Source organism: Cupressus sempervirens, chromosome 2 (assembly GCF_028749045.1).
Source record: "Cupressus sempervirens isolate cs-2001-9-10 chromosome 2, ASM2874904v1, whole genome shotgun sequence".
NCBI classification, from domain to species: domain Eukaryota; kingdom Viridiplantae; phylum Streptophyta; class Pinopsida; order Cupressales; family Cupressaceae; genus Cupressus; species Cupressus sempervirens.
The window spans coordinates 442,954,859-443,243,216 of record NC_143119.1 but is presented as its reverse complement, the minus strand read 5'-3'; the positions used below and the strand labels follow the sequence as shown (position 1 = coordinate 443,243,216).

At 35.3% G+C, this 288,358-nt stretch overlaps 1 protein-coding gene and 1 long non-coding RNA gene across 6 annotated transcripts; both read left to right on the top strand.

The window, feature by feature from the left end:
• Positions 1–76,474: 76,474 nt before the first annotated feature.
• LOC149572973 (RNA helicase family protein) lies at positions 76,475–217,501 on the top strand. Of its 5 annotated transcripts, none has more exons than XM_089814102.1 (13): positions 76,475–76,683; positions 76,811–76,966; positions 79,034–79,080; positions 80,819–80,899; positions 147,684–147,900; positions 148,181–148,619; positions 148,940–149,143; positions 185,741–185,901; positions 188,658–188,843; positions 214,964–215,195; positions 215,328–215,539; positions 215,656–215,790; positions 215,892–217,501. In XM_089814102.1, exons 2-13 carry the CDS (start codon positions 76,854–76,856, stop codon positions 216,079–216,081), a joined length of 2,217 nt encoding a protein of 738 aa, XP_089670228.1. In that variant the 5' UTR covers positions 76,475–76,683; positions 76,811–76,853; the 3' UTR covers positions 216,082–217,501. The 5 variants fall into 5 exon arrangements, with proteins under 5 accessions (XP_089670228.1, XP_089670229.1, XP_089670232.1 ...); XM_089814103.1 differs by having other exon boundaries at positions 76,531–76,683; positions 76,788–76,966; XM_089814106.1 differs by having other exon boundaries at positions 76,540–76,622.
• Positions 94,006–95,032, top strand: LOC149572974 (uncharacterized). The gene is made up of 3 exons (XR_016359632.1): positions 94,006–94,263; positions 94,388–94,556; positions 94,665–95,032. It is a non-coding gene; the product is annotated as an uncharacterized LOC149572974 (long non-coding RNA).
• Positions 217,502–288,358: the final 70,857 nt, after the last annotated feature.

The window sequence follows — 288,358 nt, the reverse complement described above, 5'->3', positions numbered from 1 at the left end:
CCACGTGGTTGGGAGGCGTAGCTACCTTTACCACTGCTAGGGATCGGTGTACAGAGACGATCTTTTGTCCTAGTGCGATTGTTGCTGGATGTCTTCACTTGGTACTTCGGGTTTCAGAGTATGCTTTTTTGTGATTTATGCTTTCATTGGGATGCTTGTATATCATGTTTAGATGATGTTATTTTATTTGGTGCATTCCCTTATTATAATGTTTAGCATATGATTAGATGATGTGATTTGCTTTAATAGTATATATGTTGCTTACTGTTGTTTAGCATGTGATAGGTGATGTTATCTACTGTAGGATTATTTTATGCTTTTCTACTAGCATGTTAGATTTTCTTATGTTGTTCTGTGCATGTTTTAGTAGTGACGTCCCTATTACAACAGTACCGACGATCTGGTCGGTGACTTGGGATGTTACGTGCGGGGGATGGCTAGGACCCACAATGGTCTTATGATGCTATTGACGGTTGGGAGGAACCACGTACTTAGTTTGGTTGTTTTGTTCCTAAGATGCATTTCTGTACATTGCGATGTTGCTTTCGTTCTCTGCAATGCTTATTTTTAGTGTGTTCTTTGCTGATGTAGTTTAGATGGTTTGGTGTTCTTCTTTCTATGTTGTTCTTGCACTCGAGTGTTCATTCCTTGAGCCTTGGTGGATCCGGTACTCCCTGGTGTGGAGGTTCTTTGCTCTATTTTGGTCTTTTTTGCTTCTAGGAGTGTTTTCGTGTTTCTATGGGCGACATTTGTTCAGCATTGTGTGACACTGATAAAGTATCGCACGCCCATAGAAAGAATGTCGTACGATACTGTAAAGTATCGCACGCATTACTGGAGAAGTGTCGTACGACACTGGAAGAGTGTCGCACGGTTTTATGAGAAATGTCACGCGATACTTTTCCAGTATCGCACGCCTTTTTGAGAAGTGTCACAAGCAGTAAGGGAGAAGTGTCGCCCTCCCTTAGTAAAAAGTGTCGCACGATTTTAGTGAAAAACCTGCGCATGCTATCAGTGGGCACTTTTCTTCGTGATCCAATTTTTGAGAGTGGTTTTGGATACCCTTTTGGGCGTTCTTCGAGCCTATGCTGTTGCATTTTGAATTCTGTCGATTTCTCTTGAAATCGAGTTTTCATGTTTTTGTTTAAGTCTCTTGGGGTTTAAAATATATCGTTTAAGTATTAAGAAATTAAGAAATTAAAATTAAATATACGTCAACTTATACTTAAGATATATTTTAATATATGCGACAAATCGTTTGAGATAGGTTTCAGACCTCTCGGAGATAAGTTATGGATTCTAGGAAATTTCAGGGCTTCAGAAATCCAGACTTAGCCAATTTTTAGGGCTTCAGGATTTCAGGCTTAGCTAAATTTTGAGATTCTGCATTTTACCCCAGCTTGGTGTTTTGTTGATGAGTGGTCATTTCTTGAGCCCTCATCATGTGCGTTGTCGTTGTTGGCTTTGTTTGTGTGTGTCAGTTTGGTAGTGGCGTTTGGAGATTCGTTGGTTGCCGAGATTGTGTTGAAGTCTTCCGTTGCGATCTTTGTGATCCCTGTATGATGTTTTCATGTGCATTCATACTTGTAAAAAAAAAATATCTTGGCTTGATTTGAATCCTTGTTTCCAAGGATCTTTGGGTGGGGCATTACATCTTTGATCTCGATTCTTTATAAACCCAACCATGGTAATGTGATGGTATGCTCTATGAGATGTTTGTATTGACTGAATATTATTGCTCATCAATCTTCTTGAGTGAAGCTGAGGTATATGTATCTAAGACACTTGACTTAACCATTTTTGAGTCATCGGTCAGTTATCCTTGGATTACTTTCCAATCACCATGATGGGATTGGAGTATTGATTTATTTCTTTGTGATGTCATGTTGTGACATGTTTTGACTCAACCATTTTGGAGTCTTTGATCAGTATTGCTTTGAGATACTTTTTGGTTGCTTGTTAAGAACCAATAATTATTGTGATTATCAGTGATACCTTTAGTTGCCAATAGAGAACTATTGTGGTCATGATTATCTATGGATGCTTTTCTTTTGCTCATGGAGGCTTGATGCTCTTATTGTGAATTATCTTTTGGTATTTTTCCAATCGCTTGTATAGGACTGTGGTGATTTTGTAATTTATGATTCCATGAGCTTAGGGTAGGTTATCTACTTGTAGTGTAGAGAAGTGGCTTGCAATGGGGGCTAGGGCCCTAAGAGGCTGCCAAAGTAACTCATTGTAAGTTGTTTAAATAAGCGAAAACATTCACACCTCATATTGACTTAATGAACCTAAAAAGATAAATGTGTGTTCTCCCCCATGCCTCGAGTGCTAGTACAGACTAGGATGGGAGTAGAGAGAACGCTTGGTTGAGACCTTGCATTCTATAGTATGCCTCGTTAGTATAAGAGGATACTAATAGCCACATAGGGATCACGAGGGGGCCGGGGTCTATTAAGGAACTACCAGGGTAACTCTAGCATGATCCGTGCGATGACACTTTTCCACTTGCATAGTAGGTTTCCTACATGTCTTGGTGTGCCTCTAGGATTAGATGTCGATTTGTGTTGGAACCTTTGAGTTAGTATACTTTTAGGATTCCTAGACTTAGAGAGCATTTGTGCTATGTGGTTTGATAACCTGTTTGGGACTTGAGATTATCTCCTCAGCATGGTGGGAGTGGACCATTTAGGTTCCACACGATCAAGTGGTAGTGCTTTTCCACTCTTATCATTTGAGATTCGTTTGAGATACCATGGCTGATGTATTCCTTGTTGGCATCTATCTTCATTCTGTTCATGGATTATGATGGTGGACACGTATCCTTACATTAATGATTTGCATATGTTAGATAATGTTATCTTATGCTTTACTTTGCACATTAGATTTCTTTTTTGCGTATGATGTGGTATGATTTCGGAGTAACATTCCTACTATGTTAATAACCAATGATCTCTTTGGTGATTTGGAATGTTACACACGGAGGGATGGCTAAGGGCCATGATGGTCTAATGATGCTATTAATGGTTGGGAGGAACCGTGCACTTAGTTAGCTATATTTGTGATTTATGGTTCTCTGTTACAATGGATGTATATATATTTTATGATGATGTATCATGTATATTCTTTTAAGCCTTTCATACATTGTGACATGTACAGTGGATGATTGAGCAATCAAAAATGTAATTTAAGAATGTTGGACTTTTCGTTGTTATTTCATGTGGATGTTGTATTAGATGGAATCATTAATAGTTGATTTAGATGTAATTCAATGTTAAGGGATCCTTAAGAATGTAACCAGTTATGTATGTATGTTCATGTTTACTTTTAGTTGGATGTTGATGTTGCTTTCGCTACTATGTTATGAATGGTGTTACTTTCATGTTCAAAAAAAAAAAATGTTACCAAACTTGGTGAAACTTTAGGTTAATTATTTGGATCCCTTGGCGGGGCGTTACAGATACTCCCCCATAGGAATATCATTAGCATTCATGCTAACAATCTCTCCCTTTGGCATTGATGGAAACATAGATGAAAAACATCTACGTCCCATGAATACCAAATATACCACTCTATTGTAACTGCTCCTCTATTGTAGTCATCTTCTTTTCAAATCCTCTTCATCAGTCAAATATGAATCTCAGGAATGACTCTTCATCAACATTGCTCCCTTGTAGATATACTTCCCTTATTAACAATATCAATACTCTTTACATCTTCTTCCCTATTTCCATCTTCTCCCTTGTATCATATACTTCTTCTCCATCACTTCAATTTAGTATGAGATGTTTCTCATGTACATCTATTCCCCCATTGGAATCAATGACAAAGGAATCATTATGTCAATCTGTTGCAAAAATACCTTCAACAAGCTCAAGTATATAAACATACTATTAAATACCAATTACGAAGAGTCCTTAATGACTCAACTCAGTCATAGATATTCCTCCATAGAGGAAGCATCCAACATCCAATCCATATAAATAATAGTTCTTTATACCACTTGGACTGATGCAATCTTTGCATCATCTACTCCAAAGTAGGCAGGGGCATAACCCAACCATACTTGTCGAAAAACACTCAAATGTATCCTTCAGCAAAGGCTTTGTCAATATATCTTCTATTTACTCACTTGTACTGATATACTCCAGTCTAATTTCCTTTTCTGCAACCTTCGATCCCAAAACATGATACTTAATATATATGTGCTTTGTCTTAGAATGTAACATAAGATTCTTAGACATACTCACTCTACTTGTCTTAACACAATGTATGACATCAAACTCTATAACTCAACTCTAATATCCTTCAACATCTTCTTCATCCACATAATTTGGTTCCAATTATTTTTCGCTGCTACATACTCTACTTTTTTTGTGCTTTGTGAAATGTAGTCTTGTTTTTTGCTTAGCCAAGAAATCAATCTTCCTCTTGAGATAAATGCTCCACCACTTGTACTCTTTATATCATCCATATTGTCTGCCCAATCCACATCAGTAAATGCACATAAGGTAAAGTCATTTGATCTTTCATATCACAACCTAAAATTAGGTGTACCCTTCAAATATCTGAAAATCCTCTTTACTACTACATAATGTGATTCTTCAAGATTAGCTTGAAATCTCACAACAGTGCCTACTACATTACCTATGTCTAGTCTTTTATGTTTTAAATATTGGAAACCTCCAATCATGGATCTGTACTTCTTTTTCTCAATAGTAGGTGTCTCATCTTTGCCAGATAACTTATGACCAGTTACCATGGGTATACCAATAGGTTTACAACTTTCCAAACCAAATATTTTCAACAAGTCTTTCAAGTACTTAGTTTGTGATAAGAAAATACATTCATTGTTTTGTACAATCTGCAAATCCAAGAAAGACTTCATCTCACCAATCATGCTCATCTCAAACTCCTTCTTCATTTCACTAGCAAACACTTCACTTGCTTCATCATCTCTTCCAAATATTATATCATCCACAAATACTTCAATAATCTATAAACCATTCACAATTTTCTCTAAATAGAAGTTACTAATTGTAGTACCTTTAGCAAATCCTAATTGTGCCATATTGAAAACTATAATTGAAGCAATTGTTATGTTGTCATTGTTGTCAAATCTACTAATGAGACATGATTTTATCTGATCTAAATGTCATATCTATTTGATTGATGAAGAGTATTCGAGAAGTTTCTCATAACAAAAGCACCTAGAGGAAAGGTTGAGTTATGAAAATGAAGCTACAAAGGACATTTGATTAGTTAGACTTTGACAAGATAATTTGATTTTTTTAATTATAAAGATATGATAAAAGACTAAAAGATTGCATAAGCCTAACCAAGGAATACAATAGAAGATTAAGGAACTTGAAGTTCATGCCAAGTGATGCTAGTGCTAACTGATCCATTGTTAGTGCTAAGAAAATTTAGTATTGATCGAGCATTAGTATCAACCAATCAAACATTATTGATGTCAAGCTAGAAGCTCGACAGTGGCCAAGCAGATCAGTGATGATCGAGTGTCAGAACTCAATGATGACTGAGTGATAGTATTTTGAATGCGTATGAGAAATTGTGATTTCCAACTGACTCAGTTAATTTCTTAGGATATGGAAAGCATGTTGAAGATAAGGATTGATGCATTGGATCATTTAATTTAAGGAGAGGATTAGGTAAATGAATTTCATGAGAAGTTTATAGAAAAGAAGGAGATGAACAGATATTATGAATCTATTGGATTGAATTGCAAACCCTAAGATCTATGGTGATTGTGGAAAATGAAAAAGGACCATAATTACCTATTTAAGGAGGCACACAATGAACATTTTTTGTGAAACACGAGAGAGAGAGAGAGAGAGAGAGAGAGAGAGAGAGAGAGAGAGAGAGAGAGAGAGAGAGAGAGAGAGAGAGAGAGAGAGAGAGAGAGAGAGAGAGAGAGAGAGAACAAATGAAATATGTGAAGAAGAGAATAGAGTAGAGAAGTTGTGCATGTTTGAGAGATTTCCAATAAGATGGAAAAAAGTTGTTAAGGTTGATAAGCAAGTCTAAGTACAAGGCTTAAGTTTGTTGTGAAGAGAAGGGTGAATTATTGAAGGATTTCCAAGCAAATCAAGGACAGAGATGACAAGGAAGGCTTATTAGGGAATCATCACATGAACTGAAAAGAGATCTGAAACTGCAAAGTGAGTTGTAATCATACAAATCAAACTCTATTATTTTCTTTATAATAATTTTAAACAATATGTATTGAAATCCTTTTAATTTACTAGTAGAATTTTGACAAATCAATGACTAAGTGAGTAAAACTTTTAGTCGTGAGACTAAACATTTTAGTCACGTGACTAAAAGTGATTGAATTCTGGTAATGTTTTGTGATGTATAGCTATAAGTGACTAAATAAATGACTAATTTGGTCATGAGGTAAAATCACAAGGTTAGAAAAAGATAAGTGACTAAATAGTTGGTCACTAATAATTAGTCACCCTAACAAATGACTAAATGAATGACCCACAATTGTTTTCTCATATTAATACATCTTTAACTTTTTGTAGCTTTTATTATTCACCAATAATTTGTCATGTCATTACACTATTATTAGCTTTGTCAAATGTCCTCTTACGTGACATTACACTAGAATGAACTCAAAATCACCCCAACATACACTCAAACTCCTCAAAATCAATGTATAAATTGTTGAATAAAATTAAAATTCTCCACGTCCTCAAAAGAAAACTCTTGTCAATCTTGCATATAAAATAAATAAATTATCAATCAAGATTTTTATAATCTCAACATATAATTTGTTATTAATCACATTAACACCATGTAATAACCATCTTTATAAAATATAATATTATTTTGTTATCATTACATTTAATATATTTTAGTATTTAGTAAATAGAGAGAATCACTATTTAATAAATATTAAACCTTAAAATAAATTGAGTAAAAAATAAAATTAATAAATATTTATGATTTAAATTATTAAGCCGACACAAATTTTATTATGGGAGCCACAATGACTAGTAGTGGGAAAACAAATGACTACATGACTTCATGTGTCTTGAATTAAGTAAATTATTATAACTTACTATATCTTATAAATTGAGTTACAATATTTGATATATATTATATTTTTACTCAATAGTATTATTAAATTAAAAAATCATCTACTATTTTCCCATATGAATTATTTAACAAAATATTTCATTAAAAAGCTTAATATAATATATTATATATTTCTTTTTTAAATTAAAGTTTCCAATAACCACACTTTATAATTATGAAAAAATTAAAAATTTAATATTATATATTTCTTTTTAAATTAAAGTTTCTAATAACCACACTTTCTAATTATGAAAAAAAAATTTAATAAAATTTTTTTTTAAATTAGTATTAATTAAAAAACTTCTTGTAAGCATATTTTCTAATTGTAAACAAATCTTTTGATTTTAAAATATATAAAGTTTCTAATTATAAATCAGTGTTTCTATTAAATTTTATATAATCTTTCTAATTTGAAAAAGTATTTCTATTATGAATATTAAAAATCCACTAAAGATTTTATACTATTTTTGAATATTTTGCTTTGTTCAAATATTTCTTATTGATTTAATTACTATAATGTAAATATGAAATTTCTTTTTCATTTTAATAGTAAACTTAAAAATAAAAATCCTATTATAAATCTTCTTAAAATAATAATTTTGTTATTGATTTATTTAATTTTTATTTAAACTAGATTCTAATTACCACTCTTTCTATTTCTAAAATAAATTGTTTTTCTTTTAATTTTGAAATTTACTTCTATTATAAATTTAAAAATCAATTCTAAAGTTTGTTTGTAAAATTTAAATTGTGATTCAAAATGAAAATAAAATTATATATAGAAAATGTATATATTTGATATATTTCTACTAAGAAACACAAAACCTATACAAAGGAAACAAACTTTCAAAACTATCCAAATTTCTTAACTTTTAATACACAACCATATTACAACTCTTAAAAAAATAATTACATACTATTTCCCATTAAAATCCCACAATAATCACAATAAAGAAACTTCAAATACTACTCAAACCCTAAAACAAATTTACTCTCTCATTTGTAATTCTCAGTAAGCTTTTGGGCGGCAGACTATCCTACCACTTGTGTTTGAATGGGAATTTAACAAAAAAATGCATTTTGCTTGAGGATTTTTTATTTTTGGATAATCTGGGTACCATCTTCTTGATTTTCTATCTTGAGTACAATCATTTTTGGAGTTTTGAAGCTTTGTTTAAAGACTCAGCATAAATCAGAATTGTCTTTCATCTTTTTCATACACAGGTGAGATGTTTTTTTTGTTGGTTCACCTTCAACATTTGTTGTGTTTCATACATTGAAGCTCTTTAATGTCTCATTAGAGCCGCAGTTCTAAGGATTTGTATTTGTGTTCTATCTATGAATATTTGTAAGGGACATTTTACTTTATTGACTCCCATGGCAAGGTTAAATAGACGAAACTTATGTTGCTTTCTATCACCACAAGGGCACAACTTGGAGTTTATTAATATTTTTGTCTATGTTGACAAATATTAAGGGCTCTTTTTCTGAGGGGTTCAAACCTTAATATTTGTAGGTTTCGGGGAGCTAACTAGAATTGGTTTTTCTTTGTATGATCACAATGGTGAGTATTTGATCTTTTTCTTTTTTTGTCTTTTGATACACTATTTTGGGCTATAACTCTTGAACCCTTGAGTGATTTTCTACTTTTCGAAAACAAAATCTTGTGACTAAAATAATTAAAACACTTCATAATTTCCACAAAATTCTTCAAAAAATTGTGTAGATTTAATGCAGTCTAGAAAATACACTCCAAAAAATGATAGCATAGACCAAAAGACTCACAGAAAAAGAACCCGAATAAAACAGTCAGATGTAAAACAACAGCTTTATTTACATTATGGTTTACCATACACTACTTATCATGCTTGCAAACTGCACTGAGGCTTATTTTATACTATCAAATAGGCTAAGTTAAGCTTGAAACTAATCTAATGGCATCCCTATAATGTCTCAACTTCCTATTACATAATTGGAACTAATCTATTCCAAGGTTTGTGAGAGCCTCACCACCTCAGATTATTTATCTAGAAGTTTCTTGATTAACAAACAAGCTTAAAATAAAGATTGTGCCTGCATCAAACTCCCAAGAAACAAAAGATTTGTTCATGAACTCATGTCCATGAGGTCTTAAATATTTGTACCATGCTTGGATAGTTCTGAAGCTGTCATCCATGTGGCATCCTCAAGTGGATGGCCCTTCCATTTGACTAGGTATTGGAAATATTCTTTGCCTCTGGTTTTCTTGACCACTTTCTTGTCCACAATTTCCTTGGGTTGCTTGGGTGTTTCTTTGGGTAACTATTGTTTCCACTCAACAATATATTCTTTATCTTTTCCAAGTGCTTTAATTGTTTGTTGTTCACATTTGAAAGGGTATAAATCTGCAACATTAAATATAGGAGAAATTGCAATTCCTGGTGGAAGTTCTATTTCATATGCATTTCTAGAAAACTTCCTTAAGATCTTGCAAGGGCCAATTTTCTTAGCCTTTAGCTTATTATACTCACCCTTTGGAAATCTCTCTTTTCTAAGATGAGCTAGAACAAGGTCACCAATATTAAACTTGACTTCTTTTCTTTTCTGATCAGTTCTCATTTTGTACTTGATGGTAATTTCTTCAAGTTTCCTTTTTACCTATTCATGTAAATCTTGCATTGCTCTTGCAAAGTCTTCACCATCGAAACTTCTTGTTTCCAATTTACCCAAATTCCTTAACTCATATACTCCTCTAGGATGCATACCATACAAAATCTGAAATGGACTCATACTCGTGCTTCTATTAGGTGAGTCATTGTATGTGAACTCTGCTTGTGCAAGTACCAAGTCCCATTGTTTGGGATGCATATTGATCAAACTTCTCAAGATGTTCCCAAGGCTTTTGTTGAATACTTTTGTTTGACCATCTATTTGAGGATGATAAGCTAAGCTAAAGCTTAAATTTGTACCCAACTTTTTCCATAGAGTCCTCCAGAAGTGTCCTACAAATTTAGTGTCCCGATCAGAGACAATGCTTTTAGGCAGTCCATGTAACCGAACTATCTCCTTGAAGAAAAAAATGGCAATATTTGTAGCATCACTTGTCTTTCTACATGGAATAAAATGAGCCATTTTGGAAAAGTGATCAACTACTACAAAGATTGAATCATGCCCTTTTTGAGTTCTTGGTAAACCAAGTACAAAGTCCATACTTACTGAATCCCATGGCCTATTGGGAATTGGCAATGGCTGATATAAACCTGCATTTTGACTACCTCCTTTGGCATGTTGACACACTTTACATCTTTCTACAAACTTCTTAACATCTTTGCTCATACCTGGCCAGTAATAATGTGTACTCAACTGAGCTAGTGTCTTGTTTTGCCCGAAGTGTTCTGCTAAACTACCACTATGTTTTTCTTTCACCAAGTTCTCTCTCGTGGAACTTCTTGGGATGCAAAGCTGACTTCCTTTGAATAGAAGACCTTCTTGTATCATGAAATCCATCCAAGGACTTCTATCCTTACTAAGAGGATTCACACACACTTCATATGCTCCTTTGAAGTCTATGTCTTCCTTGTACATCTCCTTTAGATCATTAAAACCCATTATGTTTATTTCAGAGCTCTGCATGATCAAACTTTTTCTGCTCAAAGCATCTGCAACTTTGTTAGTTTGACCACTTTTATGCTTGATAAAAAAGGTGAAATTTTGAAGAAATTCAATCCATTTTACATGCCTTTGATTTATTTTGGTTTGGTTACTAATAAACTTTAAAGCATGGTTATCAGTATGTAACACAAATTCTTTGAGCATTAAATAATGCCTCCACTTTTTCAGAGCTTGAACAAGAGCATAAAATTCTTTGTCATATGAAGAATATTTCTTCCTTGTATCATTTAGTTATTCACTATAGTAAGCAATTGGCTTACCTTCTTGACTTAAAATAGCACCTACAGCCATTCCACTAGCATCACATTCAACTTGGAAGAGTTTATCAAAATTAGGTAAGGCTAGAATAGGTTGTTTAGTAATCTTTTTCTTAAGTAACTGAAAACTTGTTTCTGCTTCTTTAGTCCATTGGAAAAACTGTTTATTTCCCTTGATTGTTTCAACAATTGGAGCACAAATACCACTGAAGTTTCTTATGAACTTCCTGTAAAAACTAGCTAGTCCATGAAAACTTCTGACTTCAAAAACATTTCTTGGAGTAGGCCAATCTATTATGGCTTTAACCTTTTCAAGATCCATTTTCAATCCATCTTTAGATATTACAAAACCCAAATAAATTAACTCATCCTTCAAAAATATTCACTTCTTAAGATTGATTAAAAGTTTTTCTTGCTTCAACTTACTTAAAACCAATCTTAAGTGTTGAAGGTGCTCTTCCTTTGATTGACTATAGATTAAAATAGCATCAAGATAGACTATTACAAATTTTCCTATGAATTCCTTAAGCACTTCATTCATTAATCTCATAAAAGTGCTTGGAGCATTTTTTAAACCAAATGGCATTACTAACCATTCATAAAGCCCATCATTAGTTTTAAATGTCACTTTCCATTCATCACCTTCCCTTATTCTAATCTAATGATATCCACTTTTTAAATCTATTTTAGAAAAATACTTAGCACCACTTAGACAATCCATTAAATCATCCATACGAGGCAAAGGACATCTATACCTGATGGTGATTTTGTTTATGGCTCTAGAATCTATGCACATTCTCCATCGTCCATCTTTTTTTGGACTCAATACAATAGGAACAGCACAGGGACTTAGACTTTCTCTGACCAACCCTTTGTCAAGCAAATCTTGTACTTGGGCTTTGATCTCTTCATTCTCTCTTGGAGTCATTCTATAGGCTACTTTGTTTGGCAAGTTAGCTCTAGGGATAATATCAATATGATGGCTAATACTTCTTATTGGTGGTAACTCATTAGGAAAATCATCCACAACAATATCAATAAATTCATCTAACATATTTTGAATTTCCAAAGGTAAGTCAACCAATTTTGTACTTGTAAGAATTACCTTTGGTTTCCCAATTAGAGCAAAATTTACCTCCTCCTTCTTGATTTGATGCAAAAATTCTTTCCCACTTACCATTAATACCTTAGGACTGACCTCTTCAACTACATTTTCATCCTTAAGAGGTATTAGTGTGTGTTTATGTCCATCTTTTTCAAAAGTATATGTGTTACATCTTCCATCATGGATTGCCTTCCTGTCGAATTGTCAAGGTCTACCTAAGAGAATATGACAGACATCCATAGGCATAGCATCACATATTACTTTATCTTTATAACTCCCTATTTGAAATTCTATTTGACGCTATTTCGTTACCAGTGCCTAATGTCCTTTTTGCAGCCAAGACACCTTATATGGGGTTGGATGAGTTGTCCTTTTCAAGCCTAAATTATCAACCATTTTAGTGGATACAAGGTTGTCAGTACTCCCGCTATCAATTATAACTTTACAACATTTACCTTTGGCCTTGTAGGTAGTTTTGAATAATGCTTTCCTTTGTACTAGCTCTTGAATTTCTTTGGTCATCTTAAGTAGGACTCGTTTCATAAGAAATGATTCTCCAACCTCGGGTACATCTATATGAACAAGTGATTCTGCAATCTCCTCCTTAGCTTGAGCAATGTGTGCACTTTTTTGGCTTGTCACAGAGTTCTCTAGACACTCATAAGATCTATGTCCATACTTATTACATTTAAAACATTTGCCAACAAATCCTCTACCTCTACCTCTTGAATAGGGTCTTCTGATTCTAAAGGAATCATTACCTGGGGAAGATTGTTCCTGGTGATGTGAACTACTAGCTTCTTCCCTATGAGCTTGCCATTGGTTTCTACCACTTGATGATCCTCTTCCTCTATAGTTCTTACTTTTCCCTCTCGAGCTTTGCACTTGTTTTCTAGACAGCTTCTCCTCTGCTTTGAGAGCATACTGGTATGCTTCTTCCATTGTTCTTGGACATAAAAGATTAATCTCATCTTGAATATTATATCTCAATCCATTGAGATATCGAGCCACTTTTTCTGTATCATCTTCAATATGACCAGCTCTAATGGTCAACTTATAAAATTCCTCTGTATAATCTTTAACTGACACTTCCTTTTGCTTAAGATTTTGTAATTTCTTATAAAGATTAACCTGGTAATCTTTAGGTAGGAATTTACCTTTTAGCTTTTCTATCATCTAATCCCAACTCTTGATCTTTAATTTCCCTTTTTGTCTTCTTTCATCTTGTACTCCATCCCACTAGAGGGATGCATGACCTTCCAGTCTTGTTACTGCAAATTTTACTTTCTTGTCATCAGCGACACTTTCATACTCAAAGTATTTCTCCATTGGAATGATCCAATCGATCAATTTCTCAGCATCCAGGCTACCTTCATACATAGGCACTTCCAACTTGGGTTTGGAAGTCGCTCTGGTAATTGCTTTAATGAATCTTGTCTCAAATCCTTCTTCCTCAAGTTCTACCTCTGCCTCCTGAGCTTCTTCTTCGTCACTGATATCTTCCATATCAATACCTCCTCTTTGTGCAAGTTCCATAGCTTGCAGTCGTGCTTGCATGCGTCTCATCTCTTCTAGCATTTTTGCATTTGCAGCTGCTCCTCCTTGACCCCCTCCTCGACCTCCTCTTCTTCCATGAACTCTGAATGCCATCTCTAGGCAAAGGTCTTCTTTCACACTCGTTGGGACTTCTTTATTTTCAGACAATAATGGTAGGGGGCTGAAGAATAATCTTTTTCTCATACAATTTTTTTTATTCTTACTAAGATCAAAATGTCCTCTTTTATAAAATGGATCACTTAGAAAAGATATTTCAAATATGCAAACAGTATTAGATTTAAATTCATAAAATCCTATATATTGCAGTAAAATCCATCACCTTGTGATGAAAGCTACTCATTCACTAAAATGAATCATTCAAAATAATTTTTGGGTTTGATGCTCCTCTCTCCCAACTTTCCAAAACATTTTGAATTTCTAAATTTCATTGGAAAACAAGAAAATTATGAGCATTTTAACAGGACTGATCTTTTATGTCTGCACCTTCATAGTGACGCCAGATAACTTAACATTTCTCTTTTTTTCTTGCACTGATCTCTGCGTTGGGTCCTCATCAAAAATTTTCCAAACTGCAAAGACTTCCTTCTATATGCTATTCACATGGCTGCGAATGTATTCCTCACCCAGCGGTTGTATCAGACTTGCTCTAATACCAAACAACAAGCGGTGACTTCAACAACAATCTAACTTTGAATCAGCACCTTATGATCTCCTTAACTTGGCATCTTCAACAATCAAAATTATAAATCCAAGAATATTTCCTTCTATTGAACAATGGTTATACTTTATTCACAATGCGACCTCATGTAACAGTCTAGCAAACACTTTGACTAGTGTGATCAGCTGTAGCCTGGCGTAGATTAATACGCAATCGTCTAATCTCATCAGAAGCTATTGATAGGCTTTGACACCAACTAATGCAGTCTAGAAAATACACTCCAAAAAATGATAGCAGAGACCAAAAGACTCATAGAAAAAGAACCCGAATAAAATAGTCAGATGTAAAACAACAACTTTATTTACATCATGGTTTACCATACACTACTTATCATGCTTGCAAGCTACACTGAGGCTTATTTTATACTATCAAATAGGCCAAGTTAAGCTTGAAACTAATCTAATTATATCCCTATAATGTCTCAACTTCCTATTACATAATTGGAACTAATCTATTCCAAGGTTTGTGAGAGCCTCACCACCTCAAATTATTTATCTAGAAGTTTCTTGATTAACAAACAAGCTTAAAATAAAGATTGCACCTGCATCAAGATTTAAAGACACCCCAGTAGTTTCTAGAATTTGATTTTAAATGGAGATACTTAATTTTGGATGAGGCCTTGTGCTTTACTTTTTGCTTCTCTATAACATATTAGTTTCTAAAAAATTCTATCATAGCATGATTGTGACCTCTTGCTGAGAACATTTCAAGTTTTTAATGCAAATATTTTGATTCTAGGCATCTTCAATATCTTTATTTAGTGACATTGTCTTTCTTCCATATATCTGTACTAGTGTTGGTTTGGAGCTTTATGATATGCTTTGATGCACATATTATGTATAGTTGAATTTGATCGTTGTACGCATCTAATCTTTTGATTAGTTTGATATTCTAAATTAATCTCTATGAGATAAATGTGCTCTAATACCATTTTTAGGATTACTTTTTTCTTTTATGAAATACTTGAATAGAACTCTGTTGATCATCATGTATAATTTGCAAACTAATATAATTTAAATGTTTCTACAACAATTTGAAATATTCCTATCAAATTATTTTGTTCTATGTGTTCAATATTTTCCTATGTTTTCATACCATTTTATTGAACTGGTGCTACAATATTTCTTTATGCATCTATTTTAACAATTACAACAAGAAAACTTGACATAATGATTTATGAGATGTCATTAAATTTTCTCCATCTTTCTTGTTCACAAATTATTGTACCATTTACCCATTTAAATTTTGTATAATTCTTATGAGTTTCATTAATGATCTGGTAGACATGATATTTGGAGTTTTTTCCACTTCTATTTTATCTACTAGAAAAGAAAGAATAAATATGATCTTTCACCATATATGATCATTTATAAAAATGAATTGTTATATTTCTATATCTTATGATATTTTCACTGGATCTTTTTAGCATTCTTCATTTATAGGTGTTGTTATATTTCTCCTTCGGATATTTTTCTTTTAGTTTTTATTTTGTCAAGGTTTTTGCTTTGTAAAGGCTGAATATGCATTATTCTCATTTAATGTATAAGTATTTAGTATAATAAAGGTGACTAAAATACAAACTAATTTTTAATTATTTGAGTGGAACATTACTTTTTAGTCATATAGATATAGTAAACAAGAAAGAATATTTCTATCTAATAATAAGTTCTTTATGACATGCAAAATTAATTTCTATTTATTGTGCAGATCCATAATAAGCTAATATGTTCTGTATGATGGAATGCAACTAGACAATTGATATATCACATTTGTATGTATGGATCATGTAAAGATTTCATTAGTAGAAGATTGTGAGAAACATTTAAGAGATTAAGTGCATTGGTAACCTACACTAAACTTATGTTTTTCATTTGACTTATCCTAGACTTATAGTTACTTGGCATTCTCTCAGCTAACATCTTGAAAATCTTAGCAGAGGACACTTGTGATGGAATATAAGTAATCTATATTATAGTTGACATTGGAAATTTAGAACCTCAAATAAACTTTATCCCAAAGATAAATTGGGTAATTTGATTAATGTTGAATTTAGAGTTTTCGCTTCACAGGCATGCATGACAACTATGTTTCATTGCTCTAGACCTGTGATAAAAACCAAAGATTTTTAGATATATATTATTGAAAACTTCCAATGTGCAAAAAAAGTTCATGGCTCCCTTTCTTCATCACTTCTTGGCAAATATAATTGGTGCACGATCATACTTATAATCTCCAACCTGTTGTATTGCTCAGAAAATAATTTGGTCTACATTGTTGTTAGTTTCACTTATGATTTGTCATTTATCTTTGTTGATTGTGATGTTTTGGAGGTCTTTGATGCAAGTGGTCAAGGTAATGACAATGAAGGTTGGGAGAGTACAACCCACAAGGACACCTGAACAAGGTTTGAGAGCCTAAACTAGACCCAAGACCTTGCACTTGCACCTTGACAATAATAAAGGCTTAACACATAAAACCTACTCCAGGCATGGAACCAATTAGGTTAGTTGAGGAATGCCAAAAATGTGCTAAATACAAAGTTACAGACCACCGCATGAAGTTTTGAGGTCTTAAAATGCTATTACAGTAGGACTGTTTGTTGATGCATGTTATGCCCCCTTCTCAATTTTAGTTCCCGGTCATAGAATTAATCTATCTCCACATCCAGATAGATTAATATCAATTTGGCACTAGATGAGCTCTAGTCACAATGAGGAATTTAATTTAATTTATTCCAAAACTTTATTAAATGAAGCAGAGCTAAGTCACTTTAATGTTTTTTAAAGTTTATTTACTTTATAATAGCTTAGGAAAAAAATGTCATTTAATCCCACATTCCTTGTACTTTGTACTTTCCCTCATTCCAAGGCTATATATGCACGTGTTTGCATTGGGATTAAACAAGAAGAAATTTATGAAAATTGAAAGCACTAAGTTCTAGTTTCTTAATTGTGACTAGTTAGGACTGGGAGGATGAAAACCCTCTAAGTTTGGAAACATTTTGAGGAATTGGATGCAAACCTAATTTCCTTCATTTTGAAAATATTGGAGAGGTCTGGGTAGGAAAGGAATCGGCAAAGAAGTAAGTCATTTGTGATTTTTTTTGAAGAGATTAGTTAGTATTATAGATTGTGGAATATTCCCTAAGGTTGTTGTATAGGAGGTTGAATAGCAAGCACAACATAAGTATTGTGGTCTATGTAAACATTTTGCAATCTATAGGTGATTGATTGGCAGGCACAAGTTAAGCAGATTTTATAGTTAGAAGTGTAGGCATTGGTTTCTAAACTGGGTTGCTCTATATTCCTACAACAGAAAAACCACAAAATTTATTACTCCCAGTCGGCATTGTTTTTTTGAAGGGAAAAAACATTTGCAGATAGTTGAATGTCCAGGTGGATAGATTGAACTAAGTCGAGAAACAGTCTAATAGTGATATTCCTTGCTCTAGGTCTGTTACGGGTTCTTAAGAGTAACACAATATTCAACTTATCTCCAGTCAGGGCATGTTGTTGTATTGAAGGTTTATCATTTCGGGTTTTAACATTCTGAGCATCTACCTAAGACATCACCAATCGTCATCCACATTGCACAGTCAAAGGTGGGTTTGACATCGTCTACAAAGTTACTGGGCAGTGTATTATGTGATTTTTTGCAAGGTATTTTGCTAAGATAACAAGGAGGATTCTTCATTCGACATGAAAATCAGGTGTGATGGCAGGAGTAGTTGAGAATAGGGTGCCTTAATCTATCGACAAGTAGGATATTGAGCCTTTATCAAGTCTGAGTCGAATATAGAGATGTCAGGTCTGTACATACAGTTGGAAAGAACCAGTTGGAACTACTTCAGCATTTGATGCATATTTCCAAGGAATCACGTCTCTATTAAAACTCCATTCTAGTTCTATTTTAGTTGAAAGGACGCTTTAAAAAAAAAATCAAAGTTATCCCTAGAATCATAATACCAAATATTAAACTTTGCATTTTGGTTTAAGACATTGTTTCCTTCAAACTCTGACTACTTCAATACTGGTATTTGCATTTTGAGAATAACTTCTTGACACAGACTTTGGAAATAATGAATAACAGCATCTAACTTCTTTACTGTACCATTTTAGTAAAAGTATTTAAAGGCTTTTCGACAACTGCTTGATGTAATGTCTTTCCTATAATTTTTCCAAGTTGTTTAGTATAACAATACAATGAACAGTGTAAACTTTAAGGTTATTCTTGAGGGTTGTGACCTATTTGCAAAAAATTATTACATTAAACATATTAGCATTTATCAGACTTTAAGGGCAGTAGATTACAGTGATTTCCAGTGAACTGCATCAGGAAGATTGTTCTGAATATTACATTGGTATCAGAGCCTTAGACCCTACCAGCTTGTGGAAAAAACTATTTTTGCAGGTTCATGAATGAGTGAAAGGAACTATACATTATGTCATCTTCAGCTAGAAAAGATAGAATCTTCAAAACATCTTGTAGTGGAAGATAGTTATTTAGTGGATGAGGATATAAGCTTTGGGCCAAAAGTACAGGTTGAACAAACTACTAGATTTGGACAAGTTCAGGAACAAGCATTGGTTTCTCCAATGGCACAAAATGATGAAGCAATAGATAGGGAAGTAATGGAAACCATGTGGGCCATTAGGGAAGGGCACAATAACATTGCTACAGCGTTACAGTAGCTTATAGGTGCCATGCAGCAGTTAGCTCCTATAAATAGGAGAGTGCCCAACCATCATAGTGGGGTGGTAGCATAGCAGGAACACCCCGTTTAGCAAGAACTCCTACTCGGAATATAGATAGACCCTTGATGCCTATTTTTGTGGAAAATAATGTTGAAGAAGAAGTGGCTCAACGTGGAACTCCAACTTTGTTACTTGATAATGTTATAGCTATATATGATGAATGGGATTTACTTCCAGATCCAATCAAACGAATTTTGACTTTTAATCAATATATGAACCAAAAAGGGAAGCTAAGAGACCTCAACATGATAGGAGGCTTAGGATGCAAAACAGGGATCTTAAACATGTCATGAACAAATTAACACTTCCCATTTTTTATGGCAGCAATAAAACTATAGCCAGGGTGTGGATTCATAAGTTGGATACTTACCTAACACTCAAGCCCATAATGGAAATAGAAGCTATTAGATTTGCCACAATGCATCTTGAGGGAGTAGCCTATGATTACTGGCACCATGGACTAGTTACCCAGGATCACAGACTCATCACTTCATATGAGGTTTTTAGCTCAAAGCTGATTACTTGTTTTGACAGGAAAGATATCGAGGTTTACTATAGGGATTTGGCCCAGTTATGGTAGAGTGGGACTTTGGATCACTATATAGATGAGTTTCAACAGATTTCAGTGATGGTACTAGATATGTCCAAGCAATGCAAGGTGATGTTATTCATAGAAGGATTACAAGACATATTTAAAGGTTTGGTCGAAGTCCTAAACCCAAACACCTTGGATGATGACATTAAGATTGCTCATGATTTGGACTCACCTACCTCATTGTCATAGCCTCCTAAGAAATTCTATAAAGGATCCACTTCTTTTTAAGAGAAATTAAAAAATAGCAAAAGATAAACACCCCCAGATTGGATTTTGAGACACACAATGAATTGAGGAGGAAGAAGTTATGTTTTACTTGCGAAGAGACTTGGACTCCTGATCACAGATGCTTGAGTAAAGGCAAAATCCACTACGCTGAGGTCCATTTTGAGGAGGAAGACATAGAAGAGCCACAGGAAGGTGATAATAGTGTGGATAGTGAGGACGAAGAGGAAGTTGAGGGGCAGTCCGGTAAAGATAAGAAGAAACAAACCCCTACTAAGCAGCCTCCTATTGTAGCTACCCTTTTGAGTGATCCAGCATGTCATCCTTTCAAGGTGAAAGGGGTTGTTCAAAGCCAACATATTATTTGCCTTTTGGATACAGGAGCCTCGCATAATTTTATCAGTACACAAATGGTATCTAGGAGGGGTTTACAGACAGTGGCCATACCCGAGTTTGATGTTAAGGTAGTTGGTGGAGAAGTTTTGAGGTGCACAGAGATGGTAGTCAGCCTTTAGATTTAGTTTGATGGTTATCTTCTAGAGTCTGATTTTTACATGGTTGATCTAGATGGACTGGATGCTATTTTGGGAAGACAATGGTTGAGTACTCTCCATAGGTATACATTTGATCATGAGACTATGCAGCTAGAGTTCTTATAGGATGATAGATTGGTGATCCTTAGAGCTATATCTGATAGTAGTCCCAAGGTGATTTCAGCTCACAGGATGGAGGCTATTTTGAGACATGATGATATAGAGTGGGCTACTCAGTTCTTTATCTCGTCTAAGGAGACACAGGGTACAGGACAACATTATCACTGTGACATACAAATAGTTATAGATAAGCACAAGAGAGTGTCTAACGATATTCCTCTTGGGATTCCTCCAGATAGAGGATTTGAGCATATTATTGAGCTTGAAGAGGGAGCCAAACCTATTATTACTACACCTTATCATCATCCTAGGCATTACAAGGAGGAAATAGAGAAGACGATAAAGGAGGTTTTGGACATGGGGCATATCAGACCCAACTCTAGTCCTTTTGCATCTTCAGTAGTGTTGGTTAAGAAGAAGGATGACACCCTTTGGATGTGCATAGAATACCGCGCACTGAATAAGAGGACTATCAAGAACAGGCACCCGATTCATTGTATTGGTGAGTTGTTGGATGAGCTTCATGGGGCAATTTACTTCTCCAAGATAGATCTTTGCTCAGGGTACCATTAGATACGGGTCTGAAAAGAAGATGTGCATAAGACAACCTTCAAATGCCATTATAGACATTACGATTTTTTAGTGATGTCATTTGGGCTCACTAATGCACCAGCCACCTTCTAGTCTTGCATGAACCATATTTTTAAAAAATAGCTAAGGAAGTGTGTTTTGGTATTCTTTGAAAACATATTAATTTATAGTAGAACTTGAGAAGAACATTTACAGCATCTAGATGAGGTTCTTGGTCTCTTAGAGGAAAAATTTCTATTCGCAAAGGAATCCAAGTGCAAACTTGGGTTGACCGAGATACTTTACTTGGGTCATGTGATTGGAGCTGAGGGAGTTAAGGTGCACCAAGAGAAGATTCGAGCAATTTTGGATTGGCCACCACCGAAGGATATATCAGAGTTATAGGGTTTCCTTGGTCTATGTTCCTATTATCGGCAATTTGCCAAGGGTTTTTCCAGGTAGCTACACCCCTCACCGATTTGAAATGGAAAGGGGCCTTTTCTTGGATAGAGGACACCATGGTAGCATTTGATAAGCTAAAATAGGTGATGAGCTCATAGTGCTTCCTGATTTCTCTAAGCCCTTTGTTTTAGAGTGTGATGCATCAGGAAGTGGAATAGGGGCTATTTTGATGCAGGACATTCACCCCATTGCTTTTGAGAGCAGGAAACTTCGGGGCAGTGAGGTATTGTATTCCACATATGATAAGGAGATGCTAGTCATAATGCATGCCTTAGAAAAATTTAGAGAGTATTTGTTAGGAAGTAAATTTATAATTAAAACCAATCATAATAGCTTACGTTACTTCCTAGAACAAAGGGAATTGAATGAAAGACAATAAAAATGGGTCAGCAAGATACAAGCATATGATTTTGACATTGAATATTTCAAGGGGAAAAATAATATTGTGTTGATGCTCTTTCTCATAGTCCCCCATTGTTGGATTGTTATGTCACTTCTAAAATTTTAGTGGATTGGAGATCACAACTACTAGTCGAGTATTCCAAAAATGCACACGCATGTCAGATTTTGGATGGCATACTTCAGGATGAGTGGTACAAATTACTGAATGAAATTATATATTATAAGGATAGAATTTACCTAGTACCCAATTCTAAACTAAAGGAGGACATTATGCGCACCACACATGATGCACCGATAGCAAGGCACCCTAGGTTTTTCAAAACCTATAGGCAAATTAGAGAGAGATTCTCCTAGAAGGGGCTTAAGGATGATGTTCTATAGCATGTTAGGGAGTGCCAGACTTGTCAGCAGAACAAGTCTGAATAGGGTTTTCCTGTAGGATTAATTCAGCCCCTCCCCATTCTAGCTCAAAGATGGGAGAACATCTCTATGGATTTCATCATTGGGTTGCCGAGGGTCCAAGGCAGGGATTGCATCTTTGTAGTTGTGGACAGGTTGACCAAGTATGCGCATTTCTTCGCGATTTCTACAAATTGGTCAGCTTCCCAGGTAGCTAAATTATTTTTTTGAGAGATTTTTAGACTCCATGGATCACCTAAAACCATTGTGAGTGACAGAGACAGTAGATTTCTTAGTACCTTTTGGTAGGAGATTTTCAGATTGACTGGTATAGAATTGACTCCTAGCACAAGTTATCATCCATAAATTGATGGCTAGACTGAGATAGTGAACAAGTGGGTGGAAGGCTACTTGAGGAACTACATTGCAAGACAGTAGGGAGCGTGGGTCAAGTGGTTGTATTTGGGGGAGTACTATTATAACTCCACCTATCATATGTCTATTCGAATGACCCCTTTCCATGCACTCTATGGCTATGAACCTCTCTCTTTTATTGATTTGGCCTTATCAGATACCAAAGCACTATTAGCCAGAGATTGGATTGAGGAGCAACAGGACATCCTCCAAGCTCTCAAGGATAATATTCAACAGGCATCTAATCAACAAAAGTTGTATGCTGACCGACATCGCATAGAGCGGAGTTTTGAGGTTGGAGATAGATTTTTTCTTTGGCAACAACCTTACAGACAGAGCTTATTAAAAAAAAGGGCCAAAAAACATAAGCCTAGGTTTTATGGACCTTATTGTATCACCAGGAGGATAGGGGAGGTCATGTATGAGCTAGAATTACCTGGTGACATACAGATCCACAACATCTTTCATGTCTCGTGCCTCAAGAAGGCAGTGGGCTAGCAGATTGTGCCTTCAGAGAGTTTACCTCCACTCAATGAAGTGGGTAAACTTTTGTTGGTTCCAGAGGAGGTGATTGAGACTAGGGAGAGGAAGCTACGCAACAGGACTGTCAGGGAATACCTAATCAGGTGGAAAGACTTGCCATATGAGGATGCCACTTGGGAAGGTGAGTCCATATTGTAGCACCCATTGTTGAGATTGCTTGAGGGAAAGAAATCTCAGGAAGGGAGGACTGTCATGCCCCCTTCTTGATTTTAGTTCCAGGTGATAGAATTAATCTATCTCCACATTTGGATAGATTAATGTCAATTTGGCGCAGGATGCTCTCCAGTCACAATGAGGAATTTAATTTAATTTATTCCAAAACTTTATTAAATGAAGCAGAGCTAAGTCACTTTAATATTTTTTAAAGTTTATTTACTTTATAATAGCTTTAAGTGACTACAAGATGAAAATGTCATTTAATCCCACATTCCTTGTACTTTATACTTTCCCTCATTCTAAGGCTATATATGCACGTGTTTGCATTGAGATTAAACAAGAAGAAATTTATGAAAATTGAATGCACTGAGTTCTGGTTGCTTAAATGTGACTGGTTAGGACTAGGAGGATGAAAACCCTCTAAGTCTAGAAATGTTCTGAGGAATTGGATGCAAACACAATTTCCTTCATTTTGAAAATACTGCAGAGGTCTGGGCAGGAAAGGAATCGACAAAGTAAGTCATTTGTGATTTTTTTTGAAGAGATTAGTTGGTATTATAGATTGTGGAATATTCCTTGAGGTTTTCGTACAGGAGGTTGAATAGCAGGCATAGGATAAGTATTGTGGTCTATGTAAACATTTTGCAATCTATAGGTGATTGATTGGCAGGCAGAGGTTAAGCAAATTTTATAGTTAGAAGTGTAGGCATTGGTTTCCAAACTAGGTTGCTATATATTCCTACAATAGAAAAACCACAAAATTTATTACTACCAGTTGGCATTGTTTTTTTTAAGGGAAAAAATGTCTGCAAATAGTTGAATGTCTAGGTGGATTGATTGAACTAAGTTGAGAAGCAGTCTAACACTGATATTCCTTGCTCTAGGTCTATTACGGGTTCTTAAGAGTAAAGCAATATTCAACTTATCTCTAGTCAGGGCACGTTGTTGTATTGAAGGTTTATCATTTTAGGTTTTAACATTCTGAGCATCTGCCTGAGACGTTACCAATAGTCATCTACATTGCACAATCAAAGGTGGGTTTGACATCATCTACAAAGTTACTGGGCAGTGTATTACATGATTTTTTTCAAGGTATTCCACTAAGATAACAAGGAGGATTCTTCATTTGACATGAAAATCAGGTGTGACAGAAGGAGTAGTTGAGAATAGGGTGCCTTAATTTGTCGGCAAGTAGGATACTGAGCCTTTATCAAGTCTGAGTCAAATATAGAGATGTCGGGTCTGTACATATAGTTGGAAAGAACCAGTTGGAACTACTTTAGCATTTGATGCATATTTCCAAGGAATCGAGTCTATATTAAAACTTGATTCCTATTCTATTTCAGTTGAAGGGATGCTTTAAAAAAAATCAATGTTATCCCTAGAATCATAATATTGAATATTAAACTCTGCATTTTGGTTTAAGACATTATTTCCTTCAGACTCTGACTGGTTCAATACTGGTATTTGAATTTTGAGAATAACTTCTAAACACAGACTTTGGCAATAATGAATAATAGCATCTAACTTCTTTACTATACCATTTTAGTAAAAGTATTTAAAGGTTTTTTGACAACTGCTTGATGTAATGTCTTTCCTATAATTTTTCCAAGTTGTTTAGTATAACAATACAGTGAATAGTTTAAACTTTAAGGTTATTCCTAAGGGTTGTGACCTATTTGTAAAAAATTGTTACATTAAACGTATTAGCATTTATCAGACTTTAAGGGTTGTACATTACAATAATTTCCAGTGAACTACATCAGGAAGATTGTTCTGAATATTACAATGCATACAAGGTATATGCATCTAGGGCATCATCTTTCTCCCGTCTCCTTGCATATTATCACTTGAAACCAAAAGAATCTCAAAGTGTATTAAGATTACAAGGATACCACCAAAGTCCATAAATTTCCTATTGTGGAATCTGGAGTTACGAAACAATTTCCTTCAAAACCCTACAAACCCTCAAAATTCGGGTTGTTTGCACAAAAATAGGTGTAACTTGAGTTTTATAAAGCCTCAAGACCTCAAACCAGTTGTATTGGAAAGCTAACTCGATGGTGCATCCAAAAATGTCAAGCTCAACCTCATATGCATTCATACACATCCATACCATTCAAAGAACTCACCCAGAATGTAGAAAACAAAGTATTCTTTATTGATTTCAATGCCAAAAACTTGCATACTACCTTCCACCTACTTGAAAGGGCTATATGAAGGTCTTCCCCAACTGATCCAACCAAATTTGAAAGGTTGTGACCATTGAGGGATTGATTACAATCATTTTTTCTTAGTTATGCAAAAGGTTCCAAAGTTGCATAGCAACTTTTGCACTTTTATTGCATTTTTTGCATTTTAAAGGCTTAAAGGCATTTCAACTATCTAAATGAGTTCTAAATGACTTAAAACAAATAATAGACCCTGAACTATAAGAAAATGTATCCAATTATATAAATTTGTGCCCTTGTGACCTCATTGAGCAACGAGTTTATAAAACACCCAAATTGCTAATGGGCCACACAAAAGGGTTAAAAGTGAACTTATGAATCTAAAAACATTGTCTTATTGCAAACAAAGAAAATAAACTTGAACAAGGTCATAAATGACCCAAACACCTTTATTTCATTGGTTCATGGAAGAGTGCTCCTGCACCATGCTACCTTGGAGAAAAGAAACTCAAATTCCTACTTGAGGTGAGTTGATCAATAGTGTATCCATGTTGTTGAATCTAACTTTTAGTCATCCATGTGGCATCAATGACAGGTAGCCCCTTCCATTTAACCAAGTATTGATAATAGGTGTCATTCCTTGTCTTCTTGGCAATTTTGGTTTCTAAGATTGCTTCCAACTCTAAGGGTTGAGAAGGTGGTAGATCCTTCAACCAATCTTCATGTGAACCTATTGTAGATATATTTGTAATATCAGAAGTGTCCTTGAAAATAGTTAGATCAACCACATTGAAAATTGGTGAGATAGCAATGGTAGGTGGTAATGAAATTTCATAGGCATTAGGACCAAACTTATGCAAGATTGTACAAGGTCCTATCTTCTTCATTTGGAGTTTGGTGTGATAACCTTTAGGGAGCCTTTCCTTTCTCAAATATGCCCACACTTTGTCACCTATTTCGAACTAAACATATTTCCTCTTCTTATCTATATGTGCTTTGTACTTTTGTGAAGCGTATTCCAATGTATCTTTCACCTTTTCTTGTACTTGTTTGATAAGGTTAGCCAATTCTTCTCATTTTGCACTAACCTTGATGTCATTAGGTAACTCTCTCAGTTCTAGAGGTCCCTTTGGGTGATAGCCATAGACTATTTGGAATGGTGTCTTCCCTATAGACCTATTGAATGAATCATTGAAAGCAAACTCAGCTTGTGGAAGAAGTAGATCCCAATTTTGTGCATATTGCTTGGTGAAGCATCTAAGAAGGTTTCCAAGAGATCTATTTACAACTTCATTTTGACCATCCGTTTGGGGATGGTAGGAAAAACTAAATTGTAGATTTGTGCCTAATTTCTTGTGCAAGGTTCTCCAAAAATGTCCTTGGAATTTAGTGTCTCTATCTGAAACAATAGAGTTAGGCAGACCATGAATTCTTACAATCTTTTTAAAGAAGAGATGGGCAATGTGAGAGGCATCATGAGTACTTTTACAAGGGATAAAGTGTGCCATCTTGCTGAAGCAGTCTACAACTACAAATATATTATCATATCCTAGTTTTTTTCTTGGTAATCCCATTACAAAGTCCATAGATATGGCTTCCCAAGGTCTAGAAGGGATTGGTAGAGGTTGGTATAACCCTTGCTTAGTTGTAGTACCCTTTGCTTGCTAACATATAACACATGATTCTATATATTTCTTGACATCATGCTGCATCTTTGGCCAATGATAATGTCTCTTGATAGCCTCTAAGGTTTTGTCAATACCAAAGTGACCACTCATTCCTCCACAATGTTTTTTCTTTACTATATTGTCTCTCAAAAATCATTTTGGAATACAAAGTTGATGACCCTTCAAAGTAGTCCATCTTGAATAAGAAATTCAGCAAACTCTGAATGATATCTATCCATAAGAGTAGTGCAAACCTGATATATTTCTCCAAAATCTACATCATCTTTGTAGAGGTCCTTCAATGCTTGAATGCTTATGCTTTGAAATTAGATTTCCTACACCAAAATGATCCTCCTACTTAGAGCATCATCAACTTTATTTGTTGGGCCTTTCTTGTGCTTTATAGTGAAGGAAAAGGCTTGTAATTGTTCTATCCACTTGATATATTTCACACTCAACTTGTCTTGAGAATTTAGATAACTTAGAGCATGATTATTTGTAAAAACCACAAATTCTTTAGGTAATAAATAGTACCTCCATTTCTTGAGGGCTTGAACCATAGCATAAAGTCTTAAATCATAAGTTACTTCTTTTTAGCATCATTTAGTTTTTCAGAGAAGAAAGCCATAGATTTATTATCTTGGTTAAGGACTGCCCTAATTGCTAGGTTGCTTGCATCTATCTCAATAGTGAAAACCTTATTAAAATCAAGAATAGTGAGGATTGGATATTGCGTCACTCTTGATTCTAGATATTCAAATGCATCATTTGTTGCTTTAGTCCAAACAAACTTTACCTTTTTACCTCCTTTTATGGTATCCAATATGGGTGCACATACATGGTTGAAGTTCTTAATAAAGTTTCTATAAAATGTTGCTAAACCATGAAAACTTCTTACATCACCTGCATTCTTTGGAGGAGGCCAATTAATGATTGCATCTACCTTTGTTGGATCCATCTTTAGTGTTCCTTTAGAGATTACAAACCCCAAGAAGGTGAGTTCTTTCTGCAAAAATGAGCACTTCTCAAGGTTGATCATTATTTGATGCTCTTTTAGTCTTTTGAGAACCAATTCAATGTGTTCAAGGTGTTCTTCCAAGCTGCAACTAAAAACTAGTATATCATCAAGATAAATAACCAAAAACTTACCATTGTAATTGTTGGTGTTTTAAATGGTACTAAAACTACTAAGCGACAAAAAGCTTAATACCAGAATGACAATACATACACAATCTAAAGACTAGCCTATTCTTATCAACAATTGCATATGTAAGGTATTTGGACCCAACTTCAACAAAACCACAAATGGTTTTCTACTCTTTTGGCTCTGCACAACCAGGGTGGGTATACCCAGGGATGGTTCAAATCTAAAACTACTATATGAGGATTATTCTTAGTTTCATTCTAATTCTCATTTCAAAATCCTCAAATATATACATAATTCTTACTAACTTGCTAAACACATCCCATAAACAGATATGGCCAAGAAGTCTTCTATAGATCTGCAGACGTTTTCCACAACAATGGCTAACTGAAGCTAAAAAGATTTACTGCAGACAAGTGCTGGCCAACTTTGAAGATCTACAGGAAATAAAAGTAAAATTTGATTTGATGATGCATTTGAAAAACCATTTGTAAGATATTTCTCCTTCAGCTGAAACAACTTGATCAGTGCCTAATCCATTGGGGGTTCAGAGTCTACAGCAAAATCTAAGATCTAATTTGTTTCCTTACAACAAATTTTATCAGCAATTCTTGTCAGAATTTATCATTCAAAATCCTTTTCAATACTTAAGGAATCTTATCACATTCATCAAAGATTTTATTTAATCCATTGAATTAATAGCAATGATAGATGGATATACAACCTACTTAGATTGCATTCAATTGTACAGGCTTTTACTCATACAACATCAAGGTAACTAAGTATTGAGAAGGAGACAAAATTCAAAAAGAACTGATATGGGGATAGTTCATAGTTTGTATTCATTTCCTTTGAAAATGGTACATCTTTTACAATAAACTCAGAATAGCCTTCAGAAAGAAACACAGTTCATTCTATCTTCATGTATTTTCAGAAAATTTGACAAAAAAATACATTACAAACTTGCCTTCCAAATTTGGACCAAAAACTAGACTAAGCACAATACTTAGAAGAAAAAGAATTTGGACCCCTCTTTAGCCTTGGGATCTCACTTAAATAGTGTGAGATGCAACAAGCTTCAGGCTAAAAACAAATGACAGGTGTCCCTTTAAAGACAAGAACAAAATAACAAAAAGGCTAATTACAACAAACATTCATTGGTGGGTCCCTTTCTGTTATGCTTCTCATTTGTTGAGACAAGAAAATATGATCTAATCTTACAATCACTCTTCATCTTCAGAGTACATAGCCATGAGGTTTGAAAGTGATGTATCATCTTCAGTTACCTACAAACTCACTTTAATCTAGGGATCTTCCATGTCTTCATTACCAATTACAAGGGTAACTGTTACTTTCACATCTTCCTCCTCATTGTCTCCTGACATATGTTCCATAAACTAATTTTTCCATTTATTAAAAACGTCATCATCTGGCCAATCAAAACTTAGAGCTTCCCTTTGTATATTTATTAAAGAATTTGCACTTTCTTCTAAATCATCAAATTCTTTTCTCATAGCAGTATAAAACAACTGTATTTTTACTAGCTCTTCATTTGTCTTTGCCCAGAACCAGTGGCCAGTCTCACTCATGATGTTTATTATTCTTTCATTGAATAATTCATCCATTTCCCTTTTCCACTTTTCCTTTTCCTTTACTATATCAACAGATTCTAAAGCACAAGAAAATAGGGTGAATTTTTCAGCAATATATTTGGAAAAACAAAGTGTTAATCTTCTCTGTAAAGAATCTCTTTCATCACCAAAATTTTCTAGCTTATTTAACAAATCAAAAATCTTCTCAACTTGATGATAAGGCATTTGGACTGCAGATATACATATGATTGTAATATCATTATTTCTCTCCCTCCATTTCTGCGCAAGAGGAGTCGGTCTATCCTTTTCTTTATTCAACTCATCCATGAGGGTTATAATTCTAGTCAACTAATCATAAAAAGTTGACCATTGTATTTTATCCCTCAAATATACCACACCCTGCTTCAATTTTTCTTCCTGTTGATTTCTAAATTCTATCTGCAACTCATGTAATTTGATTTTTTTTTGCTTCAAAGTCCTTTGCAGTATAGAATTGGGGCCTTTCAGGGGTGTCAGGTATTTCAATGATAGGGGTTGATCCAACAAATGACTGTGAAGGGTACACAATTCTAAGTGTACTGGATTCTCCCACCTTTCTTTTCCCAAGTATCTTCTCCAATTGAGATACCCTGTTTTCCAGCTCAATCCTCTTTTTTACTTCTTGATTGTAGGCATCCACCACTATTTCATACTTACTCTGCAAATTAGTCATTTCCTTTTCTTCTCTTTCTGCAGTGGCCAAGGCAAATTTAGAATAGTCCACATTCATGTAGGCTGCCTGTACATTTGAAGTATCAACAACCCTCCTCACAATGATATTCCCTGTTAGTCCTAAATCATTAGGCTGTAATGGAGTAGTCCTGGATCCTCTTCTTAGTGACCACATAACAAGGGCAGCTTGATCATTACTGAATGTTGTTCCCAAGAATTCCTTCTTATCTGGATCCTGTAATCCTAAATTATTTGACACAAAATTAAAAATTAAGGCATCAGCAATATCCCAATTGGGCAATAATAAAATATTTGCATTTTTCACCATCTGTCTACCCTCGTCAGGGGTTATATTTTGGAATTCTTGTATCATTTGTTCTTTTATTTGATTCTGAATGGAGGCTTCATCCATTTCTGGATGCTCTGCTTTCATATGCCTACACCTTTGTTCAAAAATGTGCATGTTTGCCCTCCATGCAAACTGATGGAAAGCCCTAGATTTTACAAAACTGTTATCAGACAAAAATTGATGACTGGCTTGTTCCAAAATAGGGTCTAATTCCCTTCCTCTGAAATCTACTACAGTTAATTCAAAACTTGGCATAGGAGGCTCCTGGGGGTTCCCTTCATCAATTTCTGCTTGAGTGACAAAAACTCCTCCTTGCAACCCCATTTGTTCAATTTGCTCATTGGTGAGCTACTCTTCCTCAATTCTCATTGGAGTTTGGGAAGGTGAGTAACCTTCATCATGGGATTCCTCTTCCCTTATTATTTTTCTTCTTTTGGGAGAAGGTTCAGGGGGTCTTTCTTCAAGGACAGTACTAGTAGATTCAATTACCTATTTTTCTTTGTTTACAATGGGCATCTGCTCCCGAATAACAGTATATCCTGTCCTCTTTCGGACAACCAGTGGACCAACTCCTGTGTTAGGGGTGAAACCCAATTTCCTCATAACTTTTCTGGCTTTATCTGGAAAAGAATCAATAAAATGTTGTTTCTTTTCATTCATTACCTCCATTATTTCTGAGAATGTACTCATGAGCTTATTTATCCTATCTGCATTAGTTGCAGCATTACTAAGAGGACTACAATATTTGTCAAAACAATTAATAAACTCTAAAACTTTTGAATAGACTCTCCATTTTTCTTTCTTTGTTTCTTGCTCCTGGAGAGAATATTCATTCCTTATTATATCTTCAGGGAAGTAGAATTCATGCTGACTTGGACGAAGCTTGATCCTATATCTAAGAGCAGAATTAAAGAAGTCTTCTGTGTCACAAAAATGAGCATGAGATACTGCCATCTTGTACCGATCCAAAAATTTGTAGAGGAAGATCCACCCTTCTTTAGTTATTACAAACTGGTGAGCTACAGTGCAAGTAGGAAAAATTGATCCTGTTCCCCTTTTGTGCAAAAAGGTCTCCTCCACTCCTCCCAACTGCCATAAAAATTTAGCTACCCCTACCTTTAAAGGTACCTGATAGGGGAGTACATGGGGTGTCCCTTTGAACCCATAGACCCTAATGATAGTTGAGACTAGATATGGGATGATATCTCCTCAATTATGTGAAACTTTTAAACCATGGGGTATGTCCATAGGCCTCACAAGATGCATTAGTGCCTTAGGAATTCTAGGATTGTCACTCAATATGAGGCATCTTAGTTTAGAAGAAAAGTGCCTATCAAATCTAACAAAACTAGCATTTTTTGCTTCCCAAGTCATGTCTGCACTCCATAATTGAACTGGTAGTGCCTCCCCTTCTTGTTCCCTATTTAAAACCATTTCTTTATCGAAATATGTAACCCCTTTAAAAAGAAACATATGCATCAATAGGGAGTACTGACCCCAAACCTTTTCCACCTTGCCCTTTGCAATCCCCACCAATCCATTGTGAATCTCATTAGCCAGGTAAGATGCAAAATCAAAAAATATTTCTACACCGAAAGAAGAGATTTGGGTGATCATATACATGAAGCTCACCGAAATAAAGTCTTCTTCACCCTCTCCGAAGACTCTGCACAAGGGTATATTTCTACTGCCCTGGCATTAAAGCATGATTTCTTGAAAGGTTCTTTAGAAGATGATGTTATTGCTGGTAGGTTTCCAATTCTGCCTATGTGGGCTTTCAATGCACCTTGTCTAACAACATCCCTTTTGGACATATATTCTTTTTCTAACTCTATCAAATTAATGGGCACATGATACATGGTGAGAGGTGCCAGACTAAAAACCTTCCTAATTTCTTTTGGACTGATGGTAATTAAAACCTCACCATCCATTCTTCTCACTACCTTAGTGGCTTGATCATAACTTTTAGCTACAGTTTCAAGCAGGTCATAATCCATAAACACACTGGAAACAACAAGCTTTCCAAGATCAAAATTCCATATATTGGCATGAGGGGCATATAATTTCCTTTCTGCGAACCATTTTTTGAACAAACTCAAACCAGTTTGAGAAGTCTGAGCATCCTGAGCCCAATTACCTTTATCATACAATCCATCAGCTATCCTTAGCCTAGGGTTCAATGAGGTTAACCTTTTAACTTGTACTGTCTCTACAGTAGACTCAGGAAGCAACTCAACCAAATCATCATGCACATTCCTATCCAAATAATTTACTGCACCTGAAAATCCCTTCTTCGGAGGCATCTTGGACTTATTTTTTACAGAACTGAAAATCCTACGAGGATTATGGTAGTACTACTTACTTGAATTTTGTCTTTGTTTTCCTCTGTATTTCCGCAAACTTTTCGCGAACAAACAACTTCACAATTTCTACCAGGCTTTGGCACACTTTCCTTCAGTAATTGCTTTTGCACCAGAATGGCTCCAAATCTTTGCTCGCGTAAGATGAAACTAATGAAATCTCTCTGTATTATACTCTATTTTTCTCACGGACGATGCTTTCATGTCTAATTAATATAGGGAGTGGCACTACATTCTGTGTTTAAAACTACGCCGTCGATTTTCAAAGATCCTACGATCATGTGATATGGAGAGAACAACTGGGAGTTGTATTTGACATGTCAGTCAATTTACCCAATGAGAACTTACCACATATATAATTCTTTCCTTGATGGCACTTGTATCTAGACCCATTGACAACTGAGGACACGTGTCAGCATGTCGCTACTTCGTTATGCATAAAGAACGAGCACCTTGCCATAGCGAAGCAGCGACAATCGTCAATTTGATTCGAAATCGGTCAAATGATATGTTACTGGGTTTTCTCAGAAAGAAGATAGTGGGCCCTATTTGCTATGTCGCTATAATTATCTCCCTCGCAACTCTTCATAGCGAGAAGACGACAGTCATTGATCATATACTCAATCAAGGGTGAGGAAACTGCACGAGGTCTTCTGATTTATATTCGCTATGTCGCATGGCTTAAAAAGCATGCAATTTTGCATAGTGAGGTAGCGAGGACCGTTGATTCCATTCCAATCTGACATTCAGGATCTCTTTGTACATTTGGTCAGAAGGGCATTAATGAAAAAAAAATCTCTGCATAGTTTGCGCCTTACAAAAATTTACTGTAGTCCTAATTGTCACTCCACATCACCAAGGTCCTGCCGACCTCCAAATTTCACGGGGCCTCGCTACTTCGCTAACGGCGAAGTATCTGATTTTTTCGATAGCGAGGTAGCGAGCTCCAACACTCTAATGAATTTCGGACCGTAAAATGCAAGGGGCAGTAGATAATTATTTCTGTTATTGAAACTGCTTCTGACAACGGGATTTATTACTTGGCACACCACCTGGTGTAGTCATGGTACCGGCAAAATGCAATGTCACCACCTCTTGATTTCACAGGGCCTCGCTATTTCGCTAACGGTGAAGTGTCTGATTTTTTCGATAGCGAGGTGGCGAAGCATCAAAAAAATCATCATTCTGACTCTTATTTCAGATATTCTGTTGGGTCCCCTTTCCTGTTTGGACGGTAGTTGCAACGTGTACCTACACAACAAATCATTTAGAAAAAAAAGCTCCGATCGCCGTATCTTCACTTTGCGATCCCACCTTGTAAAATGCCTAGCATTCGCTACCTCGCCATACTTAAAAAGCATGCAATTTGGCATAGCGAGGTAACGACAGCGGTAGATCTACTTGGATCTGACGGCTGGAAAAAAGAGAAAAAGGGGATCTTGGGGGAACAGAAAATAAAAAGGGACAGAATATTCGTCTCACTTGAAAATTCAAAAGTTTTGCGCCCGACAATTTTTGAATAGAGAGAACATAGGGTTTTCACGAGTTTTTTCTTTATGGATGGATTATCCAGAAACCCTATAAAAATTTTGACTTTTCTACAATTGAACAAAAACTTCTGTTACACAAAAAGTCAGACCAATAGTAATCATGAAATATTTCATTCATTAGCCTCATGAACATAGAGGGGGCCTTGCTTAGACCAAATGGCATTACTAGCCATTCATAGAGACCTTCTGTAGTTTTGAAGGAAATCTTCCTTTCATCACCTGGCTTGATTCTTATTTGGTGGTAACTAGATTTTAGATTAATTTTTGAGAAGTTTGATACATTACCCAACTAGTCTAGAAGGTCTTCAATCCTTGGGATGGGAAATCTGTATTTGATAGTGATCTTGTTAATGGCTCTACTATTAGTGCATAATCTCCATTTACCATCCTTTTTGGGAGCCAAAACTAAAGGGACAACACATGGGCTAAGATTTTTTTGAATAAGTCCTTTATCCAATAATTCTACCCTTGTTTTCTGCATTTTGGGTGAGTTATTTGAATGGTAAGGACATGTATAGATGCATAGGAGGTTGAGCTTGACATTTTTGGATGTACCATTGAGTTATCTTTCCAATGCAACTAGTTTGAGGTCCTGAGGCTCTATAAAACTCAAGTTACACCTATTTTTGTGCAAACCACCTAGATTTTGAGGATTTGTAGGATTTCGAAGGAAATTGTTTCATAACTCTAGATTCCACTGTAGGAAATTTATGGTCTTTGGTGGAATCCTTTTAATCCTAATGCACTTTGAGATTGTTTTGGTTTCAGGTGATAATATGCAGGGAGAAGGGAGAAAGATGATGCCCTAGATGCATATACCTTGTATGCATCAACACACAGTCCTGCTGTAACACCATTTTAAGGCCTCAAAACTTCATGTCCTAGACTGTAACTTTGCATTTAACACATTTTTGGCATTCCTCAACTAACCTAATTGGTTCCATGTTTGGAGCAAGTTTCATGTGTTAAGCCTTTATTGTTGTCAAGATGCAAGTGTGGGGTCTTGGGTCTAGTTTAGGCTCTCAAACCTTGTTAAGGTGTCCTTGTGGGTTGTACTCTCCCAACCTTCATTGTCAGTACCCTGACTACTTGCACCAGTCTTGATCTTAGTATTACGCATACATGATTTGGTTGCTTGTGAATTATTTGATCTTCAAACTCTTGAAGGTACCAAATGTGAAGGACTGATGCTCAAAATCTTCATTTCCACATCTTCCAATCTCAATGACATTGGAATGCAATTTTCTTTGCAATTTCTAAGCAATGATTTTCTATGTGCATATCACTTATTAGGGCAATATTACATGTGATGTGAGGCTTCCAGGTTATCTTTGGTTTATGTTACCCATTCAATGATCATGATTGCCATTAATACCCAAGATGTTCCATCTGACAGTATTATATGAAATGTACTAGTTTGTGCAACCACTATCATTGGCATGATATCTGGGTGTTCATGATTCATATATCAAATTATGCAGGTATATAAAATGCTTTGAGTCTCAGTACATATCTTCCCTCTCTCTTAATTGTTAATGCATATTTGTAACAATCTCCCTATTCATTATTGTGCAATAGTCAACATTTCTATTTAAGATAAAGCAAATTCCTCTTCAATGTCTTCAACAAAAATAGATTTTGATAGTCCATTATGATCCCATGACTTCTTGACTTGTTCAAAATACATTCTGGGCATAAATTTCCTAATGAATATGAAAAGTCTCTACCTTCCCACACATGCCTATGTGAAAAATAGGATATTAAGTTTTAGATGGAAACCTCAAACTAAGATATGCAATGAAATATCATCAATTTTGACATCAATATTACTAATCATGTGATCCTCAACATATTCTTGATGTGTTTATTTTGATCACTTCAACACACTTCCCTTAGAAAACTTCATTCTCAATCTTTGGTTCAAAAATTTTGTTTCTTGAAAAGTGGGTATGTAAAATTAGATATTAATCTCCACAATTACTAGCTCTTTGCATCTGCTCACTCAGAAGATTGTTCTTATTTTTAATGACCATACTAATTCATTTATGAGCCTAAACTAAGCTAATAATAATCATTCTACAACATCTTAACAAATCATATATTATCTCCAATTTGTGATTTTATGTCCAATCTATACTTTTCATTCATAATTCAATTTCTTTTATTGATTGTCGATCAGGTGTTGCCTTGATCCCAACACAATATGAGAATGCAAGTTCTATAATTTATAGGATTGATATTCTTTCAAACATCTACATAATTGATTTCCATTTTATTTGAGACTCCTTTTTTTTGTGCAACAAAATAATCTCATGTGCTACCTTGTTGTAACAATTTTGTAAAATTCTAATTTAATCTCCAAATACTACCAATCTTGTACATGAAATCTATTTTGTATTTTCTCATCCAATCAGCTATTATTATGATAGCAATCATATCACAAAAATTATTGTAGTCATCCTTGTATAAGGCTTAAGACATCTTCATATACTTTCTCTAGAATGATTCATCACAGTGTTCTTTATATCTTGCATCGAACTTACTAACACCAATGACCATCAATCTCCAACATCTCTTCACAAATGGAGACTGTAAATTTTGTGAAAATCTAGGCTCCGTCAAGTTTGACTTTTTCTCAATACCAACTCAATGAATAGGTCGATTCCAATGCATCAAATTACTCCTTATGAGTTGATTAATCACTAATGTATTGTAATGTACCGACTCATGCATTCCAATACCTTCTTCTCTCAACTTACTAAATCGGGTGCACAGAAGACAAACGTAACATATTAAGTTTGAAGTGTTGAAACATGTCTTATGTTGGCTATAAACATGAAAGGGAATCTTTTGATACCAGGTGGAGAGTATAACATGATAAGTAATGAAGCAGAGAAGAAATTGTGTGCTTAAAATGTGAACACACTTCTATGAGTCATTATATCCAAGATTGCTCAAGAATGAGGTCTCGAATGGTGGCTCATAGCTATCTATTCATGGAGTACAAGGGTTTTTAATGAAGGCCCTCAGTTTTGACCTAGTTTGTGCCCATGCAAGTCCACCATAAAACAAGAGAGTCAAAGATCCAATATGTATGCAAATGGAGATGAAAGCTAATCTATATGATAGCAATGCAAAACAATGCAAGATCTATCAATGCAAGATCTAATCTATGAAAGTAAAATATAATCTATGAAAGAAAGATCTAAGCTAATATGAAAATGCATGGATGAGATATGATAATGGAAGTCATGGATGCATGAGAGAAGAAGACTAGAAGATAAAAGTTCCCCACAAAAATTTTTAGCATTCAAACTCTTTCAAAAGTCGCTCTCCAAAATTGCAATATAACAATAGCATAAAGTATGTGTATGTAAAATGAGGAAAGGGCTATCCCTTATAAAGAAGATTGGATGATCAAGATTAAGAGGCAAAAATATTTAATCAAGGGTGGAGAAAGAATGATCCATGTGAAATAAAGATCCACCAATAAGAAAATAGGAAAAGAATTAAATAGAATCCCACTTAGAAATATGTGCATTTATGTGTAGAGGAATTTTTAATTTTCATTTATTTTATTTCCTCTTTAGGTGGGGATTTATTTAATTAAAAGGGAGCAAGTTCTTTTAATTAAATAAGAAATATTTAATTAAATTAAAAGAAGGGTTTTTTTCTTAATTAATTAAATGTGGATGAATTATTTAATTACAAGAGAGGTTTTCTTTTAATTAAATGGGGACTTATTTTATTTAATTAAAAGGGAGATTTTATTTTAATTAAATAAGACTTGAGATAAAAAGATCAACTTTAGAAAATATTGAAATAATTGAATTTGATCGAAGAAATTGATTTGAATTTATTTAATAAAATATTACAAACCATTGATTCAAGAAATTGATAAATTGTTAAATTGAATAATGGGGGCCCATAGTCTAGGTGACCATTTTAAGGTGCATACATTTTCCCCTCTTTGACTAATGTGTGGTTGACTCAGGAACACATGTAGTAAAAGAAAGAAATTGAAGTGTGAGGTCGATTCGGGATCACAAAACAACCCAAATGTGTGGTCAATTCGGGAACACGTCAAGACAAAGAATATAAATAAATTTTGACTTAAAAAAGTTAAGGATAAAATTGATAAAACTAAATCAAGTATTGAAGTTTGATAAGTACTGCCACCTCCTGATTGAAATTGAAATGAGGTAGAGGAGAAATAGCAAATTGATCAAATTGATCAAACAGAACTAAAGATAAGGTTCTTGACGTAAAATGAAAGATATGAGAATCACAAAACCAAGATAGATCATCAAGCATGAAACATTATGCCCTAAAGTTGAATCAGAAGAAAAGATGTGGGGTGAAAGTAAATGGAAGATAGAAATTTGGAAGAGATGGAAACAAATGGAAAGAAGAAAGAGAATTTTCCTAAGAAATAGAATATTCCAAAATCAATTAACTTTTGAAGATAGAAAATTTCAATTCAGATCGTGAAAGAAGATAAAGAAATGAAGATCAAAACATGACCATAGTTGATTAAAAGTCCACAAGAAAGATAAAGGGAAAACTCTCTCAAACTCATGATGCAACCTAAAAATGCAAACTAACATGAAGCCTAACAAAGCAAGATACATGAAAATGCAAAGGTGTACTTGCAATAGAACAATTGTAACATAGGATTTTGTGTTCATCATTCATTAGAGAATGCAAAAGAACTTATTTTCATCATTGGACCATTATTAACAAACATCAGAAAATCACACAATCATCACTAGTCACAAGCACAACTATGAAGATATAAATGTGATTTATATCATATTGAAATGTGGAAAGATTCTAACATAAGCATCAAAGACATAAAGGTCAAGATGACTTTGATGCTAGCTTACCCAATTTAGTGTAGCAAATAAAAACATATGCCTCATGCCCCAAGTCCCCTAGCTATGCATCTCGGAGAGACTTAGGAACAATGATATTCAACAAAGATCAATAACAATCAACACACAAAGAAAAGATCACGACATAACTCAAACATTAATTGTTTATATTTAAAAATTTAAGTGTGTTAATTGATATCGAGTTCTGAGGATAAGGATCGAATGCTTGCAAATAGGTAAGATTACATGACAAAACTGGGTAAGACCAAACCAATAAGTGTTGAAAAATCTTGATGTCAGGGGTTGTATTGAAAAATACAATTGGAGTGGTGTTGAAAAACACCATTTTCAAGGTGTCCTAAAGACACATGCATCCAAGAGACCAAAGCTAACACATTTATGTCCCCTAGACAAAGACCAATTCCAAACCAAGGCAACAAGGACAAGGCATGATAGAGAAAGGCTCAGTGTTGAGGACGTGTGCTAAGAAATAGGGGTACAAAAGCCTCAAGTAGCACCCATTTCAAGGTTTTCACCACTTGAATTATTTATTTATTTATTTATTTTTAGGACTTTTTATATATTTTTTGTATTTTTGCTACTAAGGCGTTTGTTTCCAAGTTTTCACCAAGGTACCTTTTTTATTAAAAAAATTTGTATTTTTGGAATATATAATTTTTTTTGGAGATACATCAAAGCACCTATAGCTAGGTTTTCACAAAGATGATCATTTTTTCCAAGACGTTTTCCAATTTTTAGAATTTTCACAATATATCATTTTTTGGGGGTTTTTTTTTGAAATATATGATTTTTTTTGTATTTTATTAGGATCAATAAATATATACAAATAATATACAATGCCCTTAGATAAAAACAAGGACCAAACTCTAAAGCAAGATCATATCGTGCAGTCCCAATGTCTAGCAAGGTGGAGGACAAGAGTGATTAGCAAGCTGGTGGAAGAAATGAAAGAAAAGAGAATGAAGGAGAATAAAGGGAATTAATTCTTAAGAGAAAACTCCTCAATAGTACACAAGCTAGGGAAAAATTGTCATGTAAAGCACATTTGGACAAGAAATGAAAGGCTAGCATAGGATAATTCATGAAAGCATAATGTAAAAGTGGGAAAGATGCAATCCAAAGGAGTAGACATGTCAAGAGGCTTCATGGCATCGTATTTTACTATTTTTTTATTAGATCAGGACCAAAGGGGTAAATGGGAAAAGGATAGCGAAGGACTAGAATGAATGGAGGAAAATAGATATGAAGGCTAAACATGAAAGGAATGAAAACATCATCATCATAAGATAGCTCACAAGATAGCCAAATGTTTGTGTATAGGTCAACATTGTTAAAGAGAGAAGATGGAATGGATGAAAGATGTAGAAGAACTATGCATGATGCCTGATCATCAAGTTTTCATCATGGTACTTATCCAAGGCACTACAAGGGACTGGTTTTCAATATAGGACAAATTTATTTCTCTTTACTTTTGCTACCAAGGAGCCTAATTACTAGGTTTTCACCAAGGCACATTTTCAAATTTTTTATTTTTTTCTTTCTTTTTTAAAAATTTTTTCCAATTTTTTTTGAATTTTTTGGAAGACGTCAAGATTTTTAGATAATGCTCCTTAAAATTTTAAACCATGGCATGCAAAGGAGTTGAAATGATATGCTCAAAGATGTTGATAGGGAAAGGAAGATGGAAGACAAAAATGGAGGATATGGCTTTATGCAAAGCAAGTGAGATTGCAAGATGGAAATGAAGGCAAGATCAACATCAACACACACTTGAAGGGTGGCAAGAGGATGGAGAAAATGTGAATGAATGAATATGTGAAGGAATATAGTGAGTGGATAGAAGAGGTTGTGGTTTAGGCACATCGAATGGAAGAATACTTTTGGAAGAAGATGAAGTGGAATTCTTTGGAAGCTTGAATGTTAACTTCAATTGTTGTTCAGCATTAGACTCTCTCAAGAGAGACTTTGGAATCCATATAGCCATAGGCCTCTTTTCATTTCTTTTTGATAATTTAGAGATAATATCTTCAATGATAGATTTTGGAACCCATACTTGTCTCATAATATTTTTCTTAGATATCTCTTTTGATTTTATGCCCCCATGTCAATTAGAGGAGACATGGTGGTCTTTTTTTCATATGGATTCTTGAATTGCTTTTTTTTGTATTGAACATTCAGTTTACTTCCAAAAGACATGGGACTTGTGGAAGAAGAAAGATGATATGACTGGTTTAGGTGAGTGGGTGGATGAAAAGGATTCAAGGATATGCATCTACATTGATCTTGAGGAAAGATAGGAGAGTAAGGGATGTAAAGACCCAAGATGGATGATGAATTAGGAGAGTTGGGAGGGGAAAGTGAAGGGACATAAGGACCCAAGATGGAAGGAAGATGTGAAGCATTTAGTAATGGTGGGGGAGGTCCAAGGATGGATGTGGAAGATGCAAAAGGGTAATCAATAAGTTCATCAACATCTATATGGCAATCAAGGATGTCAACATCTTTAGAGTGATCATTAGGATTTTCAATAAGATCATGAAAAGGAGCAAATTCTTTGATAGGAGTACTTGAAGCTTGAGAAGACTTAGGAAGAGTAGAAAGTGGAAGGGAACATGGAGTGGTAGAACAAGAAGATGGAAGACTTTGATCTTGACAAGGATCTTTGAATAGCATAAGTGTAGAGTTTTTCTCTTGATTTTCAATAGGCTCAACATTGGAAGTAACAACACTATTTTTAATAACCTTAAAGGAAGTTTCATCTTTGGAAGGCGTAACTGTATTAAGGTCATTTTGATTGTCAGTAAGCTTAGCAATGTAAGTAGTAGCTTGATATTGCATAGGAGAAGACTTAATGAATGAATGAGGAAGGGCATAGAGGATCAAAAGGACCATGAAATGGATCAAAGACATCGTGAAAATAATTGGATGACATGGAGGGTTCTTGATCTTGATCTTTCTTTATATTCTTTTCTTGATCATTTTTGGAGTCCTCTTGATATGAAGCCACTCGTAAGGAGAAGGAAGCATGTTGGAATTATATGGAAGACTTTGGAATAGATGATGAAGGACTAGCTGAAGTAGGCATTATAGCGCATGAAGGCTTAAGCTCTTTAGGTTTAGCATTATCAAAAGTATTTGCAACTAAGTGAAGGTTAGGTTGAGTTTCTTGGAGAGGTAGCCTTTGAGGATAACTATAGGGAACCACATGAAAAGCATTAGGATCTTCGTTGGATGAAGGATTGGTTGAAGATTTGAGAGACTCAGAATCTTTAGGGGATGTATGGATAGTGGAGGAAGTAGAAGATGGAAGGGGAGCATCAGAAGACAAAGGTTCAACATTAATATGATCTTGCTCAAGAGTGTAATCTTTATTTTTAGCATGAAGGTTCTTAGAAGAGAAACTCTTATGGCATTGATGTTTTATTTCAGTGCAAAAAAATGCTTTCTCTTCCTCAAAAAATGTAAATTTATCATTTAGGTATTGTTCACAAAATTTATCAATGTTGTTTTCAAAATTTGAGTCATATGGATTACCATCAATATCTATCTGTGACTCATCCCCTTTAAGCACAAGCATAGGACTAGGAGGACTTTTAGGACTCGTAGGAATATAATAGTCATTTTCATCATAATCATTGTCACTATAGGCATTATAGATAGGCATATCACAAGACTTTTCATTTTGTTCATTATGGTATGTCTCAATAAGAGGAATAAGACTCTTGGTAGAAGTAGAAGAAGAATGATATCGTGAAGAAGAGGTAGGTGAAGACCTACACGAATGATATTTAGAAAAATCATGGTAAGACTTGGAATATGAAGAATGTAAATGATATTTAGAAGAATCATGATAAGACTTGGAAGATAAAGAATGAAAATGATATTTAGAAGAATCATGGTAATACTTAGAAGATGGGAAATGTGAATGATATCTAGAAGAATCATGGTGAGACTTGGGAGATAAGAAATATTTGGAAGAAGGATACTGTGATATGATCTTGCATATGATCCTAGCAAGAACATCTGATTTCTTCCCTTTTTCCATCATTTTTGTCACAAGGTTAGCATCCATATATCTATTAGAGTAACAATACTTTTCAAATTCAATAAGGAGGTCAAGTTCATCTATGCTCAAATGAGGGTCCGTAACAAGATATTCAAGATCCATGGTTCTAGAAGAAGAATCAAGCATGGAGAAAGAGAAAGGATGAATAGAAGAAGGTAGACTACATGATAATAAGAGGAAAACAATCAAGAAGACATGAAGAAGAGGAAGAATGAAAATGGGATACTAGAAAAACATTGAAGATGAAGAAGAAAGAAGACCAAGAGTCATTTTGTGAAATTCAATACCATTTGAGTTCATTTGAATGTTGAGAAATATGTAATAGAACTTGTAACCAACATGAAAGAAAAGGTACTAGTTGATAGGATAACCATAAGAAATGTTGGTACCAAACTAGGATAGAAAAAACACTCACTTGTCCAAAAGAGAAATGATAAGATAAAATATTGCAATAGGCGTAAATCAACACTGCCACAGAGGTGTCCACAACTTTGAGTGAATACCCTGGCACATATGTATCAGGAGGATGATTTACCCAAATTATAATTAATTGAAATTTAATTTTGATGAAAGTGGATGGACAAGAGATTACTAAGACTCTCCAAGCATAATATCAAAGAATCCAAGGTATATCTTTCTCAACAAGGACAGTCTCTAACTCACCAACTCCAAACAAGGTCACTCATGAAATCAATGATTACTAATTCAAGAGATCAAAGCACAATAACCCAAGGTGCAAAGAAGCTTGTAACAATGGGGTAAGTAGCCTAATCTAACTTGGACCTACCTATGGAGATTGGAAATAATAGGACAACAAAGCAATTTGATTGTAAAGTCCCAACTCAAGAACTTAGATTTTGTTTGTTTTAAATGTCTAGCTAAGTGTATCAATAGATTTTTAATCATGAACTAGGCACACAAGACAACAATCAGGGATTTCAAGCAAATGTCTTCAAACAATGAGCAAAGGACAAAGCAACCTTGCACATGAACAAGAATAGTGTCATAGTATCAATCTAATCCCTAGAACCACTACTATGTATGCTCTCAAAATTTTTTCCAATTATGCACATAGTCCTAGAAAAGAAAAATTGGTAGCACTATGGTTCTTAGTAATGTTCAACTTTGTAGCTTTTGCAATCTAGAGTGGGAAAAATCCAATCCTGACAAACCAAGGTTTTGACATATTCTGAGAACTTAATCAATCAGAGATATTGAGGAGATCCCCACAAGGACATTTATATAGCTTTTGCTACTACCACGTGAAAAATGGCTATTACTGCTTGTTGCCCTGGTATTTCTCATACCCAAATTTCAAAATTTTCAATCAAAATGTGTAGGAGGACATAAAAATTCAATTTTTAAAGTGTTTGAAGACTTATCCAATTCTTGGTAGTCTCATGATTTCAAATCCTCTAGCTAATCACTAGCTCCGTCCAGCACTTCAAATTTTTGAAATGCAGCTTCCAGGTCCAAAGTTGTCACAAGTTAATGAAGGAACCAAAAATATGTATTTTTAATTGCATCATTAACCATTAACCTCTCAAAAGGTTAAGATTAAGTGTCAAAACCTGTATTTCATTTTGAAAGCTTAATCATTAACCTCTCTTTTTAGAAAAAGGTTAAGATAAGCTTGCAAAATTAACCTTCTAAAAAAAGATTAAGATAAGCTTGCAAAATTAACCTTCTAAAAAAGGTTAAGATAAGCTTGCAAAATTAACCTTCTAAAAAGAGGTTAAGGTTTGGGGTTCAAAACATGTATTTTCTCCTCCATCATTAACCTTAACTTCTTGTCTCAAAGGTTAAGATTAAGCTCCAAATTACGTATTTTGAAGGTGATTAATTAACCTCCCTTATCAAGTTAATAAAGGATGAGAATTGAAAAGTGAATCACTATGAACCAATTAAACTTTTCATCTGGTGCTCCATTCAATGGCATTGATCAGCAATGGATTGATTTAAATTTCTAATAAATTAATCTACTTACCTGCAGCTTCCCTCTTTTCCCCAATCCATAACTTCAATGTAGATGTATCAAGAATGCATGACCGATTATAATAATCGGGTCTTGAGAATGGACAAAGAGACAATAAAACAAAACGAGAAGAAGGTTCAGCTTTCAAAGAGGAAGAAGAACTCGATTTGCAAAAGGGGAATGGAGTCATGTGCCAAGAAAATTGAAGTAATGAAGGAGCCTACAATTTTTAAATATTTTACTAGTATTTCTTATAATCCATGCATGTATGAGAGCTAAGGCGAAACATATGAAAAATTACATTGGCATTCTTACTGCTTGCACCAAATTGGAGATATAGAACAAGGTATGAGCATTCAAGCACGTGCTTTTTGAGTCTTGGATTGAAGTGAAGAGGTAAAGAAGCTAGTAGTGTCTTTCACACCAATATGATAGCCCACGTGGTCAAGGCCAAAGTATTCAGAATAGAGAAGGTTGCAACAAATTATTTATGTTTCTTTGTATGTAACCACATGTGATTAGAAGAAATATACATATCAAAGTATGTGAGCTCTTTAGAGGAAGATTTATAATCCTAGTCGTGGCTTGTCTTTCTTTTCCAACACAATCACATGGGTGGCAACCCTTGACAAAGCCTACAAATTGTTTAACAAAATGTTGAGTTTGAAGGTGATATTAGTGAAGATATGCGAGCTATTTGTTTTCTCTCATATTTTCATTAAGAGTTATGAGATTCATAAAACATTGTGTTTGATGAACATAAAATTTGTAGCCCAAAGCATTCAAAATGGTGGAGGATAGAGTAAGGAAAGTGGCATGTTAGCTATTTTACTGAGTGTTATTTGGACAACTGGACAACCTGGAGCATAGGAACATAAACAAAGCACTCAAACTATTTTCCAAAATGTCTATGTAAATGTACACACCAGCTTTTGAAAGATCAAATGCAAACACGAGAATTCCAAATCCATTTGATTTCTCTACAATGTCAAGCCTGCTTAATGATCCAAGTTTAAAAGAATTGGTAGATCAAATAACCAAAGACCCATCATTTAATCAAATGTCAAAGCAATTGCAACACAATGTGCATGGATTGAGTCAGAAAGGAATCCCATAGCTAGCTGCTAAGTAGCATTTTTCAGCAATGCACTTTGCTTGTGGTTATGGAGAGGTGAAATGTGTTGAAGTACTTATAGAAGCTAGGGTAGTTGTTGATGCACTTGATAATTAAAAAAAATGGCCCTTCATTATGCAGTAGGCTATGGACGCCAGGAGTGTGTAGGACTCTTATTTAAAAAAATGGAGCTTCTGTAACCCCGCAAAGGAGAGACAACTGTGATGAAGACCAGAGAAAACAAGCAAAAGCATGGGGAGTTCTACAAACCATTTGACAAATTGTCAATATAGTTTAAAATCTTCAGTATGTGTTAAATGGAGATCTTGTTCTGCAAAGACAATGTGCAAAGGGTGACACAAGAATTGTTTGACAGAAGAATTTGAAGATGCAGATGCTAAACCGCCACCTTGGTTGTAGCCATAGACATCAAGTTCATCTTTCTGTAATATTTGTAAAGTTGTAGCAGGAGCCACCATCTGGAAGAATGGTGGATATATGACCAAAGTTTAGATGAAGAACATAGTCCTAGTTTTGATTCTTCATCAAAGTCTTGACTACAAAAGCGTCATGCTTGAAAATAGTGATTTTTGTCACATTTGGCCATATGATAAGAATTTGATTATTCTTGGTTAATTTTGTTGATGTTAATTTACCTCTCCCAAAACATGTATTTTGGAAGTAGCTATTAACCACAAGAGGGTAGTTCTTAACCTCCATCTCTATAAAAGGGATCTTTTTGGCTTTGTAAAGGGACTTTTTAGGATTTTAGGAAAAGGGAACACTATGCTAAAATTTTGATCAGAAGATGATATTTTGAAAGTGTGTACAAATTTTGTCTCTGTAATCAGAAATTCCTCTTAGGTTCTTGGTGCAAGAAAATAAAAGAGCGTGCAATTTGAGTTCTCTTCTTCCGAATCTAAATTGTTAGAAATGTTGATTCGCTTTGTAGTGAGCATTCTCATGGTATTGTGCAGATGTTTATGAATCTTTGGATCAATATTGTGCTAGTAATAGTTCTCAAGCATAGATCTTGATTGTCGTTATTAGTGGTTTATGTTAATTCAAGAAAGCTATGAAGTCATGTGGTGCATTCGTCATCATGAGCTTTCTCATCTTTTGAAGTTTGATTTCATTTTTATTTAAAAACTTCAATATTATATCATACGAGGGAGCTGCCCCTCTAAACACAGACGAAGACCACATACCAAGGGCCTATCCAACTATTGTGAATGGTTTGCCACATACACTCCATTGGACAATTTTTACAATGAAAAATCTGTTTACCAACACTACTTGAGGTTTCGCCCTTGTGGTTGACAAAATAAAGGGAATTTCCACTATGGTTAACCCTCTCTAATCAAGAAAGACTCACAAAGTTGTACCACATAGGGACTTGGTTTGGATTCAAAGGTTCCAAGTTTCTGATGTGCCCAAAAGGGAATAGCGCATACTCCTCTAGCCTCTTCACCTTACCCCAACATAGTAAACAAGATTCTTTGACATGCTAATTTGAAATCACCTCACTAAATTTTGAAAAATCCAACAACAAACACCATCAATCTCAAAAGAGAAAGTACTAATGGATATTGAGGACAAATCCAAGCCGAATAGTGAGATAATAACAAATATTCTTCCCTGCCTACAAGGGGATCCATCATCAAGAAGAGCTTCGCATGTAAAGCAAGCAAATGAAGCTCCATCTCTCAAGATCTCTCAAATAGTGTTCATAGAGCATAATTACTATGTGAAACACAGATGCATGAAAGCAAATCTAGATCCAATTTTAGAGTACCAAATGAAGTGTGAATCTATGAAAACATCTAAAAGAACTCAAGCTAAACACATGAGATGTTCATTTTAGTTTCAAATCCAAATGTTATAGAGATCCAAAAAAAATACTTGATAATCCTTGCAATGCATCTTTTCTCTATTGTACATTTCATTTACACTTGAATGCTCGCTCGCAATGAACAAAGCAACAAGCAAAATAAACAAACACAAGATATGCAATATATATCCAACTTATGCAAAACTAGGGTTAGATCTAAAAATCTAATTATTAAGAGTGATAATAATCAGAAAATAACTCAAATGAAATCTCACATCATGCATTGATCCATTGTAAAAATTAAATGTAAGCTATTCACTAAATGCCCTTATTTAATATTAATTTTTCACCTAGTCATCAAGATTGGACCTATATGGTATAAATTCATATCCAAAACCCTAAATGCAAAAAAGAAACCCTTGTCAAAAATTAGAGAGCTTTCTAAAAATGTTAGAATTTTGAAAATATCTTTTCAATTGTGCCCTAGGGAACTATTTTGTCAAAATAGACCATTTTTTGCAAATTGAATTATTGAGCCTTAATATGATCTCCAAAATCAAAACACAAAGAACTAACCCTATTTAGAATTTAGAGACCTTTTCAAAAATGCAATTTTTTTTGAAAAATCTGCTAATTGGCACCTAAAATTATTTTTCATGAAAAAACAAGAAAAAAATCTAAAAAATAGAAAATACCTCAGAAAAATCTAAAAATTTCACTGAAGCTTTTTTTATATGTCGCCAACTTGTAAAAATAATTCAAACCAAAACACTAAGTCATTTGGGAGATATGATCAAATCTTTAAGATCTAGGGTTTTTCATCTCCAAACAAATTTGTATAAGGGGGTTAGATCCAGAAATGTCCAAAACCAGCAAGTAAAGGTGATTTGCCCCATGGTCGATGCCAAAGATGTGTGCTTAAAATGTGAGCACACTTCTATAAGTCATTATATCCAAAATTGCTGAAGAATGAGGTCTCGAATGGCAACTCGTAGCTCTCTATTCATGGAGTGCAAGGGTTTGTAATGAAGACCCTCAGTTTTGACCTAGTTTGTGCCCGTGCAAGTACACCATAAAATGAGAGATTCAAAGATCCAATATGCATGCAAATGGAGATGAAAGATAAACTATATGATAACAATGCAAAACAATGCAAGATATAATCTATCAATGCAAGATCTAATCTATGAAAGCAAGATCTAAGCTAATATAAAAATGCATGGATGAGATATGATAATGGAAGCCATGGATGCATGAGAGAAGAAGACTAGAAGATAAAAGTGCTCCACAAAAAGCTTTAGTATTCAAGCTCCTTCAAAAATCGCTCTCCACACCTAGAACATAACAATAGCATAGAGTGTGTGTATGTAAAATGAGGAGAGGGCTCTCCCTTATAAAGAAGATTGGACCATCAAGATTAAGAGGCAAAAAGATTTAATCAAGGGTGGAGAAAGAATGATTTGTGTGAAATAAAGATCCACCAATGAGAAAATAGGAAAAGAATTAAATGGAATCCCACTTAGAAATATGTGCATTTAATTGTAGAGGAATTTTTAATTTTTAATTATTTTATTTCCTCTTTAGGTGGGGATTTATTTAATTAAAAGAGAGCAAGATCTTTTTAATTAAATTATTAGAGGGGTTTTTTTTTCTTAATTAATTAAATGTGGATGAATTATTTAATTAAAATGGAGGTTTTCTTTTAATTAAAAGGGGACTTATTTAATTTAATTAAAAGGAAGATTTTCTTATAATTAAGACTTATGATAAAATGATCAACCTTAGGAAATATTGAAATAATTGAATTTGATCAAAGAAATTGATTTGAATTAATTTAATAAAATATTGCAAACCATTGATTCAAGAAATTGATAAATTGAATAATGGGAGCCCATAGTCTAGGTGACCATTTTAGGGTGCATACAGAAATGAGGCAATATAATAATTTCCATCCACATTGAATTATCAAGCAAGTGATAAGGAAATATCCATGACCTAATAGTCTCCGACCATTGGTCAATCCAATAAGAAATTAGTAATTGCTCATTCATTTCAATGGAGAGAGGTATCCTTTGAATTTGAAAATATATGTCTGAAACACATAGAAATTAAGCATTAAAATATCCTTATCCAATCTTAACATGCATTTATTTTCATAAACATCACTCAAGAAATGTATTTAGATTTTGAAAGAGTTCTTAGACAACCCAAAAAAACTCATACCATCAACCAAATATCAATCTGAATCCATTCAATGTTCAATTACATCAATAATTGATTGAGTGATGCAATAATAACATATAATTAGATATTAGAACTCATATAAGATTTAATGAAATGACCTTCAATCTAAAGAATATTACTTTTCCAACTCAGGAGGTGCTTACTATAGGCTATGTAATATGATTCATTGAGAATAAAGACCAGATCACACAAGTTGCCTAACATAATAGTTTAATGAGAAAATTTGATTTGTTTATTTATATGATTTCTTCAAGAAAATGTTCATTTATTTATTAAACTATAAAGAGAATTTCATTCTTTCTTTTCATTGTAAAAAGCAATAATAAATGAAAATTAAAAATTGAGAGATGAAATTTAGTATTCTACATGTTAAGAGAGAAAATGCACGAGAAAGCAGGAAAATTAAAATCATTTTGGAACTAAAGCTACTTTAAAATGAATATTTAAAGTATAAAGCAACTTTGAGTCCACCTCTCTTACACAACTCTTGGAAATACTAGGTGCTCACTAAAACCAAAGATGGACAACCATTTTCATGATGGGAACTCTAGAAATATAATTCATGACATATGTTCTATTTGATTTGTTTTATCAACATTTCAACATGTTTAGTTTCCATTTTTAGTGTGTCACATATCAAAATTTTCATGCTTGTTTTACACAGCAATAATGGTAAATGTTAGATCTTTTGATATTTATGTTTAGACATCATTTTTTCCATTCCTTACATAGGGCAATTTTAATTATCAAAGAATCTTCTCTTGATACTTGTGTTGTGGTATACTAAACTTTTTCATCATTCAACTAACTGTATTGTTCAATGCAACATCTAGTGCTTATATTTTTCTTGAAAAATCTATAAAATATTAGGGACCAACCTCCCAAAATCAAGAGTAGGAAACCACTTAAGCTATAAGAAATAGATTCAAAATAGGAATAGTCTAAAAGGTTTTCAAGTTCTAGTATAAACTATAATTTCTCATTTGCTCATATTTGAAATCATTGCACCTAATTTTTAGAGTGAATCAATAGTTATTTTTATATGCAATATATCAACTTTTAGTTTCTCAAACACAATATTAATGATAAATATGTCTCACAATGCTAATGCTGATGATAAATGGTTCATTCTCTCCTACAAAAAAGAGCAAAGCAAATGATCTATGCTTGAAATCTAAATTTTTGGATAGGAAAACCAATAAAAACTAATTAACTAAGACTCTGAGCTGCATATCCCACCACGACACAAGGAATTCAAATTTATTTTTCTTCCTTTGATTGACTTTCCATTGGACCAATGTCAAATGGTTCAAAATTATTTTGTCACCTCTTTAATAAGGAAACTAGTGATCAACTTCCCAAGAAAGTGGGGAAGCAGTGTCTGCATTTTTGAATAGAACATTTCCATAAGGATCTATCCTAAATAGAGTATGATCAAATCCTACATTTCCCAAATGATCAAGTTGCTTCTAAAGAGAATCTAAAAATCTTCTGGCGCTCTATGGGTCTCTTTCGTTTGATTCAATGATTGGGAATAATTGATTGAAATCCTTCGCCTTGGAAATATATTTAGGTTGTAATGCATGTGGTAAAAATCTCTGAGGAGGCCCCTCAGTGTATGGTGTGATGAGACCCTACATATGAAGATGGGCATTCCTGCAAAGCTTGGCATATCCTCTATGGTAACCCATTCAAGACCTATTGTTGTCTCTTCTTTTGTTAATATAATCATAGAATTATTATTATGTCTCTCATTCTCCAAAAAATATTTTGGTTACCTAAATTCTCTATTATCTACTAGATTCTCTGGCATGTAACTTAAAAAAAGGTCGATGTCACTTTGACACATTGATATTACATTCTGGATGGAAGGGGTACTTTGATTTGCATTTTGAATATTTTGTACATCATTTTTGTATTTTTGTTTATGTAGTTGATCATTTTATGTCATTAGATGATTCATAATATTATGTTATATGTTACTTCTTAATCATATTTGTAATAATAAATTATATTATTAACAATATTTTATTTCTTTACTATAATAATTTGAATGATAATATTTCATAGTGTATTATTATTTATTTGATTAACATGATTATTATTATGATTATGATTATATTTTAAAAAAAATTGTTTAACTCTAAAAAGGGGACACTATGGTAAGGATTTGAAGTTTATGGATATGATCAACCATCTCAAGATCCATAAATTTATGGTTTTGGGGCTTATCCTATAATTGGGGTTATCAACAAGTGAAGCATAGGCATTGCCTACTAGACTTTACTAGTCCATTATTTCCTTTTGTTATAGGTTTTTAAAAATAATTTATCATAAACACATTATTTAGTTCATTGTTACATTTATGAATTGGCACCACTTTCCCTATTACTAGGAATAACTTAATTATAGATCATCAGTAAAAACTTTTTCTTCATGTGCCTTATTTTTATCAAATTCCTATTTTTATGTTTTTTGTAGACCCAAGGTTCAATAAATGTCAACATTTGGTGTAATGAACACTTTTAGCACCCACCTGAGCATAAGGCAAATATTTGATCCTTTGGCACCTCTATATGTTAAAAAGTGAGCATTTCAATTTACTGTGTTTCGTAGTTTTTAATAGATGTGATTTTTTAATGGGGTTTGATGTTTTTATTTAATGTAAAGGTCTATTTGCTTGACATAAATTGCATAATCATTTGTATATTTTTCTGAAAAGTTAGCACAAGAAACAATACTTTGTGTGGCCAAAGTGCTCCAAATTATATTTCATAAGAGTCTATCACTACAAGAATTTAGAGAAGTGTAATTGACATGAAATATAATTTTAAAATTTTTGAACATAAGAATTTAAAATTGTTGAATTGTTATTGATCAAGATTTAGATTTTTGTTTTTCATAATAACTAAAATTTGTGTTCTTTGAGAAGAGTATATCATGTTACAGTGACCATGATAATGGTAGATCTAATGTTGGGAAGACACTTTGTTAGTTTTTTGCACTATTTTTTAAAGGGTACTAGCTCAATGGAAGAGCACCTGCTTTATAAGTAGGAGGATGGTGGTTCAATTCTGTCATGCCCTAATATTACTAAATTAATGATTAAATAAAATATTAAATAAACTACCAAATATATTACCATATATACTACCAAATATACTACCATATACACTACCCAAAAAAACTACCAAATACACTACCATATATACTACCAAATATATTACCAAATAAACTACCAAAATCACCAAATAAACTACCATATAAACTACCAAGTAACAACAATAAATGACTAAATCAATGACCTAATCAATGATTAAAATAATTTAGTCATAAACTACCAAAATCACCAAATAAACTACCAAGTAACAACAATAAATGACTAAATCAATGACCTAATCTGGCAATAAACTACTACTGGTCACGTGATCAAAATTAGTCACATATATACAATTTTTATTAGTTTATTTAGTAATATATTGTTGTTTTTGTATTAGTGATCAAAGGTTGACCTAACAGTTATTAAGGACTTGACAGACTGTGTAAATCCTTTAAGAAGGTGGCATTCTAATGGAATGTTCTAAAATCCTCTAACAAGACCACTCCTAATAGGATATTTAAATCCTCTAACTAGGTCACATTTAACAGTGTGTATTGTAACATTTAATAGGAATGACTCCTAATAGGGCTCACTTTAGAAGAGTAAAAAAGTGGTGGCATATTGCTGATGCTTTTTGCAAAATTTAATTTCCACTTTAAGTCCTAGTGTCAAACATGTGTCGAATGTTTTTATGGCATTTTATATTTCAAATGTTTAGATTCAACAAGTTTCTTATATTAAGATAGTGAACTACCAGTTAATATTGTTATTCAGATTATAGTAGAGACTGAGTTACAATAGGCTAAGCAGAATAGATAATGTTTAATTGTTTGATTGTTCAATTGGCACTAATGGACCTTGAGTAACTAATTCACCCCTCACACACTTAGTTATTCTAAATATTTTTCCAACCTCGCATATTAAGCTCTAGGTGCTTGTTTTAAACCATACAATGCTTTCTTCAATTTATACACCATATCTCCTTCTTGTCAAAGGAAATCCTTTAGGCTGCTCAATGTAAACTTCTTCTTCAAGTTCTCCATTCAGAATTGTTGACTTCACATCTATTTGATACACTTTGAATTTCTTGTTAGCCACATAAGCCAAAAACATTCTAACTACTTCTATTCTAGCAAGTGGTGCAAATGTTTCCTCATAATCAATACCTTCTTGTTGAGAATATCCTTTATATACTAGTCTTGCTTTATTTCTCACAACCTCACCTTGTTCATTCATCTTACTAATGAAAACCCATTTGGTTCCTATAATATTCTTGTCCTTAGGTCTAGAACCAATTCCATGTATCATTCTTCTCAATCTAATCTAATTCATCTCTCATAGCTTGAATCTAAAAGTCATATTTACTAGCTTCATTTGTACTTTTAGGCTCTTCTTGAGAAATCAAACATAGTTCTTCTCTTTGTACCTTATTTCTTGTCATCACACATTTGTCCTTGCTACCACTAATTTGATCACCAAGATGATTCTTTATCAAGTTCTTATTTTGTGTCAATGTCGCAACTCTTACTTCAGCTCTAGGTTCACTCCTTGGTTCTTCTCTCTATTCCATAATCTATACATCATTTTGAAAATATGTATTAGTTTCATAAAATAACTCAACATTCTCTTGGTTACCCCTTGGATTAACTTCTTCATCAAAATTATAATCAAGTATTCTTTCTTGAATTCCAAACTTCTCATCAACTCTAACATTTGTGCTCTCAACAATAGTCTTAGTACTCTAGTTAAAATATTTAGATGCTTTAATTTTCAATGAATAACCAAGAAACCTAACTTCATCACTTATTTCATCAAACGTACCAATGCCATCTTCTTTCTTAATGTAACACTTACTTCCAAAAAATCTAAAATACTTAACCGATGGTGCATGTTCAAACCAAAGCTCATACGAGGTCTTACCAGTACCTTGTCTAATTTTCACTTTGTTCATTGTATATATTATTGTGTTAATTGCTTCTCTCCAAAATGTATTTGAGACATTATTCTCAAACATCATAGATCTTGCATCTTGTATTACCGATATGTTTCTCCTCTCTACTACACCATTTGGCTTAGGTGTCTTAGGGGCTGAAAGCTATCTTTTAATACCATTTACTTCACAAAACCTATTAAAATCATTTGAGAGAAACTCTCCACCTCTATCTGATCTTAAACACTTAATCTTTAATCCAAATTCATTTTCAACTTTGTTCTTAAACAGCTTGAGCTTCTCAAATGCTTCCGATTTTCCTCTAAGAAATGCTACCCACATCAACCTAGTAAAATTATTAACAAGAATCATAAAGTACCTTTCATTGTAGAATGCTCTTGTTTTTGTAGGACCACTCAGGTCTATGCCTACTATCTCTAACTTCATTGATATTGTAAACTTCTTGCCTAGAAAAGAGCTTTTCTTATACTTGTACATTACACATTCCTTGCATACCATATTATTAGGCTTAACTATTTTAGGCAAATCTCTAACAACAAGTGTACTACTCACTTTCACAATGTTATCCAAATTTATATGACAAAAACTTTTGTGTCATGGCCAACTACTATCAACTTTAGCAACCAAGCACGCCATCTTTGTAGGATTCAACTGAAAACTGCGACCTCTTAATCTTGTGCTAGTACCAACCATCTAACCATTTTTATCCTTGATAACATATGTCTTCTCCATGAACTATAGCTAATATCCCTTGTCAACCAAGTTTCCAACACTTAGAAGATTATGTTTCAGACCATCAACAAAATAAATATCATCAGTGTTAGTTTTAACATCAAGAGTAATGATCATATTCCCTTTATATGACAAGCCATATTATTTCCAACTCTAACAATTCCTCCATCACAATTGTTGAGCTCAAAAAATTTACTCATGTCACCAGTCATATGATGTGAACAATCACTATCTATGATCCAATGAGATTTCTTTTTTTCAACTTGTGACACTAATGCCTTTTCTTCTCTAGCTTATTCTTTTTTAGGACTTTCTTCTTTAATTGCAACAAATCCTAGTTTGTCACTATCATTATCACTTTCACTCAAGAATATTTCTACACTAGCTTCCAGATCTTCATCGTTTGCATAAAGACATTCTCTAGATCTCCTAGGCTTGAAATTCCTCTTATACTTCTTTACTCTCTTAGGACACTTAGAAGCAAAATGACCAAATTCATTACAAGTCCAGCATTTAGAGATCTTCTTACCTTGAGGTTCTCTTCTTACAAGTAGGGAAATTCCTTCTTCAATTTTTCTATCTTCTTCAGTTCTTCCTCTGCTACTACTAGAATAATCTCCACTAGTACTCGCACGCCTATTCAAGGTAGGTTGAACACTCAATGTGTTGAATGTCGTCTCAATTCTAGGCAAATCTCCACTCTATCTCAAGCTTTTTTTTGTTGCTTCTAATCTTCCAAGAAGTGTCTCTCCTATGAACTTCTCTAAGCATGGTTAACTTGTTCAATCATTAGTGCTACCTTCTTATATGCAATGTTAAGGTTTTCAAGGTCTTCCATACAAATTCATCTTTATCCTTCTTCCCATCACAAGCCTTAATTCCTGCAACAATTTTTGATAATCTACCAAAATAGCTTCTTATAGATTCATCTTCCATCGTTTTGGTTTCTTGAAACAAACATATCCAATTTTGTAATCTAACCTTCTTAGCATGCTTATTACCTTCATAAGTAGATTCCAAAGCTTTCCAAAGTTCATATGCTAATCTTAAAGATGTTGCCTGAATGTATTTATTTTTAGGAAGGGCTGTCAAAAGTGTTTCTTTGGCAAACATATTACAAATGAACAACTCTCTCTATCTTTCAGTACAATCTTCAAGTTTGTCTTCTTCAATCACATCTTTCTCATTCTTAGTAATCAAACAATATTCTGGACCCATGCATAGAAAATGTGTCTTCATCTTCTCTTTCTAATGGTCATAGTTGGTTCCTTCCAACTTCAAACTATCCTTCTAAAATGACTCACCATATATCTCCTTAAGTTGTTAAGCTTTTTCTTCAAGGACCTGACACTCTAATACCAATTGTTAGAAAGTAAAGTCCACCAAGATAACTAAGAGGGGTGGGGGGAGGGTGAACTAGTTATGTGGTCAAAATGATTTTGTTATCCTAATTAAATAATTAGCAAGTGCAATAACCACAAGATGATAACCATACACAATAACACCATATTTTTTAATTAGGGAAACTCTTGATCAAAGGGAAAACCCTAGTGGGGATGATACCCAAAAAATGATGTACTAATATATAATTTCCTTGCAAGAGGATGAACTTTGTTAGGAGCCAATTAAATACATTTAGTACTTATCAGTCCTTGTTAAGAGACTTTGAATACATGTGAGGAGATTCCAACCCTACCAGGAGTTGTGTCGACCATGTTAGTGTTAGAAACAATAGTCCACCATATAACCGAGGGGGGTGTGAATCAATTATCCAATAATTATCAACCTTAAATAATCTAAACCATTCAATCAGAGTAAATAACAACCATACAAAGATGTACATACATAATTACACCATATATGTTAACTAGGGAAACCCTTGATCAGAGGGAAAACTGGGATGGGAATGACGCCCACAAGATGATGTACTAATATAAATATTATTTGTTAAAGGATGGACCCAATTAGGAGTCTATTACAAAATTTAGTACATATGAGTCCCTGTTAGGAGTTGTGGAAGATAGAAGGACCCACTATCCAAATAGCTTCTAAGGCAAGATCACTGAACTCATTGTTCAACTAATCTTTCAACTATTCCTTGTAGAATAATTGTTTGTATTGTACTTTAACCTATTTCCTTTATCTTGTCAACATAATCGATCATCATTAGACCTTATAGACTAGGTCATGAACTTCAGATCACACAATAAAACCTCGGCAATGAAGTTTCTTTCACATTCTCTCTGTTCTACTTATCTTTACATTCCTCTCTTCGTGCTTCTTGCAATTATTCATACATAATAAAGGAAAATATCCTTTCTTTATATCAAATCCATAAAATAATTCCCTAAGTCAACTATTACACCTTCTCAGCTAATTATTATAGGACCACATTAAGAAAACGTTACACTTAGAGATAACATTAATCTTCTACCTTGTCACTTGAATAAATTATTGTACATGTAATTATATGATGAGTGAGCTTAGCTACATCATCTCTAGAATGTCTTCTTCACATCTTTAACTTCTGCTTCTCAAAATAAAAAATTTGTGAAGAGATATAACAAGTTTACCAGAACATGCTTCTATAAACTCTATCTCAGAACAATCTTCTCCGAAACTTGCATAACTTCTTCTAACTTAATATCTTATTCTTCTGAGGTTAGCTACATATACTAGACACTTAGTATAATCTCCCTTTAACCTTGCTTAGTGAAAATGCTCAACTAGTTGTCCATAACAACTTGATCTTTACCATTGTTCTTCTGCCAGATAACACATAAAACTATTATGTTGACATCAATGAAAAACGCAATCATGAATGTAACATATCATCATGATAATTATCTAATCATGTTTCTATAATACTCCCCCATAAAAGTAACATCAACATTCATGCTTCCAACAATCTCCCACTTTGACATTGATGACAACATAGATGAAAAACATCTAGTTCCAAAAATACCAACTGTAAAGATTGTTAATGTTTCTTTTCAAATCATTTTCATCAATCATTCTCCTTTATTGATATACCTCAATTTGCTCTATATCAAACTAATTTTCTATGCTCAAACTATTTTTCATGCTATAAATTCTCCCCCATTAACATCAATGTCAAAGGTTTCAACAACCATCAACCTCTACAACAACTGTCTCTGACTAGCTCAAGTGTCAAAAGACACTATTCAAAATAACATCCAACAAGAGTCCTAGATGACTTTGTCCATCACAGATACTCCCACACATAGGAAGCATCAACATTCAGTCCAAATAAACAATAGTGCTCTATTACATTGGACTAATGCGCTCTTACATCATCTACTCTAATGTAGGAAGGGGCATAACCCCTAACATACCTTGCAAATACTCAAAAGTCTCTTTGGGAAGAGGCTTGGTGAAAATATCTATAGTTGCTCTTTGGTTCTTACATACTCCAACCTAATTTCTATTTCTACAACTTTCTCTCTCAACATGTGATATTTGATAGAAATGTGCTTAATCTTAGAATGCAACACTAGATTCTTAGACATATTCACTATGCTTGTGTTATCACAATGTATGACAATAGGTTCATTGAGTTATGTCCTTATATCCTTCAACATCTGCTTCATCCAAACAACTTGATTACAATTGTTTGTTGTTGCAACATATTCTACTTCAATTGTACTTTGTGAGGTACAATCCTGCTTCTTTCTTAACCAAGAAACCAATCTTCCTCCAAGTAAGAAAGCTCCACCATTGGTGCTCTTTCTATCATCCATACTACCTACCCATTTAGCATCAGTATAAGCATATAAAGTAAAATCATTAGATCTATCATACCACAATCCAAACTCTGGCATTCCTTTAAGATATCTAAATATCCTTTTGACTATTGCATAATGTGCTACTCTGGGATTAGCTTGAAATCTCATAATAATTCCAACTGTATTTGTTATATCTGACCTTGTGTTAGTTAGATATTGCAACCCTCCAATCATAGATATATACTTTTTCTGCTCAACAACAGGTGTCTCATCCTTTGTAGATAACTTGTGTCCAGTTACCATAGGTGTTCCAACTAGTTTACATGTTCAGTAGATCTTTCAAATACTTAGTCTAAGAAACAAAGATTCCTTCTTTGTCCTACACAATCTATAATCCAAGGATATATTTAATTTCTCCCATCATGCTCATTTCAAATTCCTTCTTCATTTCTTTTGCAAACTTGTCACTTTCATCATCATTTCCTCCAAATATGATATCATCAACAAATATTACCAAAATCATCAATCCATCATCTATTTCTTTCTAGTATAGAATATTGTCTACCATACCTTTGCTAAATCTAAGCTTTGTTAAATGCTTGTCCAATCTTGCATACCAAGTCTTAGGTGCTTGCTTTAAGCTATACAATGCTTTCTTCAATCTACAAACTATGTCCGTCTCATCTATTAAAGGACAACCTTTAGGCTATTCTATGTATACCTCTTCTTCAAGTTCTCCATTCAAAAATGCCGACTTAACATCCATTTGTTACACTTTGAATTTCTTATGTGCTGCATAGGCTAAGAATAACCTCACTGCTTCTATTCTTTCCACAAGAGCATAGGTTCCATCATAGTCTGTTCCTTCTTGTTGTGAGTAACCTTTACATACCAATCTTGCTTTATTCCTTACAACTTCATCTTGTTTATTCATCTTGTTCCTATCACATTCTTGTCTATTGGTTTGCAGACCAATTTTCATGTCTCATTCTTCACTATTTGATCCAACTTGCTTCCAATAGTCATCTTTGCATGCTTCATCTGCATTCTTTGGTTCAACTTGAGATATCAGATATAGTTCTTCATTGATTTTGCCTCTTTTCATCACACCTTTATCTCTTCTTCCGATGATCTCCTTTGGTGGATGATTCTTTGTCATATTTTTACCAAAAGTAGGAGTTATTATTTCAACTCTTAGCTCTATTGAAGGTTCCCTTTGCTCACCTTCATTCTGCAAATCATTTTTAGTCTCAAAGAATACTTCATCATTCCTTGGTTTAGTAACAACATTCTCATCATTAGAATTGTAATCAACTACTCTTTCTTATATCCTGCATTTCACATCAACTCTTACATTTGGATTTTCCACAATAGTCTTAGTTCTCATATTATAACATCTATGGGCTCTGGTTTTCAATGAATAACCAAGAAACATACTTTCATCACTTCTAGCATCAAACTTACCAATATCATCGTCTCTTTTGATGTAACATTTACTACCAAAAATTCTAAAATGCTTAACTGTAGGTGAGTGACCAAACCATAGTTCATAAGGTGTCTTGTTTGTATCTTTCTTGACTTGCACTCTATTCATAGTGTAGACTGTTGTATTCACAACTTCTCTAGAAAACATCTTGGATAAATCATTCTCAACTAACACAGCTCTTGCTACTTTTGTTACTAACATGTTTCTTCTCTCTGCAATGCCATTTTGTTTAGGGGTTCTCAGAGCTTATAACTATCTTTTGATTCCATTAGCTTCACAAAATATGTTAAACTCATTTGAAGTAAAGTCTCCTCCTCTATCTAATCTTAAACATTTAATCTTCATACTTGATTCATTCTCAACTATATTCTTGAATATCTTGAACTTATCAAATGTCTCTAATTTTTCTTTAAGAAATGCAACCCACATCATTCTAGAAAAATCATCAACTAAGATCATTAAATACCTTTCACCATAGAATCCTTTAGTCTTCGTAGGACCACTAAGATCTGTATGTACAATCTCCAACTTTTCTATAGTAGTAAACTTCTTGCTGGGAAAAAAAGTTCCGGTATGCTTTGCCAATACACACTCCTTGCAAATTGTGTTAGTAGGTTTAACAATCTTAGGCAAATCTCTAACTGCAACCATACTACTAGTTTTCACAATATTGTCAAAGTTTATATGACAAAATCTCTTATGCCATAACCATCTATCATCTACCTTAGCAACCAAACATGTCATTTTAGTTGGATTCAGTTGAAATACATTACTTCTAGATCTGGTTCCTATTCCAATTACCTTTCCATCTTTGTCTTTGATCATGCATGTCTTCTCTGTGAATTGTAACTGATAACCTTTATCCACTAGTTTTACAACACTTAGAAGATTGTGTTTCAAACCATCAACAAAATATACATCCTTAGTGTTAGTCTTACCATCAAGAGTTATAGATCCAATATCTTTAACATGGAAAGTTGCATTGTTTCCAACTCTAACAATGCCTCCATGATGACTTTTGAAGTCAACAAACTTATTTATGTCACCACTCATATGACGTGAACAACCATTGTCAATTATCTAGCTAGATTTCTTTTCAACCTGTGACACCAAAGCCATCTTCTTTGGACTTCCTTCTTTAATAGCTAAAAATCCTATTTCATCATCACTGGCACTTACTACTTGTTCATCAAAATCATCTTCTTCATTTGTAGACAAACACTCTCTATCTCTTATAGGTTTGAACTTTCCTTTATACTTTTTATCTCTTTTAGTACACTTAGATGCATAATGACCAAACTCATTACAAGTCCAACATTTAAAAATTTTCTTACCATCTTTTTCTCTTCTTATCAGAAGGGCTACTCCTATTTTTTTTGGCCTCATCAGATTTGCTATTGCTAGCAAAGTCTCCTCTAGCACTTTTTCTCCTTGAACGAATATTTATGACATTGAAAGTTATTTTTGTTCTGGTCAATTCTCAGGACTATGTAAACTCATTCTCAAATACTTCAACTCTTCCAAGTAATGTTTCCTTTGTGAAATATTTGGTACAAGAGATCAACAACTGTATCATTTGAATTGCTTTCTTAAATGGTGGTGTTAAGCTCTTCAATATCTTCTAGATTACTTCATCATCTCACTTGGTTCCTCCTTAAGATCTAATACCTACAGTAATTTATGATATCTTGTCTACATGTGTTCTTATAGATTCATCTTCCATCATCTTAGCATCCGAAAATGCACAAATCTAGCTTTCTAACATCAATTTCTTAGAATGTTCATCACCTTCCAAATTATTTTCCAAAGCTTTCCAAATCTCATGAGAAGTATTACGTGATTTTAATTGGTTGTACTCAATTTAGGAAGTGTAGACAATAGTGCTTCTTTAGCTCTCATATCACACATGAAAAGTTCCCTTTCTTCCTCAGTGCAAAATTCCAATTCTTTTTCAATAATGATTATCTTTTCTAATTTTGTCAAGATACAATATCCTAGACCCATACACAATAGATGTGTCTTCATCTTTTCCTTCTAGCTATCATAATTTGTTCCATCGAATTTCATAATATCTTTTCTAAATATGTTTGCCATAGATCTCCCAAAATTGTTAAACTTTATCTTTAAGGACTTAATGCTCTGATATTAATTGTTAGAAATAATAATCTACCAATATAAATGGGCTGGGGGGGGGGTGTGTGAATCAGTTATCCAATAATTATCAATCTTAAATAATCTTAACCATTCAATCAGAGTAAAAAACAACTATACAAAGATACACATAATCAATTACACCAAATATGTTAACTAGGGAAACCCTTGATCAAAGGGAAAACTCCAGTGGGAATGATGCCCACAAGATGATGTACTAATATAAATATTCCTTGTTAGAGGATGGACCCTATTAGGAGTCTATTACAACATTTAGTACATATGAATCCCTGTTAGGAGACTTTGAATGTCTGTTAGGAGATTCTAACCCTGCTAGGAGTTGTGGAAGATAGAAAGACCTACTGTCTAAACAGCTTCTGGGGAAAGATCATCGAACTCACTATTCAACTAATCTTTCAACTATTCCTTGCAGAATAATTTTTTGTACTGTACTTAGACCTTGTAGACTAGGTCACGAACCTTAGATCCAAATATCAAACTCGGATCACACAATAAAACCTCGATAATGAAGTTTCCTTCACATTCGCTCTACTCTTCTTATCTTCACATTCTGCTCTTTGTGCTTCTTGCAATCATTCATACATTGAGCATACATGATAAAAGGAAAATGTCCTTCCTTTATACCGAATCCATAAAACAATTCCCTAAGTCGGCCATTGCACCTTCTCAACTAATTATTATAAGACCACATTAAGAACACGTGACACTTAGTTATAACATTAATCTTCTTCCTTGTAACTTGAATAACTTTCCATACATGTAACAATATGACAAGTGAGCTTAGCTACATCATCTCCAAAATTTCTTCTTCACATGTTGAACTTCAACTTCTTAGAATAACAACTCTACTAAGAGATATAACAAGTTTACCAGAACATGCCTTTGTAAACTCTTAGTCAAAACAATCTTCATCAAAACTTGCATAACTTCTTTGAGACTTAATATCTTATGCTTTTGAGGTTAGCAACATATACTAAACACTTAGTATAATCTTCCTTTGACCTTGCTTAGTGAAAATGCTCAACTAGCTACCCATACCAACTTGATCTTTACCATTGTTCTTTTGTCAAATACCACATAAAATTGTTATGTTGACATCAATGACAAACATAGTCATGAATGTAACATATCATCATGATAATGATCTAATCATGTTTCTACAATACTCCTCCATAGAAATATCATCAAAATTCATGCTTCCAACAATTAGGAGTTGTGGAAGGCAGAAGGACCCACTACCCAAATAGCTTAAGGGGCAAGACCACCGAACTAACTCTCTAATTGGCCTTTATATTATTCCTTTTAGAGAAATATCAAATGATCAACTATCCATTAGCACTCTTTGTCAAATATAATTACTTCACTCATTCATTGTGCCTTTGTTGCAGCAAATACTTCTTAGATCTCAATACTAGATTTGCAAACTCACATTATACAAATCCCTTGGATTGCTTACTCGCATGTAGTTCACACTTACAATTTTATTTCTTACTTCAATATATTACACCTTTTAATCACAAGGGAAAAGAAATTCCTTTATACCAAGTCCTTAAATTATTTATTAAGTTGGCCTTGAGGCTTTCCTAATTTACAATTACAATAGGACCTCATTAAGATAAAATAATACACGTTACATTACATCTTTTCATAATTACATAACATTGTTGACTCATAGTCTTAACAAGTTTTCACATGTGCAACCTTAGACTTCACATGCTCTCTCATGCTATCATTGTGATGGCTTCTACCTATGTCTAACTGCACTCAACTAGATTTTGTCCGTGTTGAGAAATAATATCTAATTACTAGAAACTACTTCTTAGGAACTCCGTTTGCATACTGTCTTTTGTAAGTCTCAAATAACTATCATCGGTGTTAGACTTTCTACATGTGCTCTTAATCATAGAATCATGACACTCTTTATAATATTTCCTCAACTATGCTTGACCTATTCTTCAATCCTCAAACCATACGATCTCAAACATTGATTGCTACTTTGTCAATCTTCACAAAATAACTAGTATGTTGACATCAATGAGAAACACTGCTATGAATGCAAGATATGATCATACTAGCAATATCCCACATACTCCAACAATGCTAGGATACTCCCCCATAGGAATTTCATCAACATTAATGCTAACAATATCCCCCTTTGGGATTGATGGCAACATAGATGAAAAATATGTAAGTCCCATGAATACCAAACATACCACTTTATTGCAGTTGCTCCATTGTTGTAGTCATATTCTTTTCAAACCCTCTTCATCAGTCAAATTTAAATCTTGGGAACAACTCTTCATCAACACTGCTCCCCCATAGATATACTTCCCTTATTAACAATATCAATACTCTTTACATCTTCTCCCCTATTTCCATCTTCTCCCTTGTAGATCATATGCATCTTCTCCCTCACTTCAATGTACCATGAGATGTTTTTCATGTACATCTTCTACCCCATTGACATCAATGACAAATGCATTGTTATGTCAATATGCTGCAAAAATACCTTCAACAAGCTCAAGGCATTGTTAAATACCAAATACCAAGAGTCCTTCATGACTCATCTTGATCATAGATACTCTTCCATAGAGGAAGCTTCCAACATCGAGTCCTGATAAACAATAGTGCTATAATACCAATTGTTATAAATTAAATTCCACCAAGTTAATTGAGAGGGGAGGGGGGGGTGAATCAGTTATGCAATCAAACCAACTTTTGTTATCCTTATTAAATCTAAAACATATAATCAACAAGTGCAATAAACATAAGAAGATAACCATACACAATAACACCGTATTTGTTAACTAGGGAAACTGTTGATCAGTGGGGAAACCCTAGTGGGGATGGTACCCACAAAATGATGTACTAATATATAAATTCCTTGCAAGAGGATGAACTCTATTTGGAGCCAATAAAATACACTCAGTACATATTAGTCCCTGTTATGAGACTTCAAATCCTTGTGATGAGATTCCAACCTTGTTAGGAGTTGTGCCAACCTTATCATGATTTCTTCCAACTCTATTAGGAGTTGTTCAAGGAAGAAGGACCCACTGTCCAAATAGCTTTAGGGACAAGATCACCAAACTGACTATCCAACTAGCCTATGTACTATTCCTTTCAGAACAATACCAAATGATCAATTATCTACTAACACTCTCTACCAAATATAATCACTTCACTCATTCATTGTGCCTCTGTTGCACTAGTTACTACTCACATCTCAATACTAGATCCACAAGCTCATATTATACAAATCTCATATATCGCTTACTCATGTGCAATTTAGACTTACAATTCACTTTCTTACTTCAATACATTATGCCTTTTAATCACAAGGAAAAACTACTTTCCTTTATACCAAGTCCTCAAATTAATTTATTGAGTAGGCCTTGAGGATTTCCCAATTTACAATTACAATAGGACCTCATGAAGATAAAATAATACATGTTACATTACATCTTTTCATAATTACATAATATTGTTGGCTCACAGTCTTCATAAGTTTTCACATGTGCAACCTTGAACTAAGTACACTCCCTCGTGTCATCATTGTAATGTCTTCTACCTCTATCTAACTACACTCAACCAGATCATATCCCTATTAGGAGATATAATTTGATTACTAGAAGCCACTTCTTAGGAACTCTTTCTATATATTGTCTTCTATGAATCTCGAATAACTCTCACCAGTCTTTGACTTTATGTATGCACTTTTAATTGCAGAATTAGGACACTCTATAGAACAAGGCTAATTGCACTTGACCTCATCTTTAATCCTTAAACCATACGATCTCAAACACTATTTACTACTCTACCAGTCTTCACAAAATAACCAATATGTTGACAACAATGACAAACATTGCCATGAATGCAACATATGATCACACTAACAATCTTCCACTTGCTCCAGCAATGTTATCGCTTACTCGCATGTAATTCAAACTTACAATTCACTTTCTTACTTCAATAAATCATGCCTTTTAATCACAAGGAAAACCTACTTTCCTTTATACCACATCCTCATTAATTTATTGAGTAGGCCTTGAGGCTTTCCCAATTTACAATTATAATAGGACCTCATTAAGATAAAACAATACATGTTACATTGCATCTTTTCATAATTACATAGTATTGTTGGTTCACAGTCTTCACAAGTTTTTAGATGTGCAACCTTGAACTAAGTACACTCCCTCATGTCATCATCGTAATGTCTTCTACCTCTATCTAATTGCATTTAACTAGATCCTATCCCTGTTAGGAGATATAAATCCTATCCCTGTTAGGAGATATAATCTGATTACTAGAAACCACTTCTTAGGAACTCTTTCTATATATTGTCTTCTATGAATCTCAAATAACTCTCACTAGTCTTTGACTTTATGTATGCACTCTTAATCACAAAATTAGGACACTCTATAGAACATGGCTAATTTCACTTGACCTCATCTTTAATCCTTGAACCATACGATCTCAAACACTATTTGCTACTCTACTAGTCTTCGTATAATAACCAATATGTTGACAACAATCATAAACACTTCCATGAATGCAACATATGATCACACTAACAATCTTCCACCACCATTCATGCTAACAAATTATTGTTCAAGAAGATCCTAACTCTACAACCCCTCCCTTAGCCAGTTTGTTAGACTTACTTGGGTTAAGGGAAAAGAAGGGCACTAAAAACCCTAGCCTTAAATCTTAGGTGGGAAGTCATGAAATTCATACTCATGCTAGAAATGAGAGAGAATTGAAGGATGACATGCATACAAAACTAGTATGGAAGATAAACATGGGCCAAAAGTTTAAAAAAAAAAAAAAAACAAAAAACAAATGTTAATATTTGGGACTCAAATTTGTGTGCATGGAAATGACTTCAATCAAGTTCAAACTTGCAAAGTTGAACAAAGGCAATAAACAACTAGATGTGAAGCTCAATTTGCGATCTTGGGAATGAACAATGATATGGACATGCTAAGATAAAGTTATAGACTCAAAACATAATGAAACAAAACATGGCTATAAAACATAAGTAAATTAAACATAATTATTAAATCTTGTAATTAATAGAGAACACAAAATAAAATTAAAAAATTACAATACTTCCAACTAAATTATTATGAAAGTGTATACAAATTAATATATTATATTTAAAATTTAAAGTTATTTTTTTAATAAAAGCATCATCAAAATCTTATGATATCAAAAAAATTCTTTTGATAAAATCATTTAAATCAAAATTATTGTATTTGTCATAAGTAATATACTATTGTATTCACTTGAGCAAAATTAATCAACTATTTTGAACCGATAAGAACTAAGTATTTTGAGGCAATTTCACTCTTTCTAAAGGTAAAATATTTTTCTATTAAAATAACATATTAAACAAATTTTAATTATTAAGTCGATAGGCTTATTGTGGGAGTTTGCTCCTGAAATTTATTTTTTTACTGAAACATTTGTAACACCATGTCAACTTTTTAATTTTCCAATTGATGTGACTTAGAAACCTATTTTTAAGAATTTCTAAAAATGAATCATTGTTTTCCATACTTTCCTTTGAACATTGTAATTAAGCCGATAGGCTTAGTGTGGGAGCTTTGCTCCCGGAATTTAGTTTTTTGACGGAAAAGTTGTAAGACCACCTTGGTTTTATGATTTTCCGATCATGTGAAAAAAATCAATTATTAGAAATTGAACTTTTCTTTTTTATGATGTGTAAAATCTATTATAGATTTAACTTTCCTTTTACTATTTCTTAAGCTTACTGGAAAGTTTCCCATTTTCCTTTCTATTGGATAAGTTTCAAAAAAATTCACCATTTCTATAAAATGTTTAAAATAATTTATGTTGAAATCATATCAAATCTGAAAACCTTGTACCTTTCAAAACAACAAGAATTGTCTATACATCTTTTTGTTTGCAGGATCACTAAAAGACCTCTTAATTTGCAGAATGATATTCTCTTATTCAAATTATTAGAATCCAAGAATGTTGTAATTAAATTTTCTTTATTGATTTCAATAATATAGATTTAGTTTTGAGCATGAATGAGTTTTCTTTATAGTTAGAGCATAGAGGATGGAGGTTGAAGATTTGAAGGGACATGTATTAATTGCATGCAAAATACCGTGGGCCAAATGTTTGATAATTTTGTTTTGAATTTAAATGATTGTTACAGTGTGAGTTTCATTGTGAATATTAAAGGCATGTTTGTTTGTCTTTGTAAAGCTATCGGTAAGTTTATATAATTGTAGTTTGATTTTTCATTTTAAAAATTCAATGCATATTTTATATAATTTTAATTTGATTTTTATTTCAAAGTAAAATATATGTTAATCACAATATTTTTGTTCAAATTTTGTCAAATTTATATATAGTTATAATTTTAATGTGATTCATCATTTGTGAAATTCCACTTATAATATGTATAATTGATTTTTATTTACAAGTTAAATACATGTTATTAATTTTTTTTATTAGATGAAAATTTAAGGAACATGTAGCAATTGCATGCAAAATAGTGGGTAATGATTTTGATAATTTTGTTTTGAAGTTAAATAAATGCTACATGTCATTTGAATTTTATATATATTAAAAGTATGTTAAATGCATTTTGTGAAATTCAATTTATGTAATAAACAATTTTTATTTGATTTTTTAATTTAGAAGTTAAATGCATTAATGATAATTTCTTTCTTACTAGATTAAAACTAGAATGAACATGTATTAATTGCATGCAATATAGTATGGGCTAAAAGATTGATAATTTAATTTTGAAGTTAAATGCATGTTACATATAATTTTAGATTTTATATATATTAAATGTGTTAAATACATGTTATATTTAAGTTTATTTTGATTTTTCCTTTGTAAAGTTAAAATGTATATAATTCTCCCGTGAGTGTTGGAATGTATGTTTATTAGTTCCTACCGAAGGCAAGATACTATAGCATTCAGTGAAATGCTACTTTCCAATTAAAGTATCCAATCATATTCTTTTATTTTTCAAAAACTTTTAACTCTATATAGTTCTAAAATATATTGATATTTTAGTAATTTGCAGAAAAGTATTTATTTCTAATCTTATTGGTTGCATCCTTGCTACAGTCATGAGTTAGCTTTTATTTTTTCACTTTAATTTTTTTTTGGTTGAAACTTTATAGCTACCATTAATATGATAGACAACTCACTCAAATGAAATAAATAAGTTTGACAATATGTAAGAATATCTTTGCTACCATTAATATGATAAGACAACTTGCTGAAATGAAATAAATAAGTTTGACAATATGTAAGAATATCTTCTTCATGTTTTGACATATGTTTTCTTGAAAAATTAAATTAAAATATATTTCTCCATAACTTTAGACTTTTCTACAATGTAAATATTTGGAAAATCTAGTTTTATAATGTGAATTAGTTTAACAAATAAAGAAATAAAGCTTTATATCTTTTTTTCTATCTTTATAATTTTTTAATTACAAAAAATAAAAATAACGTTTAATAAAAGTCACAAAGTAGTAATATAAACATGTAAGTCTTAGAATAAAATTCTTTTGTAAAAGTTGCAAATTGAACATTGTAAATTACAATTTAATTTTGCTTAAAAGAGAATCTAAATACTTGAATCATATAAGACTTAAGCTAAACATATATAAGTATTAAGAAATCAATTGACATTCTACTAAGATGACTGGTTGTATAACTATATAATATATAAGATGGACGCCCTCCTCTCTGTAAGCCTGGGTCAGAATATGTCTATCCCCTACTATTGAAAGGGCATAAACATAAGAATTTGGATCTTTTTCTGTAAAGGCAACAGTAGAAGCAAGATCTAGATAAGCTACTTTAGCAAGAATTGGAACAACTACGTGACCTAGCTATATTGCATACATTTTTAATATTTTAATACTTTGATCTTATAAGCTTTCAGCAGGAACTTGACGCTATGTGTCCTTGTTTAGTTTTGGTTTCATTTTTCTTTGAAAAGTTATTGTAAGTTTATAAATTTGAGTTTTATTTTCTATTTTATCAAATTTAAATAAAATGTGTATATATAATTTTAGTATGATTTATCTTTTGTGAATTTAATTTATGTTATATTATAATTTTAATTAAATTTTTTTATTTAGAAGTTAAATACATTTTAATCATTTTTTTTTTCTTTCTTATGTGTACATGTTGATTTGTAGTGAAAATATGATTATATAATTTTAATATGATTTATCTTCTATAAAATTTAATGTATGGTTTATATATATTTTTTATTAATTTTTAAAAGTTAAAAGCATGTGAATCATAACTTTTTTCTGTTAATTTTTATTGAATTTAAACAAACCTAACTTAAAATTATTCTAATTTTCTTTTGTAGATTACAGTATACCACTTTCAACACTACTAACTACAACATTTATGCAGATTTACACTATTTACTATTATGTTTTAGGTCATATGTTAACAATATGATTTCTAATTGTACTTCTCAAATAAGATATTTGCAATTTGAATAATATGTTTTTTTATTCAAATATATGTCTTATATAAGCTCAAACGCCATAAATTTGAAGCACAACAAATAAAAATTATTGAAACAAATATTGATTAAAAAATATTATATTTCTTTACTATTTCTTTTAACTTATTTAGTTGGCAAGTTACGTATGTTCTCTTCTCTATTAAACATTATACTAAATTGTCACATTGCACACAATGGTTTATGTTCACACTTAATGAATGAGTATTTTTGTTTTCTTGTAATATTTCTTATGTTTTCTTACTTTAAATCTTTCTAAATATGTCAACTCAACACAATATATTAGATTTGAATTACTATACTCATAATCTAATAATAAATTGATATATCTTCTCCATAGCAACATAAAACATCTTCTTTTCCTTGCATTCAATTAGAAAAATCTCTCCTATCGGCTAATCGTTGCATGGACATAGACGCAACTGCTAGTTTATCTTATTCAAAAAACTTTCCAAAATTTCAAATATGTATTTTTAAGATTAAGCAAAGTGCACCCGGTAGTTTATTTGATATGTGATTGATTGAGTTCTTTTGGTATTGTAGGCCCCCCTTTTTAGGAGCTAACATTAGAAACTACTACTACTATTACTTTCTCGCTATTAAAATATTTTATTTCTCATTTAGTTTTCGTATTTTCTAATTTTTTATTAAAAAAATCTAAAGTAAGCATGTTAATTTTTGAAGTTATAAAATTATCTAAATTATCACTAATTGGCTAATGAATTCAAGGTCTTATTGAGCCAATATTTCAAGAGTCACTATGTATTTAAATAATTTATTTTTATTCAAATAATTCATAACTTTTCTTATATGTTATTTCTTTATTTAATTATAAGTGATTTTTGGTTCAAATATAAGTAAATAAATAAATAAATATATATATATTATTTGTTTAATTTAAATTTTAAGATTTCATTTATTATTTAGCCTACCAATCATATTTTATATGATATTCTTTTATAATTTTAATCAAAGTACAAATTTTAAAATTAAGAATTTAAGATAAATGTATTTTATCTGATAAAATTATTTAATAATTAAAAGTTAAAAATATTTAATATATTATTTATTATATTTTAACTGATAGGCTATTTGTGAGAACTTTGTTCTCGAAAATTAAAATTTTGACGAAAAAGTTGGTAGGTGGCCGAAAAATTTGTCAATGAAAATTGTAAATCCTTCCTGTTAATTATTTACTGACTAATTTTTATTTCAGTCCATTTTAACTTCTGTTTTCATATTTATTAGTTGTTATCTCCACTTTTAACTATTGTTTTTCTTTTTCTATTTATTCAAAAGATTAATTACTTGTGATCTTCAATTAGTTCATGTTGTGATCTCTATTTATTTAACTTTTGATTTTTAAAATTGATTTAGATTTTAGTTTTTAAATTATTTTAATTTATTATTTATATTAGTTTAGTTTTTTAAATATTATTTTTTAGTTTCTATAATTTATTTAGTCAATAGAATATTTGTTATAGACATTGCTATTATTTTCATATTTCTCTTATTATTTTTTCACAATAGATTTTTTGATGAGAATTTTAAAAATGATTATTTTTTTTCATATTTGATGAATTGAATTTAAATAAATAATATTTATTAATCTATTTGAAAGATTTTAGTAAATATTATGATACTTATATAAAAAATTATTGATAATCTAATTTGTTCATATAAGATTATATTTGTATTGATTTAACTTTTATTTTAAAAATTGATTTAAGTTTTATCTTTAAATTATTATTATTATTTTTCATTAGTTTAGATTTTTTTAATATATATATTTTTTGTTTCTATAATTTATTTAGTCAAATATAATATTTTTTTAGAGACGTCGTTGTTTTTTCATATTATTATTTATTTCTCTTAATTTATTAATTTATCTATTTAGAATATTTTAGTAAATATTATTTTATTTAAATTGAAAATTATTAATAATCTAATTCACATAAGATTATATCTTAAAAAATAATTATATTATGGAGCACTTATCGACTTATCATTATAAGCACACAAGCGTGCAACTGCTAGTATTTAGTATTTAGTAGAAGAGAGAGCAATATGTACTTCTATTTAAATTTAAATTATTGAAATTTAAAATAGAATAAAAATAAAAATTTATGTAAATTATTAAATTTGAACTTTTTATTTGATTATAAAAATTATAAAAGCTATTTTTATATACAATAAATATATAAATATATGTTTTAATATTTTATATAAATATTTTAAATTATAAGAAAATAATATTAAAATTATTTAAGCTTAATAAAAACTCTACTTTAGATATAAGATTTTAATAAATTTAAAATGTATTAAAAGTTAAAATTAATATATAAATAATTATTTTAATTAATATTATTAATTAATAAATTTATTAAATAATTTAATATTTAATTAAATTTTATTAAATATTAGAACTTATTAGTATTTGTCGGTAGGCTAAGTACTATTGTGACAATTTTAAAATTTCATACATTAACTAGTGATTAACTAAATAGATTGACCAATCACAATTTACAATTTTAAATTTTTAAAAATAATTTTTCTATTCATATAGTATAAATGAAAGATTTTTAACTTTATATAATTTTAAAATTATTTGTAATTGATTTGATTGGCTAAAGAGGCTTGTGTTTATATGGGACGATTCGATAGCATTTTTAAAATCATAATGTAGTTGTTGTTTATATATTATAATAATATATTATTATAAGTTAGATTTTTAGAATTTGGCAGAGTAAATTTTTCCTAATATAAAATATTTTTAAAACTATATATATATATATATATATATATATATATATATATATATATATATATATATATATATATATATATATATATATATATATATATATATATATATAAATTAATAAATTTAATATAAACATATAGAATTTATAACATGCATTATTTTAATTTTATCTAAATATGTTTAATACAAAATTATATAATTTATATATGTTTAGTAAATTTTATTAATTGAAAAGGACTATTCATCAAAAAATTATATAATTTATATTATGCAATATATATTTTATCGTTTTAATCTTCATATATTCTTATAATTTTTTTTATTTATTAAATGCTTTGACTGGAGCTATGAACCAGTGAGGCCACAAACGGGGGACCTCATCCCCATGAGATTTGAATCTTGATGGCAAGGATAACAACTCAACAACTTAACCATCACAACATGCCACTATTGGCATATTCTTATAATTTTAAATAAATTAAAATTTTACATTTTAACAATAGTATATATATAATATATTTAAAAAATTAAAAATTAGAAATATTTAATATCTTTATTAATAAAAATAAGTGTTTTATTTTATTTATAAAATTAAAGCTGTAATTAATTAATAACTGAGGTAAGTACTTAGTCACTGAGTGACACAAATACTAGCTATTAATTATTATAACGTATGACATTAAATAATTTATATTAAAAATCTTTCTTTATAAACATACAAAATTATTTTTTAAAAGAGTGATTAGAAAATTGAATATTTAATAATAATAATAATAATAATAATAAGGGTTTTGACACTGCAGTCGGAGGGATGCTATTGCAACAGAATTGGAGAACCGACAATAAGTTAACAGAGTGATCCTTGCGCACAGCACGGAACCTAAAGGTTACAATGCGTTAAGCATGGAAAAATAACATGCACAGCTATTGAATGCCACCATTAAATTGTACGAACATATTGCATTTTCAGCTCTGTAAGATGGATAAATGAAGTCCAGTTTGATGTGTGTGAAATTATTGGCTAACCATTCTTCTGTTTAATAAAATGCAGTGTTTTGTGTCTTGTCTTTGTAGTTCTTGTGGACAGCAGAGATATGAACAATCCTGAGTTTGGTTTATGACAGAAAGTTTATCGGTCAATATGCCTTCTATGCCAGCTTCACCTTTCAACAACAGCTCCGCCATTACCGGAAACTTGAGGCGAAAGGGTGAAGATGACTCTTTTATAAGGTAATTATGTCAAGTTTGTTTTGGAAGGCCAATATTGAAATAGGTTGCCACTGAATCATCATTTGGCACGGATATACAAATGTTAAGTGCCAATAGTATCCAAGGGAAAGCTGTCTCGTGACATCAAGACGACCTATAACCTTAACAGACATCCAAGGTCAAGTTCAAGTTCACGGCGTAACAAAAATCTAGTAGATTTAATTGTGACCCAGGTTTAAAGGGGTGCATTTGAGCATGATTAGGGTTCAAAGTCTGAAGAATATTGCTCAAGCTTATCCACACATGTCGCCAATATACAACACACGCTTACTAGACTCAATATATTAAGAATAGCTAAATTGAGTTTTATGTTTGTAAGCTTATTTCCTTATTTTGTTTTGGCCTGGTGGAGTTTTTGAAACATGATGAAGATTCTCATTTCGACTTGGATGCCATGATGCGAGGTTAGAGAATAATTCTGATTGTTCTCTGGGAAAATATCATTTTTCAAGTCAGTTAAGCTAGATTTTTCAGAGCTTGAGTTGATACTCCTCTAAAAGTGAGCTTATGTGCCGTTTCTTCATCTTTGGGTTTTACTCTGACTGCTTCTTTATCTCTATGAAATTTGCATTTTCCCATAGAGCAACTATGGGAAGGTTATTGGATTGAAGTAAAATTAACTATATATTAAAACTTTACAAACGCCCTTTCCTGCTAATTTTGCATTTAACAATATTAACTAGACTCTTGACTATACCTAAAGTGTCTCCAGGTGGCCTAGATAACTCCAAGCCATGACTTCTTTGCTATTCATCTGATCATTTACAAGGGGTCCTTTGCCATTGTGTTCCATTTCAAAATCTTCTAGGGTCTAATCTCTTGGTGGAAGATAGGAAGGATTGAAATTTGTTGCACATTTTGATGTAGCTTTTGTCCGGCAGTCTCATAATGAACAATCCAATCATACAGAAAATGATAACACACAACGTACACAATGAAGATTGATTTATTGCTTGTGAAACATAGCTGCATTATAAGTTTCATAAGCTACACCTTAGACTAGATATTTTGAGGCCTCGAACACAATGTTGCTTCAATTTTAGCTGCCTTTGCTGTCTCTGGTTCATCAATATGGTTGTTACGTCCACCTTAAAAGGAATAAAGATGATGCGAGACAAAAGCAAAGTTAACCATCCTAGGTACATGTGATAAGGACTAATGTGTCTGTATTAAATGATTGCAACATGAAGTCTTTTTGGGAATCGAGTGTATTTTCTTGAAATCTGTAAAATGATCATCTTTGAGGTACATAGAGATGCAGATCTGAAGACATTATTTGGCTCCTTGCATGTGAACCTCCTTAAGACCAATAATTATCTAAGTAATTTTACAATTTCATGCAAATCAAGACTCGTAGTACAATGAAAGCATCTTGTGGCTTACAATGAAGCATCAAATGCATATGTGGACACATGGACATGTTTGAGAGGTTTATAAATCATCACGTAAAACCCCTTATGCCAATTGGATACAAATGTATTAGCACACAACTAGATTATTGTTGACTAGTCTTAAAATCACTAGATTGAATTGAGTTAAAGAACTAGATTATTGTTGACTAGTCTTGAAATCACTAGATATAAATTAAGGAATGTGTAACCATGTCAATGCAAGACAACAGCACTTGAAAAACACAACAAACACAAAAGCCAATATTTTTGGTTGATGCAGATTTGTATTTAGGCTTGGGATGCACTTGTGTTATCACTTGACAGGGTAACTGAAAAGTGAGCCTTGCACTTGCGTTTGAGGCTTTCAGCTAAAGGAAAACCATAATAATCTATCTCAGCTTTGAACATCCATGTAGAGTCTTTGATTGGTCAGACTTTCCACTTCACTAGATGTATAACTTCTGTTTCTTTTTTTTTGGCACAACTCTCTTGTCCAAATTTGTTGTTATATCCATTTTTTTTGGGGTGACTACACTAATTTCATTTAGTGACTGTCAGCATGCAATACATTTTATTTAACTGTTGGATTTCTTTATAAGATACTAATTTGTGAATTCAAGCTTTTGTGTGTGTTCAGAAAGCAAAGGATCTTGGAACAGAGATGCTCATTGCCCATTGCTTCTGGTAGGTTGCTCTTCCTGCTAAATATATTTAGGAAATAATTATGGCTTTGTACTGTTATTTGGTTTATTTGATTTGTAAACTAAAATCTGCTTGCTTCTGTAACTTGCATTTTGAGAATGATTCATGTCATTGGTCGGGACTTTCCCAAGTTTTGAATGCAATGTAACTTGTTAGCCACATAACTATGGATATTGTTAATCTTGAATGACACTTTTTATAAAGATGCAGATTTAGATCAGAATATATATAAACATAATTTATACCTAAGTATTACGCATTTGCACATTTTGGGAACATCAAGTTTTTTTGATGGTTGCTTCTTTCACTGCCTTTTATGTGAAACAAATCAAGAAATCTTGATCTTTGCAAAGTGTGAAGTGCTTAATAGTTTTGCATATAATATGTTTATATCTATTCTGATCTAATTAGACTCATGTCATAGAATTTTATAAACATATTATATGCTTAACTATTATGCAGTTACACATTTCGGAAAAGATCAAATTTGCTTGATAGTTGTTTCTTTCATTGGCTTTAAAGCCAGTAAAAGAAACAACTATCAAGAAAACTTGATCCTTGTAAAAAATGTGCAAATTTGTAATAGTTGGCTTATATATGTTTTACCAAAGCCAGTGAAAGAAACAACTATCAAGAAAACTTGATCCTTGTAAATGTGCAAATTCATAATAGTTAGGCTTATATATGTTTATATCTATAGTAATTATACTAGTGCCACTCTTGTGCACATATATTCATAGTAGCATTTGATGTCTGGTGCCATCATAATTTCCCTTTTTCCAAAGGGTGTTCAGTTTTTTTAATTTGACACAAATAGCTATCCTTTTGATAGATATATGCCTCAAGAATTTGTGTAACTGTTTGTTTGTACTTAACAAAGTTATTGTTTTAGTCTGAAAGTTTACACCTTTTTGATTTATTAAAATAAGTGACTGGTAAGCATTTTTTTTGTTTTGTTTCACAGTTTCACTAAAGGAGCTACAAGTGATTGATTGATGTTTGAACAGATTATTGAATGTCAAACTCGCTTTCAAGCATATAAAGTCTCTAATTCCACTTGGATTTGAAGCTAGGCCCATTTGCCTGTTGCCTGTTATGCTTCCTCCCAACTAGTTAGCTCCAGTCCTGTGGGTTTCTATAATTTTATGCTTTCAGATTTGAAAAAATAATTTGAAATTGGTGGATAATGCTACGTTTTAAGACATGGGACTCTTTGTTTTGAGCATAATTAGTGACTCATAAGTGATCATCTGTCAGTCATCCATCCCTAATGTAACATTCAAATACATTGTTTCTTCAGGTTTTTAGTTCTAACTAAAGAAATTGTAGTTTTTAATGTGGATACAATGTATGAAGTGTTACAATTTTTTTTAGTATATACTAATGCATTATTCCTTGATTTAAAGTCCCAAAAATATTATGTTTTTGCTCCATTTTTTAGTAACAGGCAAGATAATATGTAAGTGCCTAATTAAACTTGTTTAGTAATCAAATGTCTTGTACCTTCCTCCCTTGGTACTTGGCTTACTTTTGGAAGGCAAACAAGGAGGAAAAGGAATGGGCTATAATATCTCTTGCAATGGCAACCTAGCCTTTTGACTAAGGAAACTGATTTTAAAGATTGCATTTTAAATATGGAGCTTAATGATATAGACACCTTATTCTAGACATGATAATATTGACTGGATCAGTAATACATGTATAATTTAATTTGTTTCAGCGGAGAAGAGACTGGTGGATGAAGTGAGAAAGAATCACACACTTGTAGTTGTTGGAGAAACAGGCAGTGGGAAAACAACTCGTAAGTTATCTCTAGTTATGATATTCAAATTTATAATGCTAGTATTTATTTAGTCAAATGCAATCATTTTTTGAAGCTATTGAAAGTTGCTTCAAAATCATAGATTTATCTGTAATTGATTTGCATTTGATTTTGTATAAAAGATCATTTCAATGCTATGATTTCTCACCAGATGTTTATGTTTAGAATGAACTCAATAGTTTGAATGCTGTGTATAGCTTCTACCCATTCTTCTGGTTGGCAATTTGATCCGGGCTTTAAATACTAGGGAGTTGTCTGTCCAAAGCTAATTTACATTTTGATTCTTGAATGTATTAACATTGGAAGTTGCAACTGGAGTGTTGCTTTTCCAAAATATATTTAAGCAGATGGAGCTTATTAATGGTGGCATCTTTTCAAAATAAAAACAAAAGACAAATGATATTTTAAATGTACAAATCATCGGTGATTATAGCTGTGGAATTGTTAGAAATTGCAAGTCAACTTTGCTGAAGATTAATAGGGATTTTGTAAACAACAATAGGATGGACATAGTATTGTTTTTTGTTTAAGAGAATTGGTTTATGTCAAGCATTAATGCTAACCCTTGAAGGCTATATAAGGCTTGTCCATTTGTGACTTTAGATTGACTTCCATTTGTAGAGGAGTTCCATTTTTCCATTTCTTTTAAATCTCGAACAATCTTGGACGAATTTACAAAATACTCTTAGTTACCGGATTCGTGCCCTAGAGGCCGGATCCGGATTTGTGCCTAGATTAGTGCTGATCCGAGCAGGATCCTTCTTTTACGCAGTGGATTTGTCTGGATTCGCAGCCTGTGAATCCGGACGAATCCAGTGCGTAAAACAAGGATCCTGCCTAGATCAGCACGAAGCCTCAAGGATCAACAAACAGGCCAAGGTTTAAAGTGTGTCTAACATATTTAATTGCGAATCCGGACGAATCCACTGCGTAAAACAAGGATCCTGCTAGGATCAGCATGAATCCTCAAGGATCGGCAAGTAGGCCAAGGTTTAAAGTGGGTCTAACATATTTAATACAACTTTTTAAATATATTTTTTGCTTTCTAACCCTTTTATTTCACATCCAAATACAGCTCACCTCATATTTGCTCTCTATTTCTCTCTCTCATTGTATATATAGGTTAGCATCCCTTCCATACTTCCATATCTAATATCTATAAAGTAATTAGAGCCTAAGATTCCTCCATTTAATTTGAGCTGGGATATCTAACAAAGATAGTGCAGATTTTTTTCTATTTCTATAAATAAAATGAATAATTTCATTATCCAAGTCATTCCGAATTCATTTTCGTACTGTCATTAGTTTCTTGGAGAATTTCCCCGGGAGATTGGGTGTTACTATTTCATAACACACACACACACACATATATATTCATGAATCCTCCATGAATCTTAATTGGGAAAAAAAAAGAATCACGAATCCACGGATCCGATTCACGTGCCTGAATTGGATTCATATCCCAAATTGGTAACTAAGAAAATACTTCAAAGAGTTAAATATTGAGTTACATTACTCCTATGTGCTGTGGCTTTTCTTGGACAAGGATAACAGGAAATTGTGGGAACCATTTTCAAGGATGGCAAGGTGCAAAAGGCTTCTTTAGGGACAATAGTCTATGCAAATTATTAGAAAATTATAACAAATTTCAGTTGTTCATATGATAAAGCATTCATCATATTCATTATATGACCATATTACACAACATGATAAACCATAACAACATCCACCTTGAAAACATTCTTGAAGATAGCTTGGTGTAGGTTGAAGGTAGCTTAGTTTTGCTGTTGAAAGAAGAATATTTGGAATGAAACTTGTGGATACAAAATGAATTGTAGATGATGCCTTACATGGGGTTCTCAAGTTATTTTTGCAGTTTGGCCAACTTTCAATTGTCGTATTTCAATATCAATACCAGATCCAGTAATGTAGGCCATGCATTACCCTCCCAAAATTTTGACCAAAAAGTGTCAGACACATGCCTAGTCCTGACATAACAAGCCTTGATTTTTAGGAAAATGAGACAATACGGCTCTAATATTGTATCTGGATTTTTTATGTGGATTAATGACATTTAAATATGTAATAAAGTGCTTTGAAATTCAAAATGGGCCCCAAAACAAGCTTGAAATGATTTAGGAAAAAGGGCACACTAAAGTAAGGGCCCAAAGAGGAGTGTAAAATTATAAGGGGTTACAATTTATGACACTGCACTATCTTTCCTATGTCTTTCAATGCATTAAGACAACATGAGGTCCAAAGCATGTGCTTGTTATGTAAGAATCCCTGCTGGTTCTTACTCTAACAAACACCAAATTGCTTTAATTTTGGATGTTTGACATTTCGTCAACCACTTTGCATGCAAGCTCTATCTCACTGCATTTTATTTTCAGATTGTATTTGCTTGCTTGAAGTGATTTTAACACTACAATGACTTAGTGAAAAATAGGTGCAAATGCAACTTCTTTTGGTCTTTTCAAATGTATATATAAGAAATTCTACATGTAAAATGTGCACCTACAGCCAACTGTCATTTTCACAAACACTTAGCATGCTAGCTATATACTTATCATTTTGAGCATTACAACAACATGAGGCATGAAACGTAAACTCCATTAAATCAATGCAATAAAATGCAATGCACACACAACTTTTAACATCAGAGGCAAGAACCTGATACAACGAATACAAATGCTGGTCTCCAGCTGAAATTGATCCCATAAATTAGTCCTCTAATGGCAACGTAGGCTTCTTCAGCATGAAAAATGGGCTGTAATTGCAAATCTGCATATTCTAATGCTGGCCCTTTATAACTGATTGCAGCATATCTTTCAGCCGCATTCTCTGCATAAACCCAAATGGCTGGCCAAACTTGGTGCCAAAACCTCAGAATTCCCAGAATTTCCAGCCGTCCATTCTCAGACTAAATCTCCAGTAAAAACGTCACTTTTCCAGTATGAATCGATTCAGTAAAAACAATCCAAACAGCAGCAATGCAAGTCACAATTCATGGGAAAAGATTTCCCACTCAAAGTGCTTAGAAAAACTGAGAGATTTACAATTTCTTCAGCTCAAACCCTCAAACCTCAAATTCACCAAGATAATAAAATGCATATGATGATCTTTTCCATCCCAAGAGCTTGCTTTATAACATTTTAATTCAATGGCTTCTCCTTCACACCAAAGGGCTAATGGCTTCATGTTTACACTTTTCACTTAAAAGGCTTCATGTTTATACTTTTCACTTAAACCATATTTTGGTTTTATTTCATTTAAAGTTATATAAATTTTGTGAGCTTTTTCCATAGTTTTAACTTAGGCACCATTTAAAATAAAATTAATTCACATAGAGAACTAATTGATGGGTCATGGCTCCAAGTGCTGAGACAATTGTGATGGAAGAAGTGTCAGGAGTGCTTAGGGAAGCCCATGAAGGACCAATAGGAGAGCACATGGGTCTTAATACGACAGCGAGAAAAGTGCTCGTGGTAGGCCTGTGGTGGCCAACATTGCCTAATGATGCAAGAGAGTGGGTTGTAGGATGCAATACTTGCCAACGAGCAGGAAAACCTCTGAAATGGGACTTCATGCCGCTTAACCCTTCCCATGCTTACGAGCTGTTTAAAAGATGGGGTTAGACAGTGTCGGACTTGTTGGTTCCCAAAACCACATATTGGAAATCCAAGAGCTTTGCTAATTCTCCAATAGGAGTACTCAATCAGTTTTGGCCAACGAATGGGAATAACCTCATGATTTAACTCCCCTGCACTTTAGGCTCCATTAGCACTAGGCGGGTGAACCTTCCTTAAAACTTCATGACTTGGTTCAAAACTTTTCTATAGCAAATTTAGACTTTGTGAGTTTGGCAAAATCTTTAGAAAATAGAAGTTATGGGAATGTTTGAAATGCTTGAATGTTTTATATAGTATTTTTCAATAATTAAGTTGATGTTTGCAAAAAGCAAAAATATAGAGAAGGGTTACAAACTGTTGGTTAATAGTTTGTCCCTCTTTCTAACTTGGCTTTATCTTGACTCTAGACGCCCAGAATGTGAGGAAACAAAAGGATGTCACCAATCACTGCCCTCTGAATTATAAGGTACAACTCCCTTATATGCAAGATATACTTGGAATGATGTTTTTATGTGATCAAAAGAGTGACTATGGGTATGCTCTTAACCTGAGAACAGAAGAGGCTAACCAGATTAATCGTAGATATAAGCAACCTAGGCGAGGTTTTAGGTCTAACACTAACTCTACTCCTAAATGCATCTAAGACTATGGGATGCAAGGAGATGTGATGGAAGGACATACATGGCCCTAAGTGGCTCTCTGACTAGTCAAGGTTACCCAGTGGCAAACCCCCAACACATTTCAATCCTAACTTCACATCACAAATAAGCAGAAATACCTATGAAAGACAGCACTTTGACTACTCATACTATTAACACTGTACTAACACTCTGATTAGCCCAAATACTAACAGCTTCACAAGTACTTGTCCTACGGTTCCAGAAAGACTAATCTACATGCATGTTAGCTCAGCTGAAGGAGACAATGAAAGAAACCTAGGCATGCTAGTTCTAAGTGGATTTATAACATCACATTACCTAGTTTCAGACATCAATCTTATCCTTCATTTTATACACTTCTTGATTCTCACTCAATAGTCTCTGCTACAGGGGGAGAAAATGCATGAAACTTGCCGATCCTTTCTATTAACTTAATAATTTACATATATAGCCCCCCTCTTAGGGTTCTTGGCCAATTACGGATTCATCATTTACATTAACAGAGCACTTGAATCGCTCAAAAATCCAACAATCATCGATTGGAATTCAATACATCAGAGAAAGGAAGCAGAAATGGTTAGGAACCCTAAAAAATGATTCATATTCCTCTTTGATCTATAGCAATCATCTTGGCGCCAAAAAGTGTATTTCATATCCCAATGATCACTGCAGATTTAAATCTCTACCGTTGATCCTCTATCAACGACCATGATTAAAACATTAAAACCCTTTTTACTTTTTCCCTTTTCGCTTCTTCGCAACCATCATTCATTTGATATCTTCATTGGATGTGATGATGCGATCAATCGATTTTCGCTTGTTCGTGACCTTAACCCAAGTTTGACTTAAATTGCTAGCAACGATGCGACCTTTAGTCTTTTCGCAGCTTCGCTATTTAAACTCTTGATTTATCTTTAACCCCTACGACCATGCAAATGTTTATTTTAAAGTTTCATGATTATCACTTTCGTCGGGTCGCAACTCAAAACTTCTGCTTATAATTTAACCTTGCGACGATGCGACCATTTCACCTTTAATTGCTTTCGCTTAGTCGCTGACATAATACTTCTCATTCACTTAAACTGCACCACCAAGCGAATAAAGAAATTTAAGCATTTAGTAATCATATTTGCTAGGTGCAACTTAAAATGTCTTGAATGCTTCTTAGCTGGCGACCTTGCGAAAACTGTTCACCTCAACTTTTATTGTCTTTCGCATTGTGGCTACGGTTTATTCCTTAGCATTTTCTCAGACTACAATCATGCGAAAAGGTTTAATTCTATTATTTCGCTCCATCGCTGTCTTAACTATGGATTACCTCTAACCACCAGCGACTATGGGATTGTTCAATATTTGAATGCCCTAGGTTACTTTTTGCAGCTTTACCACATTAAGTCCAGGTTAACTTTAATTGTGTGCAATGTTGTGATAACTGTTTAGAGTTAATTGTTACCATTTTCGCCGGGTCGCAACTTAAAATCTTAACTCATCATTCAACCCGCGACCGTGTGATCACTGGCTTTCGCTGCTTTGCAACTGTCATCCTTAAACTGTTGGCCAAGCTTGCGATCAAGCGATTCCTTGCTTTCGCTTCGTTGCAACGCTAACTCTGGGTTACTTCTAACCACTTGTGACCATGCAATTAATGGCTTTTGCTGCTTCACCATGTTGACTTCGGGTTATCTTTAATCACTTGCGAACTTGCGATAAGCGTTGATCTTTAAGATTTGATGACTGAGATTAGAAGGCTTAACTCTCTTGTTCACCTATGCAGTGCAGGTCCATCTTCCAGCTGTGTACATCGTGGCAGACAAGTGGCGCTGTTTCATTGGCTGGAGAGTTTGGTGACTAGAGAATATGACGGGCCCATGTAAACACGTGTCATTCTGTTTTCTTTGTCGTATCTTCACAACTATACTCGAATTATTTGGCTGCCTGCGTGCAATGTTGCACTTTTTTCAACTTAATAGTTCAGATTACTTTTCGCGGTTTCGCACCCTTAGCTTACGATTAACCCTAACCGCATGCGATTATGTGAAAGCTTAAATCTTAATTGTTGGGCCCGTCATTGTGTCATGCCCTAAATTTACGAGATAAAACACAACCAATTTTTTTTTTGAAAGATATATTATAGATTTTATGTATAGTTCTATGTTCTATTGAATAGTGACTTGCCAATGTGTAATTCTACTAAATTTGGATATGGTAAAGCTAGTTGATGAAATGAAATCTATTTCATTCGAAACCTGGATTTCAAGCTTCCTATTAGAGATCTCTTGGTTGCTTAACATTGATTTCAATACTAGGTTATAAGGGTGTTATGGATATAATCCTTTCACCTTCTATACTCCAATTAAGTCATCTCGTATATGCAAGTGAAATTCAATTTCTCGCCTAAACATAGTTGCAATGGTTGTAGGGTTTGTGAACATTGAGATATTTGGTAATTGTCCTAAATGTTTGAATACAAGCCACCCTATCACATACATACCTTTCCTGTTTCTCACCCCTTTCAAGAATTATTATGTTAATTTTTAATCATTTCTAGCATCGTAACCCACTAGGCATACATGAGTCTACACATCCTTTCATTACTTCATGACTAGATGGCTTCTACTCAACCCATAATTACTAACTTAATCTATTATTACCCATTACCAATTTTATCATTTCTTACTATTTATATTCAAGGTTTAGATGTCACATTGTGTTAACTATATTGCCTACTTAATTAATAATAACTAGGACTTAACCTAGTACTAACCATAACTTAATCTAGGACCTCATTATCATTATTATCATTATTATTATTACTATTATTATTCAAAGCTAATTATTATTCAAAAACTAATTATCATTATTATTATTCAAAAGAAATTTTCAACTACCCCTTTCCATCTTAACACTACTTATTTCAACCTTACTAATACTATTCCACAATGTTGCTAAATGTTAATACAATTGTTAATAAATGAATGGATGAAGGAACACTAAATATCCCATAACAAGTTTAATGAACCTATCTTTCTAATTATCAACCTAATACCCTTAATCCACTTACTGACTACCATTAACATATGTCATATTCATAATTCTAAATTCTTTATTATTATTATTATTAGCTGTAAACATTATCTCCCCTTAATGTAATGCATCCTTAATCACCCCATTAACAACATATGCTATTAATTAAATTAACTCTTAATTTTCATTTCCATTTATTAGATTCAAATTCTCTATACTTAAAATAACAAACAAAACAAAATACTCAATATAAACATACTTAAAAAAAAAACTCATTACCTATCTATTTATTTATATCTAATTACCAAATGACACATTTGTTTTAGTCCCTACTTAGACACTATTTCACAAACTAACTTATAATTTACTAACTTAGCTACCCTCTACCCTATACTTAACTCATACTTCATAAATCTAATTACCAATTACTCTTAGCTTGAATTGCCTTAGTTCAAATATTTTACTAATCCTATTTAAGAAATTTCCTAAATCCTAATATCTTCAATCATTAAAATGCATTCCTCAACAATCCCAATTATTCAATACAATATTAATTTTAAATAATCCCCTAATCATAACTTAACAAACTTCTATGTCCTAACATTAACTTCTATCCTAAACTACACATGGCGCCCCCCCCCTTTCCATCTTATTTATTATTACAAAAACTCTCTCTCCTCAAATTTCAAATGCTTAGGATTTGGACCACGTGCTCACCTAAATCCTTTTCCCAATGATGTTTGAAGGATTACATGCCTGCACCTAAAAGGAAGGAATATGACAGCAATTTGTTTTATAATGTTTTTAACTTGCCTTGGAACACTCACCTACTCCTCCCCTCTTCCCAAACCCAGGCTCACTCCTTCCTAGTCGTGGACTTAGGGAAAAAGTAACATTTCAAATTTTGCAAAGTTCCATTTACCTTTTTGCTGGTTCTCCTCCAATATGGGCGCCTAGGCAACCTAGCAAAGTACATTCCCTTGGCCCAAGGTGGGGGTGTTGGGATTGGGATCTGACTTTATGTTAGAAATGTCCCCCTCCCTAGACACATGCGCCAAGGCTCCCATGGAAAGAGTTATGCGCTTTGGGAGTGGTTGAATAGCCCTTCTTTGATTTGTTTGAAAATTTTAGTTAATATTTTGTGAGTTTTCTTGTTAGTACACCCTAGTTTAGCTTTAGGTGTTTAGTCTTCTTATGACACTTGAGTTTGTCATAATCCTAGATTATATATATATAAATTTGTGTGCTGTTTTCAAGAAAAGACGACCTCAGGGTCACATGATCTTTGCCAATCCTCATACATTTTCTAGAGAGGAAAATGTTGACCTACAGCAAGTCTATCTTGGATTTGATCTAAGTGTTTACTTGTCTTAAGCTAAATTTTTTTGTGTTTGTCTATTCCATCATAAAATTTTAAGTGAATATTTTTGTTGATAGGATGGCATTGTCTACTTAGCAAATTTATTTGAACTTTGAAAAAAACAAATGAATAAATGAATAAATGATTATACATATACAATGAATTATCAAATATGATGATTTTCTTCCAAGCTATGAGATGCATAGCAAATAACTTTTCAATGCAACATATATATTTTGAATCTGACCAACTCTACTCATAATATTCTTCCACATATCATTTATAAAATATACGTCTACCAATCATCTACAATAACCCAAGGAGCAGGGTCCCATACAAATTTTCATTCATAACACATCAAATTTAACATGGAAGATTTCCTTACAAGTAAAACATATGTATACAACTTTTTCAAATGACCATTTCCTTTCAAGTAAAACATACATATATATACACAACTTCTTAATCCTTTCTTCCACAATTTTCAAATGATAAACAATGATACAATCTCCTTACATCACAATGAAATAACAATAGAGACTTTCAAAATCACAATCCCCTTAAGATGTCATAGACATTGATCTATCTTTACCCACTTGGATCTTTTCCACATAACATGGGTGAAACCCTAATGCCTTCAAAGGCTGCATCTTCTCAAAACCTGCACATAACACACACACAAAAGGAACCATGGAGGCTCACCGCCCAACCTAGGCTTCTATGAAGCCACCCACCGAGCAGGGAAAACAAGAACCAAACGGATTACACACATCCATCACTTGCCATTGCATGAACACTACACAAAACACAAAACAACTCCCTCCCATGGCTTGCACAATGATCCACCATTGGGATCATCTCACATTGGGTGAAGGTGGGCTCTTCAAAGAGGAGATGCCATAACCAAAGATAACACCATATTGCCATTGCATCTTGCCTCTCAAGGCCAGCATAAACATCTCCTCCCTATTCACACAAAACCCCTTATATCTCCCAAAATAACAAAAGGTATATGGCTTCAATGGAGCCCATACTCCATGAGTAAAAACAATTCCTCATCATGAGGTAACTCTCTAAACTACAATATTGAACCCAACTATGCCCTTCACTCAAGGCTTCTCTTCCCTCCCAAGGGTGAGTGAAGCCTTCACATCCATGAACACATTCAACGCTCACATTCAAACAAGAAAATCAAGAAGAAAACGAAACCCAAAGAAAATCTTCAAGCACACATAGCCCATTCACATTTCCACAATGCAAGATTCACAATACAATGCAAGCTCCATTTACAAATCCTCCATACTTGTAGATTTACTTTGCCATACTCAAAGAAAGAAAGAAAGAAAATGAGCATAGTTTGAAAGCACCAACCTTGGTCCAAGCTAGGGTAATGATAGTTGTAGTAGAGCTCCCTTAATCTCCTTGTAAAACCTAACTGTCTCTAAACTTAGAGAGTGGGTGAACAACCCACTAATTTGTCACCTCTCCACTAAAAAGACTCTCTACTAACCCTTTTTGGTAGGAACATCAAGCCTCTTCTTTCTTACATTGTTGGCCCTTCAAAATAAGAAAGTTGACCAAGTGGGATGGTGAAGGTACACTCATGGGGAAACCCCAAATTTCGAATTGGTTCAAGAGTGCATTGTTTAAGGGGTCCCCTAAGTTAGCTAATCACTAAAATGGTTGAATTTAGGCCCCTAACATGTTATACTACCATTAGGATGGCTTATTTTCAATAAAATGACACTTTAGGATCCCATTTAGGCCCCCTAAAAACGCCGACAAGTTTGAATTCGAAAGTCAACATAATGGTGACCCATCCTAACACTCTCTCCCAAGTGGGTGTACTAAAACATTAATTGGAAGAAAAAGGAAGGACTAAGATTAAGTGCCTTGTGACCAACACTCTAGGTGACATGTCATCAACACATGGACAATTACAAGTATCAAGTGACACATTAAAATACATTACACTTCACCATGACATGTCCTTAATGCATCTAAATTATGATTAAACATTTCTTCATACAAGCTACATTATGAAACAAAACACTTTCACAACGATTCTTTTGAATCTTCCAAAGATTCGCCTTGGTTAAATTGCGTTCACATAGGTTCGGAACTTGGTTTCCCCCAATAAATTACATGGTTCCACTTCCTGCACATCAAACTCGAGCATCAGTAGTCCAAGGAGGTTATATAAAGTGTATGTCATAAATGCATAATTTGAATTTTACGAAATCCATATTAACATAATTCAAATAAATTTTCCTTTCCTAGTCATTTCGATTATTCCATCTAAAATGTTAAAATATCAAAATCTGCATGTCATAAGTCATCATTAACATTTATCTGTATATCATAATCATTCATCTCATAAAGCATCATAATCAAATTAACATTTATCTACAAATCATAAATCATCATAATCAAATGAACATTTTGCATCCAATCAAAATCTAATAGTACCATGTCATAAAACTGCATCCATATGCGTTCGATCATTTCATACACAATAATAGGTTCTTAGTGCATATCATAATGTAAAATATTACTGCAGTATCAAAATCAATAGATAAAACAACCCACTGTCCATCTAAGTCTCGAATGGCTGTCAAAATATCAAGGTCTCAAATATCAAAATGTAATAAAATGTCTATGCTATGACGGGTCGGGGTGAGGCCTCACACATTGCATCCTCGTGACTTGAAGGGACTTAACTATTATATCACCTGTGATGGTGTGATAACCTGTTTGATTTAACTGTAGCTATCTTTTGCATCTTCGTGACCTTGACCTTGAGTTAATTTGAATACCATGCGAACATGCGGTCTTTAGGTTTTCGCTTCTTCGCAACTTAAAAGTCTTCTAAGCCAAAGCCAAGTGTGATCATGCGATCCTTTCAAATTTGGATGTGGACATTCAGATGCGATTTGTGCTGTTGATCTGAGAGCACATTTGGTCTTCGCCACCTTTGACCATGTCCTTCCATACCTTTACATATTTTAGTACTTATTCCACATTGAAGTCAACTGGTAATTCTTTATCTTGTTCACACGTTTGCAACATGTTCTTTATTCTCAGTCCTTGTGTTCTTCACTGCTATTTTGCTTTAGATATGCCCATAATCTTTTCATTCAATCTGCATCATGTTGTCAATGGAACACTTGATCGTTGAGTTAGGATTTCTTATGAATAGAACTGTTTCTCTCTCTCATCTGGGGAATGTATTAACTTACCCTTCCCAGCCTAATCACTTAGCATGACTGAAAACATTTGCATTTGTCTTGTATTCCCACCTAGGCAACTCAGAGGGAAAGATGAGAGAGGAAACCCCAATGGCAACCTATACCAAGACGACATGAAACACTCACTCAACCCTAGTCCTAGAAGCTTGAAAAATATAGGGGATTGAAATCATGGCAACACAAACTTTTACTATAAAACCAATGACTACTTTTCAATGATTCTAAATGACCAGTGCCTTATTTACTTGGGCAGTAGAGTTTACACTAAAGATTCCTATGTACAACCTTATGCGATGATGTACATTCAAATATCATCAATTGCTCCTGTATTATAAATGTGGAAGATCAATCATATATGCAATTTAATGTTAGTCTAGAAGGATTTTTAACTTCTTCAGAGGGAAGTCCAATTAGACACGGATGAGGAAACATATGTATATTCACACTATCCTTGATTGTCAAACAAAAATTCTATGAAGGATCTAATACATATGTATGGTTAGGAATAACTCGCCAATCGCCTTGGTGCCCATAAGGGACTAATCCAAAGTGTAATTTATCTCTTTGCCTTTTAAATGAACAGGAACTTAAATTGTTTATTCATCATGAAAGAATAACAGATTAAATAATTTTGCAGGTCAAACCTTCATCTACAATCCTCTTCACAAAATCTGAATATTTCTTTGTAATTGCATTGCTTGTTTCTTCATAATACTTCCATAATATATATCTTCTTCTTAAAGATGCAACTTTTCAAATAGAAAAGTTGTTCCTTTTCAAAATCAAATTGCACCTTTCCTTTTTAAATTGCATTTTAATATCAAAAATAACTTCATGATTCACAATAAAGTATTTTGTGCTTCAATCGCACCTTTTTTATTCATGACTTGTAACTTAGTATTACATCATTATATTATCATTGAATATTATTAATATTTGTAGTTGCCGTAAATCGTTATTCTGGTCCTTTGAATTTTTCAGGCAATATCCTTTCTTTTTTCCTTGTATTTCCATTCTAAGCCTGCTCCACTATTCCTTCGGTTGCCTGAGTCTCTAATATGGTCATTGCATATTATTTCAGAATCCTTCTTTCACGGTATTTGTCCATGCTATACCCAGTGATATACTCGATTCCTTTATATGTCTTTCTCCACAGGTGCTGATGTGGCAAGACTTTTTTTGGCATGGACTTTGACACTTCAAGCATATTCAACATGAGCTATCGGTTCTTATTGATGTCATCTTATTTCCATTATTTCTTTAACATTTTACTTATTCCTTTCAATTCATGTCTTCTTCTATAGTTGCAGATGTATTGGTTTTACATAAATATTGATTGTATATGGGCTTTGCCAAATAATTTGGTCATGAGCATACACCTTAGATGGAGATGTTAACACTGTCGATTTCTGATGACCTGGTGAATTTCTCTATCTTTCATTGTGGGTTCTGGTTCGATAGCGATAACTTTTGCTTTGGGAGGGCTCTGTATCACGTGGCTTCTTTATATCGCTGATGTCTGAGTTATTCTTTTCAAATAACAGATGCAGTCATGGATGACTTTTTTGCTGCTATAGTCATGGTTTTATTACTGTCTTTGTATGCACGATGGCTTTTGAATCAATTTCCGATGGCGCATGGATTCTTCATCGCTGAGTTGGAACTCCACAGTAACATATTACTGGCTTTCGTTGACTGAAATTTGGTATCAATGTTAGCATCATTTTTACCACCACTCCCATGTAACAATATTGATATTCTTCCCTTGTATTTTGTATCATGGACTTGCTGGGCTGACGTGGTTTCTTGGTGCTGAAGCAGAATCTTCATCACTACATGAAGTTGCTGCTGTGTATGGAGAGGTGACTGATGAAATTTCCCTTTCATGATCATAAGGAAGTCGCGTTGGGAATATGTGGAGTTCTGTCATGGATGCCCTTCATAACCATCTCAAGCATGGCAGATAAGCAACACCATCGGACTCTCAATTGTATTCATGCGGAGAGCCAATGATTGCATTTTTTGTATTCTGCCACCTCTTTGCCTATTTCATTACTATTTCCAACACTTCCAGAGTTTTTTGCATCACTGCTTGTTTCTGGATGTTGAACTTGTGTGAACTCATCGCTCTGATTATAGTAGTGTATGCTTTTGTGATGAATATATTCATTCTATTGCAAGGTGTATAACATGCCGTTTGTACAGATTTATGTATCATCCTTCATTCATTATCAGCCTTGAAAACTCTTTGTGCTGATGATGCATGCACATATATTTGCCCTGCATACTTTCCCATTTTCTATGTAGTTTGTATTTTCTTTCATCATCTGATTCATGGCAGACTCCAAATCTGTAAACCATTTGTAGAACTGATGAACTATTGAGCAAGACTATTCCTGTAGGCCAAGAAGCTTGCTTTGTCCAACACTGAATTGGCCATCTGTAACGAAATTAATAACAGCAGTATAGAATGATGCGTTGCTCCTGTAAGCCACTGTCTTCAAGAATAGAAGGATACCAGCTTCTATGAGAATGGACTGCTGGGCTAAATCCAAATTGTGGTACCATGATTGATAAAGGGTATCATCAGTGTAGACTCGGATATTAAATTTTGAAAGATGGACACCAGAAAGCTTCATGCTAGTGTGGTACACAGTTTTAGGTTCATTGGCATATGTGCACGTTATAAAAGATTTTAGACAGAAGCTTCATATGAGGGATTTCCTAATGCAGATACAAGATGTGGCTGCAACTCTAGTAATTTAGTTGGAGGTGGGTATTTCTATGGCAGAATAGGCGGCTTAAATAAAATTGGCAAAATATTTTGTGATCCTACCCATGTGTTAAAGATGTCATGAATAAAATGCTGAGGCAGAAGATTGTCATGTACTTCGATTGTTCCTTCACCTTTAACATGTGTACCACACCCACACATTACTTAATGGATGTTCTCTCTCTTTTCAAACTAAAATCTTTTCAACATCTCTACTTGAGCATATATCCTTGCAGACATAACACTCACAACCAAACACATTCTGTTGACATATGCTCTTCAATGTATTTTCTACAATCATTATTTTTCAAATGGAGGCCCTTAATTTGCAGAAATGTGGGCTCCATTAGTGGCTCTTATTGGGGACATATGCCCCCTGTGGGCATAATGAGACTCCAGCTATCTTTGGAGAAGCAGACCAAGTATCCAAACTCAATCTGATTCAAGGAGAAATTGGGCGGCCCTAGGCCCCCCCCAAAAGTAAATCTTGATCCTTTCCTCTATCAAACACCTGATTCAATCATGTAATACTTCAAATCTGCTTAATATGGTATTATATCGTTCTTTTTCCTTATCAACAAGAGTATTTGTGAATAGACAAATTTCAGAATTATTTAGCCCCAACATCTGCTCCCTTGCTGTATTAGATGCATCATTCTCATAAACAATACATATTGCTTCCTCTTCATCAATGTAGTCTTTGGTAACCATTTTAGCCTTTGAGAAGTCATCAAGTGCATTGTGGTCTTTGCTGGATGGAGGATCCCTAGAGCCATGCGTTTGATCAGTCATACAAACATCTTGATTAACTTGTCTGCTTGGATGTCTCCTTGCACACAATCTGTTCAATACTCCAGATGTTTCTCCTCACAGAAAGGTTTTGAAGATAACTCATATTTAGGAAATGTTACTTCTCTTTTATCAAGAATTTGATTAGATGGGACACGTGGAAAGTTTTAGAACTATTCTTCGACACATTCTCCTCATTGTGGCTGTCTGATTTTATCTCTTTTTCACATGTTTGATAAAACTCCTCCTCGTAGGATGAACTGAAAGGTATCTCACCTTCTGAATGCATATCATGAGTGTTATCATCTTCAGAATTTCCATAGGCCTGCTATCTTCATTATGATGCTGATGGACTTGATTGCATAGAAAATCCTCTTCAAATAATGGATTCAAGAACATAGAGAATTCAGGCATACCTTCATGAGAGCTTTTATCTAGATCATCAAGTGTTTCTTTACACAAGATATCGGCAAATTGTATACTAAATTCATCCTTTTGAGAATCATCATCTGCCTGATCAACAAGACTGATACCTTCATTAGCATTATCTCCTGAAACTTCCTCCTGTTCACTTACCGTTTGCAGTTCTATTTCATGTTCACTATTTGACTCCTGGTAATTATCATCTCCTTCATCTAGTACTCTCTGAATATATGCTGATCCATTAACTTGTTTATTGTGGTGAATTGAGAATTTTTTTGACTATTTTTCTCAACATGTTCCTTATATTCTATGTCCAACAGATCCGAAATTTCTTCCATGCTTAGAGGATCCTCTTTCTCATTTTTATACTCACTAATATCTGCTGTCATACAGGTATCATCATGGGCGGATTCATCTTCAGACTGACCAAAAATATCTTCTCCATTCAAATTTGAAACATCATTATGTTTTTGTCTCACTTCGGCATAATTTTTCTCATCTTCATCATCTTCTTCTAATATCTGAAAAAGAAGTTTCAGATCTGGGTCATCTTGTGAGATTCCCAACTCAAAGTTCTTTTAACAAATTCCATGTATAGAGGTATGATACCTGATGGTATCTCAAGATAAATGCTTGTCATCCTCATGAACAAATGTGTTGAAGACTCCCCTTCAAATCTCTCCAAACAAAGAAAGGCATCAAGTAGAGACATGTCAGGATCTTATTCCATGCTGCAGTTTTGATTATCGTTTTGTTCATAACATATGTTATCTTCCTCACTTGCATCATGAAATTCATATAAGAACCATTGTTCAAATTCTTTCCAAGATGAGATACTTTGTGTAGGTAACAATTCATATGCTTGTCTCGCATCGTCTTTCAATGTCCTGACAAATAGCTTCATCATGTGATCTCCTGCACTAATCTCATAATCTTCTACAAGTGTATAAAACAAATCCAAATGTTGAAGTATTGGTTCATCCCATTCTCCATAAAACTTTGGTTCAAGTTGTGAAAGCTTTGGGAACAATTTGTTAGGTTCACAATCAAATCTTTTGATATCCAACGACTTGATGCTATTTGGAATAGAAGATTTTCTTTGAAATGATTGATACATTTGTAATAAAACTATCCACCATTTCCTTTTGAGTCTTCTCCCTTGGCAGAGTTACCAATTGAAATCTTATTGAATAGAATTGCACTCTTACGAGGAATGTATTGATTTGTTGATCTTTTGGGTTCTTGCTTCCAGTAGAGTACACTTCCAAGCAAATTGATACAACTGTTTTTTGATTATGATTTGAGAAATCTGAAATTTTGGGTAACTTTACAGCATATATTGTGAGTTACTTCCCCAGTAGATTCACCAATCTATTGGTTCCCAAAACCACAGATTGGAAATTTAAGAGCTCTGCCAATTCTTCAATAGGATTACTCAATCAGTTTTGGCTAACGAATGAGAATAACCTTCTGATTCAATGCCCTTGCACTTTAGGCTTCGCTAGGCCTAGGCGGGTAAACCTTCACCTCAAACCATAATTATTTGGTTCAAGGCTTTTCTATAGCGAATTTAAGCTTCTTAGGTTATAAGTTGGCAAAATCTTTAAAACTTGTTTAAAATGAAATATATATGAATGCTTTTAATATCTGTTTGTGAAATGAATGTTATTTAAAATGGAAGGTGTAGTGCTTGAGTTATGGATATAATGGGATATTGAACTTCAAGAGTTCAAACGTTAATCCATTTTCATAAAATGTAGACCAATCTCTTATTTTGCCTTGGGCAAATAGAGTCAAAACTTCTTTAGATCCTTATATACAATCCTGAGATGACAGTACTTATGCCATCCACTACTTTATAGACTGAAGCTTCAATTAGCAACACAAACCTCAATCTGGTTGAATTTAATTTCTTTGGGAAAACCAACTAGACAAAACTTACATAGACAATGTTTCGTATGCATCTTCTGATAATCAAAGACTTGTATTGGAATCAATTCTTCAGTTTTAGCAGCAATTAAAAATTAATAATCACAGGGGATAAATCTAAAAGAATACGTTAACTTCAATTTTCAGGAAGAATAAGCAAAACAGGGCTCTTGCATTAATTTTGAAAATAAGTACAAATGTTCTTTACTTTATCTACAATATTAATATATCTGAACTACAAAAATATCTTACTCATTATATCTTTCTGTGTCTCATACACTTCTCATGTTTTATGTTTCTCTGATTTCGTGCTTCTTGTTTCTTGTTTCATATTCTTACTTCTATTTATATTTTAATAAGAAAGAAACATGAAATTTCAAGTCATCTCTCTTCAGAAATAAAATACACCTCATTTGATTAATAAATCTCTATCTTTATTAATTTCTTTCTTTATTAATCACTGTTGGATCATGCTGGGTTTATTTTAATAATATTCCAACCGAATAATATATTCGTGACTCTTACTCCGTGCATGTATAGGATTAACAACATACCACTCCATCTCCATATCCAACTCCTGTCGCAGGTTCTCATCGTAGCTGCTTCATGCATCAAAAGCTTCATGCCTATATGGCATCGGTTTTAGTTTATCTTCGTTGACTCATATTTCTTTATGCATGTTATTTACCTGCATACACACTGCTTAAATTCACAGCGATTCATCTGCAATCAAAATTTTCAATAACTGAGGTGTCATTGGGTGCTGCTTCTTGATTTTTACCACCAATATTATAGCCAATATGTTGTTCGTTGGTATTAAATATTTGTTTTTCTGTTCGAACTATATATCATCATGTCATTTCATGCTGAGTGGTGTCTGTAAGTTCCTTGGCTTCATTGAGACCACACTCGTCACATTCTGGAGTACTTAGCAAACATTGAAGCATCCTGTGCATCCATTAATCCTATTCGCCCATACCATGTTTCTCCTGGTGCATATTACTCAGTCTGCAATGAATACTGGGCACCTACGTGCTGTATACACTATAAAATTTGCAATCGTATTCTCAAACTTCTAATGATGTCATCTGCCACAGTCTTTACACTTGCGTCTGCAGGTTTGGAATTCACCATCCTCGAATTTCTCTTACACGACATCTATTTATGTTATTTGTTTTTTATCAGGCCTATCCTTAGGCTCTATTCTCAACATACCCTTCTGGTCACAATTATTTGTATCTTTCAGTAGATACAATGCTGCTGACATGTTTATCATATCCTGCCTCATTGAAGGATGGCATTGTGTTCAATACAAGTCCCTGAAGTGAAACAAGGACTTTAAGAATGTTGGAAGATGTTGGGTTCCAAACTTCATTTCCTCTGCCAGTCCATGTGTTAAGCAGACCTTTCCAGTTTCATATAAATTGGGATTCAATCTTGATCCCATGAGAATGGTAGTATACTGCTGGTGGCACTTGAGGGTATTCAGATGGAAGATAAATATCCAGAAACATCTTTATATGGAGTTCCACTGGCCCAACGATAATAGCCCTGTGCAAATCTTTCCGATCCTCATAGACTTGAACATAAATACATTTGCTGAGCTTCCATTGACCATTTTCTATCATTACAATTCTGTGCGGTTTCATTGAAAAAGTAATGGTCTCAGGGTCCTGAACATTGTCAAAGTCTTTGAATAAGCTCTGACCTAAAAAATAGAAAAAGGTAACCTGTGCATTTCATCTAAGTTTTGTCTAATATGGATAGGTATGATCCTTGTCAAACTGTTTCATGTAACATAGATCATAGTTCACTGCATCCTTTGGTTGGTAATTGCTGACTGTTAAGGATCCTTGTATAGAATCAAATTTCTTCTGTGTACTAGCAAGATCTCATATATCTTCTGTTTAAGACAAATAGTCTTTAATATGATGAGAAGATAAGACATGAATATTACTCAGATGGAGGCCCTATTTTTAGCAAAAAAATTAGGGCTTAGTCAGGGCCCCTAAGGGGTAGTCGTGCCTGAAGGTGTTGATATATCATAGTAGACGATGAGTACTTAACCAAATGGGTGGAAGTACGTGCACTTCCAAACAACTCAGCCTTGAGCACTGCAAAGTTCATTTATGAACAAATAATAACTAGCGCTTGCACCAGGGCAGGGTGTGAGTGTATAGCCAATAGATATGTGGGAGATTGCAGAGCAAGCTTATGGAACTTATTGTCTGATTGTTTTTAAGGGATGAGACAAAATCTCTAAAATTACATAACAAAATAATCTTAACTACTTCAAATCACATTATCAAATAATTCACGTAATGGATTCAAAAGAATAAATTACATTATCATGCTTCAATAAATTCTCAGAGGCATTGCTGAAACATTCATCATCTGCTTTCCACATATGGATCACGGACATATCACAGGACTCTGTAAAGCAGCCACAGCGGAAACCAATAGATAGAGTATGTATTTATCAATGAAATTCTTAAACGTAAATTGTAATTAAAAACCATTTTTCATTCTCACTAATACCATGATTACTATTTATAAAACTGAATTTCATTATAATATAACAAAATCAATATACATGTCATCAGAAACTTTATTGCCATCACAAAATCATCCAAAAAGTCTTGACTTGTTTATCCATCCCTAATAATATTCTGAGCATGTTGTCTAAGAGACCTCAACATTTTCCTGTAACTGCAAATGTGCGATAGAAATATCTCCAATGTCATTATTAGTGCAAAGTATGAATCTGAAACATAACATTCTCCCAAGCAAACTGTTCTTATTTGAAGTGTTGGTTAATCAATAAGTATATTGTTCTTTAATGTGCAGTTGCGAAAAATTTCTACAATTTCAGTTGAACTCATCAAACAAAGCAAAATAAAAAAAATCTGGAATCTTAAACTCTCATACTCAGCTATACTGGAACTTATCCAAAATTAGTACTATTTGTATTCAATTGAAGGAGATGTGTAAGAAGTTATTGGGATCTTTCACCAAAATGAATGAATGGAGACCAGTGGAGATGCATCTAGATGACGGTGTAAAGCTTTTGTCTTCTATTTGCTGGCAGAAATTATTACAGAGTAATTGGTAAAATACCCGCTTGTTATTAATAGAGTCCGAGAGGTCATTATATACAAAAGAATGGACGATGTTTCCTTAGGAAACGATCGTAAAGAATAGAAACATTCTATTCTAGCTGAAAGCTAAAAAAGCTACAGCTAACGAAAGCTAACTAAATATTAGAAACATTCTAATATTTACAATAGATTACAAATAAATTACCATTAACTAATAATAGACGATTATCTATTATCGTAATACACTCCCTTAATGGTTAATCTATTCACAACACCAAGCTCTCCTCCGAATTTGACAACTTTTTAAGACCAAGAGGCTTGGTGAGAATGTCTGCAGTTTGATCTGTGGTAGGAACAAACTGCAAATCTATTGTGCCATCTTCAACCAACTGTCGTATGTAGTGACAGTGAACATCCACATGCTTGGTTCATTCATGGAAGATTGGATTTCAGGCTAACTTGATAACACCTTCGTTATGAACAAATAGAGTAGTTAGTCCTGTTGGTGATATTTGCATATCCCCAAGCATCCGACGAATCCAAACAACTTTCACATCCTGCCTTAACAGTCCCTTTATATTTGGCCTCTGTAGAAGAGAGAAATTGCCTACTGCTTCTTACTGGTCTATGTGACTGCACCGGATCCCAAACTAAACACATATCTAGAAGTTGACTTTTTATCGTCAACAGAGCCGACCCAATTTGAATCTGTGAACCCACTGAGTTCAGGATTAGAACTTTGAGAGTAAAGAAGTCCATAATCTGAAGTGCCCTTCACATAATGAAGCACACTTTATGGCCATCTAATGATCAGCCTTGGGAGCTGTCATAAAGCATGAGATGTAGTTGATTGCGAAGCTGATATCGGGCCTAGTAGCAGAGAGGTAGATGAGGCTGCCTACCAGTTGCCTGTATGTAGTATCATCAACGGAAGGAGAATCAAACTTTTTGGATAACTTGAGATCTTTCTCCATGGGTGTAGATGCAGGCTCGCAATCCTGCATACGAAATTTGTACAATAGAGCCCTGACATATTTGGACTAAGAGATGAATATACCAGAAGACTATTGCAAAACTTCAACACTAAGGCAATAATGCATGAGCTTAAAGTCAGTCATATCAAAAGACTGGCATAAATTCTGTTTGATTCTTTGAATTAAAGATGCCGAACTGCCAGTGATGATCAAATCATCCATAGAAATAACTAGAAGGATGATGTCATTGTCAGTAGTCTTGATGTACAAATTTGAGTCTAAAGAACTCCTCTTGAAGCCTTGATCACTGACGTACTTATCAATTTTTATGTACCATGCCTGAGGGACCTACTTCAAGCCATAAAGAGCTTTTACCAATTCGAGAACCTGATGGTCTGTAGGAACAAAGGTCTTCTCATAACAATGCCTCGACACTAAGAAAAGCCCTTCGCAACTAAACGAGCTTTGGACTTATCCAAAGTACCATCAGATTTGTATTTGATTTTGTTAACCCATTTGCAACCAATGTCTTTCTGCCTTGGTGGAAGATCAGAAAGGACCCAAGTGTTATTCTTCAGTAGGCTCAGTCTGGTGTTCAGATGTCATGGCTTGTTCCCACTCTAGAATTCCTTTAGCTTCGGAATATGTTTGAGGTTCAAAGACACTATGGATGTTGGCCATGAGAGCAAAGTTGACAAACTCTGTAGGTTTGCTCTTTTTTCGATCAGTTCTCCCATCAATGAGCTCATCATCACGAAGATTGGCAAGTGTCTTAGCCCACCACTTAGGTTGGAGAGGAGAACGACCAACATTAGTATTAGGAGATGCTTGGTGATCGGGTTCCTCATTAGAAGAATCTGGATCAAACTCAGGTGAAGCATCTAAGAATTGAGGTGATCCTGTAGGAGAAGCTTGAGGTGTCTGTACATGTATCATTGGTATAACTGGAGCTGCAGGAGCTACTAGAACCCTCCCATTGGGTGGACCTAATGGAAGCCTAACTCCCAAATCATGAGCCTTCATAGATTGGTTTGTTGGATTGGGAACAAGAGAAACAAGCATGAAAGGTCCTCGTTGCTCATCAAAGACTACATCACGACTGTAGATGAGACGAGATGTCTCAACATTGATCAGGCGGTAGGCTTTGTGAAGACTACTATATCCAACAAGCATGAGTTTTTGACTCTTGGCATCCAACTTGGTGCGTGATGCATTAGGGATCCAAACAAAAGCAAGGGAGCCAAAAATCTTGAGGTGACTGATTCTGGGCTTGCGACTTGACCAGGCATTCTGGGCTTGCGACTTGACCAGGCCTCTTCTGGAGTTTTACCTTTGACCACCACTATGAATGACCAGTTCAAAAGATAACTGCTGTGTTGACTGCTTCTACCCAAAAATTCTTCGAAACATGTCTGTGTTTGATCATGGATCGAGTGAGCCATCTCGGTGATTGTTTAGTTCCATCGTCCAACTACACTGTTATGTTGTGGTGTGTGGGGTGTGGTTAACTGGCTTTTGATGCCATGAGTATCCAAGAAGCTAGAGAAATCGTTAGAACAAAATAGCCCCCCATTGTTTGATCTAAGAGTAATAATAGATTTCCTGGACTCTTTTTCAACTAAAGGTTTAACTTTTGAAATACAAGAAATGCATTTGATTTCTTTTTAAGGAAATACACCCACATTTTTCTACTAAAATCATCCACAAACAATAGAAAATACCTGGACCCAAGAACATAAGGAGTGACCGTAGGGCCGCAAATATCGGCATGAACAAGCTGAAGTACCTGAGAAGCTTGCCATGAATGGCCACTTGTGAAAGGTGTACAATGGTGCTTCCCAACCTAGCATGCATCAAAAATTCCAAGCTGCTGAGTTTGAATCTCTGGCAATTAAAGAACAAGATTCTCCCAAGCAAGTTGAGAGAGATAATGCACATTCAAGTGCCTATATTGGTGATGCCAAAGTGTGCTAACAGAAGACCGTTGAGCAGCCATAGCAAAGTCCCGAGAATCACCAAAATTAGTATGTCAGAAAAGACTATGATCCTCAAGACCCACTGCAACAATAGATGGAGTTGCCTTATCAGTGATTGTACATTGATGTGAACTGAAGGTGACATCCAACTGTGGAGAATGTTGCAGCAACTAACTGACTGAGAGTAGATTTAGTTCCATCCCTCGAACGTAGTACACATTGACGAAAGTGAGATTCCTCCCAGCAGATTGAATCTGAATGTTGCCTTTGCCGACAATAGTGTACTCTTCTCCACCAAAAATAACAGAATCTGAATAAGGTTGGTAGTCAGTAAATCAGTCTTTGTGGTGAGTGAAATGACGAGAGGCACTTGAATCAATGTACTAGGCATACGACTTCACATGATTTGTAGGTCTTTTAGCTATGAAGGTGTAAAAGGCAAATTCCATTTGCTCAGGGTGCTCTGCATTGTTCGCTTTGGGCTGCGAACCTGATTGCTTGGATTGTTCAACTAAGCGTTTTCGACATTCAACCTTCATGTGACCAAACTTGTGGCAATAGTTGCATTGAATGTTCTTCTCCCGGGAGCCGTTTGAAGTTGGAGTAGAAGACTTCTACTGAGATGACTATTGAAACTTGCCTTTATCCTTCTGAAAGGATTTAGCAACAAAGGCTTGCTCTATAGAGGTGGAGCTGGAACTGCTACTGAATTGTTGTTTCCACCAATCTTATTAAAGCAGAAGTGTGTAGAGATCGGTGAACTTCAGATCAACGCCAGAAGACGTGATGCTGAGAGTCTCGATAAAATGCTCATAGGACTTTGGTAAACTCCGGAGAGTGATCACCACAATGTCATCTTCCTCCATTTTGCAACTGATGACAAGTAACTGATCACTAATTTCCTAAATCCTATTCTGGTGTGCCTAGAGCGAGGTTTTCTTATCCATGATAACAAAAAACAGAGCATTTTTCAAAAAGAAAGCTCTACTTTTATCAGATGTCTAATGAAGACCTTGAGATGTGCCCATATCTTGGCAGCTGTCTTGTTGGATGGAATTTGAGAGAATTGATCATCAGCCACGGATAATTTGAGAAGCATCACCGCCTCTCGATTATTCAGATCCCATGTATCCTGATTAGTACCAGGAGCAATCGGACGCTTCGTAACACCCAAAACAATTTGATCGGTATTCCGATATTAAAAAATTGCTATCATTCGCTGCTTCCAAGTGCCATAATTTCGACCATTGATTTTTGAGTTGTGCTCGAGCTAAATGTTTGGTAGAGATGCCATGGCATGTTTTTCAATGAAAAATGTGAAAATCTTTGAAGGCATGTTCTTTGAGGCAAAAAAATAGAAGACCCAAAAAATTAGGAGTGACCTAGAAAAGAGCTCAAAAAATCCAGAAGGAATATGTTGTCGATTTTTTGATCCGTTGGCTCAAAAATCGAGGCACAAAAATTGAGGCTCCCAAAAAATTTTGACGACAACTGAGTTGAGCTCTCAAAAAACCCACCAAGAATATGCAAGCAAATTTTTTTCTAAGCTCAAAATTTAGGGTTTCAAGCAAAACCCTAGCTGGCAGCTTTGAACGTCGGATTTGCAAAAAGAATGGTTTTTTTTGCAAAAAAATGGTCGATCTACTTCCTAGAGCATGACTACAGACTGAGATGGTGCTAAAAAAATAGAATTTGACCTCCAAATAATGGCGGATGTGGCAGTAGCAGGTTTAAAAATGCAAAGCTGTCTGTAAAAATTGTCAAAAAAGAATGACCTGTGTGGTGAGGATGGTCACGAGCTGCCATACACCGAGAAAAACGACGCTAGAATCTTGATAGAGCGCACGAAATGAGGCAAGGAGGAAACAAATTTTGGCACTCTCAAAAACCAGACGTGAGTTAGAAAAAAATCACTTGGGTGCAGGTTGAAGATGCGATTTTTCTAGTCGTGAGTAGGAAAAAATGCGTGAGATGCAGTCAATGGCCGAAATTTTTATCAACAAACTCTACACGAGCCAGGGATCGTTCGAGTTGCAGATAAATTTGTGTTGTTTTTCTCTAAAAACCCTAGCTGAAGATATTGCATATGGGATTTTTTTTTTTTGTTACTAATCTCCAAGATTCAAACATATGAAAGTCTTCACTAAAAAATGGAAACCCTGCTGGGTTATTGTGAAAAAAATCTCAAAAATAATTTCAAATTTTTTTAACAAATAACTTCAAAATAAATTATCAATTTTTTGAGAAAACTTGAAGTATTGGCTCTAATACCATATTACGAAGTAATTGGTAAAATACTTGCCTGTTATTAACAAAGACTGAGAGGTCATTACATACAAAAGAATGGAACAATGTTTCTTTAGGAAATGATCGTAAAGATTAGAAACATTCTATTTTAGCTGAAAGAAAGCTAAAAAAGCTACAGCTAATGAAAGCTAATTAAATATTAGAAACATTCTAATATTTACAATAGATTGCCATTAACAAATAATAGATGATTATCTATTATCGTAATAGAAATCAATGCCCATGAATAGATGGGGCTAAAATGAAAGAAGTAGCTTTGATGATGATGTATATTTGCAATTCACCTATTCACAGCACTAGTGTATGTAAATACCCACTTCTGTGCCAAAACAACTTGTCATCTTGACAAAAGTCTAATAATTGGAAGCAACTTCAATAAGCTTCTATGTTCGCTATGATCACAACCAAACCTGAAAGCCACAAACATAGCAGTGGCGTTATTGGGATTCGGGGTTAATGATATCCACGACTGGATTACAGAAGTCTTGAAAGAATAAGGAGGAACATTTTATTGCCAAGTGTTGGCAATGAGTGACTATTGCTCGTGGAAGATGCCAACATGCCATGGAAGGAAAGTATGAAGCAGCTCCATGGCCTCCCTCCTTTGCATGTTAGATAGACCTATGTAAACAACACGGTGGCAGGGCAACTCGATCGTCGTCTTGGACTTGTCAAAGGTGAGGAACCGGGGCCGTAAAGCAGAAGGCCAACTAGTAGCTTGAGACAATTCCGGTGGCTCATCGCCTCAGTGAGGAAGCCTATTAGCGAATGAGGTATGACATCCCAATTCAGCTAACCAGCGATAGAGGCAGCCATTTTGTTAACCATGTTATCAAACTACTCACTACAGAGTTTAAAATCTTTCATATGCTATCAAGCCCATACTATCCTCAGACAGATGGTCAGGTAGAGGCAACTAATGAAATTTTGGTAGGAGTCATCTATAAGTCGTGCAAAGTTGAGGATGAAGATTGGGAGGAAAAATTGCCCTTGATGCTGTTGGCTTACCGCACCTCCTACACGGTGACCATGGGCACACACCCTTTTAGCTCATGTATGGACAAGAGGCGATGGTACCTGCTGAGTTTATGGTTCCAAGCTTGCGAATAGCCATTGATAATAGGCTAGGTGATATAGAGAGCTTGTGAGAGAGGCTCTACACCTTAAACAAATTATATGAGAAAATGGCAATGGCTCAGTGGGCAACGGAGGAAAGTTTGGCACCGCAAACATCTCTGTCAGATGAGATTTACACTGGTCAATTAGTATTGAAATTTAACAAAAGCAACGAAATCAAGCTTGACAAATTCAAAGTGAAATGACACGGTCCCTATAAAGTTCGAGAGGTTGGAGCTAACGGAGTCGTCAAATTATGGACACTAGATGGTAGAGAAATCCCTAATGCCATGAATTGTTCAAAGCTCAAAATTTATCATCGGCAGCAGGAAGGTCGGAGAGATGATAGTTAACATGCGGATAGAAGGAATAAAGACTAAAGTACAAATTAAAAAAAAGAGAGATAACTATCAGACAGTGGAAACCACCGTCAATATCAACTAATAGAACCAAGCCTGCACAAAACTGAAACACAAAGGCATGATGAGCCACCGTCGGCATTAACAGAAACAAAACATAATGAGGCAAATGAAACATAGCGAAGGCATAAGATAAGAATGTTGTACGGACCCATTGAACAGAAAGAAAAAGTGAAGCACAAGACCTATGACCTACGCAAAGGATAGGAAAGCACTCAGAGGACAAAGCAATTACATCTTTCAACAAGATGGGATGAGATCATACACCGTATGACGAATAGGAAGGCGGCGAAATATAAGGACAACATGAAGAGAAGAATATGAGCTGCATGGTGAAGGGAAAAAGTAGACATCCATACAGTGAAGCACGCATATAAACCTCCCTCCATTTTTTTTGCCTATTCTATTCGTATGGTTCAGGAAGAAGGTGCTGCTGGAACAAAGGGAACAAGAAGCCTTTTTTTAATGGTTTTTTTCTTTTTTCAATTTGCAAGAGGGAAACCAAAATGCATTTAGCAGGTAAAAGAAATTGGAAAACTCAATTGGAGTCAGGGAGTTCGGGTATGGAGAAGAAGGCAAAAGTTCTATCTTCAGGAGTTCAAATTACAGGACAAATGAAGGCAACAATGAGTAGCAAAAAGAAGTTTTGCATTAAGGTTCAAAAGGCTTCCCCAAAAGAATAGGTTACATACTAGACCATTACATTTGAAGGACTTAACGGACTGGAATGCCGGAAGTGGTGACATGAAACCCCTAAGACGGATGAGGTGAAAAAATTCTTGAAGAAGGCTAGAGTTCATTGAGCGATTCAAATGCCTATATTTCCTATCCGGAAATTCAAGAGTACTTTGCTACATTTGACAGGCGTACCAAGAAGAGCACATTTGAGTATTGGAAGCATGTGGTGACGGTTTCATTCACAACTCTCGACTTTACACGGGTCTTTGGCATACTAGGGGCAGATGGGCACAAAGTCGAGTTAAAGACACAAAAAATGACGCAAGAATAGGAGTTGGGATTAAGCATATTTCTTGTCACCTCACCCCAATAGAGTTAGAGTCCATCGTGAAGGAAACCAAGAGTAGAGGCATTTGAAAGGAATTTGTTGCAAAGGGCCCTTTGCGATGCATACTTGATGTAATAAAAAGTAGACTCACCAGAGCAATCAGGGCCTTAAACATTGCTTTATTGTAGATAGCTCAGATGGATAGCCTCATGAACAAAGTTGTATATGATTGGACATCTGTAATAGAAGATAGGATGTATGAGTTCACGACCCTGAAACACTACACAATCTACATGCCCCACCATGCCATTGGCCTATTTCGGGAGGCTACATTGCGGCGGATTAATGTGGATGAGTTGGAACTGGTGCCCTAGTGCAAATTTGGCAGCTAGAGAGCCTCTAGTCTTTTACTAGTGGTATTTGGATACTGGAGGGACGACAATGGATCAAAAGAGGCATAGGTAAACAGTGAAGGAATCTGACCTCAAAGATGTTGATAGTGACAGGGAAGCCATCGTAGAGGCTTCTGGTATTGAGTCGGTGACGGATGATTGTGATTTAGTAGAAGAGGAGTCCACTTGGATGGAAGCTACCCCATTGATTTAGTTCGCGTAACCTCTTCTATCGTCCTTGACACATTTGACTCTTACAAGGATGGTGAATTCAACAATTGGAGTAAAGGTTGTAACACCCTCAGGAGCACCTGGGGTCACTGAGGTCAAGGCCCCACCTACACAGGAGGTGGCTGAGGGACCTTCTGAAGTACCCATGGCAAAGGTGGTAGAGGTTGCAGGGTTGGAGAAAGGGAATGTGATTGGTGGCGAGCAACATGGCAACTAGGATACTCTAGAGGGCTAGGTTCGTCTGGAGTTAGTAGGGTTCGATGTCTTATTCACTGTTGATACTGAGCTTTTAGATGATCTCCCACCTCCAGTAGGTCCCTCGAAGGTGATCATGGGCTCTTGGCTTAAGCAACAGTTCTCAGATGTCACTTTTAGAATCTTTCAGCCGAGTAGTGCTTCCTCCATGATGAGTGGAGCCTCCAAAGATCGTTGATGTGGAGGTTGAGCACTCGCTTGTAGAGAAGAATAGGACAAAAGAGTTGGTCATTGAGCCAACAATACATGAGGTGGATGAGACCCTGACAATGGGTAAGGTTGTGCACTTGGCCAAGGTAGGGATGTAGCTGGATGAGGATGAGGTAGAGGCATTTGTGGCAAAGTTGGTTGCCACAGGACTTCGAATAGTGGCTATTGCAGAGACTCAGGCCTTGAGAGTTGTGATTGCGGACTTATAGTCTCTTTACCTTTGTGCAATAGGATTGTCCCACAACTTTTGCAGAATATTTTGAGTAGGGGTTATGGCCTATTGAGGAGACCTCGAAGATGTTGTAGAAATGGGCTGTCCCCATGCCAACAATAGAGAGTGAGGTAGAGCCTCTTATCCACTGGACAGTGCAGGCTTTCCATGAGGGGTACTATGCATTGAGCCGTTTAAAGTATGTCTTGGTTGAAGACGAGGTTGCATTGATGGATATACAGAGCTCGAGAGGAGCTAGCAATTAGATTGGAGGCAGTGGAGTGAGACTTAGCTCTACGTACCTAGGAGATGGAGGCCAAGAAGGCAACACATGTGGCTATTGAAGACAAATTGGTCACAAAGACAACTTCATTTGAGCATCAGTTGATAGTGGTTCGTACTGAGAGACAAACTTTAGAGTCTAGCTTGGTCTGAGTTAGGGAGGAGGGTGATGAGGAGAGAGGCCTACGGGAGGCTATAGTGATGATGAAGTTTGTCCTAGACCTTCAAAGGGCTGCAGAACACAAGCTGAAGGTGAGAACTGCACAGGTTCATGAGCTACGTGCTCGATTAGAGTCTTTCACGGTGCAACCCGCCTCTTCTACTACAGATCAACTGGCATCCTCTTATAGCGACAGTGAAGTTTGCCCTAGAACTTCAAAGGGTTGTAGACACAAGCTGAAAGGTGATAACTGCACAGGTTCATGAGCTACGTGCTCGTTAGACTCTTCCATGGTGCAACCCGCCACTTCTACTGTAGATCAACTGGCATCCTCTTCAAGGATACTTCCTATGCCCCCTTTTTCTTCTTTTTAGACATAGATTTTGTAGTTTGCCATCCTAGACATTTTGGATGTTGTCCAGAGATGACTTTTTTTTTTCGCGGGGGGGGGGGTGTGATGTTGTTGAGAAACTTGGGTAGTTAAACAATTGACATAATCGAGGAAATTAAGTGGGTGCAATGGTTTGCCTCGCATCCCCTTGGGCATTATATTAATGAACTCTCTTCTTAGAATGGGATATGAGGAGTGTGGAAATACTATTGTATATGGTGATCATTGAATGAAAAAATGCCTTTGAGTTCTCTCTACATTCTATGTTGATTACATTACTTTTTGTTTGTACGTAGTAAGTTCCTGTTGGCCCACAAGGTACATTATTGGCATATGAACACTTCCGTATCTGGCACATAACATTTTCTACGTTGTTGCCTAGTACGAACCTAGAGGTCTCAAGGTGATAGGTCTAAAATGGACACCTAATGGGTCGTCATTCTGACCAGAAAGTTGTGATAACAGACAATGACGTTGAGGAGGAAGTGATCTAGGAGGATCAACTAACACAAGAGCTCGTTCAGGTGTGGGATATAGCGATATTTCATTATGTTCGACAGTAGGCAGAGCAGAGGGCTCTCCCAACTGTTACAATACAGGTTTAACTCATAGTGAACAAAGCGATGTATGATCTTCTAGGGAGCCTTCTAAGGTTACTGGCACATAGGTTGGTGGAAGCAAACGAAGAGTGAGGGGCTATCCAAAGAGAACAGTGAAGGCAACAAATACTACAACAGTACCAAGAAAGGAACATGCAGGAGGAGGAACCTTGCGACACAAATAGGTGCCACACATCTAGTAATCCCAAGGATTAATGGCGCTCCTACCGAATAAGGACAAGAGGCACCATAAGGAGACAACTAGAGGAAAATGAAGTGGAAAGTGAGATGATCCTTACAAATCCATCAAGAAATAGAGAGACGACAAAGTTGCAACGCCTTGTAGAAAGGTCCCTGAAACCCAGTGAGAGCCATACAAGGGGTCACCACTTGGTGGTGCTGCCAAGGTGGAGTTAATATTTGGTACAAAACTATTTATGTATTCTGCAGAAGCCTATGACGAAGAAAAAAGTTTGGAAGGAGAGGTAGCTGACTTATTTGAGAGTAAAATATGTTGAATAAGAGGGCTGGCCATATTCGATGAAGTAAGAATAGGGCAAATAGAGCTAGAGACCCCAGGAAGAAAGGAGCATCGATACCACCAAGGTATATACGACGACGGTGCGAGAAGTGAAGACTTACAACCTAATGTTGTGGGAGGAGTATCAGGGGGAATGGAGGAACAACCGACCCAACTAATTCCCAGAATATGGGGCACACAGTCAAGGGAGAAAGATGTTAAACAACTAGCAAATAGAAACTTCCCAAGTTTAATGGTGATGGGTTGGAAGACCCAAGGTGACATTTTAAGACACGTGTGACCATTTGGGAGACAATTGGACTAGAGAATGAAGATTATTGGCTGAAGGCGTTTCCAGCAACCCTACGAGGAATAGCCATTGATTGGTACACAGACCTTCTAGCTGCTCAGAAGACTGCCTGGAACAATCTGAAAAAAAGCTTCTGAAGCAGAGATTAGGTTGTTATAAGATGCCAACGACGTAGTAACTGAAATATACAATACACGCCAAGGAAAGAACAAGATTGTCCGGGCCTACCACCCTAGGCTGTAGGAGTTGATAGGCAAGTTAGAAAATCAACCAGTAGATGGATTAAAAAGAGATGGTTCATAGAAGGCCTAATTTCTTTTAGTTGGAAAAAAATAAAGGTGGTATCTCCCCTTACATATGAGAAGGCCTACAATCAAGTAATGGATATTGAAGGTGAGAGTAAGATGTCAAGAAATAAAAAGAAATTGACAACAGTGATGAAGACAAGGGAAATTTTGAACGATCTAGACACTGCACAAAGACATGATGTGGATGATGAATGAAATGAGAGGGGAAAAGGTCAAAGAAAAGAAAGAATTACGGTGTTCAAAATGCAAAAATGAGGGACATACAAGAGCCAATTGTCCAAGAAAATCATTCTATGATCTGTCAATTATTGGGACACTCACTCAAGGATTGCTCGTACAATTTAAAAGTAAGGAGTACCCATGTACTCCTAATAGCCAAACATGCCACCCCACCTACCACATCGCCAAGAGTCACCACCTTGAATGCTTCTCTAGGAGGTTACCAGAACAATAGGTGCGAAGGCAACAACACCACGAAGTTGCATAGAGTATGATGTGAAGGGGCGGCTAATGATACAACACAAGTGATACAGTGAATTGGGTCACTTTGCACGTGAATGTCAAAGCAATGAAGGTAGTGGTAGTATGTTGTGCAGATGTTGTGGGCCAAAGAACCATGAGGATGCTGATTGTCCTAAGGGGAAGGTTGTGAACTTGATAGAAGTAACAAATTCGACAGAGGAAATTTTAGCAATCACCAAATCCTAAACCAAGACAGCCACATATCCAGATCTAGGCATTGCACAAAGACATGATGTGGATGATGAATGAAATGAGAGGGGAAAAGAGGTCAAAGAAAACAAAGAATTACAGTGTTCAAAATGCAAAAATGAGGGACATACAAGAGCTAGTTGTCCAAAAAAATCATTTTGTGATATGTCAATTATTGGGACACTCACTAAAGGATTGCTCGTACAATTTAAAAGTAAGGAGTACCCTTGTACTCTTAACAACCAAACATGCCACCTCGCCGACCACATTGCTAAGAGCCACCACCTTGAACGCTTCTCTAGGAGCTTACCAGAACAATAGGTGCAGAGGCAACAATAACAACAACGAAGTTGCATTGAGTATGATGTGAAGGGGTGGCTAATGATACAACACAAGTGATGCAGTGAATGGGGCCACTTTGCACATGAATGTCAAAGCAATCAAGGTGGTGGCAGTATGTTGTGCAAATGGTGTGGGCCGAAGAACCATGAGGATGTTGATTGTCCTAAGGGGAAGATTGTGAACTTGATAGAAATAGCAAATTCGTCAGAGGAAGTTTTAGCAATCACCAAATCCTAAACCAAGACAGCCACATATCCAGATCTACACACGGAGGAGGAAAGACTGAAGGAAGCTAGAAGGGAAATAGAGATGGCAATGGGAAAAGAGCACAGACAAACCCAGGATGCCACAAGTACCCCAACTCGGTCAACATCTGAGGCTAACATCATAAAATAGATGTTGCAGGCCACTGTACTAGTACATGTGGCATACCTAATGGAAACATTGCTGCAATTGAAAGTGGCAATCTCCAACATTGAAGACACCAAGGGCCGCGAGGGGAAGGACAAGAACACAAATGACAGAGGTGGGAGGAGAAATGCCCAAGAGGACCCTGTACTAACAAAACCAATGTTGCTCACAGTTGGGGTAGGAAGGACATCTCCTATAGTAGAAATAGAGATCATGGGATTCATACTCACCAATACCATCGTAGATGGAGGATCAAGAGTAATTGTGCTCTCCGAAGAGACAACAGAAAGTGCTAGGCAAACCGAAACTTAGGCCGCCAACATTCCAATTGGTAGAAGCAGACCAACATGGCATAAAGCCACTAGGGACACTCATGACACAAAAGTGATCGTGGGAACACGACAATGTTTTCTTGACTTTGTGGGCATTACTCTGGAGAAGGGATACGACGACCTGCTCGACAAAGGTTGGCTTATCACAACAAAAGCCAACCATAACTGGAAAAAGAGCACACTATTGATTGAGCGCGAAGGAATAAATACGTCATTGACCTCATAAGCCAAACAGTAAGCCAAGAGTTGGTATTTGACTACGAATTGGAAGAGGGGAGTACAACGAGAATGGAGCGATGGAGCCAGATGACGTGGGCGTCCTAAGATTGGGAAGCTGCTCCAAAGATGAAACCAGTTCACTTGACAGGTTGTTCCACTGGTAGATGGAGAAATATGAGATATTCCATCCCAGTTGCCACATGTTGGAAATAACAGAGATGGAGGAGTCATACTTGGACACTGGCATGTGACAGTATGCGTTAGAGGTAAAGGCTTGAAGTCATGAAGAAAAAGGAGTAAATCAAAAGCAAGAGGAATTAAGGGCTTGTTAGAGTGGGGTTTCCATTACACGAAAAGACCGATCTGTCAATGTTTGATATAACCACTCAACTTATAGTATATAGGAGGCAGTTAAGCCCTTGTCACGAATCTTGAGGGGAGCGCTGAATAAATATCTGACAATCTCCCCCTTAGTGTTACTTGAGAGCTTGGGGATTTGAACCTGTGACCAAGCTCTGATACCACTTGTTAGAAATAGGAAATACTAAGGAGAGGGAGGGGGTGAATCAGTATTTCAGAAACTTTTGCCGAACTATGGATATCATTCACAATCTTATAACTTGCATAAACAAATAAATTGATTAAGCTGAACAATAAACATAACCATAGAGCAATGCAACACATAACACCATATTTTGTTAACTAGGGAAACCCTGGCCAAGGGAAAACCTTGGTGGGGATGGTACCCACAAAATGATTCACTAATCAAAAGTATCTTGTGAAAAATATTGACCTTGTTAGGAGCCTATTACAAAGAAATTGCAGAGGACATGAAAAACCAACAAAGGGAAACACAAAAAGCAGCTCAAGGTGTACAAAAGGAAATACTTAAAGACCAAAAAGCACCACGAATTGCAAAGGAACAAGAGAATGCAAGGTATATTCCGTGAGAAAAAGAATAATATTGAAGAGAATAATATTTAAATTGGGAGAAGTGATTTAAAATAAATTAAAAGATTGAGAGTGGAAAATAGTATAAGAAATGCAAAAGTGAAGGGAACCCAACCCTAACATTGGCATGGTACAAAGACACACTTGTAAGAGAAGGAAGTCAACATTCTCAAGGATGGAGAAATGGGGAAAAAGGCAAACGAGGGATAGAACTCGTATGCAACAATCCTTCTGAACACGACACATGTGAGGAAAGCAAAAAACTAAATGAGGTTGTACATGATAGAGCTTCTGTATGTCGAATGTGGGGAGAAGGGAAAACGTGTACAGAGGGAAAACACAACAATAAGGGTATAAGAACAAGGTTACAGAAAATAACAATAATAGAAACAATAAAACAGAGATAAGAAATGTTAAGAGGAGCAGTGTTGGGATTAATTGTTAGCGGTAATAGAAACAATAAGCAGGAATTTCTATCACCAATTCTTGCGTGGATATACTATGGGGGAACATCGATCATTTGGAAGGAGAGATACAGAACAGAAAAAGGACATTAGGAGTACAAACGATAATACAGAAGAAAACGATCAGCAGAGAAAAGAGAAGACAGTTTCTTATTAGCATTGAAGAAGGAATGAAAATAGATAAGGGAATATATCACATTTTCCTTTAGTTCCAGTGGGTGATCACTCCAGTGTACTAAACCAGTGGCATATATTAAAAAAGACTGTAATCACATACAACAACATATTATCACATGCTTCCAAAGTTTGATTAGAAACATCAATTGCACCATTATCGCTATAAATCATAGTGTGAAGTATTACAACATATTCATTTTGTTATATGAGGAATAGCATAGTTGAATCCATAGTTGCAGACAGGAGTATAATAGAGAAGATAATTGCATAATCCCCATCATCATATCAGAGACAACAAGATACTCCATATTATCTTACCAACAAGAATATCAAAGTTATTCTATTACATGAATATTATATAGTGATTAAGAATATCCTAATACAAGCAATATCGATTATATAATATAAGGATTCACATTTATAAAGCAGATCATAACTAAGTATATTTATAGAAAGGGACACAGAATGGTCGACAGTTTTATTGAGGACAAACAACAGTCCTTTGATCAATACAACTACTTTGGAAGTCTTCTAAGGTTGATACAAGTACCCCTTGCCTATTTGAGAAAGAGACATATGAGATCTATAAGAAGACGGTAGAAGTTCAAATCAATGAATGTGTTAAAAGAGCTATTAAAATTTAAGAGTACGCATGAACTATACAAATAGATTGAAGGGTTTAGGAAATTGGGATTAAAAACAAAGGTCAGCAATACATTCCAAATCAAGATTTGCAATTATATTGTCTAAATCACTAGGTTCAGACTCCTTGTAACACCCCGCCAGGGAACTCGAAAGGATAAGACTAAAAGCTACTAAGTTTAGTGTATAATTATTATGTTTTTTTCGAATTAATTTTGCTTACTTTGTTTACCTAACTCTAGATGCAAGAGACCTAACAGATTCCCTAACATTGCCCTTTAACACATTTCTTAGTTTCCAAATTCAAGAGTTACGTTTACACATCCAACCTATTCAACAAGTATTTGCTAGTTATAAATGACTTAATCAATACCCACTTAATTTCCCTTTAAACATTTCATTTTCACTACTTAAGTCAAACCATCTATCAGTTTGCATCTACTTATTGTTTCTTACTTGGTACATTATTCCTCTCAATATCCATTTCTTTATTAATTTAGGATTTATTCTATCACTTTCTACTCTTAGATCTCAAGTAGGACTTAGTCACTTTCAGTTATCTTAATCCACATAGTCATCCTTATAGAAGTTAGGGTAAAAGACGAAACATTTAGATAGTCTTTCCTAATCATTTCATTTATTAATCCCAAGTATTATTCGTACTTCAATTTATTACTTTTACCATTTCCAATATAGAAGCTAATGTTCTAGGACTTGAAATATAATTGCAATAACTTAACTTGCATTGAACTATTCTGAAGATAAATTAAGTATATTTAAGCCTTTAACTACACATGTTTACTAGTCCTATTCCATTCACTAATTGCTACGATTCTAACATTCATTTGATTGCATTAACTATTTAGAAAAGTACATGGTTCTTTTACTCATCATAAAATACTATTACTACTATCACTTAAACATAAAGGAATATACAATGCTATGACATCATTATTACTTCATTAATCCATTTACATATATAAAACAAAACAATAAGTTCACGTTTCCCTTCTTTTCTCCTAGAGTTCACATAACAACATTACATAGATTCTTCCAAAGGAAATATAGCATAATGACTTCAAGATTCAAGAAATTATCTTCAATAGCTACTCAACAAGGATCTGCATAGAGCCATCCATATGACTTGAACAATGCCTCGAAAATACTTTACCACCCAATCGCGTGGAGCCATAAATGGTCCACTTTCCCAAGCTAGGAGATAAAACCATGATCCACATAGGTTCTAAGGAAATCTAAGGCTTATACCCCAAAATCACAGGTATAGAGAAATCACAAACCAACCAAAATCATAAAGAAAATGGACAACCAGAGGCAAAAGCAAGTGTGAGAGGCTTGACTACATTTAGGTGAATGTCATCTACATTCCTATATGTTGGGATCAATCGGCCAGAGAGCTAGACCATCTTACAACACCCCTACGGGGACATGTACAACGTGCTGGAGTACTTTATAATGTTGGGATGAACCTGCGAGGGAGCCAGACCATCCTGTAGGACAAAATGTCCCTACTTGAGTACTCCAAGAGGATATGTATAGTCAGGATATCCAATTATCTTGATTAATGTGACTTCCCAAACCCTTATAATCCATTAATTTTATTAATTTTTTCACTTGATTAGAAACACTCACATGTCGAGCCAGCCCTGGTCTCTAACACATAGGATCCTTTGGCGGCCACATTCGGGCCCGAGCACCTATGGTGAGCCACTCACCTAGGGCCTCCACCCTACTCACAAATCCAAAACCAAAATTATAGAAGAGTACATTCCAAAATCATAGGATCAATGTATGTGCCTCCATACATTATATTGATGGCATCTCTCACAAAATTGCCAAGATTCTTCTCAAGAAATGCCTCAATCGTTCTTTCAAACTGTTCTTTGTGTTGAGAAATGGCATCCCCCACCTCAACGACCAAAGGGACATCTTATTGGACTCAAGGGTTTAAAAGATTGTTTGCTTGTGTAGTATTCCTTACATAGGAGAGATTGGTCGCTCATTTTGCACCAAGACTGGGAGAACATAGTGCAAACATTCATGAGCGGACTCTCAAATCTGCTTTGGTGGAGCACTCCCTCTCCATCAAGCATCATATTTGGCTTGAGAGAACCTAAGTGCTTTGCAAAGAAGATAACTTCTTCAAAAGGAATCTAAGGGAAGCGATTGAAATTTCTAACCACCCTTCCAACCTTAATTGTGATGATGGTTGGATTGTAATATTTTTGTCTAATCCTAATCGGAGAGTTTGATTTGTAACTGGTAATTTGTCAAACAGTTATCCAACAACCTCTATTCCATGTAGAACAATTGTAATAACTTACAAACACTCACATGTCGAGCCAGCCCTGGTCTCTAACACATAGGATCCTTTGGTGGCCACATTCGGGCCCTAGCACCTATGGTGAGCCACTCACCTAGGGCCTCTACCCTACTCACAAATCCAAAACCAAAATTATAGAAGAGTACATTCCAAAATCATAGGATCAATGTATGTGCCTCCATACATTATATTGATGGCATCTCTCACAAAATTGCCAAGATTCTTCTCAAGAAATGCCTCAATCGTTCTTTCAAACTGTTCTTTGTGTTGAGAAATGGTGTCCCCCACCTTAATGAACAAAGGGACATCTTATTGGACTCAAGGGTTTACAATATTGTTTGCTCATGTAGTATTCCTTACATAGGAGAGATTGGTCGCTCATTTTGCACCAAGACTGGGAGAACGTAGTGCAAACATTCATGAGTGGACTCTCAAATCTGCTTTGGTGGAGCACTCCCTCTCCATCAAGCATCATATTTGGCTTGAGAGAACCTAAATGCTTTGCAGGGAAGATAACTTCTTCAAAAGGAATCTAAGGGAAGCGATTGAAATTTCTAACCACCCTTCCAACCTTAACTGTGATGATGGTTGGATTGTAATATTCTTGGCTAATCCTAATCAGAGAGTTTGATTTGTAACTGGTAATTTGTCAAACAGTTATCCAACAACCTCTATTCCATCTAGAACAATTGTAATAACTTAATTAAAATTGACCACTGAGTATCTGTTTCGCAACTGAGGCATTAGATCAAACAACTACCACACACCCATACTTATTCAGTTATATAAGTATTCTATGAAAAAGAACTGTACCACTATTTGTTTAAGTGCTATGAATTGAGAAGTTTAACCAGTAATAATGCTTATAAAACCCGCCAAACTAAATCAGACTGATCTCGGCATTAAGTATTCATACCAATACAGTTGACAATGAGAAAATGAAAACTTCCAGTAGCATTCCGAACAATTTTACAGTATAACAATAATGGCAGCTCAAATAAAATGCAGGAAAGTAAAATAGATCAGAACAGACCCATGCCGGAGATACAACACGGGAATGCCGCTGGTCTGTAGCAACTTGGGGTCTTCCGCTAGAATAACCAACCCGGAAGACAATGCTGACACGATGACCAAGAAGACTTCAATCTCCGCGTAGTCCCAGCTGGTAGTGAGGGTTGGGCGGTTGCCGTTGTGAAGGTCTGATCCCGTCACGACTTTCTCTCAGCCCGTAACTCCTAGGTGCTGCCTGTTGGTGACTTGGGGTAATATTCCACCACTGTCCGCTTAGTTTCTGGGTTAGTCTTCAGTACAATAATGGGGTCTGCCGGATTTGGAAGGTGAGCATGGAGGATGTTGCTGCACTGGCTTACTCCTGCAAGTTGTTTTTTTCTCTATAGAATCCGACTGAAAAACCACTTTGTAGCTAAGGAGATTCTATGATTTCCCACTTTTTCAGTCCAACTCTTAAGCTCCCACTAACATAGCTATTCATTACCAAAATTGATGAAAACTAGGTTTTACTGTTATTGCTTTGCTGAGACCAAAACTTACTTCAATCCTGAAGAAACAAGTAATAGACCACCTTGCCGATTTCTGCCATACTTTGTCTATTTGGAATCTAGAAAATGAGGGGCTGGGGTGACGCTCAACTTCCTCAAGAAACTAAACTCGAGGGATTTTGTCCTTAGAGTTTGCCAGTCACATTAAAGCAACTAGAACTTTCAGCATATGGAGTTCATAAAATCTTGTGTATAAATCCCAATGCAAGCTCCTTATTTTATAACCTCGAAGTGAGGGAAAAACAATGAAGCAAGGAATGTGGGATAAAACACAATTTCGTCCTGTAGTCACTTAAGTCACTTTATAAAGTAAATGACTTTATAACATAAAGTAACTTTATCCACAGACTTTAATAAAATAATTGAAGTACATAAGATAAAATCTCAGATGTGACTGGTAGGCATCCTGATAGCTAATGCCGTTAATCTATCCGGATGTGGAGATAGATTAACTTGGTGCCAAAACACTAGTGCGGAGAAGGGGACATGACATGGATCATCAATGCTTCCTTGCAACCTTTGTTATCCAAGATCAATTAGTCTCCCTTTGTCTTCCCCTTGTGCTCCTCTACGCACCACCTAGCTTCCCCCTCTCGTTTGGCTGATGTGGTCTCTTCTCGGCATTCTAGTGACTCCCCACAATGTTATGTTCTTGTGAGGTTTTATTCCCCCTCGCTTTACTTGAAATTTCTTACATTTTCTTTCATGTCTCTCCCCCACATTCTACATTTTCTTTTAGATCCCCCCCCATTTTTTTTTGATATTTTGTGTTGTTATGTCTTGTAGCACTTATGTATTTCCTTTCAAGTCTCGCGCTTTCTTTTATATGCTTGAATGAATGAAAGATTTTTAAAGACATCCACGAGGCCATAAGCCTAAGGGACCCACATAAAACTCTTAGTTAGTCTGATGTGATTTCTCTAGCTTGTCTCTTTTGTTGTGAATTTGCATAAGTAAAATGATCCCCTTGAGGAGTCTTGGTCCTTCGAAAAGGTCTTTTATGTTGTTCACTTTTAACGTTTCTTTCTGTTGGCTGTAAATGTCTTCGTATGCTGTGCAATCCTTCAGAGAGTGCCACTCTGTTTCCACCACACTCTTGTTGCAAAATCTACAAATTCTATCCTCGCACTCTTCCTTAGGGACCTATTGGTTCCCAAAATTGCAGATTGGAAATCCAAGAGCTTGCCACTTCTTCGATAGGATTCCGCAATTAGCTTTGGCCAACGAACGAGAATCACCATGATTCCCCTACACTTCAGGGTCCGCTACACCTAGGCGGGTAGACCTTCTCGAACCTGATCACTTGGTTCAGATTTTTTCTAAAACAAATTTAAGCTTTTGGAAAATTCTTTGGCTGGCAAAGTCCTTGAACTCAATTAATATGAAACTGAATATTGAGTGTTTAAAATGGCTGGATGTTTTGTATAATATTTGTAAATAATGAATTTGATGCTTGTAGGAAAGAAGTTATAGATTCTCTGACTTCAATAATAGAAAGACCAGTGCCTCTACTCATTTGGGCAATAGAGTCAACTTCAATGAATTTTCACGTACCACTTCATAATGTTTTACACACTTTACTGCCAACAATTAAATAATCAAGATGCGATAGATCAAATATATATGCAATCTTAAATTAGTTTAGATTGAACTTTAATTCCTCTGGTAGGGAGACAAACTGAACACAAATACGGAAACAACTATATATTTCACAATATTCGTGATGATCGAATTTAAATACTAAATGACCATATCCACTTATCCGACATTTAAATTGTATACAAAATTTCAAAAATAAGTACAAAGGACGATTCATCTGTAGTTTAATTCTCCACACCTTTAATAATAAACAAAGAACATTTTATTTTATTATTAAAATAAAATAATGGAATTTATATCACAAACTCATATTAAACTCTTTATACCTTCGTACAAGTAATATAAAATAATTTCTCTTGAATATGAATGTTTTTCCAAATGTCTTCTTACAAATAACTTGCCCCTTATTTATATCTTAGATATAAGGAGACATGACTTTTAAATATGAAAGGGTGTTCTCCTTTTAAAAATAAACAATACTTTCTATTCAATTATAATCACACCTCTTCATTTACATTTAAAATAATCATTGCGTAATATCTTTAATCAAAGGCTCTTAATTATTGACAGATATTTTATGCCTTTTATTTTCGGGAGCATATGGAAGGCTATAGTTCAATTTTTAATATTTTAACAATGCTACTATACAAGTAAATTATAGCCGCCGGTGAATTATTTCAAGAGTCATCGACTCGGCATAAATCTTGCCAAACACGATAACCTCTGAGAATTCCTTGCTTGACCTTTTCACTCTTCGATTTTGGCATCTCCTTTGATTATGAGACTTTTTGTATTACATGACATCTATAAATATTTTGCCATTGAATTATGTGTTTATTGGGTTCCTTTGATTGCCGACACTTATGTTTTTCTAGGTTTTCTGAAGATGAAACCATTTTGCATACACTTGAATTTTTTAAAGACTTGTGACATTCATACTCCCGGTTAATTGATTCAACCTGTTTGTGTTGGAGAGAATACTGAATATTTTCATCGCATTTGTGTTTTGCCCCTGTCTAATGTTCTATCTCACATTTCCTTCATACTTTTCTTCACGTGCAAAGTCTTCATCATATTCTTCATATACCTCTTGATTTCTATCATTTCTTCAAGGCATGAAGTTAGATGCTAGCATGAATATGCTTATTCGTATTATGGTATGTTGTGTTTTACTTTTGCTGAGATCATTGTTCCTCATAAGAATTTGATTATTTCTAGACATAGTTGGCTTTGCATATATATGTGAAGGTACCATGGAGTCTATGATGACACAAAGTGTTTATTTCTAATACACCACTGATCTGAGTCTTATACTTTTGTTTTTATTTGCCGTTAAAACTCATCACTTGACTCAGCAAACACCATCTCATATCATGTGCAGATTTAATTTCTTTGATTATAACAAATTCTATAAACTGGTACACACGTCCAACAACTCTCACACCTTCCAGCTCCACAAAGGTTTCCTCTCAAATCCCATATTTGTAACATCTTTGCCCGTCCATGCTGGGGAAACCTTCAAATTCAAATCATTACCATTTTCAATCTGTGACTGTGTTGACATGTCTTTCTTAAAGGCAGCATTGATTTGAAACAAATAATGAAGTACAACTTTTTAAAGGGACTGTTTCTATAACTTCTAAAACTCATGTTTCAATTATCATGGTCAATAATGGAAATTAAATTTTAGGCTCCATCAGGACCTTCCATCTACCAGTTTCACATCTCAAATGGCGGGAACCAGATCTCAATTGAGCGATTAGGATTTTTACCTTTCCTTTGATCTCGGCTCCTAAATATTCTTTGTCGTCATGTTCGCACGTGGGATTAAATTCTTTGACATAATAGGCTCTTTTTTTACCTAACTTGTTTGCCCACATGACAGATTTGATTTTTCTTGCCACCCATTTTTTTAATTTCAGAATTGTTTTCCGGGCATTCTTGGTAGTCAATGTTCCACTTGTTGAACCATTTATCGTTTTTCTTTCTTCCATGTCTTCTTTCGATGAGCCAGTTCTCTGTCAACCACCCTACTAGGCTAGTGATGTGCATTCATTTTACTCACCTTTTTTAGATAGCTCAACAATCTAACAATTGCCGAGGCCTCCACTGCGAACATGCCCGCCTCTGCTAAAATAATCTCATATGGAACTGTGGATTTGATTTTGAGATTAGTTGTGATGAAGTGTTTCTGAATTCCTTCAATTTGTCGCCATTTATGGTTTGATATGCTGCTCCCCCATACCTTGCTGCCATATAAAATAACTAGTATCACTAGCAACCCAAAGAGGGTTTTCTTAGTCTTCCAATACCATAACTCTGCTGTCCTGCACCTATTTTGAAGAAGATAAGATGCCTTCCATCCCCCCGTATCCTTTTTGATTTGCATGTTTCCCAACCGAGTTGGTAAAGGAAATCAATCCCCAAATACTTGTATTCTTCTACAATTTCTAGCGCTTTGTCATTAAATATGAAAGTGCATTGTTGTTTTCTCTTCGTCAAGGAAAAGACCATGATCTTGATCTTAGAAGTGTTGATCTCCATCCCTACTTCCATGCAAAAGGTTTCTAAGTTCTTCAAATGTTCCCTCACCCCCTGTGCTGTTTTAGCAATGAGAATAAGGTCATCAACATACAAAAGCAATCTGATAACATATTCAGCTAGTTGGATTCCCTCTCCCTTGGCTTTGTTTAGCCATTCCTCTAATTTGTCATTATAGAGGCCAAACAAGGTAGGAGATAACGGGCATCCCTGTTTGACCCTTATGTCGCTGCCAAAACATTCTGACATGCCCACTTTGGTTCTGATTTTCGCTTTAACCTGTTTGTAAAGTTTATAAACAACAGCTCTATACTCTGTTGGAACCTCCAATTCTTCCATCCTATTCCATAACTTATCCCTAGGGACGGTGTTGAAAGTTTTCTTAAACTCAACAAAGTAGCAAAAGGCCTCTTCCCCCTATTTATCCTACGCTTTTTCGATTAGAAACCTTAGGGTAATGCAGTGATCAATGGTGGAATGTTTTGGTCTGAAACCCGCTTGTCCCATAGCTCTTTTCCCCTCTTTTTCTACCCATCCGCTGATTCTCCGCTCTACCATACTCCCGTAGAGTTTTTTTAATAGGGGGGTCACCATGATGGTACAGTAGTTGGAAGGGTTGTTGACATCCCCACTCTTATGGAGAGGAATAACTACACTGGTGGTCCACTCCGTGGGAAAGCAGCCTTGCGTGACCATATTAAAAATGTTCTTGATGTGTGGAGTTAACAAATCTGTCCCTCACTTTAGAAATTCAGCCTGTAGCCCATCAATATCCTGACCTTTTCCACTCGCTAATCTCTTTATCCCTAGAGTAATGTCTTCATTAGAAAATAGTTTATTGGAATTGTTGGTTGTGGGGAGTGAAACTTCGTCCTCCGGTCTCTCATAAAGAGTCTTTGCATACTCTAACCATTGAGAATCCGTAATTTTATTTTCAACCCGTTTCCTAGCTTCTTGTAACTTCCTCCAAAAATCTTTAGGATCATGCTTTCCTAACATGATTAGCTCCTTCGTCTGATTAATTACATATTCTTCTTTTTTGGATTTGATCAACTGTTTGTATTCTTTTATGATTGTTTTGTTTTCCTTTCTCCCTGTAAATTTCCTTTTTGTGGCCTTGCATTCTTCGTCATACCATGGGTTAGCCAGAAAGGTGTTTGAGATGCTCTTCTTCATCCTTGTTCTCTAGCAACCCTTTAGTGCTTCTTGAATTAGTGGGATTAGTGAACTACTGCTGATGTGGCTTTTCTTATCACTATTTTTCTTGATATTTGTGATGTCATGATGCATTTGGATCTGCTGTTCAAGAGCGGTGCAAAATATCTTTTTATTTTCATTGTTCATAAGAATCTTGCCCTCTTTATGTCCTTTTGTGCTATCATCTAGGACCTGATCACTTTTCAGTCTTTTGACCTTTATATTGTATTTAATACAAAGAGGCATATGGTCTGAATTTAGCTCTATAGAAAATTCTTTAATTTTGAAATCAACTACTTTGGTGATGATTGATTGCGAACATATTATATAGTCTACCACACTTTGTCCATTTTACGTTTTACAAGTAAATTTGTTTGATTTAGGCCACATCTTCATTCCATTACACACAACTAACCCCTGTAGGCTGCATAGCCCTAAGAGTTTAGCCCCAAAGTGAGACACACCACCGTTTTCATCATGAGAAGTCCATTTGCTGATATTGTCATCATCTTCTTTTAGCCACAAGGGATTTTTGTCCTCTGTTAGATTGTTGCGTAGCTGAATAGCCTGGTTACTTGCTGTCCTAGCATCAAAATCTCCTAGAAGGATTGTGTTACCAGTTTGATTAAAGGAAAGCACATCTTTCTTTAAAGTTGCAAATGGATCTTCATTGTCTAGATGTCTCTTTTTGTAGAATTTAGAGCTTTTTGGTGTGAAATAGCACGTTGCTAGCCATGTGATCTCCTCATCATCCTCAATCTTCAGCCATATAAATTGTTTATTTGGGTCCTCGTTCTCCAATTTTATGTTTTTGTTCCACGTATCTTTTATCAAGATAGTAATCCCTCCATGACTTTTACTTGTCTTTGTTTCTTCATTCCACACGGAGACTTTATTGTACCCTTCGAAATCTAGAATCCTACATCCTTCATGTTCATGTGTTTCTATGAGACAAATAATGTCTTGCTCCTCGGCTATGGGCCCCAACCCCATTTCTCTTCTCCATGGATATCCTCTACAATTCCAACTCACCATGCTTAGATACTCTCGTGGGGCCCTAAGTTCTTATTTTTGATTCGCTGATTTGTCGGCAATTTGTGCTTTATCGTTTTTCATCCAAGCTCATTTGTTGGCAGCCCTTGTTGATTTTACTTTCTCCCACTCCTTCCTCCTTTCGTCTTGCTGGTTAATGGTTAAATCCTCGTCTAGGTATATTTGGGTGTCTTTGAGTAGCCCCCTGTTCTTCAAGATTGCGCTCTTATCTTCTATGTTGCTGAAAGTAGTCCCCTCTTGCTTGGGTGTGTCTATGCATAGACATATACATATATATTTTATATGTATTTGTATATATGCTCTAACACACACACATGCACACGCACACACACACATATATATGCACATATGTAATGTCCCCGTTTTTGGCCAGTCTGTGTAGTTGATTGAGTTAGCTCATCATAGCGACCCTCGTGAGCTGATAGGGTGTTTTGGGGGTCTCATTTGATTACTTACTATTTTTAGTAAGTCTATTATGGGCAGTTGCTATTTTTAGGAGCGCAGTGGATGGCTTGGCGGTTGATCGTCACCTGCGGTTGATCAGGTTTAAAATTACTTGAGTTCTTATTTATTTAATCATTGAGTTGCATTATTGTAATAATGTTTATATTATTATAAATAATGACTTAAAGAGATATTTCTAAAAAGGAAGTTGGAAAGTTTCTAGTGTTGAATTCTTTTGGGAAACTTCCACGTTTTCTGAAGTGGAATTTTATAGAAACTTTCGCCAACAAAAAAGCTTATAAATGAGAGCTCTTTTCATTGGGAAAGGACACGCTTGAAAAATATATTTGTTTTGTGCCTTTGTGGCTTTCCTAATTTCTGACCTATGAGCCCTTGTTGAAGTATAAAGGTCTCATCTAAGAAGTTCTTGGCAATTGTGCTGAAGTATACAATTGGCCGACATACTCCTACTATATTTCTGTGGCTATGGAGAAGGATCTTGAATTATACATTTTCTCATTAATTATTTGATTGAGGGTTTGTGTGAAGTTTTTGAAGATTTTCCAAGAATTGTGATTTGCTGCAAATCGTTGCTGACGTATAATGATATGCATATCTCCTTCTGTTCATGCTATGTCTCGAAGATTGTTTAATAGCTCTGAACTGAAATTAAGAAGTAAAATCGAATGACTTCATTCTGATGTTTGCAAGGTGAGAGACAAGTTTTGACAAGGGAGAAGGGGCTGAATTTCATCTGGAGACAACGTCCAGAAATAGTAATTGTTTCCAGCATAACTTTTGAACTGCACTTATTGTTGGAGGAGTTGGACAGCAGAGCAAGAGCCTACAACACAAACTGATAATCATTAAACTGATAACTGATAAATCATTAAACTGATAACTGATAAATCATTAAACTGATAACTGATAAAATTAATTTAATATAAATATGAAGATTTGCCAAAAGAAAAAAACAAAACAATGAACCAGTAAATGCTCATTGAAAGACCTCAAAAATACATTATTTCATTTTACATCAGCAATACAATAACCAGATATCAAAATGCAATCTTAAATACAGTTACACAGTCACATTGGAAAGAAACAATAATATGCACCTGTAGTCTCAAAGGTGAATTCTGATGTGAATCCACCACAAAGAATGAATCGGGGCTACATCCAATCCACCTAGAGAATCCTGAAAGTTCCCATCCTCAAGCTTCAACAAGACAAAGCTAATAGCTTCCCAAAGTTCTCCAAAGAGAAACCAAAAAATCAATCTTAAATCCAAGGATAGCTGAAAATGAACGAGACTCCCTCTTTTAATGCTCAACGGTGACTCTTCAATTGCCTTCTGTCTTTTTCGTCCTATTCTTCTTTGTCACCTTTAACCCATTTTATAGTATTAATTTGACCATTTTATAAATTTGTATTAGGCTCCCTTAAGCCAAAATTAATATTTTATGGATTGGACATAGGATTTCTAATGTCCCAAAAAGGGGACAATACACTTTGAAACCCCTATTTCACATATGGCACAACCAATGTATTCTCTCCCCTGACTTTTTTTTTTGTGTGTCTAAAATGATCATAATTGCAACGGGGTTTGCTTGCATTGTCTGGCCCCTTTGCATAAGGTTTTAAGATAGCAGAATCACATTGAAAATGGATTTGTATCTCTCCACGTAATGCTCTCACACCTTAAAAAATCCTTAGCAACTCTTTGTTTTGGTTGTTCACTGCCATTCTCATCACTCCAATAACACTCATTGCCACACATTCTCTTTGCGTATTTAAGGGGGCTTCATAAAGTATTTGTTACTCTGTCATAAATTATTGTATCACTTTAGTCTTCTTGCTGTAAATGGCTCACTTTCCATTTAGGTGGGGTGGGGTCATAATCTATTTGTCACTCTTTCCTCCCTTAGGGGGATGTTGCAGATTAATTCATGTTTCACATTGATTGTGCTGCACTTCATGTGAATTCCAATTGTGTGAATATGCCAAAGCTCAACAATTGTGATTGCACCTTATGATGTTGTTGCAAATTAATGATTGTGTCTTGTCACATGTTGAGTAGATGGTGCATTGTGTTTGTTTAGTTGCATGATTCTGGTGTGCTGTTGCACTAAGTTGAGATCAATGCTTGAGTGATTGACTTGAAAACCTTTATTTATTTTATCACGTGTCGAGATTCTTTAAATTCCCAATGAACCTTAGGGCTCAAGGGTTCCCAATTGACTCTACTTTGTTTTGTTATCTTGTGGACTACTTGCAATTTTTGTGGTTATTACGTGTCATGAAAGTGACTAATCATTCTTGGGTTTTGTGATTGAAAGGATTGTATGTCTTTTGCCAAAGCATGTTTATTTAATTCAAACATGAATGGCTTTTCTTAATTTCTTATCACTTGTAATATCCCAGTAGGATATTATCTCTAAATTTTCCTCAATTAATTTTTTAGAACATAAAGAGATAAAGGAACAGTAAAGTCTCATTAAAATGGCTTAGAATATATTGTTGCATTATACATCAGCAATACAATAACCAGATATCAAGTCCAATCTTAAATAGAGAAAATACAATCAGATTGGAAATAACAATAAATGCACCTGTAATCCCAAGTGTGAATTCTGATATGAATCCACCACAAAGATGAATCGGGGCTATGTCGAATCCACCTAGAAAATGGCCTGAAGGTCTACGTCCTCAGGATTGAAAAGGAAGATGGAATCCCTCCTAATGTTTCTCCAAGAGAAACTCAAATTCTCCAAACAAACAATAAACCAAGCATGCCCCAAAATGAACAAGACTCCCTCTTTTAATGCTCAACAGTGTCTCTTCAACTGCCTTCTTTCTTGTCATCTTATTCTTCTTTGTCACCTTTAACCCACCTTATATTATTAATTTGGCCATTTTATAAATTTGTATTAAGCTCCCTTAAGCCAAAATTTTATGGATTGGACTTTAGGATTTCTAATGTCCCAAAAAGGGGACATTACAAGTCCTCTCTCCTCGAGATAGCTTGTCCTCAAGCAATTGGTACCAGGATCCCATATAAATCTGCTAGTGGCTTTGCAACCCATTCTGAAAACATATCCTGTAATAACATATTCTGTAGCATAGTGAAACAAGGCATCCAATATCAACTCTGTAACCAATAAAATTCGTAGATCCCAAGTGAATCTCTGATACTCCGTTGTGTCCATAGGCTGTGTGACTCTGATCATAAACCTCCCATAACGCAACATGCACCTTGTGTTGACCCTTGGATCCTAAACCAACCTATCAACACAATCTTGGGTGTAGAAATAGATGATCGAAGAATCCCCAACCTCTTGAATCAATTGACTAAATAAATAGATGCCCATCACATTGCCCATGTGCAAGGAAACCAGTTCAACATGCTCAAGATGTCACTCTCATAACTCGGATCAGCATCAAGAATGATAATGCTATCACCAATATGTCGTGGAATTGGAAGGGTAAACATCTCATATGGAATATATCACAACATGTGTAGATCCCACTCATATGCATGCAATTCACTAACCCATGTAGGCCAAGCCGAATCTGAAAATGTGCTAATGGTCCAAGCAAGGAAGCTACTGATAACTGGAGTAGTTAGAAAGATAAAATCACCAATCATTATGTAGGCAGCTGCCATATCATAAGAACTTGGTGATAAATCTCCAGGTAAGCTTTAAAAACCCTTAGGGCATACTAAAAACAACTCTGAATAATTAGCTTCACAATAAGTATTAACACTAGAATAAACATCTCCATCAATGAAATGGTCACCATCAAGTGAATTCTCTGAATCGTTTTCACTGGTTTCATCCCTATCCACGTGGCCTTGTGTAGCTATATAACCACTGTTATAAAAACCAAAATTCTGATGGCTGTCTTAATGCTGGTCAATCCTCTTGCTGTCATCACTGTCAATCTCTTCAACTCCTACATTCAAATGTTGAGCCAAGGTAGAGCATGCCAAAATTAATTCCTGATCAAGCTCGAAAATCTGATTTCTGCTTCCTAAAATGCCACTAAGGAAGCCTCTAGTATGTCCTTAGAATTGTGAGCTCGCAAAAAAGGATGTCCACTTCTTCTTCCTTCTTTCTTAATGCCTCAGAATAGATCTCCATGAGACTAAGAAGATGATCACGATCTGAAAGGTGTAGGTAATCTGATTTCATAGATTTCAGCCCTTCTTATATTATTATTATGGAAATATCTCTTTAACTCCCCTTTGTCTCCCCTCCAGTTATTCCTTCCAAAGGTGTTGCTCAAACATCCCATAAATGTCATCAAAGTGTTATAAAGCTGCAGTAATCTTATGTTCCGTTACTTTCATTTGACTCTCCAAATAAGGTGAATTAGTAGGTGTATGAGATAAGTCAAATGCGTCTGAGGTTGGAGAAAGAGTTTCAGCATACATATCCATATCATCAATGCCATCATATTCAAAAATAGGTGCATCACAAGGAAAATCCATACCATGTGTAGAGACCCGCAAGTCATAATCAAAATCAGTATCAACACTCATAAAAGATGTTGCGTCCTTATCATTGGTTGATTTGGTAGTCTTTTCCAAGACGATATCATCATGTTCATGAAGAATGCTAGTGTAGGCAGCCCCACAAGGAAACCCTACCTCGATACTACCAATAGTGGCTGGCTGCTCTTCTTTTGCAAGACCATCTGAAGGCTGATTATTGTCTGCTGAAGACTCCTCATACAAATTTCTGCATCTATCCTTTGCAAGAAGGTCCTAAGCCAATTCATAGTACTTCTTTGCCGCATCATTCTTGTTTTGCAGCTTTGGATGACAATCCATATAATCCATGAAGGGTAATTCTTTCTGAATTTGTGAAGGAATTTTGTTATACTCATCATACATATCAAATACCTTTGTTCTTACATCAAGTTGCGAGTCTTGGGCTAATTGCTGTTGTAGCTTCAGAATATCTTTGCTGGTTTTATCCAGGTCCTGTATCTTCCCCATGGCTAAATACTACTTGTCTGTAGCTGTGGACCAAACACCGTAGTAACCTCTGTCCTATCCAGCCTTAGTAGTTTTGAGTTTTCTGATATCTGAGTATTCCTATGGTTTGCATTTCAATCTCAGGGAGAGACTGACATAATCACTTGCCCAACATATAAGATAACGCTGATTAAACAATTGAATTCAGGAATTAATCACTATATTAAGAATGTAAACTTCCAAACTGATCATTATCTTCAGGATGCCCACTAAAATGTTCTTACTCCTGCAGTAGGAAGATATGACTTCCCAATACTCAACTGAAACCTTTATAATAATGAATTATCTGCTATGCAACCAATGAAGATACCAAACTCCTTTGTGCTTATGGGTAGAGAGTATTTTCTGCTAGCAAGCTAGCTGTGTAATTCTCAAACAGTTTACACTATGGAATTCAATAGGTACTGAAAATGTATATATTAATTGCATTAAACGTGCAGAACAGAGAGAAATTTATGAATTGCTCAGAAGTTTGAGGCACCAACAACTTTTTAGAATATAGAGATAACTTCTCAAATGACTGGACAAAACCTGTATATGTCAACCTACAGCGGTTGACTTCATCAGAACTCTCCTTCGCATCTGGTCGTGCCTCCAACTTCTCTTAGCAGTATGCAGGCTAACTGTGACCAAAATCGCTGGACCATTCCACAGATACATCTGCATAACCTTCAGACTGATTGTTCTTATCTCAACGACAAATCCACACTATTAGGCATATGCTAAAACATTCACGTTAAAGACTCTTGGTCTATTGCAAAGAAAATATCACGCTAGAGCTGTCAATCCTGTAACCCGACAAATACATGGCACAATTTTTGTCTCAACCGCATATACTGGAATTTACATAATATGCACATATTTCTCCAACATATTTGTTTACCGTTTGTAGCTTTCCCCCCAATTCTGGTGTTCCCCAACACAGTTTATAACTCAGGGATTTACCCAACACTACCAATATCATGGCAATATCTACTCTGGTATATCTGCTCAAATTTCCATCAATGGAAATGGTATTTGACTGCTTCTATGTGATCTCGTGGAATAGTCACATATACTCTCGCCTCATGCCAAATTCCTCTATTATTTCATAATCACAAGCCCTCCTTGGTCAGCTTAAAGTGTGTTTTGTATTGTTCAACTGTTCAAGCGAAATATTTGTTTCTGTCAGCCTGTGCTCTAATGACTCCTGGAGATGATTTAGTAACGGTTCTTCAAGATACTACTCCACCCACCAGTCAATTACCATGAATGCTTCTGATCTTGGAAATACTCAAGTTGAGATTAGGCTTTGCAATCCAATTTATTATTTTTATTATTATCTTTTGTAACGGCTCTGTGGATATCGCAGTTTAGACATGAGCATTACTGACTAATCGTGCTCCCTCAGTAATGCTTCTTCAGCAATAATGACACAACAAAACACCAGTCGTTACTTTCCGACCATTCTTTTTGAGAGCCGCAGATTGACTAAAGAAATGTCTGCATTTCTTCAGAAGTGACAGAACTCCCTTCAAAATGATTGACTATCCATAACTCCTTATCTAACAGTAAGAGCCACTTGCGATGGTCTCCTTGGAGCAACAACAGTGTGAGGAAGCATAAATTTCCTTCCCTGGATAACTTAATGGGTCGCTGAGTATAAGATGCCTTCTGGGTAATGATATCTCTTGTCACTTACTGCATTTTTCTTACAAACGCTTGATGGCAATTAATTTTGAACTTTATTGTGCATTCGGAAAATCTCTTCTCAGTGGGTGGGGCCAGTAATAGTTTGAATTAGGTAGACCATAACAACCAGTACTCAATATTCATGTTGGGTAGCCATTCCAATAGCCCATTGTCACTCCAATGCACAAATCATGGCCGCTCCACCCTTCAGCAATTATATTACCAATCCACATTGCCAGAAAAGGGCGTTCATATCTCCTTAAACCGGTTGCAATCCATCCATGATGCCAATGTGTGAGCGATGGTCCTTGGAGCAACAACAGTGTAAGGAAGCACAAATTTCCTTTGCTGGATAACTTAATGAGTCGCTGAGTATAAGATGCCTTCCGGTTAATGATTTCTCTTGTCACTCACTGCATTACACTTACAACCGCTTGACACAATTAATTTTGAAGTTTATTGTGTGTTCGGAAAATTTCTTCTCAGCGGATGAGGCCAGAAATTATTTGAATTAGTTAGACCAAAACAATTAGTACCCAATATTCATGTCGGGTAGCCATTCCAGTAGCCCATTGTCACTCCAATGCACAAATTGTGGCCGCTTCACCCTTCAACAATGATATTACCAATCCACGTTGCCAGAAAAAGGCGTTCATATCTCCTTAAACCGATCACAATCCATCCATGATGTCAATGTGTGAGCGATGGTCCTTAGAAACTGCTTCACAACCTTGCTCAAACAATCTATGAAAGCTTGACAGCTCTGCAATAAACTCCGTCCGATTACTGCCATTGTTCAAAGCATACAAACTTGAGTAACGAAGATTCCTGTGCGATCTTGTCCCTCTGTATTTAATACCTACAAAGGTTTGTCTTCGATAATGAGCGGTGACGATCGCTTGCTCTCAAAGGTTTGACAAAAAAATAAAATAGAAATTTCCCTTTCTTTCCAGAGTGATACTATCCTGTTTGCTCCTTCAAGATTGAGAAGTTCTAGCGCCCTTAGCAGATAAATTACTCAGTTGCAATTGGTTTCAGAATAATTAACTTGGCAACTCCCTACTCTCAACACATAACTTGCATCAACTCTAATATACGACACCTATTTCTTGCACCAAAGTGAACTCGAGCCCCGACAAAATATTTCCAAGGATTTGATCGAATCGCCTAATTAGACTACAATATATGCATTTATCAAATATTACAGCTCCATGGCTCTATTCACCTTATAATGATATTCACGGCAGGAAGTTTCCAACAGTCGGGCTCAGAAACTGTCTGCATGACGCCTGGAAGTTGCATGTCTGAAAAATATATGTTCCTTCCACGACAACTAATATCCAAATAACGGCTAAGACTCCAAAGTGATGCATAGGAAAAATATAAATTTATTCAATGGCTTGCACAATATGTCCCAACAATAATACAATAAGCTCATTGAGCAACAAGCTGCATGAAACTTCACAACTCATTACGCCAGTTCTGAAAAGAATCTGATGCAGGTTCAAGGCTCTGATAACAATGTAATATCCCAGTAGGATATTATCTCCAAATTTTCCTCAATTAAATTTTCAGAACATAAACAGATAAATGATGCAATGTAAACCAACAATATAACCACTAAATTCTCATTAAATGCCTCAGAATATGTTCTTGCATTATACATCAGCAATACAATAACAGATATCAAGTCCAATCTTAAATATAGAAAATACAGTCAGATTGGAAATAACAATAAAATGCACCTCTAATCCCAATTGTGAATTCTGCTATTAATCCACCACAACGATGAATTGGAGCTACATCCAAATCATCTAGAAAATGGCCTGAAGGTTTGCGTCCTCAAGTCTGAAAAGGAAGATGGAATCCCTCCCAATGTTTCTCCAAGAGAAACTCAAACTCTCCAAACAAACAATAAACCAAGCATGCCTCGAAAATGAACAAGATTCCCTCTTTTAATGCTCAACAGTGACTCTTCAACTGCCTTCTGTTTTTTCGTCTTATTCTTCTTTGTCACATTTAACCCACTTTATAATATTAATTTGGCCATTTCATAAATTTGCATTAAGCTCCCTTAAGCCATGAACCCTTAAGCCAAAATTTATATTTCATGGATTGGACCTTAGGATTTCTAATGTCCCAAAAATGGGACATTACATCACTACCAACTTCAGTATTATGTTCTGTCCATAACGGTTCTCTGATTTGAAACACTTAATAAAGTGAAGTGATGAAATGGTCCTAACTCCAAGGTTTATCCAAATTGATTATTGGGCAATTCGTAAAACACTTAGCATGCAACCAGAAATGTGGGAGATATGTTTTTTTGAAACAATCCGCTAAATCAATGAATTAAACTAGTTCAGTGAATTCTAACAATATTTATGAGAAATTGATTATTATCAACATTCAAGGAAAATAGCGATTTATTTTGCGATATTGAAATAGTGTTATAGTTTCGTCCACATACAATTTCCCTCTAAATTTTTAAAAGAGTCGTGATGGAACCTGGTCAATTGTGAGACGCCAAATTTGCTGGAGAAAACAGTGGATATTAGATCACGAATCGGCCCGTTCAGTCTCAGAAATTAATAGCTTACTGTTGAGAATGTCCAAACCCGCAAAAATGCCTTGGGTTACCCGTCGAAATGGATCCCGACTGTGGTCGTGGTTGGATTGATGCGGATCGTTATTGTTCGCAATCTGCAAGATGGCACCCATATTGATCTCCTGAACCCGCCTGGTGTCAAGGGAGATGATATTCCGGATTGTATATAGTTTGGAAAGTCGCGCGGCGGTTTTTATTCCCCCGTTTGGATATGAAACTTGCTTCTTATCCCCCGCAATACAAATTCCGGCAAAGCTCGAGCGCCCAAACTGATACAGTTACCACCGCCAACAAGGTGTGAAATCGCAGTCAAAGGTAGTGGATTCTCTGACTAGGTCGCGAATGGAAATTTAAAATAGCCGTCGGTTCACTCAATGAAGCACTTCAATCTTGTGTAGCAGACCTTCCAATCTTGGTGCGAAAATTCACAACAACTCTCGGCTCGCAATTTTATTCAAGACTCTTCACTCCCGGCTCACGATTTTATTCAAGACTCTTGGCCCGTGATGAGATGATTCACAATGTGTTTGCTGATGCTTGTAAAAATTTTGGAAACTGCTGTAAACCCTGTATTTGATAGAGTCCCTCTGGATGTAACAATTGCCTTGCTCTTCTTGCTAGTTTCAGTCCCTTGAAAGAAAACGATTCATTAATTCATCCACCATGAAATGGCTGAATACCATCTCCAATGAGCAACCCTTCAGAAGATATCTCCCTTCCTCAGTTATGCAGATCCAAGGGAGTTTTCGTTCCCAAAGACCTATCGGAAATTTGCAGACCGAAGACCACAAATTGCTTCAATATGATAAGTAGTAGAATCCACAAAATCGCTTGTCTCCAATGGGTGCCCCCTGCCCTCTATTTATTTACTTTTTGAGAAACCGCTGGAAGCTTCCAAAACAACTTATTATAATGTATTTTATTATTAATTAATTAACTTTATAAAATTAAATAAATAACTTTATAAAGTTAAAGTACAATCTCAGTTCGACACTAAAACAAGTAGGCCCCACTTACTGGATAATAACTTTATGAGAACAAGAATGTAATCATCTGTCAATAGAATGACTCTCTTTCCAAATCACTTGCCTACGAGAGTCAATGATAGGCAAATCCCCGGTAAAAGTTATATCAGTAGAAAGGGGACATGACAGTCCGCCCTTCTTGAAATTGCTTGTCCTCAAGCAATCTCAAAGCTGGATGCTGCAAAACTGTTTCATTTTCCCAAGTGGCATCTTCAACTGGAAGATCTTTCCATTTAACCAAATACTCTCTGATTACCCTTCTGCGGAGCTGTCTTTCCCTATTTTCCAAAATGAATTCCGGCACTAAGATCAGTTTCCCTTCATCATCCAAAGGGGGTAATACTGTAGAAGGTACCACATTCTGTCCCAGCGCCTTTTTGAGGCGCGACACATGGAACACATTATACACTTTGCTATCTGCTGGAAGCTCAAGCTCATAAGCTAATTCCCCTATTCGTCTGGTGATCCTGAAAGGCCCATAATATCTAGGCTTAAGCTTTTCTGACCCACTTCTTTTAAGAGTGGATTGCCAAAAGGGCTGAAGCATGAGGTAAACCATGTCACCAACCTCAAAGCTTCTCTCAGTGCTTTTTTGATCTGCATATTGCTTATATTGATTCTGTGCCCGAGCGATATTATCTCGAAGAGTTCTAATAATGTCTTTACTCTCTTGAATCAAATCCCCGGCACGTGGAACCCGGATATCCCCCATCAGCAAGTCAACAAAGCTCGGTGCATCATACCCATATAATGCTCGGAAAGGTGTCATCTGGATTGACATGTGAAAAGTGGTATTATAACAATATTCACACAGATAAATCCATCTTACCCATGCCTTCTGCTGATCAACCACCTAATTCCTCAAGTAGCCTTCCACCCACTTGTTTACTATCTCCGTCTGTCCATCAGTCTGCAGGTGATAACTAGTACTGGGTGTGAGCTCAGTGCCACATAATCGAAACACCTCCTTCCAGAAATGACTCAAGAATCTGCTATCCTTGTCACTGACAATACTACGGGGTATCCCATGTAACCTGAGAACCTCTCTGAAGAATACCTCAGCTACCTGTACTGCTGTATAAGTCGTGGTGATGGGAAAGAAGTGAGCATATTTCGTTAGTCTATCCACCACCACATAAATGCAATCGCGTCCTTGAGCCTTGGGCAATCCTGTAATGAAATCCATGGATATGCATTCCCACTTCTGTCTCGAGATGGGAAGTGGCTGTAAGAGCCCTGCTGGAAAGGTGTGCTCCTGTTTATTCTGTTGACAAACAAAACACTCACGAACATACTGCAATACATCCTTCTTGAGTCCTTTCCATGTAAACCGTTCCCGCACCTGTCTATATGTTTTAAAGTACCCGGGATGACCAGCTATCGGTGAATCATGAAGAGCCCGCATAATAGACCGTTTCACCTTCGATCCTGGGACTAAAAAGATCCTGCTTTTGTAAATGATCAAGTCATCCACAAGTGAATGCCTAGTATCAACAATTGTCCCATCAACTATCCCAGATGCCCAAGAGTCTCTAACATATTCTGCAACAATCAAATGCTTCCAATCCTCAAAGATCTCAATCATCGCATTAAGATGTGGCCTGCATGACAAGGCGTTTGCTACAACCTTCTGAGTGCCTTTAACGTACGATATATCGAAGTCGTATGCCTGCAGCTTACTCACCCATTTTTGTTGTCTATCATTGAGATCTCTTTGCCCAAGAAAATGTCTCAAATTGTTGTGGTCAGTTTTTATACAAAACTTACTACCTACTAAATACTGCCTGAACTTAGCTAATGCATGCATGATAGCTAACATCTCCTTATCGTAAATGCTGAATGATTTCTCTAGCCCACGGAGTTTCTTGCTCTCATATGCAATAGGGTGTTTGTCTTGCATCAAAACAGCCCCAATACCATCTCCTGAAGCATCACACTGAAGTTCAAATGGTTTCGAGAAATCGGGCAATGCTAGTACCGGGCATGAAGTCACGATCTCCTTAAATCTATCAAAAAAAGCCTGTGCTTTTGCTGTCCAAACAAAAGCTCCCTTTTTGAGCAAATTTGTCATAGGAGCCGCATGTCGCGAATATCCGCAAACAAATCTGCGATAGAAGCCACATAAACCAAGGAATCCTCTCAGCTGGGTTAGGTTCTCAGGAATAGGCCACTCCACAATAGCACGAATCTTATCAGGATCCATCCGTACTCCTTCTCTACTGATAATATGACCTAAGTATAATAACTTAGTCATGCCCAGATCACATTTGGACTCTTTGGCATACAAGGACTCTGCCTGCAAGGTATTCAATACTGTCTCTAAATGCTCCATATGCTCACGCCATGTCCGACTGTATACCAAGATATCGTCAAAGAAAACCAACACAAATTTCCTCAGCTGATGATGGAAGACCTTATTCATGGTGGACTGGAAAGTAGCTGGTGCATTGGTCAACCCGAATGGCATCACTACAAACTCAAAGTGTCCACAATGACATCTGAAGGCAGTCTTCTCTATGTCTTGTTCTCTGACTCTAATCTGGTGGTAACCCGATCTCAAGTCTATCTTACTGAAGTAGCATGCCCCATGTAGTTCATCTATCAGCTCATCAATCCGTGGAATAGGATATCTATTCTTAATGATCTTCTTATTCAACATTCTGTAATCAATGCACATCTGTAGAGAACCATCTTTCTTTTTTACCAAAACTACTGAAGAAGCAAAAGGAGACTTACTAGGTCTAATGTGTCCTATTGCAAGAAGCTCCTTGATGGTTTTTTCTATTTCGTCTTTGAGCCTCTTTGGATGCCTGTATGGAGTGATCATAACTGGTTTAGCACCTTCTTCTAATTCGATGATGTGCTCAATCCCTCTATCAGGTGGTGCACCAGGTGGAATATCGTTGAATACCTTACTATACTTTTCCCTTAATATCTGGATGTCTGGATGATATTCCGTCTTTTGTTGTTCCTCCTCTGTAGGCATGAGAGTACACACGGCTGCCCATTCAATATCATTATGCCTCACCAAGCTTTCCAATCTTCTGAGAGAAATAGTTCGGATATCACTATTCCTGATAGCTCTCAACACATGCTGCTTCCCATCTACCTCAAACTTGATCTCTATGTCCTTGAGACGGAAAGTGACTTCGCCCAATAAACGTAACCATGCCATACCCAAAACGATATCCAAGTCGCCCATATTGACCACATGGTAATCTGCTTTAAACTCATAATTATTCAGACGTAAAGGCATGTCTCTGACCATTCTATTGCACTTAAGAGTGTATCCATCGACAACCTGTACTCGGAGACCCTCAAACTCCTCTGTCTTGATTCCACGTCGCTCAACCAATCGTGCATCAATGAAGTTGTGTGTGGCACCTGTATCAACCAATGTGATCACCTTTTGTCCTGCTAGAACACCACGTAACCTAAAAGATCCCTTCTGCTGAATACTAGACAAACGCCCCTGCTGTAAATGTAACTCAATTTCTTCCTTTTGTTCTGAATTTCCTGTTTCTCCTTTAGGTTCTGAACTACTGTGATCATCCTCATTTGCTGCACTGTCGGAATCTGACCCTTCGTAATATACCCACATAACTCTGTTGGCCTTTCCTTTAGGTCTCAGAGGACAATCATGGTCCCTGTCATATGGGCCTTTGCAATAGAAGCATAATTTCTTTTTGCGCAAATCGTTTAATGCTTCTGCATCCAAGGGTGATTTTCCTTTGGTTTCAGTACTCTTCCCTTTATTCTTATCAGACTTCTTATTGTCTCTGAAAGAAGTAGTACTCTTGGAAGTGAACCTACTAGAAGATGCTGTTAGCTCCATACTCCGCGCTTTCCTCATGGCCTCCTGAAGTGTTGGTGGATCAAATGCCTTAATCCACCCCTTAAGGGGTTCGGACAATCCCTCTGTGAATAGGATAACCAACCGTCTCTCAGACACATGCTGTACCATAACTGACAACCTCTAAAATTCACTAATATAAACCTCCAAATTGCATGACTGTCTTAACTGAGCGAGGTCGCGAAAATAAATTTCCGGATCCTTTTTATCAAAACGTTCAACCAACCTATCCACAAAGTCCTGGTAAGATGTCACCTGGTTGTGCTGCAACGTAACCATCCCGTGTGACCACCAATCATGAGCTGCTCGCTCCAAATGCAAAGTGGCATATCTGATGGCATCTATCTCTGACATAGGCCTCAATGCTAGGAATGTATCCAACTTATGAACCCAAGCCTGTGCTGTCATCTGACCACTACCATCGAAAGATGGTAAAGTGAGTTTGCTAACAGCTCGCTGCAACTCACTATCATGACCTCCTCTAGACCTCCTATTCTGTCGGCTGCTCCTCATATGCTCTCTCCTTTGGTTCAGATAGCGATCAAAGTTCAATAGTTCACGCACATGCGGGGGTAATGCTTGCCATTCAACAGTAGCAGCTCTGAGATCATCCTGAAAATCATCCGGCAATTCGTCTTCTCCTATTTCCTGAGCCTCCTCTCTTAGGAAAGTGGGTCGAGTAGGCCTATTTGCTGTCCATGATCTGTGCCTAGGAGCACCCTGTGAGCCTGCCACACTTCTATTATCATGATCAGGTCTACCTCTACCTTGTTCCTGAATCCTGGGCTGAACAACTCTCTCCATTATGGTAGTCAAAGCTTGTAGTGACTGAGCTATTTCCTGTTGTCCGGTAGTCATGATTCTGTAAAACTCTCTGGTTTCATCGTCATCAACTCTGGGAAATCTAGGTGGACTCTGTGACTGTCTTTCACCCATATCTCTGCCCCTAAGTATTGTTCTTCTGCGAATATAATATCTGGAATATGGTTGCATAAAAATATTCTACCCAACAGGATGGCAGGAATACTGCTCTGATACCACTGAAATGGTCCTAACTCCAAGGTTTATCCAAATTGATTATTGGGCAATTCGTAAAACACTTAGCATGCAACCAGAAATGTGGGAGATATGTTTTTTTGAAACAATCCGCTAAATCAATGAATTAAACTAGTTCAGTGAATTCTAACAATATTTATGAGAAATTGATTATTATCAACATTCAAGGAAAATAGCGATTTATTTTGCAATATTGAAATAGTGTTATAGTTTCGTCCACATACAATTTCCCTCTAAATTTTTAAAAGAGTCGTGATGGAACCTGGTCAATTGTGAGACGCCAAATTTGCTGGAGAAAACAGTGGATATCAGATCACGAATCGGCCTGTTCAGTCTCAGAAATTAATAGCTTACTGTTGAGAATGTCCAAACCCACAAAAATGCCCTGGGTTACCCGTCGAAATGGATCCCGACTGTGGTCGTGGTTGGATTGATGCGGATCGTTATTGTGCGCAATCTGCAGGATGGCACCCGTATTGATTTCTTGAACCCGCCTCGTGTCAAGGGAGATGATATTCCGGATTGTATATAGTTTGGAAAGTTGCGCGGCGGTTTTTATTCCCCCGTCTGGATATGAAACTTGCTTCTTATCCCCCGCAATACAAATTCCGGCAAAGCTCGAGCGCCCAAACTGATACAGTTACCACCGCCAACAAGGTGTGAAATCGCAGTCAAAGGTAGTGGATTCTCTGACCAGGTCGCGAATGGAAATTTAAAATAGCCGTCAGTTCACTCAATGAAGCGCTTCAATCTTGTGTAGCAGACCTTCCAATCTTGGTGCAAAAATTCACAACTCCCGGCTCGCGATTTTATTCAAGACTTTTCACTCCCGGCTCGCGATTTTATTCAAGACTTTTCACTCCCGGCTCGCGATTTTATTCAAGACTCTTGGCCCGTGATGAGATGATTCACAATGTGTTTGCTGATGCTTGTAAAAATTTCGGAAACTGCTGTAAACCCTGTATTTGATAGAGTCCCTCTGGATGTAACAATTGCCTTGCTCTTCTTGCTAGTTTCAGTCCCTTGAAAGAAAACGATTCATCAATTCATCCACCATGAAATGGCTGAATACCATCTCCAATGAGCAACCCTTCAGAAGATATCTCACTTCCTCAGTTATGCAGATCCAAGGGAGTTTTCGTTCCCAGAGACCTATCGGAAATTTGCAGACCGAAGACCACAAATTGCTTCAATATGATAAGTAGTAAAATCCACAAAATCGCTTGTCTCCAATGGGTGCCCCCTGCCCTCTATTTATTTACTTTTTGAGAAACCGCTGGAAGCTTCCAAAACAACTTATTATAATGTATTTTATTATTAATTAATTAACTTTATAAAATTAAATAAATAACTTTATAAAGTTAAAGTACAATCTCAGTTCGACACTAAAACAAGTAGGCCCCACTTACTGGATAATAACTTTCTGAGAACAAGAATGTAATCATCTGTCAACAGAATGACTCTCTTTCCAAATCACTTGCCTACGAGAGTCAATGATAGGCAAATCCCCGGTAAAAGTTATGTCATTAGAAAGGGGACATGACAAGTGAAGCCTTTCAATTGAGAAGTTTAGCAAGAAGCCTGAAGAACATCTCTACTTATCAATACCTTTGCGTTGGAAGTGAAATATAAAATATGGGAAGTCACTGTTAAAAGTTTATTAGGGCACTTTATGTGATTGATATCTAACGATGCTTCTGAGCACCATGAGACTGATACAAGAAGGATGATAACTATTGTGGAAACTATTTATAAATGTTGCGACAATATTTTGCTGCAGATTTAATACAGAAACCTGAAAGATGGCAATAGAAACAGTGATTAGAACCCTAGGATTTATTTTCAAAACAAGTCAACCCTTTTGCAGTTTGATGAAGTGCGATTTCACCCTATCTCCTGGGAGTTGCGTATGCCTTTGTTAATATGATGTTATACAAGAACTTGGCTTTTCCCTTCAATGTTCATGAAGCCAATAGAGTAATTATTCACAGTTTAGTGAATTGGAAGGTATTGGAATAATTATAGAGTTTGCTTTCTATTTTGTAAATATGTATCAAGCTGAACATAGTGTTGAATGTATAAGTTTGTTTTTCACTGTATCATTAGTTTGTGACATACTAGAGGAACAAATGTAAACTGCAGTCTTTGATCATCAGAATGTCTTCATGAATGTTTTTATTCAACAACATTTTGTGATTTCAGTATTTTTATTTGACTGGTTTTTCAACATAGAGGTTATAAAGTTTCTTGCAGTTAATACACCATACTCATCCCCATCGCAGAAGCATCTTAGAAGGTTCAAATATCTTAAGTATGAGCTTTTGTAAAATACTGTGAGATATCAACCTAAAGGTGCCTTTTATTTTTCTTGATAAGATCAGGTTTTAGGGCAGCATTCCCAAGCTCTTGTAGAGTCTAGATCGATTTGGCATTTTCTTAATCATTAAGCATTTAGTAAACATGCTGAAAACACATTTGACATGGACCAAACATTTGAATTGATAATTGAATGTTGTATTAACAAAGGAGAGGAATACTCCTTTTATAGAAGATTACAAAAGACCTTTCCATAACATAAATGATAGAGAACTAAAGACATAATGGAAGTTAGTAAACTGACTGACCAACTTACAAAATAGAAAGATACTGGAATGATTAAATACTAACTAAAGGACTTAAATTGCCTTTATAAGCTAAATATCGCAATATTACTTTAATATAAATACATGTAAGATATGATGCATACAGGTAAATACACATAAGATACATGTAATTCTCAAAGCCACATAAATACACATAAGGCATGATGAATACACAAATACACGTAAACCATGAAGTGTACACATAAATATACGCAAGGCATGAAGTGTACACATAAATACATTCAAGGCATGAAGTATACACATAAATAGATGTCCAACTATATACCTAAATCCACATAAGGCATTAGGTATGCACATAAATAGATGTAAGGCATAAAGCATACACTTGAAGAGCACACATCTATAGAAGTGCAATGTTGGCCTACTCAATTTTATTTTTCTGATTTACTTAAGTGGAGGGGTGAATAGTTAACTCTAATTGAACATTTGTTAAAGTAGGTTTTGCCTACAGGCTGGCAGGATTAAGGGTCTGATACCGATTGTAATGTCTCCTTTTGGGTTATACCTGATTATACCCAAAGATAGCAAATCCAATAATACAATTTATTTACATGGGTATTTTTTCAGTAAATTAAACAGTAGCAACTGAATTCAGGAAAACAATCAATTAACATCAAACAAATTCGTAATGAAGATTCCTATTGGAATCATGCACATGACAGTCTTTTCCTAATAACCAATCATATGAGAAACTTGATGGAAAACTATAATAGGACACCAGGAAACTGTCCACAACTAAGCTCAAGAGTGCTGAACAACCAATCAAGTCAATTTGAGCCCTTGGCACGCAAGCAATTCAATTCCATGGGTGGCTTGAAAAATCACATTTGCTACTGCCTGGGAACCTGGGCAGTTCCCTGGGCAGACCTAGGGATATACTAGAAGTGGACCAGTACCTGGGCCAAACCAGGACCAGAACCCAGGCCTGCAGGTTAGAACCCGTTAACTTGGTGCATACAATCTCTCATATTTTAGATGAAAGAGAAACACGTCCAACAACTTCATACATGGAGTGGACTCAGTAGAGTAATATATTTGGGGGTTATTGCTTGAGAATATTTAATTAGCCAACATTTGGTCAGATTTTCTTTGCAATGTTATATGGAGGATGTGAAATACAACTAGGATCTGCACATGCAACTAACTTTGTGGTCATTTGAAATCTGATTTTTTTTCTAATATGAAACAATGCTAGTAAGATCCAATTACTCACTTCTTGAGTTGATAAAATATTTTAGTTTGATAATTATGGTTGCAGAATTGCCACAATTCTTGCTCAATGCTGGTTTTTGTCATGGTGGGAAGGTCATTGGGGTGACTCAACCTCGGCGAGTTGCTGCTGTTACAGTTGCCACAAGAGTGGCTGAAGAAGCTTCTGTCAAGTTGGGTGAGGAGGTTGGATATTCAATCAGGTTTGAAGATGCAACATCTAGAACAACCAAGATCAAGTACATGACAGATGGCATGTTGCTGAGGTGAGGCTTCTCTCTATTTTGTTGTGAATCATTTATATGGTTGTTCCTGTCTGAAGCCTAGACGAAGATGTTTATAATTTGAATATACTGGAATCACTGTAAAGGAAACTTTTGATGGGTGGTGTCTTGCAAAACAAATAAAATAAATATCGTATCTCTGTGGCTTAAGATAATCAGAGGCTGTTTGCCAATTACATGGTGTTAAATTATATAAATAAAAAATAGAAGTGTTATGGGGTACAAAATTGTCTTTTTCACATTTATTTTTAATGATGTGCAGGGAAGCTTTGCTGGACCCACTTCTTCTGAAGTACTCTGTTATCATTGTAGACGAGGCACATGAGAGAACAGTGCACACGGATGTGCTATTAGGCCTGTTGAAAGATGTGCAAAAGAGAAGGTCTCTTTCAATTGTTAGGAAAAATGATCATAATGTAAAAGAAAATGAAGAACTTAAACAATCAATGCAAGAAAACAGAAACAACTCAAATGAAAATGGTATTTCACCTATGAAAAAGTGCAAGTTACTTCTGGATGCAGAAGCTGATCCCTTAAAGTTGGTGGTCATGTCTGCGACTTTGGATGCTAGGGGTTTTTCTGAATATTTTGATGGTGCAAAAGCTGTTTACATTCAAGGACGACAGTATCCTGTAGAAATCATGTATACATATGCTGTAGAGCCTGACTATCTTGATGCGTCATTGGTTACTGTCATTCAGGTAGCTGTGTAGTTGCTTTTTATTTTCAATTTGATGTGAATTTACAAAACATAAAATGCTGCCCAATATATACTGTCATATTATTTGAAGAATTCTTTCTGGTTGTGAGAGAAGATTACTTTGATAGTAATATCCGTGACCTATTAACTTCTACTGTTACATGTACTATTGTTTGCATTCTATACTATCTTGACATCTCCTAGAAGCATTGTTTCCTATCTTGTGCATTAGTAGAGTAAACTCGTAGGCATTTTATGAATGACTATTTTAACTAAAGATAAATATCTATTTTCAACTTTAATGGGTGTTTGATCATCTAGATTCATATGGAGGAGGCACCAGGGGATATTCTTGTATTCTTGACTGGGCAAGAAGAAATTGAGTCCATGGAGAGACTTCTTCGAGAACGCGCTGAACACTTGTCTGAAAACATGCAAAAAATCTTGGTTGTACCTATATATGCAGCTCTTCCCTGTGAGCAGCAAATGCAAGTTTTTAAACCAGCCCCTGTTGGTTTTCGCAAGGTGGGTTAAACTACTGTTTATCTACATTTGTCAAACACATGGAAGCTAGGACTACTATTTATTGATAGTCCTAATTAAGTTTTTCTTTGAATCACATTGTACTTAGGACTGTGATCTATGGATAGTCCCAATTAAGTTTTTTCTTTGAATTGCATGGATGCATTATCATGGGTACTAGTTATAAGGATCGCAAAGTGACTTCCATTTAAACAAGAGTCTGTCATGATGAAATTGTTAACTGCAAACTGTACAATACAATGCCAGCTTGCCGTCTAATAAAGTATCCGGTCAGTTGCTTACATATATTTATAAGAGAGTCGGGTAAAGTTCTTGTTGTAACTAATTCTTTTCTATGGCAGAAAGGATTTGAATGAAGTTCAATCCCAACTTGATGCTACGTTAGCTGAATTCTGTGAATAACTAAATATTATCTTTTGTTGACATCTTTGAAAGGCTGGATTAAATCTGTCCTGAAAAGTAAACCTAAAACAAATATGAATTGACGTTCAGTCTCAGCTAGACATTATGCAGGATTAAATTTTGTGAATATTTAAATATATATGCTTGTTGAAAATTGAAATATCTGACGAGTTTCTCATAAGGTAATTCTTTTAAACATGGATGCAATCCTCGAGGGTTAGAAATCATCACTCCCCTCAGCATTTTCTATTAGCACTGGGTTACAAGGCTGACTATCTATATCAGTCACAGCCTTCAAACACCCTTTAGTCAAGGGTAGTTTGAGCTAACAACAATAGTAGAGCTGATTTATCTTAATATACTAATATTGAGGATCGGCTTATGTGTAGCGATTTGGTAAGGATCATTGAAGTCATAACGATTGAAAGCTCATTGGCTAAGTGTAGTGATATTCTGTGCACACCATTGATCAAGAGAACTTTGTAGTGCATCACTTTTCCTTCCTCAAAGGTGTCTGGATGCATCCTCAATAGAAGTGGCATTGATAGGTCCCTGTTTTCCTCTGAGTAAATTTACGCAAGTTGAATTATTTTTGGAGTCGGGATCCTCAGCAGTGCATCACTTTTCCATCCTCAAAGGTCTCTGGATGCATCCTTAATAGAAGTGGAATTGATAGGTTCCTGTTTTCCTCTGAGTAAATCTATGCAAGTTGAATTGTTCTTGGAGTTAGGATCCTCGGCAGACTTTGAAATATTCCATGGCTTTCTTGTTAGAACAAAAGTACAATAGCTGCGAATTCCTTTAGTAGATGATGTAGACATGTCTCTTTTAGCAGACCCCAACGTGTGTAAATTCCACCACTTGCATTCATTTCTGATGGTGTATTTTTTTAACAGTGGAAGAATGTGAGTGGTGATATTTAGTGCAAGTCCTCTTGGACCCACTAATGCTTGCATCCTTCTTACTCACCTCAAATGACTTGCTTATCTACCACAAGTGTCTTACTTATCTGCACTTGTTCGGTGTAATGACTACACTTGGGATATCTTGGAATCAAGGGACAACCTACTTGAATCTTTTATTCTTATTATAATGGATTATAATCCTGTTTCTGGTGAATGAATAATTAATAAGTCGATGATACATCAAATAATTAATATCAATGGCAGATGGTATCTCTGATTTTGTTAATTGGATGCCCCCTTAATGAATGGGTTTTAATAGATAAATTTATAGCTTTATCAGCTGTTGGTAGAATAATCTGCAAAACAATCCGCCTTATAGTTGCTTACTATAACTATGTCCCCATGCTGGGTGCCAATAATGCCAAGTGTTCAAAAGAGACTATCTTAGGATAAATGGAATTAGTTGTAATCTGATATGAATGGACAAGATATTGATATTGTGTTCGTTGATATGAATGGCGATCTGATATGGGATGATTTCTGGGATTGTGTCAACCTCCAAAACTCTATACTGATCTGATTATGTATTCTTGCAACAGTAATAGTGTCATCTTTTATAGATGAAATAAGTCCCTGCAATCCGCTTTGCCAATTAGACAAGTGCTCAAAGTGAGCAGATCCAAAGAAGATGAGAAAAGTAATAGTCTGAAATATATCTGGAATGATTGATTTAAATTTTCTTATATATCACCTTATCATCAAATGGTTGGATCTTTTAAATATCAAGAGTCATGTCCATTCTCTTACAAGAGATGGTACTCTTTCCTTCATAACAATAAGCACTGTTTATGTTTAAATCGATTTGGTGGCAATAAGAGCAGCATCCGGCCACATAAAATAGCGTTTGGACCCTGGATTACTTCTTATGTTCACGGCTTATAATTGCTTTATTGTTTGTGTAATATTGAGTGATTAAGTTTATGTCTAACGATTAGTTTTTATCAATCATTATTTTCTTAAATAGATTGCTTTTGTCTAAATCGCTGTTATCTAAGTGCCAAGGAATCATTTCATTAGTAGCTTAGTGGACGATGCTCGAGACTATGATATTACTTTGCTGCTCCATTGCCAACGTGGATATCCACATGGATATTAATTTCTGATTGGGAGATAGTCTTTTTTGTCTTGTAAATTCCTGTACAGTGCCGCTTTATCCTCTCAAGGAGTGACAGTGGAAATGTTGGGTGTATTCATTGGCAACTAAGTGTAATGACCCAAAGCAGTCAGATCATAATTATATTGGGAACTATATATATGCGCATATATGTATGAACTATATATTTAATATTATTACTTTGTATTTTATTAAGGGAAAAATTGGTTTGAAGGGGCCCCAAAACCCTTTACAATCAGAAATTAATCAGATATGGCTTTAAGTCCAACAACAAAATTATGCTGGCCAAGACTAAAACCCAACATTTGAAAAACCGCAAGCTAGAAAAAAGCCAACACACTGACTAAACACAAGAAGGCCAAAGAACAAAACCCAGTGCACATAGACAACACAAAAACCGAAATAACCAAAGACAGACCAGCAAAAAAAACCAAAACATCATGCCAGCATAATTTAGCAGTTGGAGCTTGGATTACTTCTTATGTTTGCAGTTTATAATTACTCTATTGTTTGTGTAATATTGATTCACTAAGTTTACGTCTAACAATTAGTCTTTATCAATTGTTATTTTCTTAAATAGATTGTTGTTGTCTAAATCGTTGTTATTTAAGTGCCAAGGAATCATTTCATTAGTAGCTTATTGGACAATGCTCTAGACCATGATATTACTTCGCTACTCTGTTGCCAACGTGGATATCCACTTGGATATTAATTGCTGATTGGGAGATAGTCTTTCTTGTCTCGTACAATCCTTGTATAGTGCCGCTTTATCCTCTCAAGGAGTGAGAATGGAAACGTTGGGTGTATTCATTGGCAACTAAGTGTAATGACCCAAAGCAGTCAAATCATAATTATGTTGGGAACTATATATATGCATGTATATATTTAATATTATTACTTTCTTTTTTATTAAGGGAAAAACAGGTTTTGAAGGGACCCCAAAACCCTTTACAATCAGAAATTAATCAGATATGGCTTTAAGCCCATCAATAAAATTATGCTGGCCGAGACCAAAATCCAACATCTGGAAAACTGCAAGCCAGTACTACAAACTAAACACACGAAGACCAAAGAAAGACCCAACACACACAGACAACACAAAAAGCAAAAGAACTAAAGACACAAACCAACAAAAGAAACCAAAACATCAGGCCAACATAATATAGCAGTTTGACCCTGGATTACTTCTTATGTTTGTGGTTTATAATTGCTTAATTGTTTGTGTAATATTGATTGACTAATTTTATGTCTAACGACTGTTCTTTATCAATTGTTATTTTCTTAAATAGATCACTGTTGTCTAAATCGTTGTTATCTAAGTCCCAAGTAATCATTTCATTAGTATCTTATTGCATGATGCTCAAGACTATGATATTAATTTGCTATTCTGTTACCAACGTGGATATCCACTTTGATATTAATTGTTGGCTGGGAGATAGTCTTTTTCGTCTCATACAATCCTTGTAGAGTGTCGCTTTATCCTCTCAAAGAGTGAGAGTGGAAACATTAGGTGTCTTCATTGGCAACTAAGTGTAATGACCCACAGCAATCAAATCATAATTATATTGGGAACTATATATATGCACATATATATATGAAGTATACGGTTAATATTATTACTTTATTTTTGATTAAGGGAAAAACAGTTTTTGAAGGCCCCCCAAAACCCTTCACAATCAGAAATTAATTAGATATGGCTTTAAGCCCAACAACAAAATTATGCTAGCCGAGACCAAAATCCAACGTTTGGAAAACCGCAAGCCAGCAAAAAACCAACACTACAAACTAAACACATGAAGACCAAAGAACAAGACCTAGTGCACACAGACAACACAGAAACTGAAAGAACTAAAGACACAAACCAGCAAAAGAAACCTTAGTTGCCGATTCGTGACAAGAATCCGATTCGGGCACAGAATCGGATCCGTGGATTTTTTATTTTCCCAATTATGATTCGTGCATATATATATATATATGCATTATATATACTAAAAAATAAGAGAAATATACATAATTCTAAAACTAAATCATTTCATAGTATGCATCTATGAATCTAGTATACTTGATCAATGACATTGATAATTAATCTATTTTCATGATTATAAAGAAAATCAACACATTCATGATTATAGATAGTAAATGAACTTGCATTGTGATTTAGAGGGTCGTTTTTAGGGTTTAGGGCCTTTAGAAAAAAAAATATATTAAAAAATGAGGCTGGGCCCACTTTTTTGCAAATTTTTTTGGACCCTACTGCGGATTCACGTGGATCCTCGAGAATCCGAATCCATACGCGGATCCGAATCGGACCCGAATTTGGATCCGAGGGTAAATGCACGAATCCGGTAACTAGGAAAGAAACCAAAACATCAAGCTAGTTCCTTGAGGGTATTAGTCACCTCCTCGCTAATAGCATTCATCTTTCTGGCCACTTTCTTTTGCTCTTCCAAATCATCTAGCTGAGAAGTAAAACCATCTTTCTTTTTCTTGGCTTAATCCTCTTACTAGGACCATAAACATCTTGAGTAACCGTATCCTTATCAACATTCACAATGATGGTTCTCTTCTCTTGGCAAAATTCTCGAGTTTACTAATCAACACATCGATTTTTTCCCCATAAGATTGCAGAACCTTGAAGCTATGCTCAAGAATCTTCTTCAGCGTTGCTTCCATTTTATCCAGTCTCTTGGAAAGACACTCCATCTTTTCCTCCAACAACCTCATAGCCGACCCCCCAGTCTCAACCGGATCCATCACCAACTCTTTCTCACTAGCCATCCATAAAACATCCTTTTCCCCTCCATGCTTGGAAGAAGCTTGCTGCAAATCTTCAAGCTTTGCAGAAAGATCCATTTGTTTGAGATTCACGCTTTTAATCTCGTGGATGGCCCACCTGTTCATTGGGAAAAGATTCAGGGACAAAGCTTAGGCAGTTCGGAGAACACCAAAGGGAGGCTCTTGTTTATACTGAAACTGAATAGACCATAGGTCCCCTAACACCACCCTTGTAGACTCTCTCTTCTCACCTGCACCATGTGAACGTTGAGGGAAATAGGAACCTCATGAATCATGCTGCTGGTGCAGTCTTTAACTTGCAGAATTTGCGTGTTCGTCTCCTCTTCATTGTGATGATTTCCCTCATAGTCATTTGAGGGAAGACCACTAGCAGGACTTATAGGAATCTTAGCCACCAATGGGATCCAATACAAATATCACCTAGGGAACACCTAATTTGTTGGACTTCTTAAAAACATTGAGCTTTCTCTCTACATCTTGTTTCGGCTGAGCCAAAACCCTTGCTTGAGAAGGGCCAACCATAAGGGACACTTTAATTTGTGGGAACTCCTCAACATTATCACTATCCTCACCAAAATCAATCTAGGCTTTCTTAAGGGGTAAATCCTCCCGATGAGGAGAAGCCTCCTCTTTGCCCTCTGTATGGTTACCCTCTTTACCAAAACAATCTTTTTTGGGGATGACTTACCTCATTTTCTTTTTGGAACTTCCCTCCTTAACCACAAACGAGAATTTGCATCACTATTAGACACATTATCTAAAGGAGGATCTTCGTCTTAATCCTTAATAACAAGCTTAGTATTTTCCGCATTCTTAAATGTTGATATTTAATGAAGACAAAATGTATAAGGAAAGGACACGACCTTTGTCTCTGAAATGATTTAAAAAAGAAAAATGATAGCTATGGAGCCTTGAGAATCAACCATCAACAGTGACAAACGCCATGAATACTCTAGCCATTCACTGCCACAAGGGCTTTAACTGATTAGGGTCTTAGGAAGTGTCATTCTCTTTCAACTTAAACAAAGCTTCCCTCTCCTTATCATATTTTGGGAATTTTTGCAAGGCAACATTAGAGACCTTCCAATATCAAAACAATTCATGCACTGGGTTAAAAGATCAGTTGCCTCCGCAATAACCCTTTCAGTGATCACAAAATTCTTTCCTTCCAAACTAACCACCCCATTATTCCAGTCTTAAACAAGAACGTTGATGACATTCCTATGAAAGCCTTCGATTTTCTCTAGGAAGGGAGTTGAACCATCCTTATCCAGCGTGTTCCAAACTTTCAAGTCCCTCCAACTGTGCTCACAAGTCATAGGTTCGAACCTCTTCAAACTCCCTCTCATCTTCACTCTGCAAAAGATGCACTAAACAACACTACAACAAAGAAGGCAATTGCTTTTGTAATAAGCAACTCCCGGCACCTAAAAAGCATATCAATAGAGGAGGGTAATAATTATGGGAAATGAACTCCTATCCTATTGCCCTTTATGAAATTAAAGCTCTTACATCATATGTATTTCCATGATTTCCTTTTTTGCTATCAAATCTTTTGAAATCTGCCACGTTTTTGATGTCACTATTAATTTGAGCTTCACCATGCTATACCAACATTACATTAGACCCCTAAATTAGCAAGGGCATCCACAACCATATTGAATTCCCTATAGACATGGGAAATATAACACTTTTGGAAACTATTTATAATTTCCTTACAATCTTTGATAATATTGTCTATAGACCAAGAAGAAGGATCATCCCCCTTTAAGAATTTAATTATATTGTTTGAGTCACCCTATAGCCACAGTTGACTCACATTTATTGTTTTTGCAAGAATTAGGCCTTGAAGAGCTCTCATGGCCTCTTCATAGTGGTTGGTCTGGTTTCCTAAGGGAAGCAATATTATCACTTTGTTATTATTCGTTTATGCTTGTAATATTATTACTAATTTATACATATGTATATTTATTATATAACTATTATTTATCATAATATAACAATTATAATAACATTTATATTATCATTGTTTATCTAATATTAATTTAGCATTTTGATCTTATTACATATTATTATATTATTAACAAAATGTTATTTTATCTATAGATAATTATCATGTAGTATTACTTATCATTCTATTAATAAATTATATATAACATAACCTATTAACAATTTATATAGTATTTAATTATATTATTTAATTATTTGCCTATCTAGTATTATTATTCATTTAATAATATTTAATTATTTAATTATTATTAAAATTCTATTTGAATGGGGACATGATAGTCCTCCCTTCCTCAAATTGTTTGCCTTCAAGAAATGTTCATTCAATGTGAGTGGCTTTTGTTGTGCAACTTTGATCTTCTCTTGCTTACACTTGGAATTCATAACTCTAAAATGGCAATTCAATTTGGGGTGAGAACTGTAATATAAATTTATTAAAGTTGAAAATATAATATCCAATTGAAGTTTCTAAGAGCAATTCCAAAAAAAGGACTTATCTTTATTTATGGTAGCACTTCCCTTCTCTTGCGTTAATTGTTTCTTTGCTCTTGGATGGGTAAAACTTTAGAGATATAGACTTTTCCTTAATTCCTTTCTAGGAATTATAACATTCACCAAGAATGTCCTCTTAGTTTCAATGCTTACTAAGAATGCTCTTGATCCAACCTTGACACCCACACAAAATATCCCTAGTCAAAACACTTACTAAGAATATCCTTGATTCTCGACCTTCACTGAGAATGTCCTTGATCCTTGACACTCATTAAGAATGTTCTTGCCTTTTTGGCACTCACTAAGAATTCCCTTGGTCTTGATACTCACTAAGAATGCCTTGATCTGGTTTAATGCTCACTAAGAATGTCCTTGATTCCTGGCACTCACTAAGAATGCCCTTGATCTTGACACTCACTATTAATGTCTTGATCTAGTTTGACATTCACTAAGAATGTCGTTGACACTCCCTAAGAATGTCCTTGATTCCTAGCACTCACAAAGAACACCCTTGATCTTGACACTCACTAAGAATGTCTTGATTTGGTTTAGCACTCACTAAGATGTCCTTGACACTCACTAAGAATGTCCTTGATTCTTGGCACTCACTAAGAACGCTCTTGAGCTTAACACTCATTAGGAATGTCTTGATTTGGTTTGACACTCTTGAAGAATGTCCTTGATACTCACTAAGAATGTCCTTGATTCTTGACACCTACTAAGAATGTCTTGATTTCTTGCTAGGTGTTTCTTCATTATCCACTTCTTCTATCTTTTGCACTTGACCTCTCTTGCACTGATGATTATGTCTTCTTGGTTCTATCTTATGTACATGTACTCCACCATTCATTGCATACATAACATTTTTTCCCTGCATTATCCTTCCTTGAGTATTCATATCCGTGTTCTATCTTGGGTGAGAGATTCTTAGGTCTTTCTCTTGAAGAATTTGATTCAACCTTCCTAGCCTTTTGTATTGCTTCTTCCAGAGTTTGAGGTTCCAAGGGGTTCATTTGATGCAATCTTTAAGCCCCTCGATAAACATACAACCGAGCCTTGTTTGGGATATATCTGAAACCATAACAGATGAACTTTGTAATTGATTGGCAAATTCCTTTATAGTCCCAATTTTCTGAGATGGGTTAATTCTTGGAAGTACATTAAAAGTCTCTTTGGTCGAACCGACTAATGATTCTTTGAGCAAATTCACTATGGGTGGTGATATTTTTATGGTCTTGTGTAATAATACCATGGTGCCACCAATTATGGTCTATCCCTATAAAATGGAGTGCGGAAAGTATGATGGCATTTTCTTTGGTCATGGGCCTTAGGGATATGTATGTATCAAGTTTTTGGACCTATGATTGAGCAGTGTCTTTGGACTCAAGCCATCCAAACAAGGTAGGGACATTTAACTTATTCTCTCTTTAAGGCCTTTGTCGACATGATTTTTCCTTATATTTTCATTTGCCGAGGTTTTGGTCTTATAATTTCTTAAAGGGAATAAGTCTTTGGGTTGTTGGTTCTAACCTTGCATACATTTGGGCAAGTTCTTCTACATTATTTTTGGTTGGTTCCTCCTCTTCTACAATGGGTTCTTCTCTTGAAAGGAATACAAAAATGGTGGGCCTCAACCATTGGGTTGATTGTTGATTTTCAAAATGATTGGAGGGAGTATCTCTCCCTGGATTCGTATTGCTCTCTCATTATAATTGAGTTTGTTGGTTCTTTTAGACCTTTCATTGGTTTGTTCCATGAAGTTCCTTAATTCTTGGGCTAGTTGTTCTGCCATGGCTTTTCATCCTCTGGTGCGTTGATAAGTTTGCATGAATTATTCTTCACATGATGGCATGATTATGCTTTGATATTTACTTTAATGCTCCCACTTGGGATATTCTGGAATTAAGGGACAACTAACTTGAATCTTTTATTCTTATTATGGATTACTATCCTGTCTGTTGTGAATGGATAATATAAGTCAATGATACATCAAATAATTAATATCAATGCCAATAGTATCTCTGATTTAGTTAATTGGATGCCTCCTTAATGATTTGGTTTTAATAGATAAATTTATAGTTGTAGCAGTTATGGTAAAATATTCTGGAAAATGATTTCCCTTATAGTTGCTTATTATAACTATGTCCTCATGCTGGGTGCCAATAATGCCAAGTGTTCAAAAGTGACTATCTTAGGATAAATCGAATTAGTTGTGATCTGATATGAATGGACAGGATATTAATATTGTGGTTGTTGATATGAATGGCAATTTGATTTGGAATGATTTCTGGGATTATATCAACCTCCAAAACCCTATACAGATCTGCTTATGTATTCTTGCAACAATAATAGTGTTGTCTCTGATAGATGAAATAAGTCCCTGCAACCTGCTTTGGGTGTGAACTGCCATTGTTGGTTTAAAATTGACCCCTATGCTTGATTGCCATTTTTGGTTTCCAATCAGTCTTTTTTTTAGTTGGGAAGCAAATTACCATTTCTGGTTTTCAATTTGCTTCCTTTGTCCCTTCTCCTGTTTGAATAAGTCAGAGCTGCTTACCATGGAAGAAACATCTTCCATAGTGAAATATATAATTTTGGAATGCAATTCTGTGATGAACTCCTTAAGTACTGGTTTGTGATACAACTTAAGTCTGTGTCCGTCAAGCAACATAGTCTTACATTCTCCATCTATTGGTATTAATTGTACAACACCATTTTCAAACACTTGATCAATTTCTTAAGGTCTCAACCAGCAGGTATGAAACTTTCCGTCCAATTCTTCAAACCTTGAGCCGTATAACAATGCCCAATCTCTTGGTTGGAATCTCCTTCTCAGTATGTTCTTGTTGTGCCATGATTTCCTCTGTTGTTGGATTATTTCTGTGTTTAGCAAAGCTTCTGACCGCATCTCATCCAAACTATCAAAGTGCTGAGTTCTGGCTTGCTTTGCTTCCGAAGGAGATACTTCAATTTCCCTTGCTGTTCTCAATGTTTGTAACTCAACTCGGCATCACTGGATTATTCCCAAATACAACATATGGGGGAAATCCTGTGGTGGTCTTCCTTGTTGTATTATATGTACACACTGCCTCACTTAACCTATCTGACTAATTTTATTTCTTTGAAGAAACTGCTTTTGTCAAAATGCTCTCCAGCTCCCTTTTGTGACTTCCACTTGTCCATTAGCTTGAGGGTGATAGGGAGAAGATTTCCTATGGGTTATCTGATACCTCTTCATGAATGCCTCCATCATCTTTGACATAAACTGAGGCCCTTGATCTGATAGTCTATCTTTGGGAGCTCCAAATCTCTGAAGGATGCGCTTCTATATAAAATCCGCTACCTTGTCTTCGCTTGCTATTGACAAAGCTTTAACTTCTGCCCATTTAGTTACATAATCAGTAATCACCAACATGTAATGATTCTCTTTTCCAATGAAATCAACTGCCCATTTTTCAAATGGTTCTAGAGTTATGTGTGGTTGCAAAGGCATCTCTATTGTTGGTGTGGGTCTCCCCATTCACTAACGCTCATCACAATGTTTCACATAAATTGAAACATATTCGGTCCTGGTTGGCCAAAAGTATCCCACTCCAAGGATTTTGTGCAGAGTCTTCACCGTTGAATAGTGACCTCCTTCAGGAACATCATGACACACTTGTATAATGTTATATACTTCTGTTTCCTGCACACATCATTGAATCACATAATGAGGATAATGCCCAAACAAAAGACCATCAATCCATGTATACCTTGAGCTTTCTCTTATTAATTTCTTCATTTGTCTTAAATTAAAATAACTAGGACACGTCCCTGCCGCCAAATAATTAGCTAGATTAGCAAACCACGGTGACTGAATAGAGATGGCAAAGAGGTGTTCATCAAGATTTTTTGTCATCTACTGCTTCATCTTTTCCTTGCATGATCATCCTGGACAAGGAATCTGCAACAGCATTATCTTTGCCTAATTTGTTAATAATGTTTATATCAAATTCCTGCAACAAAAGAAGCCATCTTATTATCCTCTTGCCAACAACAACTTTATTCATGAGATACCTTATTTCTGAATGATCAGCATGGATAAACACTTCATATCCTGTGATATAATGCCTGAAATTATTTATTCCATATACAACAACTAAAGATTCTTTTTAAGTTTTAGTGTGATGGAGGAGCATCCTAGGCTTTCTTACAATCTTGCATGTTTGAAGGGATTTTTGGTTTAGTGTTGTGGAGCTTGGCAGAAATTGGTGTTCGGCATACGCTGGGAGCTCGGCATGGTCTGAGAGCTCGGCGTGGTCTGGTAGCTCGGCATGGTCTATGGAGCTCGGCATGGTTTGGTAGCTCGGCATGGTCTATGGAGCTTGGCAATGCTTGGGAATTTACTGGTGCTCGGCTTAGTTTTGCTAACACTCAGCTTGGTCTTGGTTTCTATTGGTGTCGAGTTGTCTGTGAGCCAACTTTTGGCATTTAATTTATGTATGGGTATTTAATTTGTGTTGTGGCCGACTTGTGGCATGACCTATATTTAATGTAAGGGATTTAATTTAGTTTGTAATGAGCTGGGCCGACTTGTGACTTAGTTGGGTATAAGTAAGGGGTTTTGTGGAGCCTTTATGTAAAGTTATCATTCCAGCTTGGAGAAGGGGATGAAGTGTAGATGCGAATTTTGAAGAGCTAGGGCTGCGGCTTGAGAACTGGAGGATTGCTTGATGGACCTAAGGGTACAAGTGTGGATTTTCTTGGTGTTCTTATCCAGTTGTGTATCTGGACTAGCTAGGATTGGATTTGTAAGTTGGATCTTGTGGGATCTTGCAGAACTGATTTTGTAATTGTTGTTTGTAGTTGGCCCTAACCCAGAAGGCCTTACAGCCGGGCATATTGCATGTAATCAATTATTATATGAATAAAGAGTTGCTATTGGTATCAGATCTTGCATCGTTGTTGTTTTGTTGTTGTGTTTCCGTTGTGTAGTTATTTGTTGGGGGTTTGGACATCTCCTTTGGGGATTCTCCTGCCTTGCACTGCATCAGATGGTATCAGAGCGAAGGTTTTCCCAAGTGTGTGGACAGATCGCCGAAGTTGTGGTAGTTCACATCAGGGTTTGCAGAGAAGGTTGATCTTGTGGCTGATTGATCTTTTGGATTGGTGGATCTGTTGCTTAGGGTTTGCGAAAATTTTGGAAGATGCCTCCAAGAAGATTGGACCCTAGGGCAATTGATGATCTTAGTGATGCTGTGGAAGAAAGGATCTTAGAGAAGATAGTAATAGAGTTTAGATCTAAGATTGCATTGATGAAGAGTGACATGATTGTTGAAATTGTAAGTGCTTTAGGTGGTGTACCTAGGCATGTGGGTACTGAAGGAAGTTATGAGGAGGTTGCTGAAGACTTTGAAGTTGCTCGATCTAGTGGTGAGGAAAGAATTGATCATGTGGAGAGACCTATTGGAACTAGGGCTAGTCAGTTTGCTAGACCTGGATCTCAGTTGAAGCTGAAGCATAAGACGGAGGTTTCTAATTTCTCAGGTACTTTGACTCCTGAAGATCTGATTGATTGGATTGGTGAATTGGAAGACTACTTTGAGCTTGAGGATATTGAAGATCCACTCAGAGTGAGGTTAGCACAAACTAAGTTGAAAGGACATGCTGCTCTTTGGTGGTAAGAATTGCAAAGAGACAGAGAAGAGGGAGGTGAAATGAAGATCACTAGATGGAGATTGATGGTGATTAAGTTGTAGGCTAAGTTCATTCCTGCTAATTATGAACTTGAGTTGTTTAAGAGATTGTAGAATCTGAAACAAAAGATATGTTTGTAAAGGATTATACCGAGGAGTTCTACAAGTTGACCATTCGGTTTGGTCATATAGAATTGTCAAAGGAAAAGGTAGCTTGGTACATTAATGGTTTGAGATTCAATATTCAGGATGAGGTTGGTATGCTGACTATTTCTTCAGTTGAGGATGCTTATTAGTATGTCTTGAAGGCAGAGGATAGGTTGAAAAGGAAAAGTCAAGGTAATGCTAGAGGGAAGGAGAAGCGGGATAGCTTGGCACTAGCTAAACCGAGTGTTGAAAGTGAACCAAAACTTGCTGATCAAAAAAGGAGGACAAGTGGAGATGGATTTAGAGGTAATTGTTTCAAATGTGGTAAAGAAGGGCATAGATCTTTCAAATGTTCGATTCGTAGGACAGCTGCTGTTGTGAATTAGGTTGTAATTCAAGACAGTCAACCGGAGCAAGGAGAAAGTTTGCTGGCTTGGTGAGTATTGGTTGGTGAGAGGACATTGGATTCTTGTCAGAGGACTAGTTTGTTTAGGACTTGTTGTAAGTTTGGTGGTAAAGTCTGCAAGGTGATTGTGGATGGTGGTAGTACTAATAACCTTGTTGCTGAGGAGATGGTTCAGAAACTTGGTTTGAAGAGAGTGAGACATCCTTATCCTTTTAGGATTGGCTAGTTGCAAGGTGAACATGCTTTGGAAGTGGAGCAATGCCTTGTTGATTTCTAGATTGGGTAGTATAAGGATCAAGTGTTGTGCGATATTGTGGACATAAATAGTTGTCATGTGTTGCTTGGTAGACCTTGGTAATATGATTGTAGAGTTGTGCGTGATTGTGTCAAGAATATATTTACTATTGAGAAAGGTGGCAGGAAGTTTTCACTGATTCCTTTGCAAAATGAAGAGCTTGGTAGGAGGAACCTGAGTATTGGTAGCTGAGTTGAGTTGGCATATTCTAAGAAGTTTAGAGATCAATATCGAAAGCAGACCTGTAGCACATCTAAGATGGATGTGAAGAGGCGGAAGAAGAACAAGGGAAAGAGTGTACAAGTTGAAGACTTAGAGGATATGTATGTGAAGAACCAATTTGGGATTTATCTGTTGAATCCCAGAAGATTTTCTTCCAGTTACTAGAACATCTTTTTGAACCTAGGGTGTCTGATGCAAGAGCATCTTAGGCTTGCTTGCAATCCTGCATGTTTGGAGGGATTTTTGGTTAAGTGTTGTGGAGCTTAGCAAAAATAGGTGTTCAACATACACTAGGAGCTCAGCATGGTCTGGGAGCTCGGCATGCTCTGGGAGCTCGGCGTGGTCTGGGAGCTCGACATGGTCTGGTAGCTCGGCATGGTCTATGGAGCTCGGCATGGTTTGGTAGCTCGGCTGGGTTTGGCAGCTCGGCATGGTCTATAGAGCTTGGCAATGCTTGGGAATTTACTGGTGCTCAGCTTTGTTTTGCTGACACTTGGCTTGGTCTTGGTTTTTGTTGGTGCCGAGTTGTCTGTGAGTTGACTTTTGGCATTTAATTTATGTATGGGTATTTAATTTGTGTTGTGGTTGACTTGTGGCTCAACTTATATTTAATGTAAGGGATTTTTTAGTTTGTAATGAGTTGGGCCTACTTGTGACTTAGTTGGGTATAAGTAAGGGGTTTTGTGGAGCCTTTAGGTAGGAGTTATCATTCCAACTTGGAGAAGGGGATGAAGTGTAGATGCGAATTTTGAAGAGCTAGGGCTACGGCTTGAGAACCAGAGGATCGCTTGGTGGACCTGAGGGTACAAGTGTGGATTTTCTTAATGTTCTTATCCAGTTATGTATTTGGACTAGCTAGGATTGGATTTGTAAGTTGGATCTTGTGGGATCTTGCAGAACTGATTTTGTAATTGCTGTTTGTAGTTGGCCCTAGTCCGGAAGGCCTTATAGCTAGGCATATTGCATGTAATAAGTTATTATATGAATAAAAAGTTGCCATTGGTATAAGATCTTGCATCGTTGTTGTTTTTCTGCTGTGTAGTTATTTGTCGGGGGTTTGGACATCTCCTTTGGGGATTCTCCTGCCTTGCATTGCGTCATAGTGTAATTTTGTTTTGTAGGGCACAAATTCTTATTGTTATAGTAGATGGCATGCATTGTGCCATTCTCATTTTTTTGGCATAAAATAGCTCGTATAGCAAAATTAGAAGCATCTATGTGTATATGAAATGGTTCATCCCATTAGGTCACTTGATGACAAGGGTTGTTAAAGCTTGTTTTATTTCTTCAAAAAAAATGGGCATGTCCAAATGCTAGCTGCAATAAGGTGGTAAAGTTGAGATTTTGCAGTGATAACAGTGACTAACTCTTGTAATTGGCTCCACGGGAGCCTCTGGGAGCTACATTAACTCTACCATGCTTGGAGAAATCGAATAAGATTCCTAAACTAAAATGTGAAACAAAACCCAAGTCACCTAGGGGAAGTCAGGGTGCAACATGCATTTGACATAGGTAACTTGGTTGTAGAAGATTGCTAATCAAACAACAAAAACAAGAACAAATATTAAACTATCTATGTGCAGAAATTTAACTTAATCTAACTACCTCAAATAATTCCCTTGTTATGCTTGCAAAAGAAATCCTATATATACTTGCAGGATTTGAAAGAAAACTGAAAACATTCTAGTTATTTATACTTCCACAATGAACTTTGCCACTTTTGCTTCATGCATATGGAACAAGTACTCCTCTGTTTCATTTTTAATTATCCAAACAGATGAATTAACTTTGCAAGAATTTAAGTTAATTAAACATATCACAAGGCACATTTATTTAACCTACTATTTACTTGAGAATCAAACTGTCAGAAATATAAAATTGACAATACATAAACAAAGCAGAGATCACTTCTTTTAGTTGAGCGAGCCTTCCTTTTCCTCCGGGTGGTTTTCGAAAAACAACAATCTAGATCAACTTGCATTAAATGGGCTTCCAAAAGGAAGCAAATCAAAGGTTTGATTACAACTATAAAACAAAATTCAAAATCTAACTATCCATCTCCGAACTTTCTTACTACAGGACTGACTAATTGGATATATAAAGGAATATCCTTATTTTTAAGTTCAAAATCTAAACTTCCCGCTTCTTGGAAACTAACAACAAGATTCAACAAAACTGAGAGTTCGTGTTGACTCAAGTATCAAATTGATTTGTGACACCGCACTTTAACTAATTGCAGAACTAGGAAGGTTCTAGGTGGAATTGAGGGAGTTCCAATTGAAACCAAGACAATTTCGATTAGAACTGGATGAATTCATTAATTCCTTCCTTCATGAACATAATGCCAATATTTTTAACACAAAAGACTTCATTCAAGCACCAAAGAGTTGCCACATCTGAATCATCAGTGTCATTTAATATGATAAGATTTCAAATGGAAGTGTTGTGGGGTATTCACACCATCGCCTCATTGCAAATGGGAACTTGCTCTTTTGCTCTAACAGGTGGGAGTCGTTGTCTTAGGTGGCTTGAGTTGGCAACATTTTCAATTCTCCGAGTCTAAGGGTGAGTTTGAGTAGTTTTGACTTGTTGGGAGGTAAATTTTGTCTGGGGTTTGTCCGAGGTGTTGGTGTCCTTTTGTGGTGTTTTCTTAGCCAAGTCCAAGTGGGAGGGTAGCATTTTAGTCCGGGTGATAAAGGTTTACATGCTTGGGAGATGGGAGAAGGATTGTGATCAAAGTGAATTTGGTGGAAATCCTTGAAGTTTAGGTATCCATTAGTGGAAATCCTTAAAGTTTAGGATTCCCACCAACTATCATTTCAAGGTGATGTGCAAGTGTTGTGAGGGATTCTTATTATGGTGACAAACTTATCAATGCAATGCTAAAATGATGGAGAGAAGAAAAATGGTAAATTTCTTGAGGATAACTGTCGCAGACATGTTTATGGAAATCCTTTGCGCTTAGTATTTCCACTGGTGGAAATCCTCAAAGTTTAGGATTTCCACCCTTCTCCTCATCAACTTAAATTGATGCAAGATCATGCTAAGGCATAGCAAATTGAAAATCAGTGAAAGAATTATCTTAAGGATGCAAAATGGCAAGTCTTGAGACCGAGTAGAAGTCCTTAACGATAAGGATTTCCACCACATTAATCCTTCCAAAAATCCACCTCCCTCTAAGGCATTTAAATCCAATTTCTTATAGGGAGGCAAAATCATGTTAAAAAATAGAACAAGAAATCACAAGGAATGTTTAAATGGGGTAAGTTTTGAGAAAATGAATTTTGTGGAAATCCTTAAAAGTTTAGGATTTCCACCAAGGGAAATCCCTAGTACGGATTTCCACCAAGGGAAATCCCTAGTACGGATTTCCACCACATTAATCCTCTCAAGCCAAAATTTCCTCGTTTCACTTTGCATCAAGTTGGATTCCAAGCAAGCACTTGGGGTAAAAGGATGTGTGTTAAAGCGAAATTGATGTAAAGCGATGAAGTTTTGAAAGGATGGAGGGAAATGAAGCGCTAAGTAAATCTACTGGAAATCCTTAAAGTTTAGGATTTCCACCAAGAGAATCCTCCAACGTCAAGAATTTCACCACTCCATTTGCTTGATTCAAAAACAAGGCTTGAAGATTGGGGATACCACTTAGGAGAGCTTAATAACAAGAGAAAAGTTTGAAATAATTGTGGAAAAAGGCAAAATCATGTTTGGTGGAAATCCTCTGAGCTAAGGATTTCCACCACATTAACCCTCCCGACTCGGAATTTCCTCCTTTCCATTTAGCCTTATTTTCCTCATTTAAAATGAAAGACAAATCAAATGGGCAAATTGGAGATTTATGATTTATGAGAGATGAATTTTAACACTAAGTGGGATGAATTTCCTTTATTATTTTCAGATTTTTTTTCACAAACTCGATCCTTTTCTTCTTTGTTTTGCAAGGTGAATTCAAGAAAGAGAAGCTAGAGGGCAAGGTGATGATCAAGGTCTCAAAACTTCAAGTAGATACTGCAAGGCAAGGGCTCAAGCTCGAGGACTCAATTGAGAAGGATAGATTCATGTTCAAGCTATCTACCCGCAAATTCAGATTGAAATCTGGAGCAAATTTAGGAAATCATAGAGAATCTAGCTACATAAGGACCTATTCAAGTAAAATCAAGAAAGATCAAGTCCGCAAGTGATTCAAGTCAATTACATAAGGGAATTTCAAAAGATGGAGAAAATATCAAATGTTAAGTGATACCATTGCAATTTTAACAAAAATCTTCTCAATCCAAGACTTAAAGCACATGATAAGGATGATGAGGTGGCAATTGTTTGTCTCCTCCAATTAGAAAATTTCAATTTCAAGAAGAGTTAATCTCAACATGCCAAGTGTCCTATTTTCTCATTGGTTGGAAAAATCATTATAATTTTGTTATTGGCCTAAGAATGGGTGCCTACATTTAATTGATTGTAAATTTGGCAACCCTAATTGGGATTTGTGGGAAGAAATCTCAACCCTTGATCTTGAATTGATCTTGGCCCTTCGTTGTAATGCAACTACTATAAAAGGCCACGGCCTTCTTATTTGTATTTCATTAGTATTAGGAGGTGAGATTAGATAGCTAGAGTACAGTAGGCTAGCTAAGGGAGAGAGTTGATCAAATTGTTGCTATGATGCTTTCAAAGTAATGGGTAGTTCATTGTTGGTTCTTCATGGTGAATTATTTGTTATTGCTTTGGAGCATTGCATGGTTTCCTCAACCTTTCTCTTGGAGTAGATTTGTTTCATGTTCAATTAGTTTAGTTGAATGAAAGTTGTGGATGTTTATTTTCTTGACTTGAACAAATCTGGGCCACTACCCTCTTGCTGATGGTTAAGGGTGCCTTGTGTGGTAAGCTGATGATTGAATGCACAACTTAAATTGATATTCAATCTTTAGTTTGCATCCATTTGATGGGATTGGAGAGGAGACATTGATTTGAAAATGATTCGATCGTTCCTTAGAAGCTTGCACTAGGTAGGTGGAGTTGCTGGCAAGATTACATCTAGTAGAGTCCATGTCATCCACGATTCCTTGCATTCGCTGTTAGAAGTAGAAGTAGAAGTCGAAATCGAAGGTATATGTATAAGTTGGAGTTGAAGTGGGAAATTTGGAAAATCAGAAGCTATATTTTTGTTGCACATTGTGAAGCAAAATATTTTGAAGTGCAAGAGTTGATATCCATTGGATGAAATAATGTAAGTCCCTTTGTGATAACCAACATATCACATCATAAAACTGAGTGAAGTCCATGATTAAGGAGGAACCTTGAAGTCATTTCATGATCTTACTTTGCAAGCTTAGCATGAGAGACGACCTTCTATCTAGAGAGGATTGAGTGTTTGGCGTTTCTTCTTGAAACATTGAGTATTTGATTCAGTATGTTGTAGTGGAACAAAACTCACATCAATAGGAAGTAATAACAACATATTTTCATATATTTTCAGCTATAGTTGAAAAGGGACATGCATTATAATAACACACTCAGTTCCAATATTAATGCATAATTAAATCAATATGAGCATAAGATAAGCTAGATATAAATGCCTATATCATCATTTGATCATATAATTACAAAAATATAGAGGTTTACATAGTTCAAATTCAAACATTAAAAAGGTGTTTTCTTATGCTCATCAGTGTTGGTTGAAATCGAGAGAAATATTGAGAACAATAGAAAGAAAAAAGAAGGTTGTCATGTGCCCTAAATGACACGATTCTTAGAGGACGACGCCTAGCCTTCTGTCTTGTCTACAAAAAAAGAAACTAACGACACCTCAAACAAAAAAGTATCAAGTTGTAGGCGGGACGCAATAACTGAAAACTGTGGGCATATGCTAATGAAAAATTGCTTGAGGCTTCAGTCCAACCTTTGAAATCAATGAGAGGTTTTCAAAAATACAATTCAAAGTTCAAACCACCACAAAAACACATAAAATGCAACAGAAATTGTACCAAAAGCTCATGTGAGTAGGAACCATAGAGTGACGAAAAATCAAGCTCGAGGAAAAACGAACTAATAAACTCTAAAAACTCTTAACATTTTTTTCCTAAAAAAATTAATTAAAAAATTATGGAAAATAATTCCAGGAATGAGGCCACAATTTTTTTTATAAAAAAATTGCTAGATCTTAAAATCCCCATTTGTTATGGTAAATCAAAGTTATATTAAATAGAGGAGACAATGGCTCCTAAAATAGGTTAAAAAAGATGGCGTTTTAAAATGAAACAATCATGAATTGAAAACAAAAATAGAAACTACCCGAACTAACTAGGACAACTAAGATGACTATTTAAGAAACATTACATTATTTTAATAAAATGTGTACAAAACTCATATAATATGAACTCCCTGACGTCAAATGTTCCAAACATATATCAAAACTTTGGCTTAGAGAAGCATGTATCCCTCCTACAAAGGCATCTAAGGTAGGTCTTGGATGAGTCAGCAGCCATAGTTTCTGCCTGTGACATACCACCCTCACCAATATCAACTGTGCCTATGTCTGCCTACGCTCTATCCTCTTTTTCCATGGCTACAACCTCAACCTCTTTATTTGCCTGGTCAAACCACTCAAGGTCCTTGTCACTAAATATTTGTAGCCACAATGATCCACTTAGATTCTGGATCGACCTCCTCTAGCATGATTGGGGTGGTGTCACTATAAAAGATCTCTCTTTCTAAGTCAGAGATTATAATGAACAAATATTAGATCATTCAACCTCTCCATGGTTAGTGTACTATACCCTTTGGAGTGTATGTGCTCAAACATACTCCAGTTGCACTCGCAACTTGAAGCGTTGCATGGTTGGGTCAATATGCGGATGATAATCTTCTATAGATTTGGTGTTTTAGGGTCAAACATTTTCCACTATCATTCTAAGATCAGAAAAAGAAAAATAATTTATTCTTGTTTCCAACTTTAAGACTTCAAGTTATAAAATCAAATCTTGTACCTAAAAAATATTTTTGCGTAGTTGCAATTTTGTCCAATTGATTTGCAAATTTGATGAGAGAAGAGCTCCCCTTGTGCATTATCAAATGCCTCTATATCATATAGTATAGTGCTCACCTCAGTATCTCTGGTAGCCATCCTCGCTATAACTAAGTAGGTCCCATTAAGAACCTCCTCATCCACTTTGGAATCAAGGCAGAAATGCAATGTAGGATTGAGGTAATAAGCATCTGCATGGATGGGCTTGTGAAGCTGAAGGTGCTAGCTCCTATCAATTTATCTATCATATGGGATGATACTTACCCTCATCTTCTCCAAAGGCATATCTAATGGCCTTCTTGGTCCTATCTATGCCCTTGTATATGTAGCCCATAGTAGGCTTTTCCTCATCAACAACTCATAGTAGAATTATCAAGGGCTCTATGAACTACATATATTGTAGAACATTAATTTTTAAGTGAATGAAAACAAGCAAAATTGTAGACAAAAGAAAAAGATTAAAAGAAATCTTATAGCTGATTTATTTTATTTTGTGATTCAAAGTCAAATATCTCTACAAGTTGAAGTGGAAGTCAATTCTCCTCTAGAATTGGAAGTCAAAGTCCCCTAAGCATCCCCTATCCCTGAGTCGGAGACAACTAGAAAAAAAACTTGGGGATGCATCCCCAGGTAACTTGGTTGCATCCCATTCTCAAGATACAAATATATTGTAAGATGGAATCACCAGTTGGAGAAAATAATATATGATGTACAATATGAATATATAAATAATTCAATTGTCTTTTGGTTCCAATATGATGTGTTATGTATGTTGGTAATATTCCGTTAACCTCCTTTCGAGATTTAATTCCATGTTCCCCTAATAGGATCATGTCCAAGGTATAAACTACAACACTAAGGATGTTATTGGGGTTCAAATATCTGGTCTGTGACCCCTAGATTTCTTACTAACACTATCTTCTTAATGTCTTTAAAAGCTTGATTATGACACGGGGATGAAAAAATGTGTTTGTAAGCATCTTTCATCATCGTTCCATTACCAATAAATTTACTAATACATGCTAAGTTATTCACAACTTCTATAGCATTTGAGGCCCCAACCCCTCGGTGGCCTCCAACAAATGGATATTGCAAGCCTGCATCCTTGTACTTCCTTGGATAAAACAAATCTAGGAAAATTAATATCGACTTCACATTTAACTAAGATATTGATGAGGTGCCAATGTCTATATCATCCCACCCATCTAGTATAATCAAACAACTTGTCTTTAGCTAGGTTTGTCTCATGCCTATCACAAAATCTCATCCATGAATATTCTCTATCAAGGTGGGTGTATGTATTCTATGATCTTCTTGGGGCATATGAGGAACTGCTATTGTTTGATTTTTTAACATGTTTATAAAATAGGGAGAATATACCACATGAAATGAGATAGCTGATGGATAATTCTATTTGATAGTTGCATCTCTTGCCTCTTCCTGTTATTGTAAGTTTAACATTCTTGCAATTGTGCTTTGTCTATCACTATGTTTTCTCTTCCATTTTGTAGAATTGTGTTCACTTCGAGTTTCAACATGCATAGCAATCATAGGAAATTGTTTATATTTTACTAGCAAAGCCTCGACTCCTATCTCACCCTCCATAAACCTCAACTTACTTATACAATTGTCTTTTTCGACAAACCTAATTCTATTTCTAGGCATGCACAAAAGATGATTATTTCTAGGCAGCTTTGTAGCCCAATCACAAGCACCACTATGGTCAAATAATCATGGGAATTCAACTGTGTGCCAACCAACTCCTGGAAACATTATGAACCATGGGAATGTCCCTCCCAGATCCCAGAAACAAAGGAGCCATCTATCTTCCCAACTATTTGTACTATGTTGCTGCTTTGTGCCCATAGTGGGTGGAGTACTCTAGCTACTCGATTGCCACAATGCTGCCCTTCTCTTTGTTTGCACTCCAGCTATACCGCTTGCCAGATCACTATCCTAGGCTGATTTGTAATCAGCATTATGTCCCTCTGTCAAGGCAATAACCTCTTGGTTACAACAATTGTCAATCCGAAACTCCTGACCAAAATCAATGGGTGTGCCATCATTGGACTCGAATAGTGGGTTCTGCATTATCCAATCAGCATCTACTTCAAACAAAAGGTTGTCTATAAGCTGAATGTGATATGAAGTTTTGGTACTTGGTCTTTTGGGGCAACTATCCAAGTCATAAGTCTGCTGAATGCTATCAAGTTCATCAATTACTTCTTTGAAAAACTCCTGCCTCTCTTTACTCTCATGCTCTCGAGAATGATTTGTGATCCTAACTTGATTTTCTGCTTTCTAAAAAGCAATTTGCGCATCATTCAATGCCTTATGAGCATACTTAACTCCCTGTTGAGCTCCTAATCTCATTCTTTCCTTTACTCAATTGATCAACATATATTCCAACAACTTTGAGAATATAATCCTTGTCAGAAAGCAGGCATAAATAATCCGATTTCATAGATTCAAGGGCTATTTTGACTACCTGCAAATCAGCAACAAGCCAATCTCCTTCCACTCCCTTTTGAGCCTTCCTATAGAGAATCTCAACCATCCTATGAGTGTTTTCATAATGTACCAAAGATGCCACAACCATGTCTTCACTAGCCTTTAGCTGATTCTTTAAGGCATGCATCTCATTATTGTCATGTTGAAGCAGTTCATCGTCTTGCAGTGTCATCTTGGACTATTCCCCTAAATTTATATCATGTGTATAAGAAACATATTGTTCATTACACAAAGACCCCAACATACTATTACTTCGAGTACAACCGGCCTCATCAACATATTTGTCAAAGCTAACCTCCAAACCTACGTAGAAACTTGTATGTTCCTTATCCACAGCTGAAATCATCTTATCTACATTTTTCCCTGCGCTGGTCTGAATTTCTTTTGCCTCCTCTTTGTTATTACAATTCCTACAAACAGGATCAGGTGTACTAGTGTCCTCACATGTCGAGCAAATCTGTTCTGCCTCATAGGGATTCCTTTAACTTGTAAATCCTTCAAGTTCTTCAGTATCAGTTGCAAAACTTTCTTCTACACCACATCATTGTAGGCTATTGTAGGTGATGATATTCGTATAATCTCATTGAGACAAAAAACAACCACAAAGTTAACCCGTTTATCTGGATGCTCCATAAACTTGGGCTGGACCAGTCACCATTGAAGGTTGTAATACTCAATTTAAGAGTCTACAATCTGCCGATTTACATTGGTCAAATAAGTTTCTATCTATTCCAATTTGGAGAGAACATCATTTGAAGATTCCATTTGTTCTAATTGCAACCCAAGTATGTATAACCAACCCAATTGTTTTTCTTTCTACAAGTTGCTTAACTAAGGGCCATTGAAAGTATTATTAAATTCATTTGAAAATACATTCTTTTTCAAATCTTCCATTGTTCTGTTTCTTGTTTCTTCCACAAATGGTTGCACCAATATTAACCCCCATTCACTGGAAATTCTAACTGCAGTAAATTACATTCACTCCTGTTCCAGTATTTCATGTGCTTCTAATTTTATCCCAAAATGTTATACTGGCCCGCTAACAGCTGATATTATGACTTCTGGCTTAATATTGTTATGAGTCTGATCTCTGGTAATAGAGTTTGAGTTGTAGCAGATTGTGAACAATTCATCCTCAGTAAACCCAATTCTACGTTTCATAACACACTGTTCCTTACCTTCACAAATAATCCTTCTGGAGCATTAACAGAAGCTTCAAAAGAAGAGAACATCTATGACAACAAAGTTTTAACACTGCCAACACACTAGTGACTCTATAAGTATTTAATACAGAAAATTTAAGTTCCAATGCTCCTCAAGTGTCTAGTTTAAGCAATGAATCTCTGTAGGGTATGGCTGTTTCTTGTAATCTGAATATCTTTCTTTGAAAGATGTCTTCTGTCAACAGTTCATACAATTCTTTGTGCTCCAGCCCTCTTGAGTGCGTACGTATAGGATTCTGAGTGGGTGCCAACATGAACTCAGTTTTATGAATTTGTTTCAGGATTGGGTTGACAGTCCCTAGAAAAATGCAGGAACTGGAGGTTTTCCATACTCAAGCATCCTTGTATTTTGGTTTTGCAGCTCCTATGTTCAGGAATAGGACCATAAATAGCCAATTCCCTGTTCTATACTCTGATGAAGTCACAACACTCCATTTATGAATCATTGTCGCCCAGTTTTTTTTTTTCCAGTCTGCTCAAAAGATAATCCTCAAAACTCCAATTCTCCAATGTGTCATTTTTTATAATCCTCGTCTTTACACCACCTTCCACTTGCTCAAAGAACGTTTCTCTAGTTGTATCTGAGGCTACACGACATTCGAACCTGTTAGATAAAACAACTTCAAGTGGACTATCTGAAAGTTTCTTAATTGCTTCAACAAGAACTGCTACAATCTCTGTCTTTCGAGAACTTGCTAAAAGAGTGTCATATTCGGTTGGAACAATGATGGTGAAAAAATTATCTCTCAACTTACTCAGACAAACTTTCTCAACTGTCTTCAAAGCTATTCAAGATTACTCCACTGTGCAGTGTGCACCCAATTGGTAAGCAACAACATCACTTATCAATAGGATTTGCTGCATGATCTTACCAGACCCATTAACCTTCAAAATATTGTCTGCAAATAGTAGTTTCTTGTCTCCTGTAAAAGTTCTTTTCACTCAACACCAGTAACTGCCAATGGTTCTGACAGAGACTCCACACAGTAATGATGAGATTCGCCGATTGGTCCACTGCCTCTAGTTGGATTATGATAATCAACAGTGAGTGCTTAAACCATAGTAACACGGGGACGCGTCCCCCCCTTTTTTGCCCGACGTCTCGGAGACTTCAACGCACCGGAGACTTGGGGACTCCGTCTCCCCGTCCCCAGCGGTGCCACTAGATTCCACCACCTCCACCGAGGATGGGGGACATCCTACTATTCACTATTTGCAAATTCAACTATTTATGTTTAATGTTCGATGTTCCAATTCAATGCAATGTTTCAAGTATTCACTCTTTTACATCTTTACATCCTATATTGCAATACATATTTTCATAACTAACATTTTAAAATACCATATGCATAGATATATACACCCCTCTTGTCCCCTACCGCCGTCCCCCCACCGTCCCCCTGCCGTCCCCAAATTAAGGCCCCTCTGTCCCCCCGTCCCGGAAACTTGTCCCCCCGTTTCGCCGTCCCCCCGTCCCCCAGGGTGTTGTAACTATGGCTTAAACTATTTGAACCTTCAACTCGTCAAAGCCAGGTTAGAGAATTCGCTTGAATTTTTTTTAACACCAATAACTATATTGCCAAGCATTTACTGCCTCAATACAATCTTTATCTCCTATGCTTGTAACTGCCCAGGTTGAGTCGACTATTGCTTGGCATGATGTCTAGTTGTGAGAGTCATTACCTTCCATGACACCTATATATTAAATCATTCATGCCTGTTGGTTTCTCCTTTCCCTGTAACGCACACAAGATGATCCTTTAGTTCATTCCACTTGGCTTTGTTTCACCATGTAATAATCTCTGATGGGTCTATCCCCAGTGCTTGCAAATGTAGAATGCTTGATATGTGTTTTCTACACATATAGGAGAATATGCTCTGTGAAACGTCCACGTAGAGCCCTGTCTTAATTAGTCATCACTATCCATTCTTGGCACAGCCAGATTGAAGGAACGACAATTTCCTGATTACTATCATTAAATTTGTGAAAGGCATTACAACTCCTATCTCTGAGGCTTCCTTCAAGGGAGGATTATTACGGTGAACAAATCTCAGCTATGACTGACTAGGTTCGACACCCATATGAAAATTGACTCTAGAAGAATCTGGTGAATAGTGTAGTACAAGAAGAGATTATTGGTCTTGGCTTTTCCATCCAAGTTTTATTTCCTTATTTCGACACATGAACATCATTGTTCCCCATTAGCTTCCGAAAGAACTCATGTTCGTGATTTCAAGGAAATATGAATCGTTTCTTCTTTGGCTCATCAGCATTAACCGAGTCTCCATAGATGCGTGTGCATGACTAAGAAGTTTCCATCATTAGTAATCTTCACCAATTACTCTTTGTCTTAATATTCACCCCTGGCGTTAATTATTTTGTGTCAATTTAATAACAAAATAAGTTCGGCAAGTTAATCTTCTGTGACAATACTATTTCCTCAGATTGTTGTTCTCGAGAATATGACATTCAATGGATATTGCCAAAACAGACCTCCGTTTTCTTGGGTAATAGATTCTACCCTCGGCCTCTTTTCAAAATTCAAACCAAGACCAAATTTATATAATGGTTCACACTATCATTTTTTTCCCAGCTACAACAGAAGTCCCATAAAACTTTTGAAGTATTAATATTTTATTAATGATGCACATTTAAGCTCAAACCCCTTTTTAGATAGTCTGAACTTCCATTCAAGATTATAAGCCACAGTAAATTAAGCTTCCTGAATTTTGTAGACAATCTAAAAATCCTTTTGATTTAACTTATGTAATTTTTCAGAAGAACTTCACAGGATGGCAGGATTTTTAGCTCTGATACCATTGAAATATCCCCTATAGATATTTACCCGATCTTTACCTCAAGGTAGTTCTCAGAACATAAACATATGACGATGCATTACAAAACCAACAATATAAACCAGTAGATCCTCATAAAATACCTTGAAGTATGTTATTGCATTATACAACAACAATACAATAACTTGCATTCAAAGGTCCAATCTTAAACACAATTTTATAGTCAGAATGAAATACTAGGAAATAACCTGTAAGCACATGTGAGACACTTGATGTGATGTCTCCACAAATGATGGGTTTGCATCCACTATCTATCGGCACGAGGGTTGACGTCCTCATGCTGGGTGAAAGCTCAAGCTTTCCAAATAACTCTCGAAAGAGAGAAACTAAAATATGAATCATAAACCAAGGATTCCCCAAATGAATGAGTCTCTTCCTTTTAATCCTCAAAGTTGTGACTCTTTGACTACCTTCCTATCCTTTCGTCTTATCCCTCCAGGTCACCCTTAGCCCACTTTATAATATTAAATTGACTTTTTATAATTTTAATTCATGCTCTCATAGTCAATTTTAATATTATATGAATGTCTTTAAATTTTCTAATGTCCCCTTTTGGGGACATTACATAGCTTGGGGGTGGAAGGGGCAAGACAGTAACCCTACCACGCCAAACACTGCTAAGAAGCTGAAGAGATCGAGAAAAACCTCCGAACAGAGGGGTAATTCATAGATGTGGTAGTGTTAGTGGGGTGATGCTGACAGTGCTGCTGCCTTTGGAGGTATCTCGAGCTAGAAGAGGGAGTGGATCTGAATCTTTGTCTCTGTATTTGCGAACTCCAGGGTCTCACATATCTAGGCTGAAAAGGCGAGTCCAAGTGTCTTTTGGTGTCACAAACCATCTCTGGCAAGAAATAGGTAATGAGCTGATCCAATAAAGAGCACAGGTAACGCTAAAAAGAGTGGTCCCACAAGAAAATAGCCTTTTGAAGGTAAAGAGCCACACATTGTTGATCATGTACTTGAAGGACAAAATGGAGCGAGACAATAGAACCTACCTTTAATCTCGTAATAGATAGGCTAACAGAAGATAAAGTGCTCCACCAACTCCACCTCACTAAGAGTGCAAAGATGAAAAATCTTGTCACATCTCTCCAACAAGTGGTCAGTCTTGACATGGAGATGATGGGAACCAATTCTGAAATCTTGTGAGGAATCCTAGGGTAGTGCTACTAGTGAGGGGAAGTATACAAAGGGCGGACAATGATATCATTCCTAATCTCTAAAAAGTGCTCATTATAGAAAGTGATCTTCGGTTGAAGCCCCTTGTGAGGGTTGACCCAAGTGGTGTGAATGTATTGTCTCTAGAAATCATCTTCGATGCATCTATTCGGATTTTGCTTGCTGGGGAGAAGGTTGGGAAGGGCATCCAAAGAATACTAGAATGGGGAAGGTGGTCAATCAAGATCCCGATAATACTTAGTAGGGAAGCGACCCCAACAAACCACCCATGAGATTGATTGGAAGGCGTAGAAGAAAGAGCAAGGGGCTTAGACGAGCAATAGGCAAGGTATAGATATCTTAGGCGACCCTTTTTGGAGCCAGCAAAGCCACGAAGATGATGGAGGAACCAAACAAGGTCAAAGATGGCCTTCAACAAGAACAATACTATGAGGTGTGGATCGCCTCCATCTGATAAATTGCCAAAGGAGGATCTAGACCCGCTTAATAGAGGTCTAATCAGACTCCAGAAGAGAAGGCCCCTTAAACACAAAATCATAAAGAACTATGGGACACATGATAGTGTAAAGAAGTGTCATCTTGGATGAAATTTCATATAAGTGATGTCTGAAGCATTGTTTCTCAAGAAGAGCAAGGGAATGGAACCCTTTGCAAATATGTGTTTGGATAGCAAGCATCAAGTTGAAACGAGAACCAGAGAATCTGACCTCTAAGTAGGTATAAGCTGAAACAATCTCAATCTTGGAACCCTCGAAAATAAGTGAAGATGGGAAGTCTTAAGGCGATTAAAGACCCATTACCTTAGTCTTACCCAGGTTTACAAATAACCATCTCAAGTCACAAAAGGAGGCCAAACAATCCAATTGTCTTTGAAGGTCCTCAGGGGAGAAGACCAAAAGAATTCCATAATCCATGAAGCGCAAAATATGAATCAGTATATGGTGAAGAAGGCAACCATCACTCATAAGAAGGTGATCACGGAGAAAGTCCTCAAGCTCATCAATATATATGCTAAAAAGAGTACAAGATGGGAACATCCTTGCTTCACCCCAATGGTGCTACTAATGAAGTGAGAGAAGGCAATAAGAATCTTAATACGACCAAGAACCAACTTGCAAAGTCTCATGAAAATAGTGATAAGTAGGTCTGAGATGCTGATGTCCTGAAGTCTTTGAAAAAGTGCCCAATGAGGAACCATATTAAAGGCTTTGCAGAATTCAACAAATCAGCAGTAGACCTTTGAGGAGTGAAAGTAAGCATCCTCAATGATAGTGCAAAGAGTCAAGATGTGGTCCATAGTCTGGTAATTTTGTTTGAAAATTGCCTTCCCTTTGGCTCTAGCTTATTGTTGATAGAGCTCTCTTGAAAGAAGGATATTAAGGGCTGTAGCGTACAACTTTGGGAAAGTGTGTCCAATCATAATAGTTCTGTAGTTACCAGGATGAGAGGAAGGGCAGACCTTATGGATTAGATGAATGATTTGATGGGACCAAGAGGGAGGGAACCCCAAACAAATCACATGGTTGAAGACCTCCAAGAGATGAGGACCAAGAATTGTGGCACCAAGCTTGAAGAGCTCATCCTAAAAGCCCTCCTCATTAGCAGCCCTACTACTACTCATGTATCTCATGGCCTCCAAAACAGTCAGACAAGTGAAATGGTGGCACATGGAAGGGGGGGTGGGCCGGACGAGAGCATGGCCGAGGGTATCGTATAGAGAAAAGAAATGGGAGAATAAGGTGCTTTGCTCAAGCTTAGTGGGGGGGATGGAGTGATGGGGAAACATGGTGTGCCGGAAAGACTTGGGGGAGTAGAGGAGGGAAGAGCGGAGGGTGAATTTGTGGTGGGCAATGAAATGGCTCTTCTTACATTGGAGGAGGTGATAGGACAGCCGCAAGAAGGGGAAGAAAGGGTGATGGTGGGTGAAGGTGTGGCAAAGGTGAGAGTGAAAAGTTGCATCATATCAATGGTTCATAGTGATGGAGCCCTAATTTTTTACAAAATTTAGGACCTCCATTTGAGAAATAATGTTTGAGACTTGTTGGAGTATTGTCATTGATTCAAAGAAAAGGAATCTGTCACTACTCTTCATGCAATTGCAAACAATATAAAATTTGAGATCAGATAAGTAAGAATCAAGAAAACAATAAGTCGATGAATCTAAAAACCTTCATTACCTTCAAAGTTTGAAGGCAAAGCCCAATTACTAGTATGTTGCATGCTATTGAGAGTTCTAACCTCTGCAGTCTCTCCATATACTCCAGAATTTTAATGATTGGCACGTTGTAACAATTCTGTATAAACAATGTCCTTGCTATTGAGTTATGACAGAAGGTTGCATGACTCCCACTTGAATGGATGTTATCAGGAAAATGGAAACCCTCTAATGATCATGGCTTAGATGACACGATGTTGAACCATGTATATCAATAGCAATTTAGAGAGGTTATGGACACGCATGAATGAAGGATAAAAAACCCGATCATCAAGAGGCACATTAAATTCACAATCTTCTATAGATAGCTCATGTGATTTCTGAGTTTTCCCTATGACTTCGGCGTCATCAACATGTGTATGATCAAGGTGTGAATTTTAAATTCTTCTCAATTAAGTTCATGACCACTAAAGATTCATAATATGAATGAATTTCCAACAGCCTCGTTTTCCCCACTGGGCATCCGAGATAGTAAATTAGTAAAATAAAACCCCAAGTTCACACCGGTTGAAAGGAAATAGGATGTAGCTGTTGTCATACGATCAATACTCTCAACATTCAATATGACTTACTATATTCTCAAAGGGAACTAACTTCATGGGACAAGAATGACATAAGAGATAATGGGTTGCTGAAGTAAATAATTCAATATAGCTATCAAGTTGTTCACTTCGGGTTGATTACATTTCATCTGAGGTGTTAAGATAGAAGCAATAGCAGTGAAATCAGGTCCGCCCACACTCCTCATACTTGGCTAGTTGTTAAGAAAATAGTAAAGATAAGGGAGTCCCAAGTGTGAAGAAGAAACATTGCAGGGAAATAATAGCTGCAAAGCTCAGGATAGACTTGATATGCTTCAAGTAGATGTACCCATGGAATTTGACGCTACAAGAATCAACCAAGCACATGTCGCCGTTGTTGAAATGTACATGATGCTCCTCCACAATGTGGAGGGATTCACGATTATAAAAGAAATTGATTCCTGTAAGAATGCGGTGGAGACATTAGAGATGTATGCAAAGGCACCTCTATCTAGTCATGAAGGAGGCACCGTGGGTTTCAACATTTATTGGGTGTGGTGCATATAATTTATTAAAGAGGCTATGTTTGCATCAAATGTCGTTCGAACCAAACAAGAATGCCACTTCAAGTTACGACAAGGCTGAATGGTTCATCCATGCAGGCATACAAGGATTTTAGATGTGATTCAAACAACGGGGTCGGGAATATAGAGAATTCAGGCATGGCTTCATGAGAGTTTTCATTTGAAATTTCCTCCTCTTCATATGCCATATGTTGTTCTACTTCATCTCCACTAACTGATTCTTTGGAATGATCATCTCTTTCATCTAGTACCTCCTGAGTGTGTACAAATCCATCAACTTGCTCACCTTGGTGGATTGAGAAAAAAATTGGACCATTTCTTTCAACATGTTTTTGGTATTCCAGATCTAACAAGGCTGAAATCTCCTCTACACTGATAGACTCTTCTTCTTCCTTTTCATATTCATTGATGCTTGATGTCATGCAAGTCTCATCGTGGTTAGATTCTACTTCGGAATGTCCTCTATTCAAATTTGAAACTTCACTTGACTCGTATATCACTTCAATCTTACATCCATTCTCCCCTACGACAAGTTCATTATCCATAAGTTTGAGAAAGATAAGAAACTGATTATCATACGAGAGACCAAGTTCTCGCATCCTGTTGAGAAGTTCAGAGGATGGAGGTTTACATTCCAAGGTATTTCTTGATAAGCATTAAACATCCTCATAAAGAATTGTGTTGCAGATTCATCTTCTTGCTTTTCTAAGTTCAAAAATGCATTCAAAGGAGATATATAACTTGAAATTTCATCTAATATTTGAAATAGAAGCTTCAAATCAGGATCATCTAGCGATATTCCCAACTCATGAAATTTTTTTATTAGTTTCTTGCATGAAGGCTTGACGTCTAAAGGTACTTCTCGAAAAATACTCACCATCCTTATAAACAAATGTGCTGATGTCTCGTCTTCATATCTTTCCAAATTGAAAAATGCACCTAAAGGGTGTATGTGTGCTTCCTCCATGGTGTAACATAGATCTGCTTCCTGATCATAGTACATATTCTCCATACTACATGATCAAATTATTTCCCCTAGCAGAGCTACCAACTGAAATCCTTTTGCATAGAGTCACCACCTCTTTCAAGGAATGTATTGATTTTCTGGGTTCTCGCTTCCAGAAGAGTACACTTCCAATCAAACTGATGGAACTACCATTGATTCTGGTCTGCAATATCTGAAACTCTGGGTAACTGTACAACACTTGTTGCGAGCAACTCTCCCCAGCAAAGTCGCCAATCTGTTGGTTCCCAAAACCGCAGATTGGAAATCCAAGAGCCTGCCACTTCTCCAATAAGATTCCACAATTAGTTTTGGCCAATGAACGAGAACCACCTTGATTCCCCTGCACTTCAGGCTTTGCTACACCTAGGCAGGTATGGAGAAGTGACTTCAATGGTACAAACACAAATATAATTTTTTTTGTTTGTATGAAGATGTGACAATATTCAAGCTCTTCACCACTGAATTTATTTTTTGAATATAAAAATTAGGGAACTTTCCACTAGCAAAGTTTCTCTCTTCAATCCTCTACTTGCTGTAACAAATCCTCTCCAAATCTGAAAGTTCTCTAATATTTGACTTTCTCCCATAGATGGACTACGTGATTTTCACTAGGACATGTACACTTGTCAAATAGTTATACATACACTTGATTGATTGTTTCCTAAAATGTATATAGCATATATATATTTTCATATTTGCATCAAAGGCAATCCTTCATCAGTTTGATGTATAAGTACTCAGCTTGATATCTTGTCATGAAATTAAATACTTCATTAAGTTTCCAACATTATTTCATAAATGGAGGCCCTAATTTTTGCAAAAATTTGGGCTCCATCATAGTCATCAGAATAAATTTAGTGAACAAAAGAAATAAAATTAGTGATAACATAATGATAAGTTCATATCACCGATTAGACTCACCATAAAAGCTACATCAATATTGGAAAAGGAGATTAAAAGATGTGATTCCTTAATCCATCTTACCTAGGAAAGGACATGTTTCAACAATGAGATATATCTTTTGATAAGGGATATGCCTTTTCATATTAAATAAAGATATAAATAATAGAAGAACATTGAAAGCAGAAGCAACAAGACACATTCGAGAAAGAAGATACAAGGAGAGATAATAAAAAGGCTTTGTAGGGAGGATTGCAAATTATAAAACATGGCTAGTAATATAAATTCAAATATTTTATTTTAATAATAAAATAAAAGGCCCTTAAGTTTATTTTTATTGGAGGCAAAGAGATTTGCAATTAGAGTGTGGATTCGTCCTTTATGATCAATAAAAGGATTATTTAATTATTCCAACATGTTTTTTTTTTTTGCATTGGGTATTTTCCGCATATTGTGTTCAACAAATAGGGAATAATGTGAAACATATAAAGTTTCTATGTCTTTGGTTGATCAGACTTCCTACCTAAGAAGTTAAATTCCTTTTGGCTAACGTAGAGTTGCATATAAAAATTATCTTTTACAGAGCTCAGGAGTAATTGATGATATTTTAAATAAATATTGTCTCATAAAGTTGTACATAATAGTCTTCGTTGTGATTGACTCTATTGCCCAGATAATCAGATGCATTGATCTTTTAAAATCATTGAAGTTTAATTATTGGATTTATAATTGAAGTTAGTAATCTATCTGTATCCTTCTTGCAAACACCAAATCAGCTATTATATCATATCATCAATCATATCAAAGCAATCGCATAGACTTAAATTGATCGAGTGCAAGGACCTTGCCAACTAGAGAACTCACAAAGTTAAATTCGCTATAGAAGAGCTTTGAACTAGGTGATCAGGTTTGAAGTAAAGGTTCACCCACCTAGGTGTAACGAAACTTGGAGTGTAGGGGAATTTGAATTATTCGAGTTCATTGGCCAGAACTGATTTGGAATCCTATTGGAGAATTGGCAAGCTCTTGGAATTCCAATCTGTGGTTTTGGGAACCAACACATGGGACAGGAATGTGCAGGCGTAGGCCCAGAGTAGACACCCGAGTGAGGGAAGGCCAGCATGGCAGCCTCCCAAATAGCAATGGAGATGCGGAGAACAAGGTGGGGCTACAAGCGAGGGAGTGGGAGAAGGTGGGGCAAGGGAGGGGTGGGGTATCTGTCGGAAGGAGCTGTTTGAGATGAGAGGAAAAGAGCTCAGGGTCACCACCCTTGAAGTGGAGAAGGGTGTGGGAACGGGGGCAAGTGGAAGGTGCCAAGGGGCATGAGGAAATGGGAAAATGGGTGAGATAACATAACCTAAAGCTCCATAATTTGAAGTGTTAGCATCGGATCCAGTTTTTATTTTACGATTAAATAATTAGGGCACAATCACACTTATGATGATGCTTTGAATATCTATGCGAGCATGTGACTTATTTAGTCTGCTATAAGTGCTTTGCCTTCTTCCATATAATCAAATGTAAAGCTAAATTGATAGGCTCTGGCACTAACTTACCAGTCTTCTATCTTAGAAAGTTAAATACTGCCAAAAAGCCAGAATTGCCTTTGGAGATGCCAGGAGTTCAATTTCAAAGCTCCTGGATGAGGTCAAACCCACCTATCTTGACTGTTTATACTTCTATCTCTCATATCCTACTTCATTTGATGGAAGATGGGACAAGTGCAAGGGTTTGGGTGGAAAGGAAGTTGGCACAGATTGAGAGTTGCAGTAACAGGGAAAGTTTCAAGGGCCTGGGCATCTGCAGGAGGCATAATCTGCTGTTTAATATCTTTAAAAAAATGTGTTATTTTGGCTTCTAAAATGCTATAAGTGCATTTCTTATTTTAGTTAACTTTTACATCATATTCAAATCAAACTAAAAGGACAAGACTTATTTTGGTGTTTGAATATCTTCCATCTTTAAGTTAATTTGTTTGTTAACTGGTATAAATTCTATTATGGTTTTGCTTTTCTGTTCCTGACATCTTTGTTTTGGTCCAGGTTATCCTGGCAACAAATATTGCTGAGACTTCGGTGACAATTCCTGGAATCCGATATGTTATAGATCCAGGATTGGTAAAAGCACGTGCATATGATCCTCGTATAGGAATGGAATCATTGGTTGTGATACCGATTTCAAAAGCTCAAGCTCTTCAAAGGAGGTGAGAATCCTGGAAGATATCTGAACCCATTTCAAAATCGCAAGCTCTAGTTAACAAGCTGTGTGCTTTTTATCTGTGATATTAAAAGTCAGCAAACTTCAATTTGATTTTCCTCTTGTTCTCTAAAGAAACCAGTGGAAACTGTGCCAAGATTGCTATGTTGAGATAAATTTGTTGATAGTTCAAAATACTCATACTGGGCAAAAACGCGGCAGCATCCAATTTTAACTTGGACTTGGAACAGCAAAACCTCTGTAAATAAGTTATATAGATAAACAAAATAGAGTTTGTTGTGTTCTCTATAGCGGTAAGTTTGTAAATTAAAATTCAACAAAATTGAAGTTGATATTCCTCCTATTCTCTTAAGAAGTGGAAGCTAGACTGCTTACTTGAGGCAAATTTTATCATTTACTTACCAATAAAATTGAATTAAAAGGACATGAACCATAGTTCAAAACCACAGACCAGTTAAAAACATTGGCAGCCTATATATTTGACTTGGACTCGGGACAGCAAAAACACTGCAAATAAAACTATAAGATAAGGTAAGCTAAATTTATTAATGTCCAACAGAAGACCAACAAGTGGGTCCAAGGGACTACAAAAGACTGGCCAAAGAAAAGCCAACAGGGGAAAGTAGACTATAATTACACAGAATAGAGTTTAAACGTAAATAAATGCACGAGAGATATAAAGAATGAATTTAGAGAATAAATGAATTTATTTTGATCATAGTAGGATTAATCGATAATGGGATTGAACTGACAAACAAAAATTACAAGTGGTGAAGAATGTGGGAGTCTGTAAACTGCTGAATAACCATCTTGTCCAAGTGGTCAATGTTGGAGCTTGTGAATAACCAGCAGTCCAGCATGATGACTAGTAGACACTGGATGAAGAAATAGTCTTTTGACACATCTGAAGTCTACTTGACTTTGTCATCATACAAGCTTGTCATCCACCTGAATTTTACCAAACCCTTGAGGAATCAGGTTCCATATTTCTTTCAAGGGTGGTTTTCTGTTCAACAGAACATTTTCTTCATTCCCATGCTGCAAATTAGGTGGTGGAGGTGACTGCAATTTACCTCCCAATTATTCCATACAATATTGTTTTAGGCAAACTATCCTGTTTGTGCGAATTTTTGAACATGCTCCTTTTGAACGTGTAACTGGAAAGTAAGCCAAAGACAGACTATTCTGAATTTCCTGGCCCTTGGACGTTGGATTGAGAAGTCATCAGACAATTGGTAATCTTGTTTAGTTCTTTTCAAACAGGTTTCCCTTAGGATACATGCTTTGGGATTATACCTCATTACTACTGTACATGTGTATTTTCCTGCATACCTCACACCATACATATTGTAGCCTAGGTGGTTCCTTAAAGCTTTATCTGTAAACCCCAAACCAGTACTTATTACTTCTGATACAATACTCCCATCCAATTGCAGTTCTTTTTCTTTGAACCTTCTCCACAGAGGCATTAGGAGCAGGTGCTGGAGGGAAATTGATATGGGCCACCCCCTATGGAATTGACAGAAATTCCCTAACCATCTTGCCCAAATGGTCAATGTTGGAGCTTGTGAATAACCAGCGGTCCAGCATGATGACTAGTAGACAGTGAATGAAGAAGAATTTTTTGACACATCTGAAGTCTACATGCCTTTGTCATCATACAAGATTGTTATTCACCTGAAATTTTGCCGAACTCTTGAAGAATCAGATCCACATTTCTTTCAAGGACGGTTCTCTGTTCAACAGAAAAATGGATTCCAAGATACTCTCTGCAAGCTCCATGCCATTGCTGCTTTATTTTGTTGTTCACTGCATAGGGTTGCTTTCCCATTCCAACAAGTGAGATATATCCACATCTATCTCAGATCATGAAACAATTCAATATGCATCCACATTTCTTGCTTAGTAGTCATATTATCCTCACCAAGAATAGGAAATAAAGCACTATTATCAGCAAACTGAACTTCAGAAGTATTTCTTTAGAGGGAGATTTGTTCCTCTTACTGTTTTACCATACTAACAATCTCTTTACTGAAATTTAAAGTCCTCCATTGCTGAAAACACAAGAGGCAACTGAACACCCTTACCTAGCAGATCTTTAGATCCAGAAGAAATATGATAGTCCTCTATGAATGCCAATTTGAGCAGAAGCATCTTTCAAAATAATTAGGTCCATTCTAACAAACCTCTCACCTAGTCCAAATGTTCCGAGCACAGTTCCTGTATAGGGCTATTCGTTTTGTCATGTCACTCAAAGTCTATAAGAGATATGCAGATATTTTAATCTGAAGATTTATCACAACCCAAACCTTCACAACTGGTAATCAAACTATCAAGGATATATATCCCTTAACAAAATTAGTTTGTTTTGTGATTAGCTTGCTAAGTCTGTGGAAATGGTTTTAGCTAAAATCAAGTGAGAACATTTTTTTAAGGTTCTTGGCTGCCACTTATCGACTAGATTATGTGATCAGTGGATAGAATCTAATTATCAATTTCAAATGAAAGAGGTATCCATTTTGTTTCTGTAATCTATAAGACTAAATGATTTAAGGTTTGATACTAGTAAAATTGAAGTGATATTTTGCCATCCATTGAAGATTTGTAGCTACAGGGCTATTTTCTGGATACTATTTTTGAGCTATATAACATATTACTAGAAATGTTTGCATCTTCCTGGATTTAAACCCATTATTTTATTATCCTTCACTGTTTTATCTATATGTCATTTTGTTCTTTCAGTGGGCGTGCAGGGCGAGAAGGACCAGGAAAATGTTTTTGCCTCTACACTGAAGAAGAGTTTGGAAAACTTACAGACTCAACTGTCCCTGAAATAAAGCGTTGCAATCTTTCCAATGTTGTACTCCAGCTGAAGGCCTTGGGGGTTGATGACGTGATTGGATTTGACTTTATGGATAAACCTTCCAAGTGAGTTTCATTGTACACTTTGTAAAAGTATGTTATGATTTTTCCCTGTGTCGTTGGGGTAGAATCCTTTTAGTTTTTATTGCCCACCTAGCTATATAGATAAGAAAGTTTTGTTTTTTTATTTGCGTAGAGATCTGTAAGTATGCATCTTTGAGTGGTAATTTTTAGAATTGTTGTTAAATGCAACTGATGTGGTCTTCTAAATGGTTCTTACAATTTCAAACATATTATTATAGAATGTTGTGTTTTTCCAATTTGAAAAGATACATAGAATCAATGAGAAGCATCAAGAATGATTTTATGCATTGAACTTAAAGAGCGGTACAACATGTGAGCTCCGTGATTGTTTTCTAATCTAAACATAGGCTTCTCTTATATAGCAAAATTTAACAAGGTAAAATATATGAACTATTCATAGGGTTAAAATAATTGATATCAAATTTCATCTATAAAGATTTTGAATGTTGACTTGCCACTTGTGAATGATAGAAATCTTAGTATCTGAAAAGATTGATAACCCAGAAAACTAGTGCAAAGAATAAATATCTAAACTATGAATGCAAATGATACAAAATCAAAATAACAATACAGAGTTAGTCTCCAAGAGAGTAATGCAAATGCTAGAAGCAAAATAGCATTAAGAGGATGCAAAAACAAGAGATACAAATACAAGCCAGGTAGCATGCTTATATAGGCTAGGAAGAGGGAGGAGGTGGCAATACCAACCAATGAGGAGCAACCATCTATCGGACTAAAGATAGCAAAGTATCTTCCCAAGATAGCTAATGGATGCTCACATGTAGGAAGGTGACACCTCATAGCCATTCACCTAATAAGACATGCTCTATTAACCTAAGCGAGATTATTAAAAGTGTAGGAAAAACCTAGCAAAATAGGAAAAATAAAAAACTATACTAACACTCCCCCATAAGCGAAGCTTAGGTGGATGTAGAAATGGGTCCCGGCAAGTCAAGCCTGATGAGGTACCCATGTACATAAGATTTCCCAAAAGAGAGAGAAAAGAGATCCCCCAAAAAAAAAGTTAGGACTCCGAGTGAGAGGAAGAGGTCCCCCCAAAAGATGAAGCATCTCGCACCCCCAGCAAAGCTCGCAAATGAAGGAACTTGCACTCAGTGAAGGGTTTGGTGAAGATATCAGCAACTTGCTCGGAAGTCGGACAATAGCAAAGGTCAATGACATGACCATGGATGAGCTCCCGGATGTAGTGCATGTGGACCTCTATGTGTTTGGTCCGCTGATGATGAACTGGATTCTGTGAGATCTGAATGGCACTCTGGTTGTCACAAAATATGACTGATGGCCATCTAATCTGGATACCAAACTCAATGAGAAGATGTTGAAGCCAAATGGCCTCAGTGGCAGCATTTACAACCCCCCGATACTTAGACTCAATAGAAGATAGAGCAATAGCAGACTGCTTTTTGCTCGACCAACAAACAGGACCTGATCCAAGTGAGAAGCTATACCCTGAAGTAGACTTGTGATCCTCAGAATCACCTGCCCAATCTGAATCTGTGTAGCCCACCAAATCAAGCTCAATACCTGGTGCGTAGTGAATCCCACAACTATGAGAACCTTGAATGTAGTGAAGGATCCGCTTGGCTGCTTTCCAATGCAACTCATGGGGCTCTTGCATGAATCGAGAGACCATGCCTACAGCATAGGAGATGTTAGGTCTCGTATGAGTCAGATAAATGAGACTCCCACCAAGTTGGTGGTACAAAGTGCCATCAACAAGTGGAGAAGAACATTGAGCCTCAAGTTTGACTCCAGAAAGGAAGGGAGTCGGAGCAGGCTTACAGTCAGCCATATGAAACCTCGAGAGTAAATCTAGAGCATACTTGGATTGTGTGATGGTGATCCCAGAAGGAGACTGAAGGATCTCAATCCCAAGAAAGTAATGCAACAAGCCCAAGTCAGTCATCAAAAAACTGTCCTGAAGGGCCACTTTGACAGCCTTAATGGTGGGTGAAGAACTTCCTGTGATCAGCAAGTCATCAACATACAAAACCAAAAATAGAAGCGAATCACCTTGTTGCAAAATGTAGACATTAGGATTAGAATGGCACCGAGTGAACCCAACTGATAGAAGGAAGGAGTCCATCTTGGCATACCAGGCCCAAGGAGCCTGTTTGAGGCCATAGAGAGACTTTCGAAGACGGCACACAAGTGAAGAATCTTGAAGGAAGCCTTGTGGCTGCTCCATGTAGATCGCCTTGTGGCTGCTCCATGTAGATCTCCTCATGAAGGTCACCATGAAGAAAAACACTCTTCACATCGATCTGATGTACTTCCCAACGATTAGCTTTGTCCATACTTCATTTGGTGTATCCAAAGACTCAATGTGAAATAGCAAGTCAAGAGAAACAGAGAAACACAATGTTCCATATGCCTCATCACATTTGTTAAACCACTTAGGCTTATCTTCATCTTTATTAGGTTTAGTTTCAAGTCCCATAGTTATCCTATTTAATCCCGCTTTCCTTAAGTGAATTGTCATGCGTGATTTCCACTCAAAGTAATTGTATGGAGTTAGGATGGGCATATTTGTTTGATCCATGATGAAGAAATGTAGAGAAGAAATGCTAAAAAGAAGAGAACCCAGCCACGACAATGCCCCCCTTTTTTACTCAATCAAAGAACCCCCCCCCAAAAAAAATATGATTTGGCACTTTATTTTAGTGTGTTTACAACTACCACTAGAAAGAAATACTTAGTGGTCTTGATTTCAATGTTTTGCAAACACTCATGAAGAGCATATGCTGAAAGTGAAACTTAGGCACAATAATCAAGGAAACAAATAGCACCACTGTGATCTACTCAAAAAATATGCACTTTCAAAAAAAGAATCGCCTCGATATGAGGTCGTATGAGATAGTTATGATCTTCCGAAGTTTCCAAAACGAGAACTGTGCATAGTCATGGCCAAGAATCTACAATTTCTGAAAAATTTATGCATGAAAATCAAAAAAAAACTCCACTAGTGGATAGAGCACAATAAAAAAGCCAAGGTCATAACAAGAATCATCAAAATCGGAGTTTGTATGAGCAAGAACGAGACATTTGAAAACTGCGTTCAAATTTGCAACTGCCAACGGAGAGGGGTACGGCTGTAGCTTTCCACGCTCGGTCCTGCAAAATATATAGATTGCATGCAAAATTTAAAAGATACTCAGATGCTTTTTCGGGGCTGCAAACAAAACCCAGAAAACGCTTTTTTTGCTGATGTACAGAAGATGTTGCTGTAGTGTAAATTAGACGCCTTTAACAGTAAAAAACGGCTCCAAAAAGAAACGACCCCAGCAACCAAAATATGACATGCAAATGCTGGGTCAGCTTCCTAAGTCCATCAATGGCATGCTGGAACCTGCAATACTGATTGAAAACTCCAAATATGCAAGTTGGTTGTCAGATTTGAGATTGAAACCTCAAAGAAAAACCGTTTTTGTCAAAACTTTTCTGATTCTCAAGATCATCCAAAGATGCAAGAGAAGAGCATACTTCGTTTTTAAAAAAACTACAACAAAATTTATTAGCCCCCCCCCCCCGAATCTCTCAAATAAGAAAACTAAAATTTACTCTTGCACATAGAAAAACTCTGATACCATGTTAGAATCTGAAAAGATTGATAACCCAGAAAATTAGTGTAAAGAATAAATATCTAAACTATGAATGCAAATGATACAAAATCAAAATAGCAACATAGAGTTAGTCTCCAAGAGAGTAATGCAAATGCTAGAAGCAAAATAGCATTAAAAGGATGCAAAAACAAGAGATACAAATACAAGCCAAGTACCATGCTTATATAGGCTAGGAAGAGGGAGGAGGTGGCAACACCAACCAATGAGGAGCAACCATCTATCGGACTACAGGTAGCAAAGTATCTTCTCAAGATAGCTAATGGATGCTCACATATAGGAAGGTGACACCTCACAACCATTCACCTAATAAGACATGCTTTATTAACCTAAGCGAGATTATTAAAAGTGTAGGAAAAACCTAGCAAAATAGGAAAAATAAAAAACTACACTAACAAGAAATAAGTAGATGTAGTAAGTTTTTAAAAGGGATTTAGAAGACCCTCATTTGTTTGTAGTTTTAAGTTTTTGTAATTTTCATTAGGTGTCTTCTTGGGAATGAATGCAACAGACCCTATAGTAAATTAAATTGAGAATCTTATCATTATTTTATATGGAATATAATCATCAATCATGTAAGTTGTTGTTTTGCTTTCTAGGAATTGCCTCATTTCTGTATGCATGATATTTGTTTATGAATGATGCAAAGTTTATGGAGTTTTGGACAAATGAGAAAAGCGGATGGGGACAAAAAGGGGATGAAAATATGAGATTTTGGTACCAACATATAAAAAACATTGGAATCAAAAAGCAAATGACACATGAAAGAGAAGTATGTGAAATTGTTATGGGTGTAACAATTAAATATCAAATTTATCTTCTTTTGAGGCAACCATAACCATGTTCTGATCAGCAGCAAGGATATGCAGAAACTAGCCCAAATAACAATTTTTAGCTCAAATGTGATCTTTGTAGGAAATCACCATAAAAGGATTGGAGGACTTCAATCCTTAATCCAAAACTTGAGGGTTTCCTTCCTCAAGGGAACACTGAACATTGCCGAATCTTAGCATTTTAGAATCTATGCTAACCTTAAAGGATACATGTTAGTTTTATATCTGTTATTATTGTGCTATAGTTAGCTATTAAAAAAACCCTCATTTGTATGTAGTATTTAACTTTTTGCATTATCCATTAGGTGTCTTTGTGGGAATGAATGTAAATGACCCTATAGTAAATTAAATTGAGAATTTTATCATTATTTTAAATGAAATATAATTATCAATCATGTAGTAAAGTAGTGACAAGAGAAGCGAGGATCAAGAAAATTAGCATGTGGAAGGTGGGGGCAGCAGGCAAAATAAGCCATGGAAAAAGGTAAAGAAACTCCAACAGTGGATGGGAGGGAGAAGAGGTGAGAAAAAGGAAAAGGGGGTGGAGTCGAGGAAGGAGGGTGGTTCAAAGGATAGAGTGTCGATTTAGATAGAATCAGATAGACAGAAGAAAAGAAGAGAAGAAAGTGTTTTTGAAAGTTTGTAGTATGCACTGTTGGGTTTTAAGGTAAACTTTCCTATTGTTGGGTTTAGTTTATTTCCTAAGTAGTGTATCCTTAATAAAGAACATTAATTTGAAAAATCAAGATTAGCACTAGATGCTTTTTTCTTTGGGGCTAAGGTACAGTTGCTGCTATGATCGCTTGCTGCTGCAACCTTTCCTCTTTCGGGTGCCTGGTTTTGCCATGTCTCCTCATATAAACAAATTCCTCCATTCGTAATTTATTGAAGACAAAAACTGGTTATGGAATAATTTTTGGCATTCCTGCTAGAAAACCTATCAATGATTGAGTGATCTTTGAGTCATCAAAACATGGGGTGAAGTAAGTCCCCACTATAGACATTTTTCTTGACTATATATATGAATGGATGATTGATCTCTTAGGGCTAGCACTTGTTGGAAATATGTTTTGAGCTTAGTATGCTTCTAGAGGACTAGAGATGGAGAATAAGAAATCATGGCTAACATCAAAATATCCCTTTATGATATAGGCATGTATATATTCCTTCTCAAAGGAATTCACTAGGAATCTTAACATTGGAACTCCCTATAAGGTCCTTGTTTGGGTGTGGTTCCCTTTTCCCCTCTTGTGCTTGTGGCATGAGGATGCTTTTGAGGCTATTGGGAACATGATTGGCGTCTATAAAATGTGGGCTGAACTCAGACAAATAAACTACTTAGCAGCCCAGCTTTGTGTGTGAATAGATCTCATCAAAGAGCTCCCCGAGTCTATTAATCCGAAGATGAGTGTTTTAACCATTTCCGAAAAGCTTGATTACAACTAGATTCCTTTAAAATACAAGTTAGTAGAACACAAACACTCTCGACGAGACTATCCAAAGATTAAAAAGGAAGCTAAATTTCACGGAGTTCATTATGAGTTATTCCAATCAAATAGTCTAATAGACGAAGAATCACCAAATTTTCCTAGAAGCCAGAACAACCAAGCAAGGATCTCTCACTAGAAACTTGTTCATGGCTCTAGACAGAATTTCTAAGGAAGAGAAGAAAAGCAAAATTGTTAAAGAAGAGAACATAAGTAAACAATAGGAAGACCTAAGGAGAATGTTGGGAAAGAACAACTAGAAAACAACCTTTCCCGTTTTATCTACGATAGGAAGCATCCCTATTTCAAATTATATAATGAGTCCTAGGAGATGATGACTCTCCTTATCCATCTTGTAGTCACAAAACTCAATCAAGCAATGTCTTGAAAATAACATATGGGTGTGCTCAAAAATGGTAGAGAAATTAGAAATACATTGTTGCTAGCATGTAGGCTACAATGGGATTGATCCTCAAAGCCAAAAATAGACTGGGTAAGTAATGTTAGTGCCTTTTTGGAATATATGAGGCATAGGAATAACCATAAAACATTTTTACCTTAACGAGCTTTTGTGTTGTAGGTATATTTTGCCAACTCGGGAAACTAAAAGTAGAAGTAGGGGTGCTTCTTCCTTAAAAAAGTGTCATTCAAATGAGACTTCAGGTGGGATCATTACATCCTTATTTAATTTTTCCCTTGAGGATTTTATTTTGAATGCTAGCTAGATAATAACCACCCTAAGAGAAAAGGTAAGAATTTTCAATTTAAGAGTGCATGCTGGGCTTTCATCAATGAAAATGTAAGTCAAAACATTCCTACAATTCGGGTCATTGAAGGAGACCTCATTCTTGTGTTGAATTTAATTGAAAGATAAGGGGCTTCTTGTTGCAGATGTAAATTGGGAAGTTGTGAAAGATATTATGGGCACTCATGACTTCAAAGGCCACAAATCTTGGAAAGGCGAATACACTTGGTTAAGACAAGAGGTCTGGATCAGCAAAAATAGCTGCCAGGTTGGAAAAGTTCTTTTTCTCTGGAAAGCTTAGAAATTGTTTCAAACCTCACCTTTGATCACATGTTTATTGATTAAATTTTAGAGGAAAAATTAAATTGGGGTTTCATCTTGATCAATGACTTCTTTATTTGGCTCAAGGAGGAAGGCTTTAAACATGCAATTACTCAATTTGGCAGGAACCCCCTTGACATCCCTTATGACAGCAGTGAGTCAAGAAAAATCCAATATACAAGGGCTTGCACAAGGAGATGGTTAAAATCACATAGCAAGAGTCAAAATGATTTTTGCCCTTAAGCTTCAATGTGAGTAAGCTAAAAATAAAATCCAAGAAGAGGACTGGAAAAATCTTTTAATTCAGGTGCTAAATAATCCCAGCTAGTAACTTTCTTCATGAGGAGATAATATGGAGACTGAAATAAGAAGTTCTTTGGCTTTTCAAAGGAGACACAACATTGATTATTTTTACACAAATTTTAACAAAGAAGAAATGCAAACACCAGACCTAAACTGTATTTTGTTGATGGGCAGAATGTTGAATCGATAGAAGATATTAGAGAACAGGTCTTTAACCATTTTATATACCTCTACAAAAAAGAAGATGTAGCTAGAAACTTAAGAGTTAAGCAATCCCTCAGCAAATATTCCTCCAATTGTCTCCTAGGAACAAAATAAGAATGTTTTCAAGGACTGAAAAAGATTGTATTCAACATGTTCAGAAAGAAGGCCCTTGAACCGAGTGGTCTGAATGAAATTTTATTCCCCAGGTTTCTGGGAGGTTCAAAAAATGATCTTTTTGCTATGGTGAAAGATCTCAGGCTTCATCACAAACTTTATTTGTGGGGGCTCAGGTCCTCATTTTTGCACTTTAATCCTTGTGAAGCACAATTTTTTAGTATAAATTGGTATAGACCATTCTTTCTTTGCAAAATACCCTACAAAATTGCTTCCAAAATCATTTCCAACAGGCTTGAAAAGATCATATAGTCTCTTAGCTTTGAAGATAAAACTAATTTTATTTTGCATAGGTACATCTTTGAAGAAGTCATTCTCACTTTGGATTCCATAATACTTCAACAAACAAGACAATAGAATAAACAAAACCATCAAATTAGATATGGCAAATACTTTTGATAGGCCAAAGCACAAAGCAGTCTATGACTGTGTAGTACCTTGCACAAATTGGGATTTTGTAATGTCCCCTTTTTAGCATTCATAGCATGAATTTGTCGTTAGCCTATTTCCCCATGGTCCCGTAGGCTAAACAGGACATTAAAGGGACTTAGAGGCCATTTGGCCTAGATAGTTTCAGTTGCAGGTCTTTCTGAGGGGTTTTGAGGCAACTTTGGGCATACTTACTATTTATAGTAAGTCATCTTGGACATGGTCGGACATCCAGGGGCAGCGGTATGCCGATGGTAATTGCTTAAAATCGACAAGAAGACTTGTTTATCACTGATAAGATGTGTTATGCATTAATAAAGCTATTTTATAAAGTTAAATTTTCAATATTTAACTTTATTAATGCATAGACTATAGTTTGTGAGAAATATTTAAATTAAAAGAGTCCCCTTTATTTTATAACACATTGGAGACATAAGTTACATAAAGTGAGTTATGTTCTATCCCACATTGAGAAAATGAAGGATGGAGCCCTTGTGAGAACACTATAAAAGAAATGGAAGAGCTTCTTTTAAGGATGCTTGGAAATATCAAAAAAATTGGAAAATTTTCTAGAGATTATGTCTCAATAGTTTGGAGGACGAAATCCCTTCAAGCTGAAAATCTTGACGCCATTGAAAGATATGGTCTTGAGATTCAACATAGTAGCAATCTAAAAAAGCGGAACCGAAAAAGCAGGCTAAAAAAGTGGGTATGAAAAAACAGTCCGAAAAAAGCGGAACCGAAAAAGCAGGCGGAAGAAGCGGGTACGAAAAAGCAGTCCGAAAAAGCAGAACCGAAAAAAAGCAGGCCGAAAAAGAAAATCGGAAAAGCAAAGTAGAAGGGGCAGCATTGAAAGAAATTATTACAGCCATCTACAACCAGGTTCTTTTGTTAGTATTGCTTTTTAGGGTGTTATAAGCTTTCAACTGTAAGTGTGCATTATACCAGCATTGTCATTTTGTAATCCATGTAAATGCCGAAGTCTTGGCCATATTTCATGAGCATTGTATTAGAAATTCCATTGCAAATTAATAAGATAATAGTTGCTGGTGTCATTTAAGCAATACAATATCATTATTTATCAGCTAGTTAGTTTGCATACCAACTGTTTGTAAAAATGCCAGTTGGCTGTAGGTGTTCATTTCTCATGCTTAGATCATATATATGCACTGAATATTGTCAAAAATTAGTAGCACACTCATGTTAGGCCATTGGTAGTCCATTTGGAGTCTTCTAGCATAAGAATCTCATTGATGCAAATTGAAAAAAAGTCATTTAAAGCCAGCTGAAAAACTATATCAGTCATATGTCCCTTGCATGTGAATTGTTTGATGAAATTCTTTGAGCTTTCATCACCATTTTTTGAGAGCAGATTTGAGGAGGGTTATTACAGTGGTATCAGAGCTTGCTTGCAAAGTGTTTGACGAAATGTCAAACAATTGAAGTATAAAGATTTTTGGTGTTTGAAGCAGTTATAACCTATTGGGGTTATTACAGATTTGATGGCAATATTGTGGGATGAATAAAGGAATGTGTAAATTACCCATGAATTGCTCCCTTGGTTAATGGCAACCCAACTAAATTCTTCAGACTATCAAGAGGCTTGAGCAAGGTACCCTCTCTTACACATTTTGTACATCATATATGGCCAAACTCTTGAACAAAAAATCACCCACAAAAAATAATCCTCCTTGGGATCTCCATAGTCTAAGGCGGAAATGTTACAATTTTGTTTGGGAGAGCCATACCTTAATTTACTAGGAGTTTCACTTCTCCTTACCAAGTTTACTCAATTGCAATAGGCTGCATGTTGCATGGCAAAAAAACAGTTTCTTATTTCTGTCATATTGGTACAATTTGAGACAATGTAAACCTTGGGTTTCAAGGTACCTCTGAGCATTCCTTAGTGATAGACAACTTTATCTAACAGTACAATTTGAAACAAAATAATCATTGAATGGCTACCCTATTTTACCTTTAGACTAGATGACACTTTGTAATGACTCATAATGATAGAAGCAAAGATGACAAATGGAGGGTGTGAGAGGTTTAAAAGGCAACATGCCTTGGATGAAATAGTCACCAAATTTTGAATAAGTACATGTTTGGGACTGATGAGAGTTGAGAAGATGGCCAATCACAATAACAAAGTTAATCTCAAAGGTCCTGAGCAAAATAGAGTACATAAACAAACTTAGAAATCCAATAGAAGTTCTAAGAAGGTAGGGATAGCTTCCCTATTGGCCTTAGAGTTTGTCAAATATAGACACAAGGAAATGAAATGGGAGAAACACAAGGAATTGGCCAAATTAGAAATGAGAAAGTGAAATGGGAGAGATATGTGAAGGTAAGCTTGTATTTTGCAAGCCCAACTATTCATGTCAATTCAAATAATGGTGTATAATTGTACCTTCCTCTCAATTTCTTGTGCGCCATGACCCAACCTTTACTACTATTACTGAATTTCAAACATTCCTATCTTGGCATCTTGCACAAAGCCAAACCCCTATGCTAGTTGAACATGTGGAAACTTAGTCTATATTGGGGGATATATTTTGATCAGATTCTTTAATAAAGTGTTGTAAGGAATCGCAATGTCTCCCATTTAAGAGGTTGAATTTAATAAATAATAATATTAGACAAATTATTACAACATAAATTATTATTAAGTATTTTGAAGATATCAAATTGATATAATATTATATCAATTGATATAGTGGTAATATGAAAGATAATATAATATTAAAACAAGAGTGATTGACAATAATACATTATTGATATTTGACCAAGATAATAATAAATAAACTATATATATATATATATATATATATATATATATATATATATATATATATATAAGAGCCTACAACTCAATGGTAACTTGTGAGCCTCTCATGTGGGAGGTCTAGGGTTTGAGTCTACTTGAGCTTAACACATAAAAAAACTATTTACAATAAATAATAATAACAATTAATCTAGGCTTCGACCCATTACCGATAAAAAAAAGAAAAACTAATAATAAATAAATAGTATATAATAATAATAATACTAATCAGAATATTACTATTCATTTATATAATGTAAATAATAATCTAAATATATATTTAAATTTATTGTACCTACCTTTGGGTCAATGGGGGCCACACAAAATGAGGTGGTGTTTACCTTTCAAAATGCCCATCCTCATATTTAAAGAAGACCTCAACGGGGGAAATAAACCATTGAAAACATACTAAATACTAAAAGGAAACCATCCAAAATGGAGGCAAAACATAGACTAAGGATCATAAAAATGCTGAAAATTGTGTTTTTGTTATATTCTCGTTCGTCAACCACGTGGAGAAGAAAAGAGACGTTTGTGGATATAGAGGGGATAATCTGCCAAAGTAGGGGTAGAAAACAGATATAATAAGGAAGGTAAAGTCCAATAGAGAATAGAAGATATAGAGGTGCCGATAACCAAGGGGGAGTAAAATACTAATCCTATCGTTATTTCATTTTATGGGGAACCTTAAAAGAAATTGACAAAAAGGCAATTTAAGTACATATTACACCTATATTCTTAAGTAAGGGAATTGGAATAAGGAAAGGAAACTACAAAGTAATAAAGTAAGGGAATATTAAGTGTTATATAAAGTAAAAGTAAATAATATTGGATAAACTAAAGGATATGAATTGAGTTGCTATTTTATTAAGAAAGTCATAGTTGCATAAAGTCCATACATTTTCTTCTTACAAAATCATTGGTAGTATAATTCACTCCAAATCCAAAATGGGAATGTGAAACAAATAAAGAGAATCTTATAGGGGAAATTATAGTGGTATCAAAGTATAATCCTGCCATCCTGTGAATTTTGGCCCACACAAACCCATCAGTAGATTTGAGAACTATGGCTAAACAACTAGCACAAATATTAAGAAGCTTGATGGACCAAACTAATGAAGGTTTGAGACCACAAACAAAATGATCCTCGAGGCCATGCAAAAATTGAGCAATAATAATCAGAGTAAAAGGCCTAATCCAAATTCAAGGAGAGACACTCGTTCTAATCATTCAGAAAATGTACTTTCAACACAAGATTTATTTCCTCGAGATGCACTTCCTTCATTCCTTCCAAGCGAGGAAACAATTATAGAGGGGGAACCAACCACAAATAGTGTAGAAGAAATTGCACAAATGTATGCAAGGATAGATCTAGAGATCATAAGTCATATTCCCTTTAAAGAGTATTATGAAACCAAAATATTGGAAAATGAAAAGAAAAGCTATGTATTAAAAAGGTATCACTACCATGCTTTGATGGAATAGGGAAAGAAATTGCTTAGTCATGGATTCTGAGATTGGATACATGCCTACCTCATAGCCTCATGACAGATGAAAGTGCCATCAAATTTTCTATAATCCATTTAGCAAGGCCAGCTCATGATTGGGGGCATTATGGTCGCAAAACTCTAGGCCATAAACAAATCTCTACTTATAATGAATTTACACAACGGCTTATTAATAGATTTGATGGCAAAGATTCTGAATGGTATTTCCAAGAGTTAATCCACCTAAAACAAAAAGGAACCATGGAAGAATTTGCCTACGAGTTCCTATCATCATCAATTATGACTCTTGATCTTTCCTAGTAAATGCTCACTTCTATGTTCATAGAATGACTAAAAGACTCCACTCAAAGCTCAGTAAAACCCCTTGAGCCCCAAAATTTGGAGGAAGCCATCAGAAAAGCCAAGAAGTTTGGATCAAATTATCCAAAGGACAAGAATGTTTTCAATAAGATACAACATAGATTCGAGGAACCCAGGAAAGATGATAAAGAAGGAAATGTTATTTCTGTAGAAAACAATGGCACTTAGGACACCGATGCCAAGGGAGAGATGAAATAGTGAAGAAAGGCATATCTTTGAGATGCAAAGAACCATGGGAACAAGGACATAAATTCAGGAAAAGGAGCCAACTCCTTAGAATTGAAGCAACACAAGAAGAAACACCATATAAGAAAATAAAGCAAAATCATGTTGATCTCAATAATACCCCTGTAGAAAACTAGTGGAAATTTGAGGAGGTTCAGTCGTAAATATGGAAATAAACTAGGGAGTTGTGTTAGACAACACAACATGGAAAGTAATATAATATGTAAACTTAATTTATTGTTAAATAACAAAATAAGAAGCTTTGATTTAAGACACTTTTGGTGAGTGTCAACATATGGTTTTGATGTTCTTGGTGAGGGTTGCCACTCTTGGAAAAGGACGTTCTTGGTGAGCGTTACCACTCCTGGCAGAGGGCGTTCTTGGTGAGCATCGCCACTCATGGCTTAGGCGCTCTTGGTGAGTGTCAAGGATGATCAAGGACATTCTCGGTGAGTGTCAGAGCTTGATCAAAGGGCATTCTTGGTGAGTGTCCAAACATGTATTAGATCAAAGACATTATAAATACTTAGCGAAGGAGAACATAAGTACCACGACATATCAAGATAAATCTTGTTTTTATGAAATTGTTCTTAAATTGAATAGAATGATAGCTTCAAGTTTATAAGTTTATAATTATGAATGTAATGTGATTTTAAACTCAAGTTGAAATTGCCATTTTAGGATCATTGAACGGATATTGACATAACACGTCCCCACTCAGATTAAAAGTTTGAATTGCTTGAGGACAAGCAATTTTTTAAAGGGTGGATTGTAATGATCCCCATTTATAAGGTTGAATTTAATAAATAATAATGTTAAACAAATTATTACAACATAAATTATTATTATATACATTTAAGAAATCAAATTGATATAATATATTATTATATTGAAATTGCTATAATGGTAATATTAAAACAAGATTGACAATATTATATTATTGATATTTAACCAAGATAATAATAAATTATATATATATATATATATATATATATATATAAAATCAATATTACTAGCCATTATATATGATGCAAACCATAATTGAAATATATAATTAGATTTATTGTACCCACCTTTGGGTTGGTGGGGGCCACACAAAATGAGGTGGCCTTTAACTTTCAAATTGCTTATCCTCATATTTAAAGAAGACCTTATCGAGGGACATAAACCTTCAAAGACATAATAAATACTAAAAGGGAACCTTCCAAAATGGAGGCAAAACATAGACTAAGGACCATAAAAACTTTGAAAACTGCATTGGGGTATATTCCCATTCGTCAACCATGTGGAGAAGAAAAGAGACGTTTGCCAAAATAGGGGGGATAATCCACCGAAGTAGGGAGAGAAAACATATATAATAAGGAAAGTAAAGTCCAACGGAGAATAGAATATATAGAGGTGCCAATAACCAATGTGGAGTAAAATACTAATCCTATCATTATTTCATTTTATGGAAAACCTTAAAAGAAATTGACAAAAGTGAACTTTAGTACATATTCCACCTATATTCTAAAGTAAGGGAATCAAAATAAGGAAAGGAAACTAAAAAGTAATAAAGGGGGATCCATTTTAGAAACATAACATAATAAGGAGATTCTAAGGGAATATTAAGTGGTAAATGAAGTTAAGGCAAATAATTTTGGATAAAGGAAATGAATTGAGTTGCTATTTTTATTAAGAGAGATTCATAATATTAATATATTTTGTCTTGTATATAAAATACTTATCTTTCAATATATATGCACACAAACATAATTGAAAGCTTGTATACCTTTGAAGTAAAACATAAAGTCCATACATTTTCTGGTTTGGAAATCATTGGTAGTATAATTTGCTCCAAATCCCAAATGGGAATGTGAAACAAATAAAGAGTAAATCTGATAGGGGACATTACAGGAATAATAAAGACATTTTCTAATGATGTACTCAAGTTCAGAGTATCAAGTTAGGATAATTGCTTAGTTAAACTTCTAGTATTATAAGTATTTCTAAAGTGATGGCTTATTATCAATTGTTGCACAAGTAGTTCCAAAAGGTTGATATGAGAATTATACATGAGAGAAGTTCATTTTTTGGTTCTTATGTTCTTTGTTGTTATTCTACAATTGTTATGTTATTCTTGCAGGTTGGAGCCTTGGATCACGTGTAAGTAATATATGCAAATGACATATGGATGTTTTTCTTTCTGACCCTTTGAGACCCATTCGACATTTATCATCAACAAACAAAGTTTTTGCTGGCCACAAGCCGTGTCAGCAACAATTAAATACAAGTATTCGTTTGTAGGTTGAGTTTCATAAGGTGTTTTTTTTCCTACCATGGTTATGAATTGAGCTTTTTTAGAATTATGTTTATTTTTCCCTTGGAAGTATGATGAATTGCTATATGAAATTCACAATACACATTATATATGTTAAGACATAGAAGGTGGTCATGCAAATATTTTGCTTTAAAAGACAAGTCTTCCGATATGATACAAATTGCATTAATTGAGTTAGACCTCAATACAACCATCTGATAAATTTACAAGAATTGACAAACTGAGGGCTCACTTTCAAGATGGTGTAATGGAAATAGTGGGATGCTAACTATAATGTAGATTTTCTCTGTAGCAATAATTAATCCTACATAGTCTGTACATTTCAGTATATTTTATAATTTTGGAATGGATGTTTGAGGCGAGTGGTATAAAAAGTGGTCTTGAATCAACAATGTGGCCAACATTAAAATTAATGCTACAAGAATACCAAAACTTGACAAATCCTAAGGCGAGGAGGTGAAAATGATGCTTTGGGACTTGTGTCTTGGGTACTAGGTCACCAATTTTGCTAGCATTGTCAACCTTGGCAAGTCCCAAGGAGACAGAGGAGATTTGTTTGGAAACAGTAAAAGAAACAATACAGAAAAAATAAAAGAAAAGAAATAAAAATCCAAAAAGCTAAGCAGTTCAATAAACTGCCAACATTCAAAAAGTATACTCATTTTGTTTGCAAGGACATGTAGGACAAAAAATGAGTATTGGAACTGTTATCACGTGCATTTCAAGACGGATGAGAACGGTTTGAATTGGCCCTACACAATCTAGAGTAGTTGTACTTAATCTTCACTCACCTCAGAGTGAAGATAATCTTTGAGATTGATATCTGTAAACTTGCACAAAGGGACCGCTTTGTGGCTAGTCTATAAAAAGCATAAGGTTAGTTTATAACAATTTCCTCCTGCCTTTTACATTAATATTGAAAATCAAAGTTGGACAATGAGATTGAGGATTTGTTTTTGATCTTGGATGCATGGAGTAAAAGTTTGGTGCTAAGGTTGCGAATCTCTACAAGGTCGCAATTCGTGTCTTGAGCTGATCATGTAGCAGTTTTTATTTAGCAGTTTTGGCTATGAGCGAAAGTGACCTGCTTGAATGAGTACAATCTAGGAAGTGTTACAAGTTGTTAGTGCAAAGGTTGAATGATTTTAAATTCTTATATTTGTTCATAGCAACCTTTGATTCCGTCACAAAAATAGGGCAAACTTCTCTCATCACACTAAAGGAGGTTGATCCACAATTAGATTGGATCATGAGGTTAAGGATCCCATTTTCAGTGAGGACCTTGCATGAATTGATAGGTGGGGTCTAGAGTAGCTGCAGTAGAGGAGAAAAGGTCATGGGAAAACCCTTTAAATGTTGGTGTCATTGATACACAGGAGATATCATGGTTGCATCATCATTGAGGACCAATCTTAGACACCTGCATCAGACTTTCCCTACCACTACGGATGTTGGGATGAGTGATGCAGGTCCCTTTGAGCCATAGACTTATACTTTTAGTCTAGGTTACCAGGAGATGAGGTTTCTTGGAGAACAGTACCCATATTGGTATGACTAATTTTCAAAAAAAGAAGATAAGGCACTTGGAGATGCCATTTTTTTAATAATATAATGATATAGAGAAAATATCACGACACAGAACTTTGAAAACAGGAACCACATTAAAGTTTAACATCAACTTTAAAATTGAACAAAAGTTGAAATCAAAATTGCTTATGGTGCTGGTACCATAGCCACTCTAAATGGTTCAGTGAAAGTAAGCTAATATAGGTGTTGAGCACACTTAATTTTTCTGGCTAAGGTAGTTCATCTTTAGATCATTACAATGACAGGGAATCAGTCATACAACTGTATAGGTCCCTCTCAAAGAGTCTACACTGTCAATAGATCCAATCACTATAATTTTGCATGGATTTTTGTTTTCTTGCATCACAGTTTCCTTATTTTCCTTGGACTTTGCTTTGTTGGATTATTTTATTTATTTGCCTTCCTGTTATGCCTTTCACCATGTTTTGTTCTAAGTTTTCTTGCAGGAGATGCCATTTGTTTTAGTTGGGAGACTTTGGAGACAGCAACCAAAAGCACTTGTGCATTGGGATGTTTCCAGGGACGTCTCTGGTGTTGGAGATGTGTCTATTGATTATCATGGTTTTGGTTTTGATTTTTTTTTTTTGATGCCTTGGATTTCATTGTCCATGAATTTTGTGTGTAAATGTTGTTTCCTTCAACTAAAATTGGATTTTATATGCATATGATCAATGTTTATAGTATCTTCTTCCATTTGATTGGTTACCTCGCCTTCAAAATATTTATGTTGAAGGGTGCATTATAAAAGCTATAAATCCTTGAAAATTTTTATAATTCATGGATTTTTTTCAATTTGGTGAGTTGTTTGGGTCAAAATCAAATTTCTGAGTTTGAACAAAGTGTGAGGCTTGTAACAATAATTAAACCAGTCAATAGCTTTCCCAGTGCTGTTGGGAACTGGTACTGCAATGTTTTTCTTGGAAGGATTCCCAGTCCGGTACCTAACGTTCGGCTGGGCCTCTAGATAATGCTGTATACTCTAATAAAGAGCACATTTATTTTCCAGGCTGAATAAGAGGCTCATAAGATTTGATTGTTTAACTAAGTAAAATACTAAAATATGAAGTGAATGTGACCTGGTGTATAGATTCAACAAATGATGAATGTGTATAGGCATCTTTTAAACAGATGACCAAATTTTGTACTTAGTGTCTTGTTTTTCAAACAAAGATGTGTTGCTAACTTCCTACTAAGTAATGGCACATTGCAAGTGATGGGCCCTAGCATAATTTTGTGTACTATTGTTCTTTTTTGTTGTCATGTGCAAATGGAAACCAACTACTGGTTAAGTATTTAATCCAAGATTCTGTCACTCGTGGGCCTTTGGACCATTTGACAAATTTCTGTAATATCCCTAATCGGATATTATCTCATTTTCCCCTTTCTTCAGTAAAAATATTGAATATTGGAGATTGTATTATGAACACAATCAAAAAACAGTAGATAAACCAACCGGCATTTATCCAGCCTCTATAGGAATATAATATTCAGATTCAATTATAAGAATATGCAATATGAGACAACAATAAAACCAATGGTTCTCCACAAGATAACAATTCATTATTTCCAAAATAACATTCAAGATGTCGAATTTGAACAAGGTTTTTGGGTGTAGTTCAAAGAAGAAGAAAAAAGTGATTGTTGACTCTGATTCCAACAAGGAAAGTGATTTTATGGAGGATTTGGTGAGGGATTATGAAAAGAAAATCGGGAGTAAGGGAAAGAGGATTATGGGCATTCCTGTTGTGAGGGCTTCTTCCCCTTCAGATGATGAACCCTTAGCCCATAGGATGGAGAGGAAGAGATATCCTTCAAGACATCAGGAGAAGAAATTAAGGCATAATGGGGAGTCGGATAATGAGGAGTCTGATGAATAGGGGCTACATCCTGATTTTGTTGATAAGTCTGAAGGATTGCTAGGGTCTAAAAAAGGGTTGTATGGTAACCCTGGCACAATACTGAAGGAGATTGGGGTCATGAAAAAACAAATGCAGGTGTTTGGAAGGGATATGCAAGCACTTTGGAAAGATGTAGGGCAAGCTAGCAAAATGGCTCATGGTGAACGCACACTTGGACAACATATTGATAGACTATCGGAGGTGATTGGGAACACAAAAGAAGTTAAAAACCTCATGTAGAAGATCTCGCAGCTAGAGGCAAAGAACAGGGTGATGGGCAAAGAATTTAATTCCAACCAGGGGAAGATCTTAAAACTGGAAGCCAAGATGAGCAATTTGGAAAAACTGTTCAAACAGATTGCTGAGAATGTGAGCACTCTGCTGAAGAAATTGGAGAATGAGAAAGGTTAGAACTCCCCTCAGGTTGTTGAGATTCAGGGTCCTAGCAAGCATACCAAGGCTCATTCAAAGAAGATTGAGGACACGAGCAAAACGGATGAGGTGAAGGCCGTGGCTGAAAATATGCACATCCTTGATGACCAGGCGCTTGACTTGATCAAGTCTTCTTAGTTGGCTTTTTGCTGTTCCTTTTGCTGTCCTTTTCAGCAGTTCTTTGAGTGACCTCTTGGATGTATTTTTTGGAGGTCTGCTTCATGTTTGCTCTGGGTAGCTCTCTCTATTGCTTTCTTCTTTGTTTCTCTCTAGACTTTATGCAAAAGGTTTCGAGTCCTTTAAAACTTGTTTTTACTTAATCAAAACATTCAAGATGTCGAACATATAACCATGAATTACAAATTGATGAGATGAAACCAGAAAACTCTTATAATCCCTTAAACAATGTTATTGTCTTAGAGAGTAGCAATATAACAATCAGCAACTAAAACATTATTTTATTATACAACAACAATACAATAACCAGCTAACCACAATCCAATCTTATACATAGATTTTATATTCAGATTGGAAAATAAGACAAGAACCTGCAAGCACAATCGAGACACCTGAAATGATATCCCCATGGACAATGGGTTTGCGTCCACTGCTTGCCTGCACGAGGGGCTATGTGCTCACACTGGCAAAATGTTGAAGCTTTCTGAATGACTCTCACAAGAGAGAACTGAAAATTAGAATAATAAATCAAGCATGCCCAACAATGAGCCTCTTTCCCCTTTCAATACACAAACCAAGACTTTTCGGCTCCTCTTTGGTTTTCGTCCTATTCCTTGTGACTCTTCAACTTCTTTCTGATAAATCGTCTTATTCCTCCTCGTCCTCTTGTGACCACAAGGAATATTAATTTGACCTTTAATAATAAATCTTCAGCTTACACAGTCAAATTTGATATTGTAAATTTGTTCCTTCTTAATAAGTCTAATGTCCTATATAAACCTATAGTTAATCTAGTAGCTTAAACTGACAACAAACACGGCCAAATTGTGAAGCACAGTACCACTCTACAAAACACCCGTCAACCGAATTCCTGGATCCCATATTACTCTTTGAAGAAACGTTGCGCCTGTAAGCTGATCAACACTGATCATCACCATAATCAGCCTCAAACTGAATAGGACTACAATAAAATCCTTGTCTAACCATAGATAAAATCTACCAACACCTGGATCCCAAACTTTGTTATGCTGCCTTGCTGCTACGATGATGTAGAAATATACTCAGGGTCCATGTATAATCCAGTAGAATGTGAAGACCTGACTTAGATGGATGATGTAAGAAATGAGCTGCCCAAAAGCTAAAACCACCATCCCATGGACATCAGAATTCATAATGTTGGCATAAACTTGGAGAATTCCCCAATACATAGGAGATATGAATATGAAGAATGCCAAGAATCTACCCACAAACCTCACTTAAATGCTCCATTGAGAACTGTTTAGAGGCTGATGAATAAAATTCACCCAACTCTTGAATGGGGTGAAATCGCAAAATATGTTGGGGCTGATCAATTGGTAAGCAACAGAAGTTGATTCATCATTCCCATGCTGAGAATCGGGTTCACTGCTAGAATCTAAGCCAGGATCCCAAAGTCTGAACTCAAACTCTTCCTCTTCATGGCAAACAAGAGATGATCCCTCATTTAACACAAAGAAGGTTGTCGGACGTCCAATCAGCAACAACTTCAAACAAAGGGTTGTCAACAAGCTGAAAATGTTCTGAAGTTTTACTACTTAACTGTTTGGGGCAGCTATCCAAGTCATACATCTATTGAATGCTCTTAAGTTCGTCAATGACTTCTTGGAAGAACTCTTGCCTCATTCTATTCTCATGTTCCCAAGAGTGTTCCATGAGCTTGATTTGACTTTCCACTCCTTGTAGAGGAAATTGAGCTTTGCTTAGAGCCTCCTGAACATACTTAAGTGTCCTGCTAAGATCCTCAATCTCATACTTTTCCCTATTTGACTGTGTTGCATAAATCTCAGCAACCTTGAGAATGTAATCCCAGTCAGACAACAGATATAAGTAATCTGATTTCATAGACTCAAGGGCTGTTTTGACCTTCTGTAAATTGGTCACACGCCAGTCATCTTGCCCATCCCTTGGGATCTTCCCGTAGAGCTCCTCAACCAACTCGTGGGTACTGTCAAATTGCACCAAGGATGCCACGACCATGTCTTTATTAACCTTCAATTGATTCTATAAGGCATGTATATCATTCTCCTTGCTGAAACTGTTCATTGTCTTGCAGTGTCACCCTAAGTTGTTCCTCTAAATTCACGTTCTGAGTATTACGAATATATGGTTCATGATGCCAAGGTCCTAAACTTTTATTACTTTGTGTGCAATCTACTTCATTACTCTGCTTGACAAAGCTCACCTCCATGTCACCAACGAGGAAACTTGTACCTCGTGTAACATCTTTTATGTGATCGTGAGAAGGCTGCCCATCTCTGGTAGTTGTCTGCTCTTCTATTTCAAGATCATCCAAATGATAATTCTGGTCTATCGGAATTTCTTCGTACACCCTTGTGTGCAATTCGTTTGCAAAGAGATCCTGGACCAACTCCAGATACTTTCTTTTTGCCATATCAGTCATAGTTTGCTGACCTAGATGAAAATCCAAGTGGTCGTTAAATGATACATTATTCTGAATTCAAATAGGAAGTTTTTTATACTCTCCATAAATGTTGAGTATCGTTGCTCTTACATCAGATTTTGAATTTTGGGCTAAATGTTCTTGTAGTTTCATAGTACCTTTCAGAATTTTGTTCAAATCTCTTCCCATTGCTGAATGTTTTTATCCTGTTACTGCGAGTTTGACAAACAACTTTATTGTCCCAAAATTGCCTCGATGCTCCTTACCACTGTAATATTCTTTGCTGAATTTGGTAAAAATTATGGGTTTTGGACCAAAGGAATTTTGTCGAATAGTTGGCAAGAAACAAGCTCTTGAGCAATTACCACAAAATTACCACTCTACTGTCTTAGTATGTAGATTTGAATTAAAGATATTAATCAATGAGGACTTGACCCCTAAAGGAGTGCAGTAACACTTGGTATTTAGAATAGTAAACTGATATAGTATCCCTGTGCTGGACTAATAAAGTTTACATCACAAATGACTATGTATCAACATACAACAAGTTAACTAGCAGAAATCTGGGTGAGTTTAATACAGACCTGATAATGTTATGATGAGGCCTTTGAAAGAACCCGATTGTGGTCTGTAAGTGTTGTGTTATTCTTGTGAATCAACTAGCACAATGAATACTTGGTTGGCCTTCTTTACAACTGGTTCCAACTGTACCTCCCAATTCCTGTCAATGCAATGCCACCATTCCACACTCCCGACTCCCGTGTTTATTGTTCTGGTATGCCTCGGTTTCACTAATATTGTGTACATATGTGTTTATCAACGAGAGGAGTAACCGGCTCACCATTGGTTTTGCCGCATTTCCATATCTCTGCCCCTGTGCTAAACAATATATAGCATGAATCCTGACTCAAAGGATGTTGCTCTGTGTTTCTTACCTCTGCTTAGTATAGAGAACCTTTCTCTCTCTGAGTTCTGCTCTTGATTAATGCTTGGGGAAGCAGACTAAAGCTTTAACTCGTGATGATGGAGAGTTAACTTCACTCTAAGACTCATCTCATCTTCCTCGCTATGGGATGACTATACTTGCTAATGAATCGGCTTCAGCCTTATATTCTTCCTCCTGTCATTTAGCTTCCACTTCCTAGAAGCTCCAAAAGTATCAATCTTTGAATTGCAATTCTGAGAGTTCAATTGAAAAGGGGTTATTCTTTTACTATACCAAACAGAAAATAACAGTATGCCGTTGATGCTCAGTTCTGTCCATTCTTCTAAACATGTTGTCTGGTCTTTTATAACTGCAGGAAACAATCTATGTCAGGCTCTAGAAGTACAAGAAAAATAACCGCCCAGGAAAATATTCCCATGCGTTACTGATAACTCCTATCAGGTTCCTGTACTTAGAAAATGATCTCTGACAGAAAGATACAAATGTTCATGAAGGACGACCTCAACAGGTGGTTTGCCTTAAATGCACGCTACTCGGATCTTTCCATTTGCTGAGTGAAACTCAACCTTTAGATTTGAGTAATCCCTAGATAGAAAATATATTTGGACATCTTTTGCATGCTTCTCATTCGCTGAGCACAATGGATGAAATGCTTCATATATGAATCTTGAAGCTGGCCTTGATAGATTGATTGTAAATGACATCCCACTAATACCAGTAAATTTCTTTGATGGTAGGATTACCACATATGTTGGGCAAAGATGAGATGGAAGCGATGGTCTTTTGTGTCGAGTCATCCAACTGGGCACATCCTCTACTTCTTTTTGTTCAAGAGCTCCGACTGAACGACTCTCTATAAAACTTATAATAATAACCGCTGATGCTCGACCAATTCGGGAGCTTTGTTATAAAGTTGTGTAACGCTTATAATTTGCATCATCAACACGACTTTGTGTATAAAGAATATTCTATGCAACTCCAAGGTTTATATTTAGCATGTCAAACAAGATGACAACCTTCCAGTCCTCAATGATAAAAAGGCCGTTATCGATTATTATCACGTATGCCATTCGTCTTCTTATCATCAATCTTTGGATTAGCTACTCTTCCATACCACAATACATTGTCTCAGTCATTATAAGTCTTCCTGGCCTATTAGCTTCGCCGTGGTTAAGTAAATCATGTAAAGTATCGATTGCCAACGCATTCCTTACTTCTACCTATCACTGACTGGAGTAAGATATCTACATAAGATATTCGCTGAGGAAAACTGCCCTTTGCATATGGTGTTCACTATGGAGGGGTCTAAGCTGCTGCGCTATTGCTCTCAGGGTTTACGGCTTTGCTGCTATTATGAAAACTAGGAAGAAGGCTATTAAGATACGTACACAATGTATGCTTCTTCTAGTTTGATTTCATTTGACACTGAAATTGATGGTAAATAAGGCTTCTTTCTGGAAATGGTGCATATCTTTTGCAATTGTCTTCCTCTCAAATATTAATCATGATAGTGAATTTGAATCTCATAGCTTTCAACGACACAAGTATTCATAAAAGTTTCAAATCGTCTGCAATTTCTTTTCACAGAGACTGTTACTGAGACCACACTTGTTGAAATTATTAATGAAAGCTTGTTCCCTTGTGCGACACAACTACCTTTGTATGTTCATGGTGAAATAATGTTTTGAAAACAAATAGTATGCCAATATTATAGTCTTCCACTATTGCACCTTTGTTTTCTAATACCTTCCTGAGAAATGTAAATACATATTACCCCCTTTGAAAATCTGAAACTTCATTTCTGAAGAAACCCAACTACACCCAACAAGATGGCAGGTTCATGGCTCTGATACCACTGTAATATCCCTAATTGGATATTATCTCATTTTCCCCTTTCTTCAGTAAAAACTCAACATTGCAAATTGTATTATGAACACAATTGAAAAACAGTAGATAAACCAACCGGCATTTATCCAGCCTCTTTAGGAATATAACATTAGGATTCAATTATAAGAACATGCAATATGAGACAACAATAAAACCAACGGTTCTCCACAAGATAACAATTCGTTATTTCCAAAATAACATTCAAGATGTCGAACATATAACCATGAATTACAAATTAATGAGATGAAACCAGCAAACTTTTATAATCCCTTAAACAGCGTTATTGCCTTATACAGCAGCAATATAACAACCAGCAACTAAAATGCCATTGTATTATACAACAGCAATACAATAACTAGCTAACCACAATCCAATCTTATACACAAATTTTACAGTCAGATTGGAAAACAAGAGAAGAACCTGTAAGCACAATCAAGACACTTGAAATGATATCTCCATAGACAATGGGTTTGCGTCCACTGCTTGCTTGCATGAGGGGCTACGTCCTCACACTGGCTGAAAGCTGAAGCTTTCTAAATGACTCGCAAGAGATAATTGAAAATCAGAATAATAAATCAAGCATGCCTAACAATGAGCCTCTTTCCCCTTTTAATACACAAACCAAGACTCTTTGGCTCCTCTCTAGTTTTCGTCCTATTCCTTGCGACTCTTCAACTTCTCTCTAATAAATCGTCTTATTCCTCCTCGTCCTCTTGTGACCACAAAGAATATTAATTTGACCTTTAATAATAAATCTCCAGCTTACATAGTCAAATTTAATATTGTAAATTCGTTCCTTCTTAATAATTCTAATGTCCCCAAGGAAGGGACATTACAATTTCTTTCAGTGCAAATTCTTTTGCTAGGCCAAATTGGAAGTTCATAAGCTTTGACTGTCTAAGCAAGTTAAATATAATGGTGTCGTGACTTGGTGTACTCATTTTGATTTTATCGTTAGTAAAATTATTTATTCAGTAATACACCACTACATGTATTGTGTTCGGTTTTCAATAAAAGGCTCTGTTCCTACCTTGGTCACTTTGAATTCCCAACTAGAGTTTTGACTCATTGGAAAATGAAAAAGTTAAACCTGCGAATAATCTTTTTTTAATGGTGACTAACATCTGTTATCTTGCATAAGAAGAAACCAGTTGCCAGTTAGGTAATCAATGAAGGATTGCATTATTTTATGGACCTCATCAATTAATCTAGTATCATTTATAGGTAGTGGTTTCAGCTACTTTTGGATGCAGAAACACAATGAAATTCAAGGCAGTGTCTCTATATTACTTTCCATTTACTTGGGTTATTTATAACAGTTGTTGAAGTCTAACATGTATATGTTGTTTTTGTGAGAACAGGACCACAATTGTGAAATCATTGGAGCATTTGCATGCACTTGGAGCTTTGACAGACGAAGGCAAATTATCAGATCCTGTTGGTTCGCAAATGGCTCAGTTGCCTCTAGAACCTCTCTATGCAAAAGCTATTCTTGTTTCTTGTACATTTAAATGTTCAGAAGAAATGTTAACGATTGTTGCCATGCTTTCTGTTGAATCTATATTTTATACACCCCGTGAAAAGATGAAAGAGGTGAGAGTCATGACCAAGTGACACTCTGTTTTCCTTTTGTAAATATTCCATGTGTATTTATTGTATTTTATACAGATTATTGGTAAGCAAGCACATATAGGTTGAGAGAGAATAATTCTCTTATATGTGTAGGCAAAAGCAGCTCGACAACGCTTCTGCAGTCCAGATGGAGATCATATCACTCTAGTGAATATATATAAGGCTTGTTTTGAGGAAGTTCAGAAAACCAAGGATACAAATCATGGCAATTACAAAGTTAGTACTCTCAACAAAAATATTCAAAAGTGGTGCAGGTCAAACTTTGTGAATGGTCGTTCTTTCGGTCATGCCATGAATATCCACAGGTAGAATATTCTGCTTCACTTTTCTAGCATTCTTTACAATAATAAGCATTGTGGTTGTAGTGGAAGTTTTTTTGGGCTAATTTCAAATCTGATAGCTAATATCCATGCTTTTCTAGGCAATTAAAAGGATATGTGCAACAGATGGGATTGCCTATAATCTCTTGTGAAGAAGATTGGATGCAATTGCGTAGATGCCTTTGTGCATCTTTTTTCCTTAATGCAGCTTGTAAGCAGCCCGATGGAACTTATAGGTATGGCACCAAAATGAGGGTATCTTTGTCTGTCTTCAACAAAGCTAATTCACTTTTCATTGTTCACAATTTGTTACTTGACAGGAGTTTATATCTTGCAGAGCTATGGCAAATGGCCAAATAGTTTCAATTCATCCCTCTTCAGTTTTATCTGGAACAAAGCCAGATTGTCTTATTTTCAACGAATTAGTTCGCACTAATAGGAACTATATTCGCAATATTACGCGAATAGATGCACCTTGGCTGCCAGAGCTTGCTCCTCAGTTCTATGCATCCAGAGATGGATGCTGACTACTGCATCAAATGGAGAAGAGGCTGCAGAGTCTTAGTTAAAATTCTGAATCTTTTGAGTTGTCAGGGACTTGAACTGTGCCCATCTTGAAGCAGAATCTATCAATTTCCAGTTTCAGTAGCAGTTATGGCCTTCAATTTGATTAGAAAAAGATTAAATATTTTGGATCCACAACATCCATTGTTCCATAATTTGCCAATAGGAACACAAGAATTTGATACAAATACGAGAGCATAAATTGAAGGAGAAAATCTCAGTTGCTTGCAACTTTGAAACTCTTTCATGCCTCTTATGGCAGTGCAAAGTGGACTTCTTTTAGTGAGATCCGAGGAGCATTTTTTGGCAAAGACGTGTGTTTCTGGATTTATGCGTTTATGCTGATCGGCAGATATATGTCCACAAGGGAAATTTCAAGGTTATATTGGATCCTTTACATTATGTTTATTTAATAGATACATGTTTATTAAATAAAAATCTAAAGCAACTGAAAATGGGCCTGAAGTGATAAAGGGGAAACCCAGGTCCAACAAATTGTTCGAGAGCAAGGGAATTGGCACCCATTTGCACATCCAGACTTTTGTTTACAAGGGCCAATTGAAGTCCCTATAATGCTTAATAATGCACGTGTATCTAATTATTTGTGTAGTCATTACAAGTGGCCAATCATAATTTTTTTTGGCTGTAAGGCTGTACATTACATTACTATTATGTGACTCCAACAGTTGATATGACCAATTATTGTATATGCACAATTTCATTGAGCTCAACAATCAATTCCTGTTAGCAGAAATGGAGCAAGGAGCTGAGTGATGGTAGGACTTCGATATTGACATTAGAGCAGAATGGACGTGTTATAGAGTGATATTTAGGATCAACAAAGGAGCTGCATGAACAATCAAGTAGTTGTGTCAACAAGAGTCATAGAGGTGATAAATATCTATATACAGCATGGGCTGAAAGTTCTTGTCTAAGTGGCAGGACTTTACCCTCTGCATATGCACATTTATTATGCTCAAATTGTAGTATATGTATAACACTAATCAAAAGGAAGTACCCACCATACTTGGCATTCTGAAATTAGTCTAACAATACAACATTATTAATACTGCAATTTGTAAAATGCTTAGCATCATGAAAGCTCTACCCCAAGCCATTGGAGGAAATATCTCCTTGTGATTTTATTCAAGGTTATATCATCTCTGCACATTTTCTAAGAGCCATCTTGGTCATACAAGGCTGGTTTTTTATTTGAAAGTTCTCAAAACACCCTCAGTAACATTACCGTACTTGGGCTTTGAGCTCCAACTTTGTAAAATAAATAGTATTCTGAATTTGTTCCAACCATACAATATTGATAATACTGGAATTTGTAAATACTTAGCATTATGGAAGCTCTACCACAATCAATTGGAGGGAATATCTCTTTGTTTTGACTTTGTTCAAGGCTCTGTGATATGTGCACATTCTCCTAGAGCCATCTTTCTTTTGCATCATGACACGTGTGACTTGGCAAAGTGCTCTGGTATGCCCCCTTGCACCAACAACTATTAGAATTGTTTCTTCACCTCATTACTCTCCAAAAGAGATTTTCTTATGCAATCCAATGTTTACCAAAGGAATTTCGAGTATTAGAATAATCTTATGCGCTATGTATATTTGGCAACTTGAAACACTATGAATAAAGTACAACTGACCATTGTATTCTTTCAATCCACCAACGGCACCACTACTCTTAATTTTTTAATAGCACATCATGTTTCTTATTCTTGAAAATGAGTAAACAAAATCTGCTATTGCTTGAATGGGTCTTTTATTTGTGTTAGTCTTGATTTAGTTTTATAAATATGATAGAGTTGATCTCATCCTTGATCCACTTATATTTGTTTCCAGCTCATAACACTACGATTAATGAGATACATATGAATAATTCCAAACACATTTATAACATTGAGTTGAATCAAATCTACTTCAAACTTATCAAAATATTTCGATCTAGTGGTAAACTTGACTTTATATTTCTTGATATGTTGATCACTACACCTTTATAGCCGACCATGTGGATTTGACCGTTGGTCCTCATAAGTTTGCAAACCATGGTCTATTTCAACTACATCTAGGGTCAAATTGGATTGTGAGCTAGATTTGAAATATGCAATTGGCTTATCCTTCTTTAGTTAGATTTTAATATTAAAAAGCTCGCAAACCCCTTCTTGATCTTGACTACCACATCAGTTGTGTGTAATATCCCCAAACTAGATATTTGCTGATTTCTCTTATAAACAAAATAATCAGAACTAAAACCTTGCATATGTATTCCAGCACAAACGAATCCAATACAATAGTCGACATCTATTTAACCGACTTCTTAATAATAATATTCAAACTAAAAAATAGGCAAATGGAATACAATATTATGTTTAAACCAGAAGATTCTTCACAAATTAATAACCAACTCCTTTTAAAATAATATTCAGAATTTCAGGCATATAAAAATGCATTACAAACTTATGATGTTAAAACTAGAAGCTTCCATACAACTCCGCAAATATGTCATTGCATTATACAACACCAATACAATAATTAGTACACAAAAGCCCAATCCTAAATACATTTTTAACAATCAAATTGGAATGCTAGGATAAGAACCTATAAGTACAAATAGAACACTTGAAATGATGTTTCTCGAGACAATGGGTTTGCGTCCATTGTCTGTTAGTACGAGGGGCTACATTCTCCAACTAGCTGAAAGCATGAAGTTTTCTGAGACTCTCACAAGAGAGAAAATTGAACTAAATAATAAAATCAAGTATGGTAACAATGAGCCTCTTTCCCTTTTTAATACACAAACCAAGGTTCTTTGACTCCTCTTTGGTTTTCGTCCTATTCCTTGTGACTCTTCAACTTCTGTATAATAAACCATCTTATTCCTCCTCGTCTTCTTGTGACCACAAGGAATATTAATTTGACCTTTAATAATAAATCTCCAGCTTACATAGTCAAATTTAATATTGCAAATTTGTTCCTTCTTAATAATTCTCCCTGGAGAAGGGACATTACAAATCTCCCCTCCTTGAGTATTTCACTTGACTTAGATGGATGATGTAAGAAATGAGCTGCTCAAAAGATGAAACCACCATCCCATGGACATCAGAATTCATAGTGTCGGCATAAACTTGAAGAATTCTCCAGCGCATAGGAGTTATGAATATGAAAGATGCTGAGAATCTAACCACAAACCTCACATAAATACTCCACCGAGAACTGTTCAGAGGTTGAAAAAGAAAATTTGCCCAACTCCTAAATGGGGTGAAATTGGAGAATATGTTGGGGTTGATCAAATGATAAGCAACATATGTTGATTAATTATCCCCATGTTGAGATCCGGATTTACTGCTAGGATTTGAGTCACGATCCCAAAGTTTGAAATCAAACTCTTCCTCTCATGGCAAATAAGAGATGATCCCTCATTTAACACAAAAAGAGGATTGCCGGATGTCCAATCAGCAACAACTTCATACAAAGGGTTGTCAACAAGTTGAAAGTGTTCTGAAGTTTTGTTAATTAACCACTTGGGGCAGCTATACAAGTCATACACCTATTGAATGTTCTCAAGTTTGCCAATGACTTCCTAGAAGAACTCCTGCTTCATTCTATTCTCATGTTCTTGAGAGTGTTCTATGAGCTTGATTTGACTTTCTACTCCTTATAGAGATAATTGAGTTTCACTCAGTGCCTCCCAAACATACTTAAGCATTTTGTTGAGATTCTCAATTTCACCCTTTTCCCTTTTTGACTGTGTTGCATAAATCTCAGCAACTTTAAGAATATAATCCCTGTCGGACAACATATATAAGTAATTTGATTTCATGGATTCAAGAGTTGTTTTGACCATCTGCAGATCAACAACATGCCAATCTCCTTTCCCTTCCCTTTGTGCCTTCTTGTAGATATCCTCAACCAACTTATGAGTGTTGTCATAATGTACTAGAGATACCACAGTTCTATCTTCATTAACCTTCAACTGGCTCCTTAAGGTGTGCATTTCATGATTGTCATTTCGAAGCGGTTCATTGTTTTGTAGGGTCATCTCGGTATGTTCTTCTAATTTTATGTCATGGGCATTAGAATTAAAAGATTCATCATACAAAGATTCCAACTTGCAATAATCTCAAGTTCAACCACCCTCATCTCGTTGTTTATTGACACTAACCTCCAATTCACCAACTTAAACACTTGTACCTTGGGTATCATCTTCTATGTGGTCACTAGAAAGCTTTAAATCAATGGTAGTTGGCTATTCTCCTTCTTCAAGAATCTCTATTCAGTGCTCTTGATCTGTTGGAAATTTCTCATACACATTTTTGCCTTGGCCCCTTGCAAGAAGATCTTGAACCAAATCCAAATACTTTCTTCTTGCCATCCTAGTCTTATTTTACTGGTCAAGATGAAACTCCATGTAATCACTTAATGGTAAATCATTCTAAATTCAGGAAGGAAGTCTTTGATACTTCTTGTAAATGTTGAGTATTTTAGTTCTTATATTTGCTAATTGGAATACCCACAATTTAGAATTTTCAACTCTTTCCTCAAGATTACTATAACCCATAAAGGGTTGTCTACTGACTTGCCTTACATCCTTTTTGTAATTACTCAAAGAGATAGAGGAGTGGATTCCATTGTTTATAGAATAAGACTTAATTTGGGTGGATGCCAACTCCTATTGTTGTAAGACCTTTGTTCTTGACTTGTCAATAAGATCATCAACATCTTTGCTAGCTTGGAGAGGATCTTCTATTTGTTTTTGCCCCAAAGAGATTTGCTTGTATGATTGCAAACCATCATCTGGCCTTGAGGTCCTTCCCACTAGGGTTGAAAACTATGTTGCTTCCTTTACAACAGAATTTCCTAATGCAGCTAATTGCTTAGATTGTGAACAAGAAATCAACTCATCTAAGTTGTGTACATGAAGTTTGTTGGACTTTCCTAGTGACTTATCTCTCATGGAATGAGCATTCGAGCACACTGTTGCCTTTGCATTTGGCATATTTGATTCATACTTTACTTCACATTGCACTTTCATTAAATTTACTGGCAGAAGCAAAAACAACACTACCATTCAATGACGTGCAAGTAATTGTGTGACTTGGAAGAGTATCAACTTGAAGATAATTTTCAGGGAGACACTTTGAAGATGGAAATTCTATATCCATAGGTTGTTTAGCATTGATGGCAGGATGAGTAAAATTTCCAAGATTAATATTTACCCTTCTTAGCATTGTAAACCAAATGATCTTCTACTGCACTTTTTACATCCAGGGACTCTAGTTTAATTATAACTCCTACAAAGTCACTTGATTCAAGTTGTGTATTGTACATTCCCTCTAGGGTGAAAGTTTTACCACTTTTTCGGTACTAGAGTGATCTATTTTTTTTAAAAATCTATTTTCACTTGTGATTTAAAGGGTGCAGTGCAGATAAAATTGTCACCTAGCATTTCTGATACAGACTTTGATTTCTCAAGATACATATTCTATAAGCGTAAACACTTCAGAGTACATAATTCATTAGTAAATAATAGTTAGTGCCATATCATCGTATACCAACAAAACTTCACATGAATGGCTTGGTTAGATAAATTAGATGCACAAAAAGGAAGAAGTTTTGTCACTTTCTACAAAATTAGAAATTATTCACAAAGGTCTTCCGTGTCGAGTCATCCAACTGGGCCCATCCTCTACTTCTTTTCATTCAAGAGTTCAAACCCTTCAAATATTTGTTGTCATTAAACTCTAGTCCAGAATCAACGTGAACGATGCCCAAAGGATGGGAGGGTGAACAACATGTATCGCCTTCCCAACTACCTCGCCATTTCAACCTCTTTCATTGCAGAACAATGATACTCTTGTCAGACCCATGATTCTTGACTTACCACCATATCAATTTTTTACCAAGATATATGACCTGCCAAACGCAATAATTTCCTTCCATATAGTCTAACAAACAAATAGTTCTGAAACCCGATGATAGTAATGTATTGTTTTTCCAGGATATCTAGAGTTGCTCTTTCCCTTCAATTTGGTAGATGAGGAATATAGTGTGAAGATTATGAGGGCATCCAGAAGAGCTCTTTTCTTTCTATTCTAACATAGAGGTAGCAACCACTACAGGTTGGACGAATGAAGGTTCTATAAAAGAATCATGTATTTAAAGTGGTCTCTATCATCGTTTTTCACAAGAAACATCTATAGTGACTTGTTCAATGAATCAAAACACTGTGGAGAAAACTTCTTGTGTAAAGTCGTCTCCTATGATCATGATTAATTTTTCATTGGGTACGATACACATAACACTATAATATCCCGTTCTAAATATTAGTATCTCCAAACTCCCTTCTTCGATGTGTTTACTTGTTCCCGGTACACCGCAACTAGACTGAGTTATTGGCTCGTGGTGAATACTACTGTAGAAGTTCACGTATCAGTGAAGTCGAGGTGGTCATATCAACTCTAGGATACTGTCGTGTCTCGACTAGAAGAATAACTCCCACTACGAAGCACCTTATTTGTTTGTTGCTTAGTGTCATTGTTACTGCTGTCTGACCCCAGATATTCTTCGTGCTTGTAAGAAATGTCGCCTGCCCACTATCTTTATTCCAATGTGAGCCCTCCAAATACTGTTCTATGGTGTTTGTATCATCTTCTTCCTGACACCCGTAAGAACATTGGAGAAGTATGACTCGTAGAATCTCTGTGTATGGATGTGTCTTGTCCTCCTGTAGACTAGAAGCTACGACCTGCTTTCAAAAAAGAATATAACCCTTCTAATATCCTTCCCTTTACTTCAATCTGTATAATTTTTGGTTATCTTTCATTTAAGGTCTCAACCTAAAAATTTCGACTACTTAATTGGTCCATTAAATAATTAGTTGTTGTTGTGGCCTCAGATGTTGCACTAATGGAAGCTTCATAAAATGTTACCAGAATGAAAGTTGCATTCCGCATGATAATTGCAGCTTCACATCAATGAGTGTCAAGTTTTATCCCCTTTTGGTGTACTTTGTATCTGAATTAAACTTTCACAAGCTGATAGAAAAATTGGCTCTAATACCACTGTAATATCCCCAAATAGGATATATGTTGATTTCTCTTATAAACAAAATAATTAGAACTAAAACCTTGCAAATGTACTCTAGCACAAATGAATCTAGTACAATAGCCAACATATGTTTAACCCGCTTCTTCTTAATAATAATATTCAAACTTAGAAATAGGAAAATGGAATACAATACGACGTTTAAACCAGAAGATTCTTCACAAATTAGTAACTAGTTCCTTTTACAATAATATTTAGAATTCCAGGCATATAGAAATGTATTACAGACTTATAATGTTAAACTTCCATAAAACTTCGCAAATATGTTATTGCATTATACAATAGCAATACAATAACTAGTACACAAAAACCCAACCCTAAATACAGATTTAATGGTCAGATTGGAATGCTAGGATAAGAACTTGTAAGTGCAAATGAAACACTTGAAATGATGTTTCATGGGACAATGGGTTTGCATCCACTATCTGCTAGCACGAGGGGCTACGTCCTCCAACTAACTAAAAGCATGAAGCTTTTTGAGACTCTCACAATAGAGAAAATTGAACTTAATAATAAAATCAATCATGGTAACAATGAGCTTCTTTTCCCTTTTAATACACAAACTAAAGACTCTTTGGCTCCTCTATGGTTTTCATTCTATTCCTTGTAACTCTTCAACTTCTCTCTAATAAATCGTCTTATCCCTCCTCATCCTTTTGACCATGAGGAATATTAATTTGACATTTAATAATAAATCTCTATTTTAATATTGCAAATTCATTCCTTCTTAATAATTCTAATGTCCCCAGAGAAAGGACATTACATTGTGGTTTAAGCAAATTTTTTGTATATATGCATGTTGTCCTTTATCTCCTTTTCATTTCAATCAATCAAGGTGACTAGGTGACCATGTGCTTTGTAGGTTTTCCTTTGGTATAGCCACTCAAACACCATTCATGATATGAACTCCATTTTTTGATTAATATATCCATTTTAGACATAAGAGTTGCAATAAATTTTGAAGATATTTGTCTTGTTGTGGTTGCTTTGTACACTATTTATGATATAACATCTAGTAGCATGCCCATTTCAGATGTAGTCACTATAATAATTGGTCAGATGCACATGCAAAGAGGTGCATTTTTTCATACCATGTCACATACTTTAGAATCATTTTATTTAGGCAATTCTGTTACTTAGGTGGATTTTCCAATAATACATTATGTCAATAAACATGAATTCATTTCTTGTAAAATGTCTAAAATTCGTAGTATCATTTATGATAAATTTGAAGTCACTCATATCATAAGATAATTGATATTGGAGCTAGGATCCTAACATCTAGTAAGGTTTATGTTGTGACTTAACTGATACTTCGTGTTTAACACCAATTGGGTGAACTTAAGGCAATACAAGGATTTAGGAGGCCATTCAAAAATGAAAGGAAAATGTTTAAGTCTAATGATTTATCATCCATTTAATAGTATGGTACATATAAGTTACAAAATATGGTTTGCAAAAAGAGGGGTAAAAATTTATTAAGACAGAAAGGAATACAACAAGGAGAGCTCAACAAGGAGCTCGATCCTGAGCAACAAGATCATCAAATTCTTGCACCATCTCAAAGGACAGTTGCCTCCTATCCCTAATATTCCAACCCGGATCATGACTAGATGCCCATTTGGCTAAACAATCAACATTTCTATTCCATTCACGAGGAATATACGTGAACCTAATGAACTGAAAAGAGGAAGAGAAGAAAAGAATCTGCTTAACAACAACGGCCAGCTGCCAACTAACATCCTCAAGCTCTTGCGAAGAAAGCATGTTCACCACCACCTGGGAATCAGACTCACAGATAATCTTACTCCATCCCCGCAAGCAACACTGTTCCACAACATATAAAATAGCCTGAGCTTCCATGAGATTGTTAGTATAATCACCCTTATGAACTGAGAAGAAAAATTTAACATCCCCAGAACTACAACGAGCCACTCCGCCAATACCAACCGGACTAGGATTCCCACGGGAAGAACCATCAGTGTTAATTTTTAGATTTCCACAGGGAGGAGGAGTCTAGTGCCCATCCCGGTTAACCCGACCCTTCCTCTGATGGTGAAGCTGCCTGGACATAGAAGGAAACCTATGAGCTGCAGCCCCATCTTGCAGATGAAAATTGAGGCGATTACAGATAGCAAGATCAACCGGATCAATACCCCCATCAAGCTCACATTTCACAAGAATAGTTTCTTGAAGAGAATGTGATATTTTCCACCAAAGATGCAAAACACCAAGCCGAACATCTTGGAATATGCGACGATTCCTCTCCAACCAGATATGCCAAAGCATGAAAGATGGGCCAGCAATCCAAGCAACATGGAGAAAAGAAGACTTGGAGGGAGTAGTACCCAAGTGGACCCAGAACTCAGGCAAAGAGGAAGCATGCCGACAAGAGCAACCCCAAGCGCTCCACCAAAGGTGCCATATCTGAGTAGAATAGGAGCAATGGAAGAACAGATGGGAGACAAACTCCTCTCCATTACCACACAAAACACAATATGAGGGGCCCTGAAATCCACGTTTACAAAGATTATCCCAAGTAAGACAGCGGTTGTGAGCCACTAGCCACATGAAAAAATTGCACTTGGACCAATAAAATTTATTCCAAACTTGCTTCCACCAAGGGACCTCAGCATCCCCAAATAATTGTCTAGTTATCTCCTGATACCCAACAGAGACATGATATTTACTAGACAAGGTACCGCCCCAAGCCAAAACATCTGGACCAAGCAAAGAAGAACACTCTCTAGAGGCCAGAATTTGAGAAAGCTCCTGACGATCCATGTCTGTACCTCCAGGAGGGCAATCAGAAGAATGCTTCCATCTATAACCAACAAAAGGTCCCAATTGATAAGGAGTCTTGTAATGAGCCACTTTATCCCATCCAGCGGCAAGAAAAGAGTCACAAAGAGGCTAAAGATGAGGGTATATGGATAAAATGGAAGGGAATCCATCCCAAGCATCAGACCAAAACAAAGCCTGAGAATCTCCTTTACATATCCAAAACAGACCCCTCTTTACCAACATCGCACCTGTCTTCAAAGTATGCCAAACCATTGAGCCACAACCTTCAAGAGGAAGTGCAGAAACAGAGCAAGGATCAGCACCATGAAAATATTTATGAGTGATAATACGAGCCCAAAGTTGATGTTGTCCAGAGCACCATCGCCAATAAAGTTTAGCAGCCAAAGCTTGACTACTCAATAGAGCAGATCGAAGACCAAGACCACCCTCCTTTTTAGGCCTACAAACAGTTGCCCAATTAACCAAGCTCCATTTAGTACTACGCAAATTACCACTCCAAAGGAATTGTCGAGAAAGAGCATCAAAATCCTTGAGAAAGTAAATAGGTGCAGCGTGAACCATGTTTCGATAAGTAGGAAGAGCTTGGATAACAGCTTGAAGAAGAGTAACCCGGGCAGCAGTAGAAAGCCATCTATGAGTCCAATGATTTACCTTATCCTGAAGCTTGGTAATCAAATTTTGCCAGAAGAGACGTGGCTGCCTGGAAATAGCAATAGGGATGCCAAGATAAGTCAAAGGAAGTGATCCTATCTGAAACCGTAGGATACCAACAATCCTGTGCTGAATAGAATCAAGAGTGTTAAAAAAGTAAATGGAAGATTTGTGCTTATTAACTTTCTGGCCTGAAGCTGCCAAATAAATGTCCAAAGCATGTCGAAAGGCTTCAGCTTCCTTGATCCTAGCAAGACCAACAAGAGCAGAATCATCAACAAATTGAAGATGGGAAAGAGAAGGTAAGCCATTACCCCACCGCCAGCCTTGAATAGAATTCTGGGACACCTGATGCTTAATGAATCTGCCCAAGCCTTCAGCCATGATGATGAATAGATATGGGGAGAGAGGGTCACCTTGGCGGAGGCCTCTAGAAGCACCAAATAGTTGAGAAGGTTGACCATTAATAAGAACAGAAAAAGAGGCAGAAGTAACACAACTCATAATCCAACTCACCCAGTCAGAGCTAAATCCAAAAGAAAGAAGAATACTCCTTAGGAAGCTCCATTTAACTCTATCATAGGCCTTAGCCATATCCAGCTTAACAAACATGGCTCTCTCCCTTGAAGTAGCCATAGAGTGAATAGCCTCAGTAGCAATAACCACCCCATCCAAAATTTGTCTGCCAGCAACAAAACCACCTTGTTCTTTTGAGATAATAATGGGAAGCCACCTTTTCAATCTTTCAGCAATCAACTTAGTAATAACTTTGTAAACCACATTACATAAGGCAATTGGTCTAAAAAACTCCAATTGATTAGCACCCTCTCTCTTAGGAATAAGAGTCAAGAATGTAGAGTTCAAAGCTCGAAGCATGTGCTTGCTAGCATAGGATTCTTTAACCACCTCCAACAAATCATGATTAATGATGTCCCAAAATTCCTGAAAGAATTCAACTGGAAAGCCATCAGGACCAAGAGCCTTCCCCTTAGGCATGCCAAAGACCACCTCCTCCAGCTCTTCCAAAGAAATAGGACGCATGAGATAATCATTCATTTCCTGAGTGATAAGGGAAGGAATACAGGACAAAATAAGATTTTCTTCATTATCAGCAGGAGGAGAGTCCTCAGAGAAGAGGGTAGAGAAGTACCAAATAGCCTCCTGGAACAAAGCTGGCAAGGAATTCAGTTGGATACCTTGAGAATTAACCAAAGAAGAGATAGTGCTCTGATTCCAGCGAGATTGCACTGTTTTATGGAAAAAGGCAGTGTTACGATCACCTTCCTGGAGCCAATCAATTCTAGCCTTTTGCTTCCAAAAAATTTCCTCTCGAAGTTCCCATTCTTCTAGAGCTCTAGAAGCAAGGGATTCAGCCTTGCCAAGATCCTCTGAGAAACCTCGATCTCTAATCTCCCTTGTGATGACATCAAGATCTTCTTGAGCAAGCCTCTTCATAAAGTGAAGGTTCCCAAAGCATTCCCTATTCCATATCTTGAGCTGCCTTTTAACATATTGAAGCCTTTTAGAAAATGAGAACATTGCAGTACCATATGCAGGAGCACCATCTTTCCACCAACAGAAAACACAATCATGAAGAGAGGAGTCCCGAAGCCACATCAACTGGAACTTAAGAGGAGGATGCTTCGGAACATAAGCCCCTATAGCAGAAAATTTGATTGGCCAATGATCTGAACCCCTCCAATCAAGGATTTCTGAAGAGATAGTAAGGGTGCCACTAACCCAGAAGCAAGAAACAAGAAATCTATCTAGACGTTCTGAGATAGCAGCAACACTAGTCCTGCGATTATTCTAGGTATAGAGACCATTAGAAGGCTTAACATCAGAGAGATGCAAAAGAGATATATGTTGCCGAAGAAGAGCAGAAGAAGGCCCCAATCTAGCCAAACCACCATGCTTCTCCTCCAGACTTAAAACTGAATTGAAGTCCCCTGCTAACACCCAAGGATGATAAGGATGACAATTTCTAACATATTGAATATGTTCCCAAAGTTCCTCCTTTCCCACAAGATCAACAGGTGCATACAAATTAGTAACCATGATTACCTCTCCTGAGTCTAAAGCAGAAGCTACCATAGAGAGAGCTGAGCGAGAAGACATCCAACCAAGAGGAGAAATTTTTTAAGGATCCCAAAATATAGCTAAACCACCCGCACTGCCTGTTGCCCCAACACACTGGCATTGCCCACGAGACCAAATACTAGAGGCATGTTGGACCATAGACTCCATAGAGAGCTTAGTCTCTTGGATACAAAAAACATCAGGGCTATGATCAACCACCAAGTTATGAATAGCCTTTTGTCTAGGGATGCTATTCAAGCCCCTTACATTCCATGAGAGAATAATCATCATTGGGTAGAATTGGGAAAATGAGAATCCAAAGGTTTCACTGAACCAGACTCAATCAATATATCTCCTGTGAGTTTAATCTTCTCTTGGTCTATTTTGCGCCCACTCCTTAGAGGAGGAGTAGAAGAAGCCCACTTAAAGGGTCGAGACATTAACCCCAAGGGGAGAGGAGAACCCTTGCCCTTACCTGATGGTAGCACATCCTTAACCAAGTCAGCTAAAACAACATCATTATCCTCCAACACTGCAGGAGTCACCAGAGCCTCTGTCACAGGAGCTACAGGGACCTCACAGTTTTGATATACTACAACTTGGGATGCCCCACAAGCATCATTAGGAACAGATCTCTCCTCTGGGAAAATTGGATCAGAAGAGATAGGAGGAGGAATACCCTCCTCTAGAACCATACTATCCAGCACCTCAAAGTGGTTAAAACTTGAATCAGATAATTTTTCTTTCAAAGGCCTCTTTTGACCACGACCCTTAGCACGAGGGCGAACAGGGGTAAATCCATTCTTATCCTGCATTTGAGCCTTACCCTTACCTGTAGCATCTTGCGGATTCATCCCCTTGGTAGTATTAGCCATTTGAGATTGTCCTTTCCCTGTAGTATCTGCCAAACCACCAGTATTGCCAGCTGTAGAACCATCCACTCCTTTGAAACTTGAGTTACGGGGGCACTGACGCAGTAAATGACCATACTCATGACAAATCCGGCAACAGAAATGGAGAGATTCATAATCTAACTGCTGCACCCAAGAAAAATCCCCCATACAAATTTCCAAAGAATTTGGTAATGGGTTATTCAAATTAATTTCAACACAAATTCTAGCATAAGAAATAACCTTTTTATCGAGGGATTGATGTGCGATCGCAGTCGGCTTCTCCAACAAAGCAGCAATTTGTCGAAGGATGTCTTCACGCCAAAATTCCAAGGGAAGATGAGGTAAGCGAACCCAAATTGGCACTGTTGAAGGGAGATCCTCAGCAGAATTAAAACCTGAATGCCAAGGTTTGACAAATAACCCCACATGGTTGTAGAAATAAGGGCCTCCTTCAAAAACACGATCCCGATCAGACATGCAAGAGAATACAACAAAAAAATAACTATTCCCCGCCAACATAATCTCCATATCGCCTTCCACCTGCCATGAGCGGCAGATCCATGCCTCAAGAGCGGATAGGGAAATACGGATTCCAAGAAATTTGCATATCAAAGCATGCTTGGTCCAATAATCAATGTCCTCCACTACAGCCGTTGGAGGAATAACCAGAATAGGGCGATCATGGTTACGCGGAAAACAACCATTAACTTTTTTCAGCTTGGAGCTCTCCCCTGAATAAAACCATTCAGATCGCATTGCATGCATAGTTGGAGAAGAACCATCTGTTCTCACCAATGGAGAAGAAATCCCAGGCCCTGCCATGCAAACAATAAAACCCCAATCCAAAATTGACTGCAGAAGATTTCCAAAAACACCGGCGCAAATTATGTCCAGTAGCTAGCAATCCAAATAGAACAGAAAAATAGTAAAGATCAAACACCAAGAACAGGCTAGGGAAAAAACCCTAGCCCAACCGGCAGCCAACGCTTCTCCACATTCTCCCAAGTTACAAAATATGGTTTAATGATACTCATGGATGACATTTTTTTGTTGGGACAAAGGATGATTCAATGAGACTCAATGAAATTTTGGCCCAATGAAACTAAGGTCCATCACCAACACTGGCCTCTGGTGTTTTGATGTTTGGCTAAACTTTAGAAGTAAGAAGTCTTGAATTCTACATTTCATCACACTTTTTGTGGCACTTGATGAACTTATTTAGTCATGGTCTACAATTACATATGTACCATGATAATTCATTCTAAATAGAAAAAATCCATCTCAAACAATTGAGATGCATTTTCTCAGTTACTAGAAATTTAGTGTGATTCTAAACTTGAAGATGTTCTTTATTAAAATGATAAAACAAGTTTTGAGTAGACCTTGTGTGATTTTTTACAGAAATCAAAGTGAGAAAAGAAGTAAAGCGAAACACATCAAATTATTCATATAATGAACCTTTGTTCAACATAGAAAGAAGAAGCTTCAATTACATCTATCAATTTTTTTATTTTTTTTTTGTGTAACTTGACAAGTACATCAACATTTCCCACTTGGAGATTTTTTTCTTTGCCATTTAAAAATATAAAAGTTCTTTTCCAATATTAACCTTGTAAATATGAAAGAGTGAGTAAAAGGAAGATACAAACAACAATAAACATAACACACACACACACACACACACACACACACACACACACACACACACACACACACACACACACACACACACACACACACACACACACACACACACACACACACACACACAGATTCGACAACAACTTGCATCCACTCTTGAAGCAGGGGAAGATATTAATTAATCAAAGCAAAAACCTCTACATACGATACAATAGTTTGAGACTAAATGTATCTCCAATTATTCATTCCTTATCCAACAAAGAAGCCAAGGAGCCATCAACAATTGGATGAAAAATAAAATAAAACCTATTAGGCTTCACACCGCAACAATCTCTCACTTGAAGACCAACTACTGTTGTATCAAAGACATTCCTCCACTTTGATCCTGTTATCGGTTTGTGGAAATGCTAAGAGAAGTTCGAGAAAAATTGAACTTATTCCCTATAGCAATCTTTATTAGAGCATTCAAAATTTTCTCGGTGTTAATTTGCTCCACATAAAGCTTGTGTTCTTGACCTATGTGTCAAATGCAATGATAATGCAAGTCAATATGTTTAGAATGACATTGAGGTATGATGCTTAATCATAAAAATGGCACTAATACTTGTTATAAAACACACTAAAATCAAATGACTTCAAGCCCAATTATATAAACAAAACTTGTAACCATAAAATCTCTTGTGCTCCTTCAAAGATAGCCATATACTAAGCCCTTGCGAATGGTTGAGCTATGTGTTGCAATTTAGAACCCAAATTGATAGTTGCTTCAACAAATGTGAAAACATAACCATATCTTCGGTTGTCTAAATCCCTACCAAGATTAGAGTCTACAATTTTTTGCTATTGCGCCTTATCCTTTCCAAGACAAAAAACCAAAATTAGAAGTACCTTTTAAGAACTCTAGAATCCATTTGATAACCCCCCAATGAGGTTTCCCATAATTATTCCCACAACATAAGTAATATCTAGGTGAATAGAAATCATGCATACACAATACTCCCAATTGAAGATGTATAAGGAACGTCTTAAAAAATTTCTTGATTAGGAGATAATTTGATAATCAGGAGATAATTTCTAAAGCAAGTCAAATTGTGATATTGTTATTAGGATTTAAAACTGTGTGATTTTTTAGTCAAACTCATTGACCCATATTTCATGAGTAGTGAATTCAACATGAATCCATCTCTCATGAGAATAAATGGAACACTTAGCACTCACTGGATCTAGGTTATCTTGCTCACATGGGTGAAGCACTGGGACTCCCTGGGAGGTCACCCATCCCAGTAATACTCTAGCCTGAGCGTGCTTAACTACAGAGTTTCCTCCATGGTTAAACCCAAAGCTTGCAACCCCATTTGCAAAACTTTCACCGAGTGTTGTGCCTTATGAACCATTCATTAGAAAGCTCCTTAAGCTCATCAATTGATAAGTAGGAGATAATTTCCACAACAAGTCAAATTGTGATATTGCTATCATGAGAGATGGATTCATGTTGAATCACTACTCATGAGATATGGGTCAATGAGTTTGACTAAAAAATCACATAGTTAAATCCTGATAGCAATATCACAATTTCACTTGTGGTGGAAATTAACTCCTACTTATCAATTGATGAGCTTAAGGGGCTTTCTAATGAATGGTTCATAAGGCAAAACACTCGGTGAAGGTTTTGCAAATGGGGTTGCAAGCTTTGGGTTTAACCATGGAAGAAACTCCGTAGTTAAGCGTGCTTAGGCTGGAGTAGTACTGGGATGGGTGACCTCCTGGGAAGTCCCGGTGCTTCACCCTTGTGAGCATCACCTAGATCCAATGAGTGCTTAGTGTTCCATTTATTCTCCTAAGAGATAGATTCATGTTCAATCGCTACTCATGAAATATGGGTCAATGAATTTGACTAAAAAATCACAACCTGATAGCAATATCACAATACCAAATTTGTCCAATAATTTTTTCAATGCATTATTTTTGTGATAATCATATTTCCTTCTTATTCCTATCCCAAAAAAAATCATTCCAAAGATTCTTTTCACTGCCTCTAAATCTTTAAATCTTTCCAAAGATTCTTTTCACTGCCTCTAAATCTTTAAATCTTTCATGGCAAATCTGCAAGCTAATTGTTTCATAAGCTCATGAACAATCTCTATGATAGCGTCAGCCATTGACATATCATTTACATAAAGTGGAAGTAGCAAAAATTCACCATTAGGCAACTCTTTAAATTAGACATATGGATTAACTTCAAAGCGTACAACTTGTGCTCTACCATAAATTGATCAAATTTGAGATAATGTTTTGAGGCTTGTTTTAAGCTCATACTAAATCACCATTAGACAACCGTTTAGAATAGACGCATGGATCAACTTTAGAGCATAGAGGAGGGGGATTTTGTAAAACTTCCGTGTACCTTGTCCAAATTGCCAGACTTAGCCCAAATAGGATTAACATGCTCTGTAGAATTATTACCAAAATCTCTTGAGTTGGCGTGGTCCCTTTTATTCTCTTCTATTTCCTGCATCCTTAATTCATCTTTGCATTGGGTAGATACTCACCTCATGTAGGACGACATTTTTACCAGCCGTGGAGTGACTTGGAAGACTATCTTCCAATGTTTGAGGCTCTGTATTGAAGTCATCATCGGGCAGAACAAAAGCAGTGAGAGTTGCTTGCGTGGGATGAACACGGTTATTGTTTAGATAGAGGCTGACGTATCAGTTATTGTGCCTCTTCCTCGAAACATATCATTTATTTTGCCAAATATTGTTACAAGGACACGCAAATAACATTATAGGCAGCTGTTTAAGTTCCTAATGAGGAGTTAATGTGGGAATTAATTCTATTGTTTATGTGGTTCTTCCTTAACAAGTTTGCTAGCCTTCTGGGCTGTGTTACTTTCAGGGTTGGTGTTGATACTGGTTTAAGTTTGGACTCTTGCCTTGCATGGTATGTACTTGGTTTCGATAGAGGTAGCTCTGTGATGTTGAACCTGAAATTTTACAATCTAGATGTCGTTAATGTGATTCTACAATGCTTGATTGTGCTACGAGCCATCACCCTTTTGTTGTTGATTTTTCCAAGAACATTGTTGGTTCCTGTAGTTTGATTTTGTGAAGACTTCCCTACATTACTTCCATTGTGCATCCAAAAACTATCAATCTCCAAGGCTGCACTTGGAATGTTTTCTTTGGACTGAGTCGTTAGAGTTTGCAAACTAATGAAGTTTTCTGTTGAATTTTGCATCCCTACCGGATTCTAAATTTTTAATCCAATCTAGCCTTCTCTATAATCCATGAAGACACTTTCTTGCAATTTAGAATCCAACTTTGTTCTCTTTTCTTTTGCGTCATGCACATAGGCTTCACAATCAAATATTTATAGGTGTGAGTATAAAAAATCTCTTCTTCAACCATTCTTCCTCCGGAACACCAGAATCCAACCGAGATGAAGGACTCTCGTTGATCAAAGATACTGTTGTATGAAATGCTTCAGCCTAGAATTCTTCGCCAAAATTGACATTAGAGAGCATATACCAAGCTCTCTCAAGTAGCCTTCTATTCAACCTCTCACCTGTCCCATTTTCTTAAAGAGTAAAAGGAACAATTTTAATCTTGCGGATTCCATTATCCCCACAATAATGATCAAATTTCGAGGAGAATAACTCACCTTTATTATTAGTTTTCAAGTACTTAATCTTATGTCCAATTTGATTTTCAACAAGAGCTTTAAATATTTTGAATTTAGAACTTTTGATTTCTTTGAAAGCATGTAAATCTAAACTTTTCTTGTATAATCATCTAGAAAATTAACAAAATAATTAACCCCTTGAACAAAAAATACCTTAGTGGCTCTGAAGATGTCAGAACGAATGAAATCAAATGGTGTGTTATTCTCATAACCAGTCTTCAAGAAGCTCACCAAATTCTATTTTCCCTAAAAACAATGCTTACAAAATTGTAAGTTAATAGATTTCAGACTCAACAATTGTTCCCTTTTTAACACAATATCAAGTCTCTTCTACTTGTGTTTGAGCCTTTGATGCCAAAGCTTTGAATCATTGTCCATAATTGTCACACAAAATTTCACTTCACTATTACTTTCTAGAACAATATAAACTACTGACTCTATCTCCCTTTGCAACAACTGACGATCCCTTAGTTACATTCCAAGTATTAGGATAAAAGAAAGTATTGCAGCCTTGAGTGTGAATTTGATATTTGAAAATCAGATTTCTTTTTTGTTGGGGAACATGGACATTCTTCAACAAGAGCTCTAAAAGAGTATGAGTCCCTGCCTTGTGTAAGGGTCAAAACTTAAATGAAATAAGTGTTAGTTGTAATTTAATAATCATAAATTTTTTCCAAATATCACAGGCTTCATGCATGTGTAAATTGCGCTCTTACAGATACTTTTTAAGTCGAAAGAATTATATATATATTGAGATTATATATTTGATAAGAATTGTTAATTGTGTTTAAATTATCTGTTGGATTCTTTGTTATTTGTGTGGAGGTTCAAAATTCAAGTTTTTGTAATGATATTGTAGTATTAAATGATATGTTGAATAAAGCCTTGATATTTAACTGAAAACATATAAGAAAATATGTTATTGTGACTAAAAGCTTAAAAAATAAAAATAAAAATATAATTTATATACGACTTTAAGATCCCCATAAAAATATAAATAAAAAAATAAAAATGGTTGGTATAACCAATCCATTAGAAATAAAAATTTCCATAAGTTCAAAGTTCAAAGATAACATTCTAAAGATAAAATGTTGAGTTAAAATTTATATATTTTTTCAAATGGAAATCTATAAGAAAGAATTGTGGCTCAAAGAAAATTTGCAGATGTTTTTATTAATAAAAAATAGAACTTATAAGATAAAATTGAAATTAGATAAGTTGTGTTAATGAATTATATGTAAAGAGAAAAATAGTATTAATTTTTAAAAATTTATTTTTTAGACTATGTTTGCCAAAAAAAAAAAGAAAAGTTTACATATAATTTTTTAATTAGAAAAATAAAGAGATAAAGATTTTAACTCTTCCTCTGCCTATCAAATATAAATAATAAATAATATAGTATCCAACAAAACATAAACTTCATTGGACAAAACAGAAATTTTAAATCTTTAAAGTTTATATGCAATACTTGCGATGCAGAGATTACAAGATGACTTCAATTTCACTATCTCTACCATCGGTTGCAGATATGAAATTTTAATATTTCCTCTAACAAGGAACATGGTAATTATTATCCTGCAGCTGTAGATCATAGATGTAGGAAGGTATCTTTTACCCCTAAGTCCTCGGATAAATCCTTCCAGCAGTGCATACGCTCCTTAATTTTAACCTCCACACTCAGAAAACTCATCTACGAATAGTTAATAGTAGTGAAATTACATCCTACATTGATGCTGTTGTGACATGCAAAAAGTGGAAGCATTGAAAAATATGCCTCAAATAAATGATTGTGTAGAAGCAGAATTTCCAGCCGAATCATCTCAAGCAACTTCTGCTGTGTTTTCTCAATTTGCACCAAGATCACATTTTTCTTAAGGGGTTCACAGAATTTAGGGAAATATCTGTACTTTCCATAACCAAAATTTTAGTTTGAGAATTTCTCTACCTTTGACTCTTCCATACTTCTGGAAATTTTTCTTCAATCTCCAATCAACTTCACCCGAGCTCTAATACCAACTATAAATATGAAATAGTGAATAAATTAAAGATACAAACAACAATAAACATAATGAAAGGGAACACACATATTTATAGTAGTTTGATAATCCATGCTTGAATTAGCGGAAGATCTTTATTAATTAGAATACAAATAATTACTACAATACAACAATTTGAGAATAAATATATCTCCAATTATCCATTCCTTATCCAACAAAGAAGTTGAAGAACCATCAACAATTAGAGGAAACGATACTAAAACCTGATCATCTTCACACCCCAACCAACCATAGGAGCACATTTTTACTTGGTACTTTAGATAAAATGTCTATCAAGTAAATCCTTCAACTTTTGTATTGTTTTGAATGACACATTTTTTATTGAACTACATACTTAAGGTTATGTTTGATGACAATGTATTCCTTTAAAAAAATGATTAGCCTAAGAGTGGTGCTTCTAATTCTTCCACTTAACTAATTTGACCGTTTTTTCATTTTTGAAATCATATAAATCTTTCACAATTTTACGCTTATTGGGAATAGTTTCCTAACCATGGATAATGCTAGTGTCCTATCCTTCCATATGAGTTTGGCAAATAATTTTCTTGTTAATAGTTTCCAACTTCATATTGAACTAGTTGATCTTGATGAAGTGCCATTTAGACAATGTGTTGAAAAGTTATGACTTTGCTAATTTTGTGTAATATGTTAGTTAATTCATCTTTGGATACGGCATTATCATGTAGAATAGATAAATCACAAGGGATATTTAAGGTAGGGTTTTAGATCTTGTGGATAGAAATCCTAATTAAGGTTCAAGTACGAAGATTTTTCTATCGTAATCCTTCTTGTGTCTCTTAGGAGTGACATATTCCTCTAATTCTTTCTAGTCCAAGTCCATATAAGACATGGTATCCATCAGGTTGGGCACCCTTGAAGCATTACTAGGTTTCCCTCTCCTCATAATTAGTTTGAGAACATTTCTTAGGATGTGTAGACTTATAGCAAGAGGTTTACAAAAATTCAACCAATCTATATCTATTACCTTAAAAAAAAAATGTTGTGCCAAGATTTGTTTAGACTAGGTTTATGTGAATTCATATATTTGACAATGAGGACTAATCCTTGATGAATGGGGACCATGCTTGATGCCTTATTCAAAATTCCCAATAGAGAAACTAAATAAAATGGAAATGACATTGGTTTTACCTCTAAAATAATTAAGGAACACAAAGTTTGGTTTGCATATAAGTGCCCTCTATCAAGACATATCTAATTTGATGTATTAGCAACTATGACCCCAATAGACTTTATTTCAAATTATTCTAATATCTCACATAAAATTTTACTAGCCTATCTATCTCATCATCTATGAGAAAAGTTTTGAGACCTTATCTATGAACCCATTGCCTCCTTATAAATAAATATGTAACATGAGTTTGTAACTCTTCATTGATAGTAAAATTCTATCCATAATAAACACTTTTCCTCCTTCCACCCTTCAATAAAAGCTTGGCAAGCTGGATCGTGATTTTTAGACTTCTCTTACTAGAGAGTCAACCCCATAAATTAAAAAATTGAAAACATTGGGATTCTTATGGACCTCATGTCAATATGACATTTCAACATTGTTTTAGTAACCACTTATCATAATATTCTCCTTGTTTTTAATTGTGAAACTCCAGCAAAATAATTCACAAGACCATTCACAAAGACACGATATTTTTAATGAAATAGAAGATGCTAGAGATCATCACTAAAATGTGAAAGATCATTTATAATATTTCATTGGGTGTCTCTAGTCAATCAAGAAGCAATCATTAGTGGGTAGATTTCTGATTTCTTCCCATACACGAAAGTCAGCATTAGAAACCCCCTCCCATTTTACAAAATAGTTTTCTTATCCAATTTCTTCTTAGAACATCATTAATTGAATTTCTTCAAAAAGATGTAAACCGAAAGAGCATTGTTGATGAAATTAAAGATGTTATATTCTACGCAAATGTAGTAATAACTTTAACAAAATAAATACTATGTAGAAGGAAAACATTAGATACAATTATTTGCTAATGGTTGAACATTTTAAATTTAGATATTCAACTTTGGTGATTATAATAGATCATAAAATTTTTCGTATCATTGAAAATTTATTATATTTTACACAAACCTTGTTCAATCATTCCAACAAGATTAATTTGAAATATGAATTAGCACAACTTTTCTTTAAATGATATACATTGTGGGGTTTTAGCAAGTTCAAAATTTACAATAGGTATTCTATCATTGGGTATTAATCATTATAATGTATAGTACACATCTGATCCAATTTTTATTGGAAGTTTTTGATTAATGGAAAAAATGGGTTTTGAAGGGTCCCGAAAACCCTTCACAACATTGCAAGAAGATAATCATTAAAGTCCACCAAGCAAAAAAACTACAAGAATAAAGAAATCAAACCCTAAACAAAAAAACAAACACTGTTGAACAACCAACAGACATAGACATAGGACAAACTACGCTAGTTGCTTGAGAAATGCAATGATTTTGTTTTCAAACTCAATTTTTTTTGATCAAGGGAATCTTTCATATCACTCTGCACTTTAGGAGCTTCAACAAATTTCTTCTTCATGCTTTCCCTTGTGCATTTTCCTGGACCAACAACTTGACCATTGAAACTCTCAGCTTCATAATCATCATTTATCACATATTTTTCCTTTGAATACCCTCTAACATATTATAAAGACCACTAATTTGTCAATTGAAGCCTTCAAGCCTTCATGACTATCATGAATGAGAATTTCATCATATCTTTATTTTTGTCAATTTTCTAGATGGGACTCTACATTTTGTCCTCCATCATAGAGATTAAATTGTAATCCAACTCATAATTATCCTATTTGAGAGAGACAAACTCCTTACGAGCACTATCAATATCCTCCTTTCTAACCTCTTTTTTATCCTCCACATTCTTCAACAAATTCTCCAACTTATTAGAATGATCCTAATGCTTAAGATGAAGGTTTTTAATTTCTTCAAACGTCCACTTATCCATTCTAAAGGAGTAAATATACTTGGCTTTTGTATTTTGGAGGATGCCTTTCATATGGTCCCTATCATCATCATCAAGATGCTCAAATTTTAGATGCAAATAATCCTCATAATGATCATTTAGGATATCTCTAGGGCTCAAATTCTCCTTCTTAGAGATAATAGGAGGGGAAGGACTACCATTATTAATAGAATATTTATAGTTCACTAAAGTAGGTCCTTTTCCTTTGTGTTGACTACCATTCTTATCATCACCAATAAAATGGAAGATAGCCTCCTCTTTTTGGTTATCCTCTCTAAGGTCCTTAACAAGATTATCCTCCTTATTCTTAGAATCTATCATATCATCAATTTTATGAATGATAGTAGTGACCTCATTTTAAGGGGGTTGGCGTTCTTCCTAATCATCCGAGTCTTTGTTATTCATACCTTCTTAAGTTCCCATTTCCCCCTCTTTGTCATCAATGGTAGAGACATGCTTATTGCCTCTGGTGTCATCTTTAGTATCTCCACTACCCTCCTCTATTTGGTTATCCTCTCGAAGGTCCTTAACAAGATTTATCCTCCTTATTCTCAGTATCTATCATATCATCAATTTTATGAATGACAAAAATGACTTCATTTTCAAGGGGTTGGCACTCTTCCTTATCATCTGAGTTGTCGGTATCCATACCTTCCTAAGTTTCCATTTTCCTCTCTTTGTCATCAATTGTAGAGGCATATTTATCACCTCTGTTGCCATCTTTAGTATCTCCACTACCCTTCATATCAATAACCACTTTGGATTTTTTCTTAACAAGAGAAACCAAATTGACATTTTTCTTCTAATCATCATCCTCCGTCTCCATGTCTTCAACCTCATCAAACATTAAGGTGATAAAATCTAGATTTGGATTCTTAATAGAAGGATGAGTATTTAATTCAAAACTTCCCTCATTAGAATCACTCCATTTATCTTTCCTTTACCCCCCTTTAATTTAGAAGGGTTTTGCCCAACCCCCCCAAAAAATCTCTACAGTACCCATATATAAGGTAAATGAGGCCTTCATGAAACATAGCTTTGGTAGCATTCTTTTGGTGCTCCTTAATACTATTGTTAAGAGACCATAGAAGAAAATAGGGGAAAGAAACCCTTATTTTATGTTAGAAGTGATTAAGCAACACAAAGGGAAAATTATGAACCCTAGTGAAGTGCCCATCAATAGTAAAGTATTCCATAATCACCTTAAGCAGTTTAGCCCAAATGGGCTTAATTTGGCCCATCTCATAAAATTCATACTTACCTTTAACCAGAATGGATATCTCCTTATTCAATTCTAGAAACAACTTCAACACCTTTTTAAAAAAAATTACCTCTTTATGAAATTTCATCCCAAATACTTAGGGAAGATCAATGACTTTCGCGATCATTTTGATTGTAAGAGACTCATTTTAATGTAGAGAGTGGCATACCCATTATTCTAGCTATCAACAAATATTTTGGAAATACCTTGTCAAAACCATGGGGGTGAACCCACAATAGTGGGTTACACTTTTTTGGAGGAAGAAATTCCTCCAAAAAAGCACGTGGGTGAAAAATAATCCGAGAAGTTTCGATCGAAAATCTATACTTTCAATAGAAACTTACTTTCGATCGAAACTAACCAAATACCAAAGTTTCGATCGAAACTCTGGTCAAGTTTGGATCGAAACTTGGAATGCGAGTTTTTGCGCAGGTTTCAAAGTTTTGATCAAAACTTGACCTAAATTTTGATCGAAACCCTAATCTATTAGCATAAATAGAGGCGCAATTGGTTGTCTCCTCATTATTTTGATTGAAAGTGAGAGACAGACCGGCATCCGCCTTATCGACCGTTCGAAAAAGGTATGAAACATTTGTTTTTTCCCTTCTTCTATTGTTTTAGTTAAAATTTATATGTTTTTAGTATTTAAATATATGTTTTTTTTGTATATTTTATTGTTTTTTGTATATGTTCCTTTGTATATTTTATTTTACTGTTCATGCTTAAGCCTCTAATGTCATTGTGAATCTCTAAATACACAAATAAGATATTTTTTAAAGATAAATTTTCATCCATATTAGATATAAATATATAATATTATCTTTTAATTTAAAGTTTATTTAAATACACTGTAACTATTTTACCTAATCTAAACTCTAAAACTAGCCATAGTTCCATGACCTTTAAAAAAATCTCTAACATTAATTCTAACTTCAACTATAAGCTTTACTCCAATTTTAATCATAACTGAAATGCTAACCCTAATTTTTTAAAACTCCAATATAATTATTTCTCTAACCTAAGATGATGCTAAAATTAACTATATATCACTAATCCAAACCCTTACCATGTGATGTAAAACCTCAACTATAAAGCCTAATGTTGACTCTAGCCATAACCCAAACATAAAACTTAGGTATGTCATTTTAACCCAAACCCTATTCGTGACCAACCATGATGTAAACCCTAATCTTAACCTCAAATAATATTTTCAAACCATATCTAAACCTCAACCCAACCAAATTCTAATTCTCTCCCTAACTAAGAGATAATATAAACACTAATCGTAACCCTATCCCTAATCAAAGTCATAATTCTAACCCTACATGGTGCATTATATGAATCCTAACCCTGGCCTTTATTATAGCCTTAACCATAAACCATGACCTTAACTAAAATCTTAACCATAACCAAAGTTACACTAATAATAATTTCCTAAAAAAAGTTTTTCTCTAATCTAAGAATAATTCTAAACCTAACAATATCACTAATACAATTTAACCTAACCCAAACCTTAATCATGATGTTAAACTTGACCTTGACCCTAAAGCTTAATATTAGTAGTAACACTTACGCTAGCCATCCCCAAACCTAACTATATTTTTATTCCAACTTTTAACTCTAATTTGCTAACCATGATTTAAACAAGGTCCACACCATTTAACCTCAATGCAAAACCCTAAACCTAAACTTTATCCTAGAGTGTGTGTGTGTGTGTGTGTGTGTGTGTGTGTGTGTGTGTGTGTGTGTACATAAATAGATCTATATATGCATATGTGTCATGATACATATGTATATTTGCACATATCATGTGCACGTGTGTGTATATATATGCACATGTATGCACATATACACACACACATGATATAGATATATGTGCAAATATACATATCATGTACATATACGCATATATCTATATATACATATATATGCACATATTTACGTCGTGGATCTAAATTACACTTGACAAGTTTATGTGCACACATATGTCTAAAACCTTTGAACATTCAATCTAACTTAGATAGAAATATAACTTGCACACATGTAGTTCTTAAAAGGTCCTTGAGTTACAAACATTATATATAACAAAATGTGTGTTTTAAAATTTAGTTTTATTTTAAGGTATATGTTCATTTATGTTTTAGGACTTTTATATATATGTAGACATGTACATGCATGTTTAATTTTATTAAAACAATTTAGATACACTTGTTTTTTAATTTTGTCAAATTGTACATACATATGTTAATATAAATTTCAAGTTTATTAAATGTCATACATTTTAATTTTAATTTTCAGGTTTACACATTATACACACACCTACATACATTGACATGGCTAATCAACATCCTTCTATCCCCCTCGAGCAGCCTGTCCCCCTCAAGCAGCCTATACCTGAGCCCGACTAGCCTATCCTGGACCCTGAGCAATAGCCTATACCTGGGCCCAAGTAGCCTATCCTAGGCCTTGAGCAATAACCTATCCCCCCTGAGCAGCATCATGTCCACTGTGATTAGCTACCTATTCCACCTCAAGAGCTCTATGATCGCAGTAACCAGGAGATTCATAGACTTTAGGAATCCATGACTAGTGGCACATGCTCTAGTGTTTATAGTGGTACATGCCAAAGTATCTCATGTAGCCTGACATTTATTCAAGATGAGATTCATGGCGCTGCCCCATATTTTGCACATACTATATAGACTGTCCTTGAGTATAGTAAGAGATGAGAGGTCTCCTCTGGTCTTTCACTCCAGGAGGTGCAGGGCTTGGTGCCCAAAGATGTCTTGAAGAGGGAATGTTTCCCTCATTATCTTTCACAAAAGTATGTGAAGGGGTATTCTCCCCTTAAGTGTACAGATCCATAGCTGGCTGCATTGATATACCCACGCTTCCTTGCTGCCCATGGTCGTTATCCAAATAATGACCAAATTCCACTTTATTTTGCCCGACAGTTTTACGCAGAGGTTTTCTTACACAGGCTGGTGAACTACATAGATTTACAAGGACATTTAGGACAGGGGCGTGGTAGACTAGATGATAGGCAACCATGTCGCCCCCCATTGGCACATAGATCAATTGTTAGAGAGAGGGCACCTACTATTTCCCCTGTGTTAGGTCCATCAGCTGATGAGGCCATGCGTAGCACTCAGTTACGTGGGGTCCTTCAGGGAGTTGGAGAGATTGCAACAGCTGTCAGATCTATTTCGAGTGATGAGGTTGGTCAGTATTTGATGTCTCGTCGGCATTCCAGATCATCATCCTATGCTTCATCTTTAGGCTTAGACTTATACAGTGCAATAGACATCCCTTCAGTGGCTAGCTTAGAGGGTTTCATTGGAGTGTTGGCACGAGATACTATGATTGGTCTGGCTCAGGATCTATTAGATGCATATAGATTTGTATCAGAGCATATTGGCATACCCATATCAGATGTTCGAGGTTGTGTCCATGGTAGTACTAGGACACATCCTTAGTCATATTCCTCTCATTGATTAGGTAGTGGTCATGGTGGTCATGATCCATCTACTGACCACTCTTTTGCTCTAGAGAGACATATACATACCACAAACCCTTCAACCAGTGTTACAGTGTAGGCTTAGAGTACAGATGTGGGCCTTGATGATGTTAATTTCAGCTTGTCGACCACAGGATGGATGGACTTGTTGACACGTGATGATTCTACTTCTATGCCATCTCATCTACATAGTCCACATGTGCCAGTCACCAGTCATGGGGTCCGTGTAGATGCAGAGATTGACCTTGATGCAACGTAGCAAAATTTGGATGCATTAGTGGACACGATCGATGCTAGGCAGTCTGAGTATTATCAGATGCCACCATCTACATAGGTAAATTTTTTTTTGTTCATGTTAAAATTTCAATCATTTGAAACTAATTTAATTTAGACATGTGCATGTGTGCACATGTATGTATATCATGCACGTAGATTCAAATGTAATCATGTAGAGAAATTTTAATTTGATGTGTTGCATGTGCACATGTATAATGTAGGCCCCAAACATGCCTCTTTTTACTCCAGATTTGATGCCAGATCATGTACGTCGTTGAGACTCATTAGATGATGTCAGTAGTGGACAGGTAATGTTTATTTATGTTTTGATTATGTGTACATGTATTTCAATATCACTTTCTCTTGATTAAATGTATGTATGTATTGATATCACTTTCTCTTGAATTTATATATAGGGGTCAACACATCCTAGTGAGCACCTTGATACTAGTCAGTCTTCAGACCGCATTGTGAGGAGGCGTGGCGATGATAGTCCTGCACCTGATGATCTATAGTTTTTTTAATCTAGATGATTTGTTGTAGACTTTCATCTAGAGAGACATTCATATATTAGATAGACACTTTATATACACACATGATGCATGTTATATTTGTATTTGATTTGATATACATGTACCCCTGGATCTACATGTCTAAATGTGTGCACACGATTTATATTTGATATTATCTTCTGATAGATCTCTAGATAGATACATGTTTTTATTATTTTTTCTCGAGATGATTGATACATGTTACATTATGTTGTGGAATCTAATGTACATTATAGATCTAGATCTAGTATATTATAAATTGTTTCTATCTAAGATATTTAAGTAATTTATTTAGATATGTACGTGCATGTTTAATGTACATTGATTAAATTTAGATATATACATACATACATACATACATATATATATATATATATATATATATATATATATATATATATATATATATATATATATATATATATATATATATATATATATATAGTTCATGTAATTTAAATGTCTGGTAATATATCATGTATTAAATGTTCAAGTATTAGGTAATTAGTTTTACACAATTCCTAACTCAAGTAAATCTATAGAACGTTCATCCCTTTTAAATTTGTATGTACGTATCCTAGAATTTTATCCCCTTAAGCCCAATGTTCTAAAATTCAAGTCCAACTTAAAACATGTACATGTTGAAAATTTAGTTTAAACAAATTGCAATTTGAACTTGAAAGCTCACATGTCAAGTAATTAGTTAAATCGAAAGCTCACATGTCCTAAAATTGAAAGCACATGTCCTAATTAGTTAAATTGAAAGTGTACATGTGTTCTAAAATTGACAAATTAAATGAAATAGAAAGTTAAATGAATTCAAGACATTGAGTTAAAAATGAAAGAGTAAAAGTTCAATTTAGAAAATTAGTTATTGGACACCAAATTTCAAATTGATCAAATAATTGTTCAACCAAATTTGAAATAGTTTGAACCAAATTTCAAATTGTTCTTGAGTTACATTTCAAATTTTAATCATAGTGAAATTTTAATTTGTACACATGTATCCTAGAATTTTATCCCCTTAAGCCCAATGTTCTAATTCAAGTCCAACTTAAAACATGTACATGTTCAAAATTTAGTTAAACAAATCGCTTGAAAGGTCACATGTCCTGAAATTGAAAGCTCACATGTCAGGTAATTAGTTAAATTGAAAGCTCACATGTCCTAAAATTGAAAGCACATGTCCTAATTAGTTAAATTGAAAGCATACATGTGTCCTAAAATTGACAAGTTAAGTGAAATAGAAAGTTCAATATAATAGAAAGTTAAATGAATTCAAGACATTGAGAACTAAAAATGAAAGAGTAAAAGTTCAATTTCGAAAATTAGTTATTGGACACCAAATTTCAAATTGATCAAATAATTGTTCAACCAAATTTGAAATAGTTTGAACCAAATTTCAAATTGTTCTTGAGTTACATTTCAAATTTTAATCATAGTGAAATTTTAATTTGTACACATGTATCCTAGAATTTTATCCCCTTAAGCACAATGTTCTAATTCAAGTCCAACTTAAAACATGTACATGTTCAAAATTTAGTTAAACAAATCACAATTTGAACTTGAAAGCTCAAATGTCCTAAAATTGAAAGCTCACATGTCCTGAAATTGAAAGCACATGTCTTAATTAGTTAAATTGAAAGCGTACATGTGTCCTAAAATTGACAAGTTAAGTGAAATTGAAAGTTCAATATAATTAATTTTACAAACTCCTAATTCCATCCCCTTAAGACAAGTGGTTTTTGAATTTCTTTCCCTCAAGGTGCACATCTCAGGTAATTAGTGTACACACATACATATAAGTTCATAATTTCTATAATTAGTTACTTTATGAAAATTTGAATTCAAGACATCGAGTTAAAAATGAAAGAGTAAAAGTTCAATTTAGAAAATTAGTTATTCCACCAAATTTCAAATTGATCAAATGATTGTTCAACCAAATTTCAAATAGTTTGAACCAAATTTCAAATTGTTCTTGAGTTACATTTCAAATTAGGAGTTGTTTCTATCTCATATCAAGTGGATTAGCTCGTTCTTGGATAACATTTAATATTTTCTCATGATCATTAATATGGCGCCTCCACTTACGTATTCTAGGTCCTTTGATTGGATGAAGAGTTAGACCAGTGGCAATAACATGGTTACTATATTGATATACCTTATTGTTAGGTTGATAATCAGTGAAATGAATCCCATTTTTAAGTACTTTTATTTGCTTCAAATATGTTCCTTGTACAACAATAGAACCTACACATGTACACATTAAAAAAATACATCAATCTTGATTTTAAGTCAAAGAATTTGAATTCATTAAAAACATAGATACTTGACATACATATATACATAATTCAACTATATACTAACCTTTGGGAAAAATAATTTCATCACTTATTTCAGTATTTGTTAGCTTCTCTCTTTCCATGGTGCAACGTAATAAATAATAGCTAACACCTTCTACATTTTTTGATTCTGCCATGACTGCAAAAACATGTCCTACACAAACTTATATATGTAAAAATTCTGGATACACGTCATTTACATAAGTACATTTATATAATAAAAATTAACCAAAATTATGAAAAATGTATACATGTACATGATCTAGGTATATATATATATATATAGTTCATACATACCAACTCTGATCAATCCTAAAATATGGTTATAATCACTAGAAATCAATGGAATATCATCATAGTTTTCGTCCTCAAACTCATTCGTATTAATAACATCTAGTGGCACCAAAGTCCATTCACCCACATATCCACATTCTTGATTAATGCAACCACCATAGTCTTCATCAATACAATTAGGACAAAAACATGAGTATTCTCTTGTGTACAATGACCACACATTACTATTTGTACTCATAACTAAATGCAAAGATCATGTCTTCTCTACCCTCTTGTATGCATGCATTGATCTTCTATCAACACCTGAATGTACACAAGGTCCATAATTTAGTTAGAGATCATCTAAGGTAACATATTAAATATAAATTTAAGATTCAATTTAAAAATATGAACAAATTAATTTATATATACCTGATACCTCCCAAAACACTCTAAATGGTATGACTCGATCCGCTTGTGATGATGTGTTATCTATATTTGTTGGCACCGAAAAATGTGTTTTGCACCACTCAACCAGATCATGATCATTATTAATGTGATATCCTTTATAGTCCATTTGATACTTTCTTAAAGCACGTTTGATACAAGCTCCTGCACCATCATGCTCACCCTTTCCATGTCCACTCTCAAAAAAACTCCAAATGTGTGATATATTAATGTATTGATGATATCTACATAATACATAAAATGGTCTAGCTGATTTAAATTGTGCTGCACAATCATCTAACCATACAAAATATTTTTCTATTTTAATGTTTTTATTTTTCAAATATTCAAAAAATGTCTTAAAACAATATTCCACAAAATGTGTGTCATGTTCTTTGTCATCACTAATATAAAAGTGATACTCTTTTTTAATGACTCGTGCTTGATCTGTACTTTCCACACCATCCAGATCAATTTGTGCATGTCGATAAGAAACTTGAACCATAATAGTAACCTACTCTGTATAGTAGTATTCTTCTTGAAGTTGTTTTTGAGATACAAGAGATTAATTCTCTGCAAAGTCAACAACAAATAGAATTGTTCTAAGTGGGAAAGTTTCTCTTAGTGTTTGAAATTGTTCTGCTTGCCACTTAGCAAAAAATGCATGGCGTATATATGGTTGAATCAATTTACAAAAATTTGACATAAATTCTCCAGCTGATATCTCATCCTCTACATATTCTAACCTTGTTGATTCTTTTCCAGCTTTTGTTTCTGACTTTATTTACTTATATCTCTTACATTTTTCCATCCTTGTCATATTAGTATCTTCTCCTCTCAAAGGAAATTTAGTCAAGTTACCACATGTTTCACAAGTTCCTCTTATGCAATCTATTTCACCTATTCCACAATCATTTGGTTTGTCACATAAGATTGATGTTATGAATTGACTCGATCATTTAGGAATTGTATTTTGAGAAGTTCCACCACTTTCTTCTATCATCTTTCGAAACCCTTCATAGTACAGATCAAATTCAACATGATATCGACAACATGTTTCAAAAGATTTATTTATCTTCACAAAATAGGGCTTCAATCTTTCAAACATTGTTTGTCCAATCTTTATGTTAGGATTTAAATTAAAAAATGAGAGATACAATTCATGTTGAGTGACATCCAACCAATGTTTTGCGTGTTGAATATATTCCTTAGGCCCAATCTTTTGCTTGATGATATCTCTTCTATTTGGTGAAGGACGATTATTATCAATCCAAAATTGAATAACTAAGGCCCCGTTTGTTTTCTGGAATTAACCTGGAATAGGGAAATGGGAATAGGAAAATTGGAATAAATCTATTCCAATTTTGGCCCAAAATGAGAATAAATCAAATTCCAAAAAAAAATTAGAATTCGATTTATTCTCATTTTGGGCCAAAATTAGAATAGATTTATTCCAATTTTCCTATTCCCGTTTCCCTATTCCAGGTTAATTCTAGCAAACAAATAGGGTCTAAGTTCTTAACTATTTCCCCAATCATGTCAGATCGAGGAGCTCTACACATTAGTGCCCAATTGCCTTCTAATGTACTATCATTCAAATTGTTTCTCCTTTTCAGATAATGTAGTACTGTCTTCCGACTATACCCAAAATGAGATGATAATGAAGAGATCTATCTATTTTGGGATGTTTTCTTATTTAAAATAGATGTTAGTATCACTCTTCGTGCAATGGATTTATCTGCAGATCTAGTTTTTTTCCCAATGGAATGTAACCCTTAACATTTTCAACAATATCTTTTTCTAGTTTAGAAGTCCTCCTCTTTTTTATACTTGTATCTATACCCAATAGTCTCAGTGGCTCTTTTAATTCATCTTTAATAAGTGAAATTGATAATAGTTGAGTTTTCTCCACTGTTGATAGATTCTCAAATTGTGCAATTATGTCTTTAGACTTTTTATTCAATTTCCTCTTTGTAGTATGTGTAGGTTGATTAGCATATTCTCTTAATCTTTCCACATCCATTTCAATTAAATGATCTATGTTTCTATGATTAATTTTTCTCTTCAATCTTTGAGCTAAATTAACATTCTCATTTGTTGTTTGATCTCGGGCTGCACAAGAAAAAATGAAACAAAGTCTTAAGATAAAATCTCTTTAGGGGACATATATGTATACATATATACATGTTTAACTTGAGTGAAATATTATATATTTGATTAAATTATCTAACCTTCAGATGGTCCTTCTTCAATATCCATTGCTTCATCTTCAATTTCCTCATGTCCAACATTTTCATCATTGACTAGAGTTGCACGTGCACGATATAACAAATAAAATCAAGTAAGTTTATAAAGGGAAATATCACTCACTAAATTTAAAAATTAAAGATATAAAGTTTGATAGAGACCTAGAATTCTAGAGAGATCTATATTATATACTTGCAAGAGATGCACATGTACCTGTTTGAACTTGGGATGAACCTTCTCCAGTGTCGGTAGGTTGTCCTGGTTGACTACGTCCTAAATAAATTCATTTATTTAAATTTAATCATAATCTAATAAACCTTAATGGACTATAAATTATTAACATAATTGAATAAAAAAGGTAATTTCCATGCTAAATAAATTCATAATTTAAATTTATTCATAATGTAATATTTACCCTAAGGACTAATATGGACATAATTGAATAAACCTTAATGGCTTAAATATGAACATAATTTCAAATAAACTCTTAATATTAAGTTAATCTAGTAATGCTAATTTAAGACAAATATCATATTCCTAATTGGATTTAAACCCTAATCCTAACTAAATAAACTAATTAAATACATTGGAAAAAAGATTGTGCATGTGTACTTGATCTAAGATAGTATCTTGCTAGCATTTTTTGACAATTTTCATCTTCTTGTTCCTTAGTTCTTCTTCGTGCATATTTACTTGCTCTTTTATCTTTATTGCCCAAGTTGTAAATTCGTCCTCCAAAATTCGAAAATAGGTTGAAGTTTGTCAAATATTTCTTTTTTCCCAATTCAAAAGCCAATAACTTGATTTCACATAAATGCAAATTGTAAAAAATGAAACTCATATTTATATACAATTTTTTTTAAAAAAAAACCTCCTTATTGGCCAACTAGGGAAAAACCCTAAGGAGCCAACTAGAGAAACACCCCTATGGTCGAGGTTACTGAATTGGGGTCCCATATAGACTTAGTTGATATGTTGACCACACAAAGTGTGAAAATGGTAATGGTGATCAAGTGGTAGTCTTGATTGAGCGATAGAAGAAACATATTTTCTAAACCAAATTTTAAGTTGAGGCCAAGCTAGCTATATAGTACCTACTAGTGTACAAAGAATTTATTTAAGGCCTAATTTGACCATTTGAAGCTATATAGAAAACTTTGAGGATCATTTTTCTTACCAAGTGATCAAAGAACATTCAAATTGATTCAAAGGCAATCAAAAGAGAAATTTATGCAAAACTTGTGAAGAGAAGTAAGTAAAGTTTATGAACTGAGTTTAGTTATATAGTGAAGTTGTTAAATTATTTTTGAAACCCTAGTTCAAAATGGCATCACCTACATTTGTAAATGGAAAAGAAGTTTTTAAAGATAGTGATGTACATATTAAGAGGATCAACCAATGCCTTCCACCAAAATTTAAGGCATATCTAGGAGTCATAGTGATTGGAGATGCATTAAGCACATTTTCATCTATTCCTCCTAGAGTTATCATGGTGCATGATGTGTAGTCATTCTACATGTTCAAGATAGGGGAGATTAGAGATTTTGAACTTAGAAGTACATATGAAAAACTATGTGAGAATGGAGTACTAAAAATGGAGAATAAAATTATTATAGAGAAAGGACTTCCTCATTCCCTAGTCTTTCCCAAGTTTTACAAAGTTGACTGGATACAGATTATTTTGAGTAGGGTACATGACATGAAATATGGTTGTGTAATGGGACAATGAAAAAAAACATGTCAATAATTCATCAAGTAATAGGGTAACCTACCCTAGATCGAGTAAAAACTATGTGATGCTAACCCAGGAATGTTATCAAAGAATAGAAAAATGCCAAATTAAATGGCTAAGGAATGTCTATAGATGCCATCAATGATCCTATTATTGAATTTTTAATACTTTTTATTGTGCACAAATTATATCAATTAATCTAACTGAACAATGTGTCATGCATTGTAGTAGAATTAGGATACAACATTGTAAAGAAGGACCACATCTATGACCTTAAGGAGCTACAACTAATCCAATTACCTAAGAATCTTGGAGTCTTGAGGAAGGTTAAAAATAATTCATGTAAGTTTGGATCACTCCTAATGTGTATATTCTTCTATGTGCAAAATTCATTCCCTACTTTTGGAGAACTTGTGTGGGATAAGACCAAACTAGTAATGAAGCAAATCAATGATTTCATTGAATTATTGGGAGAATAATTTAAAACTATTTTAGATGGATATTTTGATGAGTTTATAGGTAAAATGAAGAACAAAATGAGGGTCAACAAGTTAGTTGTTTATTATTAATATGATGACATTTTCTTCGTGGTAGACACTGACTAAACTTATGCACAAGTTGTATTACCAAGGGTTGAATGGCTAAGGCCTATGCAGTACGAGGTGAACATTGATGAGGTATTTGCAGAAGTGAAAACCTTTCTATATAAATAAATTGATAATAATATCAAAAAATTTGGCACATATGACTCATCTAAGATCAGGATATTGATGCAAGCAAAAGTGCCCAAGATGGATAGGAAGAGAAAGAAAATTATTGTAGATCTTGAAGGAAAAATTAGTGATGGGCCCCTATAGATAATACAAGGAAAAGGGGAAGATGAGGGACCTGATGAAGATAAAGAAGATGAATCAAAAGGAAAAGAGTTAATGGTTTCCAAGCCTAAGGAAACAAAACATAAGAAGTTAGTAATTGTAGTTCCTAAGATAAAGAGGAAACTAAAGAGAGGTGTTACACCTCCCACTTCTAGTACACCTCAAAGAAGAGTAACATGACAAGGATCTAAGATAACATATCCTACAGTTGCCAAACCAAAGAAAGGAACAACAAATGTAACTAATCCATTTAAGGGAAAGTCCTCACCAAATAGGAAATAAGTAGCCAAAGGGATTGAGTAGGGTCAGGAGAAGATGCTGAGGAGGAAACTTGTAGCTATGCCTAATAATGAAGAGGATGAAGGAGAAAGAAAAAAATCAAATGATATGAGAAACTTTCAAATTGTTCACAAGAAACCTCCTCAAGATATTGATCAATTATGTGGCAATATCATAAATTCAATAGGAATTTCAAGTTTTAAACATTTTAAATATGATTCTTTAGAAATGATTGATAAAGAAAAGATTCAGAAAATAGTACTAGGTATGATGATAAAATTTAAATACACACTTACAGAGTTAGGCAAGGCAACCACTAAAGATTTATGTAATAATTTGGCTACAAAGTAGAAATGGACATTATCTATTGAAAGTAAAATAAGAGAAACTACATTAGCCCAGACTATGCCAGATTTAGGGAATACATACATGTCTATAGCCCTAAGGGATTTTGGAAAGAATTTTATCCCCAAGACAAGGGCCTATAAATTTTTAAAAATAAAATAGAATATTTATTGCAAGAAAGTATATTAGTTTGGAAGAAGGCATTTTTTTTGTTAACCTTAATAGTAGCATAAGAAAAGGATGAAGAAGAAGTAGAAGTGAAACTAGACAATAAGGAAGACTATGATGAGCCAAATAATCTTGGGGAAGAAATCAGAAGGAAGGTAGAGGAAAGTGAATAACAAGATGTTGTCTCTATCAAAGACATCCCTGAAGAAACACAACAAAATGTTGATGCCTTGACTGAGGAAGAACTCAAAAATGATGCATTCATTAATAACACCTAAGATACTCCTTTACCATGCATCAATCCAATGCTGATACAAATTCAAGATTATCCAAGTATTGAATAAATGATGAACTATGGATTCAACACCTTCTCATTCAATAGTAATAGTTGAAGAAAAGGGTTATCAAGATGTAAGTGTCAAGAAATAGGGACAGGGAACACTTCTACATACAATGCCCATGAACAATCTTATAATTAACAAAGAAGAAGGGGAAGAACAAGAGAAAGAAGATAAGTTTGCAAATGATTTCCTAGGAGCTTAGATTGAGGGAGCAAAGGAGGCCAAGCCACAAAAGAATGGGGAGTCTCAATAGCCAAAAACATAAGGGGAAATCCAAGCATTAGTGTGATTTCCAAGTGTTATTCTTGCAATGACTAAAGCATCAATTACTATAACTAATCAGTAGGTTATATCTACTTAGAAGGAGATTGCAATGGGCCAAAAAATGTTGAGGTTGAGTGCCTAAGTGACAAAATTGCAAATTTCATTATTGAGTGCCAACACACCAAGGATGAAGAAAATAAAGAAGGAGCTCAAGTCACCTAGAAATCCACTGACACTAGATGAGGTCATCATAATTCCTAAGTATGACCCTAAGATAATAACATGCGACCAAGTTCAAATATTGTAAGAAATATTGAAGAGGAAAATAAAGCAAGAGGAACTAAGAAGATAACATCAAAAAAGGTGGCTATTGAATGAAATAAAAGACAATTTTATTGATGCATTTGAAATTCATACTATTAATGAGAAAACATATATCATAGATCAATTAGCTCATGTTGTTGAGAAGGTCAAAAATAATGATATTGAGGAAAATGAAAAGCTCATGAGGTGGTCTAAAAAGAAAATTTGAGATAAACATTTTGCATAATGTTTCAAAGAGGTTGAAATTTCCACCCTTGTACATACTTTAGAGGAAGTTCATTCTTTGTATAAGAATGTTTGTGATGTTGAGTTCTTCACCAAGGAGAATTAATAGTATATTGATAAGCTTTAGTTATATTTGAAGTCAAATATACATTCTTTGAGCATGGATGTAAGTTCAAGCTCCATTTATTTCATCTGATTGACTTTTGCAAAAGGGATATTAGTCAATTTAATGGCTAAAGATTAAAATATTAGAGAAAAACTGAGCTATATCTAATATATGTATCTACCTCATTTAGAGCCAATTTAGAAATAACTAATAGCCACAAAGGATTTAGTCCAGAGAGATCCATGTCTCTCAACTACAAACAATTTAGTGGGTCTAGCTACTTAGCTAGAGATCAAGGTAGAAGTTTTGGACTTTATCAGATCTAGTTGGGATCACACATTGGTTATGATTTTATAGAATCATAAAAAAATTTTGGACATGGAAAATTTGATCCCATCAACTCCAAATCCACGAGTGACAAAAATAAGGGAGAAATAGTAATCACATCATATACTCAAGGGAGAAACTAGGAAATGGGAAGGAAACATGAACAAAATAGATCAAAGGTATGATAATGTATTATTACTCATTTTTGGAGACATGAAAATATGATGTATATAGATTGAGACATATTCTAAGGGGGGTGGAGGGGGGGGGGGGAGTACTATTTTTAAATTTTGAATGGAATGATCAGTCATGAAAAAGTGTTTCTATGACAAATAACAAAGGGGGATATTTCTTATCTCCAAGTCATGTTGCCTATTAGTGTTAAAAACTTAGTCATTTCCTAGGAAAAGTTAGTTGGTCATCATTGTGACCAATCCACCCAATGAAGGCCAAATAATGTATTTATACTTGTTCACATTTCAATCTGAGCCAAGAAAATCTTAGGTTTTCAAACACCCTAGTATGGATCAAGTGTCAATTCATACTAAGTCACACAGTTATTGCCAAGCATATGAAAGTTGAGGGACAACATGAATGTTAGTTGTGACTAAGCATCAAGGCATTAAAGTTCCAAGTAAACCAATTTTGGCATATGTATTTGTAATATATTTTAACACACAACAAGATCAAATCAAAATTGGAAAGAGGAGATCCAAATCAAGCATTAGATTACTAACTAAAGATCAACTACTAATACATTCTAGCAAGTGAATTATGGTAACTATCTTAATAGAGTGGTTCTAATAGGCCTATTCAAATCTACTAATAGATTTCTTACTTAGTTTTTAGTTTAAATCATTTAACCAAGGTAGAATGAATAAGTATCAGAAGCTCTTAGTAGGGTAGAGCCCTCATAGGATAGATCACCAGAAGTGAGATGTGAAGAACCTCCTTATAGCAATATCGTGAGAATGCTCGAAATAACAGAATACAAAGTGATAGCAGAACTCAGAATGAATCTACTGATCGCAGGCCACTTCGAGGGGGTAACCTCCTTTGAGAAAGCTCAATACAATAAATTCGTCCGTGCCCATCAAGGGCCTCAACCTATTCTTATATACTGAGTACGATCTAGAAAAGTAATACTACCTATGCATGTGGGATAATAAAATATACTCACGGGACAACTTACAAAGCATATGCGTCCAACAACACTACTCTAACAAAATAAACAGAAGGAACACACAGGTTCCTAACATCCCCTCTCCCTTAGAAAAAAGCTTTGTCCTCAAAGCTTAAGGTGTGGAAATTGTTGTTGAATCTGAAGAAGGGGTTCCCAGGTAGCATCCTCTGGTTGCATGCCATGCCACTGAATCAAGACCTCAGAGATGGAGCGAGAGCGAAGCTGGCGAGTGCGCTGGTCAATGATTGCCACCGGCTCCAGGATAATGGATCCTTCCGTATCCATTTCAGGGAGAGTAGTTTGTGCTCTGACAGTGGTACCCAGAACTTTCTTTAGACAAGAAACATGAAAGACTGGATGAATGCGGGAAGAAGGAGGAAGTTCCAGTTTATAAGCAACTGAACCAATCTTCTGCAGAACCTTATAAGGCCCATAAAATTTTGGGGCCAGCTTATGACGCCCTTTCAGCTTTAGGGAGGATTGTTTGTATGGCTGTAGACGAAGAAAAACCATATCCCCAACTTGAAATGAGCGCTCAGAACGGTGTTGATCTGCTTGCTGTTTCATCCGATTACGGGCCATGTGAAGATTATCCTATAAGGTATGAAGAATCTGATCCCTGCTGCAGAGAACTATGTCAACTGCCTGGACTGGTGAGCTGTTGGGAGTGTAGGGAAGGAGCACTGGAGGTGCCTGACCATAGACTGCTTCATATGGAGTCATTTTAGAGGCAGTGTGGTAAGAGGTATTGTACCACCATTCAGCTAAAGGGAGCCACTTGGCCCACTGATGTTGCTGTTCGGAAGTGAAGCAACGAAGATAAGTTTCCAAGCATTTATTGACAATTTCAGTTTGACCATCAGTTTGTGGGTGATAGCCCGAACTCATCTTCAGTTTGGTGCCAGTTTTCTGAAACAGTTCAGTCCAAAAATGACTGGTAAAAGTTGCATCATGATCAGAGACAATGGAAGAAGGGAGTCCATGAAGATGAAATATCTGGTCCATGAATATTTGTGCAACAGAGGAGGCAGTATAGGGGTGGCTGAGGGCACAAAAATGACTATATTTCGAGAGACGATCAACCACAACCAAGATCACTGTCTTGCCACCGGATTTAGGAAGCCCTTCAATGAAATCCATAGAAATATCAGTCCAAATCCGTGTAGGGATGGGCAATGGTTCGAGCAAGCCAGGAAGGAGGGTCGTTTCACCCTTGTGGCGTTGGCAAGTATCACATTCAGCCACCATCTGTTGAATCGTCTGTTTCATCCCTTTCCAAAAGAAGTTTCTCCTTGCTCGCTCATAAGTTTTGAGGAAGCCTGAGTGCCCTGCTGAAGGAGAAGCATGGAGTTCATAAAAAATAGCCTGATGTAGAGCTGGGTTCTGAGGAAGCACTAGCCGACCCTTGTATCGAAGAGAAGCACCATCCCAAGAGTAATGTGGTATAGCAGAAGGATTATTGGCTAGCTGGTGAATGATTTGAGATAAAGAAGAGTCACTGTCATAGCCCTGCTGAACAGACGCTAACCAATTGGGAATGGGCATAGAAATAGCGGAAAGGGAAGCTTGATTATCAAATGTGCGAGAAAGAGCATCTGCCACAATATTCTCCTTACCCTTCTTGTAGGTGATCTCATAATCATACCCCATGAGTTTGCTGACCCATTTCTGTTGTGTAGGAGAGGATACCCGTTGTTCCAGGAAGTATTTCAGACTTTGGTGATCGGTTCTGATGCAAAAATGACTCCCTAAGAGGTATGGCCGCCACTTCTGTACAGCATGCAAAATAGCCATCATTTCTTTTTCATAAGTAGAGAGGGCTAGATTCTTACCAGAGAGGGCTTTGCTAGTGAACGCAATAGGATGGTCATCTTGCAGGAGAACAGCACCCAATCCATTGCCGCAAGCATCACTCTCAATAGTGAAGGGTTTGGAAAAATCTGGCATCGCGAGAACAGGTGTACTGCACATAGCCTGTTTCAGTTGTTCAAATGCAGTCTCAGCAACAGGGGTCCAGGAGAAGGCATCCTTTTTTAACAGAGCTGTCAATGGTGCTGCAATTTTCCCGTAATCTTTGACAAACTTGCGGTAGTAGCCAGTCAACCCCAAAAAACCCCGAAGGCTCTTGAGAGTTTTAGGATGCGGCCAAGTTTTCATGGCATCTATTTTTGTAGGATCCACCCGCACTCCATGGTGTGCAACAATATGCCCGAGATACTCCACTTCCTCCTGGCCAAACACACATTTAGATAGTTTTGCACAGAGTTGATGATCAGAGAGAAGTTGCAAGATAAGCTCCAGATGATGGAGATGCTCAGCCCAAGTTTTGCTATATATGAGGATATCATCAAAGAAGACCAGAATGAATTTCCGGAGGTATGGTCGAAATATGTTATTCATCACTGCCTAAAATGTTGAAGGAGCGTTCATGAGGCCAAAGGGCATGACTAAAAATTCATAGTGACCATCATGTGTGCGGAAGGCAGTTTTAGGTATATCCTCCTCATGAACCCGAATTTGATGATACCCAGAACGAAGATCTAACTTGGAGAAAAAATGAGCCCCATGAAGTTCATCAAGAAGTTCATCAACAACTGGAATGGGAAACTTGTCCTTTATAGTGAGATGATTAAGTGCTCGAAAATCAATGCAGAGTCACCATGACCCATCTTTTTTGCGAACAAGCAGAACTGGAGAAGAAAAGGAACTGGTACTAGGGCGAATAATACCTTGCTTCAGTAAGTCACGGACAAGTATCTCGATTTCGGTCTTCTGATGAAATGGGTAGCGGTAGGGCCTGATGTTGGGTGGAACACTGCCAGGAAGGAGCTGAATACAGTGGTCCTCTGGACGAGAAGGAGGTAATCCCACAGGTTCAGCAAATACACCAGAATACTTGTCCAAAATGTGTTGGAGATCGGCAGGAGTGCTAGAGACTGCTAATGGCTGCATCTGAATGGAATGGAGCTGAGCGATGACACCATGTGAATTCTTCTTAAGAAGTTTTTCCATACGGTGTGAACTGATGATGCTGAGAGACCCTGGTTGTAAGCCTTTCAAAGTGTGTTGGTGCCCCTCGGCTGAAAATTGCATCCAAAGTTCAGCAAAATCCCAGAGAATGGGGCCAAGAGTGCGTAACCATTGGGCACCCAAAACCACATCACAGCCACCTAAGGGTAAGGCAAACATGTCAGAGCGCATGTTATAATCTCCAATAGAGAGACGCACATTGCAACATTTCCCTTTACAAGGTAAAGTGCCCCCATTGGCAATCATGACTTCAAAGCTAGAGCAGGGATGGATAAAGCAATCAGCCTGTTTGGCTATTCGTGGATCAATGAAGTTATGAGTGCTACCAGAATCAATGAGTATAGTAAGAGGGATCTTCTTGAAGAAACCCTAGACCCGCATGGTTTGTGGAGTAGTGACTCCTGCCAAAGCATGGACAGATATCTCTGGTGGAGCTTCTGGTGAAGGAGGTTCAGGCTGGTGAGGCTCAACCTCATCATCCACTGTTTCCTGAGCATCTACATATTCTTCCAGTTTCGGTGGAGAATCCACATCCAAGAGATAGAGCTTTTGCTGAACACATCTATGGCCCCGAGACCATTTCTCATCACAATTATAAAAAAGCCCTTTGTCTCGCCTGACTCGCACCTCTGTTTCAGACAAGTGCTTGATCGGAGTAGTTCTGGGAGCTGGTATGACTGGAGGGTTGTGAGAACCTGTATTTCTGAATGGAACAAAATTAGATCTGGAGCGTTGTAGAGCACTAATCTTGTCTTCCGCTAACTTAGCCAACCCAAGGGCTTCCATCATTGTAGTAGGTCGAAACATTTTGACTTCTGAGCGAAGTGCATCCTTCAGACCACTGACAAAACAACTACGGAAGAATTCATCAGACAAGCCCTCTGTGTAATTAGCTAATTTTTCAAACTCTGTCTGGTATTCTCTTACAGTGCCTGTTTGACGCAGTTTAGTGAGTGCTCCTGTGAAATCATCAAAGGAACTAGGGCCAAAGCGCTCCAAAATGAGGGTGCACAATTCTCTCCACGTTGGGCCTACATTAGCCTTGATGTACCAACGGAACCATTGAAGAGCTTCATGTTCCAAATGAAAAGATGCAAGGGGGACTTTGTGGTTATCCAAAGTATTATGCAAGCTGAAATACTGCTCTTCCCTATAGATCCATCCAGTCAGATCAGAACCATCGAAGCGTGGAAAATCAAGCTTTGGTCCACGAAAATTGCCAGAAGAGGACCCAGTATCTCCTGAATGGTTTCGGCTCATGGCTGACTGCTGAAAGTTAAGACCCAGAATTTTGTCATCCAGATCTTGAAGTTTGGTTTTGAGGGATGCAATTTCCTCTTCCATGATTTTTGCTCCTGTACGCGTAACAACCATAAAGCAAGGTTTTTTTTTTTTTTTTTTTTTTTTTTTTTTTTTTTTTTTTGGAATGGGTAGAAGATGAGAAACAAAAACTTTTTTAGTTACGGCAAACTTGGATTTGGGTAAAACTCATATAGGAAATGGGTGTTCGACGGGTGGTGGGAGACTATCTGGGGACAAGGGAAAAAGAAAAATGAGGGTTTCAAGGGTAGGGAGGCGAAATGAGGCGAACAGTCCAAGAGGGATAAGGGAGCAAAATGAGGAATTGAATCTTGTGGCTCAGTTTGGTGGCGATTGGATGAGAGGTGAAAAAGATAGGGCAAACCCTAAAATTAGATAAATGAGGGATTTAGGGCTTTGATATGTAAAATTTGGGGTTGGGTCGCCAAGGAAGGAAGTATGCGAAATGATATTGCAGACGTTCTGCGGAAGTATGAGCAGAAACAGAAAGCAAACAAGGAAGCTGCGACTAAAAAACAGAAAAATTTTTACTCTTTTTTTTTTTTTTTGAACAGTCGACTTAGAAAAATTCACTCACAGACAGAACAACTGAAAAGAGTTATTGCAATAACAAGAGATATTAGAAGTGAGAGGAACCTGAAGGCCACGACAGAAAAAAAAAAAATTGATGTAATTTCCACCCAGCGAGCCCAAGAGAGTGCTCTGATACCAGATGTGAAGAACCTCCTTATAGCAATATCGTGAGAATGCTCGAAATAACAGAATACAAAGTGATAGCAGAACTCAGAATGAATCTACTGATCGCAGGCCACTTTGAGGGGGTAACCTCCTTTGAGCAAGCTCAATACAATAAATTCGTCCGTGCCCATCAAGGGCCTCAACCTATTCTTATATACTGAGTACGATCTAGAAAAGTAATACTACCTATGCATGTGGGATAATAAAATATACTCACGGGACGACTTACAAAGCATATGCGTCCAACAACACTACTCTAACAAAATAAACAGAAGGAACACACAGGTTCCTAACATGAGAAAACATTATAGCCTTAATAGGCACACTTTATTTCTATAGTAGTGAAGATTTTTGGGTGTCATCCCCACCCCAATTTTACCTTCACCTTGGAGGGTTTCTGGCTAACCAATGTTTGTGTTATGTCTTTACATTTACTTTCATGTTCATTGATGTGATGCATAGTTAGATCTATTTCAGTTATGGTTATATAATTCATGATGTTGATATGAGATGGATTAATGGTAAATCCATTTGATTTGTTTCAAAGAGTTAAAATTTAAATATATCCCAATTCACCCCCCACTCCCTCCCTCCCACTCTCTCATAGTTTCTTTCTTTCCCAATAGACTTCCCACAATAACATTGTGCATCATTTCAAACTTAGCACTACTTCTATTATAATGTTCTAAATTCTCAAACTTACTTGTATCACTAGTCATATAATGTGAGAAACCACCATCAATTATCCATTTATTATTCTTACTTGATCTATGTATCTTTCTCATCTTCATCAGAGTCATCTTTAATTGCAACATAAACAACTTTTTCATCATGATAATCAGATTACTATCAAAACCATCTTCATCAACAATCTAGCACGATTTCTTACATTTATCCTTGTATCATTTGTTCCTATATCATCTCTATTGTCTCTCCTTCCACTATATTCTAAGTCTTTCCTTTTCTCCTTATCATCTCTATTAGGGAATCTAGTCGAAATATGATCTACTTTGTCTCATGTAAAATAGATAATAGGGATATTACCTTTGTATTTGCATTTCTCTCTAGGAAGTCTTCTAGGAAATAATGGTTCAAGATCATCAAGATCATCATCAGATCCACTATCACTTTCTATATACTTTATTTTCTTCTTTTTCTTATATCCATCAAGGTTCATTTGTACCTTAATGTAGATTCAACACTAGTAGGGGAATAATAATCAAAATTTGATAATTCAAATGTAGTAAGTCTTCCAATTAGACTATCCAAGGTCTGATCATTACTAGGCATATATCTTAGTTCTTGAATTTCATATACTCTAATTGCATAGATAGGAAGTAAATTCCTCAATAACTTATTTATCAAAGTATCATTAGATATGTCTCCTCTAGATCCTATGATAGCATTCATCACTTCTTTGATTCAGCCACAATATTGTGCAATAGTTTCACCTTCTTTCATTCTTGTGTCATCAAATTTTCCTCTCAATCTTTTTGTCATGGCTCTCAAATTTTTTTTATTTCCTTCATGGATTTTCACCAACTTGTCCCACATTTTCTTTGTATTAATGCATTCCTTCACACCATCAAATTCAACATAACTTAAGACTATTGCAATTTAATCATTATTTGCTAGTTCTGCTACTTCTCTTTCATTTTCTCAATAGGAATAGGTCTTGGTACCTCAATGTATTCACTATCTAGGTAGTATGATGTGGAATCTCCAATACTAGATAAGTGCAATCTCATTAGTCTTTTTCATGCTAGAAAGTTCTCCTTATTCATCTTAGGTATATGTCTCTCTTGTACACCTTGATCTTTAACTTGAGTACCTTGAAAATTTCCTTACAAGAACCTTTGCTCTAATACCAATTTTTATAATGATTTAGAATAAGTAAGAGGTGGGTATGAATCAATTATCCTCAAATCTAGATGTACTAATTCAACTTTTAACAACTTTACACAACTTAACCAATCTCAAAAAACAACTTTATCTATATAGCATGTCATCAACAAATCAACTTTTAATGTAATTACTTAAATATCTATTTCCTCTATGTGTTAGATAATAGTAAAAATAAAAAACTATAAAAATAGAAAGCATAAAATAACATCAACACATGTAAATAACACTTTCACACTAGGATTTAATGTGGAAACTCAATTTGGGAAAAACCACCAAGTAATATGCTACCAATTTTTCACTCTTTTGAGTTGAGCTCAGTTAAGAGCCAACCCTATTAAAGGTTATACAACACACTTTTGAATGTTATTATATTAAAGGATTTAATCACCCTATTAGAAGTGACCTTATTAGAGGACTTTGTATCATTCTATCATAATTTCACCTTGATTATAGGATTTACAAAATGACTGTTAGGTCAACCTTGATTAAAGGATTTTGACTACCATAAATTGTTAGAATGTAATAGTTCGTTTGATTCGTAGAATACAACTTACAATGAAAATTTAGATCTCCATTTTCTCATCTGTTGGTTCATTGACTGGCCTCCATCACTATTTTTCTTGGCATCTCTTCAAGAAATCATACTTCACTAGACTCTTCACACTTCTTCTCTACTATTCTTCTCTTCACAACTTTTATATTTCCAATCAATGATGAACCAACCTTAGAAAATATCTCTTATCCCTCCTTAAATAGATAATTTTGATCAATTTCCTCTTAAGAATCACCATTACGGCCAAGTCAAATTCATCAAATCCTTCCATTATTTTGTTTTCCTTCTTCTTCTAGAAATTTTTGTTTAGATTCTTGCCTCTAATCTCTTAAAAAACTCTCCTCATGCATTAAACATGTCATCTCCTTAATCCTTATCATCCATACAATTTGACTAATTCAAAATTTCAATTGTGTCAGCTCCAAAATCAATTCTTTCATAAATTGTAACATTTTTTGTCTCTAGGAAATCACTATCATCTTTTCCTTGGTCATCACTATATAGATCGACATATACTATATTGTCTCTCTTGACATCAATAAGCTCTCTTAGCCATTACTATGCATGTTTTCTACTAACGCTTCTTCATACACTTGCTTGACAAGAACTATCACTTAAACTTTTTTTTTTACTTCTATTTAAGTTCCTTAATCTTCTACCTCAACTACTTGATTGACTAACCAACACTGATACTTAGTCAAGCTTAGAGTTTTAATTCAACTCTTGTCATTTCACTCATAAATTCTAAATGTCTTTTTTTTCATCATATATTTATTGAACAATGCATTATCTTTTCAATGACTAACTTATGAAATGCCCATTGTTATTCCATGACGTTTAATTTCTCATCTCTTATCAAAACTAGCTCACCTTTATATCTCTTCTTTTCAAACCATCTTCATCAATCAAATGATAAGGTATTCTACATTATTAGTAAGATGTCTCTCAATTATGTTTGACATTGTATCTTACCATTAGGTTTGATATCAATGACAACATAGCAATTGCTCTAGTTGTAGTTTCCAGCAATAGGCTCTCTAATATGTATTATATAAATTTAGAAAGTGTGGGTCATGAAATTAAACTGAGTGCAAGATATTCAAATTCAAACTAGACCTCATAAGATTGTTTGATACTTAGGAAAAAATGCAATTTTTTCAAATGCTCCAAATGGCACTTTGCAAAATGAATTAGAATTACAACATAATAACTTGAGATGCATGTATATAAAAAAAGCAATGTGTGTAACATCTAAAACATATCATAGGCCTCAAAATGAAATCGGTCACATATGCATAAAAATAATTTGTTGCGGTATTTTAAGAAAAGTTTTTAAAAATGGTATTGACCACCACAAGTATCACTTAACCCTTTAGTCAATGAGCTCCTCGAGAAAAATACACCCAAGGACTACCCCAAGAGTGACTAAGAATAACATCCTTCAATTGAGTCCACCAACTCCAAGGTCAAAACTAATCCAATATATAGGATTAACAACTTTCCCAGGATGCTCCTACCTCAATATGCATTTTGATTCCATGAATTATGTTTGATTGACCCACCTTTTTTAAGAAAGGAATAAATGTATTTAGGGAAAGTTTTGGACTCCTTTTAATTAAACTTTTGTGTACTTAAAAGATGTAAGAATAATGATGTGTTGATAGTATTGATAATTCTCTATCTTACATTAAATGCTCTTTTATGATTCTTAAACACCAACAATTATCTTGTGTAAGATAAAAGAAAGAACTTGGAAATGCTTAGATTAATTGTTTGTTTAAAATATGGTCTCGAAATTGCAACAAAAAGCTTCAATAAATTATTATATACCATGTAAATAACTCAATTAGATGAATAATATGAGTACCTCAAAAAATATTGATTTATTACCTCCTATCTAATGTAAGTATGAATACTCTTAGAATCAAAAATTTAATCAGTGACTATAGACAATAATAGAATGAAGGATTTTGAAAGCAAATTAAGTTTTTTTTCCTTTAATTTTGTATGCAAATTAGATGGATGAATCTATATGAGTAAATAGTACTCTAGTATGAAAGATTAATCTAAATGATAACAAATAAAGAAATGTTCAAATTATCCAAGCTTGATGCACAATGTCTCTAAAGAAACTTCAGCAGCGTGTTCTTACTTTTCAATTGCACATATGAAATAAGAGATAAGATGCCTTCTTTTATAGAAACCCCAGATTGAGTCAGAGTTGAGTTGAAGCTGAGTCAAAACTAAGTTAAAAGAGTGATCAAGTAAGTTAATGGAATAATCAGATTTGTAAAAGCCTAGTTAGCACTTTTTCATGATTGAACATAATTTTGGTTACAAGCTTTTATTTTTATTTTGAGTTAACTGATCCATCTCCTTTTTTAATGAAAACTCATAGAACGTTTGAAAGAATAATTAAATATTTATCCCAAATAATTAGATTTTCTCAATTTAAGAATATTCAATTCAATAATTGACATTTTTGAGAGTTCTAATTTAATTTAATCACATTAATTTATTATTCATGTGTAATTGGAAAATGGGTTCAAAATTATTTTATTTGTTAGAAAATTTGATTAAATTAATTAATTTATGATAATATGATTTCTAATTAATATCAATATAATTGGGACTCAAAATTGCAAGTGGATTTTGAGTACCTATTTGTGAATTTTGCTTAAGTATACCCCTATAAATAATTTTCATGCATATATAGCTGACTGTCATTTCTAGGCCTTGATTATGTTTCAAGTGTTCCATGCCTTTGATTCAGTATGTGCATGTGTCTTATGATGATAAGTTGTAATTCTGAGTCACTTCGTGAAGTGTCATTTGGAGCATTTAAGAAATCTGTACTTTTTGCCCAAGTGTCAAATAGAGGTCAAAGGGGTAATTTGTAATTGAATATCTTTCACCTAGTTTAGTGTCATTACTCACTAATTTGGGAATGTTTAATATGCATATAAAGGAACCTATGTTTCATATCTCAAGTCATTTTGATAAGATTTTCTAGGGTTTTGAGTTCCTCAAAATTGAGTGTTCATCTTTGTCATGATTTTGCACTTTGTCCAAAATTTTGGGAAGCTTGCTTTGTTAGTAAATATTTTACATTTGATTTAGTATTTTGAAGAAATTTTCATACCAATGCATTGTAGTAATAAATGGAACACTATATTTTCAATTTGAAGTGCTGGTGGATCCATTTCATAAGTTTTCCAAGCTAATTCCATTTGCAAAAGCTCAAAATTGTCTAATTGCCTTTTATAATAGTTTATCAATAACCCTATTTTATTAATTATAACTTTGACCAAGTTGACAAAAGTGTGAAAATTCCTTCGTTGTTTCATTCTAGGAGTCAATGTTCTTGCTTGTTCCAAATTTGAACTTATGATGAATATGTTTGACTAGTTTTCAAATGCAATTCCAAATGTAATTTCTAAGGTTTTATTGGTAACCAAATGTGCAAAATTATCAAGAAGCATGTGTGAGATGTTATAAATTTGAATCCATGATAGGAAAAGAAAACATTATTATACCACTGTGTTCCATACAAAAAATACTCCAAGTGTGTTAATTCTCAAATCTTGACGAATCCATTTGAGCACCTTCCTAGGTCCATTCCATATGTAAAAATCTATGTTTCACAAGGGTGCCAAACATGTACCAACATATTCTCTACATCAAAGTTATATCATACCCCAAGTCTCAAGTTTCCAAGTTGTCATTTGAGTGATTTTTGAAGTCAAAACCAAACAAAATTTCTTGTTTCTAACAGATTATTTATAGGTTGTATTCTAGAGAGGCAACTTTAGAGGCTAATATATTTCAAAGAAAAAGTTAGTATGAGATGAAATCTAAAAAAGATAAAGTATGTAAGCTAAAGAATAAATGTGCCAAATGTTAACCCCAGGTTGGATGATCTTGTTAGTTTTCAAGGCTTGCTTTTAGGCCTCCTGACACAAAGTTGATTGATTGTAGAAAGGGTAGAAAAGAAGTTGTGAACAATTAATCAGTGATCAACTTTGTGATCAAAAAATAGTCTAGCAAGATGACGAAGATGCTTTCATAAGGAAAAATGGTAAAATAAAAAAAATTATTTTTTCAATATTTTTTATGTTCTAGTCTTTTGCATTTTTGGAGGCCTCTGCAAGTTCTATACTAGGTATTGTTATCTAAATTCATAATTCATGTTACATCAAATGTGGTTGTTTATTTTAAAATTTTCAAGGACATTCTTTAGAGTATTATGAGAGATCAGTTGTTTGAAAAAATAAAATAAAATAAGTTGGACCCACTATGGGGTTTGATTGATTTCATCAGAATGCTAAGAAATATTTAGAAATAAAAGGGTAACTTGAAAGGTTACAACAATCTTGATTTTATAAAAATTGCATAAGTAAGATGATAGGAGTAAGTTATTTCTCAAGTTTTTCAAATTGGTTACGATAATTATGTAGGGATTTCATGTGATCCACTTAAATGGTAGTATGAAACTTTGTATACCCTCAGACAAAATCATGCTAGTATGGATGTTATTGTTGCAAATTTCATGTTCTTCCTCTCCCATTTTGGGAATTCATTTTCAATTGAAATAAATGGCCACTAGTGTGATTATTCTATCATACTTGTCTAAAAGGATCACAGATATAAATGTGCTAGGAGCTTGGGATTTTACTATGAATTTGAGTGGGCTTGCTTGTACTTTTAAAAGGGATGTGTATGATTGGAGTATAAATTTGGTGGTAATAAACGGATCAACATGAAGTACCAAGGCATTTATGCATCTCCCTTATCAATGAATCAAACCTAAAGCCAAGAAGTAGCTATGCATCACTCACCTCATGATTGTGACTAAGGTTAAAATCCTCCACTTTAGAATTGCTTCCATATTTATTCAAAATGCAAGAAATAGATGGATATTTTCAACAGCCCTCCATTGTAAGACAAAAAACACCTTGTCAAATTTGGGCATGTCCACATTTTCATTCCCAAAATTTGATATATAGGGCGTGAGTGGTCTTATGTGACCTAAACAATGAAAACAACCTCCAACACTTGATTTCCTTCTCCAAATATTTTCATAGTAATGTAGGAGGATAATTGCACACTAAGAAATATGTATTTGGGCATATGACTAGTGCAATTAACAAAGGCCAAAATACAAGAATGGGTGGATCAATACTTTGATTTGAAATGGATTTTATTAATCTATTATACATACCCATGTAGGAAAATTACTTCCAATGACAAGAAATGCTAATATAATATGGCAAGTGGTGGAAGATGTATTACCACCACACTATGATAGGAACCAAAGTCAAGGAGCCTCCACTATTTTCTCAAGCCAAACATAAGGGACACAAAATTAATTTGAATCCCCAATCTTCTCATCACACACAAGCCAAACAAATGTAATATTTCAATCAGTCAACTTAATTCAATACAACCTTTTAACTGTCAATGAGTTTTGATGTGTGAATTATGGGGGTGGTGGTGTTTGTATTCCAAACATGTTTACTAGTATAGAATTCTTCTCCAATATTTTTGTGGAAAACACAAATACAACATAGAAATCCTTCACCCTTCGTAAGATTGAGAAGTGTGAATTGTTTTGGAACTTGTTGTTGTTGAAGGAGAAGTTTATCATTATGACTAGAATGGTGCATTTTAGAGACCATGGACAAATGAGGGGAGGGCAGGTAGGGGGAGGGGGCTTACATAAAAGGAATTTCTTCTATTGTACCATAACATGGGTTAATGAGAGCTTATGTCAACTATAGTCAATGCAATGAATGGACCATATTTCATATTTGACCATGTGAAGGCCTTTATTAAGTATAGTGGTGTTGTTCTTATAAAAAATGATTTGCATCATAATTAGGAGGATGCCTAGGTCTATGGAGGTGAAGCATCGATTAGTTATCTAAGACATATTGAAATCTAATGTAGGGTGGGTTACTTGTCATTTAAAAGGTCACATGGTTTTGTCCCACATTGGTGGTATAAGGGAGAATCTTTTTATTTGTATATGAAAACACAACTCTTTTAAGTGTCTAAAGAACTACATGTTTTACCACAAGGTGTTCCTTGTGTGTGTACCCATAAGTTTTTTTGATACAAACATAAAATTCTTTTGATCAAAATGAACAACAACCAAATGAAATTAGTGATGAACTAGAAAAAATCAAAGGTGATGAAGTGGACAAATCAGAGCAAGACAATTAGCATGCAAAACAAGGTAGGAAGTGGACAACTGGATACATTAGAGCAAGACAATCAGCATGCTAAAACAAGATAGCTTGAATAATCAAAGAGGGGGGAAATGGAAATATATCATTTCCGCTAGCAACTTAATGAAGGATGAGGTGGCATTATATGAAAGCGAAATTCTACTAGGGTGGTGAAGGATGAGGTGGCATTACATCAAACTAATAGGCTACCATGTGGAATAGTAGATGGTAGGGTGGAAAAGGATGAGGTGGAATTATGTCAAACTGATAGGTTGCCATGTGGTAGGGTAGATCTGAAGGTGGAGAAACTAGAATTTTTCATGTGGCATAGGATGGATGGTTGTCATTAGGTTGGATAAGGAAGTTGCAAGGAGGTTATAGGTGGCTTGATTGTCACTAAGTCATATAAGGAAGTTACAAGGAGGTTATAGGTGGTTCAACAAACAGATCAAGAGGTGTCACATAGTGTTGAGGTGGCAAGCCATCCAAAGGTGTTGATTGGTTGTCACTAAGTTGGATAAGGAAGTTACAAGGAGGTTATAGGTGGTTCAATTGTCACTAAGTCATATAAGGAAGTTGGAGGGAGGTTATAGGTGGTTCAATAGACAAATCAAGAGGTGTCATGTAGTGTTGAGGTGGTAGGCCATCCAAAGGTGTTGATTGGGAAGATGACTAGGATAGGAGAAACCAATCAATCAATGACATGTGTCATTGTTAAAAGTTGATTGGTGTAGCAAATGCCAAAATTGGAGGGAAAGTCCCCATTTCAATTAAATTGTGAAAATTATTTCCCAAAGTTGAGTGCACAACTTTGATATATTGAGGATATTTTCAAATAAATGAGCCCTTGGCACTTTTAATATGAAGTTACTCATATTATAAATAGTTTTACTTTATAATAGGATAACATTTTCATGAGCAAAGGTATGTCTTTTCTTCCATACCTAGTTTTCAAACAGGGTTTTATGGTCATAGTATACATCAAACATGGGCATATCATATATCATTGGAAATATCTCAAAATGGAGATTTGATTTTTGTAGTCCAAACAAGTGTAGGTATTAGTGGTAAATAGTTATTCAAGGGTTTGTTCAAAAAGGTATATTTTTATCTATTTTTCCTTTTGGGTTTTTTGTTGCTCAATCATGACAATTAGAGACGTGTTCTTGTACATGCACCATCTGGGTAGGGATCAAATTTGGAGAAGATTCACAACACTTCTATTATGTTGGTGATGTCTTTTGGTGGGACTTTTAGAAATGGTATTAGTAGTAGATATGATCTTCTTCTAGCAAGAAATTTTCATCATTTAGAGATATTTTCACAAGGTTTATTTCTAGCAATGATGAAGATCAGATTGGGTTTTCAATTAATAGGAGATGAGAGGATCTTTTTATTATTAGATGTAATAGATTGAGGTGGAAAAATGGCACCATTAGATTATAGCTAAGATTTATTTCTCTTCTATATATTTTCATTCTCTTTCAATGTACATGGTTTCTTCCTAGATGTTTGAGCGAGTTCTCAACTTGGTTTTCCACCATTCTTTCTAGAATTCTTTTGGTTTTGAATAGAAAATGTATTTCCTTGAGAAATAATAAATGAATAGTGATAGATCTAGTTTATGGTGTGTTTCTTTGAGTTCTCACATGCATCATGATTGTATTTAGTTTCAAATAGATTAATATAAATCAATATGAGAGTATTCTTATCTTGAATCTTGTCTCCTATCTTTGAGTTGTGTAATTTTATGAGATGTGTTGACAAAGAACCTAAATCTTAGCTACAATTTATTTTGAGTTGTTGCCATTATATGTTCTTCTGTTGATTCAATGAATCAAGTAAACATTTAATGTCTTTTGATAGAATTGTGGAGTTCATGGAAGGATTTTGATGAGTAAAAAAAATCATAGTGAAATATAATGTCTCATTTACAAGAAAATTGATAGATCACAAGGATCGTGGTGTATATTTTTATTATTTAATAACCAATCAATAGGGCACTAATCATAGCTACATGATTTACATGTTTCATGCTATTTGGTTTAACAATTATGCTGAAAATATTTAATCAAAATTATATTTTCCTTTCATGTTTAGTGAGCTGAAAGTAAAACTTCACCTAACATGTTGATTTATAGGTTATGTTACTAGCTATTGCATACATATCTAATAGTATAAGTATTGAGGAATTTGAGGTTTTTATCTACTTTGTTTTACATTTGTATTCATGTTTTACCATTGGTCATATGGATGAATCTAAGATTTACCCACCTAGAGTTTGCAAAGCCTAAAATGTAGAAGGAGTATAGCCTTATATTTGGACCAAGTTCTATTCAGAATCCATCAATCAAGTTGGGACTCAAGATTGAAGCTTTGATTTTGAGTACCATCCAAAAAATCAAGCCCTATAAGTGCTTTTTGTGCATATCTAACTAGTTGGCATTTGAAGTCCTAGGTGGTGTTTTAGTTGTTTAACACCATTAATTTGACATATGCATGCATTTTTTATTGTTAAATTGTCATTCTAAGCCATTATGTTAAGTTCCATTTTGAGCAATGTCCAAATTTGCAATTCTACCTAAGTTTCAAATAGTGTATAGTAGCCTAGTTTTCCTTTGAATATCTTTTACCTAGAAATGTTTCATGACCTGCCACTTTGGGGATGTTTAACATGCATATCAAAGAATCTATGATCCAATTTTTAGCTCATTTCAAATCTATTTGATTAGGTTTTGGACCTCTCAAAGTTGGTTGTTCGCTATTGTCATGCATTTGTGTAATTGCTCAAAATTCTGGAAGAATTTGTTTGACTCATTATAAGTTTGACCTAGTGGACCAAAATGATAAAATTCCTTTTGCATTGCATTCTATAGGTCACATACTTTTGATACTCTTGATTTGAGCTTATCAAAAATCCACTTAGTTTTCAAACGTGATTCTAAATGCAATTTTTGATGTTTTACTGGTGTTAGCAAGTGCAAAATTGTCAGTACCCCTGTTCATGATGACATATCTTTGAATCTATGATACCTAAGATCAAATAGATTTTACCATTGTGTTCTACTCTAAAAATTCTTGGGGATGGGAATTTTGGATCTAGTAATGGAGAAGGCCATGTGCTACCATGAGAAGTTAAAGAGTCCAATGCCTTTAGAGTATTGCATTGAAAATAGGGGCAGACATTTTGCAAAATATGTTGCCTTGTATTGGGCATAGGGAATTCAATAATGGAAAGGTAGGTAAATATATATGGTAAATGTATGAGGAAGTTTATGATCAAGTGTTGAAGGAAAGAGCTACTATGTGTGCATGTGGTGTAGAGCCAATTGCACGATGTGAGATTTATGGAATAAATTGCCCTAATTGGGTAATAGCAAAGGAGACATGTAGTGGCCACAATATTAACTATGTTCCTCTTTATGATACACTTGGAGAAAATATAGTTGGTTACATCTTAAGCCATGCTGAAATTATCATTTTATTTATTCAACATATAAAGATCCTTAAATTGTTAAAGTCTGCATAAGGGAGCCAATTACTATTTTATACAAGCAACAACAAAGGCTTTTGAACCACCTATGATAACATTTTTTGCATTATTTGCATTTTCTTGTCTTGTAGCAATAGCTTGTATGTTTTCCTTCATAAATTTGTGGTTCCATACATTTTTGCATTTATTGCGATGATTATCATTTCTCTCTTGGCTTTTGTAGCAGAGGTGCTACTTGCGCAAGGATTGTAGCTTGAAAAGGTAGGTTGAGTAACATCCATTCTATATGTTAAGGCTCTTATGTCATATGTCTTATGAATTGTGTGCCTACAAAAAATGCCTTCAGCTACTAGTCTTTCTAGAGCTAAAGGTTATTTTCATGAAGCCATTCATGAGTAGCTTGGAGAGGGGGTGGAAAAACCTTGCCATGTGACAAAAAATAGTGGGAAATTGGAACTTTTAAGTTCTTATAAACTCTAGTTCTCAGTTGGTAGTTGTCTTAAAGGAAAATGCCTTTTGAGAAGTGAAGAATGCTCATGAGGGGCCCACCCAGGTGGATGAAGACCATAAATTTTTACCAACCACTCAAACTAAGAGGAAGATGATGTTAGCATGACCTACACCTGCTAGATTTCTTGGAGTTTTTGGTGAAGTTTCTGGTGCTCACTATGTTGCCACCAAAAAATGGGAGGATTTCATTGGTAGTGAAATGGTGACCTCCCAGAAAATTGAAAACATGGTATTGCATAATGTTATGTGGGGCCCTTGTGGAACTTGATGAAAAACCAACTGTATAATGATAAGTGGCAGCATGTGGCAATAAACTAATGAATCAACCAATGACATGGCAATCAAATTTCAACAATGCGCCAGATCATGCCACATGGTAGATCTGATAGTGGTTGCTATATCGCTAAGGTAAAGTTGTAAAGCAATCAACCATGCGACATGGGGACCAGCTGAGGTGACATGGAAACTGGGTGATGTAGTAGTGACATGTCAGGTTGAGGTGGATAGTGACTAGATGCTAGCTAGCAGGGGTCAGATGACTAAGCAAGAATCTAGTGAATCAGAGTGTGACATGTGTCACAAGCTCATCAACCAAGTTTGACCTAAATGGACATTGCAAGGAAATTCAAAATTGCATGGAAAATTAATTTTTTAATATTTCATTTAGAAAATCACATGCACTTGAGCTTTTAAATGAAGTTTGATTTAATTCAATAGTTTAGACTATAGGAAAAATCAAACTTTTACAAAAAATACTGTTCACAAAGGCTAGAAGGAGCCTTTTTTTATTTTTAGATCCTGGGAGTTTTTGGTAAGTCCATATAGGTGTATTATATATCGCTAGAACCAAGAGAAGATGAAATTTTTATTTTTGGAGTTTCTATTTGCATAGGAGGCGACTGGTTCAAGTTATGTAGGGATTTTTCTTAGTTACCCAATTTGCAGTTTCATTTAGCTAAGGTAGTTCAGATTTGATTTCCAGTGGAATGATGGATTGAATGAACATAAAAGGTAGCATGAATGCAGTTATGGGCAAGTTTTGTCACATCTAAGTCAATTAAAAGGAGGTTTTATCAGAATTTTAGATATTTTGGCAACATAAGGTTTTTCATTGTTAAATAAGAGATATTTCAGGTTGTTACAAAACAATGATGAAAACTAAATTAGATTTCATGGGTAGGAAGATAAGAGAAGTTCTAAAACATCAAAGAATGGAGATTCAACTGGACAGATATCATCTTGAGATCAAATCCAAGATTTCATTCTTCTTCTATATCGTTCTTTAATTCATCCATTGTAAGGGTTGGTAGTTTTTAGTGTGAGACCACATTGTTTGATCCAAAGCCATGATTCAACCATTTTATTTAGCATATTTCTCTTGTATGAATAGTAGTAGTGAAGATAATATAGATAGTTTTGATTTGTTAGGCATTTCTACATTTTAATTTCATGCACATGAATGTATAGTTCTAAGGAAATGAATACAAATGAGCAAGAATCTCTTTAGTTTCATTTTGATTCTCATCTCCTTTCTTTGTTGTCTACAATGTTTTGTGTTTAAGAACAAAGAGCTTAAACTCATTTGCAATCCCTTAAGGTTGTATTCCTAGATAGGTTTTCTATTGGAGCAAAGAGGCAAGTAAATGTTTATTTAACTTGATAGGGTTACAGGTATCACTAGGAGGATATTGCATAAGTATGAGAATTTTTATGAAGATAGATGTCTATTTACAAGGTGAATGGATAGATCAGATATCTGAATATTTGAGTATATCTTAGGTATCCATGTGTATGTTTTGACTTCTTATGCCCAATGGATAAGGGATTGATCAGCTATAGGATCAACTTGTTCTTACTATTGCATATTTTGGGGTTTTGCTGAAATCAACATCATTATTCAAATACCTTTCCCTTTAATGTTGAAGAACTAAAAGGAATTAACTGTCACTTAGCTTATGGGTTAATAGGTTATGATTTGTAGCTATTTCATTCCTATGTTATTGCATAAGTATTAGAAGATATAAGGGTTTCATATACTGTTAACAGGTTTAGATTGTATGTTTATTTGCACTAGTACCATATATTAGAACCTCAAGGTGTACCCACCTAGGTTTTGCAAAGCTTGAAGTAGAAGAAGGGTCTAGCCTTATAGTTGGCCCAAGATTGCAATCAAGTGCATCCATCATAGGAATTTGCTAGCCTTAGATGTATTGGTCTAGTTTCTTGGTTGTTATTTAAATCTATTAAATTAGGAACCAAAAAATCATAGGATTTAGTTTCCCTTAGATGTATTTTGTATCAACTTCCTAGTTATTTAAACAATATTCAATCAGGAACCAACATATATTTAAGAATAATTTAACTTTTTACTATTATTGCAAGTAAAGGTTTTTATGTAACTTGATACTTAGATCAAATAAATAACAGAAATGGAAATGTCTTTTTGGTTAAGACGTTGATGATTTTTTATTGATAATTAGGATTAGGGTCACTTAGTTTAGAAGAGCAATTTTGCATGATCATATTTTCCCCTCATTGAATTGATGTGTGAGTAGTATATTGATTCAAAGAAAGATTGATTTTGAAGCACATGACAACTTCATATGGATCAATAAAGCTACTCCTTCAAATATTGAGAGATGAAGTCAACTTTAACCTTGATTGGATGAAGTTTGATTGATAAGTGGGTAAAAATGACTTTGAACTTGATCAAATGAAATTATATAATTTGATTCCACACTTGATGGAATGAAGATTGATTATTTTGAAAAATATTAAACTAATTTTGAAATTGATTGAAAAAAGATCAACTGAGGAAAAATTGACCCCAAACTTGATTGAATGAAGATTAATTTATTTGATATCAAAATATCTAGTTTGATATGGATTGTGATAAAATTGAATATTTGTCCATTTAGAATGAAAAATTAACCAAATTGATATGGGACAAATAAAATTGATCAATGTCACAATTTTGATGTGTGAACAAATAACCATATTGATATGGTTCCTAATGAACCTAATTACCATCAAGAAGATGACCAGGATAATTGACTTGATATGGGTCCTGGTGAAGCCAATCACTTGATTGATAAGACAATATCATATTGATATGAGTTATGATGAAATTGATATGCCTATAGAGATTTGATATAGATATCTATCAGAGTGATTTGATACCGATTCTAGTGAAATCACTCATTCAAAAAGATTGATTAAGCTCAACTTGATATGTATTTTGATGAAGTTGAGACAAATGAAGAAAGATCATAGTGTACGAGCAACTTGATATAGATTTTGATGAAAATAAGATGCCCCTGGTAATGAAGTGCCTATAGCAATGAGGACTTTGAGTTTTCATTAGGTTGATAGATAGATTGATTCAAATAAACATAGAGTTGATGTGTAATCAACCTACCCCCTCAGGAAGGAAATCAAAAGATTATACAATAGAATCATGATTTCAAATAATTTGATTGGAGAATAAGATTAAATGATGTAAATAAATGATCCAAGATTGGATAGATCTGATATAATATGATTAACATAAGATTTGAGTGTGTTTTGCATTAATTTGAAACGATGTTGACCAAGTTTATCCAAGTTTAACCTTCATTGACTAGATATGTCTTTTGATGAAAATGTTCCAAAATTCATAAGAACTTGAGTTGATGTCATTTTGGGGTTTATATTGCATCATATGATTGATTACATAAGAAATGAACTAAATCAATCCCAAACATTTTAAAATATACTTTTGAGAGGTTCAACTATTTTAGATTTTGATTTCAATCCTAAAACTGAACTCAAAACCATCCAATTATCTAGGGGTGATTTTTATGCCAATTAGAGCACTTTTAAAATTAGCATAAAAATTATATAAGCTCCAAAATATCATTTTCAACTTCATTTCATACTTTTGACTTTTCATATTCCCTATCTAGCATAAAAAATGGTTGTCCCTATGTCTACTCATACAGTCAAGCTCTAGTGGTGTCATAAAAGGCCTAGAGAGTATCTACCACCTATTAGTAATCAAAACCCTCCTTATTGATTATTTACTTTTCTAATTCGGTCAATGTTTCATAGTTTTGAATTTCTTTTGTGTGTATTTTTTATTTAGTCATTGTTAGAAATAATAGTCAACCAAGATAACTAGTGGGGGGGGGGGGGGGGGTGGTGAATTAGTTATCCACTAATTAAACTACTTAACTTCATTAAAAAAACTTAAAAATTCAGCCAAAGTAAACAACAACCATATAATGATGCACATAGACAATTACACTAGATATGTTGACTAGGGAAAACCTCAATGGGAATGATGTCCACATGATGATGTACTAATATAAATATTCCTTGTTAGAGGATAGACCCTATTAGGAGTCTATTACAACATTTAGTACAATGAGTCCTTTATAGGAGACTTTGAATCCCTATTAGGAGATTCCAACCCTATTAGGAGTTGTAGTATAATATATGCAAGAAGAGCCCACTACCCAAACATGCAATTTCAACTATAATAAAAGCTCACTACTCAAATAGGTAAATTTACTGGTATTTTCTTCTTTCCTCTATCCTGTCAACTAGACCAATCACTTTTAGACCTTGTGGACCAAGTCATGAACCTTGGATCCAAATACCAAACCTTAGATCACTTAGAAAAACCTCAGAAATGAAGTTTTCTTCACTTTTGCACTATTCTACTCAAATTCACATTCCACACTCTCTACTACTTTTTGAATGTTCATAATTTGTATATGAGCATATCCACACATATAATGATAAAATAAAATGTCCTTCCTTTATATTGAGTCCATAAAACAATTCCTGAGTTGACTGCTAGTCCTTCTCAATTTATTATTATGGGACCTCATTAAGATCACGTTACACTTAGCGATAACACAAATCTTCCACCTTGAAACTTGAATAACTTTCCATACACACAATATTATGATGAGAAAGCTTAGCCACATCATCCTCAACATGCCTTCTCCATGTCCTCAACTTTGATTCTCAAGATATCAACTCTACTAGGAGATATAACAAGTTTACTAGAACATATGTCTATAAACTCTATCTCAGAACATACATCACCAAAACTTACATAACTTCTTCTAGACTTGTCCTTTCTACTTTTGATGTTAACTAAATATACTAAATACTTAGAAGTATCTCTCATAACCTCAGGTGGTTATCATGTGCAACTAGCCATCTATACCAACTTAATCTTTCTGCTATTCTTCTGTTAAATACCACAGAATACATCAAGCATGCTATGTTTAAATGACAAACTCATCCATGAATATAACATGTCATCATCAAATCAATCTTCCAACAATATCCCCCTTTGGCATTGATGTCAACATAGATTAAAAACATCTAGTTCCAAAAATACCAACAAAATACAAATAGTCTTCAAATCCTCTTCATCAATTATACTCCCCAATTGATGTACCTCAATGTACTCTATACCAAACTCTCCCATATACTCATCATAATATTTTTCACACCAATCTCTCCCCCATAGTGTGATTTCTTTCATTCCAACTCTCCCCCATTGACATTAATGTTAATAGTTTATGTAACCAACATCTTTGCATCAACTTTTGCAACAATTGATACTTATTGAGCTCTAGTGTCAAAAGATACTATTCAAAACATCATCAACAACATCAATAAGAGTCCTGAGTGACTCTGTTTATCATAGATACTCCCCCATACAAGAAGCATAAACATCTAGTCCAAACAAACAATGGTGTTCTATTATCCTAGACTGATGCACTCTTGCATTTTCTTACTTTGATGTAGGAAGGGGCATAACCCCAAGCATACCTTCTAAATACTCAAAAGTCTCTTTGGAAAGAGGTTTAGTGAATATATCTATAATTTGGTCTTTAGTGCTTACATACTCCAATCTTATTTCCATTTCTACAATTTTTTCTTTCAACATATGATACTTAATAGAAATGTGCTTAGTCTTCGAATGTAATACTAGATTCTTAGACATATTTACTATGCTTTTATTGTCACAATGTATAACAATAGGTTCATTGATTTCTATTCTTATATCCTTCAATATATTCTTCATCCAAATTACTTGATTTCAATTATATGTTGTTGCAACATACTCTACCTCTTTTATACTTTGAGATGTATAATCTTGTTTCTTTCTTAAACAAGAATCTGATCTTTCTCCAAGAAAGAAAGTTCCTCCAATAGTTCTCTTTCTATAATCCATACTACCTGGCCAATCTACATCAGTATAAGCACTTAGAGTAAAAAAATTAGATCTATCATATCATAATCCTAATTCTAAAGTTCCTTTCAGATATCTAAATATCCTTGTCACCAATGCATAATGTGCTTCTTTGTGATCATCTTGGAATCTTGCAACAATTCTAACTGCATTTGCTATATCTGGCCTTACTTGAGTCAAATATTGCAAACCTCTAATCATAGATCTATAGTTCTTCTACTCAATAGTAGGTGTCTTACCCTTTGTAGATAACTTGTGTCTAGTTACCATAGGTGTTCCAATAGGTTTACATGTTTGCAAACCAAACCTTTTCAGAAAATCCTTCAAATACATAGTCTAAGAAATAAAGATTCATTCTTTATTTGTACTATCTACAATCCTAGGAAATATTTCATCTCTCCTATCATACTCATTTCAAATTATTTTTTCATTTCTTCTAAAAAATTCTGATGGGGACACAAACCAAGCATAGAATGGACACAACAAGAAAGGGGAAAACTTTATTAACTATGTAAATATGCTAATACATTCAGTACAGAGAAAATAGACTTCAAAATTCCACTCTGAACTACCTTTTACAATGCCAGAAATGTTCTTAAATAGACCTCGAAGGGTTAAGGATTAGGAATACATTCTAGAAAGTGCTAGTTGGCATCCACTGACCAAATAGAAGGCTCCAAAAGTCGCATGAGAAGTTGGTACAAAATTAGAAGAATCCAAAAATGGTAACCGAACTTTCGAGAGGCATAACTTTTGAACAGTAGCTCCGATTGATGAACCATTTACGTTTTTGAAAAGCTCTCAAAGTTCTCTATAGCCCTATGGAAAAGCTCTACTTGTTCCCCATTTTTGGACCTATTTGAGGTCATTTAATGCCCCTAACTTGAGTTTGAAGCATTCTTAGGAGGTCTCCAAAAATTGAAAAACTGCAATAACTTTCAAACCGTGGGGCCTTTTGACTTGATTCTTTTTCTAGAATGCTCTAAATTACAATTACATTCATCTGACCAATTTAAACCCTCTAATTTACCAAAATTATGGCTCAATTGCATACTTCTATTTTTTTGGCACATACACATATCCCAAGGTGTTCAAATACTCTACCCTAGAACATTGATAGTGGAACTGTGAGAGTTGGAACCTTTATTTGACCCAAATGGGTATCTAGAAATGAAAACACATGAAACAGAAACCAAGTCTAAGTACATTTTTTTTTTGGTGACACAAGATTGCCTTTATACCTCTAGATGCTCCTGCATCAACTTCTTACTTTCTTCATCATTTCCTCCAAATATAATGTCATCAAAAAATATTACCAACATCATCAAACCATCATTAGTTTCTTTCCAATATAGATTACTATCTGCCATACCTTTTCTATATCCAGGCTTTATTAGATGCATATCCAACCTTGCATAATAGGTTATGGGTGCTTGCTTCAATCCATACAATGCTTTTCTTAGTCTGCATACTATGTCCTTCTCATCTATCAAAGGACATACTTCAGGCTACTCAATGTATACATCTTCTTCAAGTTCTCCATTAAAAAATGCTTACTTGACATCCATCTAATATAATTTAAATTTCTTCTATGTTGCATAGGCTAAAAATAATCTTATGACTTCTACTCTAGCCACTGGAGCATAAATCTCCTCATAATTTATTCCTTCTTCCTATGGCTAACCTTTACATATCAATCTTGATTTGTTTCTTAAAACTTCTCCATGCTCATTCATCTTGTTCCTGAATACCCATTTCATTCCTATCACATTCTTATCTACTAGTATGGGGACCAATTCCCATGTCTCATTCTTTACTATATGATCCAATTCTTCTTTCATAGCTTGTTTCTAGTAATTATCTTTACATGCTTCATCTACATTATTCAGCTCAACTTGAGATATCAAGCATAGTTCTTCATTAACTCTACTTTTTGTCATCACACCTTTGTCTTTGCTTCTGATGATCTGTTCAGATGGGTGATTCTTTATCATGTTCTTTCCTAAAGTATGTGTTGTTATCTCAACTCTTAGCTCTACTAAAGATTTTGAGCTTTGTTCCCACCTTTTCTCTCCTTCATTTTGCAAATTATTGTTAGTCTCAAGAAATGCCTCATCATTCCTTGGCTTAGTAACAACATCATCATCTGAATTGTAATCAATTGTTATCTCTTGTACTTTGAATTTCTCATCAATTCTCACATTAGAACTTTCCATAATAGTCATATTTCTCTGATTATAACCTTTATAAGCCTTTCTTTTCAATGAATAACCAAGAAACATACCTTCATCACTTCTAGCATTGAACTTACCAATGTCATCATCTCTCTTTATGTAACACTTACTTCCAAATATTTTGAAGTACTTAACTATAGGTGAGTTACCAAATTATAGCTCATAAGGTGTCTTGTTTGTGTCCTTCTTGACTTCAACTCTATTCATAGTGTAGACTATTTTATTCACTACTTCTCTCCAAAATATCTTGGATACATCATTTTTTGCTAACATAGCTCTAGCTACTTTTGTTAGAGGCTTGTTTCTTCTCTCTACAATGCCATTTTGTTCAGGGGTTCTCAGAGCTGATAGTTGTCTCTTGATTCCATTTTCCTCACAAAACATGTTAAAATCATTCAAAGTAAATTCTACTCCTCTATTTGATCTTAAACATTTGATCTTCATACCAAGTTCATTCTCAACTCTATTCTTGAATATCTTAAACTTGTCAAATACCTTAGATTTCTCTTTAAGAAATAAAACCCACATCATTCTAGAAAAATCATCAACAAGAATCATAAAATACCTTTTACCATCGAATCCTCTAGTTTTTGTAGGACCACTAAGATTTGTGTGAATAATCTCCAACTTCATTGTAGCGGTAAACTTCTTGCTAGGAAAAGAAGTTTTGTTATGCTATTCCAAAACATGTTCCTTGCAAATTGTGTTAGTAGGCTTTACAATCTTTAGAAAATCTCTAACAGAAAACATTTTACTAGTCCTCGCAATACTATCAAAGTTTATATGACAAAACCTCTTATGCCATAACCAACTATAATCTACCTTTGCAACCATAGATGTCATTTCATTAGGATTCAACTGAAATACATTACCTCTGGATTTGGTTCCTATTCCAATTACCTTTTCATATTTATCTTTGATCATGCATATCTTTTCTATGAATTACAATTGATAACCTTTGTCTACTAGTTGTCCAACAGTTAAAAGATTGTGTTTTAACCATCAACAAAGTATACATCCTTAGTATTAGTTTTACCATCAAGAGTTATAGATCCAATACCTTTTACTTGGCATGTTGCATTATTCCCACTCTGACATTTCCTCCATTCTAACTTTTGAAGTCAACAATATTGTTCATATCACTAGTCATATGATGTGAACAACTGTCATTAATTATTCAATTAGATTTCTCCTCAACCTGTGATACCAGAGCTATTTTCTCTAGAATTTCCTCTTTAATTGCCACAAATCCAATTTCATCATCACTAGCACTTAATGCTTGATCATCAGAATCGTTACCTTTATTTGCATACAAACAATCTCTATTTTATCTAGGTTTATGACTTCCCTTATACTTTTTCTCCCTTTTAGGACATTTAGATGCATAATGACCATATTCATTACAAGTCCAACACTTAAAGATTTTCTTACCTCCCTTGTATCTTCTTACTAGAAAGGCTACTACTTCATCAATCTTTCTTTCTTCTTCAAATCTACTACTGCTAGCATAATCTCCTTTAGAACTTGTGCTCCTTGATAGGTTAGGTTGAATGTTCAAGGCACTAAACATCATTTCTATTCTGGTCAATTCTCTACAATGTCTAAGTTCATTCTCAATTGCTTCGAATCTTATAAAAAATGTCTCCTTTGTGAAATCTTTGGTACATGATATCAACAACTGTATCATCTGAACTGGTGGCTTGAATGGTGGTGTTAAAGTCTTTAATATCTTCCATATAACCTCATCATATTCTTTGTTTCCTCCTTGAGCTTTAATACCTATAGTAATTTCTGATATCCTACCTATATATGTTCTTATACATTCATCTTCCATCATCTTAGCATCTTGAAATGCACAAATCCAACTTTGTAGCCTCAACTTCTTAGAATGTGCATCCCCTTCAATACTATTTTCCAAAGCTTTCCAAATCAAATGTGAAGTAGGAAGTGATTTTACCTGATTGTACTCAATTTCAAAAAGTGGAGTTAGTAATGCTTCTCTAGCTCTCATGTCACACATGAAAAGATCTCCTTCTATCTCAGTGCAAGTTTTCAAATCTTTTTCTTCAATGATTATCTTTGCTAATTTTTTCAAGATCCAATATCTTGGACCCATACACAACAAATGTGTCTTCATCTTTTCCTTCCAGCTATTATAGTTTGTTCCATAAAAATTTAGACTATCTTTCCTAAACATGTTCACCATGGATCTCCCAAAGTTGCTAAACTTTTTCTTTAAGGACCTAATGCTCTGATAACCAACTGTTAGAAACAATAGTCCACCAAGATAGTTAAGAGGGGGGTGGGGTGGGGGACGCGAATTAGTTACCTAATAATTAAATCACTTAAATTCATTAAACAAACTTATCCATTCAATAAAAGTAAACAACAACCATACAAATATGCACATAGACAATTACACCAGATATGTTGACTAGGGAAACCCTTGATTAGAGCGAAAACCCTAGTGAGAATGATGCCCACATGATGATGTACTAATATAAATATTCCTTGTTAGAGGATAGACCCTCTTAGGAATTTGTTACAAAATTTAGTACAATGAGTCCCTATTAGGAGACTTTGAATCCCTGTTAGGAGATTCTAATCCTATTAGGAGTTGTAGTATAATGTATGCAAGAAGAGCCCACTACCCAAACATGCAATTTCAACTACAAGGAGAGTTCACTGCTCAAACAAGTAATTTACTGATATTTTATTCTTTCCTCTATCTTGTCAACTAAACCAATCACTATCAGATCTTGTAGACTAAGTCACAAACCTTGGATCCAAATACCAAACCTCAGATCACTCAAAAAAAACCTCCACAATGAAGTTTTCTTCAATTCCACATTGTTCTGCTCAACTTTGGATTGCGCACTCTCTGCTGCTTTCCAAACATTCACAATTCACACATCATCATAACCACACATATCATGATAAAGGAAAATTTCCTTCCTTTATACCATGTCCATAAAATAATTCCTAAGTTGGTTGTTAGTCCTTCTCAATTAATTATTTTAGGACCTCATTAAGAACATGTTACACTTAGTAATAACACAAATCTTTTTCCTTACAACTTGAATAACTTTCTATATAGACAATATTATGATGAATGAGCTTAGCCATGCTATCCTCAACATGTCTTCTCCATGCCCTAAACCTCAATCCTCAAGATATCAACTCTCCTAGGAGATATAACAATTTTACTGAAACATACCTCTGCAAACTCTATCTCAGAATAGAAATCACTAAAACTTACATAGCTTATTCTAGACTTTTCCTTTCTACTTCTAATGTTAACAACATACACCAAATACTCAAAAGTATCCTCATAACCTCAGGTGGTTATCATGCTCAATTAGTCATTTGTACCAACTTAATCTTTCCATTGTTCTTCTGTTAGATACCACAGAATACATCAAACATGCTATGCTGACATCAATGACAAACTCAGTCATGAATGTAACATATCATCATTAAACAAATTTTCCAATAGTCATTTCATTTGGTTGCTTCCTCATCTATTTCGATATAAATTCTTTTATAAAAAAATAGAAACAACATACACCAAAGGAGGCCTTAAACAATTAAAACTCAATAACATGATTCCCATATTTCCCAATTTTGATGTATATAATGCCACATCTTTTAGTTCAAAAGTTGTTGATAAATGTAGAATTAAATCCACAAGTCCCCAAATGTTATCCTTGTAGATATTTTTCCATATTTTTTATTTTATCATTTCATTTGGTTGTTTCCTTGTCTGGTCAAACACCATACATCCATCCAATGTGTAATAAGTTCACAAATTCCATAGGCCAGCATTGAAGCATACCAAACTAAATTAAGGCACATATAGATCCACATCCAAATGAATGTGCTAGACCTCTAAAATTCCTTGCAAGATTACATGGTGAAAAGTTATAAAGAATGGAACTTTCCTTATCAAAGAATGTAGAAATTATATATTTTTTCCATATTGCAACAAAAGAAAGAAATACTTTTGAAATGGAGATATATCATTTTTTGAAGACTTAAGTGATACTCTATAAAGTAGTGACTTTTTGCTAGATCATAGACACCAACTTTAGGATATGTGAAGATGTTTTCTTTCATTGTTTTAAAATTAATGATGAAGGAACCTATGAAAAAGTGAGATAACTAATTTTCCTCAAAATAATAAGAGGAGCTCAATTAAATTAAGTGATATAAGTGAAAGCATTAAAAAAAGGGAATGTTTGAATTGACAACCCAAGGAATGTTATCATCTTGCCACTTATGCAGAATGTCATACCTTGTTGTGATGGATTGAATTAAATTTAAGGTGGATGGATATTAAAGTTTCTAAAATTATTGCATGCAAAAAAAATTCTATAGCCAAGAAGAACTATAGAGGATGAGCAAAGAAATTTGAAATTGGATTCTTCAACTCCTTAACTAATGTAGATCTAATAAATATATTGGAAATTCTAGTAGAAGTGGGGAGTAATGGAGAAGAAGATGTAATCAAAGCTTAGTATTTAATAATATTTTAAATATTTTAGTTAGTTATAGTTATTATTTTTAATTTATATTAATTTTGTGTTTCAATTGCATTTAGTTTTTAGCTATGAATAATTGTAATGGTTTGTAGCTCTATACACATCCTTTTATTTTCTATAAAGGATACCAAGACCATTTGCAATAGGACACATACATAGAATACAATATATACATCAATAATTGATAATTTATGTAGTTTTTAAATAGGTATTGCAATTGGAAGGCAGTCAACTATAATTACTTGTTTTGAGTCATTACAAAGACTATTTTCATCTCAATTTGGAAAGTTGTTTGTTTGAGTACTTGCATTCAATGATTGTTGTCTTGGATTTACATTGTTGTTCATAGAATGAATTTGATATAGGCTCTTGGATATCAAAGTTTGTATGCATGTGCCATTTGTCTAATTAGTA

Bases quoted from the DNA above. Each gene is read 5' to 3' on its own strand.
- LOC149572973 (XM_089814102.1), top strand. From the start codon at position 76,854: ATGACAGAAAGTTTATCGGTCAATATGCCTTCTATGCCAGCTTCACCT. The intron at 148,620-148,939 runs GTAGCTGTGTAG...TTGATCATCTAG, and splicing joins CATTGGTTACTGTCATTCAG to ATTCATATGGAGGAGGCACC. The intron at 149,144-185,740 runs GTGGGTTAAACT...GTTTTGGTCCAG, and splicing joins CCCCTGTTGGTTTTCGCAAG to GTTATCCTGGCAACAAATAT.